This window comes from Xenopus laevis, chromosome 9_10S, assembly GCF_017654675.1.
Source record: "Xenopus laevis strain J_2021 chromosome 9_10S, Xenopus_laevis_v10.1, whole genome shotgun sequence".
Taxonomy (NCBI): domain Eukaryota; kingdom Metazoa; phylum Chordata; class Amphibia; order Anura; family Pipidae; genus Xenopus; species Xenopus laevis.
The window spans coordinates 112,712,015-113,000,372 of NC_054388.1; the positions used below are offsets into that span (position 1 = coordinate 112,712,015).

The window sequence follows — 288,358 nt, forward strand, 5'->3', positions numbered from 1 at the left end:
TGAAGAAGCTGCTCGGCATGAGTAGTGAAACGTCTTCATTGATTACTCAGCAAGTCCAGTTGTTTTTAGATTTACCTATACTAGATATACTATGACCTGGATGAATGAAAATCTTCATAGTCATATGTTATAACTGGAAACATTACGGCCTGTGTGCTACTGAAATGTTAAGTACCCTAACAGTTTATTGGAGTACAAAGGCACAAATATCTGTCTTATTTTACATTTTAAGGCAAAATATAGTACTCTTCTAATACATTATTACCAAATGATATTCATTGTGTGTGTCTTGTAGAGAACCTATTTGCTCTTGTCACTGACTATTCATAAGCAATGGAACTGACAGGATCTGGGGGGCCATAGTGTCAGAAAGTATTTTTTTAATATTGTTCTCTTTTTACTATTAAAAGAATCAAAATATGAAAACCAATTAGATTAAGCAATTAAAATGAGACAAGCACGCATGCTTAAAGCTTCTTTATTGGAGAACAACGTATTTTTACCTTGGACAACCTGGAATTGGACTTTCATTTTTGACACTATTTATCTTTTAACTATTTCTGGTGCAGCTCAAGCCTTGAGCTTATGTGCAACTGTAAACTAACCTTTACTTGAGATCTTGTAGGCCATTACACTTTTGATGTTTGCTGAGTTGTAGAGCAACTTACAAGCCTTTAAAAAGAAACAGCTGCTGGCATAGATTTTCAAGAACTCAAGTAAAGACTGGAGGCCTTGAGAAGGGTTCTGCCCTTTATTATATTCTGCCCTGCCTTAGCAGGGGCATGGCGGTTGGTCTGGCAAGGAACACAACTTTTTACCCATTTTTTCAATACATTCATCCATTTTAGGCCACCTGACATAACTTCTAGCAAGGGCTTTCAAATTTACCAATGCCTGGGTGACTCTCGAGTAGGGCTTTAAGAACATGGTTTTGCCCTGCTTTGGGAATTACCATTTCCCCACAAAAGGAAACCTTTGTATGCAGAGAGTTCATGCTGGCATTTCTCAAAAGGTGTGAACTCTTCCTTTAAACTTATTTTTGGCCACCCCCTCCATACCCAGTTCAACACTCGAGACAATACTGGGTAGGTAGCTGTCATGCAGGCAATATCTGATGCCTACAGAGGGGGACTAGGTAATGACTCTAGCATGAGGACCTCAGACAAGGTCGGTACTTCAACTCATAGTCATATGCATTTTAGCAATAACAGCATCTCAGCATGTGTGGAGAAAGTATCTGTGCAGTAGGCCCATTATTTTTAAATAGAACCAATAAAGGCTTGTGATCAGTAATAATAGCAAAACTTCTGCCATACAAGTACTAATGGAATTTCTTTACCCCTGCCTCAATGGCTAAAGCTTCCTTATCAATCTGAGCGTAATTCCTTTCTGTGGTACTCATGGTCCGTGAATAGAATGCAATGGGAGCCTCACGACTGCCACTTACAGTATGACTGCTCCATAAGGAGAAGCATCACATGAGAGGTTAAGAGGTTTACACAAATCATAATGTACTAGCACACGGTCTGATGATAAGAGTCTCTTGGCATCCTTGAATGACTGCTCATACAGGGCTGACCACTTCCAGGTACCATTTTTTGTCCAGTAGTCTGTGCAGTGGCTCAGCCACAGTAGCTTTGTCTTTCAAGAAGGAATGGTAGAAATTTAATAGGCTGAGAAATGCTTGCAAGCTCCTGTTTATTTTGAGAACTGAAGCTTCATGAATGGCTTTTACTTCTGCATCTGTTGGATGTATTCCATTTGCATCAACTTTGTATCCCAGGAAATCGACACTTGGTACTCCTAAAACACATTTTTCTCTCTTAAGTTTTAACCCAGCATCTGAAAATCACTGGTAATACTGCTCTTACCCTTTCAGTTAATGATTCCATAGAGTCTACTCCAATGAGGACATCATCAAAATATGGCACCACTCCTGGCAGGCTGGAAAGAAGGTCATGCATCAATTTCTGGAACACACCTGGTGCAATGCAAACTCCAAATTGCAACTGTGTAGCTTTAAATGCTCCTTTGTGTGTGATAATTGTTTGTGCATCAGCAGCTGCATTGTCCACTGGTAACTGCTGGTATGCTTGAGCCAAATCAAGTTTGGCAAATAACTTTCCTTTAGCCAAGGTGCTGAGAATCTGATTGACAGCAGGAATTTGATATGGATGTTCCTGTAATGCCTTGTTGATTGTACATTTATAGTCAGCACATATCCTCACTTCTCCATTTGGCTTCAGTACAGGCACTATTGGGGTGGCCCAAGTTGGGCAGGTTATTGGAATAAACACTCCTTGTTGCACCAAGCGATCTATTTCGGCATCTTTTTTTGGACAGAGAGCAAATGGTACAGGTCGCGGCTTCATGCATATTTTGCATATTTTGGGATCCAGCAGGAATGATATTGGTGAGCCCTTAAATTTGCCAAGGCCTTCTTTAAATATACACCTAAAGCCTTTGAGGACGCTTTGCAAAGATTCTGTTGTTGCATAATTTACTCCAGTTAATTGAATGCCTAGGGCCTCAAACCACTCTACTCCTAATAAGCTTTCTCTGTGTCCTTTTGTAATAATAAGGCGTAGTTTTCCTCTGTCTTTTCTATAGTGGACTTTAACAAAGCAGGCGCCCACAACATCCACAGGCTTTTTATTGTAATCCACAAGTCTAACTTCACATGGTAAAATAGGTTGGCCTTAGTGGGCCATAATGCATGGAAAGTTTCCTCTGAAATTAAGGAATAGACACAGCCTGTATCTACCTCCATCCTTGTAGTATTACAAGTGAATTTCTTTTATCAACTTGGCGGCAGACTGTATGTGGCCGCGGCACTTGCATTTGTGACACACAGCATTTTGGAATTTACAGTTTCCACGCAGATGACCACCCCCACAACTGTGGCACCTTAATTTTACTGGATCTGATACCTGAGCTGATGCTGGCATTTTATACACTTGATGCAGCTCTGGTGCAATAACTGAACTGGTAGAGGCCTGTATCTCCTTGGAATGTGCAGACAGGGTCGGACTGGGAGGCATGGGGCCCACCGGGGCTACTGCCCCAGGGCCCCCCTCCAGCCGCCACTGCCGCTCCGGAGTGCTGCAGGCGGCTATTGCGCATGCGCGCGGCGCCGTGTTTGTGCGCATGCGCGCGGCGCCGCGTTTGTGCGCATGCGCAGCCCTTCTATTCTACCGCGACCCCAAACAAAGTGGGGTCGCGCCGCCCCACTAAGTAGCGGATCTGGGCCGGCGGGGCCCACAAGAGCCCGGGGCCCACCGGGGTTTTCCCGGTGTCCCGCCGGCCCAGTCCGACACTGTGTGCAGATGCAGCCACATAAGCAAGTGCTTCCTCCTGGGCCAAAGCAAAGGTTAGGTTGTGCCTTGCTAGAAGCCTTCTTTGCAGTTCTACATCCCTGACCCCACACACAAGACGATCCCTTAGCAAGGATTCCCAGCTGCTGCCAAAATTGCAGTTTTCTGCCAATCTGCGCAGCTCTGCTATATAAGCAGCAATACTCTCACCTGACTGCTGGCTGCGTCTGTTAAAGTGGAACCTCTTAACAGTTTCAGATGTTGTGGGTGCAAAATGATTTTTAAGCTGCTTAATAATTTCCTCAAATGAGCAGTCACTGGGTTTAGTGGGGGATACCAGAGAGCGAACAATCTCATAAGTCTTTGAGCCTATAACACTCAGCAGAACTGCACGTTTCTGCACAGGGTCTGTCACCTTATTTGCTTCTAGAAAGAACTGCAGTCTCTCTGCATAGGAATCCCAGGAGGATGGCCTGGCAACGTCAAACTCCTCTATGTGGCCCAGGGACACCATTATGGAAATAATAAAGCCTCTTAAGTTCCCTTTTACTCACTGGGATCTTGTAGTTGTAGATTTTGTATGCGTTATATCCCAATCCTTGTCGCCAGTATTATATTCTGGACCCTGTAGTAGTACTCAAAACGTTCACAGTAGCTGGGAGTAGAACAAACTTTACTAGGGAGGAAAACATGGCTGAACTGCCAACAAGTTGGGAGAAAAGAAGAGATAGAGAGGCAGATACTTGGGAAACAATTATCAGCAGAGCAGAGTGACACATCTCAGTTTAACATGTAACAGCGCCATCTACTGGCATTACATTAACATCAATACATAACACCCTTATTGTCCCCTTCATGCACTTGTAATGAGATATAATCCACTCTGTTTAGATTTGCCACCTGTCAGCTTTGTTTTTCATTTGTCTATTCATATTTCACCCCTGATGCCCACCAATAATGTTACTACATCAGTGCCTGGGACCTTTCACCTTTCCTGACTCCCTTGGGACCAACTATATACCCCTCCCCTGGCTCAGAACCCCACTCACCCTTCTCTCCAACCCCACCTCTTCCAAGCTGAAAATACACTCCCTCTCCTCCCCCTGCCACCTCCGAATGGCCATTATTCAATATATCAAGTTTATTTGGGCAGCTCTCTAAATGCATCCTACTCCTAGTTTTTCCAAATAGCAAGTGAATGATTAATACACACATCATCCTAAAATGGTCACTGGAAGACTTCCTGTATGAAAAAAAAGGACTGCATGGCAGGAAACAGGAAGTTTGAAAAACTGAATTTGATCAATTCAGTGTAAATTGTGGCAGGGAAAACTCACAAAGATTCACCAAACTTTGTAGGAAAAAGGGGGAAAATTAGTCGTTTGAGTTTGACTAATTTGAGACTTTCTTAAATATGGTAATACTTTCGTTTTTATAAGCAACTCACAAAATCGAGTTTAAAGAAGTTCCTAGAGACTAGAAAATTATATAATAATAAATCAGCTCATATGTGTGGGAGGGTGCTGGGAGATATATTATTCATTATATATTATATATTATTATATTCATTAATATAGCCCAGGGACACTATAACTGCAGTGTCAAATATGAGAACTGGTTCCAAGTAACTGTTTTAAGTTTCACTTTTGTTTTCTTTAAAGAAAGAGAGTTGGGCCTCCCATCTCTGATTCCCAGAACTGTGTCAGGCATCTTGCTGTTATTTTACATATAGAGATTATGTAACTTTTTTCTTCATTAAATGACACTGGAATTAGACACGGGGATGAAGGACAGACTTAAACTGGAAACTGGGCGTAAAGCTTCCAACTCCAGTTGCAGGAACAAAGAACAGGGAGCTAGATTGATACACATCAGATGAGATTCTCATTGGAGGATTATTTTGCACAGGACGGCCCTAACAAAATTACAAGGTGGTGACCAACTGTGGACAACTTTTAAGGCATAAATAATTCAATTTAGGGACTTTTGAACCTCTTGAATGGTAAATGAAATGTATTATTTTTAAATAATACTACAGCTTTTCTAGCTGTAGGGATTTTATAATTCAGATAAAAGATCCATTTAGCTTCATTCCATTTTATACAAACCAACAGAAATACTAATAATAGCACAAAGATCCACCAGTCCATTTAAAAAAAATATTGATTGCAGGTGGTAGTGGGCAAAAGTTTGTCTTTCCTGGTCACTATGGCAGCACTCACACCTCTGGGTTATCCCCGCCCCCGCTTTTAATAGGACAGAACAATTAAGTTAATTAAATTAACCCATGATTATATATACACCCTCCCCCCTCAGACCAGTGTCTTTTTTCTGTCCTCGCTTTTTGGAGCCCTTTTTGGGGTAGAATTTTTATTTTGTGGCTCACACGGTCCCAATTTTGGGACCATAGCCTGGGGAGTTAGCCTCTCTCCCTGGTAGGGCTATGCAATGTATTTCCTCCCAGAGGAGATCAGCTAGTCGATACCCCGTTATTAGGCAGCCATGGGGTTTTATTTTTCAAAAATATTTTACCTGAGTCGCAGACCGGGTGTTGGGCGGCACTAGGTAAGATCTTTTAATCGTTCGTTTCGTTTCGGTTCGCAAAGGACTGTGCGTTTCCTTCTGCAGTATTAGGATGACACTGAAACGCATATGCGTTCCACGAACAGGAAGTGATGCGACGGCGAAGGGAATCTGCGTTCCAAAGCGAAGTCGCGTTTCCTGGTGACGTCACTTCCGGTTTGTGGGATGCGGAGACGCTAGTTCGGCGTGAAAAAACATTCTGCAACACAGTTTTGGCGTTCAATGCGCCTTTCCGGATCTCAGCAGTAGGGATGTAGCGAACGTCGGAAAAAAAGTTCGCGAACATATTCGCGAACTTGCGCAAAAATGCGAGCGGTTCGCGAACGGTTCGCGAACCCCATAGACTTCAATGGGAAGGCGAACTTTAACATCTAAAAAAGACATTTCTGGCCAGAAAAATGATTTTAAAGTTGTTTAAAGGGTGCAACGACCTGGACAGTGGCATGCCAGAGGGGGATCAAGGGCAAAAAATCTGCCTGTGTGTGCTTGGAAGAGATAGTGTAGGGGGAGAGCTGTTAGTGATTTCAGGGACAGATGATAGTAAGTTTGCTGGCTAGTAATCTGCTTGATACTGCTCTGTATTGGAGGGACAGAAGTCTGCAGGGATTTGAGGGACATTTTAGCTTAGGTAGCTTTGCTGGCTAGTAATCTACTGTTCTCTTTAAACAACTGCCATACGTTGACCTTGTAGGCATTGTTTGCCCAGTTTTTTTGGACGCAGCCACTGAAGCACAGTTGCCAGAAAAAATATGCCATATAAATGCTGAAAATAGTAATTTTTCGCCATACGTTGACCTTGTAGACATTGTTTGCCCAGTTTTTTTGGACGCAGCCACTGAAGCACAGTTGCCAGAAAAAATATGCCATATAAATGCTGAAAATAGTAATTTTTCGCCATACGTTGACCTTGTAGACATTGTTTGCCCAGTTCTTTTGGTTGCAGCCACTGAAGCACAGTTGCCAGAAAAAATATGCCATATAAATGCTGAAAATAGTCATTTTTTGCCATACGTTGACCTTGTAGGCATTGTTTGCCCAGTTTTTTTGGTCGCAGCCACTGAAGCACAGTTGCCAGAAAAAATATGCCATATAAATGCTGAAAATAGTCATTTTTTGCCATATACGTTGAGTCAACGTATGGCAAAAAATGACTATTTTCAGCATTTATATGGCATATTTTTTCTGGCCTCTGTGCTTCAGTGGCTGCGGCCAAAAAAACTGGGCAAACAATGCCTACAAGGTCAACGTCGTTGACCTTGTAGGCATTGTTTGCCCAGTTTTTTTGGCCGCAGCCACTGAAGCACAGAGGCCAGAAAAAATATGCCATATAAATGCTGAAAATAGTCATTTTTTTGGTCGCAGCCACTGAAGCACAGTTGCCAGAAAAATTATGCCATATAAATGCTGAAAATATAAATTTTTTTGGTTGCAGCCACTGAAGCACAGAGGCCAGAAAATTATGCCATATAAATGCAGAAAATATGCATTTTTTTGGTCGCAGCCACTGAAGCACAGTTGACAGAAAAATTATGCCATATAAATGCTGAAAATATAAATTTTTTTGGTTGCAGCCACTGAAGCACAGAGGCCAGAAAAATTATGCCATATAAATGCAGAAAATATGCATTTTTTTGGTCGCAGCCACTGAAGCACAGTTGACAGAAAAATTATGCCATATAAATGCTGAAAATATAAATTTTTTTGGTTGCAGCCACTGAAGCACAGAGGCCAGAAAAATTATGCCATATAAATGCAGAAAATATGCATTTTTTTGGTCGCAGCCACTGAAGCACAGTTGACAGAAAAATTATGCCATATAAATGCAGAAAATATAAAATTTTTTGGTTGCAGCCACTGAAGCACAGAGGCCAGAAAAATTATGCCATATAAATGCAGAAAATATGCATTTTTTTGGTTGCAGCCACTGAAGCACAGAGGCCAGAAAAATTATGCCATATAAATGCAGAAAATATGCATTTTTTTGGACGCAGCCACTGAAGCACAGTTGCCAGAAAAAATATGCCATATAAATGCTGAAAATAGTCATTTTTTGCCATACGTTGACCTTGTAGACATTGTTTGCCCAGTTTTTTTGGTTGCAGCCACTGAAGCACAGAGGCCAGAAAAAATTAAACCAGTAGGGTTTGCACCCTAGTTTGTAACGGTGGCGGAGGGAGGAGGAGGACGCTAAAGGACAGCTGTGTGTGGAGTCATGAGGCTTGAAGAGAAGGACAGCTGCATAGAAGTCAGAACAAGTCTTCCGGCGTGCAGTAACCCTCCGAGATCCACCCCTCATTCATTTTAATAAAGGTCAGGTAATCGACACTTTTGTGACCTAGGCGAGTTCTCTTCTCAGTTACAATCCCTCCTGCTGCACTGAAGGTCCTTTCTGAGAGCACACTTGAGGCTGGGCAAGACAAGAGGTTCATGGCAAATTGTGACAGCTCTGGCCACAGATCAAGCCTGCGCACCCAGTAGTCCAGGGGTTCATCGCTCCTCAGAGTGTCGATATCTGCAGTTAATGCCAGGTAGTCCGCTACCTGCGGTCGAGGCGTTCTTTGAGGGTGGATCCAGAAGGGTTGTGGCGCTGCCTTGGACAGAAAAACATTTGCATGTCTGACATTACAGACTGGCCAAAGGGCTTTGTCCTTGCAGGTGTGCTCGTGGCAGGATTACTGGCACCTCTGCCCCTGGAATGTTGATGAGTTCCTGAAGTGACATCACCCTTAAAAGCATTGTACAACATGTTTTGCAGGCTGGTTTGTAAATGCCGCATCTTTTCGGACTTGTGGTATGTTGGTAACATTTCTGACACTTTATGCTTGTACCGAGGGTCTAGTAGCGTTGCGACCCAGTACAGGTCCTTCTCCTTAAGCCTCTTGATACGGGGGTCCTTCAACAGGCATGACAGCATGAAAGACCCCATTCTCACAAGGTTGGATGCAGAGCTATCCATCTCCGCTTCCTCATTATCAAGGACTGCATCATCCACGGTCTCCTCCCCCCAGCCACGTACAAGACCAGGGGTCCCCAAAAGGTCACCACTAGCCCCCTGGGAAGCCTGCTCCTGTTGGTCCTCCTCCTCCTCCTCCACAAAGCCACCTTCCTCCTCTGACTCCACTTCTGGCACCTCTCCCTGCGTTGCAGCAGGTGCCTGGGTTCGTTCTGGTGATTCCGACCAGAAATCGTGCGCTTCCAGCTCCTCGTCACGCTGGTCTACAGCCTCATCTGTCACTCGTCGCACGGCACGCTCCAGGAATAAAGCGAAGGGTATTAGGTCGCTGATGGTGCCTTCGGTGCGACTGACCATATTTGTCACCTCTTCAAAAGGTCGCATGAGCCTGCAGGCATCGCGCATAAGCACCCAGTAACGGGGGAAAAAAATCCCCAGCTGTGCAGATCCAGTCCTACCACCCAGTTCAAAAAGGTACTCGTTGACGGCCCTTTGTTGTTGCAGCAGACGTTCCAACATAAGGAGCGTTGAATTCCAGCGAGTCTGGCTGTCAGAAATCAAACGCCTGACTGGCATGTTGTAGCGCTGCTGAATGTCAGCAAGGCGTGCCATGGCTGTGTAGGAACGTCTGAAATGGGCCGACACCTTTCTGGACTGGGTGAGAACGTCCTGGAATCCTGGGTACTTGGAGACAAAACGTTGGACTATTAAATTTAACACATGTGCCATGCAGGGCACATGTGTTAAATTGCCTAGTCTCAACGCTGCCAACAGATTGCTTCCATTGTCACACACCACTTTTCCGATCTGCAGTTGGTGTGGGGTCAGCCACCGATCGGCCTGTGACTGCAGAGATGACAGGAGTACAGATCCGGTATGGTTTTTGCTTTCCAGGCACGTCATCCCCAAGACAGCGTGACAACGGCGTACCTGGCACGTCGAATAGCCTAGGGGGAGCTGGGGGTGCACAGGTGTGGAGGAGGAGAAGGAGGACCCAGCAGCAGAGTAAGAAGAAGAAGAGGAAGAAGACGAGGTAGAGAGCGATGGAGGAGTAGAGGTGGTGGCAGAACCGCGTGCAATCCGTGGCGGTGACACCAACTCCACTGTTGTTGTTGAGCTACCCATTCCCTGCTTCCCAGCCATTACCAAGTTCACCCAGTGGGCAGTGTAGGTGACATACCTGCCCTGACCATGCTTGGAGGACCATGCGTCAGTAGTCATATGGACCTTTGGCCCAACACTAAGTGACAGAGATGCGGTAACTTGGCTCTGCACATGTTGGTACAGGTGTGGTATTCCCTTTTTAGAAAAAAAATTGCGGCTGGGTACCTTCCACTGCGGTGTCCCAATTGCTACAAATTTGCGGAAGGCCTCAGAGTCCACCAGCTGGTATGGTAAAAGCTGGCGGGCTAAGAGTGCAGACAAGCCAGCTGTCAGACGCCGGGCAAGGGGGTGACAGTCAGACATTGGCTTCTTACGCTCAAACATGGCCTTCACAGAAACTTGGCTGGTGGCAGATGACTGGGAATGGGAACAGGTGGTCAAGGTGGAAGGCGGAGTGGAGGGTGGTTCAGACGGGTCAAGGAGAGCAGAGGTAGAGCAGTAAGATGCTGGACCAGAAGGAGTGTGGCTTTTAGTTTGCCTGTTGCCTTTGAGGTGTTGCTCCCAAAGTGCTTTGTGCTTGCCGCTCATGTGCCTTCGCATAGAAGTTGTACCTATGTGGCTGTTGGGCTTACCAAGGCTCAGTTTCTGACTGCACTCATTGCAAATTACAATGCTTTTGTCAGAGGCACACACATTAAAAAAATCCCACACTGCTGACTTTTTGGAAGTGTGCGATCTGGCGGTAACAGTAGAAGTTGGCGGCATTGGCGGCAATGGCGGGTGTGGAGGATGAGGAGGATGTTGTGGTAAAGTTAGAAACGGTAGAGGATGGGGTGTGCTGTGTAAGCCAGTCAACTACCTCTTCAGCATTTTGGGAGTTCAGGGTCATTGGCTTTTTAAAACTGGGCAATTTGCTAGGGCCACAGGATTGCATAGCAGCACGGCCCCTAGCACGGCCTCTGCGTGGCGGCCTGCCTTTGCCTGGCATTATTTTTAAAAAAACAACAACAACAAAAACTCAGTTGGTTTTTCTGGAAACGATAATAACACACAGCTAGATGGCAGTTTGAAGAAAACAGTGTGCAAATAATGCCTACAAGGTCAACGTATACACTACTACAGCGGTGGATATGGATTACGTAAAATATATGAATGCTGCTTGAAAAAAAGTAACTCAAGTGGTTTTTCTAGAGACGATAATATTATCAATATTTAGACAAAATGTGAACAAGGTCACACAGCTAGATGGCGGTTTGAAGAAAACACTGTGCAAATAATGCCTACAAGGTCAACGTATACACTACTACAGCGGTGGATACGGATTACGTAAAATATATGAATGCTGCTTGAAAAAAAGTAACTCAAGTGGTTTTTCTAGAGACGATAATATTATTAATATTTAGACAAAATGTGAACAAGCTCACACAGCTAGATGGCGGTTTGAAGAAAACACTGTGCAAATAATGCCTACAAGGTCAACGTATACACTACTACAGCGGTGGATACGGATTACGTAAAATATATGAATGCTGCTTGAAAAAAAGTAACTCAAGTGGTTTTTCTAGAGACGATAATATTATCAATATTTAGACAAAATGTGAACAAGCTCACACAGCTAGATGGCGGTTTGAAGAAAACACTGTGCAAATACTGCCCACAAGATCAACGTATACACTACTACAGCGGTGGATACGGATCTCGTAAAATTTATTATGGCTGCTTGAAAAAAGTCACTCCGGTGTTTTTTCTGGAGACGGTAATATTATGGATATTTAGACAGAATGTGAACAAGGTCACACAGCTAGATGGCAGTTGGTTGAATAACACACTGGGCAAAAAATGCCTACAGGGCAAATAATGCCTAAAAGGTCAATTTATACACTACTACAGCGATGGATACGGATTACGTAAAATTTATTATGGCTGCTTGAAAAAAGTCACTCCGGTGTTTTTTCTGGAGATGGTAATATTATGGATATTTAGACAGAATGTGAACAAGGTCACACAGCTAGATGGCAGTTGGTTGAATAACACACTGGGCAAAAAATGCCTACAGGGCAAATAATGCCTAAAAGGTCAATTTATACACTACTACAGCGATGGATACGGATTACGTAAAATTTATTATGGCTGCTTGAAAAAAGTCACTCCGGTGTTTTTTCTGGAGACGGTAATATTATGGATATTTAGACAGAATGTGAACAAGGTCACACAGCTAGATGGCAGTTGGTTGAATAACACACTGGGCAAAAAATGCCTACAGGGCAAATAATGCCTAAATGGTCAACTTATACACTACTACAGCGGTAGTAAAATAAAAAAAAGTAAAATAAAACAAAAATGAATATTAAAAAAAAAAAATTAAAGTTGGTGCTGCTGAACTACTAGGAGCAGCAGATTAGCACACCAGTCCCACTCCCCAACACTGCTAGACTAATAGCACTGGGCTCTTATAGTAGTAGTAGTAGTAGTAGTAAAACAACAAAAAAATAAATAAAAGCAGTCCTTACAAGGACTACTGTTATTGCAGCAGTCAGCAGATGAGATCAGAAGCAGGACAGCTGCCCACTGCAGCTACATACAGAGCACTGCAGTAGAAGGTAGATTACTAGCCAGCAAAGCTACCTAAGCTTAAATGTCCCTCAAACCCCTGCAGACTTCTGTCCCTCCAATAACAGAGCAGTATCAAAACGATTACTAGCCAGCAAACTTTCAACTGTCCCTGAAATCACTAACAGGCAGCAGCTCTCTCCCTACACTATCTCTTCAGCACACACAGGCAGAGTGAAAAAACGCTGCAGGGCTTCGGTTTTTATAGGGAAGGGGAGTGGTCCAGGGGAGAGCTTCCTGATTGGCTGCCATGTACCTGCTGGTCTGGGGTGAGAGGGCAAAAAAAAGCGCCAACAATGGCGAACCCAAAATGGCGAACGTCGCGCGACGTTCGCGAACTTCCGGCGAGCGCGAACACCCGATGTTCGCGCGAACAAGTTCGCCGGCGAACAGTTCGCGACATCTCTACTCAGCAGTCTGGTTTGGGAGAATTTATTCGCACAAGGTATATACTTTTTCCTCCTGGACACAGTTTTTGTTTCTAGGTTAAAATGTAGAATTAATTTTTTTGTTTCTTTTTCTCAGTGATGACCTCATTACCTTAAGTGCCTAGTAGCCCTGAAAATGCTGCCAGTAATATTAGGAGGTGAGCCACTATTGGTAAGTGGTTAATAATTCTAAAAGAGTGCATATATCAAGACATTTTCTTTCTGATATTGTTACAGTGTGCCTACCCCAAGGAAAGCTGTCTCAAAAGAGAAGCATAGAGTCTGTGTGGCATGTGACAATCAAGCCCTTAAACATTCAAAATTGTGTGAGCGCTGCACCAGAAGGTTAGCAGGTGATGCAGCAGCGGATACTGCAGAAGTAATGAAATGGATTAGAGAAGCTGTAACTGAAGGAGTAAAGTTGGCCACTAAGAATGTCAGAGAAGAAAACTTTTCATCACATTTGCAATCAACAAGTTATGCTTCTATGGCTTATCGATCACCTGTAGATTCAGATGAAGACGGTTCGATGGAGGAAGGAGATAGTTCAGCCTTTGAGTTTACTTTAGTAGAAACTTTAATAAAGGCAGTTAGGGAGCAATTGGAACTTCCGGAAAAGCCAGAGCAACAATCCTCTTCCTCAAATCCTTTTAAGTTTCTAAAAAAGGAAAGGTCAACTTTTCCTCTGCATGAAATAATAAAAGAAATTGTAATAAAAGAATGGAATAAAACAGATTCAAAATTCCCAATTCCACAAAAGGTCCAAAAATTGTATCCTTTTTCTACAGATGAAGAACTAATCTGGGATAAACCACCAAAAGTTGATGCAGCAGTATCAAGGTTATCTAGAAAACCCTGTTACCAGTGGAGGATGTTATCTCTTTTTTAATCCTATGGATAGGAAGATGGAGGCTTCTTTGAAGAGAACCTATCTGGCTTTAGGGGCCACTTGTAGGCCAGACTTAGCTCTTACATCGGTGTCTAGGGCAATGCAGATGTGGTTACAAAACGTGGAAACAGCTTTAAGAGAAGGAGTGGATAGAAGGAACATTATAGAAGCATTAGCAGAGTTAAAACTGTCGACAGACTTTGTTACTGAAGCTTCAGTGGATCTAGTTAGACCTCATCAAGGGCAATGGCTTTGTCAGTAGCTGCAAGAAGAGCTTTGTGGGCATGGAGTGCGGACAAAGCTTCTAAAATGAATCTGTGTAATTTGCCTTTTGAAGGGAATATGTTGTTTGGAACAAAGTTGGATGACATAATTAAGAAGGTTACAGGGGGTAAAAGTGTATTTTTACCACAAGAGAAGAGATCTTTTAGGACATCGGATTTTGGATAAAATCGAGCTTCCTTTCGAGACAAGGCATCCAAAGAGCAGAGACAAGTGGGACCTTCAGGCAGATTTGAACAGCCTAGCCATTGGAGAGGAGGTCAATACTCTCTCTTTAAAGGTCAAAGGGGTAGAGGAATGGTTACCAGACCTTCAAGAAAGTTTTGAAGTTTTGACAGCCCAAACTTCAAAAATACCCAGAAGGTTAATACATTTTGCAGAGGTTTGGGCAAAGTCGGTGACAGATCAGTGGGTATTGCAAACCATCAGGCAAGGATACTGTCTGGAATTCGAAAATCAATCAATTTGTCATGTCAAAATTCCCAAGAAGAGACAACAAAGAGAAATATTGAACAATTATGTACAACAATTGTTGGAGGAAGGCACTATTCAACCAGTCCCTCAACATTTTCAGGGACAGGGGATTTATTCAGTCTTGTTCATGTTACGAAAGAAGACAGGGGATTTTCGTCCAGTGCTGGATTTAAGACCAATAAACAAATATCTGAAAATAAAGAGATTCAAGATGGAATCAATTTTTCAATCATAAAGGAAGTGCAAGAGGGGGATTGGCTTCTATCTTTGGATTTAAAAGATGTTTATTTCCATATTCCCATAGTAGCCGCACATCACAAGTTCCTAAGATTTGCGATAGATCAGAGAAGTCATTATCAGTTCAGATGCCTCCCTTTTGGGTTAGCAACTTCACCCCGAGTCTTTTCAAAGGTACTGCAGTCTCTCATTGCGGAAATCAGAAAGTTGGGAATACACATTTTTCATTATCTCAACGACATGTTGATAAACTCACAGAATCCCAACACACTAGAACAACAAAGAGAGTATGTTATCCGGTATTTACAGGATCACGGTTGGGTGTTCAATCTAGAAAAAAGTCAGTTGCGGCCGACACAGGATTTGATATATTTGGGGGCCAGATTTCTGACATATCAGGCAGTGGTAGTGCTGCCAGAAGAGAAAAAGAACAAAATAAAGCAGACAATCAAAGGTCTTATGAGAAGGTCCACATGTTCAGCAAGAGAAATGAGCAGTATTTTGGGACTCCTAAATTCAACTTTTCCAATGCTGAGATGGGCAAGATGGCATGTCAGGCCTCTGCAGAGAATGTTTTTGAGTCAATGGGATCCAAAATTACAAGATTGGAATCAGAAGATATGGATTCTGACTCAAGTAATGGAAGAGATGAAATGGTGGTTAAAGGAGGAGAAACTAGCACAAGGTCAGGTGTTGAAAGAGATCAGTTGGAAAGTTTTGACCACGGACTCCAGCCCTTTCGGATGGGGAGCACACATGGACAATGTGTATCTACAGGGTCGGTGGTCAGACAAGGAACAGACACTACCGGCCAATGTGTTAGAATTGAGAGCAGTATGGAAAGCGATTGTCACGGTCGGCACCCTACACCAGAACAGATGCCAAGCACCCTGGTCTCGGCTCGACTTCACCAGTTAAGTGACTACCTTTGGCCTCGGGAGGAGCCCTCGGCGTACTCAGATGCCACCTGGACTTAACGAGAGGTGCAAAGCATAAGTTCTGGCAGGCAATGGGGCACGACTGTCTTACAAGGATGTTGGAAGATAGGAAGCCACAGGACAGGCAGGCCGGGCCAGCCCAAGCAGTAGAGAAGTCAGACAGGCCAAAATCAGGATGGAGCAAGCGTAGAATGGTCAATGGACAGGCAGAGTTCAGGATTGGAGATGTCAGAATAGTCACAGGCTAGCAAGGACAGGATTCAGAGTTAACAGACAGGCAAAAGGTCAGGATTAGAGAGATCAGCGTAGTAAATAGGCAGGCAAGGGTCAAACACGGTAGGTATATCAGGAATAAGGTAATAGCACCCAGGAACAAGCTAAATTGAACCTAACAACGGGCAATTACCTGAAAGCCAAATTCCCCTTTTAAACATTTGAATTTCGCGCCAATTACGCGCTGGCGTCATCACGCCAGCGCGACTGCGCCTTTAAATAATGCACACGCGCGGCGCGTGCGCCCTAGAGGAGCCGGCAAGGAGGAAGAAGGCAGCACAGCGGGCGTCCATGCCGAGGACGCGGCGTGGACCCCGCTGCCGCTAGACCACCAGGGTAAGTTCATTACAGTACCCCCCTCTAGGAGGGGCCAGTGGACCCTCAACCTTACCAGGAGACCTGGGATGGGATTGTCTCCTAAGGTAGTCCACCCTGGCATCGGACTTGACCAGATTTTCCTCCAACACTGGAAGAGGACTTGATTGTTGGTGGACCTGTATGGCTGGTTTTAACACAGAAACATGAAACAGGTTAGATAATAAAAATAACTCAGGTAACTCAAGGCGGACAGAGGTTGGGCTCACAATTTCGACAATAGGGTATGGACCTATAACTTTGGGCCCCTGCTTAAGAGCTGGAATTTTAAGCTTAATATTCCCTGTGGATACCCAAACCAAGTCCCCAACTTGAAATTTGGATACTTCCCTATGGGATTTATCTGTTGCTCTTTTCTGAGCGGATGCAGCTGCCAATAGGGAATTATGTACCCCAGAACAAGACTTAGAACAATGCTTGACAGAAGGGAGTTCCTCTAGGGAAGTAACCGCAACCATTAGAGGGGAAGCTAGACATGAGTCTTTGCACTTGGAACCCCACTGAATAACCTCCCCAGTTACCCAATCAATGTGGGGGTTGTGTACCTGTAGCCATGGTAACCCCAAAATTAACGGGGACAAGGAACCGTCAAGAATGTGAAAAGCTAATTTTTCATAATGCATATTGTTCACACACATGGATAATGCTTTAGATTTTTGGGTTACCAAACCTGACCCCAGTGGGCTTTTATCAATAGCAGAAATCCTCATAGGAGGTGTGAGGGGATTAAGGGGAATATTATACCTTTCTGCGAAGGCAGCATCTAAAAAATTTCCCCCAGCCCCCGAATCCACTAAGGCCAAAACTGTAACAGAACCCCCAGGCCAGGATAAAACTACAGGTACTAAATTTTTTGAGGCAAATTGGGGAGAGGAAATCTCTCTATCCAAATGGAGCTTCCCTTCTCCACCAAGGTTTAGAGAATTTCCAGGCCTCTTGGGACAATTTTTAGGGAAATGCCCCTTATCACCACAATACATGCATAGACCCAGAGATCGCCTACGGGCCCTTTCCTCAGAAGGCAAGTGTGTAGCCCCCAATTGCATGGGTTCCCCCTGAGGGTTAGGAAACGAGGAAGTTGGTAACTCGTCATTACGTATAGTAGAGAAATCAGTAACCCCCTCAGCTCGTATCTCCCTTTGCCTCCTATCAATTTGGATGGCTAACTTCATGAGGTCATCCAAAGTGGATGAAGGAGGGTAATTTACCAGGCTATTTTTGACAGAGCTAGAAAGACCCACCCGGAATTGACTACGAAGAGCAGTATCATTCCACCCCGTCTCAACTGACCAGCGGCGGAATTCAGTACAATACTCAATAACTCTTTTCCCTTGACGGAGTTTACGAATAGCGGAATCGGGTCATCGTATAACATGGCCATGGTAGCAAAAAATGCTTCTAGGGAAAGACGGGCAGGGTCAGAGGGAGGTAATCTTAGTGCCCAGACTTGTGGGTCACCTTGTAGTAAGGTCATAACGAACCTTACTTCATCCTCACCAGTAGGGAAGTTGTGAGGCAAAAAACTGAGGTATAACTTACATGCCTCTTGAAAAACAAAAAAATGTACTTCTATCCCCACTAAACTTATCAGGGAAGGGGATTTTTGGGTCATGGGAAAAACCTCTATTACCCAGAGTAGCTGACGGAACATACCCTTCAGGAGTCTCAGATTGCTGTGCATCCAACCTCTCGGAGAGAGACCGCAGACCTTGAATAATGAAATTCTGCTTCCCCTCTTGTTCATCGAGGCGCTGGAGGAGGGTCGAATACAGCAGTTCAGTGGTTTGCGGAATAGCAGGAGCTTCTTCCATCTTCTTCTTTCTCATGGCCCGTTGTACTGTCACGGTCGGCACCCTACACCAGAACAGATGCCAAGCACCCTGGTCTCGGCTCGACTTCACCAGTTAAGTGACCGCCTTTGGCCTCGGGAGGAGCCCTCGGCGTACTCAGATGCCACCTGGACTTAACGAGAGGTGCAAAGCATAAATTCTGGCAGGCAATGGGGCACGACTGTCTTACAAGGATGTTGGAAGATAGGAAGCCACAGGACAGGCAGGCCGGGCCAGCCCAAGCAGTAGAGAAGTCAGACAGGCCAAAATCAGGATGGAGCAAGCGTAGAATGGTCAATGGACAGGCAGAGGTCTGGATTGGAGATGTCAGAATAGTCACAGGCTAGCAAGGTCAGGATTGGAGAGTTCGGAGTTAACAGACAGGCAAAAGGTCAGGATTAGAGAGATCAGCGTAGTAAATAGGCAGGCAAGGGTCAAACACGGTAGGTATATCAGGAATAAGGTAATAGCACCCAGGAACAAGCTAAATTGAACCTAACAACGGGCAATTACCTGAAAGCCAAATTCCCCTTTTAAACATTTGAATTTCGCGCCAATTACGCGCTGGCGTCATCACGCGCGCCCTAGAGGAGCCGGCAAGGAGGAAGAAGGCAGCACAGCGGGCGTCCACGCCGAGGACGCGGCGTGGACCCCGCTGCCACTAGACCACCAGGGTAAGTTCATTACAGCGATTCAGCGTTGCGAGCATCGATTGAGGGGAACATCATTGATGGTGAAGATAGACAATGTCGCAGCAGTAGCGTACATAAGAAGACAAGGAGGAACACACAGTCTAAGTCTCATGACGGAGCTTCGTCCCATCATGGTTTGGGCAGAAGAAAATCTACAGAATATTTCAGCTCTGCATCTTCCAGGGAGGAAGAATGTGGTAGCAGATTTTCTCAGTCGGTCAGTAATAGACAGACACGAATGGGAGCTTCATCCGGAGGTTTTTGCTCAGATTGTGAGGAGATGGGGCATGCCAGAAGTAGATTTGATGGCCACTCCAGCCAATTGCAAAATAGAGAAGTTTGTTTCGAGATATCATTGTCCCCAAGCAATAGCAATGGATGCTTTTCATCAATCATGGAGCAAGGGTCTCCTATACATATTTGATCCCATACCTCTGATTCCTCAAGTATTGAGAAAAATCAAGGCAGTCAAAGCAGAAATGATAGCCATCATTCCAGACTGGCCGAGGAGGTTTTGGTACACGTTACCGAAGTCAATGATAGTGGAAGAGCCCTTTCAACTCCCCCACAGAGTAAACTTATTGACGCAGGGACCAGTCAACCACCCTTGCTCAAGAAGGTTGTGCCTGAAAGCTTGGCGATTGAAAGGAGCAGGTTGAGTAAAGAAGGGTTTTCGGACTCGGTGATAAATACTATGATGTCGGCCAGAAAGTTTTCAACAAACAAAGCATATGATAGAGTCTGGCAAGTATTTTCTCAATGGCTTTCTTCAAAAGAAATTACAACGGAACAAATTGCAATTACTCATGTACAGATGAAGCCACTTGGATTTGTGAGATAAATGCGTCATGACTCATGGTTAATTGAAGAAACTGCGTTATCTAAAGTCATCTTAACTCATTTAATGCATTTAACCTTTCCATTAGCATACCAAAGCACCATTGTGAACAATGGTGAATGCCTTAATTAGATGGGATGTTGTGACGCAGTTTTCTGTGTTAAATGAGATAAATGGGATATCTGTGTTTAGTTATTCTGTGTCAAACAGACAAACCAAAGTGGCTGCATCTGTACTAGAGTTCCTTCAATTGGGGTTTGATAAAGGCTTGAGTCTGAGAACATTGAAATCACAAGTCTCCGCTATCTCAGCATTAACAGGTGTTCAATGGGCCAAGGAAGAAAATATAGCAAAATTTATGGCAGGAGTAATGCATTTGAGGCCTCCAAGGAGGATTTTGTCAGCCACGTGGGATTTACCTTTGGTATTGCAAGCGCTTACATCCAGACCCTTTGAGCCTATAGAAGAAGTGTCTGATATTAATCTGACGTTAAAAACTCTTTTTCTTACGGCAATCACCTCCTCAAGAAGAGTAAGTGATTTACAAGCGCTGTCAGCAGAGCCACCTTTTACAGTTATTCAACCTCATCGGGTGGTGTTAAGGACAGTGCCAGAGTATCTGCCCAAGGTGGTGTCAACTTTCCACATAAATCAAGAATCAATCTTGCCAGTATTTTTTCCAGAACCTGCTTCAGAACAGGAAAAAATATGGAACACGCTAGATCTAGTTAGATGCATATCAGTATATTTAAGAAGATCAAAGGAGTGGAGAAAATCAAATAGAATGTTTGTAATTCCTGACGGTAACAGGAAGGGACAAGCAGCTGCAGTATCTACAATAAGTAGATGGATAGTAAAATGTATCCACTTGGCTTATCAGTCATCAGGACGTAAAATTCCAAGAGGGTTAAAGGCACACTCCACCAGAGCATTGAGCGCTTCTTGGGCGTTTCAGGCAGAAGCTACGTTGGAGCAAGTTTGCAAGTCAGCATCTTGGTCTTCAGCCAACACATTCTTGAGACATTATCATGTTAATGTGTTTTCACCAGATAATACTTTATTTGGCAAAAAAGTATTGGAAGCAGTAAAATCTGCAAAATAAATACACTATTCTGCAAATGAAGAGGTTTATTTGAATTTCTTTCTCCCACCCTCTCTGACTGCTAAGGTACTAACCCAGAGGTGTGAGTGCTGCCATAGTGACCAGGAAAAACAAAAAATTTATTTCATACTTACCGTATTTTTGTTTCCTGGTTACTATGGGCAGCACTCACGCCGAACCCTCCCAAAGAAATTAAAGCTCGGACTTAGAAGACACTGGTCTGAGGGGGGAGGGGTTTATATATAATCATGGGTTAATTTAATTAACTTAATTGTTCTGTCCTATTAAAAGCGGGGGCGGGGATAACCCAGAGGTGTGAGTGCTGCCCATAGTAACCAGGAAACAAAAATTACAGTAAGTATGAAATAAATTTTTTGTTTCTTGTAGGGTCAGTTATAGCATTAAAATCCCCCATGAGTATTAGAGGGGCCATGGGGAGCGTAAGCATTTTATGCATTATAAGACCACATGATTAAAGGATGGGGGCATGTACACAACTATTGTTGTGATTAGTTAGCCCTGAAATAAGCCATGGAGTACAATGTATCTGCCCTGCTGATCTGGGGAAGATCATTGTGTATGGTATTTGTCAGTGGTTTCTTTGCTTCTGTGAATTTGGCTCTCTGCTTCCTTACTTCGGAGGAAAAGTCTGGATACAGTGATACTTTGTAGTTTTCATGCATTATGTCTCCAGCTTCTGAGCTTTGGTCAGAGCAGCATCCCTGTCTTTGTAGTTTAAGACCTTGTCGATCATGGGTCTTTGTGGTGCCCCTGGAGCTGGGGCCTGCTGGGTACCGATGGGCTCTTTCAATAGTAAACATCGGGGTGTAGGCTGCCATGCCAAACTTGTTTTTGAGACATTTTTACAGGAACTATTTTAATGTTGGGGCTTTCAGCCCATTCAAGGAGACCTAAAATACGGATATTGTTTTGTGTAAGCAATTTTCCAGATCATCTGCTTTTGCCTCAAGGTCTGTAATACGTTTATCAGAACTTTTAGTCCGACCAGGAAGTGGGGATATTATGTCCTCTAAGTCCCCAATTCTAGTTTCTGGCCCCCGGGGCCTTTCCCTGATGTTCTCTACAATCTGTTTTAATATGGCAAAGTCTATTTTTATTTAATCGAATTATGTGATTAGGGCAGTGTGGTTGCTAGCGTTAATGCCCAATATTTCAGCCAGTGTAGGTTCAATGGGGAGAAGTATTTGCAGCCTGCTGCTGGGGAAGTTTGGGCATTTGCTGTGTCTGGGTATGATGCAGTGGTACTTGCACAGTCAGAGTGTGGGGGATTTCCTACCTCTGTGGGAACTCTGCCACTGTGTGTATCTAGAAAACGGCACCAGTTTTTGCATTGCCGCTGCCACAGGTTTGGCATTGTCCCAGAGTGCGCTTCCTAGGGTTGAGTTCTTGGGGAGCCGGCACCATCTTGTGTAGAACTTGCCATGTGTGCCTCCGACTTCTTGCTGGTTGTGCTGTGCAGGCCCATCAACTTGTGCACCAGGAACTATTTTCTCCCATATTTGGCTGCAGTTTAGTGTGGGAAGAGTAACCAGTTCCAGGATTGGATACAGGAATAATAAGGCCCGTGGCTGGAGCTCACACAGAGTCCATCTTAACCGGACCTCATGCAGACCACCTTCCCCACTAAAAACAAACTTTGCAAGTCACTTTATCTCTGTATTCATCTTTAGTCTTACTCTGCTCTCACTCTGTCACAGCTGGAGGCCAGTTTGGTGCTTGATCAATTGTGATTCCCCAGACCTTTTTGCGACAGTACCAGCTTCTACTCTCCCTATTTATAAAGACATCTTTAGTAAAGAGCAATTGCTCGGATAAAAATCTGCAAGGGTTATTAATTTTCAAGTGATCTGGATGAGTTTGATAAGGAGTTCAACAAGGAGAGGTACAAGGTGAGCCAGCATGGAGGACTATTACTATAATAAATGCTCCAAGCTCGAATTTATTTATGTCCCCCTGAGGCAAGTGTTAGAAACTTGGGCACATACTCTCACATAGGTAAGTCCTCATCTATGGCAGTCATGATTACATCAGATGATCTTTTAAAGGAGAAGTAAAACTTCATTAAAGAAGTAGGTAGAAATGTTGTACATGATGTTTTGTGCTTCTGTACCAGCCCAAGGCAACCACAGCCCTTTAGCAGTAAAGATCTGTGTCTCCAAAGATGCCCCAGTAGCTCCCCATCTTCTTTTCTGCTGATTCACTGATTCACATGCTCTGTGCTGCTGTCACTTACTGAGCTTAGGGACCCACTCACAATATACAGTACATATAAAAGTATTTAAACATGGAATTTTTAGACATATTCATTTTTAGATTTTAGTTCTTCTTTAGTGGGCTGCTGGACACCCTCCCTCACCCTCATTATCTTATGCATGAGGTAGGAGTGCCCACTTGACAAAGAGCCAGGAGGCTCAAAACATGTAGTGTTAAATACCAATAAAATCACTTGAGCAGATACCTTCTGCCTCCCAGGTTTTCCTTGCTTACGCTATTAGATTGTGCCCAGGACAATGTCATTAATTACTCTCTGTCGGTGGTTGCTGGTTTCAGGCCAGATTTTGTGCAATATGATACTAGGGCTTGCCAGTAAAACAACATTATAGTAAAAATAGGGGCATGAGGTGATCCATATGGGGGAGATCAGAATGATGCCAAATATGAGGTGTGCCTCATATTCCAGTCCCCCAGGAACCATCCCTTCTAACTGGTGGATATAGGCTGGCCCTGTTTGGTATAATTAGGAAGCCTATGCTCTCCTCATAACAAATATGAGGATGTGAATCCTATAATCCATATTTTTTCTCGTAATTCTCTCCAGCTCCTTTCTGTGATCACCAGATCAAAAAGGACAGACTGGTCCAGCGTCCTTACCCAAATGGTGTAACTCTGAATTGTCTCCAAAGGCAGATATGCCGAAGGGTCTGATTAAGGGTCTCTTTTTGGATCCAAAACGAAATGTTTGCAGTGTCAACCCTTTGCTGCCATGACAAATTCTCTTCTCCATCCCCCATTAACACTATCTATAAACCTGACACTATCCCCTCAGGAGTTGATGCTTCTTAATTCCTTCCCTCCAGTAACAATGTCTGAAGTCTCCAAACTTCTCTTGTCCTCCTCAATTTGTCCTCTTGACCCTATGCCTTCTTCTCTACTCACTGTGTTGCAGAACTTATGCCACTACTTATTCACATCTTCAGTTCTTCCCTAGCTTCTGGAACCTTCCCTTCTCCTTTCAAACAGACCTTTATCATACCTCCCAAGTGTCCCGGATCAGGCGGGACAGTCACGATTTTACCTGCCTGTCCCGCCATCCCGGATAGCAGGTGAAAATGTCCCGCGTCGGATCTTCCTTGCTTCTTCCCTGCTTCTCGGCAGTTTCCGGAGTGAACACAGGATGAGAGCAATAGTTGCTGCGTGCCTGCGTCGAATCAGAGAGTTTTCAATGACTTGTGCGATTACCCGGCCACTCTGAGGGGGCGGGGCTGTACGGAGAGAGGCGAGAAAACAGACTGGGGAATTGGAGTTAAGGGATTGATGTGTCCGGGAGCCCCTGTAGGGCCTTGCTGGAAGGTCACGCTAGCTGATCAGGTAACCAGCTACATACAATTTTTGGCTTATCTTTTTTATCTATTTGCCTTCCTCCATGCAGCACTATGTTATTACCCCCAAGTAATAATATTATTATTACCCAATAATATTTAAGTAAAAATATGTGCAAGGTAGGTGGCATGCAAGTGTTGATTGTACAGGTTGATGGACTAGGTGTTACAGGCTTCACCGTCTTATGCAATTGCATGTGCTGCAGTGCTCTTATTTTTGCACTGGTGGTTTGCATTATTTCCATTTTTCATCAGTGCCAAAACGGTCTATTTTTTAGTGTTTTCTTAGGCCTAAGCTTCACTATTCTGTATCATACCATACAATGTGTAACATACCATACAATTTGTAAAATGAGCATGGTAATTAGGGGGTGTGGACACAAAAATGGGCGTGGCCAAAAAATTTTGCCACGCTACGCGCGGCACAACTTTTTGTCCCTCTTTTGATTTCCAAAATGTTGGGAGGTATGCTTTATGCAGCCACATTGTCTCCTGTACTTTTCTAACAATCAGCTCTGGGCTAGCAGGCTGCAAACAGCAGACATGATCAGTAGATTGCAGAGTGCGCACCACACACACATTGCACCATCTGCTGTTTTTTCTCGGGCATCTCAGTCTCAGAGTACTGAAAGTTACCAGTCGTTGCAAGCAGTGGCGTAAGTAGATATTACTGGGCCCCACAGCAAATTATTTTTCAGGCCCCCAAAATTTTTAGAGGTTGACTTGTTTTCTCCAATATTTATTGAAATTGTATATGAATTAGGGCCTCGTGGGGCCCCTATACCTCCTGGGCCCCCCTGCAGCCACAGGGTCTGCTTCCTCTATAGTTACGCCCCGGTTGCAAGCAGTGGAGGGAGGGAGTGAAAGTAGGGTTGCCACCTTTATTAAAAAAATTTACAGGCCAGTGGGGGGGGCGGGCAGAAAGGGGCGGAGCTACGTGGGGTGACACTAAAAGGGGCGGAGCAACATCGCACAGTGCTGGAAAAAGGTAAGTTATTTTCGAATTTTTTTAAAGGGTATTTCAAATTACCGCAATTGCATTGCCGGTAAATTTGCAATACCGGCCCCGGCCTTGGCAGGTGTTTTACTGGCTAGGCCGGTAAAATACCGGCCGGGTGGCAACTCTAAGTGTAAGGGAGGTGCTGTCTGAGGCAATACAAGCTAGTAATGTAAAAGGCAGATTTACTGCAATCATTTATTTCATTTAAAAAAGGGCTAACACATCAAAGAGCAGAACATTTATTTTTAGCTGATAATACCTGCAGTCCCAACCCTTGTTTTTTTAAATGTAATGCCACAGTTTATAAATAGGGTTGCCACCCGGCTGGTATTTTACTGGCCTATTACAAATTTACCGGCAATGTAGCTGCCGGTAATTTGTAATACCATTTACAAAATCCCCTGCCCGCCGATGAAACCTTACATTTTCGTCGGCTTCAGGTGGTTGTGACGCTACTCCAAATGGTCCCGACCCTTTTGTGACGCTACTCCCCCTTGGCTCTGCCCCTTTTGCGGCCCCCTCATCGGCTCCACCTTTTTTTATCACGCCCCGCCCCTTTTCTTTTCCTCCCCCCACCATGGCCGGTAATTTTTTTTTTAAAAGGTGGCAACCCTAGTGGTAATGGAGTCGAGAGGTAGAGAATCAAAACAGCCAATCTGTATGTGAAGTCTGTAAAAGTGCAGCAGTGAAACACTCAGTAGGGATCCTTGTTAGTCATTTGACATTCCCACCCCTCAGGCACACAGGCTGGGTCCTTATAGTATAGTTCAATTTGAAATAATTTGATATGGAATAATCAGTTCAAATGATATACTTATATTTACTTAGATTAGAGTTTACCTCTGTGGGATTTTTAGAAGCGCATTTATCAAATGGTGAACTCTAACTTTGACCCATTGATAAATACATTTCTGAAAATCCCATAGGAAAGAGTGGAAAGTGGGTGAGTTGTTTTTCACTTGCATATTATAATGTACCCCATACTGTAATGGTAAACTATTAAATACTTGTCATTTTTAAATAAGATGTTCAGCTTATAAAAAATGGCAAATCAATAAAATGGTAAATAAGGACACACTAGATTTGTGTGGTGCCAGTAAAGAACATTTTACTGTACTGTAATGTAATAATTATAGTTAATTAATAACTGTTATATTTTATATTTATTACAGTTTAGAGAGAAAGGCAGCTCTAAACTAAGGTCTGTTGGACTTAATGAAGTCATTTGCACATGGATAGGAAACTGGCTACAGGATCGGGTACAGAGGGTGGTTGTTAATGGGACATTCTCTACTTGGAGTAAGGTTCTTAGTGGGGTCCCCCAGGGCTCGGTATTGGGTCCACTTTTATTTAACTTGTTCATTAATGACTTAGGGGAGGGGATTGTAAGTAATGTATCAGTGTTTGCAGATGACACAAAACTATCAGCCCAATTAATTCCATCCAGGATGTGGCACTTGCAACAGGATCTTGATAAACTGGCAATCTGGGCAGCTAAGTGGCAAATGAGATTCAATGTTGATAAATGTAAAGTCATGCACCTGGGATGTAACAATATCCACTTATACCCTTAATGGGACTGCACTAGGCAAATCCATAATGGAGACGGAGCTTGGAGTCCTTGTAGATGATAAACTTGTCTGTGTCAAGGGCAAATAAGGCTTGAGTTGTATTAAATGGGGCAGAGAGTCACGGGAGGAGGGGGTCCCACTGTATAGAGCACTTTTAAGGCCCCATCTAGAATATGCCGTACAGTTTTGGTCTCCATCACTCAAACAGGACATTATTGTATTAGAGAGGGGACAGAGAAGGGCAACTAAGCTGGTAAAGGGAAAATCTTAGCTATGAGGAAAGACTTGCCAAATGTATATATTAAACATTAATTTTAAGGGGCAGATTTTCTAAGGGTCGAATTTCAAAGTAATAGGAGTTTTTTTGAACTCCCATAACTTCGAAATTCGAATAAAAAAACACCAACCAAAATTTATAAAAAAAAAATCGAAAGGTTTTTTTTGCAGGTCAATAGGCTGTATTCTATCATTCAAATCAAAGTTAGATCGTATTTGATCGAATTCGATTCATAGTATTTTTAAAAAAATGTTTGGTTTTTAAAAGTCCACCAATTGACTCCATATAGGTTGTAGGAGGTCCCCCATAGGCTTAAACAGCATTTCGGCAGATTTTAGATGGTGAATGGTCAAAGTTTTGAAGAGACAGTACATGATAAATTTCAATATTAGAATTTTTTTCAAATTCAATTTGGACTATTCCCTAGTCGAAGCTAGGAGAGCTGCGGAATTTCACTCTAGTGGCGGAACTTCACTCTTTTATAAAATTACCCCTTAAAGGGGTTGCTCACCTTTGAGTTAACTTGTAGTATGATGTAGAGAGTGATATTCTAAAACAGTTTGCAATGGTTTTCATTTTCTATTATTTGTGGTTATTGTGTTTTTTTAGGAGATATAGGGCAAAGTATTATGTTTCAAATACATCTGAATCTTAGATCTAAGATTAAAATGCTTTTGACATTCTAAAATCCTTCTATCGCGATTTTCAAAAAAATTCAAAAATATAAAGTTCTGTTTATACTGTAAAAGCAAGAGAAAACAATTAAGAAAACTTTAATTACAAAAACCCCAGAGGTACATGACTAAGTTTGAATATTAGCTGAATATTTGATACTATGAAGAAGAATGGCCCAGAAGGAGAAGTTTACATCTAATGAAATAGGTAAATATAACTTGGCCCACTGCTTGTTTATGATCTCAACTTTACACATTCTTCCTAATATATTCCCTACAGCTTCATTTTTACATATCATTTAAAAACCTGTAAAATCTTATGACATAATTCTATGTAACAAACAAATTAAGGATGATCAGCTAAAGCTCAAACACAAGAAAGATTTACTTTACAAATTGTTTAATGATACATTTTCCCAAATACAATTTTTAATAGAAAGAAAGGGTAAACTCCAAAGATTATTCCTAAAAAAAAAATATGTTATATAAATAAATAAATTTATATATAAATATAATGCATTTTACTGGAAAAACTACAGTAAGGGGCAGATTTATCAAGGGTCGAATTTCGAAGTAGAAAATACTTCGAAATTCGACCATTGAATTGAAATACTTTGACTTTGAATATGGAAGTCAAAAGTATTTTTCAGCAAAAATTTTTTTCGATCGAACAATTAAATTGTTTGAATTGAATGATTCAAACGATTTTAGAGTACGATCAAACAATTTTCCTTCGATGTGTAAAGACTTAGAAAATGATTGTAGAAGGTCCCCATAGGCTAACATAGCACTTCGCAGGTATTGAAGTCAAAGTTTTTTAAAGAGACGGTACTTCGATTATCGAATGGTCGAATAGTCGAACGATTTTTACTTCAAATCAAAATCGAAGTAAATTCGAAGTTGTAGTATCCAATTCAATTGTCGAAGTATCCAAAAAATTCCTTCAAATTTCAAATTTTTTTACTTTGAAAATTCCCTCAAATTCACTTCGACCCTTGATAAATTTGCCCCTATATGTATTCAGTGTAGTCCTAAATGTTCCATGCACCTAAGCTAAAGATGTCCAGATTTTTTTAACTTCTGTCTTATCATGTTATCATGTATGACCTGTGTTTTTATCTTTTTAGTTCTATATTACATTTCACAGTAATAGGTCAGAGACCATTTATTTCAGATTTTAGATTTTATTTACCGTATCTGTGTCTGGGCCTAGCGGCTCTTGTAAGGTTGGAGTTGGGATCAAGGAGGAGGCTATGTACAGAAAGTCCAATTTGTGGTATCTGAAGGCTTATAGAAAGTTTTCTGTTGTATCCAGGCAAACAAGTTAGGGCAGGCAGCAAATAGCAAAGACAGGAGTCAAAGCAAGAAGGTCAGGATCCAGGAATCAGTCAATAAGAATTGTAGAGTACCCACGAATACTCAGAAGTTGAACCTATATTCAGGCATTAACCCCAGGTCTCTGGTATCCTTTTATTTTGAATTTTCCCACACATTTTCACTGGGATTCTGAATTATTTGTGATGGCTGCTCCTACACTTTCACTTTGTTGTGTTTAAGTCATTTTGTTACATCTTTGGAGGGATGTTTTGGATTATTTCATGTGACCAAGTTTCAAGTTTCTGGCCAATATCTGGCTGATATGCCGATAAATACTAGCCAAAGTGTTATAGAAACTTTTGGCCCACAGAATATCAGATATGGTAAATAACATCTGGAATAAATCGGTCTCTAAGCTACTTATATATAAAGTAGATGCCCTATTGGACTTAACAACGGGCAATATACAGTAATATTACAAAAAAAGTGAGTTTGAAACTTTATATTGGGTATTTGGAAACTTCAGGACTCAACTGGACACATGTGATAGTTTGGTCATCATATGCTTTGCAACTATGGAATAAGTCATTTACTGTATAGACTGTCTGTAAAGGTGACAAGTAAGTAGATACATATAATAGAACCTGTGGGTATGTTGCAGTATCCTGGGGCAACTCATGTATTGTGCTTTATTGGATCTCCCAGCAGATTAATAATTCTGTTTGAAACTTTCCTCATTGATTAGTGGTGGGTCCTGCATTCTCATGCCTGGGTATAATAGGGGTAATGTGATAAAAAGTCTTACGTATGCCCATATCTAGTAATCCATAGCAACCAATCAGATGATAAGCAGATAACCAACATATGCAACATGCTGATTGGTGCTTCTCTACTGATCTGTCCATTCAGACTGTCAGTCCAAGTGATTGAACAGCAGCAACTCTGATGCCTCTTCAGTTCCTCGTCTTTCAGTAGATCATACACTGGCAGATATGCTGAATTGGTAAATTACATTTCCAAATCTGTCTGATCAACAACCCAACTTATATCAAGACTACATGAATATCTGTGGGCATTGTAGTTCCACACTCTGTACATGTATCAAATATCATATGATTTTATTGTCATGTATAAAGCCAACTTAAACACTGAGCCCCAGCAACTACCTGAGACACCATTGTAAATGCCGGTTATGCTACTGTCCAGGGCAAAACTTTTATTTTCCTTAAATCAAACATTAAGTAAATGAGAAAGAAACAATGTATTGAGCTTCAATTGTTTTATTTCATTCTCAGTTTTCAGCATATAATTCTATAAATCAAGCATTAAGTAACTGAGAAAAATGCAACATATTGAACTTAAGGGGGGATATAATATTTGCCTTCTATCCCTTATCTGTGCTTGGGGATGTGGACCGGCACTCAAGACCGACTTAAGGAATGAATAATGTTTCTTCCTCTTAAGCTTGGGGATCAGCCAGTATGTGTTATCGCTTGGTATTCTTGATTTTCTCTAAAGAGTCTCTAATGTCACGGTCGGCACCCTAAACCAGAACTAGCGCCAAGCTCCCTGGTCTCGGCTCGGCTTCACCAGTACTGTGACCAACTTTGGCTTCGGGAGGAGCCCTCAGCCTACTCAGATGCCACCTGGACTTTTCGAGAGGAGCAAGGTGAGTAGTTCTGGCAGACAAAGGGGCATGACTGTTGTTAGAGTCAGTTAGACCAAAGGTCACGGTACAAAAGGATTAGGCAGAAGGATGGTCAGACAGCTGGGTCGAGGCAGGTGGATATCAGAATCGTCAAACAGGCAAAGGGTCAAACCGGGTGATCAAACAAAGTGTTAAGCAGAAGAGTTGTCATAGGCAGGCAAAATTCAGGATACAGATTGTCGGATTGTCAGGAAGCAGGCTGGGTCAAACATGGATAATCAGATCAGAATTCAAAGACAGATGCACAAGGCTCAGGAAACCACAAGAACTAAGTTCTATCACGGGCAATGTCAGTACACTGAATAGCTCTTATATAGTATTTAAAATTTCATGCCAAAAACATGCTGGAGCAAGCACGCCTGTGCCTTTAGAGGCGCGTAGGCGCACCACGCGCACCCTAAAACAACATGGCATCAGCATTAAGGACCATGCGGCGGGTGTCCCCGCCGCACAGGTGCCTTCCTTACATTGCCCCCTCTCCAGGGGGACCACTGGACCCCCAGGCTTACCTGGAAATTTTAGATGGAATTTCTTCCTGAGTTTGTCAGCCTTGATGTCCCCTACTGAGACCCAAGAGTTCTCCTCAGGGCCAAAGCCCTTCGACTTAATAAGGTATTGTAGCTTACCTCGTACGAGGCGGGAATCGAGGAACTCTTGGATCTCAAACTCAGGCTGACCTTCAACCAACACTCAGGGAGGAACAGACAAAGAACGAATAACAGAGGCAAGTTTCAGGAGAGATACATGAAATAAATTGGAAATCTTAAAATTAACAGGTAATTGAAGGCGAACTGAAGATGGGTTAATGATTTCAGAAATGGGATATGGACCGATAAACCTGGGTCCCAGTTTGAGAGAGGGCACCTTTAACTTGATATTTTTGGTAGACAACCAGACCTGATCCCCCACTTTATACTGGGGTGCCTCTCTACGTGATCTGTCAGCAGCTTTTTTTTGAGCAGAAGTAGCTGCTGACAGAGATTCATGCACTTGAGACCATACCTTAGAAGAATTGGCAGAAGGTACAGGGGAACCAGACCCAGAAAAAGAAAAAGCTTTGGGTTGCAACCCATTTACAATAAAGACATTGGACTCCCCAGAGGAAGAATGGGTAGCATTATTGTATGCAAATTCTGCCCAGGTTAACAGTTCCTCCCACGTGGACTGGTTGTCAAACACATAACACCTGAGATATTGTTCCAAGGACTGGTTTACCCTCTCAGTTTTGACCGTTGGTTTGGGGGTGATAAGCAGAGGAAAGGATAACTCAATCCCAACCAATGAACAGAAGGCACGCCAAAGCTTAGAAACAAATTGAACCCCCTGTCGGAAACAATATTTTCAGGAAAACCATGAAACTTAAAAATGTGGGTAACAAATAGGTCAGCCAAACTCTTAGCAGATGGGAGGTGTGGAAGGGGAACAAAATGGCTCATCTTGCATATCCACCACCACCCAGATCACCCAGAGAAGGGGGTAAATCAACAATGAAGTCCATTGACAGATGGGACCAAGGTTTTACTGGAACGGGTAAGGGGATTAACAGACCATGGGAAGAATTTCAAGAAGACTTTGATCTTTGGCAGACTGGGCAGGAATTAACGAAGGCCTTAGCATCCTGTTTGAATGATGGCCACCAAACAAGACGGGATAACAGGGACACCATCTTTGAAATGCCTGGATGCCCTGCCACCTTAGAATCATGAACCTCCCTCAATACTTCCCTTAAATCCTGTGGTACAAACCCCGAAGGGGTATCCGTAGGAGCAGATGTTTGAAGAGGGAGCAATAGAGAAAAAAGGTCAGATTCAAGGGTTGCAATGATCATTTCTCTGGGAATAATGGGAGTACACTCACTAGAGTCAGAAGAAATGGATTCGAAACTCCTAGAGAGTGCATCTGCCTTGGTGTTTTTAGTCCCAGGCCTGAAAGTCAGAGAAAAATTAAACCTTGTGAAAAAATAGAGCCCACCTAGCCTGCCTCGGATTAAGGTGCTTAGCAGACTCTATGTATAGTAAATTTTTGTGGTTAGTTATAGACTGTCACCAGATGTATTGCACCCTCCAGGAGATGCTGCCATTCCTCAAAGGCCCATTTGACTGCCAACAATTCCCTATTACCTATATCATAATTCACCTGCGGGTAAAACTTCCTGAAGAAGAAAGCACAGGGATGCAACTTGTTGGTAGTCGGGTGCCTTTGAGAAAGGACTGCCCCAGCTCCCACCTCAGAGGCATCAACCTCCACAATAAAAGGAAGCACAGTATCGGGGTGACGAAGGATTGGGGCAGAACTGAACTCCTTTTGAGGAATTCAAATGCTTGAACAGCCTCGGGCAGCCACATGCTCGGATCAGTGCCCTTCTTGGTTAATAATTAGCAAAACCAAGAAATCTTTGGGTTGCATGCAACGAAAGGGGTTGGGTCCAATCCAGGACTGCTCTTACCTTGCCTGGATCCATTTCTAAATGCTTGCTGGAAATGTTAAACCCCAAAAACTAAACAGAAGAAACCCCAAAAGTACATTTCTCCAGTTTTGCATAAAGATTATTTTCCCTCAGTCTTTGTAAGACCTCACAAACATGTTTTTGATGTTCCTTCGTGTTGGAAGAAAAAATCAGTATATCATCAAGATAGACCGCTACGAATATCCCCAACAGGTCCCGGAAGATGTCGTTGACAAACTCCTGAAACACAGCGGGAGCATTACAGAGACTGAATGGCATTACAAGATATTCGTAGTGGCCATCACTGGCGTTAAATGCAGTCTTTCCACTCGTCACCCTCCCTGATATGTATCAGGTTATAAGCCCCCTAAGATCTAGCTTGGTAAAGACCTTAGCATCTTTGACCTGTTCAAAAAGTTCGGAAATCAAAGAAACGGAATAGTGTTTTTTATTGGTGATCTTATTGAGCCCCCTATAATCAATACAGGGGCGAAGACCACCATCTTTTTTCCCAACAAAAAAGAAGCGCAGGGAAACTAGAAGGTCTGATGAAAGACCTTTCTAAATTTTCCTTTATATACTCTTTCATTGCCTGGGCTTCAGGCAATGTAAGGTTCTACCACGAGGAGGAGTTGACCCTGGGGACAAGATCTATTGGGCAGTCATACTGCTGGTGTGGGGGCAAGGTTTCTGCTGCCTTTTTAGAGAAGACATCAGCAAATTCTGCATATGCAGCAGGCAACCCCTCAAGAGACATAGTTGCTACTATAGAGGGAAAGCATACCCTACCACACTTAGGAACCCATTGAACCACCTCCCTAGAGACCCAGTCAATCAGAGGGTTATGCCTCTGGAGCCACGGTAACCCCAAAATAAGAGGAGAGGAAGCACCCTCTATGAGGTAAAAAGCTATCTCCTCACAATGCAAATTATTAGTACACATGGAAAGAGTTACCGTCTCCTTAGAAATTACACCTGAACCTTGTGGTCTCTTGTCTACTGCCGTTATTCTCATGGGGCACTTAAAGGAAGTAAAGGGATACAGAATTAGCTGCAAACGCAGTATCCAGAAAATTAGCCTCTGCCCCTGAGTCCACAAATGCGGACACCTTGACAGAGCCCGTAGGCCAGGTTAGTTTAACTGGAAACAAAACCTTAGAGGCAAAATGGGGAGAGGAAACTCCTGCATCCAAATGGAGCTCCCCTTCTCCATTTAGGCTTCGGAGTTTCCCGGCCTCTTAGCACATTGGTTCAGAAAATGTCCCTTTTCATCACAGTACATGCAAAGACCCAGGGAACGCCTGCATGCCTTTTCCTCAGGGAGTTAGATGAGATATGCCTAATTGCATAGGTTCCTCCTGAGGCAAAGGCACAGAGGGGTTAGGAGATATTACATTGGTCACCACATTAGATCTTATATTAGTAATCCCAGAGAAGTTTGTACTCCTCTCACCCCTTCTCTCCCTTTGCCTTCTATCTACCTGGATGGCGAGGGACATGAGACCATCCAGGTTAGAAGGTAGGGGGTAATTAACCAGACTATCCTTTACAGAATCAGAAAACCCCAAACGGAATTGACTCCGTAGAGCCAAATTGTTCAACCCAGTTTCCACTGCCCACCGGCGGAATTCAGTGCAGTACACCTCCGCATCCCTTTTCCCATGGCACAACTTATGAATCACGGTATCGGCAGTAGATGCACGATCCTGGTCATCGTAAAGAATTGCCATGCTGTTAAAAAAGGCATCGAGGGAGTAACGAGCAGGATCAGAGGTTGGCAGTCTGAGGGCCCAGAGGCAGAGAGGAACCAGGAATAGGCAGCTGCTGAGGGGTTTGCGGAGTCTCCAGCTGGCGGGTTAAGTTATGAAAACCCTGCAGGAGATAGTTCTGCCTTCCACTCGTGATCCTCCAAGTGCTGTAGCAAGGTAGTAAGGAGTGCTTCAGTGGTAGTTGGAGGAGTAGTAGCATAAGGAGCAGCAGCATCTTCATGACCGTTGTCTTCCATGGCCCATGATAATGTCATGGTCGGCACCCTGACCAGAAACTAGTGCCAAGCTCCCTGGTCTCGGCTCGGCTTCACCAGTAGTGTGACTGCCTTTGGCTTCGGAGGAGCCCTCAGCGTACTCAGATGCCACCTGGACTTTTCCAGAGGAGCAAGGTGAGTTCTGGCAGACAAAGGGGCACGACTGTTGTTAAAGTCAGTTAGGCCGAAGGTCACGGTACAAAAGGATTAGGCAGAAGGATGGTCAGACAGGCTGGGTATCAGAATTGTCAAATATGCAAAGGATCAAACCGGGTGATCAATCAAAGGGTTAAGCAGAAGAGTTTTCATAGGCAGGCAAAGATCAGGATACAGATTGTCGGATTGTCAGGCAGCAGGCTGGGTCAAACACGGATAATCAGATCAGAATTCAAATCAGATGCAAAAGGCTCAGCTAACCACAAGAACTATGTTCTATCTTGGGCAATGTCTAGCAAGCCAACTGGACCTTTTATATCGGTAATTTCGAGCCAAAATTTTCGCGCCATTGCGCAACTGTGTCAGGCGATTGCGCATCTATAAGTAAAACGAGATGCGGGCGCGCACGCCATAAGGAACCAACATGGTGGCAGAGATGGACTGGCGTGGTGGGCGTCCCCGCCGATGGCACGGCGGGCGTCCCCTGCCGAACCACTGGACCACTAGGGTAAGTCTTAATTTTCGTTACACCTTGTTTACATTAATTTGTATTAAAGCTTCATGAATCATAACCTGAGTCAGCCACTGACTAGATTGAGCTGAACCATTAGTGCAGTTATAAAGTGAGCCTGGGAACTCAGACTCCTCTATTGTATACACTGAAGAAAAGAACTGATTTAACACATTTGCCTTTTCTGTATCTGTTACAACCTTACTGGTCCCATTATTTAATGGAGCAACACTCTCAACCTGCATCTTTTTACTATTAATATACTTAAAAAACTTTTTAGGGTTAGTTTTCACCTCCATCACAATTAACTCTTCATTTCCTTTCTTTGCCTTCTGGATTGCTGACTTGCAACATTTATTACAGTGTTTATATTCATTAAATGCAGCTTCTGTCCCCACAGATTTGTAGTTTTTAAATGCTTTTCTCTTCTTTCCTATTAACTTCTTTACTTCTGTATTAAGCCACACAGGATGATTCTTAGAGCTTCTACATTTACTTCTTAAGGGAATAAATTGAGAACAGTAATGATTTAATATCATTTTAAATGACAACCATTTCTGTTCTGTGTTTTTAGCTGAAAACCTAATGCCCCAATCAATACTCTGTAGGGAAGCCCTAAAGGCACTAAAATTAGCTTTTCCAAAATTCATGGTTTTTGTTGCCCCAGTGAATATTTGCACCAGACATTAAAAGATATAACATTATGGTCACTATTACCCGGGGGGGGGGGTTCCAATGACTTGCACATTTGCTATAAGTTCTGGCTCATTTGAGATCACTAGATGCAGAATAGCATTTTTTCTGGTTGGTTCCTCAACAACCTGTGCCATAGAATTGTCATGCAACAGTTTATAAACTTGTTCCCATTAACTGATATAGCAGTACTGTTGCTCCAGTCAATATCTGGGTAATTAAAATCCCCCATTATCATTACTTTACCCAAACTAGCAGCCTTTTCTATTTGCTTCAGGAGCTTAGCCTCCTCCTCATCACTTACATTAGGGGGTCTATAGCGACACCTACAATTAATTTGCTGGACTCTTTATAATTGGTGAAGAACTCCACCCATAAGACTTCTGCCCCCTCATTTTCTAACATAATCTCCTCCTTTATATAAGCTTTTAAATCCTGCCTAACAAACAGACATACCCCTCCTCCTTTTCTATTGCCTCCGTCCCTCCAAAACAAAGTATAGCGGCTGATATTAACTGCCCAGTCATGTGACTCATTCAGCCATGTTTTGGCCACACCATTCACATCATATTTTCCCTCCAGCACCAGCAGCTCCAGCTCTCCCATTTTACCAGTCAGACTCCTTGCATTTGCAAACATACATTTAATACTGGTACCATATTGAACATATGACATGTGGTCCTCCCTATCCTTAAAAGGGATACTGTCATGGGAAAAACATTTTTTTCAAAATGAATCAGTTAATAGTGCTGCTCCAGCAGAATTCCGCACTGAAATCCATTTCTCAAAAGAGCAAACAGATTTTTTATATTCAATTTTGAAATCTGACATGGGGCTAGACATTTTGTCAATTTCCCAGCTGCCCCAAGTCATGTGACTTGTGCTCTGATAAACTTCAATCACTCTTTACTGCTGTACTGCAAGTTGGAGTGATATCACCCCCCTCCCTTCCCCCCCCCAGCAGTCAAACAACAGAACAATGGGAAGGTAACCAGATAACAGCTCCCTAACACAAGATAACAGCTGCCTGGTAGATCTAAAAACAACACTCAATAGTAAAAACCCATGTCTCACTGAGACACATTCAGTTACATTGAGAAGGAAAACAGCAGCCTGCCAGAAAGCATTTCTCTCCTAAAGTGCAGGCACAAGTCACATGACTTGGGGCAGCTGGGAAATTGACAAAATGTCTAGCCCCATGTCAGATTTCAAAATTGAATATAACAAATCTGTTTACTCTTTTGAGAAATGGATTTCAGCGCAGAATTCTGCTGGAGTAGCACTATTAACTGATGTGTTTTGAAAAAAACATGTTTTCCGATGACAGTATCCCTTTAACAGTAACCCCAGCCAAATCTCCTCCCCCATTTTCCCTTTCTTTGCCCACTATCTCATCTAACCTGTCTTCCACTGAATCTTTTACTGAACCCTCCCCCCCATACCTAGTTTAAAATCTCCTCCAGTCCTCTAGTGGATAGTGTTAGATAGGATTTTCTCAGCTTGCTGTTGGGCTTTCTTGGCTAAGTAGCTGGTGTTGTGGGACCAGGTGAGGTTCTCTACCAGGTGGACACCAAGGAATTTGGTGCTTTTGACAATCTCCACTTTAGAGCCATCGATGTACAGTGGCAGTTGGCCACTCCTAGTCTTCCTAAAGTCAACAACCATCTCCTTTGTTTTGTCTACATTGAGAGACAGGTTGTTGGCTCTGCACCAGTCTGTTAACCGCTGTACCTCTTCTCTGTATGCTGATGAGACCCACCACGGTCGCGTTCGTTCTTTCACTTAGTATGGACCATCAGTTTTCTATGAATTCTTGGCTTGCCTATGCAACCCTATTATAACCCCATTTATTATAGGATGTACACTTTGAATAAAAATAATGATTCTTACCAATACAGAGCCCTGAATGCTATATAATAGATACAGGGAATTTCTCTGACACAGAGAAAGTGGGATCCAGGAATACACCTATGGGTGTCCCCATTAGGAAATAGCAATAATAACACACAAGTGCAGTAACAAATATAACTTTGTATAGAAATAAAGAAAAGTAGAGAAAAGGCAAAATGCAATTACAATATTAATATCAATTACACCCCTGCCCTTGGGAATTTTTGTGGTAAGTTTAACCATGGCACAGTGCTTACCAGGTACATTCCCACACTCCACCCCTAGTGGACAAATAGAGTCACAGTCCCTTTTCCCCCCCAAGAGCTCTTAACTTTCGCCTGGTAGCAATACCTGCCCAAATACCTCTCCTGTTGGACAGAGGTAGTAGCTCCCATGTAGCAGGCACATGGACAATGCCTATTCTCACATAGGGGACACACATTAGAGTCTTTCAATACCTTCCCACAGGCAGGACTCACCATGGCTCACACAGAGCTGGTACAGGCATCCAGAGTGTCTCAAATTTGCAAGATGGGCTCCTTAACTATCCAAGCTGAGCACACAAAGCCTTCTTCAAATCAGCAGGGCAAGCTCCCACCACTATCTGAAGTTGAAAGCACATTAAAACCCTCTTTCACATGGAATCTGATTGCCAGGCAGCAACTTTCACATTCTCTCTCTCTCTCTGCTGCCTCTGAGCTGTAGACTCTCCATTGTCAATATTCCAATTCTTGCAGCCCCATACCCCAAGCCCTCCAAGGGCCTCACTAACCCGTGGGCAGTTTCATCTTGCTCAAGTCCATGCACTCCTGATGAGTGAAAATTGACAGAGAGTGTATCAGTGTATTCTTAAATTTTACCTATTCCTTCATCAACTCTTCTTCCTTCAAGGGTAAAGCCTGTGACTCATCAATCTGCATCCACATTTCCATGGCGTTCCCCTACTAATGAAATAATATAAAGCCTGTCTCTTTAACAATTTGATACGTTCTGGTCTCTGTTAACAATTCCAAATCTGAAGTAACGAGCCTTAATTTACTAGCACATGAGATCAAATTCATGATTTTGATTAAGATTAACATTTAACTTTAATTTTGAATATACTTGGACAACCTCCCACAGAAATATTTAGGTATAAACCTTACACCAATGGAACAAGTAAATGATATCTTGGCTTTGGTGAATGAATGCAGTCAACATGGCTATATTACCTAAATTATTACATCTTTTCCATTTACTGTTCCTGTTCCTAGGTGGGATCTCATGGTTTTACAAAAATCTCTCATTATGTTTATTTGGGGCTTTGTTTCTGCAATTACCCTTTACAGAACTAAACATAGTGGGGGCTTAGCATTTAACAACAAAGCAAAGTGCTATCAAGTGGACCAGTTACTCAAATGTATTTCTGGCCCCCTTTAATTTCAGATTGAAGTCACTGATTGACCCCGGTGGATCAGCTGCTCTGCCTTGGCTTACTGCCCATGAACATCCAAAATGCATGTCTGTGTACCCTTACTATTGGGATTCAATTAAATATATGGCCAACTTTATAGCCCCCCATAAACTGTCTACTTCACTCAAGGGTAACCCAGAGTTCTCACCTGGACTTAATCCTGCTCCCTTTATGTTGTGATGTGAAAATCATATAAATTACATTGGGGTTCTTTATTGGGCTACTGGCAGGTTCACCTAGGAGGCATTTGAGAAAAAAATTCATCCACCTGTTACTCCAAAATATTTTTTTTTTTTACCAATTACAGCATTATTTGCAATCAATATACAAACAGGCCTCTTTGCCCACCTGCTTCAGCTTTGAGACTTTATGTAAGAACGTTGCTCATTCAAGAAGTTTAATGTCTCCATTAAACTGAACCCTGATGACATCAGCTGACAATATAACTCCATCCTAAACTGAGAGTTGGAAACAGGAATCGAGACAAATGGCAGAATTGAAAATGATAAAGTATGTGGGATGGAACTAATAAATGCTCAGTTGAGCTAGCCCAAGTGGAAACTTTTTACAAAGTATTATATCCGGTATGGTATCTGGTCCCTGCACTTCTGCATTAAATGATCCCATCCCAATATATTTTCTGTATTAAAAACTGAAGAAAGGAGGATACAATGAGTCCTATATGGTGGCGGTGTCCAGTGCTTTTGGTTTAGAGTCTCTGGCCTAATCAAATCTTGTTTAACTTGTAGATTTCTAACAATAAAGGAATAGTTCAGTGTGAAAATAAAAACTGGTTAAATAGATAGGCTGTGCAAAATAAAAATGTTTCTAATATAGTTAGTTAGCCAAAAATGTAATGTATAAAGGCTGGAGTGAACAGATGTCTAATAAAACAGCCAGAATCCAACTTCCTGCTTTTCAGCTCTATAACTCTGAGTTAGTCAGCGACTTAAAGGGAGGCCACATGGTACATTTCTGTTCAGTGAGTTTGTAATTGATCCTCAGCATTCAGCTCAGATTCAAAAGCAACAGATATGACCCATGTGCCCCCCCTAAGTCTGATTGGTTACTGCCTGGTAACCAGGGTAACCAGTCAGTGTAAACCAAGAGAGCTGAAAAGCAGGAAGTAGTGTTCTGACTGACATGTTATACATCCAGTCACTCCAGCCTTTATACATTACATTTTTGGGTAACTAACTATATTATAAACATTTTTTATTTTGCACAGCCTCTCTATTTACCCAGTTTTTATTTTTACACCAAACAATTCCTTTAACACCAAAAATGAAAATGCTTTAAACGAATGACAATATAATAGATAATAATATAATGTTTCCCTGCACTGGTACAACTGCTGTGTTTTCTTCAGAAAAACTACTATAGTTTCAATAAACAAGCTGCTGTGTAGCCATAAGGGCACAGCAAAGGAATTCCACTGGCACACAGGACTGTAAGAAATCTTCAAAATGTATTTCAAAGCGGAGTGCGATGCAATGTTTCGGGAGTAAAACCCCTTTGTCAAGCATACGTGATCCACATACAAAGTGCAAATAAATAGAGCAGTGCATTATTCAATTAGCGTGTCATTATTGATTGTCCAATCAGTGTAAGTTAGAAACACATCATTTAATAATTAACTAAACTAAACAAAGTTTTTTTACAAAAAGCGTGACATGTTAAAATCCTCATTAAGTCCCTTCGGATCACGAGTTTGAAGAAGCCAAATCCAAAAACATTCTCTTTGGAGAAGCAGCCTGTTTATATCCTGCCCTTGCCTTGCGGTGACCTTTTCCAATATCAGCCATCTGACTTGTGACACTTGATGACCATGGGAGAAAAAAAATGTTTAGCCAGAAGTGTCTCTTTTTTTGTCTTGCCCTTCTCTTTGACTTCGCTATTACTATCTGCTTTAAAATTTCGTATAACCAATTTGTGCTCATTTAGGCGAATTTTTATCGGTCAAGTGGTTTGTCCTACATAGGACTTACCACACGGGCATTTTATACAATATATGACATTCTGGCTGTCACATGTGGAAAAGCAGTTAACCTGATGTTTAGTCCCCAATGATGGCCGCATCACCACATCACCAGCAATAATCCCATTACAATGACCACGTTGCCTACAGGGAAATGTACCTTTGATATTGGTAGTTAAATGTAAATCACCTCTTTTACTGGTACGTGTTCTAATAAGATCCCCAATGTTTTTCCCCCGTCGTACAAAAAATATGGGGGGAAGGTTAAATATTTGTCCAAATTTAGGATCCGCTTGTAATACTCCCCAATATTTCAAGATGATTTTTTTACAGTTAGCAGAATTTGTATCGAAGGTGGAAATAAATGGGATCCGTGTGTTAGCTGAACGTGTTTTTTATCCTTTTGTAAGGTATCCTGTCTAGAAATTGTGGCAACATTCTCTTTTATTGCCACAAGCTCCTTTCTGTTATAGCCTTTATTAACAAATGTCTTAATGATCTCAGAGGACTCCTGCTCAAACAATTCGTCATTAGACATAATCCGTCTTACCCTAAGTAATTGACTCTTGGGATGATCCCGAATTATACCTGGTGGATGTTGGCTAGTTGGACGAACCAAATTATTTTTATCAGTTGGTTTAGTGAAAGCTGATGTTACAAATCTGTTACCCTGCTGTGTAATGTTTACATCAAGGAAATGTAATTCCATTGCGTGTGCCTCAACAGTAAATTTGACACACTATTTAAATAACAAACTCCATTAAATTTTCGTAACTGCTTGTCAATAGAAAAAACGTATCATCCACATACCTCATGAATGAGTGTATGTGGCCTGAATACTCTCCATGTGAAAATATAAAGGTTTTTTCGAATTGGTCCATGAAGATGTTGGCATACGCCTGCGCCATGTTGGCACCCATTGTGCAGCCTTGTGTCTGTAAATAATACTCACCCCTGAACTCAAAATAATTGTTGATTAATACGCATTCAAGTAATTTGCACACAAAATTGATCATATGTGTCTGTAATGGTCCTTGGGACAAGTAAGTCCGAGCACACTCGATGCCTTCATCATGGGGAATTGATGTATAAAGGTCCTTAACATCAAGTGAACAAAGTAAGAATGGTTCTGTTGGCATTACTATCCATTCCAACCTGTTTAAAAAATCACCTGTGTCAATTAGACAAGCACTGAGCTGTGGTAACACCTCCTGTAACTGTGCAGCACCTCCACTCTGGAATAAGGGAACTCAAACAACAAGTACAGATGACAGAGGGGAGTTATCGTTCTACACCCGAGGCCAACGAAAACAAACTGCAGGAATTAGAACAGGAGATGGCGCTACTACAACAAGAAATAGTTGCATAAGTTCAAACGCGATATACGGGACTACGAGCACGGCGAAGTATACACCTGGAAGGAGACCAGAAGGGCGTTCTGCAACTCCAGGAATCCAGCAAACAGATCGGCCGACAGACATTCTCCTCACGCTGCAGGTGCATCCGAGATAAACCACAGTTCTTCGGCATCGTCCCAACTTTCTTCCACTCTTTTTTTAGGCAAAGGCTGGACTGTGGAAAACGTAAGATCCGGAGGGGCCTTCTAAAAACCAGCTCCAAGTTGGCGGGGACACAGACGCCTGCAGAACCAGAGTAGGTAAATATGGCGTTTAACCTCTCCTCACATGAATTTACTGAACTAGAACGCAAGACTTTAAATAAGGGTTTAAATTTCATCCCTGCACATACTGTGTCTCCTTTTTCTTTAACTAGTAATGTGTTCAGGTTTATCAGAGCGCTTAAATTTAAGGTTTTCTTTGCAGACAAGCCACAAACTGTACAAAAGGATAAAATGTTGCCAATTTTGAAATCTAAGCTTGCTACTAAAAGTCATTTTGTACCGCCTGGGATTTTTCCCTCAATTGACACATTTGAGTCGATATTGTTACAGGAGTTGGGGAAATTATCGTATAATCAAAGGAGCACTACCCATATCAATTTAAATAAGGCAGAGAGAGATTCTCTAAAGAGATTACAGGTTAACCCTTCTATTACCATCACTAAAGCTGATAAGGGTGGAGGAATAGTGCTGTTAAATACTAGTGATTATGTAAGGGAGGCAGATCGTCAACTCAATAACCACCTTCACTACAAAAAATTGATAGGAGACCCTACACTAAAATTTAAACAAACATTGAATATTATGCTGAATGAGGCCACTCTCGACGGCATAATTTCTGATTAAACTCCTAAATTGTTGTTAACCCAGTCTCCAAAAACACCGTACATTTACTTTTTGCTTAAAATACACAAGGATTTGGTGAACCCTCCAGGACGCCCTATTATGTCTAATGTAGGATCTGTTTGGCAACCTCTAGCTATTTTTGTGGATTCCTATTTACAGGATGTGTTAACAAAGCTCAGTGCTTGTCTAATTGACACAGGTGATTTTTTAAACAGGTTGGAATGGATAGTAATGCCAACAGAACCATTCTTACTTTGTTCACTTGATGTTAAGGACCTTTATACATCAATTCCCCATGATGAAGGCATCGAGTGTGCTCGGACTTACTTGTCCCAAGGACCATTACAGACACATATGATCAATTTTGTGTGCACATTACTTGAATGCGTATTAATCAACAATTATTTTGAGTTCAGGGGTGAGTATTATTTACAGACACAAGGCTGCACAATGGGTGCCAACATGGCGCAGGCGTATGCCAACATCTTCATGGACCAATTCGAAAAAACCTTTATATTTTCACATGGAGAGTATTCAGGCCACATACACTCATTCATGAGGTATGTGGATGATACGTTTTTTCTATTGACAAGCAGTTACGAAAATTTGATGGAGTTTGTTATTTAAATAGTGTGTCAAATTTACTGTTGAGGCACACGCAATGGAATTACATTTCCTTGATGTAAACATTACACAGCAGGGTAACAGATTTGTAACATCAGCTTTCACTAAACCAACTGATAAAAATAATTTGGTTCGTCCATCTAGCCAACATCCACCAGGTATAATTCGGGATCTCCCCAAGAGTCAATTACTTAGGGTAAGACGGATTATGTCTAATGACGAATTGTTTGAGCAGGAGTCCTCTGAGATCATTAAGACATTTGTTAATAAAGGCTATAATAGAAAGGAGCTTGTGGCAATAAAAGAGAATGTTGCCACAATTTCTAGACAGGATACCTTACAAAAGGATAAAAAAACACGTTCAGCTAACACACGGATCCCATTTATTTCCACCTTCGATACGAATTCTGCTAACTGTAAAAAAATCATCTTGAAATATTGGGGAGTATTACAAGCAGATCCTAAATTTGGACAAATATTTAACCTTCCCCCAATATTTTTGTAACGACGGGGGAAAAACATTGGGGATCTTATTAGAACACGTACCAGTAAAGAGGTGATTTACATTTACCAATATCAAAGGTACATTTCCCTGTAGGCAATGTGGTCATTGTAATGGGATTATTGCTGGTGATGTGGTGATGCGGCCATCATTGGGGACTAATCACCAGGTTAACTGCTTTTCCACATGTGACAGCCAGAATGTCATATATTGTATAAAATGCCCGTGTGGTAAGTCCTATGTAGGACAAACCACTAGACCAATAAAAATTTGCCTAAATGAGCACAAATTGTTTATACGAAATTTTAAATCAGATAGTAATAGCGAAGTCAAAGAGAAGGGCAAGACAAAAAAAAGAGACACTTCTGGCTAAACATTTTTTCTCCCATGGTCATCAAGTGTCACAAGTCAGATGGCAGATATTGGAAAAGGTCACCGTAAGGCAAGGGCAGGATATAAACAGGCTGCTTCTCCAAAGAGAATGTTTTTGGATTTGGCTTCTTCAAACTCGTGATCCGAAGGGACTTAATGAGGATTTTAACATGTCACGCTTTTTGTAAAAAAACTTTGTTTAGTTTAGTTAATTTTTAAATTATATCTTTTTTTCTTTTACAGATAATCACTACAAATGGCAGCGTAAATTGCAAGCAGGGTCAGTATCTCTTTTTCCTGTATAGGGTAAGATCTAATTTGGAATAATACCCTGCAAGTGTTAATTTAACCATTTATGGCTGCATTGTGATACAGTAAATATTAATGGAATAATCTTTTCTGACTACTCACTGTATTTTTGTTCCTTCTATTGAGTACACTTCTGTGGTTATTAGTTTTTCTATTGTATGCATTTTTATTATATATTGTGTATTGTACACTATTTATTGGATTATTTTAACTATCTACGAGAAAGTTTTTTAGATGTGTTTCTAACTTACACTGATTGGACAATCAATAATGACACGCTAATTGAATGAAGCACTGTTCTATTTATTTGCACTTTGTATGTGGATCACGTATGCTTGACAAAGGGGTTTTACTCCCCAAAAGGTTGCATCGCACTCCGCTTTGAAATACATTTTGAAGATTTCCTATAGTCCTGTGTGCCGTTGGAATTCCTTTGCTGTACTCTGTTGTGGGGCTTGCCAAATCTCTACCATTGTGCACCAGGCATATTGTTGTTACTTATTGGGTGTGCGAGATCCTGCCTTGTTCCTAGCCATGGGGGCAGCCATTCAAGCACAGGATACACAGTAGATAACAGATAAGTACTACTATAGTTTATATAAACAAGCTGCTGTGTAGCCATGGGGGCAGCCATTCAAGCACAGGATACACAGTAGATAACAGATAAGTACTACTATAGTTTATATAAACAAGCTGCTGTGTAGCCATGGGGGCAGCCATTCAAGCACAGGATACACAGTAGATAACAGATAAGTACTACTATAGTTGATATAAACAAGCTGCTGTGTAGCCATGGGGGCAGCCATTCAAGCACAGGATACACAGTAGATAACAGATAAGTACTACTATAGTTGATATAAACAAGCTGCTGTGTAGCCATGGGGGCAGCCATTCAAGCACAGGATACACAGTAGATAACAGATAAGTACTACTATAGTTTATATAAACAAGCTGCTGTGTAGCCATGGGGGCAGCCATTCAAGCACAGGATACACAGTAGATAACAGATAAGTACTACTATAGTTTATATAAACAAGCTGCTGTGTAGCCATGGGGGCAGCCATTCAAGCACAGGATACACAGTAGATAACAGATAAGTACTACTATAGTTTATATAAACAAGCTGCTGTGTAGCCATGGGGGCAGCCATTTAAGCACTGGATACACAGAAGATAACAGATAAGTACTACTATAGTTTATATAAACAAGCTGCCGTGTAGCCATGGGGGCAGCCATTTAAGCACTGGATACACAGAAGATAACAGATACTGTAAGTTCTGTAATTATACTACAGAGTTTATCTGTTATCTTCTGAGTATCTTGTGCCTTTTGTCCTTTTTCAACTTTGAATGGTTGCTCCCATGGCAACAGAGCAGCATGTTTATGTGAACTATAGTAGTCTGTTTGAAGCAAACACACCAGTTTTACAACTGCAGGTTAACACTGCATTATATTTACATTACTTAAAACACTTACATTTTTTGGTGTTACCGTTCCTTTAAGATGTGAGAACACTTGGTTCCACAGGCCACTCCATTAGGACTTGAATTGTCTCCCCTCTCTGTACAACCTTAATGGAGTGGGATAACTTGACTTAATCATTTTGACTTGGGATTCCTTAGATATATGTTTCACCTTTCTAGATCAATGTTTTATTGTTTGTCTCCATTCTGCAATATATTGATTGGTACTTGTTGTGCTTTCTGTAACATTAGTCAGGTCACCATGGTCCCATGTGCTTTATGTACTTTTATACTTCTTTCTCCACTTTTATTATATAACAAATAAGTCAGGCAGTACATTATATTGAAAACTCTTTATTTATTTGGATTTCTGATTAAGAAGACACAGTGGTTATATAAAATCATCATTATCATCATTCTGTTTATTGGTCAGTCTAGATCTCGTCTATAATACAACTTGATTATTGTTATTATTAATACTAGTATACATCGTCTGTACTGAAAACTAGTATAGTATGTATAAAAAAGTAAAATATGTATCCCCTTTAAAGGTGTAGTAAATATGCCCATATCCAACCAAAAATGTATTGAAATGCTGCTTGTACAGTGAAATAAGGTTTTTGGGAATATAATGCTGTAACCTGTTTCACTGCTGTTACTTCATATTAAATGTTTCTTTTAGGCTTTGAAAAGCCTGTTCTTTTGTTATCTGGAGCCAGGTTTCAGGGAGATCTGCTGGTTCTGCCTCATATTCTTTAGCAAATTCCTTGTTAAACTGTTTAAAAATAAACTTCCAGTAGTCTGAGGCTGTGATGCTGGGGTCAGGCTGAATGGCCCAGTCTGGGTAGATTGTCCGGTATTCTTTATAAGGGTGAGATTCCATCTTTGTATCTGAATTCTGGAATTCACAATCACTGACAACATGTGTTGAACATAATTCTGTAGCCAACTTGTCACTAAATATCCATCGATATCTTCCCAAACCTTGAGGCCGATGGACAGATGCAAAGTGTTCCTTATGGTCAGTAGCTCCAGCCTCACAGGGGACCTTGCAGAAGGGACACTGCTTCCCACAGCCAAACACTCTCTTAAACAGAACATCCTCTGGTTTCAGTCGGAGTTTGTCAAGAACAGATTCTGTGCTGGAAGATTCCATCTCTGATCTGATCTGTGTCTCAGTTTCTGTGAGAAAAAACTCAATATCCTTTGAGAACTGCCTGATGTCTGCTTGGTTTTGGAAACTGACCAACTGCAACTCCATCTGAGAAATGACCAATTCACTCCTTAACATCTCACAAAAGGCTTTCAAGAACTCTGAAACAGTGGGCATGTCTTGTGGCTTTTTGAGTGTGCTCCTGATTTTGTTACAGATATCAGAGAGAATATTCGTTTGCAACTTTTCTAAACCTTTTTTATACATATTTAATATGTATTGTTTTAGCCATTCTTTCACAAACTTCTCATAAGAATTAATGTAAGTCACATACTGAGAAAATTCCTCCTCTTCCAGCAGTTTCTCAAGTACATGTGATTGAAAGAAAGTGCGGCTGCTCAATTCTTTGGGACACTGATTGGACAGAATATCATCTACAATGTCCTTCCCCAGATGCTGGTTAATGTGATTGGTTATTGCCGGCTTCAGGCAGAGATCACAGAATTGTTTGGCTCTACTTTGTGTTTCATCTTTTTCCTGGAATAGATTTTTAAAAGTTGTCAAATAATGAGGTTTTAGAGTTTCCAGAGACAACATAGGATCAGTCTGAAGAAAACTCTTATGCATCTTCTGGAACATCCGAGCCGCACTCCCCAAGATATGGAGTTTTATATCCAAGTCAAACTCATGGGTAATGTGCAGGTTTTTAACATCTTCCTCCTGAGCCTTTCATTAATTTTACTAAGCAATTCTTGGCAATATGTCCCATCATAGTCTTCTCCTGTATTAACCTTCTCTGTTACATAATTTAAACATAATTCTATTAAAGAGTAAGCCAGACTGGCAGTTTTATCTTTGCATTCATTGGTCCACAGTTCTTTCACACCTTTTAGTGATGAATACCATTTCAAGTCAACATGCTGCTCTTTAATCTTGAATTCATCTTTTCCAAACTCATCTAAATATTTTATCTTAAGAAATTTCTCCTTTATAGAGGCCCCTCTGTTGGACAAGTCACGTTTGAGCTCCAGTAACATTTCCTGACTGACATTGCGTTTTTGTAAAAGATTCCTTGGTAACTCAGCTATTGTACTTTCCCACATGTTCTCAAATTCCTTTTCTATTTCATCACTTTCAAGTCGACTTTCCCTTTGTCTGACCTGTTTTAGGAGATCAGTGACTTTCTCCTCAATGGTCTTTTGATAACTGTTCTCTATATTCTTTATTTGATATTTCCCTTTTTGGATTCTAATAGTCTCATCAATCTTTGCTGTGACAGAACGTTCCAGATCTTTCCGAAGACAATTCACCCCTCTGGAGAAATCTTCTCTGTACTTCTCAATCAGATGAACATTATCGGTTTTATTTTCAAAATATTTTTTTATCAAATCTAACATGTTTTTCTCTTCTTTCCAGAGTAGAGAAATTAAATTATCCTTAAATACTCTGCACATTTCTGGCTGCAGTTTATCTGCTGACTGATTCTTGATAGTATTCTCAGTGCTAATTAGCCAGGTATGAACGTGTTTGCAGAAGTCCCATTCCCACTGGGAGTATTTCATTGCTAATTGATTGTAAGCTTCAGCTACCAGGCTGTTTCTGAAACTGAAAATAAAATTCTCATATTTAACAGAGTTCCACAAGCTTTTTATCCATTCAATAAATTCAACAACATTCTGGGGCGGCTGAAGAAATTCACTTTTCTCCATAAATGTAAACAAATATTTTTTCAGTTCATTCACATTTCACTGTAGCCGGAGTTTACAGAAGCCATGGGTGGGACACCGTACCAAAGCCCAGGGATGTACCAATTGTCTCTCTTAATGTTATAGCTAATGATATCAGTGAAGCTTTTTATTCCATGTTTTTTTTCCATGCTGCCTGCTATTCTGGTCATCTCATCCAGTTGCTCCAGAAGTTTTATTCCGTCCCTCATGTTATTATCATCAGCAGAAACATCACTCACATTCTGATGCACAAACTGGCAGTTGGGTTTCTTCCCTATTTGCTTCATTCTAAGAAATGCATGAACCACAATCTGCAGTGTATCTTTCATTTCTGTTGTATTCTCCATGGCCATATTGATTATAGTGATATCACTGAGCCCAACCACTAGAGTTGCCAACTCATTGTCATGTTCATAGCTGTCCTCTAGAGAAGCCAATTCTGGAGCCTTAAGACCTTCAGTGTCAATTACCAGAATAAACTCACAGTTTATGTTCTTCTGAAAGTTTTCTTTTACTTTAATCAATGTTAAGAAAGCTCCTCGTGTGCATCGTCCACTGGCCACTGAAAACTGCAAGCCAAACATGGTGTTCAGGAGAGTGGATTTCCCTGTGCTCTGCACTCCCAGCACTGTGATTACTCTCATTCTGCATTTCCCTCCTGTTTTGTTATTCAGCTCAGTCAGAAGGTCAGTGACCCACTTCAGGGGGATATTGGAGGCATCTCCATCCATCAGCTCCAATGGGAAGCCATCCAGCAATAAATCAGCAGCTATTCCTGGGAGAAGACTAAACTGTATCATATCTGGTTTGAGTATTCCTTGATTCACCATCGAACATTCTGCCTCATAAAACTGCCCCATCTCACGCAGAAAATGTTCTACTCCCAAAGAACTGTCACATATTTGCTGGTCTAACTGTTTCAGTTCTACCTGATTATTTGTTTTATTATATTTTTCCTTGTATTTTTCTTTTAACACAGAGAGGTTGTTTCTAGCCATTGAGTCAAGTGCAAATTTCATCCATGTCAGGAAATAATGTTTCTCTGATTGAGACAAATGTGTGATGGCAGAAATAAACTTACTCATCGTATCAGGTAGAACATGTTGATTCTGCTCCCTGTGTAATTGTTTGAGGGTTTCAGTCAGTTGAGATCGATATTGTTCTGTATTTTTAGCCCCTTGGTTTTTCATTCTGCACAATTCTTTTTCTACCTGGGCCACTTGTTTCCACAGATCCCCTTGTAGTTTCATCGTCTCTTTCTTATATTTTACCATATCTTGTATTTCTTTAATTATTTCAGTGGTATATTCTTTTGCTTTCTGACATTCCTGGGAATTTTCATCCACATTTATGCCAAGTTCAGTGGCTGTGTTTGCTAAATCTTCCAGTTTTACTTTCTTGTCAGTTTTCCTCAAAAAAATCTGGATTATGTTTTGTAATTTTTTTACTAACCCAGCCTCATTTGCTTGTTTGTCTTTTATCAGTATATGTGATTGGTTGAAATGTAGCAAAGGTTGTAACTCTTTTAAGAATTTCACAGTCTCTTTACTGACACTTGTGCCACTTGGAGTAATGATGAAATAGAAGTTGGAGTAGGATTTACTACACTGGGCTAATAGCTCACACTCTCTCTCATTAATACTCTCAGAAAATACAAACACTGCTGATGAGACCTGGGTTAGGAAGCTGAATTGGGTCCAGTTAGACTCTATGTCTCCACGTAAATTAGTAACAGCTATGGGTTCTGGGAAAGTGTCAGAATTCTCTCTTCCAACAGGTAAAAACCAGGAGATTTCCACTAGGCCATTAGATACTTCTCTCTCATTATCACCACCAATCATATTTTCATGAATAAAAAAGTCCTGGTACTGTTGGGCTGGGCTGAGCATTTGATTGAGGATTTTAGATTTAGATAATTGTATATGCCCCAGTCTCACAAAAGAAAAAAATGGCATTTCTGATTTAACCAGGTATTCTTCTATAAATCCTTTATTCTCTGCCAAAGTGTGGGGTCTCCATCTCTTGACAATGTCTCTCATAGCCCAGAGCATGAAGGTGCAGCCTGGCCCATCACCAGCAGGGAGCAGCAGTGGGACGGCAAACTGACACATGGACATTTTGGAGAAGATGTTCTGCTGTAACAACATATCTGAGCAATGCAAGAGAACACACAGAATGTCTAAAGGATTGAATGAAGTAGACTCTTTACTATAAAAATCTAAATATTGAGATACATCTTCTTCTGTGCCATCATTAGCTTCCCCTGAACCAATTTGTAGAGAATGTTCATGTTTTACAGCATCAGTATGCCCTCCTGAATCTTTAGAAATATTGTCAAGTTGAATTGTTCTTGCAGTCCTGTCCAGAGTCATCAGTTTCCTAAGCCCAGGGAAGATCTTGTACAGTCTGGGGAGCAACTTCATTTATATTCTCCTGCCCAATGTCCAGGATGTTCTTCAGAGAGAGCTTAGATTCTTTATTGGATTGTATCATTTCATTTAGGGCGTTTCTGTTGACTTAAAAAAAAAAAGATATTTATATGAGCTTTTCTTTTCAAGTTTTAGTTTGTATATATGTATGTATGTATATATATATATATATATATATATATATATATATATATATATATTTATCAGTATATGAGTATAAGGTACCAGCACACTTGAACATTTAATTAGAAACATATACTTTACAATATATATATGAATAAACATATTGTTTAATTAAAATATTTGGGCTCCCTTGGCTAATTTACATAATTAGGTAATTCTGTAAGTGGAAAAAGCTTGGGCCCCCTTCCACTTGTTCAATTATGACCATAATTACCCCAAAAGGCCTTAAGACAAGTGAATGTAAAATTGATGAGCATGCCTTTCTAAGCACTTTTGCAATGAACATTAATTTTTTATTCTTTTTTTATTCTAAGATATTAAGGGATACGTGTACTGTTAATATAAATGAATTTTGTTCCAACAGCGCCACCTGCTGGTCAGTTTCCCACCAGTCTGACCAGCAAGTAGTCAAGGAAGTTGTCAGGAGAAAGAAAGAGGCTTCTCTGATGTTCTTCTGCTTAGGAATAAAATTAGAAACCTTTCTCAAATCTTTCCTATGCAGAAGAACATCAGAGCAGCCTCTTTCTTTCTTCCTTGACTACTCGGTGGTCAGACTGGTCATGTATCCCTTAATATCTTGGAATGAAAAAAGAATAAATAATAAATGTGCATTGCAAAAGTTCTTACCCTCATCAATTTTCACTGACTTATTTTAAAGGTTTACTTATCCTTTAAGAGTTGTCTTCAGTTGACAATTGCAGAGCTTAATAAAATCTCTGACAGTCTTAACTTTGGGCTGTCACTCTACAACCATGGGCTTTTTTAAGCAACTGAGTAATGATCTGAAAATGGAGCTAAGTGATACCTACAAACAGGACCACCATCAGGGGGGCACAGGTGGTACAAGTGTACCGGGCCTGGGCCTGAAGGGGGGGCCCGGCAGAGCTGCACTTTCAAAAGAGCCAGGCCCCCCTTGACAGCGCCGAAGCCGTGCCACCATTTCCGAAATCCTGAAGAGCCGAAATGTGGAAGTGCTGAAAAGCCGAACAGCCAAAGTCCCGAAGCGGTGAAAAGACCAGAAGCCATGGAAACAGCCGAAGCCTAAGTCCCGAAGTGGCAAAAATAGCCGAAGCCACAAAAATAGCCAAGGCGAAGTCCTGAAGCGGAGAAAAGACCCAAAGTCACTAAAACAGCCGAAATTTAAGTCCCGAAGCGGCGAAAATACCCGAAGCCATGGAAAAAGTCGAAGCCAAAGTCCTGAAGCGGTGAAAAAGACCCGAAGTCACGAAAACAGCCGAAATTGAAGTCCTGAAGCGGCAAAAAGACCCGAAGTCACGAAAACAGCCGAAATTGAAGTCCTGAAGCCATGAGCTCAATTATACTGGAAACCAATTTGTGTTTTTTTAATCCCCTGGCCACCAGTGCTTTATTTTAATATTTTATAGGCCCCTGCCACCAATGTTTTCTTAAAAAATGTTCTTTGGGGCCCCAGTTTTTTTTTAACTTTTAAGGGGGGCCCTGGTCACCAATTATTTTTTTTTTACTTATGAGGGGGCCCAGACCATCAATAGCATTTTATAACTTGTGTGTGTGGGGGGGTTACCTTTTTTAGCGCTGATATCTGTGTGTTCTTTTAACTGTGGTGTGGATTGGGCGGAATCTGGAGTGGGGCTTGCGTGCTGGGGTGGGCGGGGCCCAGGGGGCCTCAAAAATTTTATTGTATGGGGCCCGTGATTTCTAATGGTGGCCCTGCCTACAAAGCATGGAAAGGCAATTAAAGATTGCAATGTCCACTGTTTGTAATGCCATCAACAATAGCAGTTTAAAGGAAATGAGGAAAAAATACTTCAGCAGAGAACTGCTCATATGTCAGACAGAAAGACAAACCCTCATATGGCTGCAAAGGAGCCGCGGGAAGGTTTGGGTGATACAGCGGTGGTGTTGTACTGTTCCATGGCACAGAATTATTTGCACAAACACAATCTACATGAACGAGTCATCTCAACACCAACATCTAAAGTATATAAACCAGCAGCTAGACATGTCAGATCTTTTGGACTGATGAAGTAACAACTAAACTCTTTGGCCACAATCTCCAAAGGTTTATATGAAGAAATAAAGGGCAGCAAGTAATATAAAAAAACAGCTTACTAACTGTTACACATGGGAGAAGCTATATTAAGCCTTGGAGCTTTGTGGCAGCCAGTGGCACATAAAACATTGTTCATTGTGTTAGGATAGAATTGATTCCATCAAATATCAGTGCCTGCCACAAATATTGTTTCTTTATTTCTATGTGAAAATAAAATGTGATTGTGCATTAACATTAGCAAATATGTTTTTTATTAACTCACTGATTCTTGCAGTAATTGTCTTAGACTTTCACTTACTACATTAACTAACTATGTTGTTTAGCAAGGTGTGCCCAAAATATATAAATAACAAAAAAGTACCACACATAACTCTGGGAAAAACAAACATGAGTGTAAGCAGTGCAAACCATTAAAAGCCCTCCCCCAGTGTAAATAAATAGCACAAAAAGGTCCAATCATTACCATAATAACCAGAATTGAGTGTGAAAACAAAAATAAAATAAATGAACACAAGCATTAAGGCCAAAGGCACATTGGGCTGATTCTCAGAATGTGGATAAAAGCAGCTAAGAATCTCTCCAACTCTTGAATCAGTGGAACCACTGCCACAGTCACATGGAGTGGATTTCAGCACTTACTCCAACGTCTGCTTCATGTGCCTGTACCTGGGCTCATGCAGTGGTTCCGGGTGCAGAACAGAAGACCACTGATTCAAGAGTAGGGGCTAATTCTCATCCTCCATTTATTCACATATTGAGAATCAGCTCGGTGTGTCCTTGGCTTAACTGTATATACAGCAAGGTATTAAAACCCATTTCAATAAAGCAGCTATTGTGGGTTTAATCATAATAGAATACAGTGGAACATAAACAGTTATCTTCAAACGAAATAAGATTAACCCTATCACTGCCAATCAATTTGGCCAAGTTGGAACTTCTATTGCCAGACCATTTTTGAACATTTTGTGCTCTTTCAATTTGCCCCAAAGTGTAAAAAAAAGATTTGGAAAGTTCTATGTCTCCTGAACGCGCCAATACCAAATATATATAGTTTTACTCAGATTTCTCACTTCTATAGATCAAAAACCGAAGCAGTAAAGTACAAAATTTGCAAAGCACTGCTCCACAAAACTGCATACATCTGATTTCAAGGCCAAACATTCCATTAACAGTAGGTTTACCCTAAAAAACTACACTTTATTGGAAAGAACAGATTCTAAGGAGTTCCAGGGCCCCAGAACAAAGACACTGCAAAATAGGAGACCTATGACTAAGTGCCGGAGGGTACAAAATGTGTAAGGTGGGTCATGTGGGGTCAGTATGTATCAAAAACCTTTTAAAATATGAATACTAATAAATAATTTATTTTTACTGAAAATAAGCCTTGGGACATATCAGGTCCTGCTAGCTGCTGATTGGTTCCTGTCCTACAGTGCAGTGAGCTGAGTGCACAGCCTGGGAATTCAGGGAGCAGCAAGTGGAAGGGAGGGATTATTAGGGATTTTGCAGAAATATTCAATAAATCAGCCTGAAACACTACTTTTTAAAGCACAATTATTCTATATTTAAAAGAGTAAAATGCACTGGCACATTCTTGTTTTTTACACAAATATCTCCTCTATGGGGAGCTCCAATAAAGAGGCAGTGCCGTAACTAGAGGGGGGCGGGCCCTGGTGCGTGATGCACAGCCGGGCCCTGCCCCCCTCCGTGCACAGCGGCTTTCAGTGGCGAGCGGGCTGCCGGGGGGCCGTGAGGGGGTGTGGGCCCTGGCCCGCTCGCACCCCCTGCTCCCCCGGTAGTTCTGTCACTGTAAAGAGGCTATTTTTGAAGACAATGTAATAACACATAAAACCAAAAATTTCCAAAATGTTGGGAGGTATGGCTTAGGGGTCAAAACAAATTATCCAGCAGAAAATGAGGTTGGTCTGTAATATAAGGTGATGCTACAGGTTTGCTGATTAGTAAATTCTGATGCTAATTGCACTGGTTTCTGTGCTGCCATGTAGTAATTATCTGTATTAATTACTGATCAGCCTTATATTGTGACATTTCTATTCTATGTGTACTGTATATTGTGAGTGGGTCCCTAAGCTCAGTAAGTGACAGCAGCACAGAGCATGTGAATCAGTGAATCAGCAGAAAAGAAGATGGGGAGCTACTGGGGCATCTTTGGAGACACAGATCTTTACTGCTAAAGGGCTGTGGTTGCCTTGGGCTTGTACAGAAGCACAAAACATCATGTACACCTACTTCTTTAGTTAGGCTTTAGTTCTCCTTTAAAGGCCTCGTATCATCAGCTGCCTACCAAATAAATATTCCATTCCTTCTTACTGGAGTGCTACCTTCATTTATATCACAGCCTAGACTGCAGCACACAGGCCTTTAATATATTCTCACCTTCCCCTTGGTCAGCTAGCAGACTTACTTTCACTTATTGCAGGTAAAGTTGTTGTACCATGTGACAACCCTTTTGAAATAAAAAATAACAAAAGTGGTATAAAGGTGATACGTTTATTGGCTAACTAATAGAATCATAGCAGGATTTCTGAACATTTTAGTTCCATTTTCAAGCTGAATACACTGAAGCTGTGCTGTTCTCTGGTATATATATATATATATAGAGATGTCGCGAACTGTTCGCCGGCGAACTTGTTCGCGCGAACATCGGGTGTTCGCGCTCGCCGGAAGTTCGCGAACGTCGCGCGACGTTCGCCATTTTGGGTTCGCCATTGTTGGCGCTTTTTTTTGCCCTCTCACCCCAGACCAGCAGGTACATGGCAGCCAATCAGGAAGCTCTCCCCTGGACCACTCCCCTTCCCTATAAAAACCGAAGCCCTGCAGCGTTTTTTCACTCTGCCTGTGTGTGCTGAAGAGATAGTGTAGGGAGAGAGCTGCTGCCTGTTAGTGATTTCAGGGACAGTTGAAAGTTTGCTGGCTAGTAATCGTTTTGATACTGCTCTGTTATTGGAGGGACAGAAGTCTGCAGGGGTTTGAGGGACATTTTAGCTTAGGTAGCTTTGCTGGCTAGTAATCTACCTTCTACTGCAGTGCTCTGTATGTAGCTGCAGTGGGCAGCTGTCCTGCTTCTGATCTCATCTGCTGACTGCTGCAATAACAGTAGTCCTTGTAAGGACTGCTTTTATTTATTTTTTTGTTGTTTTACTACTACTACTACTACTACTACTATAAGAGCCCAGTGCTATTAGTCTAGCAGTGTTGGGGAGTGGGACTGGTGTGCTAATCTGCTGCTCCTAGTAGTTCAGCAGCACCAACTTTAATTTTTTTTTTTTAATATTCATTTTTTTTTATTTTACTTTTTTTTATTTTACTACCGCTGTAGTAGTGTATAAGTTGACCTTTTAGGCATTATTTGCCCTGTAGGCATTATTTGCACACTGTTTTCTTCAACCCGCCATCGAGCTGTGTGACCTTGTTCCCATTCTGTCTAAATATCCATAATATTACCGTCTCCAGAAAAAACACCGGAGTCACTTTTTTCAAGCAGCATTCATATATTTTACGTAATCCGTATCCACCGCTGTAGTAGTGTATACGTTGGCCTTGTAGGCATTATTTGCACACTGTTTTCTTCAACCCGCCATCGAGCTGTGTGACCTTGTTCCCATTCTGTCTAAATATCCATAATATTACCGTCTCCAGAAAAAACACCGGAGTCACTTTTTTCAAGCAGCATTCATATATTTTACGTAATCCGTATCCACCGCTGTAGTAGTGTATACGTTGGCCTTGTAGGCATTATTTGCACACTGTTTTCTTCAACCCGCCATCGAGCTGTGTGAGCTTGTTCACATTTTGTCTAAATATTGATAATATTATCGTCTCTAGAAAAACCACTTGAGTTACTTTTTTTCAAGCAGCATTCATATATTTTACGTAATCCGTATCCACCGCTGTAGTAGTGTATACGTTGACCTTGTAGGCATTATTTGCACACTGTTTTCTTCAACCCGCCATCGAGCTGTGTGACCTTGTTCCCATTCTGTCTAAATATCCATAATATTACCGTCTCCAGAAAAAACACCGGAGTCACTTTTTTCAAGCAGCATTCATATATTTTACGTAATCCGTATCCACCGCTGTAGTAGTGTATACGTTGGCCTTGTAGGCATTATTTGCACACTGTTTTCTTCAACCCGCCATCGAGCTGTGTGAGCTTGTTCACATTTTGTCTAAATATTGATAATATTATCGTCTCTAGAAAAACCACTTGAGTTACTTTTTTTCAAGCAGCATTCATATATTTTACGTAATCCGTATCCACCGCTGTAGTAGTGTATACGTTGGCCTTGTAGGCATTATTTGCACACTGTTTTCTTCAACCCGCCATCGAGCTGTGTGACCTTGTTCACATTTTGTCTAAATATTGATAATATTATCGTCTCTAGAAAAACCACTTGAGTTACTTTTTTTCAAGCAGCATTCATATATTTTACGTAATCCGTATCCACCGCTGTAGTAGTGTATACGTTGACCTTGTAGGCATTATTTGCACACTGTTTTCTTCAACCCGCCATCGAGCTGTGTGACCTTGTTCACATTTTGTCTAAATATTGATAATATTATCGTCTCTAGAAAAACCACTTGAGTTACTTTTTTTCAAGCAGCATTCATATATTTTACGTAATCCGTATCCACCGCTGTAGTAGTGTATACATTGACTTTGTAGGCATTATTTGCACAGTGTTTTCTTCAACCCGCCATCTAGCTGTGTGTATTATCGTTTCCAGAAAAACCAACTGAGTTTTTGTTGTTGTTGTTGTTTTTTTAAAAATAATGCCAGGCAAAGGCAGGCCGCCACGCAGAGGCCGTGCTAGGGGCCGTGCTGCTATGCAATCCTGTGGCCCTAGCAAATTGCCCAGTTTTAAAAAGCCAATGACCCTGAACTCCCAAAATGCTGAAGAGGTAGTTGACTGGCTTACACAGCACACCCCATCCTCTACCGTTTCTAACTTTACCACAACATCCTCCTCATCCTCCACTGCTATGGCCACCCCACGTAACACTTCCTCCACCACCGGTGCCCCTTCTTCACTGGGGTCAGAGGAGTTATTTTCCAATGAGTTTCTTGAACTGAGTAATGCGCAACCATTATTGCCAGAAGAAGATGAAGGAGATGAGGACCTTACACCAGATTTAATTCTGGCAGAGAACACGATAGAGATGGACATAATGAGTGATGAGGAGGAGGTCCCCGCTGCTGCTTCCTTCTGTGATGTGTCAGAAGAAATTGATGCATCTGAGGAGAATGATGATGAGGAGATTGATGTTTTGTGGGTGCCTAGTAGAAGAGAGCAAGAGGAGGGTAGTTCAGATGGAGAGACGGAGAGTCAGAGAGGCAGTAGGAGAATAAGACTTAGAAGAAGCAGGGAGGACAGCCCGCAGGGATCAGTAGGGCAACAACATGTATCGGCACCTGTGTTCAGCCGGCCAACGCACCCGCCATTGCCGCCAATACCGCCAACTCCGCCAACTTCTACTGTTACCGCCAGATCGCACACTTCCAAAAAGTCAGCAGTGTGGGATTTTTTTAATGTGTGTGCCTCTGACAAAAGCATTGTAATTTGCAATGAGTGCAGTCAGAAACTGAGCCTTGGTAAGCCCAACAGCCACATAGGTACAACTTCTATGCGAAGGCACATGAGCGGCAAGCACAAAGCACTTTGGGAGCAACACCTCAAAGGCAACAGGCAAACTAAAAGCCACACTCCTTCTGGTCCAGCATCTTACTGCTCTACCTCTGCTCTCCTTGACCCGTCTGAACCACCCTCCACTCCGCCTTCCACCTTGACCACCTGTTCCCATTCCCAGTCATCTGCCACCAGCCAAGTTTCTGTGAAGGCCATGTTTGAGCGTAAGAAGCCAATGTCTGACTGTCACCCCCTTGCCCGGCGTCTGACAGCTGGCTTGTCTGCACTCTTAGCCCGCCAGCTTTTACCATACCAGCTGGTGGACTCTGAGGCCTTCCGCAAATTTGTAGCAATTGGGACACCGCAGTGGAAGGTACCCAGCCGCAATTTTTTTTCTAAAAAGGGAATACCACACCTGTACCAACATGTGCAGAGCCAAGTTACCGCATCTCTGTCACTTAGTGTTGGGCCAAAGGTCCATATGACTACTGACGCATGGTCCTCCAAGCATGGTCAGGGCAGGTATGTCACCTACACTGCCCACTGGGTGAACTTGGTAATGGCTGGGAAGCAGGGAATGGGTAGCTCAACAACAACAGTGGAGTTGGTGTCACCGCCACGGATTGCACGCGGTTCTGCCACCACCTCTACTCCTCCATCGCTCTCTACCTCGTCTTCTTCTTCTTCTTACTCTGCTGCTGGGTCCTCCTTCTCCTCCTCCACACCTGTGCACCCCCAGCTCCCCCTAGGCTATTCGACGTGCCAGGTACGCCGTTGTCACGCTGTCTTGGGGATGACGTGCCTGGAAAGCAAAAACCATACCGGATCTGTACTCCTGTCATCTCTGCAGTCACAGGCCGATCGGTGGCTGACCCCACACCAACTGCAGATCGGAAAAGTGGTGTGTGACAATGGAAGCAATCTGTTGGCAGCGTTGAGACTAGGCAATTTAACACATGTGCCCTGCATGGCACATGTGTTAAATTTAATAGTCCAACGTTTTGTCTCCAAGTACCCAGGATTCCAGGACGTTCTCACCCAGTCCAGAAAGGTGTCGGCCCATTTCAGACGTTCCTACACAGCCATGGCACGCCTTGCTGACATTCAGCAGCGCTACAACATGCCAGTCAGGCGTTTGATTTCTGACAGCCAGACTCGCTGGAATTCAACGCTCCTTATGTTGGAACGTCTGCTGCAACAACAAAGGGCCGTCAACGAGTACCTTTTTGAACTGGGTGGTAGGACTGGATCTGCACAGCTGGGGATTTTTTTCCCCCGTTACTGGGTGCTTATGCGCGATGCCTGCAGGCTCATGCGACCTTTTGAAGAGGTGACAAATATGGTCAGTCGCACCGAAGGCACCATCAGCGACCTAATACCCTTCGCTTTCTTCCTGGAGCGTGCCGTGCGACGAGTGACAGATGAGGCTGTAGACCAGCGTGACGAGGAGCTGGAAGCGCACGATTTCTGGTCGGAATCACCAGAACGAACCCAGGCACCTGCTGCAACGCAGGGAGAGGTGCCAGAAGTGGAGTCAGAGGAGGAAGGTGGCTTTGTGGAGGAGGAGGAGGAGGACCAACAGGAGCAGGCTTCCCAGGGGGCTAGTGGTGACCTTTTGGGGACCCCTGGTCTTGTACGTGGCTGGGGGGAGGAGACCGTGGATGATGCAGTCCTTGATAATGAGGAAGCGGAGATGGATAGCTCTGCATCCAACCTTGTGAGAATGGGGTCTTTCATGCTGTCATGCCTGTTGAAGGACCCCCGTATCAAGAGGCTTAAGGAGAAGGACCTGTACTGGGTCGCAACGCTACTAGACCCTCGGTACAAGCATAAAGTGTCAGAAATGTTACCAACATACCACAAGTCCGAAAAGATGCGGCATTTACAAACCAGCCTGCAAAACATGTTGTACAATGCTTTTAAGGGTGATGTCACTTCAGGAACTCATCAACATTCCAGGGGCAGAGGTGCCAGTAATCCTGCCACGAGCACACCTGCAAGGACAAAGCCCTTTGGCCAGTCTGTAACGTCAGACATGCAAATGTTTTTCTGTCCAAGGCAGCGCCACAACCCTTCTGGATCCACCCTCAAAGAACGCCTCGACCGGCAGGTAGCGGACTACCTGGCATTAACTGCAGATATCGACAGTCTGAGGAGCGATGAACCCCTGGACTACTGGGTGCGCAGGCTTGATCTGTGGCCAGAGCTGTCACAATTTGCCATGAACCTCTTGTCTTGCCCAGCCTCAAGTGTGCTCTCAGAAAGGACCTTCAGTGCAGCAGGAGGGATTGTAACTGAGAAGAGAACTCGCCTAGGTCACAAAAGTGTCGATTACCTGACCTTTATTAAAATGAATGAGGGGTGGATCTCGGAGGGTTACTGCACGCCGGAAGACTTGTTCTGACTTCTATGCAGCTGTCCTTCTCTTCAAGCCTCATGACTCCACACACAGCTGTCCTTTAGCGTCCTCCTCCTCCCTCCGCCACCGTTACAAACTAGGGTGCAAACCCTACTGGTTTAATTTTTTCTGGCCTCTGTGCTTCAGTGGCTGCGACCAAAAAAATGCCTATTTTCTGCATTTATATGACATAATTTTTCTGGCCTCTGTGCTTCAGTGGCTGCAACCAAAAAAATTTATATTTTCAGCATTTATATGGCATAATTTTTCTGTCAACTGTGCTTCAGTGGCTGCGACCAAACAAATGCATATTTTCTGCATTTATATGGCATAATTTTTCTGGCCTCTGTGCTTCAGTGGCTGCAACCAAAAAAATTACTATTTTCAGCATTTATATGGCATATTTTTTCTGGCAACTGTGCTTCAGTGGCTGCGACCAAAAAAATGCATATTTTCTGCATTTATATGGCATAATTTTTCTGGCCTCTGTGCTTCAGTGGCTGCAACCAAAAAAATTTATATTTTCAGCATTTATATGGCATAATTTTTCTGTCAACTGTGCTTCAGTGGCTGCGACCAAAAAAATGCATATTTTCTGCATTTATATGGCATAATTTTTCTGGCCTCTGTGCTTCAGTGGCTGCAACCAAAAAAATTTATATTTTCAGCATTTATATGGCATAATTTTTCTGGCAACTGTGCTTCAGTGGCTGCGACCAAAAAAATGACTATTTTCAGCATTTATATGGCATATTTTTTCTGGCCTCTGTGCTTCAGTGGCTGTGGCCAAAAAAACTGGGCAAACAATGCCTACAAGGTCAACGACGTTGACCTTGTAGGCATTGTTTGCCCAGTTTTTTTGGCCACAGCCACTGAAGCACAGAGGCCAGAAAAAATATGCCATATAAATGCTGAAAATAGTCATTTTTTGCCATACGTTGACTCAACGTATATGGCAAAAAATGACTATTTTCAGCATTTATGTGGCATATTTTTTCTGGCAACTGTGCTTCAGTGGCTGCAACCAAAAAAACTGGGCAAACAATGTCTACAAGGTCAACGTATGGCGAAAAATTACTATTTTCAGCATTTATATGGCATATTTTTTCTGGCAACTGTGCTTCAGTGGCTGCGACCAAAAAAATGCATATTTTCTGCATTTATATGGCATAATTTTTCTGGCCTCTGTGCTTCAGTGGCTGCAACCAAAAAAATTTATATTTTCAGCATTTATATGGCATAATTTTTCTGTCAACTGTGCTTCAGTGGCTGCGACCAAAAAAATGCATATTTTCTGCATTTATATGGCATAATTTTTCTGGCCTCTGTGCTTCAGTGGCTGCAACCAAAAAAATTTATATTTTCAGCATTTATATGGCATAATTTTTCTGGCAACTGTGCTTCAGTGGCTGCGACCAAAAAAATGACTATTTTCAGCATTTATATGGCATATTTTTTCTGGCCTCTGTGCTTCAGTGGCTGTGGCCAAAAAAACTGGGCAAACAATGCCTACAAGGTCAACGACGTTGACCTTGTAGGCATTGTTTGCCCAGTTTTTTTGGCCACAGCCACTGAAGCACAGAGGCCAGAAAAAATATGCCATATAAATGCTGAAAATAGTCATTTTTTGCCATACGTTGACTCAACGTATATGGCAAAAAATGACTATTTTCAGCATTTATGTGGCATATTTTTTCTGGCAACTGTGCTTCAGTGGCTGCAACCAAAAAAACTGGGCAAACAATGTCTACAAGGTCAACGTATGGCGAAAAATTACTATTTTCAGCATTTATATGGCATATTTTTTCTGGCAACTGTGCTTCAGTGGCTGCGTCCAAAAAAACTGGGCAAACAATGTCTACAAGGTCAACGTATGGCGAAAAATGACTATTTTCAGCATTTATATGGCATATTTTTTCTGGCAACTGTGCTTCAGTGGCTGCGTCCAAAAAAACTGGGCAAACAATGCCTACAAGGTCAACGTATGGCAGTTGTTTAAAGAGAACAGTAGATTACTAGCCAGCAAAGCTACCTAAGCTAAAATGTCCCTCAAATCCCTGCAGACTTCTGTCCCTCCAATACAGAGCAGTATCAAGCAGATTACTAGCCAGCAAACTTACTATCATCTGTCCCTGAAATCACTAACAGCTCTCCCCCTACACTATCTCTTCCAAGCACACACAGGCAGATTTTTCAGATACATTTTTGCCCTTGATCCCCCTCTGGCATGCCACTGTCCAGGTCGTTGCACCCTTTAAACAACTTTAAAATCATTTTTCTGGCCAGAAATGTCTTTTCTAGATGTTAAAGTTCGCCTTCCCATTGAAGTCTATGGGGTTCGCGAACCGTTCGCGAACCGCTCGCATTTTTGCGCAAGTTCGCGAATATGTTCGCGAACTTTTTTTCCGACGTTCGCTACATCCCTATATATATATACAACATTCAGCTCATAGGTCACATGAGCAACAAAAAGGAATATCAGTCTATGGGGCAAATTCACTAACATTCGTAGTTTCGCCAGGCGCAACTTCGCCGCACTTCGCCAGGCGTAGTTTTGCCAGCGCTCCGCAAATTCACTAAAATCCGAAGTTGCGCTCAGGGGTAGCGTAAGGTTGCGGAGTTGCACTAGCGTTGATCCGCTATGTAAAGCGAAGTTACGCTAGCGAAGGCTAATTTGCATACGGCGCCAAATTCAAATTTCAATGGAGGAATACGTATCTGCACTACAAATGCCTAGAAAACCTTCAAATCATCAAATAAAATGTTATTTTGCCCTACACATGTGCCCACTGTCTAGGTAAGTTGCCATGAGTCAGGAAATGTAGGGGGGAAGGAGGGGAGCCCCAAAAATTTTTTTCGATCTTTTTCAGCCTATCGCCCATAATGTAGAAAACACGCCAGCGTTTTTTGGGACTTAGAAAAAATTTTGACTATTTTTGAAACAATCCCTATCTACTCTATTGCGCTTCGCCTGGTCTGAGGTGGCGAAGGAAGTCTAGCGTAAAAGGTAGCATTCAGTACACTGCGCAAGATAGTGAATTTGTGTAGTTACGTCGCTAGCGAAAATTCGCCTGGCGTAAGGGTGCGAAGTAACACTAGCGAAACTACGCCAGCGTTCGTTAGTGAATTTGCGCAGTAACGAAAATGCCAAACGCTAGCGATTATTTTTTTATTTCAAAAGGGTTGTCCTGTTACTTTCACTTACAAATTTTGTGTTGATGGTGGAATGCAAGTTTTTTTTCAACCTCATCTACTATTATATTGTATTACTTTAAAATGCAGTAAAAAATGTATTTGAATTAAACCTTCTATATATAAGATCTCCCATAAATGACACAGTTAGCACATTCCTTGTGTTACAATAGCCCAATAAACATGGGCTAATGGGCTAATGTTAATCAACTCAAATATTGGTCCTGATTTCCAGTAATAGGGATCACTTGAACCTTTGCTATAATGTTGATAATACGAGGCTGCTATGAATATTTTCGAAATAGTCTGGGCTTCGTCTATGTCAAGTGAAAAATGACTTAGTATGTAACCAGACCACCTGTGGACCCATCAGTTAATAGCATCAGTTAGTCAGCCCAAGTAACAGACAGATGTCAGATTGTAGTGCATTTTAGACAAAAATCCCACGTGTGCCAGTAGCGATCCTAGAGGGGGGTGGACCCTGGTGTGTGACGCGCAGCCGGGCCCCGCCACCCTCCGTACGGCCGCATTTGGCCGCATTTTCAGTGGCGAACAGACTGCCCTGCTCCCCCGGTAGTTCCGCCATTGCTGTGTGCTCAGACAGGTGAATTACAACTTTTGCCGGTGCTTATAATGTGGGACTGAATCAGCTGTTTCTCCGCCAGTGGAAAATCGCTGTTGATGTAACATTAGACTTAAGGTGGCCATACACGGGCAGATTTAGGCTGCGGATTCGGGTCCTTTAGAACAATTCTGCAGCTTACCTGCGCATGTATAGGGCCTTCTGATGGGCCTTCGCAACCGATATCTAGCCAAAAATAGACCAGATATTGATCAGGGAGGTTTGATTTTTTTCCTGGCGATAGAGGACCGCATCGGCTAGTTGATGTGGTCCTCGTCTCATGGGCACCCATTCCTATTGTTGTATCTGATGGTGTCTCCCTAGGGCCGAACAATCGGATTAGCCAATATTGCCCTGCCTTTAGTGGGCATATCAGGAGAAAGATCCACAATGAGGATCCACTGCAAGGTGGCCAAAATGAGCAGATCTCATAGCGCATGGCCACATTCAGCCTACCCACAACAAAAAAAAAAAAATCACCCCCCGCCTGTGTGTCTCAGTCTAACAGAGTGGCCATCCTGGTCTCTCAGTGCAGCTGAATCCCATTGGAACAGAGGACACACACACAAAACCAAGCACAAGCTTTACTGTAAAACAAACCTATCCCCAATATACATCAATTATAAAATCTGTACCATTTTCATAAAAAACCCGATTGTATGTATGTTTGACTTGCTCTGACTGCTGTGGATACGAATCTCTACACCGTCGCTGGCTGCTCTACAGGGAAACAAACAGAATGGCTTGGAATGAAGGTGGAAAGGTTGATTCAGATAGAGATTAGCTAAAGATAGCCAGATTATGCAAACAAAACATAAAATAACCCTGCACCATACCTCCCAATGATTTGGAAATAGAAAGAGAGACAAAAAGATTTGCTACACGTAGCGCAGCAACATTTGACCAATCCATTTTGAGGCCACACCCCCTAATTACCATGTTCATTTTACAAAATTTGGCAGGTTATGAAAGTTTGAACACATTTCTGTGGTTTTTATGTGTTATTACAGTTTTGCTAATTAAGGTGAATCTCCAGTTTTCCCAAGAGACCTGCTTATTTTAAATTGTTACAATTGTTTCTTTGCTTATCTTAAATTGTAACAAATGTATCTAAGTGCACCTGCCATGTATTATAGGCTCTCTGCCAAAAGCCAATTAAGTTCGAAACTTTGTATGTTTTTCTGGCTTTTCGGTGCAGGAGATCAAAGAGAAAGTCGAGACATTTCAGTAACAATCCACGACTGCAGGTTGAGCTGTTATAATCAGGACTGTCCCTCAAAAAATAGGACAGTTGGGAGGTATGCTACACATTGCTTTCCTGCCATCCAAAAGTACAATCCCTGCACAGCAGCTAGGGACCATCTAAAGGTTCCCCTCTGCAGCAGACAGAGCAAGAAAAATTAATTACATACAATCAGATTTCTTATAAAAATGGTACAACTTTTTAAATTAAAATATATTGCAGATAGGTTGCTTTTTCATTAACTTTTTCCCTGCCAGCTGATTTGTCCTAAATGCGATCATCTACTGCCATGCAGTTTTTTGACATTTTGTACTCTTTCAATTTAAGGGCCTTTCCTGGGGGTAGGTCTTTTAGGTTACAAAAATTCCTTGTTGGTCCAGCTCCTTTTCCTTTAATGGGGTGCACCTCACATCATGTTTTTCCAAACAGCATACAAAGAGTTTACATCACTACCAGTTATAATAAAACCTTTATTTTCTAACATATGGTTCAGCAGCAACATTTCAGACCTGCAATGGTCCTTTTTCAAGCTGACAAAGTATGCACAAAATTACCAACAACTTCCTTATATACAACATAAGTACAAAGCCCTCTAGTGGTTATATCATATTTTAAAAATACATGAACCTGGGGTCTTTTTGGTTACTCAGATTTTTTTTTTTTTCAGGACAACCTATGCTTTCAAAATATACTAGAATTTTAGTGTAATTCCACTTCTCTAAAAAGATATAGGCTTCTAATTGTCTAATAAAATGAAAAAAAATCATATTTCTCACTTGTATAGATCAAAATCTCTAAGAAGTACACTACCAAATTTCCAAAGCACCGCTCCACAATACGGCATGGGTTACACTGCGACTTATACAACAGGGTCAGGGCCTTCGCCAAGTGGAAGCTATCCCTTTAAGGTGTAGTAGAACTACCAAACACAGACTACTGTATAAAAGATAGGAATTGGATGCCAGGAGGTTCTTAATGCAAACAAAATGGATGGTTTATTGTACAATGCAAAATGCAAGTGACCACAGGTTAACTCACACAGGAGTTGATGCAGATGAAGCATATCACAGAGGAGGGAGGATAACAGAAGATGATGCAGCACAATGAAGACTGTCACTCCCATAAGGCATAGTAGTCAAGTGTACATCAATTCTCAGAAGACAGATATACCTCTGTGGGGATCGGAATCACCAGTGGAGTACTTAGGTAGAATAAGTCTAAAGCCTAACACCCTATCCACTGAGTCCCTCCACTAAAGGCAAACAAGAAACCTTTTGGAAGCTACTCCCTACTACTATCCTTTTTGGAAAGTAAACATTCTGGTGAATCCAACAAAGATAAAGACATCTTTCTACACCAAACTGCAAAGCTTTTCTAAACATTGAGGTTTTTTTATGACATTTATTAAAATCACCTAAAAATGTTGCAGTTTGCCGCATTTATCTCACACAATGTTTTACATATAAAGAAAAATCACCCTAAATATGGACGTCAGGGGTCTACTGAATAGTTTTATGTCCAATATGCATAGATTTATGTGGTGTGTATGGACAGGTGAGTACCTTGCCTCAGGCAGCATCTCCCCAGATGTTACAAGGGGCGGCAAAAAGCCATTTGTTTGGATGTAAAGGAAATATAACTAACATTGTTGAATTTGCTTACATTGCAAATAATCAATAAAACATGCAAAGTGACTCACTTCAAACATTTATTAGTGCAAAATCACCACAGCAAATAATCTCCAAAAATGTGAGAATCAAAATTAATAGAAATGATCATCACATCCCACAAGGCAGTGTCTTCCCCATGTCTGCATACCTTATGTCAGGAACTTCCTCCTGATGTTGTCATTGAGCGCTTCATCAGAAGAGATTATTTGCTGTGGTGAATTTTCAAAAATAAATGTTTAAAGTGAGTCACTTTGCATGATTTGTTGAATATTTGCTATTGGACCTGTGCATAGGGTTCACTCACAGCTTGCTTATATCCAATGTGTAATGTGTATGTAACAACCTGCCTGGAGTTGAACTAGTGACTTGGTGTTTCTTGCTGTCTGCATAACCACTGCCCTATGTGAGCAAACAGCTAAGGCCCTGGTTCACTCCTATTTCTATCTTATAATTGCAAGAATGCATGGCTTGTTGCCAATCTGGCCACAGGTGATCAGTGTAAGCCATTAATCTTTCTATAAAATCCCCTGCTCTGCTCTGAATCATTGCCCAGTATAGGTCTATTTCCTGATAGTTCCTGGGTGTGATTTGTGTCTGATTGTCTGTTCCTGATCATTGCCTGTTTTTGTCCTTGCTGTATAGCTGCCTGAACTGGCTCTTACCTGTTATTGACCACTCTTCTGGATCCCGACTCTGTACTGTGTTACCAATTAATTTGACCTGGTCTGTCTACCCTGACTACTCTACTGGTTCCTGATCCTGTATGACTGGTACTATCCTGCAGTGTTGGACTGGGCCGGCGGGAAACCAGGAAAAAACCTGGTGGGCCCCCACTGGCCCAAACAAATTTCATTACAAAGCACATTGACCTCTACAGTTCCTTGCCCTGCTGTCCTGCACTGAATTCCCCACCTAGCCATCGTCTCAGTCTATTCACTCTCCTCTTTTACCCTTTCCCTTCTCATTCTGCTGACTTACCCCCACACTCACTCTCTGTCTTACTCTATATGGTTATAATAAACTCCTGGGTTGCTTTGGCTCTATGTTTTGGGTCATTATGAGACGCCTCCCAATCAATGTGAGTGCATTTAGCTGGATTTGAGCAGACAGTGTCTCTGAAGAGCTCACAATTCATTCTTGTGTTTCTGTCCTGTGTCACATGGTGGATAAACACTAGTGTCCCACTGGCAGCCATGCCCACCCAAGCCATCACACTGTCTCCCAAATATTTTATACACAACTGTGCTATGCTTTGGATCATCAGCTGTTCCACCCCTTCTCCAGACTTTTTTCTTGCCATTAGTGATGGGCGAATTTATCCTGTATCGCTTCGCCACAAATTTCGCAAATTTCCTGTGAAATTCGTGAAAGTGGCGAAAAATTTGTGAAATGTCGATTTTGATGCCAGCGACAATTTGAAAATTGGTGCCATCGTCGGAACCATCATCGGTGTCGGAAAAACTTCATCCATCACTACTTGCCATCATTCAGCTAGAGGTTGATCTTGGTTTCATCTGTCCATAGAATGTTTATCCAGAACTGTGTTGGGTTTTTTAAATGTTTTTTTAGCCTTCCTATTCTTGATGCTTATGAGTGGTTTGTACCTTGCAGTGCAGCCTCTGTATTTACTTTCATACAGTCTTCTCTTTATGGCAGACTTGGATATGGATACTCTACCTCCTGGAGACTGTTCTTCACTTGTTTGGCTGTTGTGAAGGGGTTTCTCTTCACCATGGAAATGATTCTGAGATCATCCACCACTGTTGTCTTCCGTGGACGTCCAGGTCTTTTTGCTTTGCTGAGTTCACCAGTGATTTCTTTCTTTCTCAGGATGTACCATAGATTTTGCCACAGCTAATATTGTAGCAATTTCTCAGATGGGTTTTTGCAGCTTAAGGATGGCTTGTTTCACCTGCATGGAGAGCTCCTTTGACCGTATGTTGTTTGTTCACAGCAAAATCCTTCACATACAAGCACCCCCCCTCCCAAATCAACTCCAGGGATTTTATCTGCTTCATTGATAATGACTTAACCAAGAAATTGCCCCCACCTGCCCATGAAATAGCCTTTGACTCAAAACCAAAATGAGAAAAAAGTTGTCTCTGTCCAAAGATTTATGAGCCTAACTGTATATCTGTATAGATAGAAATATCTATAATATTATAATATATATTTTGGCACCTCACCCCCTCCTGTCCTGTATCCACCTCATTGTTTATTTTTGGATGATTCTTATCTTTTAACCATTCTACCACTCTAAAAACAAAGCAGCTTTCCCCTAGACTGAAGTAGAATGTACATTACAAACATAGGGGCAAATTCACTAAGATCCAAAGTTGTGTCAGCGACAGCTTCCCCGCACTTCGCCAGTTGTATTTTCGCCAGCGCTACGCAAATTCACTAAAATGCGAATTTGTGCTCAGGGAGGCGAATGGTAGCGAAGTTGCGCTAGTGTTAATTCGTCAAGCAAAGCGAAGTTACGCTAGCGATGCCTCATTTGAATATGGTGCCAAGTTAAAGTACAATGGACGTATATGTAGCAGCAAATACATTACACTACACAAGCCTGGGAAAGCTTCATAAAATAAAATAGAGTTCTTATTTTGCCCACTGTATAGTTTATGTGCCATATGTTAGGAAATGTAGGGGGGAAGGAGGGTGCCCCCAAAAAAATGTATGATTTTTTTCAGCCTATCACCCTTAAAAAAGGAAAAGACGCCAGCGTTTTTGGGACTTAGAAAAAATGTCAACTTTTTTTGAAGCAATCCCTATCTACTCTATTGCAATATGTCTGGTCTCAGTTGGCGAAGGCAAGTCTGGCGCAAGAGGTAACGTTCAGTAAAATGCGCAAGTTAGTGAATTAGTGTAGTTATGTCTAGGGTTGCCACCTGGCCAGTAAAAACGCAGGTTGATCCCAATGTTATTAATAGGGAAAAAAGATAAATATATAGGAAGGCCAGTATTTTTTTTCCAGAAAAGGTGGCAACTCTAGTTATGTCCCATCGCCATAGCGCAACTTCGCCTGGCGTAAGGGTGCGAAGTAGCGCTAGTGTAGGTCCACTTCGCTAGTGAATTTACGCCAGCACCCATTAGTAAATCGGCGAAGTAACAAAATGACGTCACGCTGGCGAATTTGCGCTAGCGTTAGGCACTTCGCACTTTAGTGAATTTGCCCCCATAGACTCTATACTAGTGACATTTTGTTGCACAACCTCTTCCTGCTGTTGTTACTCTACTTTTTTTTACAGTAGAACCCCCATTTTACATAAAGTCAGGGAAATGCATTATACATTATATATTGGTGGGACCACAAAAAACGGTATAAAATATGGAAAAAGTTAAAATGAGGGTATGTAAAATGGAGGTGTCACTATATGGATCAGCTGTAACTAGAACTCTAGAGGGAATAACATTCTACAAACTGCTGGCTAGTAATTGTGCTAAGAAAGTAGAAAATTCAAGTGCTGTCCTGGCAAACAAGGAGTTTGTGTCGCTAATAGAATGATAATGCTATTGATATGCAACACTTACTTCTTTATATATTTATAGAAAAGCTGTTGTTAGGTTTGTGTGGAAACCAAAATATGGTCACAAGTAATTTGTATAATATGTTTTATTCCTTGCCTCCCCCCCTGGAAAATATTCTGCAGATGCCCATGCCCACCAGAATTCATGCACAGAGTGCTATCAGCTGTTCCAGGTCCTTCTTTCCTCCATTCTCTGATATGATTGCACATACAGTGCCCAAACTTCCACCATAGGTCCCCTTTTCTAAACCTACACTGTCACTCTCAGTTTCCAAATAATGGTGCATAATTGCCTCAGGGGGCTTTCTCCCCCACCTAGTAACTCCTTGATGGAACAATAGGCAATCTATACTCAGTAGCCCCCTCTAACTTTCTGTATGCCAAGGTCTGCTATGTCTGACCCTAGCCTAATAGTGTTGGGAGACTGGGGAGGGACAACTAAAATGGGTAATTTCTAGGATAATCAGGGGAGTTGACAGTTCTGTAAGCCCACGTAAATGTAAATGGGTATTATCTGCATGCTTTTGGGAAGATAGAGGGGCTGTGCCTTATGTTGGTGAGATGTTGCCTAGAATAATGTGGCAGAGAAAGATAACCATGTCCAGTTTCTTGAACAGCAATATGATACCTTTATCCTTATGATACTTGGGGAATATCTATATATTTACTGTTAATGTAAATAACTCCTCAATTAGGTCAACAGCATCTTCTTTTTGTCTAGTGGCTCCACGTGAATCCTGTGCTGCTGCTGCAGAGCTCTCCATGTCTTTAGTGGTATCTTATAACAGAATATGGATTTCACATAGTATCTACCACATAGATATTGGTGTAATGTGTAAGGGCCTGAAGGCACAGTTGGAGTGCGGACCAAGGAGGAGGCAGGTAGTTAAACCAAAGTTTGCGGTATCAGAAGGGTGAGGCAAGAGAGTAGTCAAAGTCCAGGCAAAAGTTCAATCCAGGCAGCGAAGGGTCAATCCGAAATAACAGGCAAGGTTAGTACACAGGAATCAATTAATATCAACACACCCTGGAATACACGAAGTTAAACCTATACTTGGGCAATGTCTGCAGTGTCCAGAAGGCTTTATATAGGCCAGGATTACACTGGCGCACGTTCTTACGCTGGCGCACATTCTTATGCTGGCGTTAAGGCGCCGGCGCACGTCCTGACGCCGGCGACCATTCCGTCGCCGGCGACCAATCTGCAGGCGGGAAGACGCTGGCGTCATAGTGCTGCGACCAGCAGGATCCTCATGGAGAGGCAAGAAGTCGCCATTTTGGACGCCGTCGCCATCTTGGATGTGAGTAGTGACTTCCATTTCCATTACAGTACCCCCTTCCTTAGGGGGGGGTCTCAGGATCACCATGACTGGGACTGGATAGAAACTGTTTGTGAAATCTTCAGATAAGAAGGGGAGCATGGACGTCAGAATCTTTCACCCAGGAGCACTCCTTGGGACCGAACCCCTTCCACTCAATCAGGTACTGCAACACACCCCTGGAAATCCGGGAGTCCAGAATTCTCTTGACTTCAAACTCCGGGTGCCCATCGACAAGAACAGGAGTGGGAGAGGATGAAGAGGAAGAAGAAGAAGGTATCGCAGGCTTGAGAAGAGACACATGGAAGACATTAGGAACCCGCATCTCTGGGGGGAGCTGAAGACGAACCGCCACAGGATTAATAATCTCGACAATTGGAAAAGGACTGATGAACTTGGGACCGAGTTTGGGAGTAGGAACTTTGAGACGAATGTTTTGTGTAGATAACCAGACTTTGTCACCAAGATTATATTGAGGGGAAGAAATTCTTCTCTTATCTGCAAATTTCTTTTGAGAAAGAGAACTCTTTTCCAAATTGGCTTTTGTGGCGAGCCAGATAGCGAGCATGTGAGCGGCTTGATCATTGGCAGCAGGAACGTTTGTGAGAAGGAGATCTTGAGGGAATGCTAGAGGATTCTGACCGTAAACACAAAAAAATGGGGACCTCTCGGAGGAAGCGTGCATAGCTTTGTTATGAGCAAATTCAGCCCAAGGGAGTAGATCTGCCCAGTCATCCTGACACAAAGACACATGGCAACAAAGAAATTGCTCTAATGCTTGGTTGACTCTCTCTGCAGCTTCATTGGATTGAGGGTGGTAGGCAGAGGAAAACTGGAGAGAAATGTGAAGTGCTTTACATAAGGATCTCCAAAATTTGGAAACGAATTGGGAACCTCTGTCGGACACAACTTCAGTCGGGAATCCATGAAGGCGAAAGATATGCTGAATAAACAATTTAGAAAGTTCTTGAGCAGACGGCAACTTGCGCAGAGGAATGAAGTGGGCCATCTTGCTGAACCTGTCGATCACGACCCAGATGACCGTATGCCCAAGGGAGACAGGTAAATCCACAATGAAATCCATCGCCAATTGAGTCCAAGGTCGGGAAGGAATGGGTAAAGGCAGAAGTAGTCCCTTAGGAGGGGAGTGACCAAACTTAGAGGTTGCACAAGTGGAACAGGAAGAAACAAAGTTCTTAACGTCCTTCCGGAGTGAAGGCCACCACACCAGGCGAGACAGAAGTTCGGTAGTCTTCTTAATTCCGGGATGGTGGCCTGTTTGGAGTTATGGGACTGATACAGGATGGAATGGCGAAGTTCTGGAGGGACGAATGCGTCTCCCAAAGGAGTATCGTTAGGAGCAGAAGATTGTGCAGATAGCAACTGGGAAGCCATGGTGGGAAATAAAGCAGCAATGATTTTGGTAGGAGGCACAATGGGTTCAGGATCCTCAGAACAAGTGTCTTCAGGAATGAAGCTTCTCTAGAGAGTGTCAGCCTTCTTGTTTCTGGAACCAGGACGGAACGTGATAACAAAGTTGAACCTTGAGAAGAAGAGTGCCCACCTAGCTTGCCTGGGATTAAGGCGATTGAGAGACTGGATGTATTCGAGATTTTTGTGATCAGTGAAGACAGACACAGGTACAGAGGAACCTTCCAACAGATGTCTCCACTCTTCTATCGCTAATTTGACAGCCAACAGCTCACGGTTTACCACGTCATAGTTCTGCTCAGGGGTAGAAAACTTTTTAGAAAAGAAAGCACAAGGATGCAATTTCCCATCATACCAAGACCTTTGAGATAATACAGCTCCAGCCCCGACATCAGAAGCATCAATGAAGAATGGTAGAAGAGGGTCAGGGTGTCTGAGGATAGGAGCAGAAGAAAAGGAATCTTTGAGGATTTTGAATGCTTCTAAAGCTTCAGAGGACCAACATTGAGGTTTCCCACCTTTCCGGATGAGGGACAGGATTGGAGAGATCTTGGACGAGAAGCCTTTGATGAATTGTCTGTAATAATTGCCGAAACCAATAAACCTCTGGATAGCTTTGGTGCTGGTGGGGAGGGGCCAATCCTGGATCGCCAAAACTTTTGCTGGGTCCATCTTGAAGCCTTGTTGGGAAATAATGTACCCCAGAAAGGGGATAGAAGAAACTTCAAAGGAGCATTTTTCAAGTTTGGCGAAAAGATTATTCTTCCTCAGTCGAGATAAGACCTCCCGCACCTGGATCCGATGTTCAATGAGATTTGAGGAAAAAAATAGAATATCATCCAAGTAAACGACTTCACTTTGACCTAACAAGTCCCGGAAGATGTCGTTAACTAGCTCTTGAAAAACTGCAGGATCGTTACAAAGTCCAAAAGGCATCACGAGATACTCATAGTGCCCATCATGAGTATTAAACGCGGTCTTCCATTCATCACCCTCTCTGTTCCGGATGAGGTTATAGGCCCCACGAAGATCTAGTTTGGTGAAAATGCTGGTACCCTTGAGCTGATCAAATAACTTGGATATGAGAGATAGAGGGTAGCGGTTTTTTACAGTTATTTTGTTCAAGCCACGGTAGTCGATGCAAGGTCATAGACTGCCATCCTTCTTTTCAACAAAGAAGAACCCCGCACCAGCAGGAGAAGAAGATGGACAAATGAAGCCTCTTAGGAGATTTTCCTGGATGTACTCTTTCATCGCTGCAGTTTCAGATGGAGAGAGCGGATAAGTACGTCCTCGAGGAGGCATAGTGCCAGGAAGAAGTTCGACAGGGCAGTCGTAAGACCGATGAGGAGGAAGAGTTTCTGCAGATCTTTTGTTGACGACATCAGAGAATTCTTGGTAAGCAGGAGGTATGGAGGGATTAGGAACAACGGAAGATATCTTGACGAGGGGCTAAGCCGGAAGACAGTTCTGTTGACAAAAGAAAGTCCAGCGACAAATTTGAGTTGCGGACCAGTCAATGACAGGATTATGGATGCGCAACCAAGGAAGTCCTAGGACTACTGGAGTTGACGGGCAATCAATCAACAGAAACAAAAGTCTTTCAGTATGCAAGGTGCCCACTTTGAAAGATAATTCTTGCGATGACTTGAAGATGAAGGCAGAAGAAAGTGGCCGATCATCAATGGCAAGGACTCGGAGTGGTACAGCCAAGGTTTGTAGAGGAATGGAATGACATTCCGCAAATGCTTTGTCCAAGAAGTTTCCAGCTGCACCGGAGTCAAGGAAGGCTTGAGTAGAAATGGTCTTGGATGCAAGCTGGATCTGTACCGGAAGAAGAAAATGATGAGCAGAGGATTGGGGAAGATGATCAATTCCGCCCAGGTAAGTTTCCCCAAACTTACCTAGGCGTTGGCGTTTCCCGACTATACAGGGCACTCATGGGCAAAGTGGGATTTGCCCCCACAATATAAGCAAAGTGTTGCAGCCCTTCTCCGCAATTTTTCCTGTTCAGAAAGACGAGCACGTCCAATCTGCATAGGCTCTTCAGTGGGAGTGGGAGAAGAAACAGAAGCCGAGGAAGAAGATGCAGCAGTGCTGGGGAGAAAAGGTTTCTGGAAGCGTGGAGCCAGGGGAGGGTTGGAATTTCCTTACTCGTTCTTTAACAGCTTGGTGCTCTCTTTGTCGAGTGTCCACATTGACTGCCAGGGCAATAAGATCCTCCTAGCGTGTAGGCAACTCATGGGAGATTAGATCATCCTTAAGGCGCATAGAGAGCCCGTTGTAGAAAGCAGCATGGTAGCTGTCATTGTTCCAGCCAGTCTCGGCAACCAATGTGCGGAATTCAATTGCATATTCAGGCACTGAATGTGTTCCCTGACGAATCTGAAACAGGCGTGAAGAGGCGGACACTGCCCGGCCGGGAGCATCAAACACAGTGCGCAGATCTCGATAAAGGACTTGGAGTCATCTATTAAGGGATCCTCTTTCTCCCATAGAGGTGATGCCCATTCCAAGGCTTTACCAGTCAGGCGAGTAATGTACCCTACCTTGGCTCGTTCCGAGACATACTGATGAGGAAGCAGCGTGAGCTGGATTTCACATTGGTTAATGAACCCTCATACAAGCCACAGGATCACCACTGAAGAGTGGAGGTGCCGGAATACGAGGCTCGGAAACATGAACCGGTGCCACAGGAATAGTGGCCTGGACCTGGACCGTAGGTGTGAGTGCAGACAATTTTTCCAAGATAGCTTCAAGAGCTTGGCCAAAGTGAGTTTGCCGAGCTTCATAGGCCTCCATGCGTGAGGCTATTCCATGGAAAGCTCTTCCGAAGTCAGGCTGCGCTGAGAAGGGTCCATGGCCCAAGTATAATGTAAGGGCCCGAAGACACAGTTGGAGTGCGGACCAAGGAGGAGGCAGGTAGTTAACCAAAGTTCGTGGTATCAGAAGGGTGAGGCAAGAGAGTAGTCAAAGTCCAGGCAAAAGTTAAATCCAGGCAGCGAAGGGTCAATCCGAAATAACAGGCAAGGTACACAGGAATCAATCAATAATAACACACCCAGGAATACACGTAGTTAAACCTATACTTGGGCAATGTCTGCAGTGTCCAGAAGGCTTTATATAGGCCAGGATTGGCACCAAAGTTTGGGCGCAATGGCGTCATGACGCTAACGCTGGCGTCCTGATGCTGGCGTCTATATGCCGGCACACGTTCTGACGCTGGCATTAAGGCACCGGCGCACGTTCTGACGCCGGCGACCATTCTGTCGCCGGCGACCAATCTGCAGGCGGGAAGACGCTGGCGTCATAGTGCTGCGACCAGCAGGATCCTCATGGAGAGGCAAGGAGTCACCATTTTGGATGCCGTCGCCGGCGACCAATCTGCAGGCGGGAAGACGCTGGCGTCATAGTGCTGCGACCAGCAGGATCCTCATGGAGAGGCAAGGAGTCACCATTTTGGATGCCGTCGCCATCTTGGATGTGAGTAGTGACTTCCATTTCCATTACAAATGTATACTGCCGCTTTCACTGTCCCAATGATTGGAAAACACAGCATGTGCACACACACGCATCCCTAATATACATACCGTAAGTCCCAAAAAAGTCTTTGTATATAAGTCTTATATGCATTAGTTTGGAATGGTAAAGGAACTATGATTCACATTGTTGAATATGCTTCAAATAACAAATTACCTGGAATAGTTGTTGAAAATTATCAAATAGTATTAACCATATAGTTGAGGTGGTCTTTATATTTGAGAAATTCTACAGTCAACAATACCTCTATTTTCTTCCAAAGACTGATCAGCAGCCTCTTCATCCTTTCCATCAGCTCCCTCTAAATCCTCTGCTCCTTCAGGGTTGTCCCTATCTTTACTAGTACCTGAAAGTAGATTGTGACACTTAGTAACTGTTCTGGCAAATGGAAAATTCAAGTTAATCTGCTTAGGCTCCAAGAAATGTCTCAAAAGTTTGTGTCCTTAAAATGGGTCGTATATTCATTCTTTTTGGAAAGTTTGTTTCAGGGGCAAATGTATTTTTTTTTTAATCTACTACTGCCATTACCTTTCTCTTCTTCCCCAGATAGGCCAATACCTTCTTCTCTCTGTCCTGTTCCTGAATCCTGTGCTGTTTCTGGGCAGTCCTTTTCTTTAATGGTGCCTGAAAGCAGAATATGAATGTCACACATCATCCAACACATAAGCATTGGTACATGTTATACCAACTCACTCTTGTTATCTGTCCTTGTCTGCAATCTATCCTTGTGATTAGAACCTCAGCTTCTCTATCAACTTTCTATTGCAATCATGTTTCCACCTGGCCCAAACTGGCATGGTGTCAAATTCCTGACACAAAAAAATTGGGGTAAAGTATATAGTATTTATTTTTAGCAGTGGCATAGTGTTTTAGCGCATTTTATATCATGAACTACAGGACAATAAATGACACAGGTCACACACACACACACACACACGTTGCTGGACTACAGCTCCCAGCATGCCTTAACCTTGATAATATGTTACATTATTCTGGGATTTGTAGTCTAGCAACAACTGATTAAAGTTTGGTTGAGCAGTGTTTACTACACAATTAAAGGACACCTTTTAGGCAAAAATATTTCCCCCAACCAAAGGTGTGGTTTAATAGAGTCAGCACTCAGTGATGGAACTAGGTGGGGACGGGCCCTGGTGCGGGCTGTGCAGCCGAGCCCCGCCCCCCACCCTCGTCCGTGCGGCACTGCAGCCAACTCGAGTGGGTGCGTGACTGCCGGGGGGGCCCTGCGGGGGTGCGGGCACTGGCCCAATTGCACCCCCTGCTCCCCCGGTAATTATGCCACTGACAGCACTCCAGTTAGGGGTAAAAGAAGATTTATTTTTTAAAATTGGCCTCGCCAGCGCTAGGACATTTGCACCAGTAGGAAGCTCCCTGTGGCCATGTTATGCAGAGCGCATACGCATAATGAGTTTTTGACATCACGCGCATGTACATAATGAGCAAGTCATGACGTTTCGCTCATTATTCGTGTGCCCAAACATGGCCACTCAAACCAGGCCAATTTTAAAAGAAAGAAAACTACTGTTACCTCCAACCAGAGTGCGTATTAATCCATACCTTTGGTTGGGGAAATATTTTTGCCCAACGGGTGCCCTTTAAGTCAACATATATTTAACAGATAACATCAAATTGATTTGCAGGCATCAGTCTTAGTCTTAGCTCTGTTTCATCCTTGGTCCTCAGTCCAGATCCTGGAGTATACTTAAGGTCCCTTAAGTATAAACAGGCCTAGACTCTCATAAGGGAACACATTGTAAGTCGAAAACTCCTGCCAAATCTGGTGGCTTTCATGGAGTTATACAAATCAGAGCAAAACTGCCTTGTCAAGCTGCAGAAAGGCCAATAGCCCAGCCCAAGATCCAGTTCTCTTGTTTTCTGCACATATGAGAGGCTAATGATAGTCAATATAACTCTCTCTCTGTACATTTAGGGGTTATTTATTACAACTAAATTTTTCACCATTTTTTTAATAAAAAAAATCCCATCCATGAATTTGGCTAATTTATTAATAATTCAGGTATAAAAAGTCAGATGGAAAAAAACGGGAAAAAAATTCAAACATTAAATCAAATCTTGCGACTTTTAGAATTGTCTCTGTGACAAACCCAAATTTGTCGAGTTTTTCAAGTTTTTTTTGTGAAAACCAGCATCAAATACCCCCAAATTCCAGAAAAACTTGAGGGTAAAAACTATCTTCAAATGGTTAAAGGGCAGCTGCCATTGACTATAACACTATTTCCATTGACAGGTTTTTCAGATTTGGCCTTTTAGCATCTTAGGGGCATAATAAACCTCAAAAAAAGTTTCCCCCCCAAAATTCAAGTTTTTTTCACAAAAAAAACACAACCAGACAAACTCTACCTTTAATAAATAGACACCTAGTTTCTTTATAGGTCTGTGGTGTTGGTGTTGAGGTGGGTAAGAAAAGATGTGCTTCTATGGCTTTCAAGTGGGACAGTTAAATCATTTATAAGGTACAAGGAGGCCAATAAATCATGCAAAAAAGCTACCAGGCAAGCAGTAAAAAGAATCCAAAATATTTTTTTAAATATGTGAATAGTAAAAAAATGAAGCAGGATGGGGTGGAACACTTAATATCAGAGGGGGGTCAGCAGGTTGATAAGAACTAAAAAAAGGTGAGATTCGGAACTCATTTTTCATCTGTCTACACAAATGAGGAAACAGTTAATGAAGGTTTCCTTTTAAAGGGGACCCGTCACCTAAAAAAAATGTTCAAAATCCTATTTTATCACATTAGTCAAGCAAAATGAACTTTAATTACACTATATCAATTATTTGAATATTGTTTCCTTCAGTCTGGGATTTCATAATTATAACAAGCAGGCAGGAGCCATTTTGTGGACACTGTTATTAAGACAAGTCTTGTATCATCTCAGAATCTTGTTTGTGCACCAGAATGGGGGACCTGATATCCATCCCCATGTCCTGGTTACACAATTAAATGGTGAAGAGAACGGGGGAATGTGGGGAGAGCAGTGACATGTAGGAAGTGCTGAATGGAAAGTGAAATTAATTGTCTGCCCCACCTCTATGTCCATGGCATAGAGGAGGGGCAGACAATATTTGATTGACAGCAGAGATGTTTAAATGAGCTTACAACAGCTACGAATGCTTTAATAAAAAATAGAAATTGGATTTAATGTTTAATTTGAAAAGGACTTTTATTATACAGATTTTTGTGTCTGGGTGACAGGTCCACTTTAATAGTCTCAATTCTATTAATACAACTAATGATGCATGGTTCACACTTGAGGAAATTCAAAAGAGACTAGGACATGTTAAGATAAACAAATGTCCATGGCTAGATGGTATTCACACCGGGGTACTTAGCGAGCTTAGCTCTGTGATTGCCAAACCTCTTTACCTAATTTTTCAGGATTCATTGAGGTCTGGCATGGTACAGAGAGACTGGCAAATTGCTAATATGGTGCCGCTATTCAAAAAGGGATCCCATCCTCAGCCTCAAAACTATAGGCCAGTTGGCTGATGTCAGCGGTAGAAAAGATTTTCAAAGGGTTAATAAAGGGTAAGATACTGGACTTTATAGCAAATCAGAATACTATGAGTGTGTGCCAGCATGGTTTTATGTGTAATAGATCTTGCCAGACTAACTTAATTTCTTTTTATGAGAAGGTGAGCAGGGACCTGGATTCTGGGATGGAAGTGGATGTGATTTACTTAGACTTTGCTAAAGCATTTGATACAGTGCCACACAGAAGGTTACTGGTTAAATTAAGGAATGTTGGCCTGGAACATAGTATTTGTACCTGGATAGAGAACTGGCTAAAAGATAGACTACAAAGAGTGGTGGTAAATGGAACATTTTCTAATTGGGCCAGTGTTGTTAGTGGAGTACCACAGGGCTCTGTACTAGGTCCCTTGCTTTTCAACTTGTTTATTAATGACCTGGAGGTGGCCATTGAAAGTACTGTTTCTAGTTTGGCAGATGATACTAAATTGTGCAGAACTATAGGTTCCATGCAGGATGCTGCCACTTTGCACAGTGATTTGTCTAAACTGGAAAACTGGGCAGAAAACTGGAAAATGAGGTTCAATGTTGATAAATGCACGTTATGCACTTTGGCAAAAATAATATAAATGCAAATTATACACTAAATGGCAGTGTGTTGGGAATTTACTTAACTGAGAATGATCTAGTGGTTTTTGTAGATAACAAGTTGTCTAATTCTGGGCAGTGTCATTCTGTGGCTACTAAAGCAAATAAAGTTCTTGTATAGAAAAGGGCATTAACTCAAGGGATGAAAACATAATTCTGCCTCTTTATAGGTCCCTGGTGAGGCCTCATCTGGAGTATGGGGGCAGTTTTGGACTCCAGTCCTTAAGAGGGATATAAATGAGCTGGAGAGAGTGCAGAGACTAAGTGCAACTAAATTGGTTAGAGGGAGGGAAGAGTTAAATTATGAGGGGAGACTGACAAGGTTGTGGTTGTTTTCTCTGGAAAAAAGGCGCTTGTGAGGGGACATGATTAGACTTTACAAGTACATTAGAGGACATTATAGACAAATAGCAGGGGACCTTTTTACCCATAAAGAGAATCACGTACCAGAGGCCTCCCCTTCAGACTAGAAGAAAAGAAGTTTCATTTAAAGGAACAGAGTAGGGGGTTCTTCACAGTCAGGACAGTGAGGTTGGGGAATGCACTGCCGGGTGATGTTGTGATGCTGATTCAGTTAATGACTATAAGAGGGACTTGGATGATTTCTTGGACAGACATAATATCAAAGGCTATTGTGATACTAAACTCTATAGTTAGTATAGATATGGGTATATAGAATTTATGTGACAGTAGGGAGGGGTGTGTGTATGGATGATGGGTTTTCATTTGGAGGGGTTGAACTTGATGGACTTTGTCTATTTTCAACACAATGTAACTATGTAACTATGTAACTATGTAACTATGTATGGCCTCACATTGAGTATGCAGTACAGTTTTGGGCTGTAGTCCTCAAAGGAACAGTTCAGTGTAAAAATAAAAACTGGGTAAATAAATAGGCTGCGCAAAATAAAAAATGTTTCTAATATAGTTACTTAGCCAAAAATGTAATGTATAAAGGCTGGAGTGACTGGATGTGTAACATAATAGCCAGAACACTACTTCCTGCTTTTCAACTATCTAACTCAGTCAGTCAGTGACTATAAGGGGGGCTGCATTTTAAATAATTCTTCAGTGACAATATAAATAGCAAATAACATCAAACACATAAGTATAAGTACATATTATATTATAATACACCAAAGCCATGGATATCTTGTCCTTATAAACCTTATAAACGGTGAGTAGTGATGTCATCAGTTATAAACGGTGAGTAGTGATGTAATTTCTGTCACATGACTTACTAAAATGTGTGTATTATAATTAATAAAGTACCCCCAGTTGTAAAATATTAGGATAAAACTGAAATCCTTATATTTTACAAGAGGGGGTACTTTATTCACTATATTATTTTACAGACATTGTAAAACATATGTAGGGAATTAGTGCAAACCCCTTGTGCTTATCCCTGTAAAGATCAAACATAGAGCATGTGTGTGTGTGCTGTAAGCTGTTACCTAGCAACCAGCTATTCGGTGATTTCTGTGCAACAGGAAGTGACACAGCAGCTAGTGAGTGGCAGGCAGGAAAAGGAAGTCACAGATACTGGTGTAGCGCTATAGTAAACTGACTTTATATATATATATATGTCTGTTCTAGCTACTATCAGTGTGTGGTTATACCACATATGAGGCCCTCTCTCTCAGGGGTAAGCCCTCGCAGTGGGGTGGAGGCAGGTTGTAGTGCAACTGTAACCAGGTGCAATAGCACAATGATGGGCTCCAGTAGTTCTTTAACGTTTAAACAATGAACTGTCTTTATTTAACATAGCACATAACAAATATCAGATATCCATAATGGGGTATAGAACAATCAGACAGCATAAAGGTAGCATATACTCACTGAACCAGTATAGGCTGAATCCCTGCAGGCCAGGGAATATACAGCAGAGAGTGTGGCAGCTTGTGAGGGATATTGCCCAGTTTTCAGGATAACTTGCCAGTGGCAATCTAGGGGAATTCCTATCATCCCTAGTCTCAACACTTTAGTCCCTACTCCGGGTCAGTAATACCCTGGGATCTTAATCCCTCTAATATCCTCGGTGGAGCCTTGAGCTGCACAACTAAATAACCTCTCTATCACTCCTAGAGTGATCTATAAAAGAGAATGCTATCTAATTACTAGGGCCAATGAGCCTAGGGTCGACATGTACCCATTCCCTTCCAGCCTGCTTGGTTGGGCTAAAGTAATGGACCCAGACCTCATGGTTCCCAAGACCTTTATACTACTGCACAGTGCCATCTGGTGTACACGGTGAGAACTACAGGGGTTACATAAGCACAAGATATTACTAGGGATGTGCCTGTCTATAAAATGTAAGAGTGTCTAAATTTTCACATCCCTACATTGGCAAAAGAAGAAAGCCTGTCATAGAGAGCCACATGATGAACAGAGAAGGAAGCCAGAGAGCTGCCAATGGGCACAGAGAGCTGAGAGGCTGCACCAAAAGTATTCATTTGGATCAGGCTGGCACAGGGAAGCCACATACTGTGCCTGGAGAGACAGAGAGTGTGAAAGGAATCCAGACTGGAGAAATAACCAGCAGGAGATTCCAATCTGAGCATCCAAAGGGGCTGGTAGTCACAATGTATGTCTGACTTGCTGGATTCGCCTGAAGAGAGCTCTGAAGTATCCAAAGAGGATTTGTGTGAGTATCCTGTTTAAAGGGACAGTACCTAAAGAGCGCTGAAGATAAACAGACTGTTTATTAAAGGAAATTAAAGGACTTTGCTAGACAGTTTTGCACTAGCAAGTTAGTTATTGAGGCCCTATTACCACCGGTTAGGAGTGCTGCTTGCACTAGTTGGCCATTTACTTTAGATAAACCGTTCAGTTTAACCAAAACTGTGTGTGTTATTACAGTATTCCTAGTGGGGCCACCCGTAGGTGCATTCCCAGATCCCACTAGGTGGAGGCACTGCCCTAGTAAGTACAGGTACCCTGTCTCTCCCAATACCACTGCGGAGTGGACCAGGTTTGTCCTGTGTCATCAAGTAAGCGCCACACGTGGAGTGTAACAGACAAAAGGGTGACAAAAGGGTTACTGTCACGGCCGGCACCCAACACCAGAACAAGTGCTCGAATCCTGGGTCTGAGCTAAGCTTCACCAGTGGTGTGACCACCTTTGAGCTTCGGGAGGAGCCCTCAGCCTAATCGGGTGCCACCTGGTCTTACGAGAGGTTCAAGCAAGTGTTCTGGCAGGCAATGGGGCACGGCTGGTAGCTAGAGTCTTTGGGACCGAGGATCACGGTAACAGACAAGGATAAGGCAGAAGGATCGTCAGACAGGCTGGGTCGTGGCAGGCAGAAAGCAAGGGTCGTCAGGCAGGCAAGGGTCAAAACCGAGTATCAAGCAGGAAGGGTACAAGCAGAAGAGTAGTCGGATATCAGGCACAGGTCAGGATACAGAATTCAGGATGGTCAAGGTACAGGCTGGGTCAAACACGGATAATCAGATTCAAACAGGCAAAATAGCACAAGGCTTCAGAACAGAGCACCAGAAACAAGTTCTATCACGGGCAGTTTGCTGGGAGTGGAAGTGGCCTATTTATACCCTGTTTGGACGGCAAGGTTTTCGCGCCAAAATCGACGCACACGCGTCAGGATCGACGCGCGCGCGTCCGCGTCAAAATAAAGGAAACGAGACGCGGGCGCGCGCGTCCTAAGGAGGCAAGATGGTGGAACCACGAGGCGGGCGTCCCCGCGGCCGGCGTGGCGGGCGTCCCCGCGGCCGATTTACAGCACCCCCAATCCCAGGTAAAACAGATTTCCTTACATTACCCCCCTCTCTAGGGGGGGACACCGGACCCCCAGGCTTCCCAGGAAACTTTAAATGGAACTGCTTCCTAAGACGATCAGCCTTGATGTCATCAACTGAGACCCAGGAGTTCTCCTCAGGACCGAATCCTTTCCACCTAGTGAGGTACTGGAGTTTGTTACGTACCATTCGGGAATCAAGGAACTCCTGGATCTCAAATTCAGGCTGACCGTCAACTTGCACTGGAGGGGGAACAGAAGTAAGGCGAGTATTAGCGGCAGGTTTAAGTAAAGAAACATGAAACGAATCAGAAATCTTGAAATTAACAGGCAATTTAAGGCGAACAGACGAAGGGTTGATAACAGTAGTGATGGGGTAAGGACCAATGAAACGGGGACCCAGCTTAAGGGAAGGAACCTTTAGCTTGATGTTTTTGGTAGAGAGCCACACCAAGTCTCCCACTTTATACTGGGGTGCTTCTCTACGTCTTTTATCAGCAGCCCTTTTCTGAGCAGAAGTAGCAGTAGACAAGGAATCATGTACCTGGGACCAAATCATGGAAAATTGTTTGACAGAGGAATTAGCGGAAGGGACAGAAGAACCAGAATTAGAGAAGGAAAAGGCTTTTGGGTGTAACCCATTAACAACAAAAAATGGAGACTCCCCAGTGGAGGAGTGGGTAGCGTTATTGTAGGCAAATTCTGCCCAGGGTAACAGTTCTGCCCAGGAAGATTGATTTTCGGACACAAAACATCTTAAAAATTGCTCTAAAGACTGGTTCACTCTTTGGGTTTGCCCATTGGTTTGTGGGTGATAGGCGGTTGAAAAAGAAAGATCGATCCCCACTAACGAGCAAAATGCGCGCCAGAACTTAGAGATAAATTGAACACCTCTGTCTGAAACAATATTACTGGGAAACCCATGCAACTTAAATATATGTTGAATAAAAAGTTCGGACAAAGTTTTGGCGGATGGGAGGTGAGGAAGAGCAATAAAATGACCCATCTTACTGAATCTATCCACCACCACCCAAATTACTGTTTTCCCCTGGGACACAGGCAACTCCACAATAAAATCCATAGAAAGATGGGTCCATGGTCTTTCAGGAATAGGGAGGGGAATCAGTAACCCTTGGGACAAATTTCTAGAAGTCTTGGAGCGTTGGCAGACAGGACAAGAATCCACAAAAGATTTAACATCTTGTTTACAGGTCGGCCACCAAGCACTTCGAGTAAGTAATGAAATAGTTTTACTTACACCAGGATGTCCTGCCATCTTGGAATCATGAACCTCTCTTAGAACCTGTTCTCTAAGATCTTCAGGAACAAAAAATCTCCCAACAGGAGTGTTAGAGGGAGCGTCTGTCTGAACAGGGGATAACAAAGAAGAGAGGTCAGATTCCAAAGTAGCCACAATGACTTCACCCGGAATAATTGTACTACAGTCATCAGTTTCAGAATATATTGAGTCAAAGCTTCTGGAAAGAGCATCTGCCTTGACGTTCTTTGTACCAGGCCTAAACGTCAAGGTAAAGTTAAACCTAGAAAAGAACAAGGCCCACCTTGCCTGTCTGGGATTTAGACGCTTTGCTGACTCAATATACAACAGATTTTTATGGTCAGTGTAGACCGTAACCTGGTGTTTAGCCCCTTCTAATAGATGCCGCCATTCTTCAAAGGCCCACTTGACAGCTAATAGTTCTCTATTCCCTATGTCATAATTTGCCTCTGCAGGAAGAAATTTTCTAGAGAAAAATGCACAGGGATGTAACCTATTAGTTGTCGGGTGCCTTTGAGAGAGAATTGCCCCTGCTCCCACCTCAGAAGCATCTACCTCAACTATAAAAGGTAGTGTTGTATCGGGATGGCGGAGGATTGGGGCAGAACTAAACTCCCTTTTGAGGAACTCGAAAGCTTGGATAGCTTCCGGAGGCCACATACTGGGGTCAGCACCTTTTTTAGTAAGATTTGTGATAGGAGCCACAATAAGTGAAAATTTTTTAATGAATTGCCTATAATAGTTGGCAAAACCTAGGAACCTTTGGGTTGCACGTAAAGAATATGGTTGGGTCCACTCCAGGACAGCTCTTACTTTGTCTGGATCCATTTCGAGACCTTTGGAAGAAATATTAAATCCCAAGAACTGTACGGAAGCAACCTCAAAAATACATTTTTCCAATTTTGCATACAGGTTATTAGCTCTAAGCCTACGCAATACCTCACAAACATGAAGACGATGATCAGACAGATTGGCAGAGAAGATGAGGATGTCATCTAGGTAGACCACTACGTATATCCCCAGCAGGTCCCGAAAGATGTCATTGACAAACTCCTGAAACACTGCTGGGGCGTTACATAGACCAAACGGCATAACAAGGTACTCGTAGTGGCCATCCCTAGTATTAAAAGCCGTTTTCCACTCATCCCCCTCCCTGATCCGAATGAGGTTATAGGCACCCCTCAAGTCAAGCTTGGAGAAGATCTTAGCATCCTTGACCTGGTCAAATAGTTCGGAGATTAATGGTAAGGGGTAGCGATTTTTTACAGTGATTTTGTTAAGCCCCCTGTAATCAATACAGGGGCGTAAACCACCGTCTTTCTTACCCACAAAAAAGAACCCTGCCCCCGCAGGGGAACAGGAGGGCCTAATGAAGCCCCTGTCAAGATTTTCTTGTATATACTCTTTCATTGCCTGGGCTTCGGGCAATGAAAGAGGGTAGGTTCTACCACGTGGAGGAATTGACCCAGGAACTAAATCAATAGGACAGTCATACTGCCGATGCGGAGGTAAGGTCTCAGCTGCTTTTTTGGAGAAAACATCAGAAAAAACAGAATATGCTGTGGGTAACCCCTCAAGAGAAGTAGTGGCTACTACAGAGGGAAAACAAACCCCACTACATCCTGTACCCCATTGAGTCACCCCCTTAGAAACCCAGTCTATCAGAGGGTTATGCCTCTGGAGCCATGGTAAACCAAGAATAAGAGGAGAGGAAGCTCCCTCAATGAGGTATAGAGCTATCTCCTCACAGTGTAGATTATTTGCACACATGGAAAGATTTGTGGTCTTTTGGGAAACCACCCCTGATCCCAAGGGTCTTTTATCGACAGCCAGAATTCTCAAAGGAGGATTGAGGGCAACCAAAGGAATTTTATTTTTAGCAGCGAATGCTGCGTCCAAGAAATTACCCTCCGCCCCAGAATCAATGAAGGCTGACAATTTAACAGTGCCCGTAGGCCAGGTTAATTTAACAGATAATAGGACCTTGGAGGCAGATTGGGGAGAGGAAACGCCTGCACCCAAATGGAGCTCCCCTTCTCCATTTAGGCTAGAGCGTTTCCCGGCCTCTTGGAATATTGATTGAGGAAGTGACCCTTCTCCCCACAATACAAACACAACCCAAGAGACCGCCTCCGTGCCTTTTCCTCAGGAGAGAGGTGAAAGATGCCCAGCTGCATAGGCTCCTCCTGAGGTTGAGACACAGAGGGGTTTGACAACTTAGCACTAAAATTATGTTTATACAAAGAAGAAGTACCCTGTTCCTCCCGATTTTCCCTCTGTCTCCTATCTACCTGGATAACCAGAGACATAAGGTCATCCAGACTGGTAGATAGGGGGTAATTGACCAGGCTGTCTTTGACAGATTTGGCTAGACCGATGCGAAACTGGCTCCTTAGAGCTGCATCGTTCCAGCCAGTCTCCACCGCCCACCTACGAAACTCTGTGCAGTAAATTTCCACCTCCCGTTTACCCTGGCGTAGTTTGCGAATAGCGGAATCGGCCGAAGAGGCGCGATCCGGGTCATCGTAAAGAATGGCCATAGAGCGGAAGAAAATATCTAAAGAGAAACGGGCAGGGTCGGTGGCTGGCAATCTAAGTGCCCAGACTTGGGGGTCACCCACTAATAGGGTCATTACGAACCTGACCTTTTCCTCGTCAGAGGGAAATGAGTGGGGGAAAAAGCTGAGGTACAGCTTACAGGCCTCTTGAAAAACAAAAAACTGGGTTCTGTCCCCACCAAACTTGGCCGGAAATGCAATCTTGGGTTCCTGAGGTCTGAATACAGCACCCCTATCAGGCAGGGAACCCACTGAAGGAGTAGGAACAGAACTGGCTGGCTGCTGCGAGGGTTCCAGCTGGCGTGTTAGGTTATGAAACCCCTGGAGTAGATAGTTCTGCTTTTGCTCCTGCTCCTCCATGCGTTCCAGCAGCGTAGTTAGCAACAGCTCGGAAGAAGATGGAGGTGGAGCAGCGGCAGCAGCTTCGGTGTGATCGTCGTCCTCCATGGCCCGTGATAATGTCACGGCCGGCACCCAACACCAGAACAAGTGCTCGAATCCTGGGTCTGAGCTAAGCTTCACCAGTGGTGTGACCACCTTTGAGCTTCGGGAGGAGCCCTCAGCCTAATCGGGTGCCACCTGGTCTTACGAGAGGTTCAAGCAAGTGTTCTGGCAGGCAATGGGGCACGGCTGGTAGCTAGAGTCTTTGGGACCGAGGATCACGGTAACAGACAAGGATAAGGCAGAAGGATCGTCAGACAGGCTGGGTCGTGGCAGGCAGAAAGCAAGGGTCGTCAGGCAGGCAAGGGTCAAAACCGAGTATCAAGCAGGAAGGGTACAAGCAGAAGAGTAGTCGGATATCAGGCACAGGTCAGGATACAGAATTCAGGATGGTCAAGGTACAGGCTGGGTCAAACACGGATAATCAGATTCAAACAGGCAAAATAGCACAAGGCTTCAGAACAGAGCACCAGAAACAAGTTCTATCACGGGCAGTTTGCTGGGAGTGGAAGTGGCCTATTTATACCCTGTTTGGACGGCAAGGTTTTCGCGCCAAAATCGACGCACACGCGTCAGGATCGACGCGCGCGCGTCCGCGTCAAAATAAAGGAAACGAGACGCGGGCGCGCGCGTCCTAAGGAGGCAAGATGGTGGAACCACGAGGCGGGCGTCCCCGCGGCCGGCGTGGCGGGCGTCCCCGCAGCCGATTTACAGCACCCCCAATCCCAGGTAAAACAGATTTCCTTACAGTTACATATAGAAAAACCATCTGATGTCTGACTTTAAAAGAGTTGGAGTCTGTATATTGCAATATATGGACAAACAATCCCATCCCCAAGGGGGGGGGGCATTGTAAGTAAATGTATGTACAAATGACAATGTCCCTAATATATTGATATGGCAGAGTTCCTGGCCACTGAAAAACAAAGCATATGCACACATACAGCTAATATTCATAGGTCTAAAATGCACAGCTCGAAGGTTATGAGACACGGTTGGATTATTTTGACAGTGTTTTTCACACTTTTCTGGTAAATATGTAATCCCTAGTTATTCTGCCACCAGCCTGCCTCTGATCTGTACTTGAACCCCTCTCACCACTCCCCTTCTTTGGCCCAAACCCTGTTTACTTGTGAGATCTCACCCGCTTCATCCATTTATGGCCCAGCCCTGCCCCAGTAATGTTATGACTCCACACCCTCAATGTCACAGCCCTGCCCCTTTTGTCATCAGTCAAAACTGCCAAGAAGAAAACGTGGCAACCCTTAATGCAAATAAGCAGGTCCAATTATCTGAAAAGCAATAAAATTCCATAATCCTAAAGGTTACGGGGGTGTCGGTATATTTTAATATCTAATATCATTACCTTTCTCTGTTTCCCCAGATGAACCAGCAGCTTTTGCTTCCTCTACAACAGCAACCCCCAAATCCTCTGCTGCTGCTGGTGGGCTCTTCATGCCTTTATAGGTACCTAAAAGCAAAATGTAAATATTAGATGACAAGCAACTCGCACTGGTAAATGGTATAGTGGTACACGCTTGGTATATGTACTGGTCATTAGAAGAACAGCATTTGCACTTATGCAGCTAATATGGATAGGCCTCAACAAACCCACTTTTATCTTTTATTATTTGTATGCGATTTCAATTAAAAAGATAACGGTGTTGTGCATAATGCTGGTGGGGTGCTAGGGTATCTGTATATTTTTTTAGGTTTGACTGACAACACTACCTCTCTCTTCTTCCTCAAGTAGACTGACAGCATCTTCTTTTTGTCTAGTGGCTCCACCTAAATTCTCTGCTGCAGAGCTGCCCATGTCTTTAATGGTACCTGAAAGCAGAATATGAATGTTACATAGTATCTACCACATAGATATTGGTATTAATTGTACTGATACACTCTGATTATATGTCCCAGTGATTGGAAAACACACACACACACACACACACAAAAAACGAATATACATATTTCCAAAAAGTCTTTGTATTTGGATGTCATTAGCATTAGTTTGGGATAGTAGTGACTAGTTAGTGTAACTAGTATTGTTGAATATGCTCATTACTAATTACTAGATCCAGTTTGTTGAAAAATTATCAAAAACTATTAACCATATGATAACTGATACTATTTGGGGAGGTCTCTAAGTTAGAGAAATTGTACAGTCAACAATAACACTTTCTTTTTCCATAGACTGATCAGCAGTCTCTTCTTCCTTTCTATCAGCTCCCTCTAAATCCTCTGCTCCTGCACGGTTGTCCTTATCTGTGATAGTGCCTGAGAGAAGAATGTGAATGTCAGATAGTTATTGGTACATGATATTGTACTCCACTCTTAGTAACTGTTCTGGCAAAAAACACTAAAAAAACCTGTGCTGCAAAACACTTCCCTGTCCTTGCAAATGGGTCTTCATTGTTTTCAAAAGGGATTTTCCAGGGGAATCTGAGGAAGGGGCCCGCCCCCGAAACGTTACATTGTAATAAACATGCAGGGCTTTGCCCGCATGCATCGAGCTCTGAGTGTCAGTTCTTCTTTTATTACGCTTGGTCCATCTCTTTAACATTGAAAGCAAAATGGGAATGTTAGATAACATCCAGCACATACTGTAGATATAGGTACAAATATCGTATATACTCGAGTATAAGCCGTCCTGAGTATAAGCCGAGGTACCTAATTTTACCTCCAAAAACTGGGAAAGCTTATTGACTCGCATATAAGCCTAGGGTGAGAAATGCAGCAGCTTCTGGTAAGTTTCAATCAAAAAATTGAGGTTTCAGCTCCCATCGAAGCCGGTGAATATTCTCGGACGCCGGCGACTATTCTTAGACGCCGGCGACCGTTTTTGCGCTTGACCCGAGCATAAGCCGAGGTAGAGTTTTTCAGCATATTTTGGGGGCTGAAAAACTCGGCTTATACTCAAGTATATACGGTAGTTAGTATATATAGTGAATAATGTACCCTCTCTTGTAAATTATAAGGATATTAAAAGTTACCGAGGAGTTTCATGACCATATAAAAACCATAAGGCCTGTTTTTATACAGGTCATGGAACTCCGAGGTAACTTCTAATATCCTCATATTTTGCAACTGGGGGGACTTTATTTATTATAATACACAAGTTTCAGTGAGTCATGTGACAGAAGTGACATCACTACTCACCATTTATAAATGATGACATCAGAACTCACCATTTATAAGGATATAGTTTACAAGATATTCATGGCTTTTGTGTATTATATGGGTATAAAGAATTTATGTGACAGTAGGAAGGGGTGTGTGTATGGATGCTGGGTTTTCATTTGGAGTGGTTGAACTTGATGGACTTTGTCTTTTTTCAACCCAATTTAACTATGTAACTATGTAACTATGTATGACCTCACATTTTGGCAGTGTTTTTTTAGTGTTTTTAGCCGTGTTTTGAAAATGACCATATACAGTATGCACTGTACACATATACATATACACTGCTGATTTCCACATTTGAGTGTGCTTGGTATCTAAGAGTTCTCTAGAGTGGTATAGGCCTTTTACATGTTTGTGGTCAGTTTTAGGCCTATAGAATGTATTCCAGTGCATAAATGATTTATTTAAATCTGCATTTTATGATTGGAAAAACTGTGTGTTTCTCTGATAAATAGCACTGTTGTTCTAAGGACAAAGTGGATTGAGATGCTTTGTGACCAACAGGGTGTGAGATCTAAATTGTTGTGCATGATGTATACAAGTGAGGGACTGTTTAGATTGAAAAACTACAAGGTGTGTATTTAGAGTCCAGCCCCCACATTTTTTGGTGTAATTGCCCTATTATAGGACATCTAAAAACTCGGGGAGGGAGTTTATAGTTTCTAAAAAAAATCAAACTTGAAGGAGAAATGTTAGGTGTATGTTTTGGTAAATGACTGATGACCATATTCATTTTGTTTTGGTTCCTACAAAAGTTTTTAGGGTCTTCTGGACCAGAAAAGTAGGTTACCAATACATACTATATTTTATATTGTTAACTCAGGAGTATTAGATTTTTTTTTAGATTTATCAGTAAATATGAAAAGAAAAATATCAATCTGAATATTTAATATATCATTTATATTTTTTCCTATGTCTTGGAGATAAAAAACGTTCTTAACCCAAATGAGTGTAAAATGTGTGAAAACTGCCTGGTAGTAAACACACCGCAAAAATGAAGCTGTTGGGGTTAATAATATGGAGTATAAAAATAATCAGAATAATAATTTGGTGACTCTTTGGGGGATCTCTGTATATTTCACAAATGCTATTGACAACATTACCTGTTATCTGCTCTTCCAATAACTTTCCATCAGCCTCGTCTTTCTGTCCAGCATCCCCTCTTGAATCCTCTACAGCTGGGTTATCCATGTCTTTAGCATTGTCTGAAACCACAATGTGAATGTCAAAAATTCAAAATATCACACTCTCAGTAAAATACCAGCCCTGGGGGGAGGGGGCATGTATTACAATTTTTTCGGCAAGGTACTTGCTGGTAAATATGTAATCGCTAGTTATTCTGCCACCAGCCTGCCTCTGATCTGCACCTGATCCCCTTCTTTGCCCCAAACCCTGTTTACTTGTGAGATCTCACCCGCTTCATCCATTTATGGCCCAGCCCTGCCCCAGTAATGTTATGACTCCGCACCCTCAATGTCACAGCCCTGCCCCTTTTGTCATCAGTCAAAACTGCCAAGAAGAAAACGTGGCAACCCTTAATGCAAATAAGCAGGTCCAGTTGCCTGAAAAGCAATAAAATTCCATAATCCTAAAGGTTACGGGGGTGTCGGTATATTTTAATATCTAATATCATTACCTTTCTCTGTTTCCCCAGATGAACCAGCAGCTTTTGCTTCCTCTACAACAGCAACCCCCAAATCCTCTGCTGCTGCTGCTGGTGGGCTCTTCATGTATTTATAGGTACCTAAAAGCAAAATGTAAATATTAGATGACAAGCAACACGCATGCACTGGTAAATGGTATAGTGGTACACGCTTGGTATATGTACTGGTCATTAGAAGAACAGCATTTGCACTTATGCAGCTAATATGGATAGGCCTCAACAAACCCACTTTTATCTTTTATTATTTGTATGCGATTTCAATTAAAAAGATAACGGTGTTGTGCATAATGCTGGTGGGGTGCTAGGGTATCTGTATATTTTTTTAGGTTTGACTGGCAACACTACCTCTCTCTTCTTCCTCAAGTAGACTGACAGCATCTTCTTTTTGTCTAGTGGCTCCACCTAAATTCTCTGCTGCAGAGCTGCCCATGTCTTTAATGGTACCTGAAAGCAGAATATGAATGTTACATAGTATCTACCACATAGATATTGGTATTAATTGTACTGATACACTCTGATTATATGTCCCAGTGATTGGAAAACACACACACACACACACACACACAAAAAACGAATATACATATTTCCAAAAAGTCTTTGTATTTGGATGTCATTAGCATTAGTTTGGGATAGTAGTGACTAGTTAGTGTAACTAGTATTGTTGAATATGCTCATTACTAATTACTAGATCCAGTTTGTTGAAAAATTATCAAAAACTATTAACCATATGATAACTGATACTATTTGGGCAGGTCTCTAAGTTAGAGAAATTCTACAGTCAACAATAACACTTTCTTTTTCCATAGACTGATCAGCAGTCTCTTCTTCCTTTCTATCAGCTCCCTCTAAATCCTCTGCTCCTGCACGGTTGTCCTTATCTGTGATAGTGCCTGAGAGAAGAATGTGAATGTCAGATAGTTATTGGTACATGATATTGTACTCCACTCTTAGTAACTGCTCTGGCAAAAAACCTGTGCTGCAAAACACTTCCCTGTCCTTGCAAATGGGTCTTCATTATTTTCAAAAGGGATTTTCCAGGGGAAACTGTATATTTAATTTATTCTGCTAACATTACCTTTCTCTTTTTCATCAGATAGGCCAGTAGCTTCTTGTTCCTGATCAATAGGTGTCTCTGAATCCTGTGATGTCGATGGGTGGTCCATGTCTTTAACATTGAAAGCAAAATGGGAATGTTAGATAACATGCCTTTAGCATTGTCTGAAACCAGAATGTGAATGTCAAAATGTCACACTCTCAGTAAAATACCAGCCCTGGGGGGGGGGCATGTATTACAATTTTTTCGGCAAGGTACTTGCTGGTAAATATGTAATCCCTAGTTATTCTGCCACCAGCCTGCCTCTGATCTGTACCTGATCCCCTCTCTCTCTCTCCACTCCCCTTCTTTGCCCAAAGCCCTGCTTACTTGTGAGATCTCACCTGCTTCGTCCATTTATGGCCCAGCCCTGCCCCTGTAATTAGGGATGTCGCGGACTGTTCGCCGGCGAACTTGTTCGCGCGAACATCGGCTGTTCGCGCTCGCCGAATGTTCGCGAACGTCGCGCGACGTTCGCCATTTTGGGTTCGCCTTACCTGGCGCTTTTTTTTGACCTCTCACCCCAGACCAGCAGATACATGGCAGCCAATCAGGAAGCTCTCCCTCCTGGACCACTCCCCTTCCATATATAAACTGAAGCCCTGCAGCGTTTTTTCATTCTGCCTGTGTGTGCTTGGAAGAGCTAGTGTAGGGAGAGAGCTGCTAGTGATTTCACTGATTTCTTTGAGGGACAGTTGATAGTAAGTTTGCTGGCTAGTAATCTACTTGATACTGCTCTGTATTGGAGGGACAGAAGTCTGCAGGGATTTGAGGGACATTTTAGGTTAGGTAATTTTGCTGGCTAGTAATCTACCTTCTACTGCAGTGCTCTGTATGTAGCTGCCTGCTGTGGGCACTGATCTCTTCTGATCTCATCTGCTGACTGCTGTAATAACCCAATAGTCCTTGTAAGGACTGCTTTTATTTTCTTTTTTGTTTTTTTACTTTGCTAGTTGCTACTATAAGCCCAGTGCTATTAGTCTAGCAGTGTTGGGGAGTGGGACTGGTGTGCTACTGTGCTGCTCCTAGTAGTTCAGCAGCACCAACCCGAGAAAAATATATTTTTTAATATACATATATTTTTTTTTTCTTTTACTTATCTTACTGTTCTTTAACGTGTACAGTGCTATTGCTGTTCTTCATAGTAGTGCACCAATAGTAGTGCACTTGCAGGCATTATTTGCCCAGTGTGTTCTTCAAACAACAACCATCTAGCTGTGTGAGCTTGTTCACATTCTGTCTAAATATCAATAATAATACCGTCTCTAGAAACACCACCCGAGTGACGTTTTTCAGGCAGCAATAATATATTCCGTATGACCTTGTAGGCATTATAGGCCTTGTAGGCATTATTTGCTCAGTGTGTTCTTCATTTTCAAACAACTCCCATCTAGCTGTGTGAGCTTGTTCACATTCTGTCTAAATATCAATAATAATACCGTCTCTAGAAACACCACCCGAGTGACGTTTTTCAGGCAGCAATAATATATTCCGTATCCACTGCTGCAGTAGTGTATACGTTGACCTCGTAGGCATTATTTGCTCAGTGTGTTCTTCATTTTCAAACAACTCCCATCTAGCTGTGTGAGCTTGTTCACATTCTGTCTAAATATCAATAATAATACCGTCTCTAGAAACACCACCCGAGTGACGTTTTTCAGGCAGCAATAATATATTCCGTATCCACTGCTGTAGTAGTGTATACGTTAACCTTGTAGGCATTATTTGCCCAGTGTGTTCTTCATTTTCAAACAACTCCCATCTTGCTGTGTGAGCTTGTTCACATTCTGTCTAAATATCAATAATAGTACCGTCTCTAGAAACACCACCCGAGTGACGTTTTTCAGGCAGCAATAATATATTCCGTATCCACTGCTGTAGTAGTGTATACGTTAACCTTGTAGGCATTATTTGCCCAGTGTGTTCTTCATTTTCAAACAACTCCCATCTAGCTGTGTGAGCTTGTTCACATTCTGTCTAAATATCAATAATAATACCGTCTCTAGAAACACCACCCGAGTGACGTTTTTCAGGCAGCAATAATATATTCCGTATCCACTGCTGTAGTAGTGTATACGTTAACCTTGTAGGCATTATTTGCTCAGTGTGTTCTTCATTTTCAAACAACTCCCATCTTGCTGTGTGAGCTTGTTCACATTCTGTCTAAATATCAATAATAGTACCGTCTCTAGAAACACCACCCGAGTGACGTTTTTCAGGCAGCAATAATATATTCCGTATCCACTGCTGTAGTAGTGTATACGTTGACCTTGTAGGCCTTGTTTGCCCAGTGTGTTCTTCTTCTTCATTTTCAAACAACTCCCATCTAGCTGTGTGAGCTTGTTCACATTCTGTCTAAATATCAATAATAATACCGTCTCTAGAAACACCACCCGAGTGACGTTTTTCAGGCAGCAATAATATATTCCGTATCCACTGCTGTAGTAGTGTATACGTTGACCTTGTAGGCCTTGTTTGCCCAGTGTGTTCTTCTTCTTCATTTTCAAACAACTGCCATCTAGCTGTGTGAGCTTGTTCACATTCTGTCTAAATATCAATAATAATACCGTCTCTAGAAACACCACCTGAGTTGTTGTTGTTGTTGTTTTAAAAATAATGCCAGGCAAAGGCAGGCCGCCACGCAGAGGCACTAGGGGCCGTGCTGCTATGCTATCCTGTGGCCCTAGGAAATTGCCCAGTTTTAAAAAGGCAATGACCCTGAACTCCCAAAATGCTGAAGAGGTAGTTGACTGGCTTACACAGCACACCCCATCCTCTACCGTTTCTAACTTTACCACAACATCCTCATCCTCCACTGCTATGGGCACCCCACGTAACACTTCCTCCACCACCGGCGCCCCTTCTTCACTGGAGTCAGAGGAGTTATTTTCACATGAGTTTCTTGAACTGAGTGATGCGCAACCATTATTGGCAGAAGAAGATGAAGGAGATGAGGACGTTACACCAGATTTAATTCTGGCAGAGAACACAACAGAGATGGACATAATGAGTGATGACGAGGAGGTCCCCGCTGCTGCTTCCTTCTGTGAGCTGTTAGAAGAAATTGATGCATCTGAGGAGAATGAGGATGAGGAGATTGATGTTTTATGGGTGCCCAGTAGAAGAGAGCAAGAGGAGGATAGTTCAGATGGAGAGACGGAGAGTAAGAGAGGCAGGAGGAGAATAAGACTTAGAAGAAGCAGGGAGGACAGCTCGCAGGGAACAGTAGGGCAACAACATGTATCGGCACCTGTGGTCAGCCGGCCAACGCACCCGCCATTGCCGCCAACGCCGCAGACTTCTACTGTTACCGCCAGATTGCCAGCCTCAAAAAGGTCAGCAGTGTGGGATTTTTTTAATGTGTGTGCCTCTGACAAAAGCGTTGTAATTTGCAATGAGTGCAGTCAGAAACTGAGTCTTGGGAAGCCCAACAGCCACATAGGTACAACTTCTATGCGAAGGCACATGAACGGCAAGCACAAAGCACTTTGGGAGCAACACCTCAAAGGCAACAGGCAAACTAAAAGCCACCCTCCTTCTGGTCCAGCATCTTACTGCTCTACCTCTGCTGTCCTTCACCCGTCTGAACCACCCTCCACTCCGCCTTCCACCTTGACCACCAGTTCCCATTCCCAGTCATCTGCCCCCAGCCAAGTTTCTGTGAGGGCCATGTTTGAGCGTAAGAAGCCAATGTCTGCGAGTCACCCCCTTGCCCGGCGTCTGACAGCTGGCTTGTCCGCACTCTTAGCCCGCCAGCTTTTACCATACCAGCTGGTGGACTCTGAGGCCTTCCGCAAATTTGTAGCAATTGGGACACCGCAGTGGAAGGTACCCAGCCGCAATTTTTTTTCAAAAAAGGGAATACCACACCTGTACCACCATGTGCAGAGCCAAGTCACCGCATCTCTGTCACTTAGTGTTGGGCCAAAGGTCCATATGACTACTGACGCATGGTCCTCCAAGCATGGTCAGGGCAGGTATGTCACCTACACTGCCCACTGGGTGAACTTGGTAATGGCTGGGAAGCAGGGAATGTGTAGCTCAACAACGACAGTGGAGTTGGTGTCACCGCCACGGATTGCACGCGGTTCTGCCACCACCTCTACTCCTCCTTCGCTCTCTACCTCGTCTTCTTCCTCTTCTTCGTCCTCTGCTGCTGGGTCCTCCTCCTCCACACCTGTGCACCCCCAGCTCCCCCTAGGCTATTCGACGTGCCAGGTACGCCGTTGTCATGCTGTCTTGGGGATGACGTGCCTGGAAAGCAAAAACCATACCGGATCTGTACTCCTGTCATCTCTGCAGTCACAGGCCGATCGGTGGCTGACCCCACACCAACTGAAGATCGGAAAAGTGGTGTGTGACAATGGAAGCAATCTGTTGGCAGCACTGAGACTGGGCAATTTAACACATGTGCCCTGCATGGCACATGTTCTGAATTTAATAGTACAACGTTTTGTCTCAAAGTACCCAGGATTCCAGGACGTTCTCAGGCAGTCCAGGAAGGTGTCGGCCCATTTCAGACGGTCCTACACAGCCATGGCACGCCTTGCTGACATTCAGCAGCGGTACAACATGCCAGTCAGGCGTTTGATTTGCGACAGCCAGACTCGCTGGAATTCAACGCTCCTCATGTTGGAACGTCTGCTGCAACAACAAAGAGCCGTCAACGAATACCTGTTTGAACTGGGTGGTAGGACTGGATCTGCAGAGCTGGGGATTTTTTTACCCCGTTACTGGGTGCTTATGCGCGATGCCTGCAGGCTCATGCGCCCTTTTGAAGAGGTTACAAATATGGTCAGTCGCACCGAAGGCACCATCAGCGACCTAATACCCTTTGCTTTCTTCCTGGAGCGTGCCGTGCGACGAGTGACAGATGAGGCTGTAGACCAGCGTGACGAGGAGCAGGAAGCGCACGATTTCTGGTCGGAATCACCAGAACGAACCCAGGCACCTGCTGCAACGCAGGGAGAGGTGTCAGAAGTGGAGTCAGAGGAGGAAGGTGGCTTTGTGGAGGAGGAGGACCAACAGGAGCAGGCTTCCCAGGGGGCTAGTGGTGACCTTTTGGGGACCCCTGGTCTTGTACGTGGCTGGGGGGAGGAGACCGTGGATGATGCAGTCCTTGATAACGAGGAAGCGAAGATGGATACCTCTGCATCCAACCTTGTGAGAATGGGGTCTTTCATGCTGTCATGCCTGTTGAAGGACCCCCGTATCAAGAGGCTTAAGGAGAAGGACCTGTACTGGGTCGCGACTCTACTAGACCCTCGGTACAAGCATAAAGTGGCAGAAATGTTACCAACATACCACAAGTCTGAAAGGATGCTGCATTTAGAAACCAGCCTGCAAAACATGTTGTACAATGCTTTTAAGGGTGATGTCACTTCAGGAACTCATCAACATTCCAGGGGCAGAGGTGCCAGTAATCCTGCCACGAGCGCACCTGCAAGGACAAAGCACTTTGGCCACTCTGTAACGTCAGACATGCAAATGTTTTTCAGTCCAAGGCAGCGGCAGAACCGTTCGGGATCCACCCTCAAAGAACGCCTCGACCGGCAGGTAGCGGACTACCTGGCATTAACTGCAGATATCGACACTCTGAGGAGCGATGAACCCCTGGACTACTGGGTGCGCAGGCTTGATCTGTGGCCAGAGCTATCACAATTTGCCATGAACCTCTTGTCTTGCCCCGCCTCAAGTGTCCTCTCAGAAAGGACCTTCAGTGCAGCAGGAGGGATTGTAACTGAGAAGAGAACTCGCCTAGGTCACAAAAGTGTGGATTACCTGACCTTTATTAAAATGAATGAGGGGTGGATCTCGGAGGGTTACTGCACGCCGGAAGACTTGTTCTGAGTTTCTGATTCTGACTCCCCATGCAGCTGTCCTTCTCTGCACGCCTCATGACTCCACATACAGCTGTCCTTTAGCGTCCTCCTCCCTCCACCACCGTTACAAACTAGGGTGCAAACCCTACTGGTTTAATTTGAATCCAGGTAAATCCTGAGTTTTTCTGGCCTCTGTGCTTCAGTGGCTGTGACAAAAAAATGAATATTTTCAGCATTTATATGGCATATTTTTTCTGGCCTCTGTGCTTCAGTGGCTGCGACCAAAAAAAACAGAATATTTTAAGCATTTATATGGCATATTTTTTCTGGCCTCTGTGCTTCAGTGGCTGTGACAAAAAATGAATATTTTCAGCATTTATATGGCATATTTTTTCTGGCCTCTGTGCTTCAGTGGCTGCGACCAAAAAAAACAGAATATTTTAAGCATTTATATGGCATATTTTTTCTGGCCTCTGTGCTTCAGTGGCTGTGACAAAAAAATGAATATTTTCAGCATTTATATGGCATATTTTTTCTGGCCTCTGTGCTTCAGTGGCTGCGACCAAAAAAAACAGAATATTTTAAGCATTTATATGGCATATTTTTTCTGGCCTCTGTGCTTCAGTGGCTGTGACAAAAAAATGAATATTTTCAGCATTTATATGGCATATTTTTTCTGGCCTCTGTGCTTCAGTGGCTGCGACCAAAAAAAACAGAATATTTTCAGCATTTATATGGCATATTTTTTATGGCCTCTGAGCTTCAGTGGCTGTGACAAAAAAATGAATATTTTCAGCATTTATATGGCATATTTTTTCTGGCCTCTGTGCTTCAGTGGCTGCGACAAAAAAAAATGAATATTTTCAGCATTTATATGGCATATTTTTTCTGGCCTCTGTGCTTCAGTGGCTGCGACAAAAAAAAACAGAATATTTTCAGCATTTATATGGCATATTTTTTCTGGCCTCTGTGCTTCAGTGGCTGCGACCAAAAAAAACAGAATATTTTCAGCATTTATATGGCATATTTTTTCTGGCCTCTGTGCTTCAGTGGCTGCGACAAAAAAAAATGAATATTTTCAGCATTTATATGGCATATTTTTCCTGGCCTCTGTGCTGCAGTGGCTGCGACCAAAAAAAATTAATATTGTTTGCATTTATATGGCATATTTTTTCTGGCCTCTGTGCTGCAGTGGCTGCGACAAAAAAAAATTAATATTGTTTGCATTTATATGGCATATTTTTTCTGGCCTCTGTGCTGCAGTGGCTGCGACAAAAAAATGAATATTTTCAGCATTTATATGGCATATTGTTTCTGGACTTCTGGTTCAGTGGCTGCGACAAAAAAAACATAATTTTTCAGGAAAGTACACATGCCTAATTTTTCAGGGTTCTGCAACAGTGGCAAAATCGCATCTTTTATGGTCACCGCAGGTGATCAATAAAGTAGACCAAAACTGGGCCCACACTGCAGAATCAGTGTTTTTTGGTTCACTTCACTGTACATTGAATTACCTCTGCCTGACCGTGCACGTGCGCACAAGCACGGTGACTGCTAAACACACCACTACAGAAATATTGCCACCAACAGGACGAACATCCTGGAGGTGACAAGCAACTAGTAATTAAAAACTATTATTTGCTCACTTGACGGTATCATTCATTAAAGCTCTTTGCGTCTTTTTGCGTTGCAGTAAGCACCGCGTTTCGTCTTTGCGTGTGAACAGGCTGTAACCTTTACACGACTTGATTGGCATCCGGAAGCCGGACGTTTTAAAGCATTTTATTACACAGGTTTATAAATGTAGTGTGATTTCTGCCCTTTACAGCACAAAACGCAGCGCTGTGTCAACAATGGATTTTTTAGAAACATTTTTGCCCTTGATCCCCCTCTGGCATGGCACTGTCCAGGTCGTTGCACCCTTTAAACAACTTTAAAATCATTTTTCTGGCCAGAAATGTCTTTTCTAGCTTTTAAAATTCGCCTTCCCATTGAAGTCTATGGGGTTCGCGACGTTCGCGAACCGTTCGCATTTTTGACGCAAGTTCGCGAATATGTTCGCGAACTTTTTTTCCGACGTTCGCTACATCCCTACCTGTAATGTTATGACTTTGCCCCCTCTCAGCCTTGCCCCTTTTGTCATCAGTCAAAACGGGCAAGAAGAAAATGTGGCAACCCTTAACCCTTTCCCTGCCAGATGTTTTGTCCTAGATGCGAACATCTACTGCCAAGCAGTTTTTAGATATTTTGCGCTCATCCACTTTAAGGGCCTTTCCTGGGGCGGTCTTTTAGTTTTCCCAGGAAAACAATATATTGTTTTTTTCAGGACAACCTGAACTTTCAAAATATGCAAGAATTTTGGTGTAATTCTACTTCTGTAAAAAAAAAAAATCATGTTTTACAAAGAACAATCACATATATCAGAAACATCACTTACTTTATGTATGAGAACACAGCTGATTTGGAAAGGTCTATGTCTCCTGAACGCGGCAATACCAAATATATAGTTTTATGGAGATTTCTCACTTGTATAGATCAAAATCTACAAGCAGCTCACTACCAAATTTCCAAAGCACCGCTCCCCAAACGGCATACTTCTGATTTCAAGGCCAAACATTCCACTAATAGTAGGTTTACCCTAGAAAACTACCCATTATTAGAATCATACAGAATCATATCTCCCACACATCATTAGGTATCAATGTAAAACACCCCAAATATGAAAGCCTGGGATCCACTGAACAGTTTGATGCCCAATATGTATAGGTATACCCAAACATGTGGCATATTGGGGCACCTATAGGGACACCTCATTTGAGCTATCAGTTCTGTAATTCCAGATACTGCAAAATCAACACATTTGCATCGTTTTGGGGGGGGGGAGGGTAAAAGTAGAAAAAAGTAAGTTCACCCCAGAGAACCATATATTTTCAGAAAGTACACATTCCCATGAATCTAAATTGGGTATGCATGTCTTTGTACTCCAAAGTACAAAGCTGCAAACCATTCCTAAATTTGGTGATTTTGGTGATATTTCCAAAAATCACCTCAAAATTTCTACCTGCAGCATTGTATTACCCACATACTTTTAGGTATCAAGAGAAATCATCCCAAATATGAAAGCCTAGGGTCCTCTGAACAGTTTGATGCCCAATATGTATAGGTGTACCCAAGCACGTGGCATATAGGGGGCCCCAAATGGAAGACCCCATATGGTCTGTCATTTCAGATACTGCAAAATCAACACATTTACATCATTTGGGGGGGGGCAAAAGTAGAAAAAAGTAAGTTTGCCCCAGAAAACCATATATTTTTGGAAAGTACACATTCTCACGAATCCAAATTGGGTATGCATGTCTTTCTACTCCAAAGTACCAAGTCGCAAGCCTTTCCTAAATTTGGCGATAAAAGCAACGGTTTTTACATTTCTGAAAATCGCCTAAAAATATTGCAATTGGCCGCATTTATCTCACCCAACTTCTTACATACAATTGTAAAACACCATAAATATTGATGCCATGGGTCTACTGAACAGTTTTATGCCCAATATGCATTGATATCCCAAGGCAGCTGGCATGTGCGGACCCCAAATGTAAATATTGCATATGAGTTTTCTCTGCTGCCGATTCGCCTTCTGTAAACATAGACCCTTGACTTCATATTATGTGCCTCAAGGCCCTCCTAACAGCAAAGACCCCCCAAAACCATGGAAAGTACACATTCTGATGAAACGAACCAAGATAAAGACGTCTTTCGACAGTAAAGTACCAAACTGCAAAGCTTTGTCTTAAACATAGAGATTTTTACAGTTCTGAAAATTGCGTAAAAATGTTGCAGTTTGCCACATTTATCGCACACAATGTTTTACGTACAAAGAAAAATCACCCTAAATATGGACGTCAGAGGTCTACTGAATAGTGTGATGCCCAATATGCATAGATTTACCAAAGTATGTGGTGTGTACGGCCCCAAATGAAAAACGTGCATATGAATTTTCACGCTAACCAACTCAGCTGCTGAAAAGAGAACCCCAACTGTGCGTTATGTGCCCCCAAACTGTAAAAAGACCCCAGAAAACCATATATTTTTGGAAAGCATATATTCTGACAGATCAATCTAAGTAAAATATATCTTTCTATACCAAAGCACCAAACAGCAAAACTATACTAAAGATACATAAGGAACAATAATGCAGGGATAAAATTGCAATAAAACCACAAAAACTGTGCAAATCAATGAAATAACAAAATAACTGCACCAACAGCATAATTAGTGGCCGAAATCGATTATCCAATAGTCACGCTGCTGAAATAAACAGTTTTTAGGGGTACAAAAAACACAAATTGGTGAAATGAAAAAGTAAAAAAAATAAAATGTGTATACATGTGTGTACACTTCCAAGAATTGTGTGACAGTGTAGAAGTGTGTATAAGTGTGTATATAAGTGCATATAAGTGTAAAATGAAACATGCAAAAAAATTTTTTTTTTTTTACTAAAATATATGTGTTTGAGTGTATAAATGTAGGTAAGTGTAGGTAAGTGTATTTAAGTGTGTAAAATAAAGGCCACTTAAAGTTTCTGGGTGATCTGAGAGCTGGAGAAGTTCTTAGAGAAGCTGTCTGCAGAGTCACAGCAAGCAGGAAGTGTGTGGGCGTTGCTGGAACACGAGGTAAGGAGGAGGAAGCAGTGCAGCAAGGCAGACACGCGATTTGCTGTGTCTGCCTCTTTTAGGTTGGCCCTGCGACAATCCTGTCGCAGGACCGACATGACAACCCCCCAGCCTCGTTGCCCAGGGGGCTGTCAATGCTGCTAAACCTCTGCTTGGCAGGCAAAGGGTTAATGCAAATAAGCAGGTCCAGTTTGTTGGAATACATGCAACAGCATTCATGCTTAAACACTGGAGTATTAAAATGGTCACAAGGTGGCGCTGTGAATATTGTTAATGTATGATTGCAATGATCTTTACTGTTGTATTACTGCACTCTGTTGTTTTTCTTGTTTGTCTCCACCATATTGGTTTTGATCTTGCATACTGTTAAATGTGCTCTGTGTTATCCCTGAGTGATTCACAAGTAAATCCTTTCCCAAGTTGCTGTGCTCAGTGTTCCCTGTGTGATCATCATAAAGACCACCTCTGCCAACACAGTTATCTGAAAAGCAATAAAATTCCATAATCCTAAAGGTTACGGGGGTGTCGGTATATTTTAATATCTAATATCATTACCTTTCTCTGTTTCCCCAGATGAACCAGCAGCTTTTGCTTCCTCTACAACAGAAACCCCCAAATCCTCTGCTGCTGCTGGTGGGCTCTCCATGTCTTTATAGGTATCTAAAAGTAAAATGTAAATATTAGATGACAAGCAACACACATGCACTGGTAAATGGTATAGTGGTACACGCTTGGTATATGTACTGGTCATTAGAAGAACAGCATTTGCACTTATGCAACTAATATGGATAGGCCTCAACAAACCCACTTTCTTTTATTATTTTTATGTGTATTCTGTATATTTTTTTAGGTATATATATATATATATATATATATATATATATATATATATATATGTGTGTGTTTAAAGCTCTGCACACTCGTGGGATCTAATGATCTAAGAAACGGATCCAAGTAATGCCTGACCTGGAAATATAAGTACCAGGGTATAACAATGTCTGGGACTTTGGCCTGCAATTGATCCAGAGTAAGAGTGGTCGTTAAAGAGGCATTTACCCAATCGGAAATTTTAAATAGCATGTTAGACTCTGACAATTGACCACTCCAAAAAGTGACACCCGGTAAAAACGAGGGATTACACCCTATTGCAGTTACTGGGGAGTATGTTGAAAACAATTTATATTTAACTTTCAATCTTTTCCACAGACCCAACGTCAAAACAGTAGAATTTAGCATCGAAACCTTAGGTAGCGTAATTCCTGCCGTAGGCCAAAACCATGCATTAGGATGATAACGGTAAAACCGTGAGCTCTCAATATGCGTCCAATGGGAACCAGGGACCCGCGTAGACCAAGCTAACAACTGCCAGAGTTGGGCCGCCTCATAATACTGGTGCAATAGAGGAACCCCTAGCCCACCTTGAGCAACTGATGTATTTAATGTCTGTTTATTAATTCTATGTTTCTTCCTACCCCAAATAAAAGTATGGATTGTCATTTGCAGTTCTTTAAAAAATTTCTGTGGTATAGGAATCGGTAACGTTTCGAATAAATATAAAAATTTGGGCAGGATATTCATTTTAACAGAAGCAATTTTACCTAGCCAGGAAATTGGGTAAGCATTCCATTTAAGCAAAGTAGACTTTACTTTTTGTGCTAATGGAACAAAATTTTGCCGAAATAAACCGTCATTAGAAGGGGTCATTTTAGTCCCCAAATAGGAGATATAATCCGTTTTCCAGTTATAGTTATAGCGTGAGCGCATACCCGGTAGTAAATGGGCAGGAAGTCCTATTGGAAGAGCCTCTGTTTTGGAGACGTTTAGTTTGTAGCCCGACAACCTCCCATAATGCTCTAACAGCTCCTGTAGTGCTGGAAGAGAAGTCTGGGGGGACGTCAGGGTCAATATCACATCGTCAGCATAGAGTGCTACCTTAAATTGTGTGGATCCTACATCAACTCCATGTATATGCGGATCGGATCTAATATTTGCAGCTAAGGGTTCTATGCTTAAGGCATAGAGCAGGGGGGAAAGGGGGCAGCCCTGTCTTGTCCCATTCCGAATCTTTATCTGGGATCACATCTGTGCGGACAACTTTAAACAAGTACTGGGAGTGGTGTAAAGTGCTTTCAAAGCCGCTAAAAATGGACCCCGAAAGATTAAGGTGCGAGAGCAAGGCAAATAAATATGACCAGTCTAGACGTACCAACATCCCTTGACCTTTTCTACCCATTAAATCAATAATATTGATAAGTCTCCACGTATTATCACCGGCTTGTCGACCCTGAATAAAGCCCACCTGATCCTTATCAATGAGCCCAGGTAAAATCGGAGCTAGCCGATTTGCTAAAATTTTAGAATATAATTTAAGGTCCGAATTCAGCAATGCTATAGGCCTATAATTAGAGCAAAATGTAGGATCCTTTCCCTCTTTTGGAATCAGGGAGAGATAAGAGGGTAACATAGAAGAGGGTATGGGTAAACCTCGCATAAACCCATTAAAAAGATCAACTAAATGAGGGGCCAAAATACCAGAATACAATTTATAATACTGATAAGGATAGCCATCAGGGCCCGGAGCCTTACCATTTGGAAGATTTTTAAGCGTGCTAAGAACTTCAGTTAAGGTGATGTCAGCATTCAAGAATTGGAGGTCATCCTCCTGAAATTTCGGCAAGTGTGCTTTCTGAAAAAAGGCGTCAAATGGCAAAGGAGGAGATGACGCGTCCTGCCCTATATTATATAAATTAGTATAGTATGAGTGGAACTGCTCCGCAATTTCATCTGGGCTATAAACAAGTTGGTCCAATCTATTTCTAATGGCTTTGATCGTCATTTGTGACTTTTGCTCTTTTAACCGTCTAGCCAGCAAGGTATGTTGTTTATTGCCCCTCTCGTAAAATAATTGTCTGGTCCATATCAGTGCCTTTTCTGCCTCTTTGTGTTTCAGCTCACAGAGAGCTTTTCTCACCAAGAGAATATTATCTAACATAGAAGTAGAATTGGTCTGATTATATTCCCTTTCATAAAGCTGCAACCTGGCCAGAAGTGTTTGAAGTTGTTGCCTAGAAGCTTTTTTCTTAGCTGCAGTTATAGCAATAAGACAACCTCTTATGGAGGCTTTATGAGCTTCCCATAGTGTAGAATGATTTTGGACCGAACCCGTATTAAACCGAAAAAACTCATGCAAAGCCTTATGTATAGCTTCAAAGGATGTTTTATCATGAAGCAAAGTCTCATTAAGCCGCCAATGAGGTTCTCTCTTAGGGGCTGCTGTGAAACTAAAGTAAGTTGAATGGGTGCGTGGTCTGACCAGGTTATCGGAAGGATATCCGATTTATACGGAATCCTCAAACAGGACTGAGACAGCAAAAAATAGTCCAAACGGGAGTGCACCTTATGTACTGCCGAGAAGTACGTAAACTGTCTCCCAGCAGGATGTTCGATCCGCCAAATATCATATAGTGGGAGTTGATTAACTACCTTTTTGAGTTCCTTAGAGAGTAAACGAGCCTGGACATCAGGGGAGGGATACGACCTATCTTCCGTCTGTATTAAAGGAACATTAAAGTCTCCCCCAATCACTATATAACTAGTCTGAAAAGAGGCAAGTTTATTACAGATTTTATGAAAAAATTTAACCTGTCCTTTATTGGGGGCATATATGTTCACAAGCAACAAGGAGTTTACTCCCAGTGTACCCTCCAAGATTAAATAGCGCCCATGAGGATCACTGACAGTTCGTAAAACTTGTAGCGGACAGTCCTTGTGAGTAAGAATTGCCACTCCTGCTTTCTTAGTAGTAGAGGAGGCATAATATGCAGTGGGATAAAACTAGTAGAGTAGAGTTTATGAGGTTTAAGTCTAGAGAAATGGGTCTCCTGCGGCATCGCTATATCAGCATTCTGAGTCTTCATTTCTTTTAAAGCCAAGAAACGCTTTGTAATGGAATTTAAGCCCTTACAATTTAACGAAGTTATAAGTACCATGTTAGATCTAAAATTAGGCCAGCATATGTAGCAATCCTACTCACACTGAGATGTCCTCCACGTGAGAGATAAACAGTAGCAGCAATACATGTCATAGTCCTAACCTCATTCAGCAGTAAAGTGAGTCTAACCATCAAAAATGTATTCAACAACAACATAGTGAATAGAAAAAACATAAACTATCAAAGCGAAGAACAGAGAAAAGACAATATATGCCTATAGGTATGAAAAATCAGGTTAATTGCACCCAATTAGTATAGGAGAAATCAAAGTCAAGTTCAGTGAGTCAGTAACCAAACTAAGCAGAAGCTCACCTAGCTTCCAGTGGGGGGAAGGAAAACCTAATACCTAATAATAATAATAATCACAAGATGTAGTTTCAACAGGTAGTAGAACTTGAACATCCAGGAAAGACGGAGTCGGAGGAGTTCTCAGTTGTTTGTAGAACATCAGGTAGCCTCTAATCCATATTCAAATACAAATAGGGGGCAATAAGTGAGTCCCAAATCTGTGGTTCAAACTCAAGCAGGGGATCCTGAAGCCGATGACGAGGTCAAGGCAAGTCGCTGTCCCGAAGAGGAGCCCCGTGCTTGTTGCCATTGTGGTTGCAGGGGGGATCTCGGTGGTGATGTCCGCGATGGGGTTTGTTGGTCAGTAGGTTGTATCCCCAAGGCTCTCAGGAACTCTTGTTGCTTATCCAAATTGTAAAGAATAAAGGTTTCACCCTTATGTTGGACCACAAGCTTGAAGGGGTATCCCCAGCGATAGGCAGTTTGTGAGCCCTAAGTGCCTGAGTAGTTGGTCGCAGTTCCCGGTGCTGGGCCAAAGTAATAGGAGAAAGATCAGCGAATATCTGAATTTTATGATTCCGATAATCCAGAGCAGGTAGCAACCGGGTTTGAGCCAGAATGGCCTCCCTCTGTGCAAAATGATGAAAACAAACGATAATGTCTCTGGGGGGCTTGTGCAATGGGCGTTTGGGGCCTAGAGAGCGATGAGCTCCGTCAAATTTCCAAAGATCCAGGCCTACCTCTGGGCAAACCCCATGGAAAAGACCCTGTAAATATTGCACAATATCTTGTTGGGGTATTTCCTCCGGGACCCCTCTGATGCTCAAATTTTGCCTGCGTGATCTGTTCTCCAAATCTTCACATAGGCATTTCAGTTGTGTAATTTCTTCCTTAAGCACAGCATTCTCCTCCTCATAGTTAACAAACCTCTGTGTCAGGTCATCAGTTATATACTCCAGTTTGTCAGTACGGTCCCCAAACTCTCGCAGTTCAGTGTGCACCTCTCTAATCGCAGCAGCAACTGCGTCTGAGACAGTTTTAGATATAGTTCTGGTGAGGTCTTGTTGTAACTGCGCCAGTTGCGACGTCAATGTTTGCAGCGTCACCGGAGCCTTATCAGACAAGTCCGGGTCAGTGGATGTGGGTGCAATGGGGGCCAACTTATCTGATTGCGATTGCGACAGAGCCTCCTGTCCACTCCGGACAGAGTCAGGCGAAGAAGCAGATATGTTCGGATCCGCAGAGTCTTCCGGCAGCGATCCGCCATCTTGGTCTCTCGCGCCACAGGCAGTAGCCGTCTTGCACAGGTATGGCGACATGGTTGCACGCTGATCCTTGAGCTTCTTTTTACCCATCCTAGGCTTCCAGAGATGTTCCGCCAACGATTACCACCCAGGGAGAATTATATGCTCCTGATAGCTGAAATTCTGGGGGATTTGCTAATTTTCCTCATGGAGCTTCTGGATTTAGCGTGCGCTCTCCATCGTGGTTAGCCACGCCCCTCCCTACAATCTGGTTTTAAGCCACAACACTCCACAGAAACTGCTCTGACTCGACTAACTAATGACCTTTTAACCGCTAAAGCCAACAATCATTTCTTACTACTTATACTGCTTGATCTCTCAGCCGCATTTGACACTGTAGATCACCCTCTCCTCCTCCAGTCCCTCCATTCGCTTGGCCTTTGTGACACAGCCCTGTCCTGGTTCTCTTCTTATATCACCAATCGTTCCTTCAGTGTTTCCTACAACGGAGTATCATCTTCTCCCCTACCTCTTTCTGTTGGGGTTCCTCAAGGCTCTGTCCTGGGACCATTACTATTCTCCCTCTATTCTTCCTCCCTCAGCAAATTAATCAACTCATATGGTTTCCACTACCACCTCTATGCTGACGATACTCAGATCTATCTCTCATCTCCTGATCTCAACCCAGAACTCCTAACTCGCGTCTCCTCCTGCCTGTCCGCTATCTCTACCTGGATGTCGCAACACTAACTTAAATTAAACCTCTCTAAAACTGAAATGGTTCCCTTTCCTCCAACTAATACCAGTAACATCCCGGAAGTATCCATCATAGCTAATCCTAGATTCTGCCCTTTCATTCACTCCTCATATCCAGTCACTTATTAAATCATGTCACTTCTGGAACATGTCAATTTTGGAATATATCCAAATACAATCATTTATCATCCAAGATGCTGCCAAAATTGTTATTCACTCTCTCTCATATCACATCTAGACTACTGTAACTCTATTTTAATTGGCCTTCCCCACCAGAGACTGTCACCTCTCCAGTCCATAATGGATACTGTGGCGAGGCTTATACACCTCAGCAACCGCTCCTCCTCTGCCATGCCATTCTGCCAATCCCTGCACTGGCTTCCACTACTCTTCAGAATTAAATTCAAATGAATAACCCTGACATTCAAAGCACTTCATAACTCTGCCCCACCCTACATCTCTGAACTCATCTCTATATACTCAACAAACCATTTACTAAGCTCCTCTACTGACCTGCTACTCAACTCTTCTCTCCTTCTCTTACCTCCTCACATGCTCGCATTCAAGACTTTGCAAGGGCTTCACCCCTCCTCTGGAATTCTCTCCCACAGTCTGTCCGACTTTCTCCCAACCTTTCTGCTTTCAAGAAATCTCTTACAACGCACTTATTTAGAGCAGGGCCGCATTATTAATGCAAGTTAAGGGCGTCTGCCCATGGCCCACTGCTTTTGGGGGCCCACTGCTCTGAAAAATAGAGGGGGCAGGGCAAGACGCAGGAAGGGAGATGGAGGGAGGGGACACACACAGGGAGGGAGGCGACACACGCAGGGAGGAAGACGGAAGAAGCGGACATAGGGAGGGAGGAAGATGGAGGGAGGGGACACACACAGGGAGGGGATGCACACAGGGAGGAAGATTGAGGGAGGAAACACGGGGAGGTGGGACCGGTTTCAAAAATTTTCAGGAGTCTGTGGGGCCCACTAGTTGACTCTTTGCCCAGGGCCCACCAAGGCCTTAAAACAGCCCTGATTTAGAGAAGCCTACCCTCACTCTTAACTACCAAATGCAATACCACATACAGTACCACATCTCTCACCCACTTAATTCTGATCTTGCCAACTCCCACACCTTGTGTATTATTCCCTTCCCTTTCGATTGTAAGCTCTTTCTGCACAGGGCCTTCCTTGCCTTTTGTACCAGTATTGATTGTGATGTATGTAACTCCATATGTTCTATGTATGTAATTCATGTGATTTAGTTGTATAAACACATTTACTTTACAGTGCTACGAAATATCTTGGCGCTATATAAATACATGTTAATAATAATAATAATATAACTAATTACTAGGCCCAGTTTGTTGAAAAATTATCAGATACTATTAACCATATAATAACTGATACTGTTTGGGGCGATCTCTATGTTAGTGAAATTCTACAGTGAACATTACCGCTTTCTTTTTCCATAGACTGGTCAGCAGTCTCTTCTTCCTTTGTATCAGCTCCCTCTAAATCCTCTGCTCCTGCACAGTTGTCCTTATCTGTGATAGTGCCTGAAAGAAGCATGTGAATGTCAAATGGCATCTAACAGATAGGTATTGGTAAATTATATTATACCCCACTCTTAGTAACTGTTCTGGCAAAAAACACAAAAAAAAACTGCTACAAATCATTTCCCTGTCCTTGCAAATGGGTCTTCATTATTTCGGAAAGGGATTTTTCATGGGGAAACTGTATATTTAATTTACTCTACTGACATTACCTTCTCTTCTTCATCAGATACACCAGTAGCTTCTTCTTCCTCTTTAATGGTGTCTCTGAATACTGTGCTGTTGCTGGGTGGTCCATGAACAGTAACATTATATTTTTTTATTAAAAAAAAATTAAAACTACACCCTCCAAATAATACCCATGCCATACTTCATGTAACTTATTTATTTTGCGTTTATCCAAAAAATCCCAAAATACATCTCCATGCTCTTTAATGCATCTTAAAAAAAGGGCGATAGGGCGACAAGCCCTGCTCCTATGACTCTGTGTGCGCACCCCGACATCTGTCCTCCTCACAGGATGCCTGGCTGTAACAAATGAAGTCGGCTCATGTGCAATCCTTGGAGAGAGGCGCACGGCTGCCAGGTACTTGGGTCGGGCCCAACAGGACCGGTGCTCACTGAATTTTCTCCCAGTACACCAGCAGACCAGTCTGACCCTGCATCCTGACTAACCCAGGGCCTCTCCTAGACTCATCACCAGAGCCGGACTGGGTGCAAAAAGCAGCCCGGGAAAAAAAAAAACAAAGCAGCCCACATGTAAACACACAAACACACACAAAGAGACACACAACCACAGAGAGACACAAACACAGAGAGACACAAACACACAGAGACACACACACACAGAGACACACACAAAAAGACACAAACACAGAGAGACACACAAACACAGAGACACACACACAGAGAGACACGCAAACAGAGACACGCAAACAGAGACACATACACACACACAGACACACAGACACACAAAAAGACACACAAATAGAGAAACACACAGACACATGCAGAGACACAAACACACAAAGAGACACACAAACACACAAAGAGACACACAAACACAGAGAGACACAGAGACACAAATACACACACAGACAGAGACATACAGACAAACAAACACACAAAAAGACACAAACACAGAGACACACACAGAGAGATACGCAGAGACACATACACACACAGACACACAAAAAGACACACAAACAGAGAAACACACAGACACATTCAGAGACACAAACACACAAAGAGACACACAAACACAGAGGCAGAGACACACAAACACAGAGAGACACAGAGACATAAATACACACAAAGACAGAGACACACAAACACAGACACACAAACACACAAAAAGACACAAACACAGAGAGACACACAAACACAGAGAGACACAAACACAGAGAGACACACAAACACAGAGAGACACAAACACAGAGAGACACAAACACAGAGAGACACACAGACACCCCTACCTCCCCCCTACCTCTCTTAGGAGCTTCGTGAAACAGCACGGGAACTCTGAAATTAGAAGAGGCCCATTTCTAAGGTAAATGGAGCGGCCCTTCTGGGAAATTGCCCGAACTGACAGATTATCAGTCCGGGCCTGCTCAGCACCACATGGTTAGTTCCCTGTTACAGTTCAGAGATCACTTCTCTCTCTCAGTCAGGCCATACAGACTACTTCCAAGTCAGCTTCACTGCTGCACTTTTCCAAACACTCAGTCTCTCTCCAGTCACAAGTCCCTTGGCTCTTTGGTAACAAAGAAGTCAGCTCATGTGCAATCCTTGGAGAGAGGCGCACGGCTGCTGGAAGGGCTGGGGGAGAGGTGCACGGCTGACTGAAGGGGTGAAGGAGGGAAAGCTGTCTTCAGAAAAAAGCTGAAGAGAACGTTTGGTGATAAATACCATGAGAAAAGACTGTGCAAGGGAGAAACTAGTGATGCCGGAAGAAGTGACGTCACAAAGCAGGACCCAAAGACAAGGAAGTGGCTCTTGGCAGCACGTACGCTGTGCAGAAGAAGCTTTTCTACTGTTACAAGATGGTGGAGACCCTTTGAACTCCATTGGAAAGCGGTGGTTTCATTTTTTTTTCGGATTCCTAACTTGAAAGCAGGATGTAGCAGCATATTGGAAGTTACTAAAGTAAGTTTATTGATTGGGACTAGGTTCTTTAAAAGGTGTTACTGGTCCTTTAACATTGTCTGAAAGCATAGATATACAGTAGATACATGTTATACCAACTCATTCTTGCTATCTATCCTTGTGATTGCACCTCCAACCAGATTCTCCTCATCTTTCCCTTGCATTCATGCTTTCATCTGGCCTAAATTAGCATGTTCTCATATCCCTGAGACAAAGAAATGGGGTGTAGCAGTAGGTAGGGGACTCAGGGAGGTAATTCACATTGGGATGTTCCAATGGAAGGTGAAAGATTGAACTATATGAAGGTAATGAATACACCTTTGCTTGAGACCATATGGTGTTGTTTATTCCAGGTTGTGCCAATATTTTAGCAGTGTCATATATACTTGGAATAATGTACACAATGGTGGAAATGGTAGGCAATTGTGTTTCTTGTGCAGAGATGTTACAGGGACACAAAAGTATGCAGAAGAAAATAGACTCTGCCTTTGATTATTCACTCAAAAGACATTAAAGGTGCTTTTCTTCATATGGGGTTACAATTAAAGGCCCACCTCTCCCCATGAATCCACCAGATAATTATCATGCAATGCATTCAGGCCCCGTGGTGCTCCACTGCTGTACCATGCAGCCTGCCAGGTACTTGGGCTGGTCGGGCCCAACAGGACCGCTGCTGACTGAATTTTCTCCCAGTACATCAGCAGACCAGTCCGACCCTGCTTCCTGACTAACCCAGGGCCTCTCCTAGACTCAGCACCACATGGTTAGTTCCCTGTTACAGTTCAGAGATCACTTCTCTCTATCAGTCAGGCCACACAGACTACTTCCAAGTCAGCTTCACTGTTGCACTTTTCCAAACACTCAGTCTCTCTCCAGTCACAAGTCCCTTGGCTCTCACTTTCTCTCTCAAGCTCTGACTGAGTCACTTTGTCTGTCTTTGTCACTCACTGTGTCTCAGACTCGACAGGCCCCTCTTTCCTCTCTCAGGATTCCTCACACACACCAGAACAACCAGGACTTGTCTCTCCCCCATCACACAGGAGAGACCTGTCTTCTCTAGACATCCAAGATAAAGCCCATAGGTGAGGAAACACATCCCTTTTATCTGCAGTAACAGCTCTGCTCTCAGCTGCCAATTAATTACCTGATTATGAGGGAATATTAACCCTATCTGCACTAGGTATCCCCCTGCAGCCCATATCATACACCTTAACTGCAAACTTCCCTGTACAGTCACATGTGTTTTCTGAACATATTGTCATGACTAGGGATGTAGCGAACGTCGGAAAAAAAGTTCGCGAACATATTCGCGAACTTGCGCAAAAATGCGAGCGGTTCGCGAACCCCATAGACTTCAATGGGAAGGCGAAGTTTAACATCTAGAAAAGACATTTCTGGCCAGAAAAATGATTTTAAAGTTGTTTAAAGGGTGCAACGACCTGGACAGTGGCATGCCAGAGGGGGATCAAGGGCAAAAATGTATCTGAAAAATCTGCCTGTGTGTGCTTGGAAGAGATAGTGTAGGGGGAGAGCTGTTAGTGATTTCAGGGACAGATGATAGTAAGTTTGCTGGCTAGTAATCTGCTTGATACTGCTCTGTATTGGAGGGACAGAAGTCTGCAGGGATTTGAGGGACATTTTAGCTTAGGTAGCTTTGCTGGCTAGTAATCTACTGTTCTCTTTAAACAACTGCCATACGTTGACCTTGTAGGCATTGTTTGCCCAGTTTTTTTGGACGCAGCCACTGAAGCACAGTTGCCATAAAAAATATGCCATATAAATGCTGAAAATAGTAATTTTTCGCCATACGTTGACCTTGTAGGCATTGTTTGCCCAGTTTTTTTGGACGCAGCCACTGAAGCACAGTTGCCAGAAAAAATATGCCATATAAATGCTGAAAATAGTAATTTTTCGCCATACGTTGACCTTGTAGACATTGTTTGCCCAGTTTTTTTGGTTGCAGCCACTGAAGCACAGTTGCCAGAAAAAATATGCCATATAAAAGCTGAAAATAGTCATTTTTTGCCATACGTTGACCTTGTAGGCATTGTTTGCCCAGTTTTTTTGGTCGCAGCCACTGAAGCACAGTTGCCAGAAAAATTATGCCATATAAATGCTGAAAATATAAAATTTTTTGGTTGCAGCCACTGAAGCACAGAGGCCAGAAAAATTATGCCATATAAATGCTGAAAATATGCATTTTTTTGGTTGCAGCCACTGAAGCACAGAGGCCAGAAAAATTATGCCATATAAATGCAGAAAATATGCATTTTTTTGGACGCAGCCACTGAAGCACAGTTGCCAGAAAAAATATGCCATATAAATGCTGAAAATAGTCATTTTTTGCCATACGTTGACCTTGTAGACATTGTTTGCCCAGTTTTTTTGGTTGCAGCCACTGAAGCACAGAGGCCAGAAAAAATTAAACCAGTAGGGTTTGCACCCTAGTTTGTAACGGTGGCGGAGGGAGGAGGAGGACGCTAAAGGACAGCTGTGTGTGGAGTCATGAGGCTTGAAGAGAAGGACAGCTGCATAGAAGTCAGAACAAGTCTTCCGGCGTGCAGTAACCCTCCGAGATCCACCCCTCATTCATTTTAATAAAGGTCAGGTAATCCACACTTTTGTGACCTAGGCGAGTTCTCTTCTCAGTTACAATCCCTCCTGCTGCACTGAAGGTCCTTTCTGAGAGCACACTTGAGGCTGGGCAAGACAAGAGGTTCATGGCAAATTGTGACAGCTCTGGCCACAGATCAAGCCTGCGCACCCAGTAGTCCAGGGGTTCATCGCTCCTCAGAGTGTCGATATCTGCAGTTAATGCCAGGTAGTCCGCTACCTGTCGGTCGAGGCGTTCTTTGAGGGTGGATCCAGAAGGGTTGTGGCGCTGCCTTGGACAGAAAAGCATTTGCATGTCTGACGTTACAGACTGGCCAAAGGGCTTTGTCCTTGCAGGTGTGCTCGTGGCAGGATTACTGGCACCTCTGCCCCTGGAATGTTGATGAGTTCCTGAAGTGACATCACCCTTAAAAGCATTGTACAACATGTTTTGCAGGCTGGTTTGTAAATGCCGCATCTTTTCGGACTTGTGGTATGTTGGTAACATTTCTGACACTTTATGCTTGTACCGAGGGTCTAGTAGCGTTGCGACCCAGTACAGGTCCTTCTCCTTAAGCCTCTTGATACGGGGGTCCTTCAACAGGCATGACAGCATGAAAGACCCCATTCTCACAAGGTTGGATGCAGAGCTATCCATCTCCGCTTCCTCATTATCAAGGACTGCATCATCCACGGTCTCCTCCCCCCAGCCACGTACAAGACCAGGGGTCCCCAAAAGGTCACCACTAGCCCCCTGGGAAGCCTGCTCCTGTTGGTCCTCCTCCTCCTCCTCCACAAAGCCACCTTCCTCCTCTGACTCCACTTCTGGCACCTCTCCCTGCGTTGCAGCAGGTGCCTGGGTTCGTTCTGGTGATTCCGACCAGAAATCGTGCGCTTCCAGCTCCTCGTCACGCTGGTCTACAGCCTCATCTGTCACTCGTCGCACGGCACGCTCCAGGAATAAAGCGAAGGGTATTAGGTCGCTGATGGTGCCTTCGGTGCGACTGACCATATTTGTCACCTCTTCAAAAGGTCGCATGAGCCTGCAGGCATCGCGCATAAGCACCCAGTAACGGGGGAAAAAAATCCCCAGCTGTGCAGATCCAGTCCTACCACCCAGTTCAAAAAGGTACTCGTTGACGGCCCTTTGTTGTTGCAGCAGACGTTCCAACATAAGGAGCGTTGAATTCCAGCGAGTCTGGCTGTCAGAAATCAAACGCCTGACTGGCATGTTGTAGCGCTGCTGAATGTCAGCAAGGCGTGCCATGGCTGTGTAGGAACGTCTGAAATGGGCCGACACCTTTCTGGACTGGGTGAGAACGTCCTGGAATCCTGGGTACTTGGAGACAAAACGTTGGACTATTAAATTTAACACATGTGCCATGCAGGGCACATGTGTTAAATTGCCTAGTCTCAACGCTGCCAACAGATTGCTTCCATTGTCACACACCACTTTTCCGATCTGCAGTTGGTGTGGGGTCAGCCACCGATCGGCCTGTGACTGCAGAGATGACAGGAGTACAGATCCGGTATGGTTTTTGCTTTCCAGGCACGTCATCCCCAAGACAGCGTGACAACGGCGTACCTGGCACGTCGAATAGCCTAGGGGGAGCTGGGGGTGCACAGGTGTGGAGGAGGAGAAGGAGGACCCAGCAGCAGAGTAAGAAGAAGAAGAAGACGAGGTAGAGAGCGATGGAGGAGTAGAGGTGGTGGCAGAACCGCGTGCAATCCGTGGCGGTGACACCAACTCCACTGTTGTTGTTGAGCTACCCATTCCCTGCTTCCCAGCCATTACCAAGTTCACCCAGTGGGCAGTGTAGGTGACATACCTGCCCTGACCATGCTTGGAGGACCATGCGTCAGTAGTCATATGGACCTTTGGCCCAACACTAAGTGACAGAGATGCGGTAACTTGGCTCTGCACATGTTGGTACAGGTGTGGTATTCCCTTTTTAGAAAAAAAATTGCGGCTGGGTACCTTCCACTGCGGTGTCCCAATTGCTACAAATTTGCGGAAGGCCTCAGAGTCCACCAGCTGGTATGGTAAAAGCTGGCGGGCTAAGAGTGCAGACAAGCCAGCTGTCAGACGCCGGGCAAGGGGGTGACAGTCAGACATTGGCTTCTTACGCTCAAACATGGCCTTCACAGAAACTTGGCTGGTGGCAGATGACTGGGAATGGGAACAGGTGGTCAAGGTGGAAGGCGGAGTGGAGGGTGGTTCAGACGGGTCAAGGAGAGCAGAGGTAGAGCAGTAAGATGCTGGACCAGAAGGAGTGTGGCTTTTAGTTTGCCTGTTGCCTTTGAGGTGTTGCTCCCAAAGTGCTTTGTGCTTGCCGCTCATGTGCCTTCGCATAGAAGTTGTACCTATGTGGCTGTTGGGCTTACCAAGGCTCAGTTTCTGACTGCACTCATTGCAAATTACAATGCTTTTGTCAGAGGCACACACATTAAAAAAATCCCACACTGCTGACTTTTTGGAAGTGTGCGATCTGGCGGTAACAGTAGAAGTTGGCGGAGTTGGCGGTATTGGCGGCAATGGCGGGTGCGTTGGCCGGCTGAACACAGGTGCCGATACATGTTGTTGCCCTACTGATCCCTGCGGGCTGTCCTCCCTGCTTCTTCTAAGTCTTATTCTCCTACTGCCTCTCTGACTCTCCGTCTCTCCATCTGAACTACCCTCCTCTTGCTCTCTTCTACTAGGCACCCACAAAACATCAATCTCCTCATCATCATTCTCCTCAGATGCATCAATTTCTTCTGACACATCACAGAAGGAAGCAGCAGCGGGGACCTCCTCCTCATCACTCATTATGTCCATCTCTATCGTGTTCTCTGCCAGAATTAAATCTGGTGTAAGGTCCTCATCTCCTTCATCTTCTTCTGGCAATAATGGTTGCGCATTACTCAGTTCAAGAAACTCATGGGAAAATAACTCCTCTGACCCCAGTGAAGAAGGGGCACCGGTGGTGGAGGAAGTGTTACGTGGGGTGGCCATAGCAGTGGAGGATGAGGAGGATGTTGTGGTAAAGTTAGAAACGGTAGAGGATGGGGTGTGCTGTGTAAGCCAGTCAACTACCTCTTCAGCATTTTGGGAGTTCAGGGTCATTGGCTTTTTAAAACTGGGCAATTTGCTAGGGCCACAGGATTGCATAGCAGCACGGCCCCTAGCATGGCCTCTGCATGGCGGCCTGCCTTTGCCTGGCATTATTTTTAAAAAAACAACAACAACAACAAAAACTCAGTTGGTTTTTCTGGAAACGATAATACACACAGCTAGATGGCGGGTTGAAGAAAACAGTGTGCAAATAATGCCTACAAGGTCAACGTATACACTACTACAGCGGTGGATACGGATTACGTAAAATATATGAATGCTGCTTGAAAAAAAGTAACTCAAGTGGTTTTTCTAGAGACGATAATATTATCAATATTTAGACAAAATGTGAACAAGCTCACACAGCTAGATGGCGGGTTGAAGAAAACACTGTGCAAATAATGCCTACAAGGTCAACGTATACACTACTACAGCGGTGGATACGGATTACGTAAAATATATGAATGCTGCTTGAAAAAAAGTAACTCAAGTGGTTTTTCTAGAGACGATAATATTATCAATATTTAGACAAAATGTGAACAAGCTCACACAGCTAGATGGCGGGTTGAAGAAAACACTGTGCAAATAATGCCTACAAGGTCAACGTATACACTACTACAGCGGTGGATACGGATTACGTAAAATATATGAATGCTGCTTGAAAAAAAGTAACTCAAGTGGTTTTTCTAGAGACGATAATATTATCAATATTTAGACAAAATGTGAACAAGCTCACACAGCTAGATGGCGGGTTGAAGAAAACACTGTGCAAATAATGCCTACAAGGTCAACGTATACACTACTACAGCGGTGGATACGGATTACGTAAAATATATGAATGCTGCTTGAAAAAAGTCACTCCGGTGTTTTTTCTGGAGACGGTAATATTATGGATATTTAGACAGAATGTGAACAAGGTCACACAGCTAGATGGCGGGTTGAAGAAAACAGTGTGCAAATAATGCCTACAAGGTCAACGTATACACTACTACAGCGGTGGATACGGATTACGTAAAATATATGAATGCTGCTTGAAAAAAAGTAACTCAAGTGGTTTTTCTAGAGACGATAATATTATGGATATTTAGACAGAATGTGAACAAGGTCACACAGCTAGATGGCGGGTTGAAGAAAACAGTGTGCAAATAATGCCTACAGGGCAAATAATGCCTAAAAGGTCAACTTATACACTACTACAGCGGTAGTAAAATAAAAAAAGTAAAATAAAAAAAAAATGAATATTAAAAAAAAAAATTAAAGTTGGTGCTGCTGAACTACTAGGAGCAGCAGATTAGCACACCAGTCCCACTCCCCAACACTGCTAGACTAATAGCACTGGGCTCTTATAGTAGTAGTAGTAGTAGTAGTAAAACAACAAAAAAATAAATAAAAGCAGTCCTTACAAGGACTACTTTTATTGCAGCAGTCAGCAGATGAGATCAGAAGCAGGACAGCTGCCCACTGCAGCTACATACAGAGCACTGCAGAAGAAGGTAGATTACTAGCCAGCAAAGCTACCTAAGCTTAAATGTCCCTCAAACCCCTGCAGACTTCTGTCCCTCCAATAACAGAGCAGTATCAAAACGATTACTAGCCAGCAAACTTTCAACTGTCCCTGAAATCACTAACAGGCAGCAGCTCTCTCCCTACACTATCTCTTCAGCACACACAGGCAGAGTGAAAAAACGCTGCAGGGCTTCGGTTTTTATAGGGAAGGGGAGTGGTCCAGGGGAGAGCTTCCTGATTGGCTGCCATGTACCTGCTGGTCTGGGGTGAGAGGGCAAAAAAAAGCGCCAACAATGGCGAACCCAAAATGGCGAACGTCGCGCGACGTTCGCGAACTTCCGGCGAGCGCGAACACCCGATGTTCGCGCGAACAAGTTCGCCGGCGAACAGTTCGCGACATCTCTAGTGTTTGGTGCCCAGGACGAAGATCCACATATTAGTGAATTGGCGTCGTCGTACCGCATTTGCGCCTGGCGAACTGGTGCGAGCTTTGATATTATGAGACAATTGCAAGTTGTCTCATAATATCCCTCTCTACATCATACCAACAGTTACATAAAAGTTGAACAATGCCTTTAAATAAGAGGATGGGTCGGGGTTGGTTGTGGGACACTTTTTGTTGACACCCTGCACTATACAAGGTAATAGATTCTTGTCTCACTTTTTATGGCCACAAAGTGCAAGGAAATCCTTTACTGTTTCCTCAAGTAATTTCCTTTTGGGACCTGCACTATATACATTACAGATAAATGAGGCTTTCCATTCTACAACTGGCCATGTGATTTCATTATGTCCCTCCAACTGCAAAAACATCAGACAAAAACAAACATTACATTTGTTATTTTATACCTTCTTCTCTACATCCTTCTTTCTCTTCTTTAGAACTGCAAAACCACAGTCCTGCAAAGATAAAAAGGGCAAATGTTTTCTTATACAACTGTATTGCATAAAGTAATAGTGATTGACACAATAAAACAATATGAACATATATTAAAGGATAAGTAAACCTTTAAAATAAGTGAATGTAAAACTGATGAGGGAGCTATTCTAAGCACTTTTGTCAATATGTAAATGTAAATGTAAATACATTCATTATTTATTATTTTTTATTCCAAGATATTAAGGGATACATGTGCTGTTAATATGAATGAATTGTGTTCCAACAGCGCCACCTGCTGGTCAGTTTCCCACCAGTCTGACCACCAAGTAGTCAAGGAAGTTGTCAGGAGAAAGAAAGAGGCTGCTCTGATGTTCTTCTACTTAGGAAAGATTTGACAAACAAGGAAATGTTGTGCTACTGCTCACCACTAATTTTTTAAAACCATTAGGTGGGGGTGTGACCACAAAATACATATAGACAAATACAAGAGTCCTCTGCACTCAACCCATTATCAATATATTTAAGACAGCGACATTTTGTGCATACTGCTACTGAAAAATGTCTTACCCTTTAAACAAAACAGGGATTGTTTGTTACACAGGAGCAGTGACCAGCTCTATGTTGTAGCTCCCACCCCTCCCAGCTATAGTCAGGTGATCCCACTGGTGTCTAATAAAAGGGCAGCCAAGTTTGGGAGTTTTACTTTGAAAGCAGCAAGTAAGTTGCAGATAAAACTTAGTCCCTGTGTAAAATGTATAATGAAGCAATAGAATTCTTAATGAATCAGATGAAATTGAGCGTAGGACTGGCCAGATATGGGATGAGTGTGACGTAGTTGTTCAGCTTAAATATATTGCAATATATGGACAAACAATCCCTGTTTTGTTTAAAGGATAAGGTATTTTTCAGTAGCAGTAGCACAAAATGTCTTAAATATACTAATAATGGGTTGAGTGCAGAGGACTCTTGTATTGTCTAAAGGAAAGGGTTCTAATTTTATTCCTAAGCAGAAGAACATCAGAGCAGCCTCTTTCTTTCTCCTGACAACTTCCTTGACTACTTGGTGGTCAGACTGGTCGGAATTGTTGGTTTGTAAATGACAAAAGCACCAATCACCTCATCAATTTTACATTCACTTATTTTAAAGGTTTACTTATCCTTTAAAGGAGAAGGAATAGCATTTTAGAAATGGGGTGCCAAAAGGCAGGCACCGCCAAGTGACTATTTTTACTTACCTGACACTCCGGGCCGATGCTCCGATCAGCATAAAAACCGCCCAGCCTGTGGTTTTTCTGGCGAGCCCCATGGAGAGATCCTCTTCCTGCTTCATCGGTTTTCAAATTTCCTGGGGCAGATGTGTGCGCAGTAGAGCGAAATAACCAGCTTTTTCATTAAAGTCTGGCTTTTTCCTCTACTGCGCTTACGCAACCGTGAGAAGACCTGAAGAAGCAGGAAGAGGATCTCTCCATGGTGGTCGCTGGAAGAACCCCAGGTCGGTGTGGTTTTCAGCTGATAGGAGCGCCGGCCCGGGGTGTCAGGTAAGTAAAAGTAGTCACTTGGTGGTGCTTAACTTTTGGCACCCCCAAGTGTAAAATGCTATTCTTTCTGCTTTAAATGTCCATAATACATGTCCATTTTAAAATAGAATCCGGGCGCCTCCTCAGCTGAATGTGTAAGTTGAAATATTTGTTCTGTATTCTGAATCCATGCATTGATTTGAAAGTGTACTTACTGTGTAACACATAGGCTAACAATCCACCCGTAGCTGCGGATATGCCCACGATGTCGATTTTTCTGCCTATGGAAAGAGAAGATTATATCTATGTAATCAGAACTATGTTTTTACACCGATCATCAGTTCCAGAGCTGTCAACTTTTCATAAGGAGCGTGCCAGCATGCTGCACAAATTTTTCCAGGTATATGATGTAAGCGGACGTGACATCAGCGGAAGTAATGTCATGAGCATGCACCCGTCTCCTGAAGCTACAGAAACAGTGCTGTGCATGTACACATCTCTCCGCTGATGTCATTGTGCATGTGCACAATGGAATTTTGCCTGCAAATCATGGAAAATTTTCAGAATTCTGCAAAAATCAGGGGAATGCATAAGAGTGCAAAATCTGGTAACTCACGAAAAATAATAATATGTAATACAAGTAATTCAAAAATAAACAACTGGACTTGTTGAGTAATTATTGGAGACGTTTCACTGCTCATCCGAGCAGCTTCTTCAGTACAACTGACTGGTGTGGGAAGTTCTCGGCATATAAACTCTTCCACTAATCCAATCACAATGGCACATTGTAACTCTTCAAAGAGGTGACATCTGAAGAAATTCACAGAGGTGTAGATTCTGTGTAGTTACTGTGATAGGATTATCCAATGTGTCATGTGACTCCTAGATACAGCTGTTACTGGTGAGAGTTGCATGAATGGATGTGTGAAGTGTTCTGAATCCGCCGGGGTACAGATGTTAGAACAGCATTGTATGTAGCAGACAGGTGGTGTCGAAGGCCCCCACCTTTGTTCAGGGATGGTTTCTCCACCTTGACATGAATCGCCTCTTTCACGTCTCGTTCAAACCAGCGGTCTTCTTTATCCAAGATTTGGACCTTGCTGTCTTCAAAGGAGTGTCCCTTGTCTTTTAAGTGTAGAAAGACAGCTGAGTTTTGCCCTGTAGAGTTCTCCCTCCTATGCTGAGCCATTCGCTTGGAGAGCAGTTGTTTTGTCTCCCCAATGTATAGATGTGTGCTCTCCTCGCTACACTGGACTCCGTATACCACATTGCTTTGTTTTTCTTTTGGTGTTTGATCCTTTGGGTGTACCAGTTTTTGTCTCAGTGTGTTGCTAGGTTTGAAAAACACAGGGACATGGTGTTTGTTGAAAATCCTCCTGAGTTTCTCTGACACTCCAGCTACATATGGGATGACTATGTTTCGCCTACTATGTGTCTCCGGGCGGTTATTTCTATTGGTGTTCCTGTTGGACTTGGTTGCTGCTGTTTTGACAAAGGCCCAGTGTGGGGAGCCATACGCTTTCAAAGCTCCTCTGAGATTTTTTTGCTCTTTGTCTTTGGACTCTGTATCAGTTGCCACACATTCTGCCCGGTGGTGCAGGGTTCTAATGACACCCAGTTTGTGTTCCAGTGGATGGTGGGAATCAAACAACAGATATTGATCCGTATGAGTGGGTTTCCTGTATACTTCCATCTTCAAGTTACCCCCCTCTTGGATACAGATCAAACAGTCCAAAAAGGCAAGTTTGCTCTCATGGACATCTTCCCTTGTGAACTTGATGTTATTGTCCACTGAGTTAATGTGTTCTGTAAAGGCCGCCACTTCATTGGATCTGATTTTAACCCAAGTATCATCCACATACCTGAACCAGTGAGTCGGTGTAGTTCCCTGGAAAGTAAGTAAGGCCCTCCTTTCCACTTCCTCCATGTACAAGTTTGCTACAATGGGAGGGACTGGAGAACCCATTGCACAGCCATGTTTCTGTCTATAAAAAAGGTTCTTGTACTTGAAGTATGTTGTGTTAAGGCACAAATCTAGCAACAAACAAACTTGTTTGGGACTGAGCTTCGTTCTGCTGCTGAGGGTGTTATCATGTTGCAGTCGATTTCTTACAGTCTCAATCGCCTCTGTAGTAGGTATACATGTGAACAATGAAGTGACATCATATGACACCATTGTTTCTTCTGCCTCTAGTGTAACCGTGAATCTTGGTTAAAAACTCTTTGGCATTCTGGATATGATGCACTGTATTGCCTACCAACGGGGCTAAGATGTTAGCCAAGAATTTTGCAATGCTGTATGTCACTGAATTTATGCTGCTGACAATGGGTCTTAGTGGGGCTCCTTCCTTGTGTATCTTGGGGAGTCTGTATAAGCATGGTGTGGCTTCCCTGGGATACAGACGGTGGTATAAAATTCGATCAATGTCTTTCTCCTTTTCAAGTTGTTGTAGGCAACCGATCACCTTTTTCTTGTAACCACTGGTTGGGTCTTTCCCTAAGGGTTTTTAACTTAAAGTGATTGGTGGGGGCTACTATTAACTATTATATATCCTGTAGTAAAAGGATATACACTATCGTGGAATAAGAATTGATCACAGCTAATGGTATATGCGTACCCATCTTTTTAACCCCTATATATATAATTAGATGAACTGTATCACAATTACTAATGAATTTATAATCGCTGGATTTAACCAGTCTTATTTTAGCACAAGCACTTTTTGGGATTTATATTAAGTAAATTGTAAAATTACATACAACTGAGACCTTAATTAGGTACTGTTAATTACTAGAGACTGCTGAGCGAGTTTGAAGCTAGTGGGGTACTTTTTCTCTTTTAAATCGGTTCATATGTATTGCTATCACTGAGCAGAGTGGTTATCTTGCAGTCATAGTCAGTCATTGATTACTCAGCAAGTCCAGTTGTTTTTAGATTGACCTATACTAGATATACCATGACCTGGATGAATGAAAATCTTCATAGTCATATATATGTATTATATACATTTCTTAGTTCTTTTACAAAGTGCTATAAATAATATCAGTCCTGCTTAAGATTGTATTAAAGTAATAATTCTGAAATTCAAGCTCACACTACAAATAAAAATAAAATGTCAATAGTCCTGGTTTCACATGTTCCAGTTCCAGTGACTGGGCCATTTCACTCATTTTGAGAGAAGAAAAAGAAATGTTACCTTGCATTGTGCAAATGGGCTCTTTAGTGCCTAGAAACAAAATTAAAATTAAAAGGAGTTTGAATATTTTCAAATCATAATAAGCATTTTAAAGGGTAACAGCACAAAGCACATGTGGTGGTCCTCTCCAGTGCACATAACCATGTCTAAAACTGTTGCAGTGTATAATCATGCAAAAATTAAAATGAAACACAATAAATTTAATATAGAGATTCCCAACAAAACATCCTTGTAAATGTGCTTTTTAAACAGGAATTGTAGGCAAGACATTTGACATTTCAGAGATGAAATTCAGGAAGAGAGGTTTTAGGGGTTTTAGGACCACAAATATTGGGTACAGACACTATAACTGTGCATTAGAATGGATGATATCCCTTGAGTACCAACCATTTGTTTTTTTGTTGTGTAACCAACATTAATATGGATATGTCTTAAAAGTTATTGTGGTAACATGGGAGTGGTTTAAAGTGGGTGTGTTTTAAAAACTGGACGTGGTCAACACTGGCTTCCATTATAGGCCGTCCGCTGTACCGTCCATAAAAATCCCAGCCCTCAGTTCTACAGAAGTTGGACAGCAGTGGGCTATGGAATACTGGTACTGATGTTATGGACTTATTGTCTTCATAAGACTTGACCTGCAACTAAAACTAAGAACCAGCTTTAATTTCCCTTTGTATTTATCTAATAGAGGTTACATTTTGTGGGCTACAATATATGCAGAAGCAATAGAAATTTGCAGCTCCAGTTACATAGATTTGCTCATGGCCCAGTGGAGAGGCCACTTTCCTACCCAAACTCTATTGAAAACTATTGACTGAAACACATAAACGTAGGGTTTTGTGAAGATTACAAATTCTAATTTCTATAACAAGTCTACAGCAAAATGTCATTATTATGATTGATTTTGAAGCACCACCAGGTATGATAAGGTTGGATAAATGATTCTCCATGATTCTCAAAGTTTTGGGACATGTGACGTTCATTTTCGAGTGACAATTCGAAAAAGTTGCATGATTTCAATTTGTTGCTAAACATCTGTCACTTTTTTTTATAGAAATGAAAGCAATTCATATTTGGGTCGCATTTGTTTCTATTTAAAAACTAGAAAAGTTGAGTTTTAGTAAATAGGCCCTTTATACTTGGACTTCTATGTCTGGCCTACTGCCCTCGCTGCGTAAAAAAAGAGAGAAGAAAGACAGAACGAAAAAAAAAAAACAACAAATAAAGGGACAAAAAGGATCTGAACAAAGGGTTAGAGAGCTGCAGTGCGGATGAGAAGAAGAATGCGGTGGAGAAAGGGAAGAGAAAAACAAACCAAATAGACAATAAAGCTAAAAACTGAGGATGTGATGAGGTTCGCCACCTAAAACCTACCGAAGTCAATGTTAGCCTATGGGGAAGGTCCCCATAGGCTTTGCAATCTTTTTTTGGTTGAAGAAAAATCGTTCGATTGATGGATTAAAATCGAATCGATTAGAAGGATTTAATCGTTCGATCGAACGATTTTTTTCGTTCGATCAAACTATTTGCACTAAATCCTTCGACTTCGAATATCGGAAAGATTTACAATCGGCAGTCGAATATCGAGGGTTAATTAACCCTCGATATTCGACCCTATGTAAATCTGCCCCTAGGTGTGCCTGGATTTCACTTTAAAAATCTGGTAATGTTACCTTCACCCTAGTAGGAGGCTGTAATAAAAAGTGTTAACAGATTATTATGTCATTATTACTTAGCATTTGTGCATAGTTGAAAAATAATTCTTTAGAGAAATATGTTAGTTATGCTTTCTCCTAAAAGGAGATACATCTAGTAACATCATCAGACATATACATTAGTCATGTGATAATAAAGTTCCAAAAGGAAGAATTAAGAATTGCTACCTGATTGTTCCAAACCCTCCATATGGAAAGGTTGGGAGTCGGATTTAGGAGAGGAAATTGTCCCATGGTCATCAGGGGTTTGGGGTCTTTCTTGAAATACACCAGTGTCAGTTACTTGTATCTGTTTCCTGAAGTCAAGTTCTTGATCATCAGAAGGTAGAGAAGATCCAGTTACTGTCAGAAGATAATACAAGGGGTGATATCTGAGCTCCAAATAAAACTTCCTGCAGTTTATTGAGGATCACTATGACTGGGAATCTGGGATAACCCTTCAGGGGAAACCTTGTCAATTTAGCCTTTTGGACAATGACACATAAGGCTTTTTGATGAGGTGACAAACAAAAACGTTCATTTTTGTGTTTGTGAATAAAGGCACCTTTTGCAGCAGTACTTCTGCGCCTGTTTGTACCCATAACTATACATTGGATTTACGGATTGATTGCTTTGGATGGAAGCAAGGTATTGGGCTACTTGAAGTGGAATTTGAAGGGTATAGATAGCTGTCATTGTTGGCACCCTGAATCTAGAACCGATGCCAAGCACCCTGGTCTCGGTTCGTGCTTCTGCCTGTAGCAGCCGCCTTTGGCCTTGGGAGGAGCCCTCAGCTACTCAGATGCCGCCAGGTCTTATAACGAGAGGTGCAAGGCGAGGGGTTCTGGACAAGCAGAGGGGTACAACTGAAATGCAGAGTCTTTGGGCAGAAAGTCGTGGTACAAGGCGTAAGGAAATAGAGTAGTCAGATCATGCTGGGTCGAGGCAGGCAGAGAATAAACGTCAGGCCGGGTCAGGCAGGTAAGGGTCAAACCAGGAAGCAGCGCCGGATTTCAATGTGCGGCGCCCCTAGGCCGCGCGGTCCGACCAGGCGGCCGCGCAGTCCTAGCGCCCACCTCACCTCCCCTTCCCAGCGCGCCGGCGTTTTTTCGCCGGCGCAGCTGCTGTAATTGAATGGGGACGCACGCGTCCCCATAGTGCGGCTGGGCGGCATGCCGCCCCTATTTTTTTGCCGCCCTAGGCCCGGGCCTATGCGGCCTTGCCGCAAATCCGGGCCTGCCAGGAAGTCAATCAGAAGGGTTAAGCAGAATCGAAGCCGGTTATCAGGCAAGGGTCAGGATTCAGAGGTCAGGATAGTCAAAAAGCCAGGCAGGGGTCACAACAGGAATCAGGAATACAGAATCAGAAGCTTAACAGCACGAAAACCACAGGAACAAGATCCTATAATGGGCAAATTACTGAAGCCCAATAGAGCCTTTTATATTGTTTGATTTGCGTGTCATCATGCCAGCACGTCCATAAAAGGAACCAGATGCGGGCGCGTGCCCTAAGGAACCGGCGTGGAGACAGAGGCAGAAGTGCGGCATGGCGGGCGTCCCCGCTGCCCCACTAGGCCACCAGGGTGAGTATAATTTGTCACAATACCATTGTATTTTGACTGTAAACAAAAACCTTCAGTGTCATTATACATACATATACAATAGAGGAATCTAACTGAGTATGAATACTTTCCCTCCTACCAAGAATTCTCATCAGTCATTGGGGAACAGCCTTGTTTCAGAAACTTGATCTTAGGGAAAAGTGTCCTATACAAAGCCCCACCTGCAGCTATTGGCTCAAGAATGTCCCCATTTTTTTGCTTAACCCGCCCCACAATTCTATTGCTATAGCGGCTTTCGCATTGACAGCAACAGCAGCCTCAGGGTATAAAATATTTATTTTCTGTTTATCAATAAACTTTGCAGCCCAGACTTTGAGCAGGTGCGGTGAAAGGAAAGTGGTCAAAAAGTAGCCATGGCCTAAATACTTGCAAGGTTTGCTTTGTGTGCCAGACCCTTATAGGTGCCCCTGGATTTCAATTTGAATATCTAATCTAAACAGTTGATGTTTGCCCAGGTGCAATAACTCATAGTGACCAATACAAGGTTGGCTTTTAAATGAGTGACTATTAAATGGTACCTTCTGGTTTGGAGCACTTGTTTTTTTCCAGGCTAGGATCTATTGATTTCAACCCTGAGGCTGATAAGGCCTCCTGTTCAGAAGCAATTTGAGGTTGAGTTTTCTCCTCTGCAACAATAAGAGAAAATAACAGAGTGGATACATTATATTTTATCTCTGGCAATGCATTTATTATGTCAGGATCTTTTGTAATTTTCTTAAGACTTTATTTGACTAGACTGCGAGGAGGTTAGTATCAGATTTGAGGTTGCCGGTTACCTCTATCACTGTGCACCAAGGAAATTGGAATTATCTACACAGAACAGGTGTGCGTGAGCTACTACTACTTTGCGAGGAGGTTGATCCCACTAAGGGGGACCTAGATCATTCCACCTTTAGCGCTTTCCAACTAGCCCTGCTTCTTCCATAACAAGTCCTTCTGGCAATGTGTTAGACACAATAGGGAGGCTCTGTAGATGATGAAGAAGCTTATGACCATCAGTTTGGACAATAGCAGCTTAGGCATGAGTAAATAAGCAACATGAATTTGTAGCAGCTTCATAAAGCCTGAGAGGGAATCAAAATGCAAATAAATAATATCACACATTGACCTGTTATTATTTTAGTCAAGTTCAAAAGGAATAAAGAAGTGAAGGTAAAATATTTATAGTAATGATCTCTTTATGGTAGGACCAGACTGACCTAAACCTCCAGCAACCCTTAACACATACATTCATCCCTGTTTCTTAACTTGGGGTCCCCAGATATTGCTGAACTACAACCCTTAGCATAAATGTTTTTGATTTTGTGTTTCAGTTTGTCCGACTCTTTGAGATGCAGGAGATGAAATTTCGGGTTTTCTGTAACAAAACAACACTTAAGGTCAAGTGAATGCATGACACTTATACTTGGACTTTTATGTCTGTAGCATGGCCACCTGCCCTCCCTGTGTGACAGAAGAAATTAGAAAGACAGAATTGAATGCGTGTGGAATGCGTGTGGAATGCGTGTGGAATGCGTGTGGAATGCGTGTTGACACAAAGGAGCAGAGTTATGCCAAACAGGTAGATGGATAACTTAATGGGTGGGACACATGCAGATTCTGTGAAGATCATGGAAGAAAAAGGGTAGAAATGGGGCATAAGTGGACAGACCAGGGGAGCAACTGACTTCCTTGGCAGGTGTATTACCAGCTAGGATGGTACATACTGGTTGGGTGGCCACCTAACCTAGAGAGGGCTGCTGAGCTGAAAAGCCTTGTATTGGCAATTTAACAGTCTAAAAATAGGGTATTATCTCAGAAACCACTAAAACATTCTAAGTAAATTTACATTAGTTTGTTTTTGGGTTTAGATCCCTTTAACATATTTCTCCTTTCCCTGCCTGGCTGCCACCCTGCTCAGGGAACTGCACATTGCTAGGCAATTTCCCCTACTCCAGAAATGTATATTCTCTGGGGCAAATTCACTAACCTGCGGAATTCGCCAGCGACGGCTTCGCTCACATCACAACACTTCACCAGGCAAAAATTCGGCAGGACAATGCTAATTCACTTAAATGCGAAGTTGCATCCAGGGCGCCGAATGATAGCAAAGTTTCGCTAGCGTTAATTCAGCAAGCAAAGCGAAGTTACGCTACTGTTGGATAATTTGCATACAGCGGGAAGTTAAAGTTGAATGGCCGTATATGTTGCAGCAATACAGTAAAATCCGCATCTTAGTGAATTTGCGTATTTACGTCCATTCGCCAGAGCGAAAATTAGAGTTAGAGTAGCGCTACAGTCTATCTCCTTCACTAGCGAATTCACGCCTGCGCCCGTAAATCGGTGACATGCCAAAATGACGTCACGCTGGTGAATTTTTGCTAACGTTAGTCACTTCGCCCTTTAGTGAATTTCCCCCTATGTTGTTAACCGGTTATTGATCCCTTGCTTATAACATACATTCTATGTTTTATTAAATGGAGTAAAAATGTATAATTGCTTCTAATAACCTAATATATAGTGATGGGCGAATGGGCGCCGTTTCGCCGAAAAATTTGCGAATCGGCTCGGCGTCTCGTTTTTGACGCCGGCACCCGTTTTTGACACCGGCGCCCGTTTTTTCTAAAAAAAGAAAGAATTTATTCGTTGGCGGCAAATCGCGCAAATTCGCCGCGAATTCGCGCCTGGCGAATAAATTCACCCATCACTACTAATATATAATTTTTTGCTTTTCTGTTACAGTTGTCCCTTTGGGAATTAGGAGCTGACATTTCAGTTTTCTGTAACAAAATAACACTTGAGGTCAAGTGAATGCATGGCACTTAGGGGGCCTATTTAATAAACCACAATTTGAATTTTTAGAGGGAAAAAACAAATTTTTTGAGATTTATTATAACCCAAAGCTGCTAAAACTTCAAATCTGAAAAATACTCCAGCTAAAACCTGTCTACGTCATGTAGACGTCAATGGCAGATGTTTCTTTTCAATTATGATAATAAATTAAGGCAATTCATATTTTTTTCTATTTAAAAACTAGGAGAAGTTGAGTTTTAAAAATAGGCCCTTTATACTTGGACTTCTAAGTTTGGCCTACTGCCCTCCCTGTGTAAAAGAAGAGAGAAGAAAGACAGAAAATGGAGAATAAAAATAAATAAAAGGATAAAAAGGAGCAGAGCAGAGGATCAGAGAACAAGAGTGCGGCTGAGAAGAAGAATGAGATGGAGAAAGGGAAGACAATAAAATGGACAATAAAGCAAAAAACTAATGATGTGATGAGGAGAAGTGCTGTGCGTCATCATACAAATATGACATTATTCATGTGATAATATAATGCCAAAAGGTAGAACTGAGAATTGTTACCTGATTGTTCCATAGGGATAGAGTGGTTGTTGGATTTAGGAGAGGAAGTTTCCAGGTGGCCAACAGGAAAGAGTACAGGTTGCCTTTAGTATCAGACAATCAAACTAGGTTTGTATACTTTATTCATTTCCCTTTTACCCAGAGTTTATTTCATTGACTTGTGGACTGTCCTGTTCCAGGACCTAGTTCCCCATGGAGAAGTGTCCTCATACAGTATTCCTGTTTGCAACTATTGGATTACAAATGCCCTGTTTTTTGGCCTCACCTGCTCCGCGACTCTGCTATAGAGGACCTGCTTTTTCTTTGACATCAGCAGCAATGTGACAGCAGCTACAGAGCAGGTGTGTTCAAAAAGAAGGAACGGCCTTCTAAAAATGTGAGCCAAGCACATTGTGTGCCAAATTTATACAGTAAGGGGCAGATTTATCAAGGGTCCAATTTCGAAGTGCTAAAAACTTTGAGCGTCGATTAGGCTACTTCGATATTCGAAGTCAAATTCGTAGGATTTTTTACATCGCTCAACCGTACAAATATAATCCTTCGACTTCAAAAAATGTAGTCAAAGACACAGGAGGTCTCCCATAGGCTAAACAGCAATTCGTCAGGTTTAAGGTGGCGAAATGTCAAAGGCAAAGTCTTTTTAAGGAGACAGTACTTCGATTTTCAAAGTAGATTTTACTTCGAATCAAAGTCGAAGTAGCTTATTCGATGGTCGAAGTACCCAAATTTTTTTTTTCTCGAAATTCTAACTTTTTGTATTCGAAAATTCACTTTGACCCTTAGTAAATCTGCCCCTAGGTGTGCCTGGATTTTACTTTGAAAATCTGGTAATCTCACCTTCACTCTAGTAGGAGGCTGTAATAAAAAGTGTTACCAGATTATTCTATCATTATTATTTAGCATTTGTGCATCGTTGAAATAATAGTTCTTCAGAGAAATATGTAGGAGTAAGGATGGCTACCTGCTGGGATGTAATCCTCTGTTTCCATGGAATAGGAGTCCAGTTTAGTCCTCTGGTACTGAGTCACTGAGGCTTCATGGGTTATAATCGTATCTCCTGCAACAACAAAACATGCACATACAGTATTTGGGTGCTTTGCTCCTCTCCCAGCAGGTCTGACTATACTATTATGATCTGACTAGACATTAAGCCCGTTAAATTAACGGGCGCTAGAACATATGTCGTCACATACCTCCCAACATTTTAGAATGGGTAACATTAGTCGGCAGGGCCCCCTTTGTAGCACTGGTGGCCAGGGGGTTAATGCTGGTGCCCAGCGGGTGTTAACATTGGTGGCCAGGGGGGGTTAACATTGGTGGCCAGGGGGGTGTTAACATTGGTGAGGTGCTTAGAATTGCATTTTGTTTATTTATTTGGGTGGCGGTGCCTTTCAGTCGGAATGCCAGCAGAGTAGATGCGATTTCCACTGTGTGGCCTGTGCAACTGTCAGACGTGCGATTAGAATGGTCAGTGTGAAGCCTGGGGAAGAAGTGGCAGTTGGATGGTATGTGGCCAGTGTAAGGGGGTAGAACGGGAGGGAGAGTTATGGGGATCAGTCTGGTGGTGGGATTTACCTCTCAGCGTGTTGCCTTCCTTCACTTTGGGGTCAAACTCAGCAGATAAGATCCGATGGATGCCGAACTTGAGGTCTTTGCTGGAGGGCGCTGGCTGGCTGCTCCCGTGCATTCTCGCTCTGCCAGAGACTCCGCAGCCGGTGCGGTTGGTAGTGGGGCAGAGGGGACAGTCTGTGGTGGAAGCCGGACTCAGGGGTGACCGGGGTGGGTCTGAGTGGGGAGCCAGCAGCAGACTGGTATTGGGCCGGGTACATGACCCCCACAGTCAGGGCTGAGGAGCATGGGGGGCTGTCGGGGTCCCCAGTGTGTAAAATGTCAGCGATACAGAAGGAGGGTTTCTTGGCAGTGTCCAGAGTTGCGAATCCCATGGCCCCACTCGCGGCTGCGCCAATGCAATACGCTGGCCACAGGTTCAAGTGGTAAGAGGCGTAAAACGGGGCCAATCCAGTGGCGTACATCTCTGCCCCCGACCCCGGGGAACACTGGGCACCCGATTATCTCTCACTTTACAGGGGTCGCCGATCAGCTCGGGCCAATTAGATCTGTGGCCAAGTTGCTCTGGGCTGAGACCCCACAGATTCTCTATCCTCAGACTCCGCTAGACTTTGCAGGAACCGGCAAGAAGACAGGCCGTGGGGCACATGCGCAGTAGCGCATTGGCACATGCGCAGTAGCGCATTTCCACGGCCACAGCGTCTGCTCCTATCTCACCTTCCAGCGCTCGCTCCCGTCTCCAGGACCGGCACAGTATCTGTGAGCAAAGGGGGGCGGAGCCATGACGTGGGCGCGCCGGGCCGGATTACTCACTGCTGAAGGATAGCCCGAGCGGCCACAGTACACCCAGGCAGCTCTTCCACCACGGCCCTGGACAGAGTGGGAAGTGTCATCGTTTCTCCCATGCGTCTAGTCTACCTGCGGTGTCGTGTGGAGTGTGGAGAGTCTGCTGTTGCTATGTTGCTAGGAGACGGTCCGTGCTGCACATGCGCAGTAGCGCATTTCCACTGCACATGCGCAGTAGCGCATTTCCACGGACACAGGGACGGACTGGACGCAGAGACACTTGGATTTTATTATTATAGATTTTACAACAGTGGGTACTTTATTCACTATATATATATATATATATATATATATATATATATATATATATATATATAGAAATTGCACGTGGTACCGGCACTCACAGGGTTTTCATGAAAAATCAATCGTTCAATATGGTTAAATAGGAAAAAAAAAAGGTTTATTGAATCCGACGTTTCGGTTCCCCACAGGAACCTTTCTCAAGGGCAAAAACCCTTGAGAAAGGTTCCTGTGGGGAACCGAAACGTCGGATTCAATAAACCTTTTTTTTTTTCCTATTTAACCATATTGAACGATTGATTTTTCATGAAAACCCTGTGAGTGCCGGTACCACGTGCAATTTCTATCTATTATTTAACCAGAGCACCCAGGTTTTTTGATGTATTTGAAGGTGTGCAACTTGTACCCACCTTTCCCTATATATATATATATATATATATATATATATACATATACACACACATATATCTTTTTTTACAGAAAATGGGGGTCACTTACAGAGACGGTGCTGTGATTTCTGCGACTTTTCTAAGGAAAAGTTTGGGTATAATAAACAGAACTACACTTCCCAGCATCCTCTGAGAAGCTATTGTTGGCATAAAGTATAGTTTGTATATCTGTGATGATTGCAGTTGTCCCAGACTATTAGCAAAGTGCAGCAGTACAAATATACAGGTTCTCCAATAAACACAATTTATGGGACCAGAAGAAGCTCCTGGGTTTACTGGTGTAACTGGTGGTGACTGCTGAGTAACAGAACTGGTCTGGGAGGGAAGCGCAGATTTGTGAGAAAGTGATATTATTGTTAGGAGAAAGATGTAAATGCTTTGTTTCAGGCTAGTGAATATCTGACAGGTTGGGATCATGTGGGGAAGGTCATTGGAAAATCATTGAGCTGCTTAAAATGTAAAAGGCTATGGGAGTTGCAGATCAAAGGCTGCTATAATGTAACACAGCTCAGTGAGTTATAATCATACGGACACAACCATTAATCACTTCGGGGTGTAAGAGCCTGCGCTGCCCCCTTTGTGTAATGACAAAACATGGCAATCCGCAATCTTGGAACACTCACCCTGGTTTGTGAGGAAGCGGAAAAATCCGCCATTTTGAGACACCCACGCTGATTTGTATGGAATAGAAATAATCCGCCATCTTTGTACACCCACCAAGCTAATTTCCCGCTCTCCTCCGCGCTGGGACGGAAGTATTGGCAGGCGACTTGACAGACGGAAATCTCGCGGTATTTGCATATTCCTGCCGGTCCCCAAAGCTCAGCTCTTGGCTGCAATGAAATTGCTAGAAGTGGCGGCTGACGGTCCCCAAAGCTCAGCTCCTCCCGAAGACACGGACTGGATGGGGCGGGAAGTCAGCAACAGATAGGATTGTGGCTTTCTCTTATTGCCGCCGACTCCTCCATCAGATCGGGATTCCTGGTGCTGGCGTGCGGGTGCGTGAGGGGGAGGGACTGGCAGGTGCCTGTATATTGTGCGCCAGAGACGGTCCATTCTGCACATGCGCAGTAGCGAATTCCACGGACACAGGGACGGACTGGACGCAGAGACACTTGGATTTTATTATATAGGATTACTGGCCCAGGGGCTGGGGTGGATCAGGGACATGGGTGGGACCAACGTGGATCAGGGTTGTGACCTAAGGTTAATGCCTAACTGAGCCTCCAACTGTAGCTAAACTCATGCCCCTCAGCTGGCATCTGCTGATTTTGGCACTAAAATGAGTGAGTATGTATTTCAACACTGAAATTGTCAATGTTTGGGGGTATGGTGTGGAACTGGCCTGTAGTTGCCCCATGCAGGTATCAAGTTCATTTTAGTTTAGCAGAAAACATCCAGAGAATTCCTCAGTTCACACAAGTGAAATATGACGCTCCTGTGGCACTTAGTGGCAATAGTGGAGTATAGAGAATTCATGCCACAGATTTGATGACTCTTTATAAATAACGGTAAAATGTTGGTGCAATGTACTTTTTTTTACACACCTTTACAACGTCCATTGACATCAGTGGAGGCTAATGAGGGAGGAAGGTTTGTTACAGTTAAGAGGAGAAGTACAGGACAAAAGGGTAGGGGGGTTGGTTTACAGCTTGTCCAAAGCAGCAGAAGATGCTGGAAGAACAGCTCTGAACTGGCATGTGTGGACTCTCAGAGCACCCTGGGAGGCAAAGACTCTAATACGGGTGGTGGGGGGAGTGCAAGGAAGGAAAGTCAGGCTTTAGTTATAGGGGATTCAGCTATTCAAAAGGTAGATAGGGTAATCTGCTGTAAGGACCCTCCAAAATTAGAGGAGGTGGTGAAGTGAAGAATGATTTTAAAAAACTACGTGCAAAGTTGAGGACGAGGACTTGCAAGGTAATTTTCTCAGAGATATTACCTGAGCCACGAGCAATGCTAAGAAAACAAAGGGAGCGTAGGGAGATTAATGCGTGGCTGAGAGATTGGTGTAGGGAGGAGGGTTTTGGGTTTTTGGAGAACTGGGCTGATTTCTCAGTCGGCTACAGGCTCTTTGCTAGGGATGGGGGCACCTCAATGATGATGGTGCAGCTGTTTTGGGAGAGAAGATGGCTAGAGGGTTGGAGGAGATTTTAAACTAGATGTGGGGGGGAGGGTTCAGTAAAATATTCAGTGGAAGACAGGTTAGATGAGATAGTGGGCAAAGAAAGGGAAAATGGGGGAGGAGATTTGGTTGGGGGGACTGTTTAGGATAGGGAGGACCACATGTTGTATATTCAATATGGTACCAGTATTAAATGTATGTTTACAAATGCAAATAATCTGAAAAATGGGAGAGCTGGAGGTGCTGGAGGGAAAATATAATGTGATTGGTGTGGCTGAAACATGGCTGAATGAGTCACATGACTGGGCAGTAAATATCAGTGGCTATACTTTGTTTCGGAGGGACAGAGGCAATAGAAAAGGAGGAGGGGTATGTCTGTATGTTAGGCAGGATTTAAATCTCATATAAAGGAGGAGGTGATGTTAGACAAATAAATATATATAAATTATAAGAGAATACGTTGGATTTGGAGAAGTCAGAAATGTTGAACAAATGTAAGGTAATTACTGACTAGCACTGTGACCCATAACACAAGAGAGGACAGGGTGGAGGGAATACATGGACTGATGGTACCAAGACTGTGTTCTTATCAGTATAGTATATTCCATCTATTCCATCGAGTTTCTGACAGTTGCACAGGGTAGGACAGCTTGGTGTCAATACAGCACTGGTAGAACTGAGCCTTCAACCTGATTTAATGAACCTACAGGGCTTCTTCTCTCAAATTTTAGGGGGTCGATGACTAGGGATGGGCAAATTTGACCCATTTCACTTCATCAAAAATTTGCAGCTGACGAAAATTTGATAAAATGCATCAAAGTTCATAGACGACAAATTGTTTTTGGCGTGCGGCAAAACATTTTTGACACACATTTTTTTGGGCATCATTTCGTCAATTTCTAAACCAGACGGATCCCTGAACTGACCGATATCTATAGTATATGAATACTGGGTGGGATCAGAGCATCACTAAACATGCAAATAACTGTACAGTTTTATCTCTGCAGGTATGTCCAGCTTAAATGGCTAAAGCAAACAGTGAATAGAGAACAAAGGCTTACCCTCAGAATGTTTGCAAGAACCATATTGTGGAGGATCAACCGATGTTCCTCTAAACTCCAACGGTCCACTTTCAGGGTCACATACTGATAACACAAAATTACAAACAGTAAAATAGTCAGAAGGCTTAAAGGATAACTAAAGCCTAACTAAAGAAGTAGCTAAAAATGTTGTACATGATGTTTTGTGCTTCTGTACCAGCCCAATTTTCACTAGGCACAAATGAAATGTTCGCACTGGCAAAGTAACGATAGTGAAAAGTCGCCAGTGTTTGGTGCCCAGGACGAAGATCCACATATTAGTGAATTGGCGTCGTCGTACCGCATTTGCGCCTGGCGAACTGGTGCGAGCTGTGATATTATGAGACAATTGCAAGTTGTCTCATAATATCCCTCTCTACTTCATACCAACAGTTACATAAAAGTTGAACAATGCCTTTAAATAAGAGGATGGGTCGGGGTTGGTTGTGGGACACTTTTTGTTGACACCCTGCACTATACAAGGTAATAGATTCTTGTCTCACTTTTTATGGCCACAAAGTGCAAGGAAATCCTTTACTGTTTCCTCAAGTAATTTCCTTTTGGGACCTGCACTATATACATTACAGATAAATGAGGCTTTCCATTCTACAACTGGCCATGTGATTTCATTATGTCCCTCCAACTGCAAAAACATCAGACAAAAACAAACATTACATTTGTTATTTTATACCTTCTTCTCTACATCCTTCTTTCTCTTCTTTAGAACTGCAAAACCACAGTCCTGCAAAGATAAAAAGGGCAAATGTTTTCTTATACAACTGTATTGCATGAAGTGATAGTGATTGACACAATGAAACAATATGAACATATATTAAAGGATAAGTAAACCTTTAAAATAAGTGAATGTAAAACTGATGAGGGAGCTATTCTAAGCACTTTTGTCAATATGTAAATGTAAATGTAAATACATTCATTATTTATTATTTTTTATTCCAAGATATTAAGGGATACATGTGCTGTTAATATGAATGAATTTTGTTACAACAGCGCCACCTGCTGGTCAGTTTCCCACCAGTCTGACCAGCAAGTAGTCAAGGAAGTTGTCAGGAGAAAGAAAGAGGCTGCTCTGATGTTCTTCTACTTAGGAAAGATTTGACAAACAAGGAAATGTTGTGCTACTGCTCACCACTAATTTTTTAAAACCATTAGGTGGGGGTGTGACCACAAAATACATATAGACAAATACAAGAGTCCTCTGCACTCAACCCATCATCAATATATTTAAGACAGAGACATTTTTGTGCTACTGCTACTGAAAAATGTCTTACCCTTTAAACAAAACAGGGATTGTTTGTTACACAGGAGCAGTGACCAGCTCCATGTTGTAGCTCCCACCCCTCCCAGCTATAGTCAGGTGATCCCACTGGTGTCTAATAAAAGGGCAGCCAAGTTTGGGAGTTTTACTTTGAAAGCAGCAAGTAAGTTGCAGATAAAACTTAGTCCCTGTGTAAAATGTAAAATGAAGCAATAGAATTCTTAATGAATCAGATAAAATTGAGCGTAGGACTGGCCAGATATGGGATGAGTGTGACGTAGTTGTTCAGCTTAAATATATTGCAATATATGGACAAACAATCCCTGTTTTGTTTAAAGGATAAGGTATTTTTCAGTAGCAGTATACACAAAATGTCTTAAATATACTAATAATGGGTTGAGTGCAGAGGACTCTTGTATTGTCTAAAGGAAAGGGTTCTAATTTTATTCCTAAGCAGAAGAACATCAGAGCAGCCTCTTTCTTTCTCCTGACAACTTCCTTGACTACTTGGTGGTCAGACTGGTCGGAATTGTTGGTTTGTAAATGACAAAAGTGCTTAGAATAGCACCAATCACCTCATCAATTTTACATTCACTTATTTTAAAGGTTTACTTATCCTTTAAAGGAGAAGGAATAGCATTTTAGAAATGGGGTGCCAAAAGGCAGGCACCGCCAAGTGACTATTTTTACTTACCTGACACTCCGGGCCGATGCTCCGATCAGCATAAAAACCGCCCAGCCTGTGGTTTTTCTGGCGAGCCCCATGGAGAGATCCTCTTCCTGCTTCATCGGTTTTCAAATTTCCTGGGCAGACGTGTGCGCAGTAGAGCGAAATAACCAGCTTTTTCATTAAAGTCTGGCTTTTTCCTCTACTGCGCTTACGCAACCGTGAGAAGACCTGAAGAAGCAGGAAGAGGATCTCTCCATGGTGGTCGCTGGAAGAACCCCAGGTCGGTGTGGTTTTCAGCTGATAGGAGCGCCGGCCCGGGGTGTCAGGTAAGTAAAAGTAGTCACTTGGTGGTGCTTAACTTTTGGCACCCCCAAGTGTAAAATGCTATTCTTTCTGCTTTAAATGTCCATAATACATGTCCATTTTAAAATAGAATCCGGGCGCCTCCTCAGCTGAATGTGTAAGTTGAAATATTTGTTCTGTATTCTGAATCCATGCATTGATTTGAAAGTGTACTTACTGTGTAACACATAGGCTAACAATCCACCCGTAGCTGCGGATATGCCCACGATGTCGATTTTTCTGCCTATGGAAAGAGAAGATTATATCTATGTAATCAGAACTATGTTTTTACACCGATCATCAGTTCCAGAGCTGTCAACTTTTCATAAGGAGCGTGCCAGCATGCTGCACAAATTTTTCCAGGTATATGATGTAAGCGGACGTGACATCAGCGGAAGTGATGTCATGAGCATGCACCCGTCTCCTGAAGCTACAGAAACAGTGCTGTGCATGTACACATCTCTCCGCTGATGTCATTGTGCATGTGCACAATGGAATTTTGCCTGCAAATCATGGAAAATTTTCAGAATTCTGCAAAAATCAGGGGAATGCATAAGAGTGCAAAATCTGGTAACTCACGAAAAATAATAATATGTAATACAAGTAATTCAAAAATAAACAACTGGACTTGTTGAGTAATTATTGGAGACGTTTCACTGCTCATCCGAGCAGCTTCTTCAGTACAACTGACTGGTGTGGGAAGTTCTCGGCATATAAACTCTTCCACTAATCCAATCACAATGGCACATTGTAACTCTTCAAAGAGGTGACATCTGAAGAAATTCACAGAGGTGTAGATTCTGTGTAGTTACTGTGATAGGATTATCCAATGTGTCATGTGACTCCTAGATACAGCTGTTACTGGTGAGAGTTGCATGAATGGATGTGTGAAGTGTTCTGAATCCGCCGGGGTACAGATGTTAGAACAGCATTGTATGTAGCAGACAGGTGGTGTCGAAGGCCCCCACCTTTGTTCAGGGATGGTTTCTCCACCTTGACATGAATCGCCTCTTTCACGTCTCGTTCAAACCAGCGTCTTCTTTATCCAAGATTTGGACCTTGCTGTCTTCAAAGGAGTGTCCCTTGTCTTTTAAGTGTAGAAAGACAGCTGAGTTTTGCCCTGTAGAGTTCTCCCTCCTATGCTGAGCCATTCGCTTGGAGAGCAGTTGTTTTGTCTCCCCAATGTATAGATGTGTGCTCTCCTCGCTACACTGGACTCCGTATACCACATTGCTTTGTTTTTCTTTTGGTGTTGGATCCTTTGGGTGTACCAGTTTTTGTCTCAGTGTGTTGCTAGGTTTGAAAAACACAGGGACATGGTGTTTGTTGAAAATCCTCCTGAGTTTCTCTGACACTCCAGCTACATATGGGATGACTATGTTTCGCCTACTATGTGTCTCCGGGCGGTTATTTCTATTGGTGTTCCTGTTGGACTTGGTTGCTGCTGTTTTGACAAAGGCCCAGTGTGGGGAGCCATACGCTTTCAAAGCTCCTCTGAGATTTTTTTGCTCTTTGTCTTTGGACTCTGTATCAGTTGCCACACATTCTGCCCGGTGGTGCAGGGTTCTAATGACACCCAGTTTGTGTTCCAGTGGATGGTGGGAATCAAACAACAGATATTGATCCGTATGAGTGGGTTTCCTGTATACTTCCATCTTCAAGTTACCCCCCTCTTGGATGCATATCAAACAGTCCAAAAAGGCAAGTTTGCTCTCATGGACATCTTCCCTTGTGAACTTGATGTTATTGTCCACTGAGTTAATGTGTTCTGTGAAGGCCGCCACTTCATTGGATCTGATTTTAACCCAAGTATCATCCACATACCTGAACCAGTGAGTCGGTGTAGTTCCCTGGAAAGTAAGTAAGGTCCTCCTTTCCACTTCCTCCATGTACAAGTTTGCTACAATGGGAGGGACTGGAGAACCAATTGCACAGCCATGTTTCTGTCTATAAAAAAGGTTCTTGTACTTGAAGTATGTTGTGTTAAGGCACAAATCTAGCAACAAACAAACTTGTTTGGGACTGAGCTTCGTTCTGCTGCTGAGGGTGTTATCATGTTGCAGTCGATTTCTTACAGTCTCAATCGCCTCTGTAGTAGGTATACATGTGAACAATGAAGTGACATCATATGACACCATTGTTTCTTCTGCCTCTAGTGTAACCGTGAATCTTGGTTAAAAACTCTTTGGCATTCTGGATATGATGCACTGTATTGCCTACCAACGGGGCTAAGATGTTAGCCAAGAATTTTGCAATGCTGTATGTCACTGAATTTATGCTGCTGACAATGGGTCTTAGTGGGGCTCCTTCCTTGTGTATCTTGGGGAGTCTGTATAAGCATGGTGTGGCTTCCCTGGGATACAGACGGTGGTATAAAATTCGATCAATGTCTTTCTCCTTTTCAAGTTGTTGTAGGCAACCGATCACCTTTTTCTTGTAACCACTGGTTGGGTCTTTCCCTAAGGGTTCATATGTATTGCTATCACTGAGCAGAGTGGTTATCTTGCAGTCATAGTCAGTCATTGATTACTCAGCAAGTCCAGTTGTTTTTAGATTGACCTATACTAGATATACCATGACCTGGATGAATGAAAATCTTCATAGTCATATATATGTATTATATACATTTCTTAGTTCTTTTACAAAGTGCTATAAATAATATCAGTCCTGCTTAAGATTGTATTAAAGTAATAATTCTGAAATTCAAGCTCACACTACAAATAAAAATAAAATGTCAATAGTCCTGGTTTCACATGTTCCAGTTCCAGTGACTGGGCCATTTCAGTCATTTTGAGAGAAGAAAAAGAAATGTTACCTTGCATTGTGCAAATGGGCTCTTTAGTGCCTAGAAACAAAATTAAAATTAAAAGGAGTTTGAATATTTTCAAATCATAATAAGCATTTTAAAGGGTAACAGCACAAAGCACATGTGGTGGTCCTCTCTAGTGCGCATAACCATGTCTAAAACTGTTGCAGTGTATAATCATGCAAAAATTAAAATGAAACACAATAAATTTAATATAGAGATTCCCAACAAAACATCCTTGTAAATGTGGTTTGTAAACAGGAATTGTAGGCAAGACATTTGACATTTCAGAGATGAAATTCAGGAAGAGAGGTTTTAGGGGTTTTAGGACCACAAATATTGGGTACAGACACTATAACTGTGCATTAGAATGGATGATATCCCTTGAGTACCAACCATTTGTTTTTTTGTTGTGTAACCAACATTAATATAGATATGTCTTAAAAGTTATTGTGGTAACATGGGAGTGGTTTAAAGTGGGTGTGTTTTAAAAACTGGACGTGGTCAACACTGGCTTCCATTATAGGCCGTCCGCTGTACCGTCCATAAAAATCCCAGCCCTCAGTTCTACAGAAGTTGGACAGCAGTGGGCTATGGAATACTGGTACTGATGTTATGGACTTATTGTCTTCATAAGACTTGACCTGCAACTAAAACTAAGAACCAGCTTTAATTTCCCTTTGTATTTATCTAATAGAGGTTACATTTTGTGGGCTACAATATATGCAGAAGCAATAGAAATTTGCAGCTCCAGTTACATAGATTTGCTCATGGCCCAGTGGAGAGGCCACTTTCCTACCCAAACTCTATTGAAAACTATTGACTGAAACACATAAACGTAGGGTTTTGTGAAGATTACAAATTCTAATTTCTATAACAAGTCTACAGCAAAATGTCATTATTATGATTGATTTTGAAGCACCACCAGGTATGATAAGGTTGGATAAAGTGTGAATGCATTTGATATAGAGCATGAGAGTTGCCCATGAAGTTACTGGTGTCAAATAAAGTCAGACTGTACACCAGGCAGATTTGAAACATAATATAAAATAATATTAAGGTGAGGAACATCCTTACCGCTTTTCTCCCGATTACAGTGATATAGGAGAGCTGCAGCTGCAACCAATGTAATAACTGCAAAAATCCTCACTACCATGCGGTGCTTTACCTTCAAATCTGCAGGGACAGAAACACATGAATTTATTGTGTACTCCTGAGATACCTTCTCTCGTTTATATTACTATCTGCAGTGCAGGTTTCATCTTCATAATGACATCAGCAAAGGCTGTAAAATATAAAATAATATAAAAAGCAAACACTGCAGAACACACTTTAAATAGTCCCAAGGCTAAACAGGTAGCTAATGAAACCATGAAAGCAGACCATGAATGAACAAAGCTAATACTGTAGACTGCAAGAAGAGTTGGTTCTAGGCTGTTCACATTCAGCCACTGCTGAAAGGTTTACTTCCCCTTAATAAATAAACTTTTACAGTACATTTTATTTTTCAGAACATTTCCATACATTTCTTACCTGGTTCCTTCACCAGCACCTTCTCCACCAGAGGACTGGGCAGTGTCCCATGTTCCACCACACAGGAGATCTCTGTTCCCCAGTGCTGAACTGTTGGAGTGAACTGGTAGGAAGACACAACAGAACTAGTGGTCCTCTGAATCCTGGAGGCTTCCACATGAATCCCATTCAGAAACCAGTTAACCGCAACGGATTCAGGGTAGAAACCCCACACTTGGCAAATCAATGTCTGTTCCTCATTTAGCCAGAATGGTTGAGAGCTAATCTGAATGGATGGAGGAACTGGAAAACAATACATATATTTAGACATACAGAGATTTTTAGTGAAGCAGTATTTAGTTGTATGAAATCAAATGTGAAAAACTGGCTGTGCAAAAATTTGGGTACCCTTGTAATTTTACTAAATTGAATGCACGTGACTGCTCAATACTGATTACTGGCAACACCAAATTGGTTGGATTAGCTCGTTAAGCCTTGAACTTCATAGACAGGTGTGTCCAATCATAAGAAAAGGTATTTAAGGTGGCCAATTGCAAGTTGTGCTTCTGTTTGTCTCTCCTCTGAAGAGTGACAGCATGGGATCCTCAAAGCAACTCTCAAAAGATCTGAAAACAAAGATTGTTCAGTATCATGGTTTAAGGGAAGGCTACAAAAAGCTATCTCAGAGGTTTAAACTGTCAGTTTCAATTGTAAGGAATGTAATAATTAATGGAAGGCCACAGGCACAGTTGCTGTAAAACCCAGGTCTGGCAGGCCAAGAAAAATACAGGAGCGACATATGCAGAGGATTGTGAGAATGCTCCCCTTGACAAAGGCTATAGTACCGAAATGTTGGGGTGTTCTTATTATTGGCAAGTGTATCTGCTCCCTGTGGTTTGTCCCTTTTTGCCTTGATCTTGTAACTTGGTGGTATGTATATATTTATGCTAATACTGTTGTACATAATATACCAGTTTGTCTGATGTATATTTGTTTGCTATACACTATATACAAGAAAAATGTTTTGAATACCACCTTTGTTTACCAAGTATTATTTCCTTCATTGAGTGTGCATCCCCTCTCTATTTTTATATATGGTTTTGGGTAACTGACTGTGGGGTTATCCTGGGGTCATTTGCACCTCATATTTCTTAAAAAAGAGATTTTTTTCCACTTTCCAATACTGGGGGTGCCCTCCATTAACGTATATCTGTAAATGTTCAAGCATCGGTCACAAAGTTGAAGTTCCGCTGTAGGGGTTGGATATTCCAACAAGACAATGACTCTAAACACACTTGGAAATCTACGTACAAAGACATTTATGCAGAGGGACAAGTACAATATTCTGGAGTCCCCCGACTTGAATATCATGGAAAATCTGTGGGATGATTTGAAGCAGACTGGCCATGTTCGGCAGCCATCAAATTTAACTGAACTGGAGAGATTTTGTATGGATCAATGGTCAAAAATAGCCACATCCAGAATCCAGACTCTCACCAAAGGCTATAGGAGGCGTCTAGAGGCTGTTACATTTGCAAAAGGAGCTCAACTAAGTATTAATGTAATATCACTGTAGGGGGGCACACATTTATGCACCTGTCTAATTTTGTTATGATGCATATTGTATATTTCTGTCACTGCTGAAATTCTACTGTTTCCATAAGGCAAGTTATATATTAAAGGGAAGTTGCTACTTTGAAAGCTCAGCCAATGATAAACAAAACTCCAAAGAAATAAAAGGGGGTTCCCAAAGTTTTTCATATGACTGTATGTCAGTGATCCCCAACCAGTGATTCGCGAGCAACATGTTGCTCCACAACCCCTTGGATGTTGCTCCCAGTGGCTTCAAAGCAGAAACTTATTTTTGAATTCTCGGCTTGGAGGCAAGTTTTGTTGAATAAAACCAGGTGCACTGACAAACTGAGCCTCATGTAGACTGACAGACCACATAGGGGCTACCAAATAGCCAATCACAGCCCTTATTTGGCCCCCCTCGCAACATTTTTCATGCTTGCATTGCTCCCCAACTCTTTTTACATCCGAACGTTGCTCATGGGTGAAAAAAGGTTTGGGAACCCTGCTGTATGTTTTAAATTGTCAAGTTTATGTGTATGTGCTTTAATTTAAAAAAAAGTTAAAAAAGATAAAGATTTTTTAGAAAGATAAGCAGCTGAAACAAGAATGCCTTGTTTGACATCACTTGTTTTGTAAATATGCTGGCAATCAAGAAGAAAACGTGGCTTGACTTGGCTCAAGATTTTTAGAAAATGTAAAAAAAGAACTAGAAAATTAAATTTTTTGAACATCTGCCTCTAGATGAGACATTGCACTAAGGCCTATGGCATAGTACCATCCCCCATCCACTGTATTTCAGGAAGGTCCTATGTATTATAACAATAGTAATTCTAAGGTGTTTCCATCCCAAGAGAACTCCAGAATGACCACAATCACACAATTCTGACGGAGATGGCAAATTGCTATTTTTCAGGCATTTTTACACTAAGCTCTGTAAGGCTTACAAATATGCAGTGGGCAGAATTCCCAAAAAAACATCCTGTGCAACAAAGGCCTTAGCTCTCATGCAAAATACTCTGATGTTCTCTTTGTGTTACCTCCATATATCAGCTGAAAGTCCTTCTGGAATGCATCATGAGAATAATATTGGACCTTACATGAGAAGGTCTGATATTGGTTCTCCTCAGTGGGTACGATGGTCACTATAGTGTTTATATTGTAGGTGCCATCTGGGTTCCTCTCTAGATCTCCAACTGTAGTTTCCTGTAGTAACTCCCCATCTCTCAGCCATGTGATATCACTATCCAACGGGTAAAGTCCAATGACTGAGCAGCGCAGGACACTCTCTTTATTCCTAACTACAATATTATTAGTGATGATTATCTCTGGAGTTGCTGGAATACAAGACAACAATTCATGATTTCATTTATTAGTGATATAGTAATGCAGTTAGACCTGACCTGACCTCATGCTCTTGTGTTGAGAGAGAAAGTAGAAAGTCATGTGACTTCTAGGTCCCTGCCAGTGGCCAAGGAAATAATTATGATATACACGGAAATGTTATTGCAGATTACACCAGGATTTTTTTTCCATTTTACAATTGTCCAAAAAAGTTAATTTTCCACCACCTTTTCAACATCTGCTTAACAGTAATATCTTTTGTTGAACCAAAGTAAACTGATACATTGTGTGTGGGGGGGGGGCAGCAAAAAACAAACTAAAGTCAACAATAGGCACATTTATCAAACAATAAGCTGGGAAATCCAAAAGGACACATTTTTCAAGCAGGTGTCATCAGAATGTGTTTGACTGTCTATATAATTATATATAGTAATTTATATAATATATTAAAGAAGACATATGGGATAAGTAACCCCCCGAATCTTGCAGAATATAATGAATTATATATATAACTGGTTTCATTCTGGGCTATAAATGGTCCCTAAAGATCTGCTATTGCCCCGGTTTCAAATGAGGGGTGGGCGTGTCCTAACAGTCCCAGCCAGAAGCACAGTAGGAGAGGGACAGCCAATCACAGCCCTGCAGTCACACAAGCAAAGACATGCTTCAGTTCCCTGTCAGGTCCTGCTAGCTGCTGATTGGTTCCTGTGCTACAGTACAGTGAGCTGAGAGTCACCAGCTCCCCCGTACAGCCTGGGGAAGGAGGCAGCAGCAAGTGGAACAGGTGGGTGGGGCTAGTAGGGTTTTTGAAGAAATTTTCAATAAATCAGCCCAAAATACATCTTTTTTAAGCATTCCTTCTATATTCCTTCTATATTTAAAAGGGTATAATTCATTGGCACATTCTTGCTATTTACACAATATGTCTCCATTCATTCTCCATCTCTACATAGAATTAAATTACTATTTTATGTGATAAACAATAAGGTATGTTTTCAAATCAAATCAAATATGTCCTTATATATGAATAATGTCATGAATGCAGGATGAAATACATCAGAGATTACATAAATGTCGTTTTTGTTCCTTTACCTTGAATATCTAAGTAAACTTTAGTTTCTCTTTTTCCTTGGCTGTACAACAGAGAACACGTGTAGGCGCCGGCATCGGGTATTGTAATGTTGGAAATGACTAGGGAAGCGATTCCATCTTTAGTTTTGTCTCTGTTTAAGGAAAACCTTGAATCAACGGAACTTATCTGTCCATCATAACGCAAGATCTCCTTTTCCTTGAAATACCAGATTATGGTTTGTACTGGAGGCCCATTTACATCAAATGTACAGGGAACAACAAAATCTGAGCCCTTTGTAGCTTGAAGGGGGGAAAAAATATTGTCCCCAAAAATATCACCTAGAAAGCAAAAAAACACAAACAATGTTAAGTTTATAGTTATATTAGTGACAATAGTATCAGCTGGTAATAAACACATCTCTGTAGTCCATGAGTCAGTACTTTACACTATTTTAGATTTACATTAGATTGAATATCATGTTTAAGTATGATTAATTTTTTATCTTAAAATGAGTATTTGGTAGTGAAGGGCCTCAGTGTAGGAACATTTAGGGGGTCTTTGATAATGCCTGGAAAAAACACTGAATTCTTCCATTTTTAGGATTCAGTTGACCACATTAACTATCTGGTCCCAGTACACAATAAACAGCTGTAAAAATGTATCTTTCATACTTTAAAAAGGAAGAAAAAAGTACCCCACTAGCTTCAAAACTAACTCAGCAGTCTCTAGTAATTTAAACCTACCTAATTTAAATAGTCACTATTGCGTGCAGATTTGCTGATAACTTTAATATAGATCCCGAAAAGTGCTTGTGCTATGATTAAATCGATTGAAATCCAATGATTACGAATTAATTAAATAATAGTGATACAATTCATTCTATTATATATACAAAGCTTAAGAAAAATTGGTACACATATACCCTTAGCTATAGCCAATTCTATTTCACGATAGTGTATCTCCTTTTACAATAGGATATAATATAGTCTAAGGGTTAATAGTCACCCCCTCCAATCACTTTAAGTTAAAAAACTTTAATGTGCAAGTGCTTAACAATTAATGGATAATAGTAATTTCATCCAGAATGACCAAGAATTCATAACATTGAAGGTGCTCAATAGTGCTTGAAAATAAATTAAAGTTAAAAAAATTGATTGAATAGAGACCGCAATAAATAGGATAATTATTAAAAAACACACACAAATGCTCAGGTTCAGAAATAAGTTAGAAAATGGAAAAAATAGAAGGTGGAGTTGCCCCCAATCTACTACCTAATTTTTTTTTTTTTTTTCTATCCCTGGGACACCACAAAGTCAAAGTAGCCGGGACTGTGGTCTCAAATTTTACTCTAGTCCTAGACTGGAAGAAAACTATATAGGCCTAAAAAACCACAAATCCACGGGCTCTTGTGAGCTTTAGTATCAGATAGATTAGCGAAGAACCGAGCACTGGTTGAGGTTTGAAACCTCCCCACCCCCTCCACTACTTTGAAAACCCAATTGACTTAAGTATAAAAAGTTAAGGTTAAAAAGGACTCAGAACGCCGACGCGCGTTTCGCAATACTGGCTTTGTCAAGGCATAATGAGAAAGCTCCCCTGCCGTAGGGTTTAAAACACTTCCGTATGGTGCGTCACTTTGAGGAGTTATCGCGAGACTTCCCGCCCACATATTCAACGTGCGTCTTAGCTTATGCGCATCGTCCTGGCAACCAGATAGCTTTACGCTATTATCCAACACGGGGAATCTGTGAAAGTGCAATTACCCTCTGACACTTCTCCATACATCTTATTAATACGGTCATGATTCTTTAGACAGTTGGGGGGCTTTCTACACGAAGTAGATCAATTAATTCAACCATAAACACATTTTTACTGTGTATATATATCAAATTATTAAAAAACGTATTTATTGATTATTTATTAAAACATGAATTAAAAATATTTTTATTTTTTATTCATTTATACATTAATCATGTTTGTTTAAAATTGATTAAATGAATAGATCAAGTTTCTTTTCTAAATTTCGATACTGAGGTGAATAAACTGATATGATTTTAAATAAAGGATGTAAACAAATTATTTTCATTTATTCCCTTAGGGGACACTGTGTTCATTCTAAAGATCCAATAACTCTCTCGTTTCAACAGGGCTTGTTCCAGATTTCCTCTACGTATTCCTAATTCCACTTTTTCCAATGCCCAGAATTTCATTGTAGAAGGATCTTTGTTGTGTGATTTTTTAAAATGTTGAGCTACCGTAGAAATTGTTTTATCATTCTTACTCTCATTTCCTGCTGTTCTAATCGTACTGCAATGCTGCTGCATTCTTATTTTTAGCATTTGTGTAGTCATCCCTATATACCTCTTATTACAGGGACATTCAATACAATATATTACACCTTGAGTTCGGCAATTTAAATAGTTGTTCACTTTATGATTATTGCCAAATCGCTCCTCAAAGTTGGTGATTTTTCGCATCTTAATGCACATATTGCAGTCGCCGCAGGGAAAACACCCACAATTTTTGTGCTTGCTATTACGTGAGATTTGAAAGGGACTCCTAGTAATTAGGTCCCTCAAGTTCGGACTCCTCTTATAGCATATTGATGCTCTTTTCTGTAGTATCGTTCCAAGGGTGTCATCCTCCAATAGTATGGGCCAATGTTTATCCAGAATGGTTTGTATCTGTGAGCGGTCAGCGTTATAGGTGGTTATGAATCTAACCACATTATTTGGTTCCTGTGTTTTTTCTTTAGTTATTAAGAGCTGGCTTCTATCAGTGACTAGCGCTCTATGATACGCTTTTTTCACTATCTTGCCTGAGTAGCCTCTCTGTTTAAGTCTGGTTTTAAGTTCTAGGGCCTGTTCTTTGAAATATTCGATAGAAGAACAGTAAGATCAGTAAAAAAATCGATCCCTACTGGTGAATTTTTAAGACTTAAACGCAACTGTTCGCGTCGGCGTTCTGAGTCCTTTTTAACCTTAACTTTTTATACTTAAGTCAATTGGGTTTTCAAAGTAGTGGAGGGGGTGGGGAGGTTTCAAACCTCAACCAGTGCTCGGTTCTTCGCTAATCTATCTGATACTAAAGCTCACAAGAGACCGTGGATTTGTAGTTTTTTAGGCCTATATAGTTTTCTTCCAGTCTAGGACTAGAGTAAAATTTGAGACCACAGTCCCTTGTACTCTGCCTTCTTGGACTTTGTGGTGTCCCAGGGATAGAAAAAAAAAAAAAAATTAGGTAGTAGATTGGGGACAACTCCACCTCCTCTTTTTTCCATTTTCTAACTTATTTCTGAACCTGAGCATTTGTGTGTGTTTTTTAATAATTATCCTATTTATTGCGGTCTCTATTCAATCAATTTTTTTAACTTTAATTTATTTTCAAGCACTATTGAGCACCTTCAATGTTATGAATTCTTGGTCATTCTGGATGAAATTACTATTATCCATTAATTGTTAAGCACTTGCACTTTAAAGTTTTTTAACTTAAAGTGATTGGAGGGGGTGACTATTAACCCTTAGACTATATTATATCCTATTGTAAAAGGAGATACACTATCGTGAAATAGAATTGGCTATAGCTAAGGGTATATGTGTACCAATTTTTCTTAAGCTTTGTATATATAATAGAATGAATTGTATCACTGTTATTTAATTAATTCGTAATCATTGGATTTCAATCGATTTAATCATAGCACAAGCACTTTTCGGGATCTATATTAAAGTTATCAGCAAATCTGCACGCAATAGTGACTATTTAAATTAGGTAGGTTTAAATTACTAGAGACTGCTGAGTTAGTTTTGAAGCTAGTAGGGTACTTTTTTCTTCCTTTTTAAATTATTAACTTGTACTGACTAAGGTCAGACCTCCGCTTCTACCGCAGGATAAATTTATCTAATCAGGGATCACCTTTTGTTCGATTATCTTTCATACTTGTCAAAAATTTTTGTCACCTGCTTGCTTGAGTTCTTACACCGATACCCCTGTTACTGATTGCCATTGACAATGAAGGGGAGCAACAAGCTCATCAGACCATTTCTGTGGACTTTGGGCATGGCCTCCACTACATGAGAGGTTGACAATGAGGTGGAACAGGAATAATTAATGAATATTAGATTTTCTCTCTATAATTAATGGTTTTATGTATCTAGAGTAGAAGAGCAGCACCTTTAGTGCCGAGGTTCAACTGAAGCACAGTTAACAGTTTTTTGTTGCTGTACAGGACAAAACAAAGGGATCATTAGGAATAGACCTAAGGTCATCACTATTAGAGAGAAAAAAATAAGGAAGTCCCAGTCCTTTACTAGGCTTTTATAGAATATGTCACAAATGGAGTCCCAACCCCAGAACGCGCTTCAAGGTCCTGGTCGCAGCTCATGCTTACGCCTATAACAACGACCTTTCCATTTGGGAGGAGCCTCCGCTACTCAAGTGCCGCCAGGTCTTAACATGAGAGGACCAGGGAGAGAGTTCTGGATAGATAAGGGAACTGAACGTTGTAACTAGAATGGAGAACAAGGAGCATGGTCAAGGAATAGACCATGTTGATACCAACCAGGAGAAGCAGTACAGATTCAAGAGACGAGAGAGTAGTCAAGGTCACAGGCTGAGTCAAACACACCAATATCGCAGTACAAAGAGAGAGTAGTCAGTACAAGGGCAAGAGTCAGGACAGGCAGCGGACTAGACAAGGTCACGGACAGGCAGGGTCAACACTTAGGAATCGCACCCAGGAACTATTGATAAAAGACCGTACATTGGACAATGAATTGTATGAAAAGGGCTCTTTAAATATTTGAATTATGCATCAAGGAGTGACAGCTGCTGTGGGCATCCCCACCATACCATTGGACCAACAGGTACCCTTACAGAATAAGACTGGGACTTTCTTATTGGGGGCTTGGTTTGAATAGGTCCAGTGACTGTTTAGGTTCAGACAAGGAGGGTGTATATGGTAATATAATGTGTTGTGTTATAGACTCACCTTCTGCTCCGAATGTAAAGAGAAGACTAAGAAGAAATAGTAAATTCCATGTCATCTTCACATCTCCATGTGGATTTCATACCTGTCAGTTTAGGAAAACATCATTTATCATTTTAGAAAGGTGTTAATACAGAGCCTTTATTCTGTCTTGATTGCTGTCAACAAAGTAAAATCACTAAATTCTGAAAAATGGAAGCACTTCTCAGGCTCATTTAGGAACTTAGCTCATGTTGCAAAACTCAATTTCTGTAGCAACGTTTATACCCACAATACAGTGTTTTTCCCACAATTCCACTGTAAAAGAAGCTTCTTGAAAGTTTTCACATCCAGGTTGCAATGGATGTTATTTCCACATAATATGAATTAAAATGACATATTTATGGGTATTATGTACACCACAGGTGCCTGTACCAATATTCTAGATCTCCTAGTGGTGCCTCAAAGGGATTGTAACCACATAGTCCCCACAGTCTGCCATTTGTTGCCTGGGGAACTACCCCACACTCCTTGGTGAATTATTATCTCATCTTCTCTATGTCGCACTCCTAGAGGGAGCTGTAACAAGAGCTACACTGCCACTAACTACATAGTTAAGTTGGGTTTCAACCCCTTCAAATGAAACCCAGCATCTATACATACACACACTGACCCCTCCCTACACTCTATAGAGTTTAGTATCACAGTAGCCTTGGATATTAGGTCTGTCCAAGAAATCATCCAAGTCCCTCTTAAAGGCATTTAAGCAGACATAGAGGATACATTTCTTTAAAAAAAAACGAATTTTGTAGGCAATAATGTATAATAAATGGGGCTGGTTTTACTTTTGACCATGCCCCTGGTCATGTGACTTGTGCCTGCACTTTAGGATGGAACTGCTTTCTGGCAGACTGTTCTTTTTCCTTCTCAATGTAACTGAATGTGTCTCAGTGGGACATGGGTTTTTAATATTCAGCGTTGTTCTTAGATCTGCCAGGCAGCTGTTATCTTGTGTTAGGGAGCTGCTATCTGGTTACCTTCCCATTGTTCTTTTGTTTGGCTGCTGGGGGGGGGGGGAAGGGAGGGGGTTGATATCACTCCAACTTGCAGTACAGCAGTAAAGAGTGATTGAATTTTATCAGAGCACAAGTCACATGACTTGGGGCAGCTGGGAAATTGACAATATGTCTAGCCCCATGTCAGATTTCAAAATGTAATATAAAAAAATCTGTTTGCTCTTTTGAGAAATGGATTTCAGTGCAGAATTCTGCTGGAGCAGCGCTATTAACTGATTCATTTTGAAAAAATGTTTTTTTCCCATGACAGTATCCCTTTAAACTGGTACAGTTATAAAATACAGGCACAGGATCTATTATCTGGAATGCCCGGGACCTGGGCTCTTTCCATACTTTGGATCACCATATCTTATCTGGTACAAATCATTTACAAATTACCACTGACCTTTGCAACTTTAAATACCGGAAATTGAGACTGAGAGAAAGAACACATAGAGAAACATTAGAGCAAGTTCAGCCTGTGTATTATGTGCCATTAGCAGAGCAAACTGATATGAGACACAGGGGGAGTTTAGCATGAAATATGGACTGGGATCTGATAATAAAACACTAGAGCATTTGCTAAAGGCAGAAAAGAGAGTGCAAAGTACAAATAAACTACAGTCCCTGAATGTGATCACTAAAGAGTAATAAAGAATGAGCCCTAGAGTGAATAACATACATTTTGTCTGACTGGGAACAAATATCCCTGCACTGACACTGCACATTGTGAGATCCATTACTATTTAGTGGGCATACAAAGTGCCCTGGATTCAGCCTTAGTGGTTAATAGCTATATTTAAATTGGCAATACAGGTATGGGATCCGTTATGCGGAAACCCAGTATCCATAGATTACAAATTTTTAAAATTGATTTCCCATTTTTCTGTAATAATAAAACAGTCGCTTGTACTTGATCCCAACTAAGATATAATTAATCCTTATTGGAGGCAAAACCAGCCAATTGGGTTTATTTAATGATTTTCTAGTAGACTTAAAGGATGAGTAAACCTTTAAAATACGTGAATGTAAAATTGACGAGGGGGCTATTCTAAGCACTTTTGCAATGTACATTCATTATTTATTTTCTTTAAATTCCAAGATATTAAGGGATACATGTACTGTTAATATGAATGAATTGTGTTCCAACAGCGCCACCTGCTGGTCAGTTTCCCACCAGTCTGACCACCAAGTAGTCAAGGAAGTTGTCAGGAGAAAGAAAGAGGCTGCTCTGATGTTCATCTGCTTAGGAATAAAATTAGAAACCTTTCCTAAGAAGAACATCAGAGCAGCCTCTTTCTTTCTGAGTCATTGAATTATTTAGCTTTTTATTCAGCAGCTCTCCAGTTTGCAGTTTTAGCCATCTGGTTGCTAGGGTCTATATTCCCCTAGCAACCATGCATTGATTTGAATAAGAGACTACAATATGAACAGGAGAGGCCTGAATAGAAATATGAGTAATACAAATTAGCAATAACAATAAATGTGTAGCCTTACAGAGCATTTGGTTTTTAGATGGGGTCAGCGACCCCCATTTGAACGCTGGAAAGATTCAGAAGAAGAAAACAAATATTTTAAAAAAAACTATACAATATAAATAATGAAGAACAATTGAAAAGTTGCTTACAGTTGGCCATTGTATAACTTACTAAAAGTCAACTTTAAGGTGAATCATCCCTTTAAGACTATTTTTGGTCACTCGCACAGATTCAGAATTAGGGTCGGACTGGGCCAGTGGAACACCAGGAAAAAATCCAGTGGGTCATGGCTCTCTTGTGCCCCGTCAGACTGGGCCGGTAGGACCCTGGGAAAAACCCAGACCCAGTACTAGAGTAGACATAGATTGCGATAGATCCCGTCCGATCGCGTACACATGAAGCAGGTAGTTCGGCAGGTGCGTGTAACTAGGGCAGAGTAGGCTGCTAGTGCTCCATGTGATTATGTCTCACACATGATGGTTCCGGGTCACAAAGCGTGGAAGCAAGTCCATATTGGTGCTGTTCTGCAGGATTGTAAGTGACGGCCAGTCCTTCCCCCCCGCCAGATCTCACGAGGAAGGCGCGATACACACAAAGCAGGTACGCGCCAGCGGGGGTGGGGGGAGAGGGACAGAGGGAGTCTGGTGACTGGGGTAGCGGGGCCCTGCCACTTTGGGGGGAGCAGTGGGGTTGCCCTTCTACTGGTGGCGGCGGTAGGGTTGCCCCCTTTGCCAGAGGCTTAACCAGAACAGGGGGCGGGGCAGATAGCATTGGGGCTGGTGCAGTGATGTTGGAGTGGGCATGATGACATCAGAGGAAGGCACAATGATGTCAGTGGTGTTATGACGCCAGGCTGGGGTAAGTGCCTCACTGAGATGCAAATGGCTCGATTTCTGTTCAGTTTTCTGAATGTTTTGGGATCTATTATACAGAAATCTGTTATCAAGAAAGCTCTGGAATACAGAAATGCTAATTAAGAAAAACAATTTCTTATTTTTGACTTACTGGACATTGGTCTTTTTACAACCCAGTTTAACTATGTAACTATTTTTTTTTTCTGTAATAAGAAATGAATTGTACTTGACAAGAACAACTAAGCCATCTTAAGTGGAGTATCTTAGTATTTAAATGTTTTTATTTATTGGCCAGATTATTGTTCGGGTTTCATAAAGCTGAAAACTGAACAGAAAGTGGCGACCCGAACAGGCCTTAGAAAAACCAAAGTGGTGTCAACCCGAGGTGGCAGGGCCCTGTTGTGTCAGTCCTGGTGGGCCCTGTCCCCTGACCCCCCCAGTCCGACCCTGTGCAGAATTCTGTAGCCTTGGTCTAAATGGCCGTGGTGCTTCTGATCAAAAAAACCAGGGTTGAATAATATCATTTGGATCAGTGTTGCTGTTGGTAGTGAGAGGCCAACACTATATTTATAACTAACACAACCAATCATTGCCTCTGTAGTGTTTATAAAGGTAGTGTCGCTTATACAGAGTGTATGATCTTCTGCAAGTGCCTCTGTGCAACACATAACCTTTGCTCCCCATGTCTTGCCGAACTACAACTCCCAGATTCTGCCATATACCGTATATAATCAAAGATGAATAACAATAAATCCATAGAAGGGGTGGGGGGGTTGTGGGAGTCGCTCCGAGGCTTAGAAAAATATATAAATACAATGGAAGTGCGACTGATGTGGCCAAATTAGCTGCAAGCAAACAAATGAGAAGGGATTGATCAATGCACATTCTCTGGTCCCCTCCTGGACATTGATCGACCCCCTCTATTTTATTTGCTTATAATAACTCCCTGCCACCCCACAAATGATTGTATTTCATCAAGTCAAACAATTGCATGTGAGTCTGTCACCTACAGAAAAGACTTTCACAGTTAAAAAGCCCTGCCCCACCCAAGGCTGCCCCTCCATAACAAATGCATTACTAAAGTTTCTTACCCAGAGAAGATTCTTTATCCCAGAGAAGATTCTTTATCCCAGAGAAGATTCTTTATCCCCGAGAAGATTCTTTATCCCAGAGAAGATTCTTTATTGCAGAGAAGATTCTTTATCCCAGAGAAGATTCTTTATCCCAGAGAAGATTCTTTATCCCAGAGAAGATTCTTTTTTTTTTTTTTATGTTGAAAATGTTTTTATTGTTTTCCACGTTAAACAAGCAAGAATTTCAACAAAAGATCAAAGCAGAACAATGAGGCACACCAATACAACTTGTAGCAAAAATGCCTAATAGGAAAATGAAGAGTAAATATGATTGGTAAAGCCATCTAAAATCTAATCATATAACCAAGCAACCAAACCACCAAACAACGCTCAGCGAATGTTACTAAATTTTAAAATATACCAGCATAAAGCAATGGCTGTAAACAAAGAAAATATATAAAGATATCCAATGAACCAGCAAAGATTAGCTTATAAATGTAACAAACCCAATGTGCGTGCTTTGAAACTAGAGTCAATTTGAACCCAGAATAATGACCAAGTTTCAGTAAATGACTGTTTGAGATGTGGTTCTGCTGATTTAATCCTTATTGCTTCTTGCCAGCAGAGTTGGTTTAGGAGAGACAGAATGTCTGCCAGTGAAGGAATGGACTCGGACAGCCAATTTAAAAACAGAAGTTTCTTAGTAGCAGCTGTAAACAACAAAAGTAGACTTAATAATGGGTCTCTCAGGGAATTTGGTTGTTCCTTTAGTCCAGGTCCTGGGGAATCCAAATGTAGGAGTGCAAATTTAGGGTTAAGTTTAATGTTAAGCTTTAGTTTTAGAATCAAAAACTTTTCCAAGGATGACCATAACTTGCACAGAGAAGATTCTTTATCCCAGAGAAGATTCTTTATCCCAGAGAAGATTCTTTACCCAGAGAAGATTCTTTATCCCCGAGAGGATTCTTTATCCCAGAGAAGATTCTTTATCCATGCAGCTCTCCCCAGCTCGCTCATATATGTAATAATAATTCAGTGCATTTCCAGCACTTCTGTGCCTTTGCTGCACAACAAGCAGACAAGATGGCACCGAGAATGCAGAAGATCGTGCAGCTCTTTATCCCTTTCACTTTCACATGTGGAATTGGGGGAAGAGTCACAAGGAAGTGACTAATTATATTATTTACCGTTCAGATTCAGTGGGGACTGGAAAGGGTAAAGACACATTCAGATGGAAAACAGTGTCACATTCAATATATTCTACTTATAGGGAACAACTAGAAATTACTTTTTTTTATGAATCACTGTAGGCGATTATTAAAGGAGACATATTGTGTGAAAAACAAGAATGTACCAGTGCTTTATACTCTATTACATATAGAAGGAATGTGCATAAAAAAGTAGTGATTCTGGCTGATTTATTGAATATTTCTGCAAAAATCCTACTAGTCCTGCCCATATTTTTCACTGAATTCCCAGGCTGTGCAGGGGAGCCGGCGGCTCTCAGCTCACTGCACTGTAGGACAGGAACCAATCAGCAGCTAGCAGGACCTGATAGGGAACTGAAGCCTGTCTGTGCTTCTGTGACTGCAGGGCTGTGATTGGCTGTCCCCCTCCTACTGTGCTTCTGGCAGGGACCGTTAGGACACGCCCACCCCTCATTTGAAACACAGACAGGGACCAGAGAACATCTATAGGGAACTCCAATAAAGGGGCTATTTTTAAAGATAATATTAATTTTTAGCATAATGTGAAATAAACACCCTATATTATCAGAGACGGAACTAGGTGGGGGCCGGCCCTGGTGCGGGCCGTGTAGCCGGGCCCCGCCCCCCACCCTCTTCCGTGCGGCGCTGCAGCCGCTGCAGTGGGCGCGTGACTGCCGGGGGGCCCTGCGGGGCTGCGGGCCCTGTCCCAAATGCACCCCCTGCTCCCCCGGTAGTTACGCCACTGTATATTATACATTATTGCCTACAATATTTGCATTTTTAAATTTATCTTATATGTCTCCTTTAAAGAAGTAATGAAATGGAAGGGGTTCTCAACCTTCTTGGCTCCATACGTTCAAGAACGTCTTGATATTCAGTATTATGTAGATATGGCTGCTCCTACTCATGTATGATCTATGGACATATATATATATCTGGGTATTAGAAAAATAAAGTGAATTCAAACCGTACTTAAATAGTATACAAGGTTTTATTTGTTTTATTTTCTCTCTAAGAGAATGATTGTGGAGATATAAGGTTAGTGGAGCTATAGCAAAGCAACACAAATGACAGTGAAGTAGATGGATGGACAGTCAGACAGAAGTAGATTGATAGACAGACAGACAGATAAATGGACAGGTATTTTAGCACATGCCCATCTGGCTGGGTTTCCATTCTTCCCCACCACAACTCATTTTTTAAAGTAAATTACATCTGTATCACTATAATTACATTACTATTTAAATTAAATTACATTATATAAAATAAGGGCCATGAAACATCCCTTAAAAAGAGCAAGGTGCATAACTATAACACAACGAGCATAACTATAACACAACGAGCATAACTATAACACAACGAGCATAACTATAACACAACAAGCATAACTATAACACAACGCGCATAACTATAACACAACAAGCATAACTATAACACAACAAGCATAACTATAACACAACGAGCATAACTATAACACAACGAGCATAACTATAACACAACGAGCATAACTATAACACAACAAGCATAACTATAACACAACGCGCATAACTATAACACAACAAGCATAACTATAACACAACGAGCATAACTATAACACAACGAGCATAACTATAACACAACGAGCATAACTATAACACAACGAGCATAACTATAACACAACGAGCATAACTATAACACAACGAGCATAACTATAACACAACGAGCATAACTATAACACAACGAGCATAACTATAACACAACGCGCATAACTATAACACAACAAGCATAACTATAACACAACGAGCATAACTATAACACAACGAGCATAACTATAACACAACGAGCATAACTATAACACAACGAGCATAACTATAACACAACGAGCATAACTATAACACAACGAGCATAACTATAACACAACGAGCATAACTATAACACAACGAGCATAACTATAACACAACGAGCATAACTATAACACAACGAGCATAACTATAACACAACGAGTATAACTATAACACAACGAGTATAACTATAACACAACGAGCATAACTATAACACAACGAGCATAACTATAACACAACGAGCATAACTATAACACAACGAGCATAACTATAACACAACGAGCATAACTATAACACAACGAGCATAACTATAACACAACGAGCCTAACTATAACACAACGAGCATAACTATAACACAACGAGCCTAACTATAACAGAACAGTTATAACAATACCTATGTCTACAACTCCCTAAGTTGGCCCCACTACTCATAAAGAAACTGAAAGTAGATGCTGCATTCACACTTTGGACAGCAAGGGAATCCATTTTCTTTATGCTATGATCCGGGATTCTAATTTTTGACAATTTTTGAAGGTTTTTTGCAACCAATGTGGGTTCCGTGCACCAACCTAACTCAGATATGTGAAGAGACGCAGCTACAAGAGACACGGGGGATGAGAATTCTGATGGGAATGTGAGAAAGCTTCAGGTAAGTACAGCACTAAACTCCCTGCATAGAGATTATGTTACCAATATCTACCAGCCATGGCAATGAGTTACTGGCACAGAGAGCTTGGGACACAATCATTACAATTATTACTTTGTATATAATGTTTTTTTCTGTACTTTACCTGTAAAACAAATGTTCTATAAAGGAGGTGAATTATTGCAGAGTGGAATGATATGTACAAACTGTATATTCATTTTGCGATGGGGTTGAGGTTCTGAAGGTGCAGCATTTTCTTATTAGAGAATCGAAACGTTATTAAGTGTGCAATGGTCTTTTATTCTCCATTTCTTCACATTTATGGTGGGTTCTGGGGACTTATAGTGAGGGGTTACAGATACAGTATCTTTATATGTTAGTATTTCTATTGTTTGTGCAGTCCAATAAGGAAATACTTCCATAGCTGGCTACACCCAGAGGCAGCGGTGTAACTAAAGACATAGGGGCACACTGGGGCCCCACCTTTGTACTGGGTCCTTATGCTCCCCATGCTGTTGGCTTACTGCTGGGGTCCAATGCAGAGCTGTTAGTCTTGTTAGACCCCCCAGGAGGTCCCTGGTGCTTTCCCTATTGTTACACCAAGACAGGTCCGGACTGAGAATTAAAATAGGTCCTGGCATTTCAGGTACACAGAGGTCAAATCAGCCCACATAGAGGCCCAAACAGCCTCCACCAGCCCACTAAATACTGACTTTCTATGGGACCTTATAGCAGCCACTCTCGCATTTGCCAGAACTCACAGATTGCCAGTCCGGGCCTGCACCAAGACATATACAGTAGTTATCCATTGGTATAGAACAGTGATCCCCAACCAGTAGCTCGTGAGTAACATGTTGATCTCCAACCCCTTGGATGTTGCTCCCAGTGGCCTCAAAGCAGGTGATTATTTTTGAATTCCAGGCTTGGAGGCAAGTTTTGGTTGTAGAAAAACCAGGTGCACAGCTAAACAGAGTCTCAATGTAGATTGACAATCCACATAGGGGCTACCAAATGGCCAATCACAGCACTTATATGGCACCCCAAGAACATTTTTCATGCTAGTGTTGCTCCCCAACTCCTTTTACTTCTGAATGTTGCTCACGAGTTGAAAAGGTTGGGAATCCCTGCTATAGAAAATACAGTGAGATTTTGGTGTGGCTGCAAGTATGTGACACCCATAAGGGGTGCCTTGCTGCATTCCTGGCTCACGAGGATTATCAGGCAAGCCTATAGGTGTTTCTTGCACCCCAGAATGGAGTGCAGAGAGCTCCATTACCGCCAATGAATACAATACTACCTGCTTTTGGCAGCACTGTATTCATGGGGGTGGCATGTAGGCATCGTCACTCACAGCTTCTAACATCCCCCATTTGTCATTCAAGCCCAGAAGTTAGGGCAGAGGCAGGAACTGAATTAGGGGTACATAGGGTAGGAGCGATCTTAAGAGAAACAACATTTCTCAGGGTTTTTTGTTGTTTTTAGTGTTTTGGTTGCTGTGTTGGCCTATAATAACTGCATGTGTTCACAGATTGCCTGCCGCAACCCTTTTGGGGGGCAATCAGGAAGGGCAACTGGTTAATATTTTATTTGGCTGCATTGGATGCTGGCATACGTTCAGGGAAATCAGGAAAAGGGGGCTCATATTCTGTAACTGGTTACTGGCACAGTTTGGAAAGGGGGTCTGTTTTTTGTTTTTTTTATCTAGGCAGCACAATATTCTGAGATTTAAAATATATACTATATATACTCAGGTGCAGTAAAATGACACAGAACGTCAGCTTATTTTTTTTTTTGCAGATTGATATTTATTAGTTCCATTTTGCAATCTGGGCATTGGGTGGGGTGATGTGAGTTCTGGGGAAGATCTGTGCTTGGAACTGTTATGTGTGTTAAGATTAGGGGCTGCTTCCTCTGGATCAACTGGCAGTTAGCCGTTTGCCCCATAGACTTATGGTTGAACTTGATGCACATGTGTCTTTTTTTCAACCTGACTTTCTATGTTACTATGTACAGTATGTGTGCTGTGAATGGGGGAGCTACTATGTCATGTGTGCTATGATTATTTGGTTGTGATATTAATATTTATATTTACATAAAGCACACATTACATTGTTGGTTATTGTGTTGCAAGATTTCTTTATTAAAACCTGGTAAAATGGCACGGTGGGAAATGTTAATGTGGGACTACTGGTTAGGGGGACACCAATTGATGCACTTGCCTGGGTTGTCAAAATACCCTGGTCTGACCACAACAAGGCCTTGTATTTATCACCTGTCCATCTTTTAACCCTTTGCCTGCCAAGCACGTACACCGTACGTTCTGGCAGGCAAGGGCTTTAACTGCCAAGCACGTACATTGTACGTGCTTGCAGTTTTACATGCTGTACTCTGCATCAGCGGCTTTAGCCGCCTCTGCAGAGGTTTAGCAGCATTGACAGCCCCCTGGGCAACGAGGCTGGGGGGCTGTCATGTCGGTCCTGCGACTGGATTGTCGCAGGGCCGACCTAAAAGAGGCAGACACAGCAAATCGCGTGTCTGCCTTGCTGCACTGCTTCCTCCTGCTCACCTCGTGTTCCAGCGACGCCCACACACTTCCTGCTTGCTGTGAATCTGCAGATCTCTCTTCTCCAGCTCTTAGATCAGCCAAAAACGGTAAGTGCCCTTTATTTTACACACTTGCATACACCTACCTACCTTATACACACATACACACATATTTTAGTAGTAAAAAAAAAAAAAAAAAAAACGTTTTTTTTAATTTTTCATTTTCCACTTATATGCACTTATATGCACTTATATACACTTATATGGACTTATATACACACTTATGCACACTTATACACTGTCACACAATTCTTGGAAGTGTACACACATGTATACACATTTTATTTTTTTTACTTTTTCATTTCACCAATTTGTGTTTTTTTTACCCATAAAAACTGTTTATTTCAGCAGCGTGACTATTGGATAATCGATTTCGGCCACTAATTACGCTGTCGGTGCAGTTATTTTGTTATTTCATTGATTTGCACAATTTTTGTGGTTTTATTGCAATTTTATCCCTGGATTATTGTTCCTTATGTATCTTTACTAGTTTTGCTGTTTGGTGCTTTGGTATATTATTTTACTTAGATTGATCCGTCAGAATATATGCTTTCCAAAAATATATGGTTTTCTGGGGTCTTTTTACAGTTTGGGGGTCTTACGGCACATAACGCACAGTTGGGGTTCTCTTTTCAGCAGCTTAGTTGGCCAGTGTGAAAATTCATATGCACATTTTTCATTTGCGGCCATACACACCATATACTTTGGTAAATCTATACATATTGGGCATCAAACTATTCAGTAGACCTCTGATGTCCATATTTGGGGTGATTTTTCTTTGTACGTAAAACATTGTGTGAGATAAATGTGGCATACTTCAACATTTTTAGGCGATTTTCAGAAATGTAAAAATCTCTATGTTTATAAAAGTTTTGCAGTTTGGTACTTTGCTGTAGAAAGACGTCTTTATCTTGGTTGTTTTCGTCAGAATGTGTACTTTCCAAAAACATATGGTTTTGGGGGGTCTTTGCTGTTAGGAGGGTCTTGAGGCACATAATATGAAGTCAATGGTCTATGTTTACAGAAGGCGAATCGGCAGCAGAGAAAACTCATATTCACTATTTACATTTGGGGTCCGCACATGCCAGCTGCCTTGGTATATCAATGCATATTGGGCATAAAACTGTTCATTAGACCCTTGGCATCAGTATTTATGGTGTTTTACAATTGTATGTAAGAAGTTGGGTGAGATAAATGCGGCCAATTGCAATATTTTTAGGCGATTTTCAGAAATGTAAAAACCGTTGCTTTTATCGCCAAATTTAGGAAAGGCTTGCGACTTGGTACTTTGGAGTACAAAGACATGCATACCCAATTTGGATTCGCGGGAATGTGTAATTTCCAAAAATATATGGTTTTCTGGGGCGAACATACTTTTTTCTACCTTTGCCCCCCCCCAAAACTATGTAAATGTGTTGATTTTGCAGTACCTGAAATGACAGACCATATGGGGGTCTTCCTTTTGGGGCCCTATATGCCACGTGCTTGGGTACACCTATACATATTGGGCATCAAACTGTTCAGAGGACCCTAGGCTTTCATATTTGGGGTGATATCTCTTGATACCTAAAAGTATGTGGCTTATACGATGCTGCAGGGTAGAAATTTTGAGGTGATTTTTGGAAATGTCGCCAAAATCATCAAATTTAGGAATGGTTTGCGGCTTGGTACTTTGGAGTACAAAGACATCCATACCCAATTTAGATTCGTCGGAATGTGTACTTTCCGAAAATATATGGTTTTCTGGGTTGAAATTACTTTTTTCTGCCTTTGCCCCCCCCAAAACGATGTAAATGTGTTGATTTTGCAGTATCTGAATTGACAGACCATATGGGGGTCTTCCTTTTGGGGCCCCTATATGCCACGTGCTTGGGTACACCTATACATATTGGGCATCAAACTGTTCAGAGGACCCTAGGCTTTCATATTTGGGGTGATTTATCTTGATACCTAAAAGTATGTGGGAAATATGATGCTGCAGGTTGGAAATTTTGAGGTGATTTTTGGAAATGTCACCAAAATCACCAAATTTAGGAATGATTTGCGGCATTGTACTTTGGAGTACAAAGACATGCATACCCAATTTAGATTCGTGGGAATGTGTACTTTCCGAAAATATATGGTTTTCTTGGGTGAACTTACTTTTTTCTACTTTTGCCCCCCCCCCAAAACGAGGTAAATGTGTTGATTTTGCAGTACCTGAAATGACAGACCATATGGGGGGGGGTCTTCATTTTAGGGCCCCTATATGTCACGTGTTTGGGTACACCTATACATGTTTGGCATAAAACTGTTCAGAGGACCCTAGGCTTTCATATTTGGGGTGATTTGTCTTGATACCTAAAAGTATGTGGGTAATACGATGCTGCAGGGTGGAAATTTTGAGGTGATTTTTGGAAATGTCTCCAAAATCACCACATTTAGGAATGGTTTGTGGCTTGGTACTTTGGAGTAGAAAGACATGCATACCCAAATTGGATTCAGGGGAATGTGTACTTTACGAAAATATATGGTTTTCTGGGGTGAACTTACTTTTTTCTACCTTTGTCCCCCCCCCAAACAATGTAAATGTGTTGATTTTGCAGTATCTGAAATGACAGACCAAATGGGGGTCTTCCTTTTGGGGCCCCTGTCTGCCACGTGCTTGGGTACACCTATACATATTGGGCATCAAACTGTTCAGAGGACCCTAGGCTTTCATATTTGGGGTGATATCTCTTGATACCTAAAAGTATGTGGGTAATACGATGCTGCAGGGTAGAAATTTTGAGGTGATTTTTGGAAGTATCACCAAAATCTCCAAATTTAGGAATGATTTGTGGCTTGGTACTTTGGAGTACAAACACATGCATACCCAATTTAGATTCATGGGAATGTGTACTTTCCGAAAATATATGGTTATCTGGGGTGAACCCACTTTTTCCTACTTTTGACCCCCCCAAAACGATGTAAATGTGTTGATTTTGCAGTACCTGAAATGACAGACCATATGGGGGCCTTCCTTTTGGGGCCCCTGTATGCCACGTGCTTGGGTACACCTATACATATTGGGCATCAAACTGTTCAGAGGACCCTAGGCTTTCATATTTGGGGTGATATCTCTTGATACCTAAAAGTATGTGGGTAATACGATGCTGCAGGGTAGAAATTTTGAGGTGATTTTTGGAAATATCACCAAAATCAGCAAATTTAGGAATGGTTTGCAGCTTTGTACTTTGGCGTAGAAAGACATGCATACCCAATTTAGATTCGTGGGAATGTGTACTTTCCAAAAATATATGGTTTTCTGGGGTGAACTTGCTTTTTTCTACTTTTGACCCCCCCAAAACGATGTAAATGTGTTGATTTTGCAGTACCTGAAATGACAGACCATATGGGGGCCTTCCTTTTGGGGCCCCTGTATGCCACGTGCTTGGGTACACCTATACATATTGGGCATCAAACTGTTCAGAGGACCCTAGGCTTTCATATTTGGGGGGATATCTCTTGATACCTAAAAGTATGTGGGTAATACGATGCTGCAGGGTAGAAATTTTGAGGTGATTTTTTGAAATATCACCAAAATCAGCAAATTTAGGAATGGTTTGCAGCTTTGTACTTTGGCGTAGAAAGACATGCATACCCAATTTAGATTCGTGGGAATGTGTACTTTCCAAAAATATATGGTTTTCTGGGGTGAACTTGCTTTTTTCTACTTTTGACCCCCCCAAAACGATGTAAATGTGTTGATTTTGCAGTACCTGAAATGACAGACCATATGGGGGCCTTCCTTTTGGGGCCCCTGTATGCCACGTGCTTGGGTACACCTATACATATTGGGCATCAAACTGTTCAGAGGACCCTAGGCTTTCATATTTGGGGGGATATCTCTTGATACCTAAAAGTATGTGGGTAATACGATGCTGCAGGGTAGAAATTTTGAGGTGATTTTTGGAAGTATCACCAAAATCACCAAATTTAGGAATGATTTGTGGCTTGGTACTTTGGAGTACAAACACATGCATACCCAATTTAGATTCATGGGAATGTGTACTTTCCGAAAATATATGGTTATCTGGGGTGAACCCACTTTTTCCTACTTTTGACCCCCCCAAAACGATGTAAATGTGTTGATTTTGCAGTACCTGAAATGACAGACTATATGGGGGTCTTCCTTTTGGGGCCCCTGTATGCCACGTGCTTGGGTACACCTATACATATTGGGCATCAAACTGTTCAGAGGACCCTAGGCTTTCATATTTGGGGTGATATCTCTTGATACCTAAAAGTATGTGGGTAATACGATGCTGCAGGGTAGAAATTTTGAGGTGATTTTTGGAAATATCACCAAAATCACCAAATTTAGGAATGGTTTGCAGCTTTGTACTTTGGCGTAAAAAGACATGCATACCCAATTTAGATTCGTGGGAATGTGTACTTTCCAAAAATATATGGTTTGCTGGGGTGAACTTGCTTTTTTCTACTTTTGACCCCCCCAAAACGATGTAAATGTGTTGCTTTTGCTGTACCTGAAATGACAGACCATATGGGGGTCTTCCTTTTGGGGCCCCTGTATGCCACATGCTTGGGTACACCTATACATATTGGGCATCAAACTGTTCAGAGGACCCTAGGCTTTCATATTTGGGGTGATTTTGCTTGATACCTAAAAGTATGTGGGTAATACGATGCTGCAGGGTAGAAATTTTGAGGTGATTTTTGGAAGTATCACCAAAATCACCAAATTTAGGAATGATTTGCGGCTTGGTACTTTGGAGTACAAACACATGTATACCCAATTTAGATTCATGGGAATGTGTACTTTCCGAAAATATATGGTTTTCTGGGGTGAACCCACTTTTTTCTACTTTTGACCCCCCCAAAACGATGTAAATGTGTTGATTTTGCAGTACCTGAAATGACAGACCATATGGGGGTCTTCCTTTTGGGGCCCCTGTATGCCACGTGCTTGGGTACACCTATACATATTGGGCATCAAACTGTTCAGAGGACCCTAGGCTTTCATATTTGGGGTGATTTCTCTTGATACCTAAAAGTATGTGGGTAATACGATGCTGCAGGGTAGAAATTTTGAGGTGATTTTTGGAAATGTCGCCAAAATCACCAAATTTAGGAATCGTTTGCGGCTTGGTACTTTGTAGTACAAAGACATGCATACCCAATTTAGATTCGTGGGAATGTGTACTTTCCGAAAATATATGGTTTTCTGGGATGAACTTATTTTTTTTTACTTTTACCCCACCCCAAAACGATGCAAATGTGCTGATTTTGCAGTATCTGGAATTACAGAACTGATAGCTCAAATGAGGTGTCTACAGTTTAGGGCCCCTATATGTCACGTGCTTGGGTACACCTATACATATTGGGCATCAAACTGTTCAGTGGATCCCAGGCTTTCATATTTGGGGTGTTTTACATTGATACCTAATGATGTGTGGGAGATATGATTCTGTAGATTGGAAGCTTTGAGGTCATTTTTCAAAAAATTCACCAATTTCTATAAAACATTATAACTTTAGGAAACAATTGCAACTTAGGAGTTTGGAGTACAACGATATGTTTACCCATTTTTGATTCACCAGAATCTGTTCTTTCTAATAATGGGTAGTTTTCTAGGGTAAACCTACTGTTAGTGGAATGTTTGGCCTTGAAATCAGAAGTATGCCGTTTGGGGAGCGGTGCTTTGGACATTTGCTAGTGTACTGCTTTTAGATTTTGATCTATACAAGTGAGAAATCTCCATAAAACTATATATATTTGGTATTGCCGCGTTCAGGAGACACAGACCTTTCCAAATCAGCTGTTTTCTCATACATAAAGTAAATAATGTTTCTGATATATGTGATTGTTCTTTGTGAAACATGATTTTTTTCATTTTATTGGACACTTAGAAGCCTATATTTTTTTACAGAAGTAGAATTACACCAAAATTCTTGCATATTTTGAAAGTTCAGGTTGTCCTGAAAAAAACAATATATTGTTTTCCTGGGTAAACTAAAAGACCGCCCCAGGAAGGGGCCTAAAAGTGAAAGAGTGCAAAATATCTAAAAACTGCTTGGCAGTAGATGTTCGCATCTAGGACAAAACGGCTGGCAGGGAAAGGGTTAAATGGTCCACAGGGAGAAAACTAGGGGTAGGCAGAAGAGGCAGCTGCCTAGGGCGTAATGATAGGGGAGCTGGGCAGCCACTTCTAAAATTGTCTTCTGCCTACCCCTAGTTCGCACCCTTCCGTCTTACTCCGCTTCCTTCACTCTGTCACCCACTCCTTCCATCACTCTTCCCTCCTGTCACCCTCCCCTCCTTCGCTGTCCCTCCCTCCTCTCCCATCCATCACTCTCCCCTCCCTCCTCTCCTCGCTCATCCCCTCTCTCCCCTCCCTCAATCTCACTCCCCTCCATTGCTCTCCCCTCCCTCCTCTCCTCGCTCACTCTCTCCCCTCCATCAATCTCCCTCCCCTCCATCGATCTTCCTCCCCTCCATTGCTCTCACCTTCCTCCTCTCCTTGCTCACATCTCCCTCCCCTCCATCTCCTCTCTCTCCTCTTTGTCTCCTCTCACTCCTCTCTGTTTTCTCTCTCTCTCCTCTCCGTTGAGTGTGCTGGATGGGGAGGGGATTGGTGTCTGCCCGGGTTGCCTAGGGCGCCTGCCCGGCCTGGCCCTGATGGTCAGTGACCATGCACTTACTTAGTGTGTTCTGGGCTCCTGGTGGGAAGCTAAGGTCTGAGGATTCAACTGAATCCTGCAAAACAAAGGCTTGGATTCCAGGAATCCAGGATTCAATGTATTCCTAAAATCAGTAGCATAAATATAGAGGAGGCAGAAAGGTAAAATGGGGGCCAAGAGGGGTCTGCTTCCTCTATAGCCAACAAGACCCCCCTGTTGCTCTCTTACCTGCAGCGCGGAAGTAAAGCGCATCAGTGTGGGGCAGATAGTGGGAGGTGAGTGGGCGGGGTCTGGGTGGGGTCTGGATGAGAAGTGGACAGAGGCAGGAAGTGGACGGGAGGATGGGGATCAGTGTGTTCTGGGCCCTTCTAAAGATTTTTTTGCAGCGGGGCCCGGCACATTCTAGTTACACCACTGCCTAAGATGAAAAACCTGGATTTATTTTTATATTTCTGCTTTCATGGTATTTAACTTTGTAATGCATAACAGAACTTGCCTGGTAAAGCGATAAAAGTATGCATACATGAACTCAATTGCAATTGATAAAAATATACAAGCGTTGCCTTGACAATGTATATCTGTCTCTTTACAGACTTTCAGGCCAATCAACTGGGAAACAATGGCTCGTGCATCTCACACTATAAAACGGCTGCAAAGAGAATTCATAGAAATCTTTGCAGAGGATGAGAAAGCTGCCCTCCAGGAATTAGGCTCTCTGTTCCAATATGACCCAGATGAGCACAGAATTAAAACTAAAAGCCCAGGAGGAAGAGTGGAGAAGTTAATCCAGTATGTGCTGCAGAGAGATGAGTCCGACTGTCAGAGGTTCCTCACTCACCTAGAGAACATGCTGCCCAGCTTTCCTGCTCTGTCTGATATAGTGGCAGGTGAAAGTGAGTATAAACACTCAGAGGGGACGATTTATTGAGGGTCGAATAGAAAATTCTAATTCGATTTTCTAGTTTCAAAATTCACACATTCGAATTTTAATCCCCCTATTTGAATATTAATTCAAATGTGAGCTTGTTCACACCTCGTCTATGGAAACGGTTCTAATTCGAATATTCATCACCTAAAACCTGCCGAGTTCATATACAAGTCAATGGCAGAGGTCCGTCGAGCCATTTGGAGATGTTAAAAGCCTTCCGGACATTTAAGTATTTTTTTCTGGAGAAAATCCGATTCAAATTTTCAGGTCGGAACCATTCATCAAATATTAGACGTTCAAATTTTTTTCTTAACCTCTAAATTGAATTGTGAGTATATTCAAATTGAAAAAAACTCACATGAATTCGAAATTTGACCTTTCACAAATTGGTCTCTCCATGGTTGTATGAAGTCATTTTTCAAAAACGTCTGTAATTTGTACTAATAATTCTTCATGAGATAATGCGGTTCTTAGTCCAACGATCATAATGTTAGTGACCGTAGGGTTCATTAAATGCAGGAAGTTAATAGAAAGTACATAGAGAGTTAGGGTCGCTGACACTTTGGGCCTTCAAAGAGAGCTGTTAAACTGGCAGTCTGCTATTAGTAGTGTCACATGGTGCAAAACTGTTGCTTTTTTGCATCAAAATTCACAGAATATACCAGCAGTACAGTAGGTGCCATTGGGAAATACTAAATAGAAAGCTGCCATTTTAAGTACTTAGGGCCGCCCCTGCTAATAGGATTCACTGTGCTCACACACAAGCCAAGAGCACACGTACACTAGCCAATTATAACTCTGTCTTTTACTTCTGCACTTCTTCCTGTTATAGTTAGAGATTCATTATTTCCTGTCAGGTGATCTATGAAGAAGTTCACAGATCATCACAAAATGGTGGCTCAATAGAAGAAATGTAAAAAAGCAATATTTTATATTTTGAATTATTCTTAACAACTCAAATATAAAATTTACTTTGTTTTTTGAAAATACAACTCCCATTGACTTCTACATGAGCATGCCAACTTTTCAATGCCAAGTTCTTTTTCTTTGCATTTCCAATATTCCAGTTTTTGGAAATTCAAACTTAAGTTAGAGGTATGGCATTATCTTTGCCCATATGTAGTAAATAACCCATAGCAAACCATAGCAGGTAGCATTTACTGATCATCTGTATAAAAGCAAACATCTTATTGGTTGTTTCAGGTGCCTGGACAGTCTTAGTGCCTTTTTATTAATATATAGGGCTAATGTGGGAAATAAAACAGATTTGAAGGGTTCCACCATATTACCACTGAATGGAGCAAACTGAGCATGCTCAAGCCCAAGCCCTGGAGGTTTATGCTGAAAACAGGAAGTCTGATACAGAAGCCCATGAGTACACAATAGAAGGAAAGAAATGTGATGTTTCTTTTGACAGAGGACTCAGAGCAGCATTACTTTGAGGGTTTACTGGTGTATTTATATAGACCTTTCTGATAAAGCTTACTTAGTTTTAGCCTTTCCTTCTCCTTTAAAAAATAATCATATTAATTTTCTTTCGGGAAAATATCATAATGGTTGGGACCCCTGCCTTATTCTTATTGAGCCCACAGGTATTAATCATTCATCGACAGATAAAATGGCCCGTGAATAATAACAAAACCAAAGAACTAAACAAGTCTTTATTGAGAAAGAATTTTGGGGTCTAAAATAAAGAAATGTGTACTTATAAAGTATTGGGAAAACTTCATATACAATATCTCTGTTTGCTACATTTGCACACTATAAACAATAACGGGGGCTTCAAAGGTATAAATGAATGCAAAAAATAAGCTTAATATAGTGAGATGCAGTCTCACCACATAAAACCCCAGTCTAAGGGTTTGCTAATAATTGGAAAATTCGTGAAGTAGTGAGGCGTGCTGGCAATAAGTGACAAAAATATATGTAAAAAGTTACTAGGAGATGCATAGCCTAATGCGTTTCATGACGAATGGGCAATTAGTCATAGTCTTACTCATAGGCTATTGGCACGAAACACGTTAGGCTATGCATGTCCTTGTAAATTTTTACATATATGTTTACTACTGTTCTTATTGCCATCACGCCTCACTACTTCACAAATTTTCCACCGTAGATATGTCTCTAACCGTATTTACAATTGCTTACTGCAGTATATCAAATTAATATTTGTTTACTTATCTTGTCAGAAAAAAGAAAGTCACAGAATGAAATAATAGAATCCTTTAAGGAGTCGAAGCTCTCCCTGAGGGACATCCTGGACATTGGGCAGGAGAATATAAATGAAGTTGCTCCCCAGACTGTACAAGATCTTCCCTGGGCTCTCCTTAGGAAACTGATGACTCTGGACAGGACTGCAAGAACAATTCAACTTGAGGATATTTCTGAGAATTTAGAGGAAAGCGCTGAAGCTGACACGGGTCACTACAAGTATATTTATATCAAAGAGGATGAATCTAAGTCATTCAATCCTTTAGACATTCTGTGTGTTCTCTTGCATTGCTCAGATATGTTGTTACAGCAGAACATCTTCTCCAAAATGTCCATGTGTCAGTTTGCCGTCCCACTGCTGCTCCCTGCTGGTGATGGGCCAGAATATACCTTCATGCTCTGGGCTATGAGAGACATTGTCAAGAGATGGAGACCCCACACTCTGGCAGAGAATAAAGGATTTATAGAAGAATACCTGGTAAAATCAGAAATGCCATTTTTTTCCTTTGTGAGACTGGGGCACAGCAAATTATCCAAATCTAAAATTATAAATCAAGTGCTCAGCCCAACTCAGAAAAAACATGACTTTTTTATGAATGAAAATATGGAGGGTGGAAATATTGACAGACAAATTTCTGATGGCCTAGTGGAAATCTCCTGGTTTTTACCTGTTGGACGAGAGAATTCTGACACTTTCCCAGAACCTGTTGCTGTTACTAATTTACGAGGAACCATAGAGTCCAACTGGACCCAATTCAGCTTCCTAACCCAGGTCTCATCAGCAGTGTTTGTATTTGCTGAGAGTATAAATGAGAGAGAGTGTGAGCTATTAGCCCAGTGTAGTAAATCCAACACCAACTTCTATTTTATCATTACTCCAAAGTGGCAAAAGTGTCAGTAAAGAGCTGTCAGAACCCTTCAAAAAGTTACTCTCCGTGCTAAATGTGGGCACATCAAATATATTAATAAATGAGAGACGAGCAAATAATGTAGGACTGGTGAAAAAGTTACGAGCAATTATGAAACAATTTTTGAAAGAATCAGATAAGAGAGTAAAACTGGAAGATTTAGCAAACACAGCCAGGGAAGTTGGCATCAAGGTGGATGAAAATTCCCAGGAATGTCAGAAAGCAAAAGAACATGCCACAGAAATACTTAAAGAAATACAAGATGTGGTACAATATAAGAAAGAGACACTGAAACTACAAGGGGATCTGTGGAAGCAAGTGGCCCAGGTAGAGAAGGAATTGTGCAGAATGAAAAATCAAAAGGATAAAAATACAGAAGAATACAGATCTGAGCTGATAGACAAACGTAAAAAGTTACACATGGAGCAGAGCCAACAAGATCTACCTGACTCTATGGCAAAATTTATTTCTGCCATCACACATTTCTCTGCAACTGAAAAGCATTATTTTCTGAAATGGATGAAATTTGCAATTGATTCAAGGACTAGAAGCAATTCCTTAACGTTAAAAGCCAAATACAAAGAAATATGCAGCAATAAAACAAGTAACCAGGAGGAACTGATACAGCTAGATCACCAGATAGCCTATAGTTCTTTGGGTGTAGAACATTTTCTGCGAGAGATGGGGCAGTTTTATGAGGCAGAATGTTCCATGGTGAAGCAAGGAAAAATTAAACGAGATATGATACAGTTCAGTCATGTCCCAGGAATTGCTGCTGATCTATTGCTGGATGGGTTCCCATTGGAGCTAATAGATGGTGATGCTTCTGGTATCCCCCTACAATGGGTAACTGAGGTTTTTACAGAGCTGAACACAAAGACAGGAGGAAAATGCAGAATGAGAGTAATCACAGTGCTGGGAGTGCAGGGTACAGGGAAATCCACTCTCCTGAACACCATGTTTGGCTTGCAGTTGCCTACAGCCAGTGGTCGGTGCACACGAGGAGCCTTCATGACACTGATAAAAGTGAAAGAAAATCTGAAGGAGAACTTGGGCTGTGAGTTTATTCTGGTGATTGACACTGAAGGTCTGAAGGCTCCAGAACTGGCTTCTCTTGAGGACAGTTATGAACATGACAATGAGCTGGCAACTCTAGTGGTTGGGTTGAGCGATATCACTATAATCAATATGGCCATGGAGAATACTGCAGAAATGAGAGACATTTTGCAGATTGTGGTCCATACATTTCTTCGAATGAATCATATAGGGAAGAAACCCAGCTGCCAGTTTGTGCATCAGAATGTGAGTGATGTTTCAGCTTATGATTTAAACATAAGGGATGCAAAAAAGCTCCTGAAGCACCTGAATGATATGACAAAAGCAGCTGCTAACATGGAAAAGATGAGCGGGATCAAAAGTTTCAGTGACATCTTGAACTATGACCTTGAGAGAGACAATTGGTACATTCCTGGGCTTTGGTACGGTGTCCCACCCATGGCTTCCATAAGTTCAGGCTATAGTGAAAATGTGTATGAACTGAAAAAATGTTTCTTTCAAATTATGGAAGTAAATAAAAGTTTTCAACAACCCCAGAATATAGTTGAATGCATTGAATGGATAAGAAGCTTGTGGAACTCTGTGAAACATGAAAATTTTATTTTCAGTTTCAGAAACAGCCTGGTAGCCGAAGCTTACAATCAATTAGCGATGAAAAACTCTCAGTTGGAATGGAACTTCCGCAAACAGGTTCATACCTGGCTAATTAGCACTGGGAATAGTATCAAGAATCAGTCAGCAGATGAACTGCAGTCAGAAATGTGCATACGTTTTAAAACGGATCTGACTTCAGTACTTAGCAAAGAAAAGGAAAATATGCTAGACTCGTTAGAAAAATATTTTGAAAGTAAAACTGATAATGTTCACCTGGTTCAAAGGTACAGAGAAGAATTCTCCAAAGGGTTGACTTCTCTCCAGAAGGAACTAAAACATTCTGTGACAACAAAGATTGAAGAAATGATCACAATCCAAAAAGGGAAATATCAGATAAAGAAAATAGAAGACGGTTATCAAAAAATAATTGAGAAGAAAGTCACTCATCTCCTAAAACAGGTCAGAGAAAGGAAAATGAAGGTTGGGGATGATGAAATAGAAAAGCAATTTGGGAGTATGTGGGGAAATACAATAGCTGGGTTACCAAAGAATCCTGTACAGAAACGCAATATCAGTCAAGAAATGTTGCTCCTGCTCAAACGGGACTTGGCCAACAAAGGGAGCTCTATAAATGAGAAATTGCTCAGTATAAAGGATTTAGATGAGTTCGGAAAAGGTGAATTCCAGATTAAAGGGCAGCATGTTGATTTAAAATGGTATTCACCCAAAGGTTTAAAAGAATTCTTGACCAATGAATGCCATAACAAAATAGCCAGTCTTGCTTCCTCTTTACTTGATATATCAGATGATATAATAGAGGAGAAAAACAGAACAGAAGACTATGATGGGACTTATTGCCAAGAATTGCTCAATATAATCAATGAAAGGCTCAGGAAGGAAGATGTTAAGAACCTGAACATTTCCCACGAGTTTGATTTGGATATAAAACTCCATATCTTGGGAATTGTGGCTCGGGTTTTCCAGAAGAGGCACAATGAATTTATTCAGGAAAATGACCCTGTGCTGTGTCTGGAAAAACTGAAACCTCATTATTTAACAACATTTAAAAATATATTCCAGGAAAAAGATGAAATACAAAGTAGAGCCAAACAGTTCTGCGAGCTCTGCCTGAAGCCGGCAATAACCCACCAGATTAATGAGCATCTGGGGAAGGATATTGTAGATGATATTCTATATAATAAAAATCCCAAAGAATTAAGCAGCCGTGCATATTTTCAGTCACATGTTCTTAAGAAACTTCTAGGAGAACAGGACTTTCCTCAGTATGTCACCTACATTAATTCCTATGAGTTGTTTGTTAAAGAATGGCTAAAGCAATACATATTAAACACCAGTGAAAAATGTCTTGAAAAGTTGCAAACCAAAATTCTCTCTGAAATCTGCAATAAAATCAGGGCCGTCCTTGAAGATTTACAAGAAGTTTCTTCTGTCAATGAGTTTTTTAAAAGATTTTGTGAGATGTTAGAAAAGGAAATAGTCATTGCCCAGATGGAGCTGCAGTTGGTCAGGTTTCAGAACAAAGCCGATACCATGCAGCTCTCAAAGGATATTGAGTTTTTTCTTACAGAAACAGAGAAACAGATCCGATCAGAGATGGAATCTTCCAGCACAGAATCAGTTCTTGACAAACTCCCACTGAAACCAGAGAATGAGCTGTTTAAGAGAGTGTTTGGCTGTGGGAAGCAGTGTCCCTTCTGCAAGGTCCCCTGTGAGGCTGGAGGTATTGACCATAAGGAGCACTTTGCATCTGTCCATCGCCCTCAAGGTTTATACCGACATGAGAAGAGGGACAAACTGGCTTTTGAATTATGTTCAACTCTTGTTCTCAGTGATGCCCACTTCAGAAATTCAGATTCAGGATGGAAATCCCACCCATACAAAGAATACCGCACATTCTACCCAGACTGGAATATTCAGCCTGACCCCAGCATCACAGCCTCAGACTACTGGAAATATATTTTTGCAAAGTTCAATGAGGAATTTGCAGAAGAATATCAGGCAAAATCAGCCAATCTCCCTAAAAGCTGGTGCCTTATTTCAAAGGAACAGGCATTTCAAAGCATCAAAGAAATATATCATATGGAAGAACTGTAAAAAAAAATTGTTTTAGCACCATTCATTGTTATATTACTAATACTAAGGGAACTATTTAACATTCAAAAATCATTTCAAAATCAAATGTGTGCTTTTTTATATTTGTCTAAACCTATAAAATTTTTAAATTTATTAAGTATAAATACCATGAAAAACTCAAATACAAAACTTTGCCAAGTAAAAGTTATCGAGGTGCTATAGAAGTCATTGGGAGCTGCCGTTATCCTATTGGACTATTTTTTTTATCAATTCTGACTTTTAGAGGTTTTTGGATTTCTTTTTTTTTTTTAGTAATTGCCTGAAAAGTAATACAAATTCTATCAGACCCTTAGTATTATCATTATGCACTGTTAAAAAAATGCTTTGCTATGGTAGGTGTTTTATCTCGTTTTGCTTCGATCCTATTCCACTCAGGAATTTTTGTTTTTATGCTGTATATATGTTCCAATAACCATTTTCTAGCTTCCATTTTGCTCATGTCTATATACATTTTCTAATATGGACATTCGAGGCAATAGATGACAGCCCTCAAGTGACATGTAAAGAAACCTTTTATCTCGTACTGTGTATAAGAATATTTAAGAGTTCATTTGATATTAAATGGGTTCATATTCAATTTAGCCACAAAGTCTTTACATGTCCTCTCTGAGCCATCCCAAAGTATCAGAATTAGTGATGGGCGAATTTATTCGCCATGCGCGAATTCGCGGCGAATTTGCGCGATTCGCGGCGAGCGAATAAATTCGCGAAACACCCGCGAAAATTCGCGGTAAAAATTCGCCGGCGTCAAAAAAAAATTTTCCCCGAAAAAAGTCGCCGGCGCCAAAAACGGGCGCCAGCACCAAAAACGGGCGCCGGCGTCGCGAATTTTTCGGCGAAGCGAAACGGCGCAAATTCGCCCATCACTAATCAGAATGTTGTCTGTATAGCATACCCACAAAACAATATGCTGAGTATATTCTTGCAGTTGATCTTGGAATACTTGCTTGTGCTCCCACCAACCAAGAAAAAGATTGGCATAGGTCGGTGCGCAGGCCGCCCCCATCGTTGTTCTTCTGGAGGAAAAACGTTCACCAAAAACAAAGAAATTATAAGTCAGAATATATTCCAACAGTTGCTGGACAAAGTTATTAAATCCCTCATCTCTAGGGGTATACCCTTTGGTGAAAAATCTGACTGCCTCTGCCTCTATTCCCATTCTGTGAGGGACACTTGAGTATAAAGCCTCAACATCACGTGACCAATGTGCACCATGCAAAGCAATAAGCCAATCATGGTCCTTTTTCCAGAGGGCAAAGCACAGGCAAGCTGGGAGAACAGAGTAGGTGGTCCTTTTCATAAACTTGCTGAGCTGTACTGTAAGTAGAAAAAGTCTTCTTCTACTTATGAGCATAATTCAAATTCTCATTTGGCTCTACGAACAATTGCAGCCACAGATGCTCTGGTGAAGCTTAAAGGACATGTAACAGCATAAATGTAATACAACAATCTTAGAGAAGAATATGGGTCTATCCCCATGCCTTGAACACCGAAGACGTCCTATGACTTCATGAAGATAACCCCCAGGAGTCACCAGACCAACATGTTCCTCTATGATCCACTATTCTTATGCCAAGTCCATACCAGATGCACCTTGAGTTGGTTATTTTGACTTCTTGTCTGTTTATATTAATCCACAAAAAAGGCTGGATCACAGAAATATGTAGTAAATGTTATGGCATGATAGAGACCTCTAGTGACGAAACAGAAGTAAGACTATATAATTTCTCTATATCCATGCTTTTAATAAAAAGTTTTATTACATCATATTAAAAATCAACAAAAAAACCCACATGGAGCCTCAAATTTTTTGAATTTGTTGTCTGTTTATAGCAGGGATCCCCAACCTTTAGAACCCCTGAGCAACATTCAGAAGTAAAGAATTTGGGGAGCAACATTAGCATGAAAAATGTTCCTGTGCCAAATAAGGGCTGTGATTGGCCACTTAGTAGCCTATATGTGGATTGTCAACCTACATTGAGGCTCTGTTTGGCAGTACAACTGCAACCAAAACTTGCATCCAAGCCTGGAATTAAAAAATAAGCACCTGCTTTGAGGCCACTGGGAGCAACATCCAAGGGGTTGGAGAGCAACATGTTTGCTCATGAGCTACTGGTTGGGGATCACTGGTTTATAGCCTCCTTTAAGGACGGATATCTAAAAATAAAAGGACCAGGGCCGCTCCAGCCATGAGGCAAGGTGAGAATCTTGCCTCAGGCGGCACGGAGCGGCCAGTTACCAGGGGCGGCAAAAAGCCGCCTCTGGTAACTTTAAGAGCCAAATTTCCATTTTTTAAAAAGGAAATTCGGCTCTTCTAGCGCAGCGAGCGCAATAGCGCTCACTGCTCTAGCGGGGCGGCATTGGGGCTGCTGCCTCAGGCGGCAGCAGCCCTTGAAACGTGCCTGAAAAGGACCTCATATGGCAGAAGAGTATCTGTAAGCCTGCCAAACCTGGCATAACTATAAATTACTAGGAGATACTTTAAAATCATTTAGGGCCCCTTAATTGAGGCAACTTTTAAAATCTCCTTTATAGTCTGAGGCTGAGGATTGGGGCATAACTGGCCATGATTGGGACGGTGACCTAGGATGTCCTGGGAAAAGTTGAAAATCTTTTTGAGGGAAAACTGGGGGTGTTGTTTGCATTCGGCTAGTTGAGAAACCAGGGGTGGTTAAAAAGTAATTTATGAGCCAAAATTCAGATTTTTACATGCGGCCCCCCTATACCTGCTCCGGCGCTGGAAATGGTATGCAGGAGGTGTAGGGTTGCCAACTTTTCATTTGCTGAAAAGGGGTTGGGCGGTGCGGATGATGTCAGGGGGTGGATCACTGATGTTGGGGGTGGGCTGATGATGTCAGGGGCAGGTCAGATAACATGGCAATCAGCGATTGGCTGATCACCACGTCATTATTTTCAATTTTCCTAATTTGAAAATCCTGACTTTTCACCTGGGCAGCCCAGGCCCAGGGTAAAGATTTTGTTACTCTTAGGTCCTTTGGTCCCCTGGGCATAAGTTAGCCAACTAGATTGGCTCCTCAATTACACAGGGGAAGCTGTTTCCTTTCCTGTGTGAAAGTATTGTGCTGGCAGTTCACTGACTGGCCAGTAGATGGCCAAAGGTGAAGGTCCAATGAGCTCAGTCTCTTTGGGCTGCACACTTGCACGCTTGCTGGAGAAAGTACAATGGTGCTTCATAGGGCCTGGAACAAAGGAAGGGTTCAGAATAGGTGAAGTAAGTGCAAGGGTAGTTCTGTTATAGTCACTCTATGAGTGAAATACAGGATCAGGGGTTATTTAGTGAGCAGCTAGATGCTCCAATGAGGAGACCAGGAGGGTTACTACCCTGCGGTGATAATGCCGCCAGTTTAGGGCCTCAAGTGGTCAGGCTCAGGGACAGAGAGATCCTTGGAGAGTGGGACACCTGTGAGATTCACCTTCAGTGGGGATTGGGTAGGCAATGCTTTCTGGTTTGTTATAGTTTATACAGGAGCAGTGGCCAACTCCATGTTGTAGCTCCCATCCTTTCCAGCTATACTCACGTGATCGCTGTGGTGGCTGCCCAGGTGAAAAGTGCCTAAGTGGCATAACTATAAATTACAGGGAAACACTTTAAAATCATTCAGGGCAATTCAGGCAACTTTTAAAATCTCCTCTATAGTCTGAGGCTGAGGATTGGGGGCATAACTGGCCATGATTGGGAATGTGACCCAGGATGTCCTGGGAAATGTTGAAAACCTTTTTGGGGGAAAACTGTATGTATAATGTATAATGAAGTAATAGAATTCTTAATGTATCAGATAAAGTAGAGTGTAGGACTGGCCACACCAGGGATAACTGTGATGTAGTTGGCCATCTTAAATATATTGCAATATATGGACAAACAATCCCTGTTTTATTTAAAGGGTAAGGCATGTCTCAATGTCCTAAATATATTGATAATGGGTTTAGTACAGAGGACTCTTGTATTTGTTTACTTCTGGGGTGATGTGAACCCTCATCCTGAAGCTTGTGAGTATACACTGGATGATTATTTGTTGGAAGCACTTCTGATCATGTGTGTGACTACAGGCAGCACCCACGTAAGAGAGAGTGTAAGAGAGACTGTAAGAGAGACTGTAAGAGAGACTGTAAGAGAGACTGTAAGGAGATCCCTAAAGCTGCATGTGATTTAAAGTTACAGTGTTCTACAATAAAAACCTTTTTTTCTTTTCAAATTCTTTTTATTGGATTTTACAATAAAACAAGTTGACTGTTTTACAGCATGTAAATATGTGTGCTGTTCCATGTTTATAACATTCAAAATTCTATATGAACAATAAACAAGTAAACATTTGAACTGTTTCTTGTCTATGTCTATTTTGTTCTTGTGAGGAGAAGCGTATCCTATTACTCGTGAATAGTGATGGGCAAACCTGACCTGTTTTGCTTCGCCAAAAATTTGAGAAATGGCAAAAATTAGGACAATTTTTTTGCAGCACGACAAATTGCGCAACAAATTTTTGCTGCGCAAATTTTTTTTCACCCACTAGAGTGTATTTGTTACGAACTGTAGTGATTAGAAGCCCGTAATGCTAACAGGGCCTACCTTGTAGATGAAGTAGGAGAGCCCTACCAACACCCGGTGTTCACTGACGCCCTTTTGGGGCCCTGGGCTTTCTGCTGCGAGGGAAGGCAGGGATCCAAATCTCAGCCAAGGTAGTTCAAACGTGGTATGAGAAGGATCAGGCAAAGGCATAGTCAAATTTCAGGCAAAGTCAATGGCTGGCGGCAGGATTCCGTGGTCAATTCAGGCAAAGGTCAGTGGAGGGTTGCGAAGATTCAAAGTCAGACAGGCAAGGGGTCAAAAACCAGGCAGGAACAATAATAATAGGCTTAGGCAGGATCAGGATACTGAAAAACCCCCTTGGGCAAGGTTTGGAGTACAAAAGTGCCTTTGGCTGGGCTGTGTGAAAGTGTGCATAGGCAAGTTCACGCATGCATCACTACAGAGGAAGCCCGGTAGCCAGCGTGTCTGCAGGTAAGAACGTGTGCCGGTCTCCCAGAACTTCTTACAGTATGGGCTTCATTTTTGCGGTGAAACTTGACAAACAATTTCGCTCATCACTACTCATGACTATATTTACTCTCAAGCACACAACAGCAACCATGTAATGCTTTATGGCAACGATCCCCAACCAGTGACTTGTGAGCAACATTTTGCTCACCAATAGGGTTGCCACCCGGCCGGTATTTTACCGGCCTAGCCGGTAAAATACCTGCCAAGGCCGGGGCCAGTATTACAAATTTACCGGCAATGTAGCTGCCGGTAAATTTGTAATACGATCAAAAGGAGCCGTCGGCCTGCCCCCAATCGCCCCCAATCCCCTGCAATTTACCTTTTCTTTTGCCTCTTCTAGCGTCCGCGGTGTCCGTTGCGTGGCCCTGCCCCTTTTGACATCACGTCCCACCCATTTGAGGCCCCAGCAGCCGGTAAAATTTTTTATAAAAGGTGGCAACCCTACTCAACAACCCCTTGGATATTGCTTCAATGGCAGGTTATTATTTTTGAATTCCTGGCTTGGAGGCAAGTTTTAATTGCATAAAAGCAGAGGTACTGCCAAACAGAGCATCCCATAGGCTGCCAGTCTGCATAGGCCAACTAAATAGCCAACCACAGTCCTTATTGGGCATCTTCAGAGACCTTTCCATGCTTGTCTTGCTCCCCAACTCCTTTTTCATTTGAATGTGACTAATGGGTGAAAAAGGTTGGGGAACCCTTCATTATGGAACGGACACTCGATATACACTCAGCATTAGAGTAAGGCAAAACCAATGTCAATTGATCCCAATCAGACTTCTTTTACTGATTATAGACCATCCTCTGGCCCTGCCATGTTTTTTGTCACATAATATTACAGAGTGCACAATGCACAGCCTGGAGCAGTCAAACCCATTATTATTGTGACTAGTTCACCCTATGGGGTGGCCTTATGGTGCCTGCACAGCTCATGCATTTTACATGAATTTGGAATCAATGGCTGTCTATGGCTTCTACCTTCTCTCTGCTAACAGCTGGCAAAGCCTTTCTGCTTATTGAATTGAGATGCTAATTAAATGGAATGCGCAGCCCCAGACCAACAACATTACAAACAATGGCTCATAGCAAGCACATGGGGTGATTCTTGTTTAGTATTCACATTTACTTGCAGAAAACTACACCAGCCTGCGGTTCTGCCAGCGAGCACCATGGAACAATGCTCTTCTTCGCTTTTCAAATTTCCCAGGGCAGACGCATTCACAGTAGAAGGAAATTGCTGGATTTTTTGTTACATTTTGCCTTTTCGCAGGCTATTTCGTTCTACTGTTCAGGCTTCTGCCCCGGGAAATAGAGAAGCAAAGAAGAGGAATGATTGTGGTGCTCACAGGCAGAACCCCAGGCCAGTGCAGTTTTTTGCTGATAGGAGCACTGGCCTGGGGTGTCAGGTAAGTATTTATAACCACTTGGGGGTACCAACAGTTAGGCACCCCTAGATATTTCTGTAAGGTCCGCTATCACAGGGATTCTGAAAGCTGTAGTTCAGCCCCTTTATGGCTGCAGGCTGTCCAGCTGTTTCATAGAAGTCCTCATCTATACTTGCCATACTGCACAACTCGCCTTCCCCTAATCCCACTAATAATTGACTTCCACCACCATCTGGTAACCCTAGTACAATACACAGCTGTCATTATTGCCAGACCCATTACATTCCAACTCTTTGTCCCCAGAACTGTATTTACTGAGCCTAAATACTTGGATTTTTGCCTCCTGTAACAATAAAAATGCCTGATGTGGATTCTTCCTCACCTGCCTCACCTGGTGATCGGTCGTTTAGTCGATGGTACAGGTTAGAAGATTTCTGTCGGCTAACAATAATATCTCATTGTCTAATTCTGGGCAGTGTCATTCTGTGGCTACTGAAGCAAATAAAGTTCTGTCTTGTATAAAAAAGGGCATTAACTCAAGGGATGAAAACATAATTGTGTCTCTTTATAGGTCCCTGGTGAGGCCTCATCTGGAGTATGGGGGGCAGTTTTGGACTCCAGTCCTTAAGAGGGATATAAATGAGCTGGAGAGAGTGCAGAGACTAAGTGCAACTAAACTGGTTAGAGGGAGGGAAGACTTAAATTATGAGGGAGACTGACAGGGTTGGGGTTGTTTTCTCTGGAAAAAAGGCGCTTGTGAGGGGACATGATTAGACTTTACAAGTACATTAGAGGACATTATAGACAAATAGCAGGGGACCTTTTTACCCATAAAGAGAATCAGGTACCAGAGGTCTCCCCTTCAGACTAGAAGAAAAGAAGTTTCATTTAAAGGAACAGAGTAGGGGGTTCATCACAGTGAGGACAGTGAGGTTGTGGAATGCACTGCCGGGTGATGATTCAGTTAATGACTATAAGAGGGACTTGGATGATTTCTTGGACAGACATAATACAAAGGCTATTGTGATACTAAGCTCTATAGTTAGTATAGATATGGGTATATATCATTTATGTGACAGTAGGGAGGGGTGTGTGTATGGGGCTGGGTTTTCATTTGGAGGGGGTGAACTTGATGGACTTTGTCTTTTTTCAACCCGATTTACCTATGTAACTATATAATTATTGCTAAGTGACCATATAAATGGGAGACTGTCGCTAGAATTGGTCAGACATAACTTACGTACAGTTGCTGTCATGGTCAGAACATCGTCTGATCTGTTCTTTTACTACTTTATTTAATCTGAATAGTTAGTGGCAGGTCGGAAGATTGCGGCTTCCGATCGTTCGTCGGACACTGGCTCCTCCACTGCCTGAAGCTGTTGCTTTGAAAAACTGAAATGTGGCTCCTAAAGTTACCAGGAGCGGAATTTTTTCTGCCTCTGGTAAGTAGTGGGGTACTGCCGCCTGACGCGAGTTTCTCCACTTGCCTCATTGGCACAGCACCCCTGGATACAAGGATGAAATCTGTACATCTATGGCCGACTTAAAGGGGAACTAAAGTCTCAAATAGAATAATCGTTGCATGTCTCCGCCCATGATGCCTTATGGGATAATTGAAACTCTAATTTTTGGTATCTAGGCAGTGCTGTGTGTATGGCATGAGACAAGTAAATATCTTCTGGTTTCAGAAGGCTTCCTTTCGCAGAATAATGCTAGAAATGCTGTATTTTGTATACTAAACATAAACATGAACTTACTGCAAATGTTTTGTTAAACAAATGTTTATGCTTTCAAAGTCATCATCCTGTAACTTTGTTAAACATCTTTGCAAGACCAAGACTGTGCTTATGCTCAGTGTGGTCTGGGCTTCATTTGGGAGGTTAACCTCAGGGATCGTCATAAATTATCAAAACAGCACAAGTCAAATAATATCTGCCATAGAAGCTGATACAGCAAGACTGATTAATAATCAGGATATACAGACTGCACTGGGTCTGCGGATACAAATCTCTACACAGTCGCCGGCTGCTTTATAGGGAAACAAACAAAGCTGCTCGAGGTCAGGTAAGTAAGGTGGGGGGGGGCTGCTGTTTGAAAGTATGATTGTTTCCTGCAGAGCAGTTAGGGACTGTCTAAAGATTCCTATCCACAGCAAGTAAATGAAGGGAGAATTTCACTGCATACAGTCAGGTTTATTATAAAAACGGTACACGTGTTTTAATTAAAAGTTTATATAGGAAGTAAAAATTGTATTTTATTTTATTGCCTTTACATCCCCTTTAAGTTCACAGGTAGGGACAGTTTGGGCCTTGGTTGTACTAAAAATGCCAGAGCCTTGGTTGTCTCCCAGAGTCCCAGTGCTGGCCTGGGCTTTACTGCAGTGTGACTGGTACAATTTATAACCTTGGTTGTACTGTAAGTACCAGGGCCTATGTGGCCTCCCAGTGCTGGCCTGGGGAATGCTTAACTGCAGTGTGACTGGTACAATTTATAATCCCATATGCAGGGCCTAGGACTATAAATCAATGGATGGAATAAATAACGTGATAGTCATAGTGAGGTTTAACAACAATGAAAAGGACCAGCAGCCTGAGCCGCCATCTTTCCCTCCACACACACAAATACACACACACAAGCATCACCTCACAGATTAACTACCGAGCCATACCATCAACATACGCAGCACAGGGAAAAATAATTTCTGTTTTGTAGTTCTTCACAAACAACGTTACGGTTATTAAATTCATAAATACAAATCACAGAGCTGTACCGCGCTCGTTTATCCGGTATTTCAAGTCATAGACAGGATTCCTGATAGCCACACCCCCTTTGGTTTGCATAATGGGTTGTCCCGAGTGCATATAAGGGCTGCAGCAGAAGCGCCGGACCGGCACACAGTGCGCAGCGGAGGTGTAAGACAGAGGTCTGTACCGGACATCAGTGATACCGCAACATGGCCACCAACGGTAAGAACACGCGCAGTTGCTTTATGATCCCCGCCATTGTACTCGGCTGCTTTTTTTTTAATATACATATCTGTAAATCACTCTAGATTTGGGCTGTATGTACAGAGGGGCACACGGTATAGGCGTTAATTGGTTGTTATTAGTGACTGCAGTAGGGTATTAGTGTGGGGCGATTGTTTAGGTGGGATTAGTGCTGTTCTTATTGCACAAGACTAAGAAAACACGAGGGCGATTTCCTTGGCGCCATTTTGCCTTTGTTTATAATCCGCGTGTTTTCCACGGGGCGCAAATCTGCGTTTATGTTGCTATTTGTGCGTCTTTTTTGGCGTCTTTTCCAGTTGCAGCGGATCCCGCCGCACTTTGGCTCCTCCCGCCATTGTCCTGAATGCGCAGTTGGCAGCCATTTTGTATCCGCAGTGCGCCCCCCGCGCCATTTTGTATCCGGGCTGGGCGTGTGGGACTGGGACCTCTGTTCTCTTCTATTGGGATCCAGCTTGTATTTGCCTCAGTGATGACCCTGGTGCCTCTGATATCTGAGCTCAGGGAAATACATCTCTGGCTGAGGCTTTATATCAAACCCCCAGGCTTCTTGTACAGGAAAGATGGAGCCAAGTCATCTTGTAGTTCCAAGGCCACTGAAGGGCTTCTAGTTTACTCCTTCCTGATAATGAAATTAAACTCATCTACGGGGAGCTCCAATAAAAGGCTTTTTTGTGTTTTTAAAATCATAACATTTTAGCTCCATGTAGAAGCAACACTGTATATTACTCATAATTGCCTACAAAATTAGGGGTTTTCTCATTTATCCTGTATGTCTCCTTCAAAGTAATGCAAATATAATTATCTGTACTGGTAAAACGGGCGTGCTTATGTCACAGACTACTATAGTTTATATAAACAAGCTGCTGTGTAGCCATGGGGGCAGCCATTCAAGCACAGGATACACAGTAGATAACAGATAAGTACTACTATAGTTTATATAAACAAGCTGCTGTGTAGCCATGGGAGCAGCCATTCAAGCACAGGATACACAGTAGATAACAGATAAGTACTACTATAGTTTATATAAACAAGCTGCTGTGTAGCCATGGGGGCAGCCATTCAAGCACAGGATACACAGTAGATAACAGATAAGTACTACTATAGTTTATATAAACAAGCTGCTGTGTAGCCATGGGGGCAGCCATTCAAGCACAGGATACACAGTAGATAACAGATAAGTACTACTATAGTTTATATAAACAAGCTGCTGTGTAGCCATGGGGCAGCCATTCAAGCACAGGATACACAGTAAATAACAGATAAGTACTACTATAGTTTATATAAACAAGCTGCTGTGTAGCCATGGGGGCAGCTATTCAAGCACAGGATACACAGTAGATAACAGATAAGTACTACTATAGTTTATATAAACAAGCTGCTGTGTAGCCATGGGGGCAGCCATTCAAGCACAGGATACACAGTAGATAACAGATAAGTACTACTATAGTTTATATAAACAAGTTGCTGTGTAGCCATGGGGGCAGCCATTCAAGCACAGGATACACAGTAGATAACAGATAAGTACTACTATAGTTTATATAAACAAGCTGCTTTGCATCCAGAGATCCTTCCTCAGATATATTAATAGAAGTACCTGGGGAAGGATCCTCCGGATCTGAAACATGTAGTACCTATGTAGACTGGCAGCCTACAGTAATATTTAAGTGGTACACCTGGTTTTCATGCAACTAAAGCACAAGTCACATGACTCGTGGCAGCTGCAAAACCAACAATATGTCTAGCCCCATTTCATATTTCAAAATGAAATATAAGAAGGTCTGTTTGCTCTTTTTAGACACAGATTTCAGTGCAGAATTCTGCTGGAGCAGCTTTATTAAGTGATGTGTTTTCAAACCAAAATTCCTGTTCCCCTTTAAGAAATGCAACACTATTTACTCAAAACTTGACATGAACAACCCCTGTAAATTGTTTTAATGGCCTGTTGTCATTAGACACTAAAATGGCCACACACTCCGGTCCCTAAGGACCAATTTGGCAGCGTCACTGGCTGTGTACAAGGCTTTGGTAATGGCCTTTTGGGAAGGTATTTGGCTGGTTTTAAACTGATACATTTCTTATCTATCTTTGTCCCTGCTTAGCAGAATCCCTGAGTTTCATTAAAGGAATTGATACAATAGTTGCTGATATTCTTCCGCTGCTGAGAAATGTATCGACTGAATGTTGCAAAATTGTCAGTTCAGAGTCTGCACCTGAATTACTGAGCTTGTCAGACTCAAACACCAGAGACACCAACATTCAACTTTTAAGGAGATATATAGGATAAATGAGAACCCTAATTTTATAAGGTGTTGCTTTTATATGGAGCTAAAAATTATCTATAAAAACAGCCCCTTTATTTGAGCTCCCTATAGATGTTCTCTGGTCCCTGTCTGTGTTTCAAATGAGGGGTGGGCGTGTCCTAACGGTCCCTGCCAGAAGCACAGTAGGAGGGGGACAGCCAATCACAGCCCTGCAGTCACACAAGCACAGACAGGCTTCAGTTCCCTATCAGGTCCTGCTAGCTGCTGATTGGTTCCTGTCCTACAGTGCAGTGAGCTGAGTGCACAGCCTGGGAATTCAGGGAGCAGGGAAATGAGAATAAGGCGCTGGTACATTCTTATTTTTTACATATTTTCTTTAAACTTATATTTTGGAATAACAGTAAAAAATAAATATTGGAAAGTAATTGAAAAAGGGGTCTAAATCTATGGGCAATACATCACATTTAGTTTTTGGTTAAGGGATCCCATACCTGATTGGAGTGGGGAATCTGCTTTTAGCTCTGGGGTTCACTCAATTTTTCATATTTGTTATTGGTTTGTCTCCTGTCCATGTATACTGTTTACTGATACTATTAATTTGTTTTCTAGATTACTCCCAGCAAGCTAGCCAAGGGTAAGAACCATTCTTATATTTATCTTGAGCCTAGTTATGTTTTTTACAAACCATTCTTTTCCTAAAATATATCCTTTTGCTGGTCTTAATCATTGACTTTGTATTTTAGGTATGGGGCATATCCCTCCCAGCCAAGCCAGGGTTATGGTCAGCAGCAGGGCAGCCAGACCTACGGCCAGCAAGGTTACAGTGGCTACAGCCAATCTGCAGGTGGCTCCTCGTATGGACAGAGTGGCTACAGCTCTGCGTATGGTCAAGATCAGAGCTGTATGTAACATTGTGATATAACCGTGTGCATGGGATCAGATTTTTGTTTTATAGCAAGTCATTGCAGTTATTGATTAGAGACTGGGCCATATTTTTACTGTATTAACATATGAGTGGTCATTTTGTAAGCATGCACATTTTTGATTTTAAGGTACATACAGTGCACAGCTTACTATTTTAGCATTTCACTATAGTGTCTTTGAGATTTCTAATTAAAGTACCAGTAACACTAAAAATTAAGTTCAATCTGTATTCTATACCCCCCTAACAATGCATCTACCCTGCACAATGTTTCATATTTATATTCCGTATTAATATTCATATCAGGATTTAAATTGTTGAGACATCCCAAATATAACAAAAACAGATATCCTAAAACAACATTTACACATATTGAAACTACTCCCAGCAAGTAGATATCAAGAGATGGCTCTCCAAATACTTCACAGCTGTTATCTAACTCCAATTAGAAGATATCAGAAGAAAGATTTCCCATTTTATAAGTGCCCAAAAGCCGACTTAATACACAACCTTTGGTCATGTTCAAAATTACAATTCTTTTGGCAAGAAGTAACCTCATATGGCAAGCAGATAATCGGAAAATCCATTCAAATGCAAATAGAGTGGGCATTATTTAGCAGTACCATGAAATACACCCAACCATCAAAATCTGAAAAAATATGGTCGGGAGGTTAGCGGCATTACAATAATGGCCAACTCCTGAACCTCTAACCATACTATTAGTCTAACAAAAATTATACCACCTATAAATCCATTGACCCCTTAAAAGTAATTGCACTTTTTTTCTTTGTAGCTGGGTATAGTTCTCAGTCAGCTCCACAACAAGGGTATGGATCTGGAAGTTATGGAAACTCCCAATCATCTCAGTCCTCTTATGGCAGCGGGCAGCCACAGCAGCCGTCCTCTTATTCTAGCTACTCGCAGCAGCCTCCAGCCAGTAGCAACACAGGAAGGTGAGTTTCAGAACATGGATGCGCACATTTAATTGCTAATGGAATTTTACCTTTATGTGAAAACTAAAATGTTGTCACTATTTTAGTTATGGTGGGAGCTCCCAGTCCCCTTCCTACCAGCAGCAACAAAGTGGTGGATATGGACAGCAGGCAAGTGGGGGTTATGGAAGCCAGCAGAGCAGCTATGGAGGTCAACAACAATCCAGTTATGGGAGCCAGCAGGGCCAGAGTAGCTACGGCAGTCAGCAGCAGCAGCCAAGCTCTTATGGACAGCAGCAATCAAGCTACAACCAGCCTCAGGGCTATAGCCAGCAGCAAACACAATATAGTGGCGGTGGAGGTGAGGTATCAAAAAGTAAAGTATTGAGCTTCTTCATTGCTTTTTAATAAATTAATTATATTTCCGCTTTAGTTTGAAGTGTAGAAATTGCCTAATGTATTTCTGCAGTGCCTGATGTTTGATCTCTTTGCAGCTGGTGGATATAATCAGGACTCTCCTTCCATGGGCAGCGGAAGCTATGGTGGTGGATCTGATCAGGGTGGCTATGGAGGGCAAGACAGCAGAGGCGGCAGGGGACGCGGAGGATTTGGTGGGCGAGGAGGAGGCGGCTTTGACAGCCGTGGGAGGGGCACCCGCGGTGGCAGAGGAGGCATGGGGTAGGTGTATTGCTGGGTGAAGTTAGAATTAATAGGTGTGAGTGTGTAATGTTTGAAAAGTTCTGTGTTGGAAGCACTTTAAGAGAATTCATGTTTGTTCTGGACTGTGATGCGTAGCTGAACATATTAAGAATATACACTGGGGCCACTGAATCTCACAGCATCGGGATGTGGTTATGGCGTTTGTAAACAGATTCCTAAGCACTGACAACTCTTAATCATGGGTGTAAAGAGAGGAAGGTGTTTCAAGCCACATTTAGATTCTGAGTCTGTACATCATGGGTACTGAAAGTGTATGAAAAAGGTGATGCTAAAAAAAGCATTCTGCTCACTTGAAAAATATGAATCAGGCAGGTGTGGGGTTCTTTGAGTCTTTGTGCATTTCAGCTGAGAGTAACAGCACTGTATTCTATGGATTTAATGTGGTAAGCTGAATCTCTCAAGCTATCAACTCAAAAAAAGGTTATAAGGACAGTCTGGGTAATGCAACTGTTTTGGGTGGATTACTCAATACCAGACATTTCTTGGAAAATTAAAGCGTGAATATGGTTGCTGTTTCCAAGTCGCATCAAGGGGTGGGATTGTTACATTGTCAAGTGTTTATATGTGCTGATAGTAGCAGTGTAGTAAACTTGCTCTTGCAGTGGTCACTGCACTATTGCTGGGCTATGGTGAGTATGCACTAGCAGGGTTAGGAATAAAACTGCCAAATCTTGTTTGCTTTGTTGCTCTCTGCTTTATGTTAACAAACTCTGCATTTTATGTGCTACAGGTTTTCAAGGTGTCGTCAGCTTTCACAGTAGATTTATCAGCACATTATATATAAGTTTAGTGTTACAATGATTTCTTTAGAGGTACCCAAAGTACCTAAACCCAAAACTCCTTGGTACTCAAAGGTTACGCTGAACAAAGCTTGGTATACACAATCATAATGAACTGCCACTGAAAGAAATGGTGTCTGCAGTATGATGTAAAACCTGAGTGTGATGATCAAAACTAGAAAACACTTTCTGTTAATTGTTAGAGAAAAGTGTAATTTTGAATTGGCCACAAATGGCTTAGAATGAAAGAAGGCGTCGTGTAGCAAACCCTATCAGTGGAATTTACTGAAAGAAGCAAGTGTGTTAGTTGTACAGAGTGCTGGCAAGCCTAGACTCGGTGTGTGTTGCTGAATAAGAAAACTACTGTAGCCTCGGGAAAGTCAAACAAAAACTTCAATTTCTCCTAATTGTCTTCTCAGCGGTGGTGAACGGGGAGGATTCAGTAAATTTGGTGGTAAGTGAAGAGTTCAAAATCTCAAACCCAAACTCCTGTACTGTTTTCCATTTAAAGTCATTCATAAAGAACTGGGTGTTTAACTGGAATACTCCATTGTGAAATAGTGGGCTCTAAAACATTCCGGTGTTGGTAACTTTTGTGAAATAATAAACGGTTACATCAAACTTCAAAACGAGCAAACAATATGGTGTGCACTGAGACCGATTCAGGGAACATATTTAATAAGGGCAAGCACAGATGTGGTTTATGCATGCTTACAAACTGGGTCATTTACAAACCATGTTAAGATTGGGTTCTTGGTAAATATACTCTACTATAAGTGGATGAAGTGTAACCATGTAGGAAACTTATGGTCTGACTTAAAGAAAAAAGAAAAACAGGTTGTGGTACAGAGGTGGCTTGTACATATAATGGTGTATGATACCTTCCGGTCACTGGCTAGAATGTAACCGTTTATATTCTGGAATGAAGTGTGTGCAGTTATTTAACATGTAAAATGACTAGGAAAAAAATCACCAATGCATCCAAAGGGAATTGTGCAAGCAGGGAAAAAAACTGAACTAGAAAAGTGCATTCACAATACTCATGGTATCATTAATCTGCTGCAATGGTTCATGTCTAATTGCTTGTGTGGTATTAGGCTATAAGGTTTACACAATACCGCTCTGCCTATATATTATGGGTTTTCTGCTACCCTCAAATGTCTTCTAAGAATACAATTCAGTTATTCAGATTTGGGTTCCAGTGTCTTAATGTTTAAGTGATGGTTCATATGGGTGTTTTGTGAGTGTTTGGGTGTGGGCTTTAGTATTTGTAGTGCTGCACCCAGTGCAAATTCACTTTCTAAAATAGCACTCTCTCTGCTTTTCTTTAAAGGACCACATGAAGGTGGCGGACCCCCCAGAAATGAAATGGGTCAGTATCCAATGTTAAATTAAGCTCTGGAAAGTGTGACAGCTGTGCAGCACATTGCATGTCAAATAATGAATGGTTTATTTCTTTGTAGCTGAACAAGACAACTCTGACAACAACACAATCTTTGTGCAAGGACTTGGAGAGAATGTTACAGTTGAGTCAGTTGCGGACTACTTCAAACAGATTGGCATCATCAAGGTGAGTTATCGGCACTATTGTATATATCTTAAATATAGTTTAATGGTCCACATATTTGAAAGTTATTACAAAGTGTGGAGTTAATTAGTCAGTGGTTGTGCCTTTACCCCTGATTAACTGGGCTGGGTTTATTGTTAATGGCTATTGGCATGTTCATGGGTATTAGATATGTCTAAAATTTTTGGGCACCAAACTAAAAAGAAGTCCTATGTCCATACACGTACAGATGTTGACATCGGTTGAGGTTTGTGTGAGCAAATTAATGGGGTGGAAAGCACCTATGCTATTAAACAGGTCAGAAAATTAGCTGATTAATCTCTGATTAGCTCAGCAGTATCATATGTGGCCAAACTTGTGATAACAGTAGTATGATCTTAAGAGCAGGGTATGATAGTTTTTTGGACAAAGCATTGAATATAATAAACTTCATGCACAATAGAGCTGTTATTGAAGCAGTTTAGAGTGGATTTGTCACATAAAATTTAGTGTTACTGTTCCTTTAAGGGGTGCTACCAATAGCCAATAACAGCCCTTATTTGGCACCACCCAGAAACATTTTACATGCTAGTGTTGCGCCCCAACTTTTACATCTTAATGTTGTTCATGGGTGAAAAGGGTTGGGGACCCCTGCTTTCAGGGATACATGTGCTGTTAATATGAATGAATTGTGTTACAACAGCGCCACCTGCTGGTCAGTTTCCCACCAGTCTGACCAGCAAGTAGTCAAGGGAGTTGTCAGGAGAAAGAAAGAGGCTGATGTTCTTCTGCTTAGGAAAAAAATTAGAAACCTTTCTCAAATCTTTCCTAAGCAGAAGAACATCAGAGCAGCCTCTTTCTTTCTCCTGACAACTTCCTTGACTACTTGCTGGTCAGACTGGTGGGAAACTGACCAGCAGGTGGCGCTGCTGTAACACAATTCATTCATATTAACAGTACATGTATCCCTTAATATCTAGGAATAAAAAATAAATAATGAATGTAAATGACAAAAGTGCTTTCAATAGCCCCTTCATCAATTGTATTCACTTATTTTAAAGGTTTACTTATCCTTTAAGCCTATTTATGAACTTTGAGATAAGACCATTTTAAAAGTTTCAGCAATATTGGAAAGATCTAGTAACATTCATTGTCTCCCTAACTAGATAAACAAGAAGACTGGGCAGCCAATGATCAACCTATATACAGACCGTGAAACTGGCAAACTGAAAGGAGAAGCCACAGTTTCCTTTGATGACCCTCCATCTGCCAAGGCCGCTATTGATTGGTTTGACGGTGAGTTGCTTTTTTTCAAACTAATATAGAAAGCTAAATTATAAATACTTAAAAAAAACATGTCTGTAACAGATTCTTTATTTTTACTAAAGCCATTGTCAGTGGTCAATATAAAATTGTGATTATAAAATAACTCCTGAAAAGTATTCCAATTATGTGAGAGCTACAGAATATGAATTGAATATTACTTTTATCTGCAGGCAAAGAGTTCTCAGGAAATCCGATTAAAGTGTCATTTGCCACAAGACGAGCCGATTTCAATAGCCGAGGCGGTGGCAATGGAAGAGGCAGAGGACGTGGTGGTGAGTTAATTGCTTTTTACAATAATACTATTTGAAAAATATTTAGTTCTCTGCACACAGATAAATACTGACTTTTGTAGTTGATACTGGAAAAGTTGCCCTTGCATATACAGAAGTGTGATTTTACTGGTGATACAGCAAGTGGTCCTGATTGTGTGTGTAAAGGCATAACAGTGAAGCACAGCAATTAGCATATTGCCAATGCCTTGCGGTTTTGTGCTGTCTGGGAAAAAAATTAGACATTCACTGTTGTGATCTTTAATTCTGTAATTAGGACCCATGGGACGCGGTGGATTTGGAGGGCCCCCTGGAGGAAGCAGCAGCCGGGGAGGTAGTGGTGGATACCCAAGTGGTGGAGGAGGCCAACAACGAGCTGGAGACTGGAAATGCCCCAACCCGTAAGTATAGGCAAATCAGGGTTGTTTTTTTTCTTTTTAATCTTTTGCATCTCTAGTTGCATGTGTGGCTGATTTGTTCATCTCTTTGCAGGGGCTGTGAGAACATGAACTTCTCTTGGAGAAATGAGTGTAACCAGTGTAAGGCTCCTAAACCTGAAGGTCCTGGTGGTCCAGGCGGCTCCAGCATGGGTGGTCAGTATCTTTAGATTTGAGGCATAGTTTTTTTTGTGCATCATGTCTTGGTGGTTCTCATGCACAATGTAATTGCAGGTGGTTTTGGAGACGAAAGAAGAGGTGGCCGTGGGGGCTTTGATCGTGGGGGCTTCAGAGGTAGGGGAGGTGACAGGGGTGGCTTTAGAGGCGGCCGAGGTGGAGATCGTGGAGGATTTGGCCCAGGGAAAATGGATTCCAGGTAATTGTAATGGTGGTTCATGTAGTTTATGGTGGCTGCACATGTGTAGTCTTTTCTTTTTTGGTAGGATAAATCATTTTTGCCACTAAACTGTTGTGTAAATTTTTTTTTGTTTGTTTCCCTAGGGGAGATAGGCAAGACAGAAGGGACAGGCCTTATTAGCTGGGACCAGCTCGATATTTCTACAGTTTCTTATGTTTTATTTTGTATGTCAGGATGAGTCCTATGGATTCTTTCTGAATATGCTGAATTTGTGTACACTTTGTATTACCTCCGCTGTGCGCCTGTGAATTTTAACAGTATTTGTAAATTCCTTACCCATTAAACAAATTACCTTTTGTGTGTGTACTCTTAAGTCTGTACTGCAATGCAAGTTGTGCATGTTTGGGGTGGAATTAAAAGTAAACCGAAAATTCTCATGGAACTTGTAGAACAGTTTTCTTTCTTTGTGCTGCCTGTAATATGGACATAATATAAACGGACAATAGATCATAAAAAGCACATTACTGGTTTGAGCAGCACATCTGCTTATACAGTACTTTGCATGGCAGTGTTTATCTTAATTGTGTTATATACAGATTGGCTCATTTAATGTCTTTATTGGATTTACTGTACCTCTGTCTAGTAGCGCCTAACTTTCAACCATGTTTAAAAGCCTTTTCTCCAACAATCTAAAGTTGATATGATATGTTTAACGGATTGAGATTAGGGCATGCAGCATGTATAGCCAAGATGCCTCCTGAAGCCATACGAATGCAAAAATCTGCAATTAGAATTGTCTTGCAGGATGGACATTCACTGAAATGTTTTGCAACTGGTTGGTCCAGGCTATTCCCGATAGCTGCTTATATTGAGAAATGATCTGCATGTATTTAGCACATATATATGTTACACAGGTGTAGAACCAGCCTATGGGAATATGAGTGCAGCTTGAATGTGATGAACCCAATCTCCCTTTGGCACATTCACATACTGACGGCATACAGAAGAATAAGGCTCAGATCTGTAGGAATTTGTAATCTGTTGTATTAGGCAAATTTTCATACAGTAGGTAGAGCCAGTTTTTAATTGACAGGTCTAATACATACTTGGGGAGATGCACCCTTTGCCTAAAACAGTGGCCCCAAAACAGGTGTTTGTTTTTGAATTCCTGGCTTTGAAGCAAGTTTTGGTTGCACAAAGACCAGGTGCAGTGCTAAATAGAGCCTTCTGTAGGTGACCAGTTCACATAGGACCTATCAAATAGCCAATCAGAGCCCACATTTGGCATCCCCAGGAACCAAGTGTGAATGTGGCTTACTACTAATAAAAAAAAAGGTTGGGGGGGGGGCCACTGGCTGGAAGATGTATTGGAGCCGTTCAAATAATCTCTGATGCAAATCCTGTTTTGCTGCATGTAGGGTGTGTTCGCTAGAGTGGTTCTATTTTATTTGTGTTGGTTATTTGAGTTTGCTCTAAAACATTTGCTATGTAAGGGGAGCCCACCTAAAATATGTATTTGACTTACCGGTCATCTGACCCAGAACTCGGCATGAAGAGGCAGGAGATAGTGATCTGGGATAAACAATGATAATAGGGTAGTTTACTGGACACACTTGCCACTCTTGGCATCTCTACTACTTCTATTACCTTTTCTTTGTCTTCACCTCCTATGTTCTCCCTATTGATAAAAGCCCTGCACTTCACACCAGGCTTTTAAGAGGAGAAGATAAAGGTGTGTTTTTCCGCTGCACAAGTCTGAGTGTGGTTGTGGTGAGAGACACACTCACGTGCACACCCGAGCCCTAAGGAGTAGTAGACCTGGTGCTCAGACCCTAGGAAGTCGGCACTTCCACGATACTGCACGAAAGAAGGAAGCAGGTACCGGCACACAGGTGCAATTCAAGTAGGGGAATTAACCCTTACGTGTTTATTCAGTCGACACACAACGTTTCGGGGGGCACTCCCCCTTCGTCAGGGGAGTGCCCCCCGAAACGTTGTGTGTCGACTGAATAAACACGTAAGGGTTAATTCCCCTACTTGAATTGCACCTGTGTGCCGGTACCTGCTTCCTTCTTTTGTGATTGTGGTGAGACCAGTTGGACCAGCAGTATCTGTATTTCTACATGACTTAGAACACCTGTGCCCAGCGGCGTATCAATAAAGGCTTGGTGTCCACTATTTGTCCTTTGCCTGCAGCGGTGGGAGTTGCCATGTCTGCTAACTAATAACACTACAGTGCTCACACAACCAAGAGAAAATGTTCACTACAGCATCATTTGCATTCCTACCTATGGATTTTTACAATGGAAATCATTAGAATTTAAAGGGCACCCGCTCTGTGTATAATGTCCATTAGGGGCCATTATACTTTGCTTAGTCACCTTCACCGTGTGTCAGTGCAGACGTGTGGGTCATGTTTAGCTTCAACTCTGGAGGCAGGTCAGAAGGGTTAGACTGTTGACACCTTGCTGAGGTCGTATAGGCTGGCTCCACCTCTCCTCCTCAGTTCTTTTTTACTGCCTTGGAGGTGAAGGACAGAAATCCTACTTATGAGTTTTCTCTTTCTTTATTTTTCACATTCTTATTTTTCTTTGCTGATAATACAGATTCTAGTTACAATGGAGGCACCCAGAGCTGTCTCCCAATGGAATAGCCATTCCCAACTTGCTGGCAGGAGCACAAAGGGATATATGGTGATCACCAATGGGGGGTCAGACATACAGAGCTCCCTATATAAACCTCACTTACACACGGATGTTGTGGCCTTTTCCAGGAAACCAAAAAAAGAGGGTCACTCATGCAGAGCTGCCAATATATCAGTGATCCCAACCAGTGTATCGCAAGTAACACGTTGCTCACCTAGCCCATTGGATGTTGCTCCCAGTGGCTTTAAAGCAGATGCTTATTTTTGAATCAAGTTTTGGTTGCATAAAAACAGGGATACTGACAAATCTAGTGAAATCCCACATAGTGTATGCATTCCCACTGTTACTCCTGCCCATAATCATCAGCAAAATAAAACCGGAATACACAACGACCGTCCTCATTGTTCCAGATTGTGAGCAGACTAGTAGAGTTAGTGAGCATGTCAATATCCAGCCTTTAGAGCCTATCCATTCCTGTGATGTCAAGTGTCTATCCATAAAGGTAGCCTTCCTTATTGCTATTACCTCAGCAAAAAGAGTCTCTGAGATGGCAGCACTTTCCTACAAAGAGCCGTGGCTAGTGATTCACAAGGATAAAGTGGTGCTCCAGGGGGGGGGGGTTCCAGTTTTCACATAAAGTAGGAACTGGCCCTCCGTTTGCCCCATTCAAGCCAATGACAAAGCCTTCTGGCGCTCTCACTCCCTGTTGGTGTCATATTCTCCTAACCACGAGGGCTTGGCAAAACTATTACGAACTATAACAAATGAAACTAAAAATGCACTATTGCAAGATGGCTGGTAGACACATCAATCAGTCCTACAAACTCAGTCGCAGTTTTTACAGTAAGTAACCATAAAGAAACTTGATCCAGGGGTTCAGAAGGCTTGGCAGACCAGGGGCAGCTGCAGATCAGAGCCAAGGATCTTTATTAAACACTATGAGAGTCAGCGGTGTCATTGCGCCAACAGAAGCCGCAAGTGCGGCAATGATACCCTGGCAGGGCCGCTATCGGGGTACAAGTGAACCAGGCCCAGGACTGAAGGGGGGGCCTGGCAGTGCTGCACTTTTCAAAAGACCCGGGAGAGTGAGAGTGATAATCCTGGGCTGTCCCCAATGGCGCTCACTACCTCCCTCAGCGCAACCCCGTCCCTTCCCGCTCAACATCGAGCTCTATTTGCTATGCCTCCACGTTGCCTACCATTCTGTGGCTGCACCACCCACCATTCACTTGGGGGTAGTCCCTATACACCAGCCAGCAGTCTCGCCCCTTCCTCTAGACCCCATTGTGAGATATGAAAAAAACTTAGCTGGTACAGGCGCCGCCTGGGCATGCACGCCAGCGTGGGGCAGCAGCAAGTGAGCGCACAGCAAGGTGGGCCCCCCAGTCCGACCCTGGTGGGAACAGTCCACATCTGGGTAGCGAGGGAAGGAAGAGCTTGGGTGCAGTGGGTGAAAAAGAAAAGAAAAAGGGAATCAATCCTGGGTTGGGAATTTGTATTTGTTTGTTTCCCACACAGTCCCAGTATCTGCCGCTGGTACTCGCTAATAGCCACAGACAGGGGGAACTGCAGAGACTGTGGCAGAGCGAGATGGAAACACGCTATTCGTGGTTTTCAGGGGGCGGGGCTTGCCAGGGAGTAGGTGGGGTTTGACAAATTTGGCCTTGGCTGGGGTGGATCAGGGGTGGGGGCCAAGAAAAAACTTTTGTATGGTGCCCCTTGATTGCTAAAGGTGGCCCTGTACCCTGGCCAAAATCCCATTATTTGCAGTGGCTCCTGGGAAACTGCACCCAACTCACCCCATGTGTTGGCAGCTAGCACTTTTTCCTCCTAGACTGAACATGGGCACTTACCTGCCAAGGAATCTACTGTGCATGGCAGTCAGATCCTGGGTGGACTTCATAGTTGTCCACGGCAGCTCTCCATCTTCTGAGCTTGTTAGGCCATCCGTGTCAGTGGTTCTGCAGCGGTTCGGGTACCCGCGGGTTACCCACAACAACCTGCGGTACCCTGTGGGTTGCGGGTAGAAGTTCCAGGTAGAGTAGAGACGCGGGTCGGGCAGTGGGTCTTCACAGTATAGATTTTTACTCCTTTTTTCTGAGCACGTCTACTTCCGATGATGTCACTTCCAGTTTACGACAGCACTTCCTGATCCTTGATGGTCAGCTGGTCCGGGTTGCGGATAAGGTACTTACGGGTCCAAGTGGGTAAGAATGCAGGTTGCGGGTACGGGTTCCAAAAAATGGACCCGTGCAGGACTCTAGTCATTGGCACTGTACATGCTCGGTGTGCTCTGAGGTGCTTAGGGTAGAGTCCTGCAGTGGGTCGGGTACCCGTGGGTTAACCGCAAAAACCTGCGGTACCCTGTGGGTTGCGGGTAGAAGTTCGGGGGGAGGGTATAGACGCAGTCGTTGGTTCTGCCATGGGTCTTCTCACTAGCAATTTTTACTCCTTTTTTTCTGATCACGCCTACTTCCGATGATGTCACTTCCGGTTTCCAATGACAGCACTTCCTGATTCTTGATGGTCAGCGGGTCTGGGTTGCGGATAAGGTATTTGCTGGTGGGGTAGCGGGTCCAAGCAGGTAAGAATGCGGATTGCAGGTTGCAGATATGGGTCGGGTACAGGTTCCAAAAAATGGACCCGTGCAGGACTCTAGCTTAGGGCTTGTCAGAAGTCCATCATGACATTAGCAGAAAGTGAGATCACAACTGTCACATAAGCTGGTGCTACAGGGCTGGTTATGAATCAATCCTGATACAGACTGCACTGGTTTCTATGTTGCACCATAATGTGAACATGAATTAATTACTAATCAGCTGTGCACTGTGAATCTTATATTATATAGATGCACGAGGGGTGACAGCAGCACAGAACTACTGGGGTAATTTTGGAGGCACAGATCTTCACTGCTATAGGGCTGTGGGGGAAGGGGGATGCTACAGAAAGCCAAGACACAAGGTGTAACATTTCTTATCTGATTCTGCATTGAGCTTGGCTCCTCTCTTGTTATCCCTGATATTTTGACTACTCCTGAGATGGTCAGGCTTCTACCCATGCCCAGGTTGTACATCCTTGTCATGCAACACATGCCAGCTTCCCTCGCTATCCCCACCAGGCCTAAGAGCAAGGCATGTTCTATTATGGAGACCAGGCCTAAGAGCAAGGCATGTTCTATTATGGAGACCAGGCCTAAGAGCAAGGCATGTTCTATTATGGAGACCAGGCCTAAGAGCAAGGCATGTTCTATTATGGAGACCAGGCCTAAGAGCAAGGCATGTTCTATTATGGAGACCAGGCCTAAGAGCAAGGCATGTTCTATTACTGCAACTGCTCATTGTTGTACTGCTTTGTGTAGCGCCTCAGGAATGTGAGTCAACAAGGAAACCAGCCTCCAGCAAAGAAAGAGTTTTGGGACACTTCAGATATAGATCTGACACCTCATTCCTTAAATATTAGTCGCATAGAACACGCCTGGTGCACAGCCCTGCATAGTACATTTCCCATAAGTTTCTATAACATAGTAAGTTAGATTGAAAAAAGACAAACGTCCATCAAGTTCAACCATTTAAATCTAAATATAACCTGCCTAACTTCCAGTTGACCAGAGGAAGGCAAAAAAACATTTAAAGCCTCTCCAATTTGCCTCAGAGGGGGAAAATTTCTTCCTGACTCCAAAATGCAATGGGACCAGTCCCTGGATTAACTTGTACTATGAGCTATTTCCCATATCCCTGTATTCCCTCACTTGCTAAACACCATCCAACCCCTTCTTATACCTATCTAATGTATCAGCCTGTACCACTGATTCACTTCCCAGCTCTCCCTGTAACACCCCTTTCCCTCCTCTAATCTCATTGGCTCCCTCCTGTCTGCTGGGAGGAGCTACTGGTGAATAAAGCATCCGACCCTTCCTTGTACCTATCTAATGTATCAGCCTGTACCCCTGATTCACTTCCCAGCTCTCCCTGTAACACCCCTTTCCCTCCTCTAATCTCATTGGCTCCCTCCTGTCTGCTGGGAGGAGCTACTGGTGAATAAAGCATCTGACCCTTCCTTGTACCTATCTAATGTATCAGCCTGTACCACTGATTCAGGGAGACAATTCCACATCTTCACAGCTCTCACTGTAACAAACCCCTTCCCAATATTTAGCCGGAACCTCTTTTCTTCTAATCGGAATGGGTGACCTTGTGTCAGCTGGAAAGACCTACTGGTAAATAAATCATTAGAGAGATTATTATATGATCCCCTTATATATTTATACATAGTCATCATATCTCCCCTTAAGCGCCTCTTCTCCAGTGTGAACATCCCCAATTTGGCCAGTCTTTCCTCATAGCTAAGATTTTCCCTTTACCAGCTTAGTTGCCCTTCTCTGTACCCTCTCTAATACAATAATGTCCTGTTTGAGTGATGGAGACCAAAACTGTAGGGCATATTCTAGATGGGGCCTTACCAGTGCTCTATACAGTGGGACCCCCTCCTCCCGTGACTCTATGCCCCATTTAATACAAGTCAAGACCTTATTTGCCCTTGATGCTGCTGACTGGCATTGCTTGCTACAGACAAGTTTATTATCTACAAGGACTCCAAGCTCCGTCTCCATTATGGATTTGCCTAGTGCAATCACTTTAAGGGTAAAATCCCCATGTGGTGTTTATACAAATAGCCTGCGGGTGTCACTGTGCATACACAGGACTTTCTGTACAGCTTAAAAGTGAAAGTTACTGTTGTCTAATGGCTGCATGACTCTGCTAATAAAGCACTGTTATACTCTACTCATCCTCTGCTACCAAAATATAACAAATGGTGACAAGGATGTCTCTCTACCTCTGCAGCAGCCTGCACCTTTTCTCCCAAACCCTGGTGAGCCTACCATACCTTTTACTACTTGGATACGTATGTTTGAAAATGACATTATTGCTGCTGAGCAAGGGGAGATTTCTGCTGCTAGAAAGCTTTACTTATTCACTGCCTGGGAGCAGAGGGACAGCGTATATTCTATACATTACCATTACCTGATGAGACTTATGAAACTGCACTTACTGCTATAAAGAACTTTTTCGTGCCAAGAGTAAATGTGGTTGCTGAAAGATATAAATTCAGCCAACATGGACAACGTAATGGCGAATCCACAGAACAATTTGTAGCAGCTTTGAGAGAGCTGGTTGTTACCTGTGAGTTTGGGAATCTAACATGAAATGCTAATATTAAATAGTGGAAAAAAACAAACTCACCTCACATTAGAGAGAGACTGCTCCTAGATCAGGATTTAACCCTTGCAAAGGCTATTACAGTTGCTAGCCAAATTGAAACAGCAGCGGCAGAGGCTAAAACTCTCAGTCAGGGAACTGCTGGGAATGTACAGACTGTGAATTCAGCACTGTGGCCTAATAATGCACAGTCACAGGCTAAATACAGTGCTAAGGAAAGGGATTCACCTACACTGCAAAACCATACAGCAAATACAAATAAAAAATACTTCTTTCCCTGTGGTTCAACACAATACACTGCAAATCATGTTACATGTCCTGCAAAAGCTAAACGGTGCCGCAAATGCAAAAAAGTAGGACATATTGCTAAGATCTGCCGTAGTTCTGCTAAAGATGTTCATGAAGTCACTACTACAAATGTCACAGTATAAAGTGTAGGGATGCACCGAATCCTTCTCGAGAGATTCGGCCGAATACCGAATCCGAACCCTAATTTGCATATGCAAATTAGGGGTGGGAAGGGGAAAACTTTTTTCACTTCTTTGTTTTGTGACAAAAAGTCACGTGATTACCCTTCCGCCCCTAATTTGCATTTGCAAATTAGGATTCGGTTCGGCCGGGCAGAAGGATTCAGCCGAATACGAATCCTGCTGAAAAAGGCTGAATCCCGAACCGAATCCTGGATTCGGTGCATCCCTAATTAAGTGTGGATAAAGCTGGTACATTTATTCCAGACAAGTTTATATGTCAGTGTCAGTACTGCTTCTGCTGACAAGGGACACTCCATTAACCTGATGCTGATACAGGTTCAGCTCTTTCTATACAACCAAAGGAGATTTTCTTGAAATACTTTGCAAAAGATCCGCTTGTTGCACCTGCCCTGAAACTGGTCAGTTACTTAAAGGATCCAATCCCTGTGCTTGGTTGCTTGCCAGTGACTGTACAATTTGAATCAAATACTGAAAAATGTGACTTTTACATTGTGCATAAGGGAACTGCTATACTTGGAAGGGATCTCTTTGCTGCATTAAAACTACAATTAGTTGATGGTCTCATTACTACAGCACCAGTGCCTGCCACACAGCCTGTGTCTACAATTTCACCACAAAGCAACACTTCACTGGGCTGTGCAAAGAACTTTGTACACAAAGTTAAGTTGAGACCAGATATAAAACCAGTATAATTTCCTGATTCAGCATGGGAAAAACTTGCTATTGATATTGTCGGTCCTTTTACAGATGCTCCTATAGATTGTAGATTTGCTATAACCTTGATGGACTATTACAGTAAATGGCCTGAAATTGCATTTGTTTCTCATATAACATCAGCTACAGTGATAACATTTCTGTCTACAGTCTTCAGCAGAGAAGGTAATCCAAAGGAGTTAATATCAGACAACAGACCACAGTTTGTCTCATATGAGTTTGAATTCTTTCTGAGAGAGAGGAATATTGTGCATTGGAAATCTTCAGTGTATTACCCACAAGCAAATGGAGAAATCGAGCGATACAACAGAAGTCTGAAAGAAGCACTACAGACAGCAAATCTTACTGGGAAATCTTGGAAAGTATTTATAACAGATTTCCTACATAACTACAGAGCAACGTGCCATGCAACAACCCAATCATCTCCAGCTGAATTATTACATGGCAGACAGATGCGCACTAAGTTACATGTTGCAGACATCAAACTTCCACAAAATACTGTGCCTACAAAATCATCTACTGCTGACATTGTGAAATGTCAACAAGCCAAATGCAAGGCTTATACTGACAGAAAACGTGGAGTCAGAGAAGTAAACGTTCAGCCTGGATCTTTAGTCAGAATTAAGAAACCAGGAATACCGAAACAAGGACAATCTAAATTTACTACACCACTTGAAGTGAGATTGCAGCGAGGACCATACACATATGAACTGTCTGATGGACGCATATGGAATGCAAGTCATCAGGGGCGTAACTACAGAGGAAGCAGACCCTGCGGCTGCAGGGGGCCCAGGAGGTATAGGGGGCCCCATGGGGCTCAAATTCATATACAATTTCAATACATTTTGGTAAAACAGGACAACCTCTTGATATTTTTGGGGCCCTAAAATTAATTTGCTGTGGGGCCCAATAACATCTAGTTACGCCACTGCAAGTCATCTTGCTCCTGTTAGATATGTCTTTGGAGAAGCTCCATTTTATGAAGGACATTTCCCTACTCCTGATGTCAACTGCAATAGGCCTGAAGAAAGTGAACTTATAAGGCATACTGAGAGAATCCGAAAACTACCTGCATGGACCAAGGACTTTGTGATGTGAAGAATGTATAATATTGCTTTAATATGCATACTGTTTTATTATTGCCGTTATTATAGTTGTCCAAATGCTTTCCTACTATTGGGGGAATATGTGGTGTTTATACAAATAGCCTGCGGGTGTCACTGTGCATACACAGCTTAAAAGTGAAAGTTACTGTTGTATAATGCCTGCATGACTCTGCTAATAAAGCACTGTTATACTCTACTCATCCTCGGCTACCCGAAACCGAATACCCCATATGTTATAAAAGGCACTAGGTTTGCCCAGGAGCAGAAACCCATAGCAACCAATACAAAATTTACTTTTAAACAGGTGACCAGTTAATCCTACTTGCTGATTGGTTGCTATGGGTTACTGTTCCTGTACAAACTTAGTGCCTTTTATAACATTATCCCATAAGTAGCTTGGATGTTTTTACATCCCAGGTGCATGACTTTACATTTATCAACATTGAATCTCATCTGCCACTTAGCTGCCCAGATTGCCAGTTAGTCAAGATCCTGTTGCAAGTGCCACATCCTGGATGGAATTAATTGGGCTGATAGTTTTGTGTCATCTGCAAACACTGATACATTACTTACAATACCCTCCCCTTAGTCATTAATGAACGGGTTAAATAAAATGTGGGGGGCAGAGATTCAGAACAGCCCTGCACAGTGCATTTGCCATAAGTCTCTATATAGAGGGGAATGTTGGGGGATACACAGTCATGTGCTGTGAGATTCTGCAGATGTGCAGTTAAACCTGCTGCCTATAAGCTGTTGGGGTTGAGTAACAGGCAGGAAGGTGTGTCAGTTTCTATATGTAGAATGGCAGTGTCCCCTACAGAGGCTGCGGCAGCATTTATTTCATCATAGCTATGATGTCACATGGGGCAGATTTAGGTTTATAGGAGTAACAGGTGTCATAGGCTGCAGTTAAAGGGGAAGTGAGATCTCAGCGCAGGAAGGCAGGGCAGGCAGCTTGCTCCTATCAGGACTGGGTGGATTAATCAGGGGCTGAAAAATAACACATTGACGTAAACTTGCTGCTGAATAGGAATTAAGTGTCACTCTATATGGCGGCTGAAAACACAGGAGCCATTGTTTCATGCCCGAGGCACTCGAGAGCTGCACTTTGCCTGCATTCCTACCTGGAACAGTAGCTTATCATTTCTCTGTGCCAACCCAAGGCCCATCTTATATCTACTGAAATCATTGGGCCGCCCTAATTGCCCAAGTCACCAGGATTAGTGATGGTGCAGAATATAGTTCAGTTTCACCCCCCAATCAGAAAAACCACTGAATGGCTCCCAGGCTGACGGGAATTCCCATAGGGAGGAAGCACAACAGACACTTGGCTTTGCCTTTTAGAACATTTATTCCAGCAGAGTTGGCACAAGCTTTCGGGGTCAACCCCTTCCTCAGGTGAAATAAAAATGGCTGACGGCCCTCTAACCACACAGATCAAACGGCAAAGGTAGAACACCTCCAGTCAGAGGGATTTGCAATTCGCTGACGGTTCATTTGTAATGTTTACTTCCCCTTTAAACTGTTGAGAAAATGTTCCCTGATACAGCAGCCTGAGACACAATCCCGGAACACCCGCACCGCCCTTTACTCCAAAATGTGTCCAGGCACTCGATGCCACCCATATAGTTCTACTCACGCATTTTATGCAAAACACACATTAGTAGTAATGCTCCGGCATTGTTATATTTCGACATTTATAGGATTATGTCCAGAACACGCAAAGCCGGTTTTATTGCTGGAAGAAGTAAAATAACCCTATAAATGTAACCGTGATGCACAAGCAGCTGTCAGTGTTGTTCTTGCTTCATCTCTCACTGCCACAGGCAAGGGCAGACCCAACAGTATCTAACTGTCAGTCTGGGGCTCATTGGCCTCTTTACATGGCTCTGCACCTTAAAGGATAAGTAAACCTTTAAAATAAGTGAATGCCAAATGGATAAGGGGCTATTCTAAGCACTTTTGTCATTTACATTTATTATTTATTTATTTTATATTCCAAGATATTAAGGGATACATGTGCTGTTAATATGAATGAATTTTGTTACAACAGCACCACCTGCTGGTCAGTTTCCCACCAGTCTGACCACCAAGTAGTCAAGGAAGTTGTCAGGAAAAAGAAAGAGGCTGCTCTGATGTTCTTCTGCTTAGGAAAGATTTGAGAGAGTTTTCTAATTTTTTCCTAAACCGAAGAAAATCAGAGCAGCCTTCAGGTTTTCTAATCCCTTTTGGCCCATGTCTCAGGTATCAGTGTGATTGTGAGACAGATTGTGAGACTGACTGTGAGACAGATTGTGAGACTGATTGTGAGACTGATTGTGAGACTGATTGTGAGACTGATTGTGAGACTGATTGTGAGCAGCAAATAAGCCCCAGTTGTGTGTAGGAATAATCTGAGCAAACAGAAGCCGAGCTGAGGAATTCAGGCTGTTCCTGCTGGATTGTGCTGCCTGGGATCTTCAAGCTCTTGTTAATGAGAAACCAGAGAGAGAGAAGTGAGTGAAACTCTCCCAATCTGCAAACAGGAAAGACCATATAGTAGAGATAAGAGGAGTATAAACACTCCTTCCCCCTCCCTCCCCATTCACATCTGTAGCTGGGAAATGGCACTTATTGTTCCTGGGAAGCTCATAAAAAAACAATGGCGAAAAGTAGAGCTGATGCCAATGTCTTACCTAGAGATCTCCTACTGCCACCGACACAGTTGGGTTACTGGTGAGATAACGCGGCCGTTTAAGTGTCCCTGGTTACTAGCATTAGGGAACCTAGCAACGGGGCTACATTTTAAATTCCAAACTGCAGAAGGATTATAATGGGGAAAAAAAAGAGCAACTGCAACAATTCTCACTGTCAGTGCGTGCGTCATAGATGGCAAACTTCCCCTTTAAACCCCTTTGGAGCAGTTGGGTGTTGATGTGGAGCTGCCAGCAGCGCAGGTTGTTTGGAGAGGAGAGTGATCTGAGGAGGAGGAGGGGTGGAATGGGTGGGGAGAAGGAGCAGTGGGTTGGGTGAGCGTCTCAGGTGAAACTCAGACTCAAGATTACATCCACCTGTTCACATCTCTCAGGCACCGAGAGGGACCACATTTATCCACATTTACTCCTCTGGCCGATTCATCTACCTGGGACTTTAAGGAAAGAGCAAGTGCAAAGTAAGGGAGGAACATGGAGCCTCTTCCACTTCTCTCACTGTTCCTAATGGCAGGTAAGTGGCACTGGGGGTCTGGGTGGCAGTTTAGTGCATTCCTGGCATTTAGAAATGACTTTCCTCCCGTGGCCCAGACCCCACCAGGTCCTGTTTTAGGGCCACAAGTGAAGTTCAATAGCAGAGTTTTGTGTGATTAGCATCCCCAGTCTTTATAATGATAGGGGAGAAGATCTTTATCATAAGATTTATTTTTGTTATTGCAGTTTGGGCGGGGAGGGACTCTCCAGGTCTCCATTACCTTCCACCCCTCCTGTGCACTCCCGTTATTTAGGAATACACCCATATTTGTATTGTTCTGTGTTTCCCGGGGGCGATACTGAAACTGACCTGAATATTTCTACTTTCGCTGCTCTGGGGTCTCGCTACTTGCAAGGGATTGTGGGATAGTTCTATGGTTGGTCGATTCAAATGAATATATTAACTGTGAGACTTTCATTGACTGAAGAATCAGAATTACCTGGGACTGTCCATCTCCAACTGGGCCTGGTCTGCAATCTGTGGCTTCTGACAAATGAGTTGCCCCACTCGATATTTACTGAGCCCACGGGGCTGTTTGGGTCTCTGTGTACTTGAAATGCCAGGGCCTATTTTGAATCCCAGTTCAAACCTGTATCTGACCATTAGACAGAAGGCAGCACTGGCTAAACCTGTCCCTATGTATGTAGAATCAGTGTATTCCCATCCCTAGCTAGAAACCAGCACTGGCTAAACCTGTCCCTATGTATGTAGAATCCGTGTATCCCCATCCCTAGATAAAAACAAGCACTGGCTAAACCTGTTTCTGTGTATGTCGAGTCAATGTACCCCCAACATTATCTAGAAACCAGCACTGGCTAAACCTGTCCCTGTGTATGTTGAGTCAATGTACCCCCAACATTATCTAGAAACCAGCACTGGCTAAACCTGTCCCTGTGTATGTCGAGTCAATGTACCCCCAACATTATATAGAAACCAACACTGGCTAAACCTGTCCCTATGTATGTAGAATCCGTGTATCCCCATCCCTAGATAAAAACAAGCACTGGCTAAACCTGTTTCTGTGTATGTCGAGTCAATGTACCCCCAACATTATCTAGAAACCAGCACTGGCTAAACCTGTCCCTGTGTATGTTGAGTCAATGTACCCCCAACATTATCTAGAAACCAGCACTGGCTAAACCTGTCCCTGTGTATGTTGAGTCAATGTACCCCCAACATTATCTAGAAACCAGCACTGGCTAAACCTGTCCCTGTGTATGTTGAGTCAATGTACCCCCAACATTATCTAGAAACCAGCACTGGCTAAACCTGTCCCTGTGTATGTCGAGTCAATGTACCCCCAACATTATCTAGAAACCAACACTGGCTAAACCTGTCCCTGTGTATGTCGAGTCAATGTGACCCCAACATTATCTAGAAACAGCACTGGCTAAGCCAGACCCATTCTCTGTACAATATAAACAGCTTTTAGGTCCCTGGGACACAATGTGCTTCTTGAGTTGGTTTGTAGTCGAGAAAAACATCTTAATTGTTGGACTGTGACCTGTTACACAAGAGCATAGTCACTCCGTGCCCTCGTATATCTGTACTGGAATATCAGTATATATATATATATATATAATACACAAAAGCCAGGAATATCTATTTCCTTATAAACGGTGAGTTCTGATGTCATTTCTGTCACATGACTCATTGAAATTTGTGTATTATAATAAATAAAGTACCCCCAGTTGTAAAATATGAGGATATTATAAGTTACCTCGGAGTTCCATGACCTGTATAATAACACTCGGCCTTCGGCCTCATACTTTTATATGGACATGAAACTCCTCGGTAACTTCTAATATCCTTATATTTTACAAGAGGGGGAACTTTATTCACTATATACTGTATATCACTGACTCTATATAACTGCCCCAGCACTGTGCTATGGACATGAAACATTAACCCTCCCACGTCATGTTCTGGGACAAGACTTGCTGAAAACCCTATAGGCCTTTAGTGACGTCACTTATGGGAGTTGCAGTTTAGCAATGGCTGCCCAGTGACTGCAGAGCTTGATACTACGTCAGACTCGTGGCTATTGTGCCCTGTATGAGCCCCCGCTGTGTTTGCATTGTGTACAGTGGCCCCTAAGGAAATGATGAATCTGGCACAGGGGTAGGGTTACCAGGGAGTTTGAAAGGTCAGTCACATGTCTATTAAATGCCGCCAGGATTGGTCCGGTGGTGGCTCTCCATCTTGGTAGAGTCTCAAGTGCACTGGTTTCAGTATAAAACAAGGGCTGGTATGATACAGGCTTGTACCACGTGTTTAGTCATCAGGCCAGAAAAAGTGCACTTGAGCCTAGAGTTTGGTGCCACAGGCCTCTACCAGTTCCTGAGTGGGAGTGGTCGGCTCTAGAACAAGACACTGGAATGGAATTCACAATGTGAACATTGGCTCTGGAACATTTAGGAGAAGCAATGGTCACTGGCCAATCAGGCTACAGATATTGCCCTTTGGGATAGTGTTCTCCAGGCACATCTAGTGAGGGACACTTAGGAACGGACATTGCATTGGAGAGAAGACTCACCCGTGAGTGACTTACACCTCCTCATTATACGGCTCCTAAACTGGCAGCTTGTTGGTTTCTACTGCCACCATAAAATGTCAATAACTGCCTGGAAGAGGAATAATGGTTTATTGGCAGCAATTCAAGGTCAATGTCCCACGTCCCTCCCACATGACTTCATGCTTGAGTGGCCAAGACCTTGAATATGCCGAGAGCAAGGATTTCTGCCATTTCTATTTACTGGGGCTTCTCCATATACACGTCATGGGGCTGAGCCTGTGTATTCCTGGCATTGCCCTTGTGTATATATACCACGGGTTGTGTAGCCATGGGGGCAGCCATTCAAGCACAGGATAAGTATTCAGGAGAAAAGACTTGGGTTACAGAGCAGATAGCAGATACGCCATATAGTTATTTTTCAATTTCGACACAGCAGCTTGTTTATATAAACTATAGTAGTACTTATCTGTTATCTACTGTGTATCCTGTGCTTGAATGGCTGCCCCCATGGCTACACAGCAGCTTGTTTATATAAACTATAGTAGTACTTATCTGTTATCTACTGTGTATCCTGTGCTTGAATGGCTGCCCCCATGGCTACACAGCAGCTTGTTTATATAAACTATAGTAGTACTTATCTGTTATCTACTGTGTATCCTGTGCTTGAATGGCTGCCCCCATGGCTACACAGCAGCTTGTTTATATAAACTATAGTAGTACTTATCTGTTATCTACTGTGTATCCTGTGCTTGAATGGCTGCCCCCATGGCTACACAGCAGTTATATAAACTATAGTAGTACTTATCTGTTATCTACTGTGTATCCTGTGCTTGAATGGCTGCCCCCATGGCTACACAGCAGCTTGTTTATATAAACTATAGTAGTACTTATCTGTTATCTACTGTGTATCCTGTGCTTGAATGGCTGCCCCCATGGCTACTCAGCAGCTTGTTTATATAAACTATAGTAGTACTTACCTGTTATCTACTGTGTATCCTGTGCTTGAATGGCTGCCCCCATGGCTACACAGCAGCTTGCTTATATAAACTATAGTAGTACTTATCTGTTATCAACTGTGTATCACTGTATCAGCTCCAGGTTTTTACACACAGTTTACTACCCACTAGCAAAGGGCACATGGTAAGTTGTGTGAGTTGTGTAGCGCATTGTTCTATGGCAGCCCAACATGTCTGTTTCTATGTAAGGTCTATGGCACCCAGGGGATTATTTGATTAAAATGGAGTCAATGGATAACAGGTTTCCAGATTCCATGCCTGTACAAGAAGGCATCCTGTTGCATCTCCACTTGTGACCTAGCAACCAGAGGGCAGTTTGGATAAGGACACTAGTACCTCATAAATCCTATTTCTAAGGTTGACAATAAATATATAAATTGATTCTGCCACTGGGTGGAACATGGAGTTAAAGCTTTCTGCCCAAACTGTTTGGAATACTGCATTGCTGCAAAGAGTCCTGATAACACCGAACCCAGACCTCACAAGCCTATCGCTTTGCAGGAATATTGGGCTGCGACAGTGGGGGTTGTGCCTCCCCCATATTCATATTTCCATTGAGTCTCCAGAGCTGTGACTGGTGGTCCTGCTGCGTTGCAGTTGGTCTATTCCGATTGGCTTGTGTTGGAATTAGCCTCTGGCTGAGACATTTGCAGCAGGAAAAACTTTATGTAAACACAGATCATGAAGTATGAGAAGTTGGTGTATAGAGTTAGCAGTGTGTGTGTATATATATATATATATGTGTATATATGTGTGTGACTATATACAGTATAATTGCAGGTAAAGTTGCTGTACAGTATATACAATATATAAATATATATAAACAAAGTGCTTTATGTTGGTCCTAACGCAGATCCTTTTTCTCCTGTTTCTTTGCAGTTGTCCATTTAGAGCCGAGCAGATCTCAGGAGGGGGGTAAGTATCTGCCAATATGTCGGTATCATTGTGAGGGGCACTTGGGGGCTGGAGTGTAACCCCCCTGTCACAGAGCAATGCCATGTAAAGACATTTTTACTTTAATTTTTACTTTTAAGTCACTTTCCATTCAGTGCAGCCAGGCACAGCTTACTGGTTGCTATGGGTTACAGGACTGGTGCAAATGTTTAGTAGATAAGCCCCATGACTACAATGATTGCCCCCTGTCCTCATTAGGGATCAGCATGAGATGGACAATATTGATAGGGCGGCCAAGTGTCACTTTCAGCTACAGGTTGGGCAAAACTAATTAATAATAATAAAGGACTGGGGGGGGCAGATACTTCAATTATTATCTCCTCAATCCACAGTTCAGTTGTTGTATAGCCCATAGCAGTCCCCTCATATACAACAGGCAGATATTGAACAGGACTAGATCACACAGTTGCCCATCCTTCCTACATATAAACTGGACTCAGCGAGTGGCACTGGTACAAGTAATTTATATGGAACGTAAAGCTCCATGTTGCTGATTTTCCTCTCACAGTTCAGAGCCGCATTGCTGGGGGAGAGAACGCGACTCCAGGAAAGTTCCCGTGGCAGGTCAGCCTGAGATACAATGGTCGGCACGTGTGTGGTGCATCTCTCATCAGCTCAAACTATATCCTCACAGCAGCTCACTGCTTCCCCTCGTAAGTACCACTTGTGAGACTGGACTCCATCTACTGACTGGTGCACTCCCTGTGTCTCTGCCTGTCCTCTTAGCTCCTCCCTTTAGATCTGCTTGTCCTGTTAGCTCCTCCCTTTATGTCTGCGTGTCCTGTTAGCTCCTCCCTTTATGTCTGCTTGGCCTGTTAGCTCCTCCCTTTATGTCTGCGTGTCCTGTTAGCTCCTCCCTTTATGTCTGCGTGTCCTGTTAGCTCCTCCCTTTATGTCTGCTTGGCCTGTTAGCTCCTCCCTTTATGTCTGCGTGGCCTGTTAGCTCCTCCCTTTATGTCTGCTTGGCCTGTTAGCTCCTCCCTTTATGTCTGCGTGTCCTGTTAGCTCCTCCCTTTATGTCTGCGTGTCCTGTTAGCTCCTCCCTTTATGTCTGCTTGGCCTGTTAGCTCCTCCCTTTATGTCTGCGTGTCCTGTTAGCTCCTCCCTTTATGTCTGCTTGGCCTGTTAGCTCCTCCCTTTATGTCTGCTTGGCCTGTTAGCTCCTCCCTTTATGTCTGCTTGGCCTGTTAGCTCCTCCCTTTATGTCTGCGTGGCCTGTTAGCTCCTCCCTTTGTCTGCTTGGCCTGTTAGCTCCTCCCTTTATGTCTGCGTGTCCTGTTAGCTCCTCCCTTTATGTCTGCGTGTCCTGTTAGCTCCTCCCTTTATGTCTGCTTGGCCTGTTAGCTCCTCCCTTTATGTCTGCTTGTCCTGTTAGCTCTTCCCTTTATGTCTGCTTGTAATATTAGCTCCTCCCTTTATGCCTGATTGTATTGTTAGATCCTCCTATTATCTGCCCATTCTATTAGTTCCTCCCTTTATGTCTGCTTGTCCTGTTAGCGCCTCACTTTATATCTGATTGTCCTAGTAGCTTTGCCCATTATGTCTGCTTGTCCTATTAACTCCTCCCTATGTGTCTGCTAGTTCTGTTAGCTCCTCCCTCTGCTCCTGCTAGTTCTGTTAGCTCCTCCCTCTGCTCCTGCTTGTTCTGTTAGCTCCTCCCTCTGCTCCTGCTAGTGCTGTTAGCTCCTCCCTCTGCTCCTGCTAGTTCTTTTAGCAATGTAAGTGTAATTATTCACCAAACTCATTACTTTCATTCACTTACCGACTTCCCCCTCCTTTTTCGAATTTCTATTGTGAAACTTCAGTTTTAAACTTGGAAATGTTTTATCTGTGATTTTTGAAGTTAAAGAGATACTGACAACCTTTTTTATATCAGAACATCATCTTTGAATGTTATTTATAATTTTGCCATAACAGTATTTGCCTGATGCTTTTACATGACCTTTCTTACCCCCCATGTTCCTGTATGAGGGGGCTGCCATATTTGTGCAGCAGGAGTCCGTTAGTATTAGAAACTCTAACTGACAGACTGAGATGGGACAGTCAGGTCGGCAAAACTGTCAGGTTTAGGAACTTCAAGTGACAATAACTTACAAAAGCAGAACTATCAGCAAAACACGATCAATATGACCTATAGGTAACTTTTATTGTACATTCATATTTTGAAAAGAACATGTATAGTGTCAGTTTTACTTTAAAGTGATAATTGTCATGAGGAAGATCCCTGCACCCGTCTGTGCTTAATGGCTGAGCAGAGTTCAACACTAGAGCTCAGGGGTGCACCCCAAATATCTGCCACCCTGGGGGCACAGCTACATTGGTGCAAAGGTCTTGCATACATCAAAGGAAGCCCACTGAGCATGTGCAGTGCCGCTGACATTCCTAACAACATCCAAGATGGGGACCCCCCAAGGAACAACTTAAAAGACCTGGATCATTACTGTTATACAGAAGCTTTAGTTCTCCTTTAATATCTGACCACTGAGCAGCCCACTTACCCCCTGATTTAACTGCATGACTGCCAAACATTGTATGTAGCTATTTCTGCCCCACACATGACTTTAACCAGACTCGTCCTGTCTTCTTCCTCCAGAGACCACTTAATGAGTGATTACAAGGTGTACCTGGGGGTCCTTCAACTGGAAGTCCCTACCTTAGACTCCCAATTATTAAGCCTGAAGGAAATAATAATCCACCCTTCCTACTCGCATGACACTTCCACTGGTGATGTGGCACTCGCTGCCCTGGATCCCCCCGCAACCTTCTCCAACGTAGTCCAACCCATTCCGCTCCCTGATGAGAATGTTCAGTTCCCTATTGGAATGAACTGTCAAGTCACCGGTTGGGGCAATATCCAACAAGGAGGTGAGACTTTCCTTTTTGTTTCTTGTTAATTCATAATTACAGGGAACTTTTAGTTCATATTCACTAAAAATAAGCACAATTCCCCTCATTACAGGTACATTGCACATGGGGGGCTTTGATGTAAACACCAACTATCATATACAGGGAACTCTGAGTATCACTCGTGTATTATAAGGGATAATGTACCCCCTACTGTAAATGATAAGGATATTAGAAGTCACTGAGGGGTTGTTCTGTGACCATATAAAGGCACAAGGCTGCAGGCTGAGTTATACAGGGAACTCTGAGTATCACTCATGTATTATAAGGGATAATGTACCCCCTACTGTAAATGATAAGGATATTAGAAGTCACTGAGGGGTTGTTCTGTGACCATATAAAGGCACAAGGCTGCAGGCTGAGTTATACAGGGAACTCTGAGTATCACTCATGTATTATAAGGGATAATGTACCCCCTACTGTAAATGATAAGGATATTAGAAGTCACTGAGGGGTTGTTCTGTGACCATATAAAGGCACAAGGCTGCAGGCTGAGTTATACAGGGAACTCTGAGTATCACTCATGTATTATAAGGGATAATGTACCCCCTACTGTAAATGATAAGGATATTAGAAGTCACTGAGGGGTTGTTCTGTGACCATATAAAGGCACAAGGCTGCAGGCTGAGTTATACAGGGAACTCTGAGTATCACTCATGTATTATAAGGGATAATGTACCCCCTACTGTAAATGATAAGGATATTAGATGTCATTGAGATGTATTGGGAATATGTTTTGTCCATGTGTCGCACAGGTTAATATATCGGGCTTGTTGTTAGTGTGACATGAATGATACAATTAGGATAATTCGCATATAATTTAACGTATTAATTATTCCTGTTCTTTTTGCAGTAAGTCTCCCAGGATCAAAGACGCTGCAGGTTGGAAATGTGAAAATTATCAGCAGACAGACCTGCAATTGTCTCTATCACATTAATCCTTCATCAGACTCACTGGGTTCTGTCCAACAAGACATGATCTGTGCGGGGTCGGCAGCAGGGAGTGTGGACGCTTGTCAGGTACGTGGGAAGTAATAACAGTTGGAGTAATGGAGTTGTAGGGATGATAATCTCAGCTCTGTATTCACTCACTTGGGAAGTAATAACAATGTAATGGAGTTGTAGGGATGATAATCTCAGCTCTGTATTCACTCACTTGGGAAGTAATAACAATGTAATGGAGTTGTAGGGATGATGATCTCAGCTCTGTATTCACTCACTTGGGAAGTAATAACAATGTAATGGAGTTGTAGGGATGATAATCTCAGCTCTGTATTCACTCACTTGGGAAGTAATAACAATGGAGTTGTAGGGATGATAATCTCAGCTCTGTATTCACTCACTTGGGAAGTAATAACAATGTAATGGAGTTGTAGGGATGATAATCTCAGCTCTGTATTCACTCACTTGGGAAGTAATAACAATGTAATGGAGTTGTAGGGATGATAATCTCAGCTCTGTATTCACTCACTTGGGAAGTAATAACAATGGAGTTGTAGGGATGATAATCTCAACTCTGTATTCACTCACTTGGGAAGTAATAACAATGGAGTTGTAGGGATGATAATCTCAGCTCTGTATTCACTCACTTGGGAAGTAATAACAATGTAATGGAGTTGTAGGGATGATAATCTCAGCTCTGTATTCACTCACTTGGGAAGTAATAACAATGTAATGGAGTTGTAGGGATGATAATCTCAGCTCTGTATTCACTCACTTGGGAAGTAATAACAATGGAGCTGTAGGGATGATAATCCGAGCTCTGTATTCACTCACTTTTGTTGTTGTTGTTGCAGGGGGATTCCGGGGGGCCTCTCACCTGTACAGTGAATAATCAGCCCTACCTGGCGGCGGTGGTTAGTTGGGGAGATGAATGTGGAGCACCAAACAGGCCTGGAGTCTATATCCTAATCTCTCTGTATAGCAGTTGGATCAGGAGCATTGACCCCAGTGCAACAGTCCAGTACTTCACAGTGGACATTCCGTCCGACCCACAGAACAACAGCGGCTGCGTTGGTGCCGACGGACAGTTTTATCCCAACCCTAATGGAGCCTCCATCTTTCTCGTGACCTTTGCTGCGCTGCCTTTCTATTGGTTAACGACCTATATCCTGAGCGACTTCTAAAGACTGGGGCATAAGCCACATGGACCTATGGGAAGGCCTCGGCCTGTCGTTATATTGGGGCACAGCCCAGACTGAAGGTGCTGGATATGTCCCATTTTATGTTTCTCTATATCACAACACAGATTTACTGTTTGATCAACAGCCAATAAAATCTCCATAAACCTTCTCTGATCCATTACATTTCATTGGCCGTATCCTAATCCTGGAACGTAAAGGTTTGTGGCAGGAAGCTCCGCCCCCTCTCCGCCATATAAACGTATCACTACGAAGCTTACGTTGGTTTAGTCATTGGGGCTGGTCACTCCCAACTTCCACTGAACAAGTGCACAGAACTAACGGGACACAAACAGGTTCCACATGGAGGGACTAGGAAGGCATCTAAATATTCTTTACAGGAGACATATAGGATAAATGAAAAAATATATATATAATTGTGTAGGCAATTATAAGTAATATATGGTGTTGCTTTTACATGGAGCTAAACATTAATATTATCTATAAAAATAGCCCCTTTATTGGAGCTCCCTATAGATGTTCTCTGGTCCCTGTCTGTGTTTCAAATGAGGGGTGGGCGTGTCCCTGCCAGAAGCACAGTAGGAGGGGGACAGCCAATCACAGCCCTGCAGTCACACAAGCACAGACAGGCTTCAGTTCCCTATCAGGTCCTGCTAGCTGCTGATTGGTTCCTGTCCTACAGTGCAGTGAGCTGAGTGCACAGCCTGGGAATTCAGGGAGCAGCAAGTGGAAGAGAAGGGAGGGATTATTAGGGTTTTTGCAGAAATATTCAATAAATCAGCCTGAAACACTACTTCTTTAAGCACATTTCTTCTATATTTAATTCTGAAATCTGACATGGGGCTAGACATATTTTCCACAGTTTCCCAGCTGCCCCCAGTCATGTGACTTGTGCTCTGATACACTTCAGTCACTCTTTACTGCTGTACTGCAAGTTGGAGTGATATCACCCCCTAAATTTTATATCGTAGAGTGAATCATTTGCAGTGTAATTTAGAAACAAGAACTACAGCATGAAAATCATGACAGAATCCCTTTCAATGTATTGTCCAAAATAAACCCTCCACACCTCCATCTCTTATAGCTTAACTCCATGGGGAGCAGTGTGAGCTCTGGCGGCACCTGGTAGGGTCACCTTTCCATCAATGATGACTCCCCTTCATCCCACCAATCAGTAAACAGTAACCTTCCTCCCCAGTAGGCGGCACTTGGACTGAGCTAGCACCATCACGTAGTCTCTTACATAAAAATATTTTTTATTATAAACATTAAGATCTGTAATGTACAATAAATGTTTATATGTCCAACAGTGAGATTTTGGTTTTCCATCACTTCCACTACTACTAGGAGTAGAGTTGAAAAAAATGTTTATGGTTAGCACAAAACACGTGCTACACACAAGTCTCTCGCACCACAGCACCGGGCAGACTATCCGATGGCAGGAGTCTCTCTGGGCAATGATCGGGGGGCATGGGGGGCTACTACCAATGAGTTCCACAGCCGACAGATCCGACATACACAGCATTGCTAACATGATCCAAGCAGCTGTAATGCAATTCCAGGTACAACATGAAGCTGAAGGGTAGAACAATGTGGTCTTTTCGCTGTCTGTCCTGTTTCTTCTGTATTGCCGTCACTTCTTGGTGACCTTCATTAGCTTGTGCTTTGGGGGGGCCCATTTCAGGTTGAGAGAGTCAACTGTGGGAAAACAATCCCGTGAATACTATGAACAATGTTATAAAAGTAACATAGTAAGTTAGGTTGAAAAAAATAAATATGTTTTAAGTCTGTATATAACCTGCCTAACTGCCAGTTGATCCAGAGGAAGGCGAAAAACCCTCAGAATCCTCTCCAATTTGCCTCAGAGGGGGAAAAATTCCTTCCTGACTCCAAGGGGCAAATTCACTAACCGGCGAAAATTCGTCAGCGCTGGCTTCGCGCACATCGCAACACAAATTCTAAATTAAAACTAAATTCGCCTGGACAACGCTAATTCACGAAGATCTGAAGTTGCACACAGGGTACTGAACTCTGGCAAAGTTACACTAGCGAAAATATGCTCAGCAGTTTGAAGTGACGCTAGTGTTGGCTAATTTGCATACGGCGGGAAGTTAAAGTACAATGGACGTATATGTTGCAGCAAATACATTACACTACACAAGCCCAGGGAAGCTTAATAAAATAAAGTTATTATATATGAGCCCAGTGTATAGTTTATGTGCCGTATGTTAGGAAATGTTGGGGGGGAAGGAGGGTACCCCAAAAAAAAAATTTCAGCCTATCACCCTGTAAAAGAGAAAAGTCACCAGCGTTTTTTGGGACTTAGAAAAATGTTCAACTTTTTTTTGAGGAACTCCTATCTACTATATTGGCAAGTCTGGCGCAAGAGGTAACGGTCAGTAAAATCAAAAACTTAGTGAATTTGCGTAGTAATGGTCTTTCTCCAGACCGAAAATTCGCCTGGCGTTAGAGTGCGAAGTTGCGCCAGTGCCTTTTCGCCAGTGTTTGCCACTTCGCCCTTTAGTAAATTTCCCCCCAAAATGTAACTTGGACCATTCCCTGGATCAACTTGTACTATGAGCTATCTCCCATATCCCTGTATTCCCTCACTTGCTAAACACCATCCAACCCCTTCTTATACCTATCTAATGTATCAGCCTGTACCCCTGATTCCCTTCCCAGCTCTCCCTGTAACACTCCTTTCCCTCCTCTAATCTCATTGGCTCCCTCCTGTCTGCTGGGAGGAGCTACTGGTGAATAAAGCATCCGACCCTTCCTTGTACCTATCTAATGTATCAGCCTGTACCACTGATTCACTTCCCAGCTCTCCCTGTAACACCCCTTTCCCTCCTCTAATCTCATTGGCTCCCTCCTGTCTGCTGGGACGAGCTACTGGTGAATAAAGCATCCGACCCTTCCTTGTACCTATCTAATGTATCAGCCTGTACCACTGATTCACTTCCCAGCTCTCCCTGTAACACCCCTTTCCCTCCTCTAATCTCATTGGCTCCCTTCTGTCTGCTGGGAGGAGCTACTGGTGAATAAAGCATCCAACCCTTCCTTGTACCTATCTAATGTATCAGCCTGTACCACTGATTCACTTCCCAGCTCTCCCTGTAACACCCCTTTCCCTCCTCTAATCTCATTGGCTCCCTCCTGTCTGCTGGGACGAGCTACTGGTGAATAAAGCATCCGACCCTTCCTTGTACCTATCTAATGTATCAGCCTGTACCACTGATTCACTTCCCAGCTCTCCCTGTAACACCCCTTTCCCTCATCTAATCTCATTGGCTCCCTCCTGTCTGCTGGGAGGAGCTACTGGTGAATAATGCATCCGACCCTTCCTTATACCTATCTAATGTATCAGCCTGTACCCCTGATTCACTTCCCAGCTCTCCCTGTAACACCCCTTTCCCTCCTCTAATCTCATTGGCTCCCTCCTGTCTGCTGGGAGGAGCTACTGGTGAATAAAGCATCCGACCCTTCCTTATACCTATCTAATGTATCAGCCTGTACCCCTGATTCACTTCCCAGCTCTCCCTGTAACACCCCTTTCCCTCCTCTAATCTCATTGGCTCCCTCCTGTCTGCTGGGGGAGCTACTGGTGAATAAAGCATCCGACCCTTCCTTATACCTATCTAATGTATCAGCCTGTACCACTGATTCAGGGAGACAATTCCACATCTTCACAGCTCTGAACCTCTTTTCTTCTAATCAGAATGTACTTTCGTCTGCTGGAAAAGCAATTGCAGAGATACCAAAATTGTACAGGTGAATTCCAGAAGCTGTTTCGCCCTGCCCCCAAAGCCTGGTTTTCAGATCCGGCACTTGCTACAGATTTCTAGTTGTGACAGTTACACTTCCCTATAAAGTGAAACGCTGCTGGGAATAGTAGTACAACAACGTGAACGAAATAATCCACCCATGCATGACATCACTAGTCTTCTAACTGGCCCACTGATTTTGTCTCTCGCCTGTGATTGGTGGCTTCTTATACTGGGCGCTCTTCAGATGCTCCTCCACCAGTTTGGGTGTAACGCAGATAACGTGCTGTCCCTTCCAGTATTTCACCATGTTCAGCGACTGTAAGGTGCCGATGATGTCATTCTGGGTAATGCTGGTCATGTGACTATGAGGCAAGTATATACGATGTACTTATCAGTATACACCGTGTGCTTATCCACAGGTAAGTTACCCACCCTCCTCCTAAACTCACCTGAGATCCTTGATGGAGAGCGTCCCGCGGAAATCACGCAGGATCTCCAGCAGGACCCAAGACCAGTAACTGCGACAGCTGAGCTTGCCCAGGTCAGACAGGGGCTTCTCAGGCGACCCCACGGTGTTCTCCAGCTTGGAGAGTTCATAACCTGCACAGTATGTGGGAGACTTAGTGCTGGCGGGGAACATTCTTACAATTACACTTGTACGTGGAGCAACATGTGGCACTTACTGAAAGCAATGAGGAACTTCCCATAGCCACGCCTCTGCTATGGAGGGAGGGTTAATATACAAGCCACGTTATTTCCATCCGGCGACTCCTTCTCCTGGGATTCAAATCAAAAATATATTAAATAGACGGACACAAATACTAGGGAGAGTCAGAGACCTAAAAATATCATTATAAGCATCAAACTACCCTTTATTAGTGATGGGTGCCGGCGTTAATTTCCGATTTTCTCGTGAAAATGTCAGAATTTCACGATTTTTTTGTGAAACTTTACGAATTCACAGTAAATTTTTTCAGGAATTTTTTAAAAAAAACAAAAAAAAACATGTTTTCCCATGACAGTATCTCTTTAAGTAACATCTATGAGGCTGCTGGAGCTCAATCATCGTACCTTGGAAAAGTATCCCACAATATGAGCTCCTTGTCGGTCCACCTCTGTCAAAATGTAAAACACAAACGGTTCCACGTCAAAGTACAAGGTTTTGTGGTCAAGAAAGAGCTTGGCAAAGAGACAGAGGTTCTGACAATAGATCTTGTGGTCTTTTCCATCCACCTCATACACAGAGATATTGCCTTTTCGGTAAATCTCCTTCCCTGGGGGTTGTCGCCACTGACACAGTCCCTGTGAGAAAGAGAATAAAAAACAGTCCTGGTGTTACTGGAACAGAACGGTTTATTATGAGCACAATGCAGAGGGTGGTTATTTCACATCACACACGTGTCAGTGATTCCATAAGGTACAGTCACTGAGAAAGGAGAGACAGGTGGGATCTTACCAAGTGGTATCGATAGCTCTTTTCAAACTTCATGTATTTCAGGCAATATTCACACACTCAGAGCTTCGGCTGCTTCCCATAATCCTCCGGAAATGGAGAGAAGTACCAGGCGTCGATCTCATAATTGCCAATGTGGATCTTGTCCACGTATTTGATTTTCGTTATCTGGAATTGAAGGAGGAAAATCATCAGTGGGTGCTGATATTTGGCCCATGTAATGACCTCATGCTACACAAACCAAACAAACTTTGTTCACACCCTGTAGCTCCACGAGTTAAACCACTTAATTACGCAGAGCTTTGGGTACTATACTGTGAGTAACAATACTACGGTATTTCCAGCTGGCTGCTGCTCTATGTGCAGGGCTCTGATATGGGTATTCTAATCACAACACACAAGAAACGGTCTGTTGTTGGGCTACAACGGAATTCTATTCTATTCACAGAAATATTCTAGAACATTATGGTGGCAGTTTGCTCATACGCACTTTCAGCATCACTTACTGCTTCATGCTCCTTCTCCAGGGCAGCGGTGGTGGGATCCATTTCTGCATATGTCTGCAAAAGAGAAACGCCAGTTAAGAGTCTCAGAAGCTGACAGCCAGTCAAGGAAAATGCTTCAAACGAAATCAAACGGATTCTGCCTTAAGGAACAATGAAACTCTGAGTGTCATTTAACTGGCAGTTGCTGGGAATAAAATAAAAGAAAAAAAAGTTCACTTATCCACGTCATGACAGAAAAGAGTTAAAATCCTATGTTATTCGCCTGGGCGAAGCGTCTTGCCTTTTGCACATGGTTGATCTCATCGTGTTTCCTCTTCTGATTTCGGGTGATCTTTCTTTCCGGCTGCTCAGACAGTTCGTTTAGGTACTGGTCTGTGTTTTTCTGAACAGCGTCTTTCACGGTCTTGGTCAGGGCCAGTCTGTTCTTGTCCACCCATTCGTCCAGCCGCCGGTTACCTGCGCAGAAGGAGAACGACACCAGCAGGGTTTACGATTACTTTCCTAGTGCCAGTGGGGAGGCAGGAGAAATCATGATGAAGATGTGAGAGACCAATGCAGGTAACAATATGCAGCAATTAGCTGGTTCTTACATCCCACGTAATGCACATAATACTCCTCCCGACCCTCCTGCTCGTTTAGGCGAGACTGGATCACTTCTGCGGAATCTGCGTGGGAGACAAGGGATGATGTATGATACACGTATGACCTATTCCTGACACAGAATTATAGACACTCAAACATCTATTCAGACACGTGTTTATGAGCAGTACAAAGAGTATCAGCAGACAGGCTAATTGCACCTTCATATGTCTGGCCTGATATTCGGATAACTGCCCACACCCAGGCCAACTCCACAGACCCAGGCACCAATACAACATAAAGAAAAGTATCTCACGCCAAGTGTTATCCGCTCGTCGGCACAGGTAGGTCTCCCCGATCTCCACCGTCACTTCCTGATCCCTCCCGCCCCCACTAGAAGCGCAGGTCTCTCCTCCAGACACAGTCTCTTCATCCTCCTCTTCTTTAATAGCCGACCTGTGGTCAAGCCCATCTTCCTGCGAGAGGAGAGAACTCTGCTGGTTCTCATTCAGGGGGCTGGCGAGATTTCTCTGTTCCTCTGCAGACATGTCCTCCATCACAATCTACTGGGAGAGGAAGAGAAGCAAAGGGATGAGTCAACACTGAATGTAGAGGAGGAAAATGTAGAGGAAAAAATGTAGAGGAAAATGTAAAATGTAGAGGAAAATGCAGAGGGAAATGTAGAAGAAAATGTAGAAGAAAATACAGAGGGAAATGTAAAATGTAGAGGAAAATGTAGAGGAACATGTAGAGGAAAATGCAGAGGGAAATTCAGAGAAAATGTAGAAGAAAATGTAGAGTAAAATGTAGAGGAAACTGTAGAGGAAATGTAAAATGTAGAGGAAACTGTAGAGCAAACTGTAGCGGAAACTGTAGAGCAAACTGTAGAGGAAAAATGTAGAGGGAAATGTAGGGGAAAATGCAAAGGGAAATGTAGAGGGAAATGTAGAGGAAAATGTAGAAGGAAATGTAGAGGGAAATGTAGAGGGAAATGTAGAGGGAAATGCAGAGGAAAATGCAGAGGGAAATGTAGAGGGAAATGTAGAGGGAAATGTAGAGGAAAATGCAGAGGAAATATAGAAGAAATGTAGAGGAAAATGTAGCGGAAAATGCAGAGGAAATATAGAAGAAATGTAGAGGAAAATGTAGCGGAAAATGCAGAGGGAAATGTAGAGGAAAAAGTATCGGAAATGTAGAGGAAAATGTACAGGAAAACGCAGAGGAAACTGTAGAAGGAAATGTAGAGGAAAATGTAAAATGTAGAGGAAACTGTAGAGGAAAATGTACAGGAAAATGTACAGGAAAACGTAGAGGAAACTGTAGAGGAAAATGTAAAATGTAGAGGAAACTGTAGAGGAAATGTAGAGGAAAATGTACAGGAAAACATAGAGGAAACTGTAGAGGAAAATGTAAAATGTAGAGGAAACTGTAGAGGAAAATGTAAAATGTAGAGGAAACTGTAGAGGGAAATGTAAAACGTAGAGGAAACTGTAGAGGAAAATGTACAGGAAAACGTAGAGGAAACTGTAGAGGAAAATGTAAAATGTAGAGGAAACTGTAGAGGAAATGTAGAGGAAAATGTACAGGAAAACATAGAGGAAACTGTAGAGGAAAATGTAAAATGTAGAGGAAACTGTAGAGGAAAATGTAAAATGTAGAGGAAACTGTAGAGGGAAATGTAAAATGTAGAGGAAACTGTAGAGGGAAATGTAAAATGTAGAGGAAACTGTAGAAGGAAATGTAAAATGTAGAGGAAACTGTAGAGGAAAATGTAAAATGTAGAGGAAACTGTAGAGGAAAATGTAGAGGAAACTGTAGAGGAAAATGTAAAATGTAGAGGAAACTGTAGAGAGAAATGTAGAGGAAACTGTAGAGAGAAATGTAGAGGAAACTGTAGAGAGAAATGTAGAGGAAACTGTAGAGGAAAATGTACAGGAAAACGTAGAGGAAACTGTAGAGGAAAATGTAAAATGTAGAGGAAACTGTAGAGGAAACTGTAGAGGAAAATGTAAAATGTAGAGGAAACTGTAGAGGGAAATGTAAAACGTAGAGGAAACTGTAGAGGAAAATGTACAGGAAAACGTAGAGGAAACTGTAGAGGAAAATGTAAAATGTAGAGGAAACTGTAGAGGAAATGTAGAGGAAAATGTACAGGAAAACATAGAGGAAACTGTAGAGGAAAATGTAAAATGTAGAGGAAACTGTAGAGGAAAATGTAAAATGTAGAGGAAACTGTAGAGGGAAATGTAAAATGTAGAGGAAACTGTAGAGGGAAATGTAAAATGTAGAGGAAACTGTAGAAGGAAATGTAAAATGTAGAGGAAACTGTAGAGGAAAATGTAAAATGTAGAGGAAACTGTAGAGGAAAATGTAGAGGAAACTGTAGAGGAAAATGTAAAATGTAGAGGAAACTGTAGAGAGAAATGTAGAGGAAACTGTAGAGAGAAATGTAGAGGAAACTGTAGAGAGAAATGTAGAGGAAACTGTAGAGGAAAATGTACAGGAAAACGTAGAGGAAACTGTAGAGGAAAATGTAAAATGTAGAGGAAACTGTAGAGGAAACTGTAGAGGAAAATGTAAAATGTAGAGGAAACTGTAGAGGAAAATGTAGAGGAAACTGTAGAGGAAAATGTAAAATGTAGAGGAAACTGTAGAGGAAAATGTAGAGGAAACTGTAGAGGAAAATGTAAAATGTAGAGGAAACTGTAGAGGAAAATGTAAAATGTAGAGGAAACTGTAGAGGAAAATGTAGAGGAAACTGTAGAGGAAAATGTAAAATGTAGAGGAAACTGTAGAGGGAAATGTAAAATGTAGAGGAAACTGTAGAGGGAAATGTAAAATGTAGAGGAAACTGTAGAAGGAAATGTAAAATGTAGAGGAAACTGTAGAGGAAAATGTAAAATGTAGAGGAAACTGTAGAGGAAAATGTAGAGGAAAATGTACAGGAAAACATAGAGGGAAAATGTAGAGGGAAATGTAGGGGAAAATGCAAAGGGAAATGTAGAGGGAAATGTAGAGGAAAATGTAGAAGGAAATGTAGAGGGAAATGTAGAGGGAAATGTAGAGGGAAATGCAGAGGAAAATGCAGAGGGAAATGTAGAGGGAAATGTAGAGGGAAATGTAGAGGAAAATGCAGAGGAAATATAGAAGAAATGTAGAGGAAAATGTAGCGGAAAATGCAGAGGAAATATAGAAGAAATGTAGAGGAAAATGTAGCGGAAAATGCAGAGGGAAATGTAGAGGAAAAAGTATCGGAAATGTAGAGGAAAATGTACAGGAAAACGCAGAGGAAACTGTAGAAGGAAATGTAGAGGAAAATGTAAAATGTAGAGGAAACTGTAGAGGAAAATGTACAGGAAAATGTACAGGAAAACGTAGAGGAAACTGTAGAGGAAAATGTAAAATGTAGAGGAAACTGTAGAGGAAATGTAGAGGAAAATGTACAGGAAAACATAGAGGAAACTGTAGAGGAAAATGTAAAATGTAGAGGAAACTGTAGAGGAAAATGTAAAATGTAGAGGAAACTGTAGAGGGAAATGTAAAACGTAGAGGAAACTGTAGAGGAAAATGTACAGGAAAACGTAGAGGAAACTGTAGAGGAAAATGTAAAATGTAGAGGAAACTGTAGAGGAAATGTAGAGGAAAATGTACAGGAAAACATAGAGGAAACTGTAGAGGAAAATGTAAAATGTAGAGGAAACTGTAGAGGAAAATGTAAAATGTAGAGGAAACTGTAGAGGGAAATGTAAAATGTAGAGGAAACTGTAGAGGGAAATGTAAAATGTAGAGGAAACTGTTGAAGGAAATGTAAAATGTAGAGGAAACTGTAGAGGAAAATGTAAAATGTAGAGGAAACTGTAGAGGAAAATGTAGAGGAAACTGTAGAGGAAAATGTAAAATGTAGAGGAAACTGTAGAGAGAAATGTAGAGGAAACTGTAGAGAGAAATGTAGAGGAAACTGTAGAGAGAAATGTAGAGGAAACTGTAGAGGAAAATGTACAGGAAAACGTAGAGGAAACTGTAGAGGAAAATGTAAAATGTAGAGGAAACTGTAGAGGAAACTGTAGAGGAAAATGTAAAATGTAGAGGAAACTGTAGAGGAAAATGTAGAGGAAACTGTAGAGGAAAATGTAAAATCTAGAGGAAACTGTAGAGGAAAATGTAGAGGAAACTGTAGAGGAAAATGTAAAATGTAGAGGAAACTGTAGAGGAAAATGTAAAATGTAGAGGAAACTGTAGAGGAAAATGTAGAGGAAACTGTAGAGGAAAATGTAAAATGTAGAGGAAACTGTAGAGGGAAATGTAAAATGTAGAGGAAACTGTAGAGGGAAATGTAAAATGTAGAGGAAACTGTAGAAGGAAATGTAAAATGTAGAGGAAACTGTAGAGGAAAATGTAAAATGTAGAGGAAACTGTAGAGGAAAATGTAGAGGAAACTGTAGAGGAAACTGTAGAGGAAAATGTAAAATGTAGAGGAAACTGTAGAGAGAAATGTAGAGGAAACTGTAGAGAGAAATGTAGAGGAAAATGTAGAGGAAACTGTAGAGGAAAATGTAAAATGTAGAGGAAACTGTAGAGAGAAATGTAGAGGAAACTGTAGAGGAAAATGTACAGGAAAACGTAGAGGAAACTGTAGAGGAAAATGTAAAATGTAGAGGAAACTGTAGAGGAAACTGTAGAGGAAAATGTAAAATGTAGAGGAAACTGTAGAGGAAAATGTAGAGGAAACTGTAGAGGAAAATGTAAAATCTAGAGGAAACTGTAGAGGAAAATGTAGAGGAAACTGTAGAGGAAAATGTAAAATGTAGAGGAAACTGTAGAGGAAAATGTAAAATGTAGAGGAAACTGTAGAGGAAAATGTAGAGGAAACTGTAGAGGAAAATGTAAAATGTAGAGGAAACTGTAGAGGGAAATGTAAAATGTAGAGGAAACTGTAGAGGAAAATGTAAAATGTAGAGGAAACTGTAGAGGAAAATGTAGAGGAAACTGTAGAGGAAAATGTAAAATGTAGAGGAAACTGTAGAGAGAAATGTAGAGGAAACTGTAGAGAGAAATGTAGAGGAAAATGTAGAGGAAACTGTAGAGGAAAATGTAAAATGTAGAGGAAACTGTAGAGAGAAATGTAGAGGAAACTGTAGAGGAAAATGTACAGGAAAACGTAGAGGAAACTGTAGAGGAAAATGTAAAATGTAGAGGAAACTGTAGAGGAAACTGTAGAGGAAAATGTAAAATGTAGAGGAAACTGTAGAGGAAAATGTAGAGGAAACTGTAGAGGAAAATGTAAAATGTAGAGGAAACTGTAGAGGAAAATGTAGAGGAAACTGTAGAGGAAAATGTAAAATGTAGAGGAAACTGTAGAGGGAAATGTAAAATGTAGAGGAAACTGTAGAGGAAAATGTAGAGGAAACTGTAGAGGAAAATGTAAAATGTAGAGGAAACTGTAGAGGGAAATGTAAAATGTAGAGGAAACTGTAGAGGAAAATGTAAAATGTAGAGGAAACTGTAGAGGAAAATGTAGAGGAAACTGTAGAGGAAAATGTAAAATGTAGAGGAAACTGTAGAGGGAAATGTAAAATGTAGAGGAAACTGTAGAGGAAAATGTAAATGTAGAGGAAACTGTAGAGGAAAATGTAGAGGAAACTGTAGAGGAAAATGTAAAATGTAGAGGAAACTGTAGAGAGAAATGTAGAGGAAACTGTAGAGAGAAATGTAGAGGAAAATGTAGAGGAAACTGTAGAGGAAAATGTAAAATGTAGAGGAAACTGTAGAGAGAAATGTAGAGGAAACTGTAGAGGAAAATGTACAGGAAAACGTAGAGGAAACTGTAGAGGAAAATGTAAAATGTAGAGGAAACTGTAGAGGAAACTGTAGAGGAAAATGTAAAATGTAGAGGAAACTGTAGAGGAAAATGTAGAGGAAACTGTAGAGGAAAATGTAAAATGTAGAGGAAACTGTAGAGGAAAATGTAGAGGAAACTGTAGAGGAAAATGTAAAATGTAGAGGAAACTGTAGAGGGAAATGTAAAATGTAGAGGAAACTGTAGAGGAAAATGTAGAGGAAACTGTAGAGGAAAATGTAAAATGTAGAGGAAACTGTAGAGGGAAATGTAAAATGTAGAGGAAACTGTAGAGGAAAATGTAAAATGTAGAGGAAACTGTAGAGGAAAATGTAGAGGAAACTGTAGAGGAAAATGTAAAATGTAGAGGAAACTGTAGAGGGAAATGTAAAATGTAGAGGAAACTGTAGAGGAAAATGTAAAATGTAGAGGAAACTGTAGAGGAAAATGTAGAGGAAACTGTAGAGGAAAATGTAAAATGTAGAGGAAACTGTAGAGAGAAATGTAGAGGAAACTGTAGAGAGAAATGTAGAGGAAACTGTAGAGGAAAATGTACAGGAAAACGTAGAGGAAACTGTAGAGGAAAATGTAAAATGTAGAGGAAACTGTAGAGGAAACTGTAGAGGAAAATGTAAAATGTAGAGGAAACTGTAGAGGGAAATGTAAAACGTAGAGGAAACTGTAGAGGAAAATGTACAGGAAAACGTAGAGGAAACTGTAGAGGAAAATGTAAAATGTAGAGGAAACTGTAGAGGAAATGTAGAGGAAAATGTACAGGAAAACATAGAGGAAACTGTAGAGGAAAATGTAAAATGTAGAGGAAACTGTAGAGGAAAATGTAAAATGTAGAGGAAACTGTAGAGGGAAATGTAAAATGTAGAGGAAACTGTAGAGGGAAATGTAAAATGTAGAGGAAACTGTAGAAGGAAATGTAAAATGTAGAGGAAACTGTAGAGGAAAATGTAAAATGTAGAGGAAACTGTAGAGGAAAATGTAGAGGAAACTGTAGAGGAAAATGTAAAATGTAGAGGAAACTGTAGAGAGAAATGTAGAGGAAACTGTAGAGAGAAATGTAGAGGAAACTGTAGAGAGAAATGTAGAGGAAACTGTAGAGGAAAATGTACAGGAAAACGTAGAGGAAACTGTAGAGGAAAATGTAAAATGTAGAGGAAACTGTAGAGGAAACTGTAGAGGAAAATGTAAAATGTAGAGGAAACTGTAGAGGAAAATGTAGAGGAAACTGTAGAGGAAAATGTAAAATCTAGAGGAAACTGTAGAGGAAAATGTAGAGGAAACTGTAGAGGAAAATGTAAAATGTAGAGGAAACTGTAGAGGAAAATGTAAAATGTAGAGGAAACTGTAGAGGAAAATGTAGAGGAAACTGTAGAGGAAAATGTAAAATGTAGAGGAAACTGTAGAGGGAAATGTAAAATGTAGAGGAAACTGTAGAGGGAAATGTAAAATGTAGAGGAAACTGTAGAAGGAAATGTAAAATGTAGAGGAAACTGTAGAGGAAAATGTAAAATGTAGAGGAAACTGTAGAGGAAAATGTAGAGGAAAATGTACAGGAAAACATAGAGGGAAAATGTAGAGGGAAATGTAGGGGAAAATGCAAAGGGAAATGTAGAGGGAAATGTAGAGGAAAATGTAGAAGGAAATGTAGAGGGAAATGTAGAGGGAAATGTAGAGGGAAATGCAGAGGAAAATGCAGAGGGAAATGTAGAGGGAAATGTAGAGGGAAATGTAGAGGAAAATGCAGAGGAAATATAGAAGAAATGTAGAGGAAAATGTAGCGGAAAATGCAGAGGAAATATAGAAGAAATGTAGAGGAAAATGTAGCGGAAAATGCAGAGGGAAATGTAGAGGAAAAAGTATCGGAAATGTAGAGGAAAATGTACAGGAAAACGCAGAGGAAACTGTAGAAGGAAATGTAGAGGAAAATGTAAAATGTAGAGGAAACTGTAGAGGAAAATGTACAGGAAAATGTACAGGAAAACGTAGAGGAAACTGTAGAGGAAAATGTAAAATGTAGAGGAAACTGTAGAGGAAATGTAGAGGAAAATGTACAGGAAAACATAGAGGAAACTGTAGAGGAAAATGTAAAATGTAGAGGAAACTGTAGAGGAAAATGTAAAATGTAGAGGAAACTGTAGAGGGAAATGTAAAACGTAGAGGAAACTGTAGAGGAAAATGTACAGGAAAACGTAGAGGAAACTGTAGAGGAAAATGTAAAATGTAGAGGAAACTGTAGAGGAAATGTAGAGGAAAATGTACAGGAAAACATAGAGGAAACTGTAGAGGAAAATGTAAAATGTAGAGGAAACTGTAGAGGAAAATGTAAAATGTAGAGGAAACTGTAGAGGGAAATGTAAAATGTAGAGGAAACTGTAGAGGGAAATGTAAAATGTAGAGGAAACTGTTGAAGGAAATGTAAAATGTAGAGGAAACTGTAGAGGAAAATGTAAAATGTAGAGGAAACTGTAGAGGAAAATGTAGAGGAAACTGTAGAGGAAAATGTAAAATGTAGAGGAAACTGTAGAGAGAAATGTAGAGGAAACTGTAGAGAGAAATGTAGAGGAAACTGTAGAGAGAAATGTAGAGGAAACTGTAGAGGAAAATGTACAGGAAAACGTAGAGGAAACTGTAGAGGAAAATGTAAAATGTAGAGGAAACTGTAGAGGAAACTGTAGAGGAAAATGTAAAATGTAGAGGAAACTGTAGAGGAAAATGTAGAGGAAACTGTAGAGGAAAATGTAAAATCTAGAGGAAACTGTAGAGGAAAATGTAGAGGAAACTGTAGAGGAAAATGTAAAATGTAGAGGAAACTGTAGAGGAAAATGTAAAATGTAGAGGAAACTGTAGAGGAAAATGTAGAGGAAACTGTAGAGGAAAATGTAAAATGTAGAGGAAACTGTAGAGGGAAATGTAAAATGTAGAGGAAACTGTAGAGGGAAATGTAAAATGTAGAGGAAACTGTAGAAGGAAATGTAAAATGTAGAGGAAACTGTAGAGGAAAATGTAAAATGTAGAGGAAACTGTAGAGGAAAATGTAGAGGAAACTGTAGAGGAAACTGTAGAGGAAAATGTAAAATGTAGAGGAAACTGTAGAGAGAAATGTAGAGGAAACTGTAGAGAGAAATGTAGAGGAAAATGTAGAGGAAACTGTAGAGGAAAATGTAAAATGTAGAGGAAACTGTAGAGAGAAATGTAGAGGAAACTGTAGAGGAAAATGTACAGGAAAACGTAGAGGAAACTGTAGAGGAAAATGTAAAATGTAGAGGAAACTGTAGAGGAAACTGTAGAGGAAAATGTAAAATGTAGAGGAAACTGTAGAGGAAAATGTAGAGGAAACTGTAGAGGAAAATGTAAAATCTAGAGGAAACTGTAGAGGAAAATGTAGAGGAAACTGTAGAGGAAAATGTAAAATGTAGAGGAAACTGTAGAGGAAAATGTAAAATGTAGAGGAAACTGTAGAGGAAAATGTAGAGGAAACTGTAGAGGAAAATGTAAAATGTAGAGGAAACTGTAGAGGGAAATGTAAAATGTAGAGGAAACTGTAGAGGAAAATGTAAAATGTAGAGGAAACTGTAGAGGAAAATGTAGAGGAAACTGTAGAGGAAAATGTAAAATGTAGAGGAAACTGTAGAGAGAAATGTAGAGGAAACTGTAGAGAGAAATGTAGAGGAAAATGTAGAGGAAACTGTAGAGGAAAATGTAAAATGTAGAGGAAACTGTAGAGAGAAATGTAGAGGAAACTGTAGAGGAAAATGTACAGGAAAACGTAGAGGAAACTGTAGAGGAAAATGTAAAATGTAGAGGAAACTGTAGAGGAAACTGTAGAGGAAAATGTAAAATGTAGAGGAAACTGTAGAGGAAAATGTAGAGGAAACTGTAGAGGAAAATGTAAAATGTAGAGGAAACTGTAGAGGAAAATGTAGAGGAAACTGTAGAGGAAAATGTAAAATGTAGAGGAAACTGTAGAGGGAAATGTAAAATGTAGAGGAAACTGTAGAGGAAAATGTAGAGGAAACTGTAGAGGAAAATGTAAAATGTAGAGGAAACTGTAGAGGGAAATGTAAAATGTAGAGGAAACTGTAGAGGAAAATGTAAAATGTAGAGGAAACTGTAGAGGAAAATGTAGAGGAAACTGTAGAGGAAAATGTAAAATGTAGAGGAAACTGTAGAGGGAAATGTAAAATGTAGAGGAAACTGTAGAGGAAAATGTAAAATGTAGAGGAAACTGTAGAGGAAAATGTAGAGGAAACTGTAGAGGAAAATGTAAAATGTAGAGGAAACTGTAGAGAGAAATGTAGAGGAAACTGTAGAGAGAAATGTAGAGGAAAATGTAGAGGAAACTGTAGAGGAAAATGTAAAATGTAGAGGAAACTGTAGAGAGAAATGTAGAGGAAACTGTAGAGGAAAATGTACAGGAAAACGTAGAGGAAACTGTAGAGGAAAATGTAAAATGTAGAGGAAACTGTAGAGGAAACTGTAGAGGAAAATGTAAAATGTAGAGGAAACTGTAGAGGAAAATGTAGAGGAAACTGTAGAGGAAAATGTAAAATGTAGAGGAAACTGTAGAGGAAAATGTAGAGGAAACTGTAGAGGAAAATGTAAATGTAGAGGAAACTGTAGAGGGAAATGTAAAATTGTAGAGGAAACTGTAGAGGAAAATGTAGAGGAAACTGTAGAGGAAAATGTAAAATGTAGAGGAAACTGTAGAGGGAAATGTAAAATGTAGAGGAAACTGTAGAGGAAAATGTAAAATGTAGAGGAAACTGTAGAGGAAAATGTAGAGGAAACTGTAGAGGAAAATGTAAAATGTAGAGGAAACTGTAGAGGGAAATGTAAAATGTAGAGGAAACTGTAGAGGAAAATGTAAAATGTAGAGGAAACTGTAGAGGAAAATGTAGAGGAAACTGTAGAGGAAAATGTAAAATGTAGAGGAAACTGTAGAGAGAAATGTAGAGGAAACTGTAGAGAGAAATGTAGAGGAAAATGTAGAGGAAACTGTAGAGGAAAATGTAAAATGTAGAGGAAACTGTAGAGAGAAATGTAGAGGAAACTGTAGAGGAAAATGTACAGGAAAACGTAGAGGAAACTGTAGAGGAAAATGTAAAATGTAGAGGAAACTGTAGAGGAAACTGTAGAGGAAAATGTAAAATGTAGAGGAAACTGTAGAGGAAACTGTAGAGGAAAATGTAAAATGTAGAGGAAACTGTAGAGGGAAATGTAAAATGTAGAGGAAACTGTAGAGGAAAATGTAAAATGTAGAGGAAACTAGAGGAAAATGTAAAATGTAGAGGAAACTGTAGAGGAAAATGTAGAGGAAACTGTAGAGGAAAATGTAAAATGTAGAGGAAACTGTAGAGGGAAATGTAAAACGTGGAGGAAACTGTAGAGGAAAATGTAAAATGTAGAGGAAACTGTAGAGGAAAATGTAGAGGAAACGTAGAGGAAAGTGTAGAGCAAATGAGGACAGAGGCCTTACAGCTTTGTTTATATAGAGGGCAGTGCCAATGCTTCTTATTATTGGGGTTACAGCCCCACACTATAAATAAAGCCCCTCAGGGACAGAGACAAACAGCCCCTAGTGGTAACAAGAGTAAAGGCGTGTGAGCAGCTCTGTTTTCCTTCCCACACACTGACATAAACAAACACTACAGGGATTTACCTTACTATCACGTGACTTGCGTTGGCGCTTTATTAGTACGTCACGGAAGCGAAACAGACCACACAGGGCTCAGGGGTGTGAGTACAGACCAGGGCGTGATCGCTGCCGCTATTTTGCCCGAAACGAATCTGTACAAACGTATATCTGCTAGGATACACCAGCTCTCCCGTAACACACACAAGCCTGAAAGTACGTCACCCCTTCACAGTCACGTGACCGCCGCGACGGTTTAAAATCACGTGATCTCGCCCCAACGGCCATCTTACTTAAAGGCAGTTTCCCTTTAGCCTTTGAGATCACAACCCAGGCACCAGTAAAAGTGTTCTCTGCCCGAGTGTGTAGGGCACTGTAACTGTATCTCACTCGCTAGCGGTTCTTTGTTTCGCCATTTGTTTCCTTTGCTGTTACTATGCCCGGTTATACGAGACACAGAGTTCATTGGACACTAACAAACTGACTGACGGCTCAGATTCACACGAGTTTGACAGTAAATCTAAGCCCCGCCTTCCGTGGAGACCCATTAGATTATTACTAGGCCCCGCCCCATAGTCTTCTGTGTCCCACAGACCCCGCCCTGCCAAGGCGTCGTGGTTCCTCAAGGCACCGCCCCATCACCATAAACAAACAGTGTCGACTTTACCCAAGTAGTGTCAGACTCAGAGATGGGACCCGGAAATGAGGAGAGTGGCGGGAAAAGCTTCCTTTGCCTGAAGGACAATATATGGCGTGTGTGCTTGTTCTTTACTTTCTGGCCTGTGTAACCCATTCACCCTGTGTTTGTGTGGTGAAAATTACACATTCAGTAACTCCTGTGGGCAGTGGAAGGAGGAATGGCACTTTTCCCTTTTCACAGCAGAAATGTGCAGCCCTCCGGCTGTTATTGGGTGTTACAACCCCCCCATTCATCCAACTTGTCCACATGCCCTTATTCTGGAGGGGGCATATAGTACCCATTTGCCAGCTGCTTTCAAAGGCTGTATGGGAGAGCTAGTGGCACTGGGCTGTAGGATACCAGCCAATCAGCAGCCAGGCAGACCTGACAGGGGACTGCTGTGTATCTTCCACTGTGCGAAGGGAGAGCTGTGATTTGCAACCCACAACCCCCATTTTCTTCCCCCAAATCAGGATTTTCTTGTCCACCGCCAATCACAAGGCAGGGTCAGGCCGGGAGGCTCTACTGGTTTCTCCTTGTTGTCAATGGGAGACGACAAGCAAAAATAACAAGAAAAAGGATTTCTGCTTCATGTCTGGCCTAAGAGTTCCCTATTTATAATTAACTAAAATCAGTAGTGATTCTGTTTCCTTCTGATTTTCCTTGTGCAACTGGTCTCAAGTATACATTTAAAGGAACAGTTACACTAAAGAAAATGAAAGTGTTTTATAGTAATGACATTATACTGTACTGTTGCCCTGCACTGGTTCAATTGGTGTGTTTGCTTTATAGTTTATATAAACAAGCTGTTGAGTACCAATGGAGGCAGCCATTCAAAGTTGAAGAAGGAGAAAATGCACAGGCTACACATCTGATAACTGAAGAATCCCATTGTATACTACAGAGCTTATCTGTTATCTACTGTGTATCCTGTGCTTGAATGGCTGCCCCCATGGCTACACAGCAGCTTGTTTATATAAACTATAGTAGTACTTATCTGTTATCTACTGTGTATCCTGTGCTTGAATGGCTGCCCCCATGGCTACACAGCAGCTTGTTTATATAAACTATAGTAGTACTTATCTGTTATCTACTGTGTATCCTGTGCTTGAATGGCTGCCCCCATGGCTACACAGCGGCTTGTTTATATAAACTATAGTAGTACTTATCTGTTATCTACTGTGTATCCTGTGCTTGAATGGCTGCCCCCATGGCTACACAGCAGCTTGTTTATATAAACTATAGTAGTACTTATCTGTTATCTACTGTGTATCCTGTGCTTGAATGGCTGCCCCCATGGCTACACAGCAGCTTGTTTATATAAACTATAGTAGTACTTATCTGTTATCTACTGTGTATCCTGTGCTTGAATGGCTGCCCCCATGGCTACACAGCAGCTTGTTTATATAAACTATAGTAGTACTTATCTGTTATCTACTGTGTATCCTGTGCTTGAATGGCTGCCCCCATGGCTACACAGCAGCTTGTTTATATAAACTATAGTAGTACTTATCTGTTATCTACTGTGTATCCTGTGCTTGAATGGCTGCCCCCATGGCTACACAGCAGCTTGTTTATATAAACTATAGTAGTACTTATCTGTTATCTACTGTGTATCCTGTGCTTGAATGGCTGCCCCCATGGCTACACAGCAGCTTGTTTATATAAACTATAGTAGTACTTATCTGTTATCTACTGTGTATCCTGTGCTTGAATGGCTGCCCCCATGGCTACACAGCAGCTTGTTTATATAAACTATAGTAGTACTTCTCTGTTATCTACTGTGTATCCTGTGCTTGAATGGCTGCCCCCATGGCTACACAGCAGCTTGTTTATATAAACTATAATAGTACTTATCTGTTATCTACTGTGTATCCTGTGCTTGAATGGCTGCCCCATGGCTACACAGCAGCTTGTTTATATAAACTATAGTAGTACTTATCTGTTATCTACTGTGTATCCTGTGCTTGAATGGCTGCCCCCATGGCTACACAGCAGCTTGTTTATATAAACTATAGTAGTTTCTGAAGCAAATACATCACTTGTTCCAGTGCAGCACCACAATACATTATATGTTCATTACTTTACAACACTTTAATGTTTGCTTCTGTGCCAGATCTCCAGCAAGCATGCTTTTTGTTTAAATTGTTACGGTCTCGGTGGCGTCTGCAAAGTGTTTGCAAAGCTTACTGTCCTCTGTTATTTGTCTTTTGAGTGAGGATTATACCAAGAAAGAAAGTTCTTTAAGGTGGCCATACACCAAAAGTTCTCAGTGCTCTCAGAACTAAGTGCTCAACCATTGTCCGGGTTGGGTAGGCCTGTTGCAGGGCCCCATACAAAGGCCAATAAGATGCCCACTTGATCTGTTGGCAGCTTTTTATCGGCCTGTGTATTGCCACCTTTATCATGGTTTATGCTCGATCAGTTGACATGGTCTGCTTCTTTGTGGACAGTATCCATGGCCTAATGCAGTCCTCCTCCACCAGTGGGACAGTATCCATGGCCTAATGCAGTCCTCCTCCACCAGTGGGACAGTATCCATGGCCTAATGCAGTCCTCCTCCACCAGTGGGACAGTATCCATGGCCTAAAACAGTCCTCCTCCACCAGTGGGACAGTATCCATGGCCTTATGCAGTCCTCCTCCACCAGTGGGACAGTATCCATGGCCTAAAACAGTCCTCCTCCACCAGTGGGACAGTATCCATGGCCTAATGCAGTCCTCCTCCACCAGTGGGACAGTATCCATGGCCTAAAACAGTCCTCCTCCACCAGTGGGACAGTATCCATGGCCTAATGCAGTCCTCCTCCACCAGTGGGACAGTATCCATGGCCTAATGCAGTCCTCCTCCACCAGTGGGACAGTATCCATGGCCTTATGCAGTCCTCCTCCACCAGTGGAGCCGTATCCATGGTATAATGCAGTCCTCCTGCACTAGTGGGATTATATTTATGGCCTAATGCAGTCCTCCTCCACCAGTGGGACAGTATCCATGGCCTAATGCAGTCCTCCTCCACCAGTGGGACAGTATCCATGGCCTTATGCAGTCCTCCTCCACCAGTGGAGCCGTATCCATGGTATAATGCAGTCCTCCTGCACTAGTGGGATTATATTTATGGCCTAATGCAGTCCTCCTCCACCAGTGGAGCCGTATCCATGGCATAATGCAGTCCTCCTGCACTAGTGGGATTATATTTATGGCCTAATGCAGTCCTCCTCCACCAGTGGAGCAGTATCCATGGCATAATGCAGTCCTCCTGCACTAGTGGGATTATATTTATGGCCTAATGCAGTCCTCCACCAGTGGGACAGTATCCATGGCCTAATCCAGTCCTTCTCCACCAGTGGGACAATATCCATGGCCTAATGCAGTCCTCCTCCACTAGTGGGACTATATTTATGGCCTAATGCAGTCCTCCTCCACTAGTGGGATTATAATTATGGCCTAATGCAGTCCTCCACCAGTGTTACAGTATCCATGGCCTAATGCAGTCCTCCTCCACCAGTGGGACAGTATCCATGGCCTAATGCAGTCCTCCTCCACCAGTGGGACAGTATCCATGGCCTAATGCAGTCCTCCTCCACCAGTGGGACAGTATCCATGGCCTAATGCAGTCCTCCTCCACCAGTGGGACAGTATCCATGGCCTAATCCAGTCCTCCTCCACCAGTGGGACAGTATCCATGGCCTAATGCAGTCCTCCTCCACCAGTGGAGCCGTATCCATGGCATGATGCAGTCCTCCTGCACTAGTGGGATTATATTTATGGCCTAATGCAGTCCTCCTCCACCAGTGGGACAGTATCCATGGCCTAATCCAGTCCTTCTCCACCAGTGGGACAGTATCTATGGCCTTATGCAGTCCTCCTCCACCAGTGGAGCAGTATCCATGGTATAATGCAGTCCTCCTCCACTAGTGGGACTATATTTATGGCCTAATGCAGTCCTCCTCCAGTGTTACAGTATCCATGGACTAATGCAGTCCTCCTCCACCAGAAGGGATTTCCCTTCTAGTGCAATGGATCTAAACAAGTCCTGTTCAGATGGCAAGCAGGAAAGTCAGCACATCAGTCTGATGCACGGGACGGCCACATGCGAGATACTTAATCAAGAAACTGGGCACATTTAAAACAGAAGTTATGCCTGAATGAAAGCACCTCATACGGAGCAGTTGTCTTTCAGTTTTACACATGTGGTTAAGCATGTTAGTGCCGGGCAGTCACACTTGCCTCATATTTTATCTACTGGAAGAGAATGATTTTGAGAATGGAGCAATTGTTGGGTTGTTCTGGGCAGGAGTCTCCATGGTCATTACTCAGTCTGCTGATGTTTCACGAGGAGCAATAGGCAATGGTGGCCATACACGGTAAGATCTGCTCGTTTGTGAGATCACAAAACAAGTGGATCTTTCCACATTATGCCCAGTAACGCCAGGGCGATATTGGGTTAATCCGAACGGATTACAACGAAGCGAATGGGTGCCGATGGGTCATAGGACCGCATCAACTAGCCAATGCTCTCCTTGATTGCAGAAAAATCAAACCTGCCCGATTGCTAAAAGGCAGATTTTTGGCCAGACCCGTCAGAAGTCCCCACACATGGGCTTATAAAATGCAGAATCAGTCTAAAAGGAACCATATCGGCAGCGTTAATCTGTCCAGGTATAGCCACCTTTACTGCATGAAAGCCAAAGGAAGAGGCATCTTGAACCAAAAGTGACTGCAGATAAATGCACACATGGAGCCTAATAGTAATCTGTTGGCCATTATCAAGCCATAACTTGCAACACAAGATCACAGAGCAGCGACAAAGCAGATCAGAATTAATCCACTTGAGCTGAAGCTTAATGACCATTTTATCTATACCTTCAGAGTATTTTCCCTCATTGAAATGTATTTGTTTTTATAATAAAAGTAAGGTTCAGGCATAGCTTGGGATTTTTCCTTAATGTATTTGCATTTTTTCTGTCCCTTCCCAGGAGTCGTAACTGTCATTGGGAGCAGAAGGACAGAAGACGGTGGTCTTGAGGATTTTTATGTGCATTATGAGGGATGTAGGTATCCGTCGGCCTATGCTTTGTTCTGCAGAGACAGATGTCATTAATGCAAATTGCATAACCCCATTTACCTATTAAATTTTAGTATAATTCAAGATTTGTCATGCAGGAATATTGTGCTTTATGGCTGCCCATCGTCTATGACAAGTTGGAAAATGAAGCCATAGATCTGATTAGCTGATTTAAGTAATTGTGTCCTTGCAATTAAACACCTATGTTCGTTAATAAGGCCCAATGTGCCTCTGCTGCAGGTGACCCACCTGAGGAGGAGGAGGAGTGGGTGGACCGGAAGTGCCTGGTGCCCTTGGGTGAAGCTGTGCAAGGGATCAACAGAGAAAAGAGGAAAGTCACGGAGGAACCAAGGAAGGGAGGAAAAGACAACATGCCTCCAGAGCAAAAGGTAAAAGGGAGGATAACCTGATATTGATATCACAGAACCAATTTTGCTTTATTGCATAGTAGTAATGGTACTAAATGTGTCTGAGCCAGTGCTTGGAGGAGGTTTGTGTCAGCCATTTTACTTTGTGTTTCCTCTCCCCTGCCAGAAGTGCAAGACGCTGGAAGCATTTGCGTCAGAAGAGCCTTGTGAAGTTCCAGAGCAGCTGATATGCCCGCACTGCCTGGACGCTTTCACTGACCCTGTGCTTCTAGACTGCGGACACAATTTGTGCAACTGTTGTCTCTCATCCATACTATCAAAGCAGCCCTCCCCCAGCTGCCCTCGTTGTCTTAAATTTCTTTCTGGCCAGAACTGCAAGCCTAACTATGCCCTGGGAAGCCTGGCCAGCCAAATAAAGGAGGGCTACCTGCCCCAGCCTGCAGGGAAACTCAGAGAAAGGCCAGAGGACAAAGCAGGAGACCAGAGGCAGGCCAAGTTCTACGTTTCTCCTGGACCGGCCAGCTGCACAGAGAAACAAAAGGTGTGTATGAGGATGGGCAATGTCTCCTCTGTTATTGTATATTTTGTCTTCTTGCCTGAACAGTCTAACTCATTAGATTGTCTGTAGTACTTACTCCACCCTTATAATCAAACCATTGCGATTTATTTTTACCCTTAGCTTTGTTGATCAGCAACCACACAAGTTGCAGTTTTTCTACAATTAATTCTTTGATACACATTAGACAATGGGTTAGCTATTTAGCTCCAGATGCTGACGTATTCAAGAATCCAATTATCCATTATTAACAATGTGATGTCACGCCTGTTCATTCAGATCCATTCAAAGGATGTGCTTCCAATGCACAATGATGTATTATAAGGGATAATGTACCCCCTACTGTAAATGATAAGGATATTAGAAGTCACTGAGGGGTTGTTCTGTGACCATATAAAGGCACAAGGCTGCAGGCTGAGTTATACAGGGAACTCTGAGCATCACTCATGTATTATAAGGGATAATGTACCCCCTACTGTAAATGATAAGGATATTAGAAGTCACTGAGGGGTTGTTCTGTGACCATATAAAGGCACAAGGCTGCAGGCTGAGTTATACAGGGAACTCTGAGTATCACTCATGTATTATAAGGGATAATGTACCGCTACTGTAAATGATAAGGATATTAGAAGTCACTGAGGGGTTGTTCTGTGACCATATAAAGACACAAGGCTGCAGGCTGAGTTATACAGGGAACTCTGAGTATCACTCATGTATTATAAGGGATAATGTACCCCCTACTGTAAATGATAAGGATATTAGAAGTCACTGAGGGGTTGTTCTGTGACCATATAAAGGCACAAGGCTGCAGGCTGAGTTATACAGGGAACTCTGAGTATCCGTCATGTATTATAAGGGATAATGTACCCCCTACTGTAAATGATAAGGATATTAGAAGTCACTGAGGGGTTGTTCTGTGACCATATAAAGACACAAGGCTGCAGGCTGAGTTATACAGGGAACTCTGAGTATCACTCATGTATTATAAGGGATAATGTACCCCCTACTGTAAATGATAAGGATATTAGAAGTCACTGAGGGGTTGTTCTGTGACCATATAAAGACACAAGGCTGCAGGCTGAGTTATCCAGGGAACTCTGAGTATCCGTCATGTATGAAATATTGCTGGTATGTTGCAGAGCATGGAAAAGGTATATGCAGACCCCAGCCTGGGAGAGACTATGCAGAGCAATCAATAAACCAACTTCTGAATTGATCCATATGATTCCAGGAATCTTCTGCCTGGTTTTGTTTTCCCTTTTTAGGACAACAAGGCTTCTAGCATGAATCAACTGCAAATCCACCTGCAGCAGCTGAGGGGCCAGTGCGAGGAGCAGGAGCGATGCCTGACCAAACTATCCGTAATGTGTTTTTTTTATAAACATTTGTTTTATATCATGGTTTGTTTCCTTATGTTGACCTTGAGTTAAGATTATACAGTGCAGCATATTTTGCCTCCATTAGGAGATTGCATACAGTTTGGAGCAACACCTGGAGTCCGAGTTCTCGGCCCTACAAAGGTTCCTGCAGGAGAGGAAAGAGAAGCTGCAACTGGAGCTGCATGAGGAAGTTTCAGAAGCTCAGATGGTGATGAAGCAGGAGTTGTGTAAGATGAGAAAGGAATGTCAGAGTATTGAGAAGAACCTGGGCAGTATTTTGGGAGACAAAGATCAGTCTACTTTGGGAAAGGTGGGACATTTGCCAAGAGAAGCTGCATGTTCTCCTGGTTGTTCTGTTGAATGTATCTGTTCTAAAACATGTTTAATGCAATTTTCTGCTGTGTGTGTGCGCGTGTATCTGCCTACAACTCTGAAACTGGCAGTTTTAATCACTATGAACAAAGTACAATGCTACAGTGTTATTAACCACAGAATTGTCAGATACACACATCCTAATCCTACTTTCTAATCTTCATTGATACCCGTGTTCTCTTTTTTTTTTTTTTTTTTTTTAGGGTACACCGCTGCTGACTGACAGGTACATACAAAGCGTTCCACACAATGGTGTGACTTCTGCTACATCACCCTCGTATCTAACTCATCCCCATGATTCTCACCCTACTCTACACCAAGGTGCAGTCAGATTCAAAACTTGAACTCCCCCAGCTGGAACCTCGCCGATATTGAGAATCACTTGTTGGGTCGATTCAGGGGCCCAGTTCAGTTTACAACCTGGAGGGATATGAAGGACATGCTGGAGCCAGGTATTACATGGAGCCCAAATATGGAAAAGAGGCGTTTTTTTGTATAACATTTAGCACTTGCACCTGAACTGGGTTCACCCATTGAAACCTACAACACTTAAAGGGGTTGTTCACCTTTGAGGTAAAGTTTAGTATGATGTAGAGAGTGATATTCTGGACAATTTGCAATTGGTTTTTATTTTTTATTATTTGTGTTTTTTGACTTATTTAGCTTTTTATTCAGCAGCTCTCCAGTTTGCAATTTCAGCCATCTGGTTGCTAGCGTTCAAATTCCCCCAGCAACCATGCACTGATTACAATAAGAGATTCCATTCACCCGATTTTGAAAAATGTGTTTTTTTAAAAATAAAGTTCGATTGGTCCAATTTCGCATTTATGGGAGATTAGGGGAGTTTTAAAAAATTCACATGAATTAGAAATTCGACCTTTGATAATTATGTCTCCCCATGTGAAGCCTTACAGAGCATTTGTTTATTTAGATGGAAAGCTGGAAAGAGTCAGAAGAAAGAAAATAATTAAAAACCTCTAAAAAATAAACAATGAATACCAATTGAAAAGTTGCCTAGAATTTAAAGGTGTACCACCCCTTTAACATCCCTCCAATTTGTGTCTGCATGTTATGCTCCCATTTAGACTGTAAGCTCTACATACATACATAAACAGGGCCGCCATCAGGGTGACATGGGGGTACAATTGCACCAGGCCAGGGCCTGAAGGAGAGCCAGGCTGTGCTGCACTTTTTGAAAAAGCCGGGCCCCCCTTGATAGCGACGGAGCCGTGCAGCCTTTCCGAAGTCCTGAAAAGCTGAACAACCGAAGTCCCGAAAACAGCCGAAATTGAAGTTCTGAAGCGTGGCAAAGACCCAAAGTCACGAAAACAACAGAAGTTGAAGTCCTGAAGCGCGGAAAAGACCAGAAGTCACAAAAACCGCCGGAATTGAAGTCCTATAGCGCCGAAAAGACCCGAAGTCACAAAAACAGCCAAAATTGAAGTCCTGAAGCGACGAAAAGACCCGTCAGAAAAACAGCCGAAATTGAAGTCCGAAACGCCAACTAGACCCGAAGTCAGGAGAGGAGCCGAAGTTGAAGTCCTGAAGCCACAAGTTCAATTCCTTGAGCACCAATGTGTGTTTTTTTTTTTTTAATCCTCTGGCCACCAATGTATTATTTTAATAACATGTTTTTTTTGGTATTCAGAGCCCCCCTACAAGTTAAAAAAAAAAATAATTGGTGACCAGGCCCCCCATTGGTGGCAGGGGCCTGGTCACCAATTATTTATTTTTTTTTAACTTGTAGGGGGGCTCTGAATACCAAAAAAACCATTAATGGGGGGCCCTGATTCCACAGTTTTTTTTACCTTATAAGGGGCCCTGACCAATAGTTTTTTTTATAACGTGTGTGGGTTGTTTTTTTTTTTTTTTTTTACCTTTTTTAGCGCTGATGTCTGTATGGTCTTTTAACTGTGGTGTGGAGTGGGCGGGATCTGGGGTTGGGGTGGGCGGGACCCAGGGTGCACGAAAATGTTGTTGTACAGGGCCTCGTGATTTCTAATGGCGGCCCTGTACAGAGGTACATTTCCTTGTTGAGTTATACAGAGAGCAAAGCACTGATTTTATTGTAATTCAATGAAAAAAGAGAGACCGCTTCAGCTCACCGCTGTTCCCCTAAGTCAGGTGCTCAGTCCTCCGTGTCCCCGCAGAGACCATACAACACACTTCACAGATGGACTGGACAAAAAATGTATTGGCAGGTCGTTGTACAATGCCTAACGCTTTTACGCTTTTTAATCATAGTCTCCTAGGATTAAGGGATACGCTCCCGAAACGCATTGGGCATTGTACAACGACCTGCAATCATTTTTTTTTTATCCAGAAGTGCCGTCCATCTGTGGAGTGTGTTGTATTTTTATTGTACCCTTCTCATTCTTCAGGTTTATCTTGTCCCCGTCTGGATCCAGATACGGCCCATCCCGACTTGCTGCTCTCCGAGGGAAACCACCGCCTCAGCTATTTTCCAGTGAGCCACCCCCCCACTATTAGCCGCACAAGGTTCAGTCAGTACCTGGTAGCTTTGGGGGTTCCCAAGTACAAATCAGGGAAGCATTACTGGGAGCTGGAAATCGGCAGGAATACAGAATGTGACGTTGGTATCAGCTTGGAGTGTATTAGCCGTAAGGATCCCTTTGTCCTTACCCCGGCTGATGGCTGCTGGGTTTGTTCTGTTAGAGGAGGACGTCACATTGTAGCATTTGACTCCTCCCCTAAAGTATTCAAACTGCAGGAGAAACCTCGCCGGATCGGAGTCTATCTGGATTATGAGGGCGGCCAGATTTCATTCTACAACCCACAAATCATGGAACATTTTTACACCTTCAGGGCTTCCTTCCAGGGCAGCCTTTGTGCCTACGTTTCTCCCTGCTCCGTAACCGAAGGGGAAACAAGTGGCCAGCTCCTCCGGCTCTTCCAAGGACAGCTGTGACTTTGTGTTGCTATTCTGGTTGCTAAGGGAGAGGGCTACTCCTGTTGCACCAAAGTTATGTGTCGGCATCACTGGAGAGAATCTTACAGGATATTACATTTATTTTCTCCTGGAAGAGCAAATGAAGTGTTGCTAGATTATACCTATGTTAAAGGGATTGTTTCAGATAGTTCCCCAGAAATTTTTTTTTCAAATTACTTTCTATTTTCTTTGTGTCACTGTTTTTCTAATATTGAAGTGTAAAGTTTCATTATCACCTGTAAAGCAGCTCTGGGAGGGGGGTCGCCGACCCTGTAAACTGTTCTAAATTGATACATTTAGTTGATACATTTCTTATCTTTGTCCCTGCTGAGCAGAATCTCTGAATTGATACAATAGTTGCTAATACTCCAAAGATGTCTGAAAAATCAACTAAATGTTATAAAATTATAACCGTTCAGAGTCTGCACCTGAATTACTGAGCATTCCTGTCAGACTGAAACACCAGACACTGAGACCTTTAACTTTACACTTAGATTTTGGAAAAACAGTAAAAAAGAAATAATAGAAAGCGATTGAAAAACGTATTTATGGTGAATAATCAACTGAAAAAAAGTGTTTGGAAGGTGAAAGACCCCATCAATAGAGCATTGCAATCAAATGTAATGGTGTTTGTGATATCTACAGTGTTTGCATCTGAAATGCTGGGAAAAAAAAAATGTTTATTTAGATAATAAAAATCAGCCACTATTTTCTTTGCCTTGATTCAGGATTGTATTTACTGGTACTTTGTGTTGGGTAGTAAAATCCCCTTGATGTTACCTGCTGATGTGCTTCTCTGCCGACCAGTCTCCCTAGGCCCTTGTTATTAAAAGATAAGTAAACCTTTAAAATAGGGATGCACCGAATCCAGGATTTGGTTCGGGATTTGTCCAGGATTCAGCCTTTTTCAGCAGGATTCGGATTCGTACGAATCTTTCTGCCCGGCCAAACCGAATCCTAATTTGCATATGCAAATTAGGGACGGGAAGGGGAATTGCATGACTTTTTGTCACAAATCAAGAATGTAAAAATAGTTTTTCCCTTCCCACCCCTAATTTGTATATGCAAATTAGGATTCAGTTCGGTATTCGGCCGAATCTTTCACCGAGGATTCGGGGGTTTGGCTGAATCCAAAACAGTGGATTCGTTGCATCCCTGCTTTAAAATAAGTGAATGTAAAACTGATGAGGGGGCTATTCTAAGCACCTTTGTCATTTACATTCGTTATTTATTTTTTATTCCAAGATATTAAGGGATCCATGTACTGTTAATATGAACTAATTTTGTTACAACAGCGCCACCTGCTGGTCAGTTTCCCACCAGTCTGACCAGCAAGTAGTCAAGGAAGTTGTCAGGAGAAAGAAAGAGGCCGATGTTCTTCTACTTAGGAAAGATGTGAGAAAGGTTTATAATTTTATTCCTAAGCAGAACATGAGAGCAGCCTCTTTCTTTCTCCTGACAACTTCCTTGACTACTTGCTGGTCAGACTGGTGGGAAACTGACCAGCAGGTGGCGCTGTTGTAACAAAATTCATTCATATTAACAGTACATGTATCCCTTAATATCTTGGAATAAAAAATAAATAAATAATGAATGTAAATGACGAAAGTGCTTAGAATAGCCCCCTCCTCAATTTTACATTCACTTATTTTAAAGGTTTACTTATCCTTTAAATGTGATCCTTGGACCAGGGCCCAAAGGAAGCATGGAGTCACTGGAAACACTAGAGATAAATCACTTTTCTACAGGCTGAGGCTAAACACTGCACTATGTTTTAGGCAGAGAGTTATTATAATAATAATAATATAATTGGCTGTTGGCAGGAAGCTCACAGGCTCTCTATAGTCTCCAGCTGACATTGCTAAGAGTGTGTTTTGGTTTGGAATGTAATGGCAAATTGTGTGTGGCACATACATGTACCAGTGCTGCACGGACACAAAGCCTATTATCATTTATAAAATGTTTGAATAAAATCTTTGCAAACTTGACCCATTGTCTATAGCTTTATACTGTTTGTTTTAGAACATCCTGTATTACACTGTGTGGCATTCATGTGCTAGTGAATATATATAATATATATATATATATGTGTGTGTGTGTATGTGTATATATATATATATATATATATATATATATATATATATATATATATATATATATATATATATATATATATATATATATATATATATATATATATATATATATATATATATATATATATATATATATATATATATATATATATACACATACACATACACACACATACACACAGTTAGGTCCATAAATCTTTGGTCAGAGACGACTTCTTTTTCTAATTTTGGTTCTGTACATGACCACAATGAATTTTAAAAGAAACAACTCAGATGCAGTTGAACTGCAGACTTTCAGCTTTAATTCAGTGGGTTGAACAAAAGGATTGTATAAAAATGTGAGGGACTAAAGCCTTTTTTTTTTAAAGGGGTGGCTCACCTTTCAGTTAACTTTTTGTATGTCCTAGAATAGCCAGTTCTAAGCAACTTTTGAATTTGTCGTCATTATTTTTTTTATAGTATTTTAATTATTTGCCTTTTTCTTCCGACTCTTTCCAGCTTTCAAATGGGAGTCACCAACCCCATGTAAAAACAAATGCTCTGTAAAGCTACAGATTTATTGTTATCGCTGCTTGTTATGACTCGTGTTTCTAATCAGTCCCTCTCCTATTCATATTCCTGTCTCTTATGCAAATCAATGCATGGTTGATCGGGTATTTTGGACCCTAGCAACCAGATTGCTGAAATTGCAAACTGGAAAGCTGCTGAATAAAAAGCTAAATAACTAAAAAACTACAAATAATAAAAAATGAAACCCAATTGTCTCAGAACATCACTCTCTACATCAAACTAAAAGTTAACTCAAAGGTGGAAAACACCTTTAACACAATCACTTCATTTCAGGGGCTCAAAAACGCCGGGACTGGCAATCTGTGGGTTCTGCCAAATGCAGGGGCTGCTATCAAGTGCCATAGAAAGTCCCTATTTAGTGGGCTGCTGGGACCTGCACCTCTTTCTACTTGAAATCCCAGGGCCTATTTTGACTCCCAGTCCAGACCTGGGTTTAAAAGTAATTGGACAATTGAGCTATTTCATGGGCAGGTGGGGGCAATTCCTTTGTTATGTCATTATCAATGAAGCAGATAAAAGCCCTGGAGTTGATTTGAGGGGGGGGGGGTGTATGTGGAACAGACGACATGAGGACAAAGGAGCTCTCCATGCAGGTGAAACTAGTCGTCCTTAATCTGCAAAAACAGGAAAAAAAACATCAGAGAAATTGCTACAATATTAGGAGAGGCAAATTCTACAGTTTGGTACATGGTGAGAAAGAAAGAAATCACTGGTGAACTCAGCAACACAAAAAGACCTGGACGTCCATGGAAGACAACAGTGGTGGATGATCTCAGAATCATTTCCATGGGGAAGAGAAACCCCTTCACAAGAGCCAAACAAGTGAACACCAGTCTCCAGGAGGTAGAGTCTCCATATCCAAGTCTGCCATAAAGAGAAGACTGTATGAAGTAAATACAGAGGGGGCACTGCAAGGTACAAGTCACTCATAAGCATCAACAATACAAAGGCTACATTGGACTTTGCTAAAAAAAAAAAAAAGCTAAGAAAGCCAGTTCTGGATAAACATTCTATGGACAGATAAAACCAAGATCAACCTCTAGCAGAATGATGGCAAGAAAAAAGTCTGGAGAAGGTGTGGAACAGCTCATGATCCAAAGCATAGCACAGTTGTGTATAAAATATTTGGGAGACAGTGTGATGGGCATGTATGGCTGCCAGTGGGACACTAGTGTTTATCCATCATGTGACACAGGACAGAAGCACAAGAATGAATTGTGAGCTCTTCAGAGACACTGTCTGCTCAAATCCAGCTTAATGCAGTCACATTGATTGGGAGGCGTCTCATATGACCCAAAACATACAGCCAAGGAGTTTACTAAGGGCTCTTACTGACGAGCGTTTTTACCTGCGCTCCGTTTTTCAGCGTTCAGCCGCAGGGGAGCGCAGGAATAGACGCATTACATTTTTTCCAATGGGGCTGTACTCACACAGGCGCGTGTAGGCGCCGAACGCAGGTTGAGACGCAACATGCTGCATTTTTCCTGTGTTAGGCGCCTACATGCACCTGTGTGAGTACAGCCCCATTGGAAAAAATGTAATGCGTCTATTCCTGCGCTCCCCTGCGGCTGAACGCTGAAAAACGGAACGCAGGTAAAAACGCTCGTCAGTAAGAGCCCTAAAGCAAAGAAGTGGAATATTGTTGAATGGCCAAGTCAGTCACCTGATGTGAAGCCAATTGAGCTGCATTTCACTTGTTGAAGACTAAACTTGGGACAGAAAGGCCACAAACAAACAGCAACTGAATGCCGCTGCACTAAAGGCCTGGCAGAGTATTAAACAGGAGGAAACTAAGAATCTGGTGATGTCCATGAGTTCAACACTTCAGCCTGTCATTGCCAGCAAAGGTTTTTCTACCAACTATGAAATGAACATTTTATTTTCACTTTTTTAATTTGTCCAATTACTTTTGAGCCCCTGAAATTAAGTGATTGTGTTAAAAAAAAAAAAAAAAAAAAAAAGGCTTTAGTTCCTCACATTTTTATACAATCGTTTTGTTCAACCGACTGAATTAAAGCTGAAAGTCTGCAGTTCAACTGCATCTGAGTTGTTTCATTTAAAATTCATTGTGGTCATGTACAGAACCAAAATTAGAAAAAAGTTGTCTCTGTACAAATATTTATGGACCTAACTGTGTATATAATACACTATATACTGCCCGGGATCCCACTGTAAGTGACTATATGAAGTACACTGTAGCATTAAAGAGGTTGTTCACCTTTAAGTTAACGGTTAGTATGATGTACAGAGGGATATTCTGAGACAATTTGTTATTGGTTTTTATTTCTTATTATTTATGGTTTTTGAGTTATTTAGCTTTTTATTCAGCAGCTCTACAGTTTGCCATTTCTGCAGTCTGGTTGCTAAGGTACAAATTCCCCTAGCAACCATGCACTGATTTGAATAAGAGACTGGAATATGAATAGGAGAGGCCTGAATAGAAAGATGAGAAATAAAAAGTAGCAATAAGAATACATTTGTAGCCTTATAGAGCATTAGTTGTTAGATGGGGTCACTGACCCCCATTTGAAAGCTGGAAATGGTCAGAAGAAGATATAAAATAATAATAATGAAGAGCAGTAGAAAGTCGCTTAGATTTGGTCAATATATAAGACAGTAGAAAGAACTATAAGGTGAAACAATAAAGTAACACCGAGCAATACGGTGGGAGGAGTCTCAGTGCCGGACAATGGCGTCGCCACGTGCGTTAGGGGCGGGCGCACCAATCCACCAACAGGATCGACTTTTCGCGCCACGCTCCGCCTCCTGAGACCAGTTGCGCAGCCGCAGTAGAAACCCTTCCTCTTTTACCCAGAGGCACCCGCTTTCCTTGGTCTCCATCTTGTTCCTTTCGTCTCAGCCGCTTCTCGTGAGCAGAACCCTCTCAGCCATGGCCTCCGTAACGCTGTCCTCTCCTTCCGAAGCCGTCAAGCAGGAGCTCTCGGCCGGGGAGGAGACTAACAACAAGAACAATGTGGAGGATTCGGGTGCCGGTGACGAGGAGGAGGAAGAAGAGGACATGGAGGAAGACGAAGGCGCGGACGATGGAGAACAAGAGGAGGAGGAGGTGCTGCTGGTGAATGTAGGCAGTACGTACCCGTGTAAGAGAAGTGACGGCAGCCAACGTGAGTAACTCTTTCCTTTGTCTGCTCTAGTGCAACTACATCTCACATCCTCATACACTGCTCCTTCAGCTTTTGTCTATTCGCCTGTCTGTGTGTGTATATAAGTACGAGGAGCTCCCCATAAACAAACCTTCCTCATGCACAAGCTTTCTGTCTGACTAACTATACTGGCCTCACTCCCCCCCCTCTGCTGCTGGTGGAACAGTCCAGGGGTCAGAAGGTGGGGCCAGTAGAGAGACTCAGTTGTTAGCACCCCACTGCTGGTGGAACAGTCTAGGGGTCAGTAGGAGGGGCCAGTAGAGAGACTCAGTTGTTACCACCCCCTGCTGGTGGAACAGTCCAGGAGTCAGTAGGAGGGGCTAGTAGGGAGACCTAGGTGTTGGCAGCCCCCTGTTGGTGGAACAGTCCAGGGGTCAGTAGGAGGGGCCAGTAGAGAGACTCAGTTGTTAGCACCCCACCTGCTGGTGAAACAGTCCAGGAGTCAGTAGGAGGGGCTAGTAGGGAGACCTAGGTGTTGGCAGCCCCCTGTTGGTGGAACAGTCCAGGGGTCAGTAGGAGGGGCCAGTAGAGAGACTCAGTTGTTAGCACCCCACCTGCTGGTGAAACAGTCCAGGAGTCAGTAGGAGGGGCTAGTAGGGAGACCTAGGTGTTGGCACCCCCCTGTTGGTGGAACAGTCCAGGGGTCAGTAGGAGGGGCCAGTAGGGAGACCTAGGTGTTAGCACCCCCCCTGCTGGTGGAACAGTCCAGGGGTCAGTAGGAGGGGCCAGTAGGTAGACCTAGGTGTTAACACCCCCCCTGCTGGTGGAACAGCCCAGGGGTTAGGAGGGGCCAGTAGGGAGACCTAGGTGTTTGCACCCCCCCTCCTGGTGGAACAGTCCAGGCGTTAGTAGGAGGGACCAGTAGGGAGACCCAGGTGTTGGCACAGTGGAACAGTCCAGTGGTCAGTAGGAGGGGTCAGAAGGTAGACCCATGTGTTACTGGAATATTGTAGCACAATACTGGGATTGTGTGTGTGTGTTGTACTCCTGTATGTGTGTCTCACACTCACTGTGTTGTGTTCCTGCAGATGATGCTGATATAGTGAAGACGAGGTACAACAAACAAGCTGGAAGAGAAGAGTATTACGTACATTACGTGGGCTGTAAGTAACGCCGTGTTCATGACTCTCTATACAATTGCCTCTGGCAGCCGACACTTTGTCTATTCACTGTCAGGCAACATTATCCCCAAGCAAAGGGGTCGGCTAATAGATCCTAAACTCTAGTGGCCTGAGATGGCTCATAACTGCCACCTTATTCTATGCACTTCACCAAACAGCTTAGATTTACACACATTTCTTCCACTCACTCTGTTCAGCCAACTTTGCCACACGTTATTGTCCCATTTCCATGACAACAGGACAACGTCTCCTCATTGTGATATCGCTATGTACCCTAAGTGGCGCATTTAATATATGCCGGGAAAAAAGGATCATGTGTTATATGTTTAAGATATTACTTAGTGTGCAAGTGACACTTTTTGTAACCTCGACCAATTTAAAAGGATCATTTTCAAGTTTTCCTCTGCTGCCCCCTTGTGGCGACTCATTTCACATGCACTGCTGCTTCGACTGTTGCTTTTCCTTCTAACCAGAGAGCATTGCCCCAGTGGGATCTACATATATCTTGGGGGTGACTACAATTATAACTGCTGATTGATCACGTGACTGTGTGACGGACACAGCTTTACAATACAGTCACACAAATGTCATTGTGGTGCTTGATTGATTATTAAATATAGTCGGTTACAGGGACACATCTCAAGGGCACTTTGATGGCAGTGACATTGCCACTGATAGTTGCTTTATTAAATCCTCAACATGTGCTAGATCTTACTGCCTGTATGCGGAGCAGTTTCACAGCCTTAATGTATCATGTGGTGTTATAGTTGGCAGACAGTTCCAATGTATTGTCATGTCTGGAATTTGTTGATATTTGGGGCAGATTTATCAAGGCTTTTTTTTATTGTCAACTGTCAAATTCCACTAGGGACGTATTCAAATATCATTCAAGTTTTTCAAAAAATTTGAATCTAATTTTCGAGATTTATTGTATTCTGGCCTTTTAAGAACTCAAATTTGACTATTCGCCACCTAAAAACCTGCTGAATTGCCGTTTGTCATTGGGAGTCGTCCTGGGATCATTGTAGAGTTGTTTGCAGCCTTCCTGGCATTCACGTTTTTTCTCAGTTTTTAAAATCTTAACCGAATTCGATTAGCGTTTTCAAGCCAATGCTATTCACCCGAGTTTAACAAATTACATTTTTATAATAAATTTCGATTGGTTGAATTTCAAGTTCATGGGAGTTTTTGAAAACTCACATGAATTTCGAAATTCGACGTTTGATAAATGTGCCTTTTGGTGTAGAACTCTGTCACTCTGTAGTAGACATTTTAGTTTTTTTTTTTGTTTAACTGGGCACTGGTGTCCCTATCGTAGGCATCTCTGGTTCTTTCTGAAGTGTTGGTCGCTCATTGTCGAGTCAGTTTGTTTATGATTTGCACCCACCAATCACATTCATTAGGGGTGGAGTTGAGCAGTGGCCAGTGATCTTATCCAATAAGATTGAGGTTGTTGAGCCTGTTAATTGGATAGCATATATTTGTTAGTTTCATATCTGCTTGCACCAAAATAAAGATCCCGTCCCTGGTGTTTCCTATTTTCAATATGATAGTGTTGCCTTGTGGCAATCTTTGTGTTGAGTTGTCTGTACAGAGAAGCGCACAATGTTGCTGCAGTATGTGTGGCCTCTATACATCTGGGGTAAGTAAGGGATTTTTTTTATTCTAATATCCAATTATATTCCCCACGACCCGTCCTGGTTTGTTGTGAAATTGTGTTGTAAGCTCGCTCTTTCTGCAGTGAACCGCCGCCAAAACGAATGGGTGGACAAATCTCGTCTGGTATTGACCAAACCCCCGAAGGAGGTTGAAACCAACGGCACAGACCAAGAAGAGATGACGGAGCCCACAGAGCAGCCAGACTCCAAGACTCCCCAAAAGAGGAAACTCGAGGAACCTGAGCCTGAACCGAAGGTAACGTGACGTTCATTTCTTCCCATATACCAGTGCGCCAGTTTTCGCTCGTACATTGTGACAACTTGTGTTGATGAGACGCTTTCCTATAAAAATATCACGTGCCCCCCTTGTACCCTTATCCACGCCAGCATGTGACAGTTTTTGATCTTTCTGCTGTCACATTCTTTGCTTTTTTTTTTTTTATATAGACAGCAGGGGTACATTGTGCCCTCATTTCTGTGTCCACTTTTTAACATGCCCCCATTCCTAGTGCTTTTATGTTGGAGGCTAATCCGTGACCAAAACTTGATGGGCGGACTTGTTTTTTATTTTTAGAAAGCTAGAAACGCATGAGGAGCCAACATGGCTCTACAATTGATCCAGTAATTTGCCAGACTTCTGTCTGGATCACTGGTGCAGTGCTGGAAGTCTAAACGGCCAAAAAGCCACTCGATTTCCTAAAATGCCTCGTAAAGCTGTTTAGTCTCTCCGACTTTGTTTGGGCCAACATTTATAAAATACGTTGCTCCTGTTTTTTTTTTTTTTTGCAGCCAGTCTTTCCTTCTATATTTTTGCAGCGTTATTAATACCTGGTCCTTATACATGGTGCACTAACTGGAGCACTCGCGCTTATGACCTGCTCCTGCCAGCGCTAATACCCAACTGCCACTTTTAAGAGGTATGCATTTAGCTGCTGACTCTACTTCACATTTTAGCTGCCGACTCCTCTCAGGCAGTTTGGTTTCCATAGTGCAAGCCATTAACGCGGCACTGCCTCGCTATCCTTGGCATCCGTTTATGAGATGCTCATCTGTTTGTAGGATCTATAAGTGGGTGTGATATTGTTTATCATAGCCACTACATACCTGTGGTTTTCCTTTAATGCTGCAAAACCATTACTCTTCCTACAATTTCCATTTGTTGGCTTTTTTCTTTGTGTATGTTTAATGGTCTTCTGAAGCCCGGCCTTGCCTTTCTGGGTTACAGCCTCACCTATCCACAGAATCGTGATCTCAATAGGAAGCCATGATGCTGCTTCCTTAAGGTGGCCATTGCCAAACTTGCTGATCTCTCCCTGATATGCCCACCTTGTGGGCAATATCTGGCTGATCTGATCGTGGGCTCTAGGGCCCAACAATCTGATCATAATGAAAGTAATACGGGCGGTTGGATTGCGGGACCGCATCAATGAACAGATCAGATCCGACTGGATTTTTAGCCCTGTCTGATCGACATCTGCCCAACTTGGTCTGTCTGCAGCTTTTATCTGCCTGTGTGTGGCACATTTAGCGTGATTGCTCTAGAGGCCTAGTAATACCCACAGCTCTCAACTGAGCTTCAGTGAACCCTTCATTCGCATGTATCTTTACAATTGGTCAGGTTTATAATGGAACTATAGTGTCTGCAGTATATTGATCCATGTCCCACCTTTGTATTGAAGATCTATTTTCTTTGTATTAAAAATGCTGATTTTATTTGACTTACGACTGTATTCCTGTGCCCCTGCTTTCCGCCATGATTCCATTAAACTTTATGTGAATAAAAGACAAATAAAAGATCACGTGTCTGTGTCAGAAGCTTGTTTGGCTGGTGTGTGTGAGATAGCGGATTGGCTGGAGTGGGCGTGGCTTTATGGTGTTGATGATTTATCAATTCCAATGCAAGATGACAGTTTCTCGTTGTTCTTTCAGTTGCAAACCCAACGTCCTCTGCAGCGTTGTAACTTTGTGCCAAGGTCTGAGGAAGGCACAGGAAGATTTGACCTTAGTTTTATTATTTATTATTATTTGCATGATTCTTAATATGCAGCAAACGCACTGTGGGACGCCTCACCTTCCACATACACGGTATACATGCAAGTGATCTGTAGTACGAACAGACAAAACTTTTTCACTTGATTTCTAGAATTCCTTTTCACATTTATTGATGTAATTGTACTTGTTCTGCTGACACATTGAAAACCTTTGTTCTTTATAATCTCTGTTCTCGTAGAAAGCAAAGGTGGAAGATAAAGATGCTTCAAAAACCGCGGCCAGTTTAGGAGCAGCTGGCGACTTTGCAGAAGAGCTGACATGCCCGCTGTGCGTTGAACTGTTCAAGGATCCAGTGATGGTCGCCTGTGGCCACAACTTCTGCCGGAGCTGCATTGATAAGGTGTGGGAAGGGCAGAGTTCCTTTGCTTGCCCCGAGTGCAAGGAATCCATTACTGATCGCAAATACACCATTAACCGCGTGTTGGCTAATCTGGCCAAGAAAGCCGCCTGTACTCCGGTCACACCTGTAGAGAAAAAGACGCGGCCCCTAGAGAAGTGCTCTGAGCACGACGAGCGACTAAAGCTCTACTGTAAGGACGATGGCACTTTGGGTTGTGTTATCTGCCGGGATTCTCTCAAACACGCCAGCCATAACTTCCTGCCCATCCTGGATGCAGTCGGCGTCTATAGGGTATGTTACCAATGTCACTATCCGAAAATGTTCTGTAGTTTTATGATTTTATTATTGCTCTAAGCTAACGGGAAGTTTTTCTTCTATAGGAAGAGCTTTCTGCCATCGTTGCTCCTCTTGAAGCTTCCCTCAAAGTGACTGAGCAGCTGTCTGGCGAGCAGAGTGACAAGATTGAGCAGCACAACGTAAGTACGCCTCATAGCCGCTTTATAAATTATTATTATTATGATTTAATAGCATGTCAGTAATTAGTTTTTAATATGTGGTGTAAAGAATGTTTATGCAAATGCCTGGATGCTGCAGTGCTTGTTTGTTTGATGTAGATGTCCCTGTATAAGGTTAGGACCACACGGGTGACTAAATCTAGTGGTTTCACATGAAAGTAAGTAAGGAGGTGCAGTCAGGGATTGGTATGTTGGATGTCTAACCCTAACCATAGGCCATAGCAATACACAGGCTTGGAGTCTGTTAGCTGCTGGATGGAGAGTGCTAGTCTATTTGGTAGAGTAGGCTTACAATTGAAGTTTAAGGTTCAGAGGTGTCTGATATTTACGTTGTCATTGTGGTGTTTGTTATAAAGATGGAGTATCTTCTTCTTTTGTTGTGTTTTGTCGTGTTTCATTAGGCTCATGGGTTTGAATTTGTTCCGCTGAGAGGCTCGTACAGTAGTAATTAGAGGAGAGCACTTGGAAGCAATTCTGCTGTGCAATTTTATTCTGAGTCTACATACTCCACTGAGAGGCACCTGTCCTCACTCTACGGTTATAGTTTTCCATGTGAAACAGTGTGGTTGACCTTCTGGAAACACAATTTCTACCTTGCTATATGTACATATAAACTAGTGATGTGCGGGTCACATTTTTCCCGACCCGCACCCCTATTCCATTTATAGTGCCCATCCGCACATGACATCACAAAAGGGGCAGGTGCGAGTCTATAAAACAGGAAGGCGGCAGTCGCAAGAGGAGCAGCGAGGTCAGCCCGAACCCACCAGACCTGCGGGTAACGGGCCGGCCCACACATCGCTAATGTAAAAACGGGTTTTTTTTTTATGGTGTTGCCGTCTGTTACAATTTCATGTGTTAGCTGCCTAGTGTCTCCGCCTCAGTGGAAGTCGGCAAATAATGTATCCGTTGTATGTTGACTTTAGGAAGCCTGAGAGAACATTTGTTGTATCAAATTGTAGCTGCTCCTGTGGGAAAAAAATGAAATTAAAATATTAGGAAAGTAGTTAAAATTTAAAATAAAATCGATTTTTACAGAAATACTGTTTGTAAAAAAATTACTGAGGAATGCTACACCTTTCGCGATATAAAATCAGAGGAGCCTTTGTGCTCATGGGTTGAAAATTGGGATAAGTGTCTTGCCGACGCAGTGTTCGTTGTCTCTCCTTTAGAAAAACGTGTCCCAGTACAAGGAGCACGTCACAAGCGAATTTGAGAAGCTCCACAAGTTCCTAAAGGAGCGAGAGGAGAAACTGTTGGAGCAGCTGAAGGAACAAGGGGACAACCTGCTGACGGAAATGGAAAATAACCTGGTGAAGATGCAAGAGAACCAGGATGCCATCAAGAAAACTATTTCCCTGGCAAAGGAGAGGATGGAAGAGACAGATTCAATATCATTCTTAACGGTATGTAGCGCTGTTCCTGGAGTAGTGATCCCCCTGCAGCAGCTTTTCCTACTGGGTATCCTTCACATCTCACATGTTGGTACCACTAACCTCATTTCCCTTGAGAACGGCAAGTTACTTCATTTACTGTGCCATATACTATAAATTGTGCAGTTTACTGTGATTGTGCTTTATATACCTATTAATGATGTCTTCCTGTAAGAACCACCTGGAATTTCTTACTGTATCATAGTCCATTGACTAAAATCTTTCCTAAGCAGAAGAACATCAGAGCAATCTTTCTTTCTTCCTTGACTACTTGGTGGTCAGACTGGTGGGAAACTGACCAGCAGGTGGCGCTGTTGGAACAAAATTCATTCATATTAACAGTACATGTATCCCTTAATATCTTGGAATTACAAATAATGAATGTAAATGACGAAAGTGCTTAGAATAGCATTCTCCTTGATTTTAAATTCACTTATTTTAAAGGTTTACTTATCCTTTAATCTTGTGCAGTTTGCCTGTAATATATGCCGACCTTTGCTGCAAATGTTACACTAATCTGGTATTTCCTTTTATCCTGCAGGACATCAAAACCTTTATTGACAAGTAAGTACAAGTCTCGTATCATTCTGCTCTTTGTAAAGTCTATGGCCACTGTTGAGATTCCTGATACAGTAACATACATAGTAAGTTAGGTTGAAAAAAGACACAGGCCCATCAAGTTCAACCTTTTAAGTCTATATATAACCTGCCTAACTGCCAGTTGATCCAGAGAAAGGCGAAAAAACCCATCTGAAGTCTCTCCATTTGCCTCAGAGGGGGAAAAATTCCTTCCTGACTCCAAAATGCAATGGGACCAGTCCCTGGATCAACTTGTACTATGAGCTATCTCCCATATCCCTGTATTCCCTCACTTGCTAAACACCATCCAACCCCTTCTTATACCTATCTAATGTATCAGCCTGTACCTCTGGCTCCGTCCAGCTGAATATAAACTTGCTGTCCGTGTCATAAACAGATGGCTTTCAACCCCGAAATTGCACATATTAATTGCAAACTCTGCTTTTCTCCGATTGACCGACCCTTTTAATCCACCAAAATCGTGTGGAAATATTGTGTGGGATGTGCGCTAAAGGGTTATTGTCATGGGAAACACATCAGTAAATAGTGCTGCTCCAGCAGAATTCTGCTCTGAAATCCATTTCTCAAAACAGCAGACAGATTTTTTTTATATTTAATCTTGAAATCTGACATGGAGCTAGACATATTGTCAGTTTCCCAGCTGCCCCCAGTCATGTGACTTGTGCTCTGATAAACTTCAGTCACTTTACTGCTGTACTGCAAGTTGGAGTGATATCACCCCCCCCCCCCCAGCAGCCTAACAACAGAACAATGGGAAGGTAACCAGATAGCAGCTCCCTAACACAAGATGTTAAAACAGCTGCCTGGTAGATCTAAGAACAACATTCAATAGTAAAATCCAGGTCCCACTGAGACACATTCAGTTACATTGAGTAGGAGAAACAACAGCCTGCCAGAAAGCAGTTCCATCCTAAAGTGCTGGCTCTTTCTGAAATCACATGACCAGGCAAAATGACCTGAGATGCACCTACACACCAATATTACAACTAAATATAGGTTCATGATCTCTGGTTGCTGGCTTTTGGTTGAATATGAAGCAAACGACTACATTTTCTTTGCCATAAGTTGACTGGGAATCCATATGGAATGGTCTGCCCTTGGCTATAGTTATTTCACTTAATGGCGTTGTAGTGGTTCAAGTGAGGCAAGTTGTATTACTGTGTCCAATGCTGTTTCTTAATGAGCCTGTATCTCAAATCATCCAAACTTATTTGCCTTTCCTTATAGGTGCCAAGAACAACAACGAGCTGTGATCTCGACTGGCAATACCCTGCTTTCCAAGGAGCTGTGCCAGGGAACGTTTAAGGGTCCCATCCAGTACATCATGTGGAAGGAGCTGAAGTCCGTCATCACTCCCAGTGAGTACTTCTCTGACCCAGTAATGTGTTATAGTAGCTGGAGACTTTTGCTTATTAATAGGGGACCTGTCGCCCAAAAATATTTATCAAAATCCTATTTTATCACATTTGTCAAGCAAAATGGACTTTAATTACAGTGTATAAATTATTTGAATCTTGTTTCCTTCAGTCTGGTAATTCATAATTATTACAAGCAGGCAGGAGCCATTTTGTGGACACTGTTATTAAGACAAGTCTTGTATCATCTCAGAATCTTGTTTGTGCACCAGAATGGGGGACCTGATGTCCATCCCCATGTCCTGGCTACACAATTAAATGGTGAAGAGAATGGGGGGAATGTGGGGAGAGCAGTGACATGTAGGAAGTGCTGAATGGAAAGTGAAAGTAATTGCCTAAGACATAGAGGGGCAGACAATATTTGATTGACAGCTGAGATGTTTAAATGAGATTACAGCAGCTATGAATGCTTTAATAAAAAATAGAAATTGGTTTTCATGTTTAATTTATTATACAGATTTTTGTGTCTGGGTGACCGGTCCACTTTAAACATTTGTGTATATATATTTTTTGTCTTCCTCAGGCCTGACCCCAATGTTACTGGACCCGAATTCTGCTCATCCCAACCTGCATTTATCAGATGGGCTGACCAGTGTCCGATATGGGGAAAACAAGCTCTCCCTCCCCGACAATCCCAAACGATTCAGCCAGTGTATCCTTGTGCTGGGGTCCCAGGGCTTTGATTCGGGCCGACACTACTGGGAAGTAGAAGTCGGGGACAAGACGGCCTGGGATGTGGGTATGGCTAGTGAATCCAGTAATCGCAAGGGCAAGATCAAGCTTAACCCCAAGAACGGTTACTGGGCAATCTGGTTGAGAAACGGCAATGCCTACAAGGCTCTCGAGTCTCCATCTAAGGCTCTAAGTTTGACCTCCCACCCCCGTAAGATTGGTGTTTATGTGGATTATGAGGGAGGGCAGATTTCCTTCTATAATGCAGATAATATGACCATCATTTACACATTCAGTGCCACCTTCACGGAGAAACTGTACCCGTATCTGTCTCCGTTCCTGCACGACAGTGGCAAGAATGTAGATGCCCTCCGCTTTGTTCATAATCAGTAACTTCATGTATGAGAGGCAGAAGCTGCTTAGAAACATTCCACCCCGCTCCCAAATAAAGTTACCAGTAAAGTTCTCTTCTCCAAATGTTTTTGTTTCCCATTTCTCAGCTTTTGATGAACCACAATTTCTTTTTAACCACTTAAACCTCCAATCTTATGTTTATAATACACTCCCACAAAGGGTTCCGTCAAGCCTGAGACAACTGTGGTGAAAGTTTCAGTCCGGTTCTACTTTTTTAATGTGAATTTGCATTATATTGAATGTTTTTGTGTCGTATATTTTGTCATTGCTCTGAATGTAGTTGCATTTGCTTATTACTTCGGGAAATAAAGAGGCTGAAAAGTAAAACTGTGTATTGTGATCTCAGTCTTAATTCCTCCCCCTCCCTTGACCCCTAAAGGTAGCTGCTGCCTACACTTATTTCTTAAAACAACAACAATCGTATTTTGCAAGTCCGCTACATTCAGATTTATTAAAGGGGTTGGTAACCTTCCAAGCTTAGTTAGTTTCAAGCAGTTCACCAGAAATAGACTTTTTCCAATTACTTTTTATTTTCTATGTGTGAATGTTCTAATATTGAAGCGTAAGTGTAATTTTTTCACCTTCTAAAGCAGCTCTGGAGGGGGGGTCACCGACCCTGTAAACTGAGCTAAATTGATACATTTAGTTGATACATTTCTTATAGATGAATAAAGAGCAGTGCACCAAGGGGCACCCAGGAGATCAACTCAACAATTTATGAGGTAAGCTAAGAATATAATGTCTCTGGGGGGTGGAATGTTTCTCCAGTATAATCTTGTCTATTCAAAGGGAATGCTATAAAGATGGCAGCCCTACCACCAAAGGGTCTATGGAAAAACAGAAAATCTTAACATACTTACCGTGATTTTCATTTCCTGGACTGTAGCATGGCAGTGGGCCAATAAGGGGTTAATCCCCCGACGGAAGGCGGCACAGGAAGTACAATAAAAGTCCATCCGAGTCCCCCCCCGTGCCCATCTCAACGACTGGAGACAATACCCCCTAATAGGGAATGAAACCCCTGCCCACTGCCATGCTACAGTCCAGGAAATGAAAATCACGGTAAGTATGTTAAGATTTTCTGTTTTCCTGTCCTTAGCATGGCAGTGGGCCAATAAGGGGATGTAAAAAGCAGAACACTTAGGGAGGGATTATTTAGGAACTTTTATTGCAGCATCTGAAAGGACACTTAGCCCAAACCCAGCTAGGTTTTTTTGAATAAACATCGAAACAGTAGTGTTTTGAAAAAGTGTGTAAGTTTTTCCGGGTAGCAGCTTTGCAGATCTCATCAGCTGGAACTTGGGCATGGAAGGCCCAAGACGCCGCTATACCTCTGGTGGAGTGTGCTTTGACTGATGATGGACCAGGTACTGTGAGAGGAATAGGCCATGAGAATGCATTCTTTAATCCATGCTGAGCTTACTTTTTTGGAAGCTCCCATGCCTTGTCTAGGACCTCCGAAGAGGAGAAGAAGATTTTCAGATTTCCTGAAACTTGACACCTTGTGTAGATAGAGTTTTAGGCATCGCACCACATCGAGATTATGGAGTCTTTTCTCCTTCATTCTTGTGATTCTCAAAAAAAAGTAGGAAGCACTTTGTCTTGGGACATGTGGAATTTTGTGGCAACCTTGGGAAAGAAGTTGTCTCGAGTTTTTAGAGTAACTTTATCATGAAGGAACTGGATCTTAGTTTCATCAGATTAGAGAGCGTGTAGTTCTCCCACTCTTTTTGCTGAGGAAATGGCAAGTAGGAAGACCGTCTTCAACGTCAGAATTTTTAATGGTAAGTCATCTAAAGGTTCAAAGGGTGCTTTGGTTAGTGCATCCAGTACTAGGGAGAGGTTCCAGGGAGGGACTGTGTCTTTAACTGGAGGATGGATTCTGATGAGTCCCTTGAAAAACTTTTTGATCAGAGGATATGAGGACCATTGTATGTCCGTATAAGCAGATATGGCAGAAATCTGACCTTTCAAAGTATAAGTGCTGAGACTTGCCTCTAAACCTGACTGCAGGAATTCGATGATGGTGACCTCTGAGATGTGGAAAAATGATCCAAATTTCTCTAACCCCCAGCTGGAAAATTTCTCCCAGATTTTGTTGTATTTGGAAGAGGTAGACATCTTTCTTGAAGAAATAAGAGTGTTGATTGCTCCCTCTAATAGTCCTTCCTTTCTGAGTTTTATCCTTTCAATCTCCAAGCAGTCAGGGCCCAGTACCCTGGATCTGGGTGCAGTAGGGATCCCTGATGTAAAAGGTTCGGAGTTGCAGGGAGTCTGAAGGGCTCCTCCTGAGACATCTGAAGTAAGAGGGGGAACCAGAGTCTTCTCGGCCACCAGGGGGCTATGAGGATGACTTGAGCTTTGTCCTCGTGAATTTTTTTGATGGTTTTTGCTAACATCGAGATTGGAGGGAAGATGTAAGCCAGTTGAAAGTTCCATTGGAATGAGAATGCATCCCAAATGGTCGCTCTGGGGTCCTTGTCCCATGTCTTGTTCTGAAAGGTAGTCATCAGGTCTATGGATGTGCAACACCACTTTTGGCATATTAGGTCGTAAACCTGCTGGTTCAACTCCCACTCCCCAATAGCCGGAAATTTCCTGCTGAGGAGATCCGCTAAGGCGTTCGATGTCCCTGGTATGTAGGAGGCTTTGAGGTTGTCCGCATTGTTTTGAGCCCATTCGAAAATAGTTGTGGTCAAGCACAACAGTTGTTTGGATCTGGTTCCTCCCTGGTTGTTTATATAACTCACTGTGGTTAGATTGTCTGATTTGATCAGTATAGATTTTTTCCTGAGGTGTTTTTGGAAGTGTAGGATTGCTAGTAGCACAGCCTTCAGTTCCCTCCAATTGGAGGATTTTTTGCTTTCTATGGGTGTCCACTTCCCTTGAATTTGGAAGTGTTTGAAGTGTGCTCCCCACCCCGCTCTGCTTGCATCCGTGGTCAGTGTTTCCCAAGTAAGGGAGGCGATAGATACAGGAACTTTTAAGTTCTCTCTTCTGAGCCACCATGAGAGATAGTGGTCTGTGATAGGTGAATCAACTGGGAGTTTTCCAGGTGATTCCTGTTCCATTGGTTCAAGAATTCTATCTGGAGAGGTCTTGCTTGAATTCGTGCCCATTTCACCTCATCTATAGTGGACATAAGTTTCCCCAGAATTTGTTGACATCTCTTGGCAGTCAAGGATGGATGACGAGACAGATAATCTGCTTGGTGTTGAATGTCTGAAATCCTTTCCTCTGTTAGGCTTACTTGAAGTTTTTTGGAGTTTATGATAACTCCCAGAAATTGAATCTGTTGTGTTGGCTCCAACATGGACTTTTCCCAGTTGACAAGCCACCCCCATTTTTCAGAGTATCTAGAACTATACTCAGGTGTTGTAGAAGGAGTTTTTTGGAAGGAGCTTTTACCAATATATCATCTAGATATGCGAAAATCTGGATCCCCTTTAGCCTTAGGAAAGCCATCATGGAGGCTAGCACCTTGGTGAAAACTCTTGGGGCTGAAGCTAGTTCGAATGGGAGCGCTTGGTATTGAAAGTGCTTTCCCAGGATCAGGAACCGTAGGAATTGTTTGTGTGGTTCCCACACTGGAACATGCAGATAGGCATCTTGTATATCTACTGTATCTTGAGCATCCAGTCTCCATGGTTTATGAACTGGCATATAGACCTTAGTGTCTCCATTTTGAATTTTTTTGTTCTGAGGAATTTGATCAGATGGCCTAAGTTCAGAATTACTCTGAAATCCCCATTCTTTTTTCTTCTTAAGAACAGGTGAGAATATATACCTCTGAAATGTTCTCTTTTGGGTACTTCTGTGATGATCTTTCTGTCTAGTAGGTCCCCAAGGATCATCTTTAGGGTAGAAACTGCTAGTGGAGATCGAGGCTTTTCTGAAGACACAAAGTGAAACGTCGGAAATTTTTGAAGATCCAGGGCATAACCATTGCTTAGGGTTTTTAAGACCCATTGATCTGACACGTGTTGAGCCCACACTGTGCTGAAATTCTGAAGTCTTCCTCCAAGGCAAGACAGAGGGGCTCGCGCACCCTCATGCCGATTTCTTATCTTGTTTGAAGTCCCTTCTTCCGGGTGCCCCTTGTCCCTGGGTTCTTCTCCAGGGTTGCCTAGTGAAGGGCTTTCCCGGTCTATATTGTTTAGCCTCCTGCAGGGGATTTTTTCTAAAGGACCTCTGGTCTCTTTTGTCCTGAGGAAGAAAAGCCAATTTTCCTGCAGAGGCTTTAGATATGATTTTGTCAGGTCTTTCACCAAACAGTAGTGACCCTTCGAATGGGAGGGAGCAAAGGTTATGTTTACTTTGCGGGTCAGCATGCCAGTGACGCAGCCAGAGAGCTCTACGGGCCGCCATACTAAGGCTCATGGCTTTGGCCGAGAGTCTGACGAGATCCATGGATGCTTCCGTAGTGAATTCGTTTGCGGTTTTAACATCTTGGATCATTTCAATAAGCTTTTTTTCTGTCTGTCTCAGCTTTGACAGCTTGTTCCAGTTCTTCTATCCAAATGTGGTTAGCTCTGGCCAGAGTGGTAATGTCTATGGAGGCTTGGTTAGACATTCCACATGTTAGATAAGATTTTTTGAGTGGCATTTCTTGTCTTCTTTCCATCGCATCTTTTAGCGAGACTCCTTCGTCCACAGGCAAGGTAGTACGTCGAGCCACTCTAGTGATGGCAGTATCCACCTTAGGGGAGGCTTGCCAGAGTTTTGAGTCCTCTTCTTCGAATGGATACATCTTTTTGAGTCCCAGAGAAAATATCATTGCTTTGATGAGTGGCTCTAGGTATTCAAGGTTGAAAGAACAGGTATCTTCAGACTGTTCTTCTTCTTCTTGATCAGTTAAGGATAGTTCCCCTTTAGAAACACTGGAGTAGTGCGTGTTCCTGTGAGGTCTGCCACTGGCCTCAGTCATAGAGGAGGGGGTCTTGTGACTTTCATCTAGATTGTGTAGTACTTTCTCAGTAACTACATTGACCATATCACTCATAGATTTTTTTTATGATAGTCTGCATCCAGTCTTTAATGGAGTGCAGTTGATCAGAGGAGGGCCCAGCCACTTCCTGCAGACACTTCTCACAGAGCCTTTTGCCTAGGATTGCTGCTTCTCCGCATGCAATACAGTCAGTTCTGGGAGTCTTCCTTCTTTGAGATCCCTCTCTTAATGGGGGACTCCTGAAAAATAAGGTATTATAATTACTCACCGCTGCTTGTAGTTTGCATCAATCACGATGGAAAAAACTCTCTTAGTGCCTTACCCCTTGGAGCCTGAGCGTCTGCAGCTCATAATTGACAGTCTGGAGGAAAATAAATAACATTGTCAAGTAATTAAAGGATATTCCAAAAGAATAAGGCGAAAGCGTTTTTAACCTCCATGTAACTTACACCTGGGATCAATCGAGAATACAGGTGCACACAGAATCCTCAACCTCGGGATATCTTGCCAGAGAAATGAACACCAGCCAGTTTGTTTGATATCATAAGAGGAACTAACCTGTGATGCGCTCGTCCTTTTAAACCGGCACAAAAAAGGCGCATGCGTAAATTTGCAGCGTGAAAACGTAGGCGCCATTAGATAGATGGGCGCTGGCGTCTTATCGCACATGCGCTACCTCCGTTAAGGCAGCATTGCGGCTGTTTGCGCCATCGGCAACAAAGGCCAGAAGCCCGCCGGCTTCCCCTGGAACACACACAAGGTAAGAGACCTCGGTCCCAGGCGCTTCAGAGGGAGAGAGTAGCACCTCTGGTATGGGGGGGGGGTATCTTCGACAGGAGAATTGAGATGGGCGCGTGGGGGACCACGGCGGGGGATTAACCCCTTATTGGCCCACTGCCATGCAAAGGACAGGAAACTAGAGATCTCACACTGAGGCTTATATGGGAGGACCGGCCATTCCTAATCTTTAAAAAAAATTGTTTCCTATTTCTGTTTTGGGTAGTCTGGCTATCATGTGACTGCTCCCCACTTTCGATTAAATGTAATGTGGGTGGAGTAGCCGTCTTGAGGATTTGTCATCTCCATGGCCAGTAGCCATTGTCCTTTCTTACACTTCTACTCTGATACCAACAAAGGCAGCTTTTGTGGTTGGGGATATGTGGCGTATCCCCCAGCATGAACCCTGAGCTGCAGTGTCACCCCTCCTACTTATGGAACCATTTCTCCTACCAAAAATGGTTGTGTCTGTCCCTTATAATTGGCCAAATGCTAGAGAATCCCCATTGTGCTTCAGAGTTTGCAGTCAAAATATTTGGAGTAGAATATGGGAGTAGTCTCAGGTTTTGGATGAGAGTTTGGCCCTTGTATAAGGCCCTGCAGAGGCTCCTGCACCACACGTAGCAATGCCTACAGAGATGTGCATCTTGTCTGTATCTAAGCAACTCCCAGCAAATGCCTGAAAGGGCAGCTCTTTTGCTCATAGGACTGAAAGCCAGACTCCCTCCCTCCCTGGCCGAAACGATGACCAACTGCAGCCCATGTTATAGCTATTCCTACATTTTCATGGTGGTTCCATCTTGCGTTGGCTCTGTGATCGAGTGCTACCGGACACCCTGGTCTCTCAGAATCCTACTGCTCAGGTTTCATAAGGTCATGGGGTGGACACCCGTTCCCACTGAGCTTGTTGAAAAGCAAGTGAGTATAACCCCTATGTGTTTATTACATGATGGTTACACATTTCTAGGCACACCCTTTCATACGCCTGCTGGGGACAAGCATGTGCAGATTTAGGGCAAATCTAATGTCCAGGGCTGTAGTGATAAGCGGCTGCTGGAGGTCACATAGAAGGTGGGTTGGGTGCAAGAAGTTCCTTCTCAGACTTGGGGTATAGTCCAGGCAGCAAATAAGTACTTGTGCATGAGAGGTGTAGGCTCTAATAGTATTTGGCAAGGGGAGGGGCATGTGACTGGCCATTCTCCTTTAAAGGGGCATTTGATTTTTAGATGGGGGTAAGCATTTGAAAGCTGGAAAGCAACAGAAGAAGGCAAATATATATATATATATATATATATATATATAAAAAGGCCAGTTGAAAAGTTGCCTATAATTAGCCATTCTAGAACATACTAAAAGTTGAAGCACCCCTGTAAATTGCAACAGAGCTTGAAGGGAAACTGCTGAGTCAGTCTTGGCACCCCCCCCCTGGGTGACACAATGCAGCCAACGTCACATACGGGAAACAACTGGAACGTACAGAAGGTTCTGTGCCAGTCTGTATTTGTTCTGATCCACATTGCTGGCGTGTAAACTCACCTGCACTGTGTGACAAGCCCCTTCCCTGTCATCCCACGAGATGTGCCAGCCTACTGTCAGTCATGCACTGGAGCTGCCATATGGATTCACACTGACAGCTGCTAAATAAAAACTCCAAATTCTTCTGCATGTCCCCATTTTGTCAGCTGCCAGTCACCACTGAGAAGTAACCTGGGGATGTGAGAGAAAACTGTCAGGGCTCAGTGAGTAGTAACCTGGGGATATGAGAGAAAACTGTCAGGGCTCAGTGGGTAGTAACCTGGGGGATGTGAGAGAAAACTGTCAGGGCTCAGTGAGTAGTAACCTGGGGATATGACAGAAAACTGTCAGGGCTCAGTGAGTAGTAACCTGGGGATATGACAGAAAACTGTCAGGGCTCAGTGAGTAGTAACCTGGGGATGTGAGAGAAAACTGTCAGGGCTCAGTGAGTAGTAACCTGGGGATATGAGAGAAAACTGTCAGGGCTCAGTGGGAAGTAACCTGGGGGATGTGAGAGAAAACTGTCAGGGCTCAGTGAGTAGTAACCTGGGGATATGACAGAAAACTGTCAGGGCTCAGTGAGTAGTAACCTGGGGATATGACAGAAACTGTCAGGGCTCAGTGAGTAGTAACCTGGGGATGTGAGAGAAACTGTCAGGGCTCAGTGAGTAGTAACCTGGGGATATGAGAGAAAACTGTCAGGGCTCAGTGGGTAGTAACCTGGGGGATGTGAGAGAAAACTGTCAGGGCTCAGTGAGTAGTAACCTGGGGATATGACAGAAAACTGTCAGGGCTCAGTGAGTAGTAACCTGGGGATATGACAGAAAACTGTCAGGGCTCAGTGAGTAGTAACCTGGGGATGTGAGAGAAAACTGTCAGGGCTCAGTGGGTAGTAACCTGGGGATGTGAGAGAAAACTGTCAGGGCTCAGTGAGTAGTAACCTGGGGATATGACAGAAAACTGTCAGGGCTCAGTGAGTAGTAACCTGGGGATATGACAGAAAACTGTCAGGGCTCAGTGAGTAGTAACCTGGGGATGTGAGAGAAAACTGTCAGGGCTCAGTGGGTAGTAACCTGGGGATGTGAGAGAAAACTGTCAGGGCTCAGTGAGTAGTAACCTGGGGATATGACAGAAAACTGTCAGGGCTCAGTGAGTAGTAACCTGGGGATATGACAGAAAACTGTCAGGGCTCAGTGAGTAGTAACCTGGGGATGTGAGAGAAAACTGTCAAGGCCAGTGAGTAGTAACCTGGGGATTGGAGATAAAACTGTCAAGGCCAGTGAGTAGTAACCTGGGGATGTGAGAGAAAACTGTCAGGGCTCAGTGAGTAGTAACCTGGGGATATGAGAGAAAACTGTCAGGGCTCAGTGAGTAGTAACCTGGGGATATGACAGAAAACTGTCAGGGCCCAGTGAGTAGTAACCTGGGGATATGAGAGAAAACTGTCAGGGCTCAGTGGGTAGTAACCTGGGGATGTGAGAGAAAACTGTCAGGGCCCAGTGAGTAGTAACCTGGGGATGTGAGAGAAAACTGTCAGGGCCCAGTCAGTAGTAACCTGGGGATGTGAGAGAAAACTGTCAGGGCTCAGTGAGTAGTAACCTGGGGATTTGAGAGAAAACTGTCAGGGCTCAGTGAGTAGTAACCTGGGGATGTGAGAGAAAACTGTCAAGGCCAGTGAGTAGTAACCTGGGGATATGAGAGAAAACTGTCAGGGCTCAGTGAGTAGTAACCTGGGGATATGAGAGAAAACTGTCAGGGCTCAGTGAGTAGTAACCTGGGGATGTGAGAGAAAACTGTCAAGGCCAGTGAGTAGTAACCTGGGGATATGAGAGAAAGCTGTCAGGGCTCAGTGAGTAGTAACCTGGGGATATGAGAGAAAACTGTCAGGGCTCAGTGAGTAGTAACCTGGGGATATGAGAGAAAACTGTCAGGGCTCAGTGAGTAGTAACCTGGGGATATGAGAGAAAACTGTCAGGGCTCAGTGAGTAGTAACCTGGGGATATGACAGAAAACTGTCAGGGCCCAGTGAGTAGTAACCTGGGGATATGAGAGAAAACTGTCAGGGCTCAGTGGGTAGTAACCTGGGGATATGAGAGAAAACTGTCAGGGCTCAGTGAGTAGTAACCTGGGGATGTGAGAGAAAACTGTCAGGGCCCAGTGAGTAGTAACCTGGGGATGTGAGAGAAAACTGTCAGGGCCCAGTGAGTAGTAACCTGGGGATGTGAGAAAACTGTCAGGGCTCAGTGAGTAGTAACCTGGGGATGTGAGAGAAAACTGTCAGGGCCCAGTGAGTAGTAACCTGGGGATGTGAGAAAACTGTCAGGGCTCAGTGAGTAGTAACCTGGGGATGTGAGAGAAAACTGTCAGGGCTCAGTGAGTAGTAACCTGGGGATGTGAGAGAAAACTGTCAGGGCTCAGTGAGTAGTAACCTGGTGATTTGAGAGAAAACTGTCAGGGCCCAAATGTCAGTACTAATAGTCAATGGTGTCAGTGAGCTGGAGCCTATATCAATATGTGTGAGTGGCGCCCAGAGAGACAGGAAGAAGCTTCATCCCGCCCTGCTTTCCTATTGGCTCTCTTCTCCGGTGGGCAAAGCACCTGTCAGACGTCACTACCGCACAAACATAGACAGCGCTTACGCTATCACTCGCGCAGCCTACCGGAACTTGTAGTTTTGTGCTACACGCTCTTGCTCTGCTTCGAACTCCAACTCCCGACATGCCTTGGGTGCAGCCCGCTCTCGCATAGCGCGCTCGCCTCCCGCAGCGCATGCTGGGTCTTGTAGTCCTTTGCTAATCGTCTTATCGCTTTCGGTTCGTGTTGTCATGCGCAGTGGGAGTGACGTAGCAAACAGGCCTTAGGCAAGGCAGACGGTTGGCAGGTGAGTGGAGATTGGGGTTGAAGGTCGGTCGCTTTATACCAGTGTGTGAGACTGGAGTCCTGCCTGTGTGTGTAGCTGTATCACTGCTGCGGCCTAACACTGTAAGTCTTACACATTACTTACTTACTGCTTTACTGTGTCTCTACACTCCTGTATTGTCTGTCTCTCTACTGCAGGGGTCCCCAACCTTTTTAACCTGTGAGCCACATTCAAATGTAAAATGAGTTGGGGAGCAGCACAATCATGAAAAAGTTCCTTGGGGTGCCAAATAAGGGCTGTGATTGGCTATTTGGTAGCCCATATGTGGACTGGCAGCCTACAAGAGGCTCTACTTGGCACTATACTTCGTTTTTATACAATTAAAATTAGCTTTCTAGCTTGAAATTCAAAAATAAGCTCCTGCTTTGAGGCCACTGGGAGCAACATCCAAGGGGTTGGAGAGCAACATGTTACTCACAAGCTACTGGTTGGGGATCACTGGTCTACTGTATTGTGTGTCTGTCTCTCTACTGTATTGTGTGTGTCTCTACACTCCTGTATTGTGTGTGTGTGTGTGTGTGTGTGTCTCTACACTCCTGTATTGTCTGTCTCTACTGTATTGTGTCTCTCTACACTCCTGTATTGTGTGTGTGTCTCTACACTCCTGTATTGTGTGTGTGTGTGTGTGTGTGTGTCTCTACACTCCTGTATTGTCTGTCTCTACTGTATTGTGTGTCTCTACACTCCTGTATTGTGTGTGTGTCTCTACACTCCTGTATTGTGTGTGTCTCTCTACACTCCTGTATTGTGTGTGTGTCTCTACACTCCTGTGTTGTGTGTGTGTCTCTACACTCCTGTATTGTCTCTACACTCCTGTATTGTGTGTGTGTGTGTCTCTACACTCCTGTATTGTCTGTCTCTCTACTGTATTGTGTGTCTGTGTCTCTACACTCCTGTATTGTCTGTCTCTCTACTGTATTGTGTGTCTGTGTCTCTACACTCCTGTATTGTGTGTGTGTGTCTGTGTCTCTACACTCCTGTATTGTCTGTCTCTACTGTATTGTGTGTGTCTCTACACTCCTGTATTGTCTGTCTCTCTACTGTATTGTGTGTGTGTCTCTACACTCCTGTATTGTGTGTGTGTGTCTGTGTCTCTACACTCCTGTATTGTCTGTCTCTACTGTATTGTGTGTCTCTACACTCCTGTATTGTCTGTCTCTACTGTATTGTGTGTGTCTCTACACTCCTGTATTGTGTGTCTCTACTGTATTGTGTGTGTCTCTACACTCCTGTATTGTGTGTCTCTCTACACTCCTGTATTGTGTGTCTCTCTACACTCCTGTATTGTGTGTCTCTCTACACTCCTGTATTGTGTGTCTCTCTACACTCCTGTATTGTGTGTGTCTCTACACTCCTGTACTGTGTGTCTCTCTACTATATTTTGTGTGTCTCTACACTCCTGTGTTGTGTGTGTCTCTCTACACTCCTGTATTGTCTCTCTCTACTGTATTGTGTGTGTCTCTACACTCCTGTATTGTGTGTGTGTGTCTCTCTACACTCCTGTATTGTGTGTGTCTCTACACTCCTGTACTGTGTGTGTGTCTCTACACTCATGTATTGTCTGTCTCTCTACTGTATTGTGTGTGTCTCTACACTCCTGTGTTGTGTGTGTCTGTTTCTCTACACTCATGTATTGTCTGTCTCTCTACTGTATTGTGTGTGCGTGTGTGTCTCTACACTCCTGTATTGTCTCTACACTCCTGTATTGTGTGTGTGTGTGTCTCTACACTCCTGTATTGTCTGTCTCTCTACTGTATTGTGTGTGTCTCTACACTCCTGTATTGTCTGTCTCTCTACTGTATTGTGTGTCTGTGTCTCTACACTCCTGTATTGTGTGTGTGTGTCTGTGTCTCTACACTCCTGTATTGTCTGTCTCTACTGTATTGTGTGTGTCTCTACACTCCTGTATTGTCTGTCTCTCTACTGTATTGTGTGTGTGTCTCTACACTCCTGTATTGTGTGTGTGTGTCTGTGTCTCTACACTCCTGTATTGTCTGTCTCTACTGTATTGTGTGTCTCTACACTCCTGTATTGTGTGTCTCTACTGTATTGTGTGTGTCTCTACACTCCTGTATTGTGTGTCTCTCTACACTCCTGTATTGTGTGTCTCTCTACACTCCTGTATTGTGTGTCTCTCTACACTCCTGTATTGTGTGTCTCTCTACACTCCTGTATTGTGTGTGTCTCTACACTCCTGTACTGTGTGTCTCTCTACTATATTTTGTGTGTCTCTACACTCCTGTGTTGTGTGTGTCTCTCTACACTCCTGTATTGTCTCTCTCTACTGTATTGTGTGTGTCTCTACACTCCTGTATTGTGTGTGTGTCTCTCTACACTCCTGTATTGTGTGTGTCTCTACACTCCTGTACTGTGTGTGTGTCTCTACACTCATGTATTGTCTGTCTCTCTACTGTATTGTGTGTGTCTCTACACTCCTGTGTTGTGTGTGTCTGTTTCTCTACACTCATGTATTGTCTGTCTCTCTACTGTATTGTGTGTGCGTGTGTGTCTCTACACTCCTGTATTGTCTCTACACTCCTGTATTGTGTGTGTCTATACACTCCTGTATTGTCTGTCTCTCTACTGTATTGTGTGTGTCTCTACACTCCTGTATTGTCTGTCTCTCTACTGTATTGTGTGTCTGTGTCTCTACACTCCTGTATTGTGTGTGTGTGTCTGTGTCTCTACACTCCTGTATTGTCTGTCTCTACTGTATTGTGTGTGTCTCTACACTCCTGTATTGTCTGTCTCTCTACTGTATTGTGTGTGTGTCTCTACACTCCTGTATTGTGTGTGTGTGTCTGTGTCTCTACACTCCTGTATTGTCTGTCTCTACTGTATTGTGTGTCTCTACACTCCTGTATTGTGTGTCTCTACTGTATTGTGTGTGTCTCTACACTCCTGTATTGTGTGTCTCTCTACACTCCTGTATTGTGTGTCTCTCTACACTCCTGTATTGTGTGTCTCTCTACACTCCTGTATTGTGTGTCTCTCTACACTCCTGTATTGTGTGTGTCTCTACACTCCTGTACTGTGTGTCTCTCTACTATATTTTGTGTGTCTCTACACTCCTGTGTTGTGTGTGTCTCTCTACACTCCTGTATTGTCTCTCTCTACTGTATTGTGTGTGTCTCTACACTCCTGTATTGTGTGTGTGTGTCTCTCTACACTCCTGTATTGTGTGTGTCTCTACACTCCTGTACTGTGTGTGTGTCTCTACACTCATGTATTGTCTGTCTCTCTACTGTATTGTGTGTGTCTCTACACTCCTGTGTTGTGTGTGTCTGTTTCTCTACACTCATGTATTGTCTGTCTCTCTACTGTATTGTGTGTGCGTGTGTGTCTCTACACTCCTGTATTGTCTCTACACTCCTGTATTGTGTGTGTGTGTGTCTCTACACTCCTGTATTGTCTGTCTCTCTACTGTATTGTGTGTGTCTCTACACTCCTGTATTGTCTGTCTCTCTACTGTATTGTGTGTCTGTGTCTCTACACTCCTGTATTGTGTGTGTGTGTCTGTGTCTCTACACTCCTGTATTGTCTGTCTCTACTGTATTGTGTGTGTCTCTACACTCCTGTATTGTCTGTCTCTCTACTGTATTGTGTGTGTGTCTCTACACTCCTGTATTGTGTGTGTGTGTCTGTGTCTCTACACTCCTGTATTGTCTGTCTCTACTGTATTGTGTGTCTCTACACTCCTGTATTGTGTGTCTCTACTGTATTGTGTGTGTCTCTACACTCCTGTATTGTGTGTCTCTCTACACTCCTGTATTGTGTGTCTCTCTACACTCCTGTATTGTGTGTCTCTCTACACTCCTGTATTGTGTGTCTCTCTACACTCCTGTATTGTGTGTGTCTCTACACTCCTGTACTGTGTGTCTCTCTACTATATTTTGTGTGTCTCTACACTCCTGTGTTGTGTGTGTCTCTCTACACTCCTGTATTGTCTCTCTCTACTGTATTGTGTGTGTCTCTACACTCCTGTATTGTGTGTGTGTCTCTCTACACTCCTGTATTGTGTGTGTCTCTACACTCCTGTACTGTGTGTGTGTCTCTACACTCATGTATTGTCTGTCTCTCTACTGTATTGTGTGTGTCTCTACACTCCTGTGTTGTGTGTGTCTGTTTCTCTACACTCATGTATTGTCTGTCTCTCTACTGTATTGTGTGTGCGTGTGTGTCTCTACACTCCTGTATTGTCTCTACACTCCTGTATTGTGTGTGTGTGTGTCTATACACTCCTGTATTGTCTGTCTCTCTACTGTATTGTGTGTGTCTCTACACTCCTGTATTGTCTGTCTCTCTACTGTATTGTGTGTCTGTGTCTCTACACTCCTGTATTGTGTGTGTGTGTCTGTGTCTCTACACTCCTGTATTGTCTGTCTCTACTGTATTGTGTGTGTCTCTACACTCCTGTATTGTCTGTCTCTCTACTGTATTGTGTGTGTGTCTCTACACTCCTGTATTGTGTGTGTGTGTCTGTGTCTCTACACTCCTGTATTGTCTGTCTCTACTGTATTGTGTGTCTCTACACTCCTGTATTGTGTGTCTCTACTGTATTGTGTGTGTCTCTACACTCCTGTATTGTGTGTCTCTCTACACTCCTGTATTGTGTGTCTCTCTACACTCCTGTATTGTGTGTCTCTCTACACTCCTGTATTGTGTGTCTCTCTACACTCCTGTATTGTGTGTCTCTCTACACTCCTGTACTGTGTGTCTCTCTACTATATTTTGTGTGTCTCTACACTCCTGTGTTGTGTGTGTCTCTCTACACTCCTGTATTGTCTCTCTCTACTGTATTGTGTGTGTCTCTACACTCCTGTATTGTGTGTGTGTCTCTCTACACTCCTGTATTTTGTGTGTGTGTGTCTCTCTACACTCCTGTATTGTGTGTCTCTCTACACTCCTGTATTGTGTGTCTCTCTACACTCCTGTATTGTGTGTGTCTCTACACTCCTGTACTGTGTGTCTCTCTACTATATTTTGTGTGTCTCTACACTCCTGTGTTGTGTGTGTCTCTCTACACTCCTGTATTGTCTCTCTCTACTGTATTGTGTGTGTCTCTACACTCCTGTATTGTGTGTGTGTCTCTCTACACTCCTGTATTTTGTGTGTGTGTGTCTCTCTACACTCCTGTATTGTGTGTCTCTCTACACTCCTGTATTGTGTGTGTCTCTCTACACTCCTGTATTGTGTGTGTCTCTCTACACTCCTGTATTGTGTGTGTGTGTCTCTCTACACTCCTGTATTGTGTGTGTGTGTCTCTACACTCCTGTATTGTGTGTGTGTCTCTCTACACTCCTGTATTGTGTGTGTGTCTCTCTACACTCCTGTATTGTGTGTGAGTCTCTACACTCCTGTATTGTGTGTGTTTGTGACTCTACACCCCTGTATTGTGTGTCTCAATACTACACGCTACACTCCTGAATTGTGTTCCCCCTCCTATGGGTGTCCCTGAGATTCATAGCCTGATATTATTCATTGTTCATGTGTGTGTGTGTGTGTGACTTCAGTCCAGCATTATGTGTTTGTGTCTTTAATCCAGCAAGGTGTGTAATACAGGATCAGGGCTGTGCACATTGTGTGTGTTTAAGTGATGTGTTTGGTATAAGTGTGTATACCCCGTGCCCATACGCTGCCATATTTGTGCATGCAGTTGTGTGACTTTACATTGGGAACATTCCTGTACTTGTATGTCTAGCAATGTCATCACACCAAGGTGACCTAAATTCACTGTACTAAAGGCAAAGTATTCCAATCCCTCACTGTATAAAAATAAATCTTTTACACGGGTGTGAGGGGCCCTGCTCTGGTTTTTGCCTTGTGGCATATGTTTAATGAACTTGTTGATCAGAGCTCTGATTGTTTCCTTATCTGCTTTATACTGGCAGCTAGCAACTGCCAATTAACTCAAGGGCGCAATTGCCTCAATAAAATGTCTACTTGGCAGTCGTCTGGCTTTCCTGTTAGTCACTGACATTATTAACTTGGCCTTGCGTTACCAGCTTATTCACTGTTATATATATATACATACATGTTTAAGCACCCAATATAGATA

The 288,358-nt window shown here is 42.4% G+C and overlaps 7 protein-coding genes and 1 pseudogene across 11 annotated transcripts in view; 6 read left to right on the forward strand and 2 right to left on the reverse strand.

The window, feature by feature from the left end:
- Window positions 1–47,640: 47,640 nt before the first annotated feature.
- LOC108705286 (interferon-induced very large GTPase 1) lies at window positions 47,641–165,350 on the reverse strand. Its single transcript, XM_041578734.1, is given in 30 exon segments — window positions 47,641–49,628; window positions 49,631–50,650; window positions 50,653–53,018; window positions 53,020–53,149; window positions 80,112–80,213; window positions 80,396–80,491; window positions 93,420–93,524; window positions 93,785–93,883; window positions 96,337–96,438; window positions 96,870–96,977; window positions 97,242–97,340; window positions 97,972–98,061; window positions 109,037–109,141; window positions 116,211–116,312; window positions 126,496–126,546; window positions 128,259–128,324; window positions 131,241–131,270; window positions 133,124–133,297; window positions 135,074–135,181; window positions 138,856–138,951; window positions 144,182–144,265; window positions 144,891–144,941; window positions 146,666–146,731; window positions 149,303–149,332; window positions 150,371–150,469; window positions 150,827–151,108; window positions 153,418–153,714; window positions 154,814–155,131; window positions 159,781–159,862; window positions 164,235–165,350. Coding segments are annotated over 29 exon segments (7,551 nt in total). The 5' UTR covers window positions 159,836–159,862; window positions 164,235–165,350; the 3' UTR covers window positions 47,641–48,408.
- Window positions 165,351–167,720: 2,370 nt separating this feature from the next.
- LOC108705285 (up-regulator of cell proliferation-like) lies at window positions 167,721–185,584 on the forward strand. The gene is given in 4 exon segments (XM_041578744.1): window positions 167,721–167,893; window positions 177,749–178,049; window positions 180,274–181,175; window positions 181,177–185,584. Coding segments are annotated over 3 exon segments (4,968 nt in total). The 5' UTR covers window positions 167,721–167,893; window positions 177,749–177,775; the 3' UTR covers window positions 184,969–185,584.
- An 8,693-nt stretch (window positions 185,585–194,277) lies between these two features.
- fus.S (FUS RNA binding protein S homeolog) lies at window positions 194,278–204,362 on the forward strand. 2 transcript variants are annotated; one of them, XM_018242085.2, is made up of 15 exons: window positions 194,278–194,414; window positions 197,327–197,351; window positions 197,461–197,618; window positions 198,433–198,592; window positions 198,679–198,947; window positions 199,066–199,249; window positions 200,490–200,524; window positions 201,404–201,442; window positions 201,534–201,640; window positions 202,783–202,912; window positions 203,113–203,214; window positions 203,489–203,612; window positions 203,704–203,804; window positions 203,883–204,024; window positions 204,150–204,362. In XM_018242085.2, exons 1-15 carry the CDS (start codon window positions 194,402–194,404, stop codon window positions 204,184–204,186), a joined length of 1,626 nt encoding a protein of 541 aa, XP_018097574.1. In that variant the 5' UTR covers window positions 194,278–194,401; the 3' UTR covers window positions 204,187–204,362.
- Window positions 204,363–217,222: 12,860 nt separating this feature from the next.
- prss8.S (serine protease 8 S homeolog) lies at window positions 217,223–227,077 on the forward strand (the record flags this gene model as incomplete). Its single annotated transcript, NM_001088251.1, is given in 6 exon segments — window positions 217,223–217,382; window positions 221,814–221,849; window positions 222,397–222,541; window positions 224,482–224,753; window positions 225,646–225,812; window positions 226,589–227,077. Coding segments are annotated over 6 exon segments (990 nt in total). The 3' UTR covers window positions 226,919–227,077.
- Window positions 227,078–228,172: 1,095 nt separating this feature from the next.
- LOC108705284 lies at window positions 228,173–245,269 on the reverse strand (annotated as a pseudogene).
- Window positions 245,270–245,334: 65 nt separating this feature from the next.
- Window positions 245,335–256,296, forward strand: LOC108705283 (zinc-binding protein A33). The gene is made up of 9 exons (XM_018242101.2): window positions 245,335–245,474; window positions 250,377–250,451; window positions 250,706–250,854; window positions 251,000–251,374; window positions 252,655–252,750; window positions 252,854–253,078; window positions 253,344–253,366; window positions 253,462–253,592; window positions 255,522–256,296. The coding sequence occupies exons 1-9, from the start codon at window positions 245,411–245,413 to the stop codon at window positions 256,067–256,069; spliced, it is 1,686 nt and encodes a 561-aa protein (XP_018097590.1). The 5' UTR covers window positions 245,335–245,410; the 3' UTR covers window positions 256,070–256,296.
- Window positions 256,297–261,650: 5,354 nt separating this feature from the next.
- Window positions 261,651–272,504, forward strand: xnf7.S (Nuclear factor 7 S homeolog). Its single transcript, NM_001086225.2, is given in 9 exon segments — window positions 261,651–261,881; window positions 262,949–263,023; window positions 264,783–264,955; window positions 266,930–267,382; window positions 267,472–267,567; window positions 268,779–269,012; window positions 269,581–269,603; window positions 270,867–270,997; window positions 271,578–272,504. Coding segments are annotated over 9 exon segments (1,833 nt in total). The 5' UTR covers window positions 261,651–261,775; the 3' UTR covers window positions 272,120–272,504.
- A 9,602-nt stretch (window positions 272,505–282,106) lies between these two features.
- bckdk.S (branched chain ketoacid dehydrogenase kinase S homeolog) overlaps window positions 282,107–288,358 on the forward strand; it is a 20,837-nt gene continuing 14,585 nt past the window's right edge. For 2 of the 4 annotated variants that reach the window (XM_041577965.1, XM_041577967.1), the window contains exon 1: window positions 282,107–282,261. The gene's annotated coding sequence lies outside the window, so the exon portion shown is untranslated. Of the gene's footprint in view, window positions 282,363–288,358 lie in introns of all 4 variants that reach the window. The other 2 variants (XM_041577964.1, XM_041577966.1) reach the window with 1 other exon arrangement.

What these genes read in the sequence shown, in the direction of transcription:
- fus.S (XM_018242085.2), top strand. An exon ending in TGGAGGTGAGGTATCAAAAA is followed by an intron (nt 198,948 to 199,065) that starts GTAAAGTATTGA and finishes ATCTCTTTGCAG; the next exon opens with CTGGTGGATATAATCAGGAC. An exon ending in GACTGGAAATGCCCCAACCC is followed by an intron (nt 203,613 to 203,703) that starts GTAAGTATAGGC and finishes ATCTCTTTGCAG; the next exon opens with GGGCTGTGAGAACATGAACT.
- LOC108705283 (XM_018242101.2), top strand. Translation starts at nt 245,411, where the DNA reads ATGGGACCCGGAAATGAGGAGAGTGGCGGGAAAAGCTTCCTTTGCCTG. An exon ending in TTATGTGCATTATGAGGGAT is followed by an intron (nt 250,452 to 250,705) that starts GTAGGTATCCGT and finishes CCTCTGCTGCAG; the next exon opens with GTGACCCACCTGAGGAGGAG. An exon ending in ACATGCCTCCAGAGCAAAAG is followed by an intron (nt 250,855 to 250,999) that starts GTAAAAGGGAGG and finishes CTCCCCTGCCAG; the next exon opens with AAGTGCAAGACGCTGGAAGC.